Below are 288,358 nucleotides of genomic sequence, written 5' to 3' on the forward strand. Positions count from 1 at the left end.
GGCACTGGGAAACCCTCTGTCGACCTCCAGTGTATCGGAGACTAACAGAACATGGACTACGAGAACATTCGAACACGTCGCCGCAACTGCAAAACGGACGTCGTCGACTGACATGGCCCAGGCGAGCTCGGTGTTGGCAAATGCCTGCTCGGCGGCATGTGATATTCACAGACGAGAGTAGGTTTTGCCCGTACAATATAATGACGGCCGGGCGCGTGTTTACAGATGAGCGGTTCAGTACGACCGTTTTTCAGAAGATAGCGTTATGGTGTGGGATAGCATCTGCAACGATCTTGTGATTAAGATACTGGGATGAAATTTTGTGATCAGATGTCATGGCTTTTATCCAACAACCATTGTCTGCCAACTCGAAAACGCAAGACCTCATTACGGACTGACAAATGACTTTCTGCTTAAAGTTAATATTGTTGTTTGCCGTTGCCAGCATGTTCTCCCGACTTGATTTCGATAGATACTACACATCAGTACATCAGCTTGTCACCGCTCAACAACTGGAACAATGTCTCCTATAAAGAATTGCCATAAAAGGAGACTATGCTTGTCGTAAGAGGCGACTAACGGGATCGGGTGGTCAGGCTTGCTGACTTGGTTGACACATGTCATTGGTTCCCAGTAGCGCAGATCGATGCTCATGTTGTTGGTCACTGGATTGTCTGGTCCAGACTCGATTATTTACAGACCGTCGTCATATAGCTGTAATATTGCTGAGTGCGACATAAAACTAAACTCACTCACTCACTCACTCCAATAAAGAAACGGATTACGCCTAACGTTACTTGTCTGCAGTTGTTGTTGAACTGAATACTCTATTGCAATTAAACAGGTACTCATACAGTATCCTTGTGTGTGTGTTGTGTGTCTGGTCTTGTCAGGTCTGGCATGCATGTTACGTATGCGTGTGTGCGTGCATGTTACGTTACGCGTGCATGTAACGTTATGCATGCATGTTATGTCACATATAGTTATATGGCGGCGGTCTGTATATAATCGAATGTGGACCAGACAAACCCGTGATCAACAGTAGGAGTATCGGTATGTGTCAACCAAGTGAGCAAGTTTGACCATCCGATCCTGATAGTCGCTTATTTCGAGCACAGTCGCCTCTTGTGACAAGCATGGGTTACTGAAGACCTTCTCTACCCTGGACCTTTACGGGTAAAGTTCAGGAGACACGTCGGATACAAAACTGTTGTTAACTGACTAAACACGACACTGCAGTGCATGGACATTCTACACGTATCTCTTAACTTAACGTTGCATTTAATCGACTCTCGCACCATCTACCGGCCGAACATTATTGCAAGCGAACCCCACAGAGTTATGCTTCTTGGGGCGCTCTTTACCGACGTCCTGTAACGCAACTTGTGATTGAGACCAAGACAACACCACGTGTGACAGTTTTCGATGAACGGAGTAACTGTTTACTTTACCTACATGGCAAGTGGTCTTCTTTTTGGAAGCTGTTCGCCCTGAAGTTTCAATTATCGATTTCAGTTAAGTCGCAATAAATCAAAGTCCTTTTTTGCATCAATAAGAAGCTGAAGTGAGTGCATATGCCCCCAATATATGAACTATGGACCAAAATATATTCGAAAATGTGTGGCATTGTCCCTTTAACCATACCTTACTTTATCTCACAATCCCCTTGACTCTCCATTGAGGAAATAAAAGTGTATGTCTGTAGGATTGCAAACGACTATCCCCTTCCATATCAAGTTTATGTCCCGAGGGAAATAATTCTGCTTTGTCACGAACGTTCTGGAGGGACATAAACTTTATATGAAAGGGGGACGAGTTTATTTATTACCCACGCTCTAAAAAATGAAAATATCGTCATTATCTGTATTAAACCGCACATCGCGGATTAATTCATCATTTTCGTGAATCTCAATCGCTCCACTCCAGGAAAACGTATGCTGCGTAAAGGTTATGTAGTTACTTTAACTAGTCAAGACAATAAACAAAATAAGACAAAATCAAATCAGAATCCATTTTTTCAATTGATGATTTGGTTTCAAACGCAATGATCTAATTCATCAAAAAACTTGTTAGTGAAAACATTATGAACTGAACTACGTGACCTAAATCTAGCGTGAACGCCCGTCATTCGGCCATTACGTCGTCATGTAGAGAACTGTTCACAAACCAGCAGACAAAAGGAAGCCATAGGAGTTAGACACACAACAACAATGTGAATAGTAGGAAACTCTACGTCTCGAATAATAGCTGTGTGTCTTCATCAGGGGACCGTAAATAGTAAGACGACGCTTAGAGGAGAACGCCATTGACGCCTGTTCATATCCACATAGCCACCACATCCTACAATTCTTAATGTAGATCTCAGTTAAACCGCTGTCATATGGCAGAAATACTGATGCGGGTGGCGTAAACCTAACTTCATTTACGTTTAGTTATGGTTGTTACTTTTCTATTTCTGTTGCGTAATTAATCCGTGCCGAACTTAAAGCTGTTGTGAAGAGTTTAGCTTATTGTTTTTATTAGCTTTCCCCATGCCCCAGTGATTGTGTTTTGGACACTTTCTCAAAGGGGCCAACCACTATCTTTATCCCAACATTCCCTTGACAAGAGTACTCGATTCAAAGGTTATAGACCTTTGAGGGATCTGGTCAAACTCGGCGACAGCTTGCTGTCAGCTTTAATGTGAGTGCTATTTCTGGACTGTGGCAGAAATTTCAAGCTAGTGGGTGCGTGACATATGCACGTGACCAGATCGCCCCAAAGTCACGGCAGTCTGAGATGATAGGCACATGAGTATCACTACGTTAAGTAACATATTCTTTAACAATTTAAGGATATCCAGGAGCGTCATTCATCCACGGGATATCCGAGAGCGTCATTCATCCACGGGATATCTGCGAGGGATATCCGGGAGCGTCATTCATCCACGGGATATCCGGGAGCGTCATTCATCCATGCTACCTTTATTAACGTAATAACTTGATAAGAAGCATGAAAACAAAGTGGACCCGTGTCTTGGACGCGCAAGGGTACACAAGATACTGAAAGACCTAGTGCTTCATTATTGTCATTTTCATTTAGGGGGTTGGTCAATGCAGCTGATGTTTGTTAGTGCTATTTGAACTTTTTGACGGTATGTCACGATGTGCCAACGCATTAAACATTATTATGGCAAACTTAGTTTTAAAATTCATGAGAAATCTTTTTTACATGTGCTGTATATCAGTTGCTTAGTCTAGTATACATCGGTTGAATTTACTACCCGTGAAGGTCCCGGGGTAGAACAGGCCTTCAGCAACCCATGCTTGCCATAAAAGGCGACTATGCTTGTCATAAGAGGCGACTAACGGGATCGGGTGGTCAGGCTCGCTGATTTGGTTGACACATGTCATCGATTCCCCATTTCGCGGGTCGATGCTCATGTTGTTGATCACTGGATTGTCTGATCCCGACTCGATTATTTACAGACCGCCGCTATGTAGCTGGAATATTGCCGAGCGCGGCGCAAAACTAAACTCACTCACTCAGTTGAATTGACACGGCTGATTCAGAACAAGGAGCCGAAAAAGTAACATGCCAAACTTCATGTTCCCGAAAATGCCATTCAGAGGCCGTTTGTAGTGTGGACAGTATGTAGTTTCATAACTGTAAATGAGTATGTGACCATTACGGAAATTATCTTTAGTAAATACACATAAAAAGGCTCTAGTTCTTTTATCCCAACAACCCCTTAAGGAGTGTACTGGATTCAAACCAAGTGATTTATAGAGGAAATCAGAGTAGTGAAGTAACAGCAAGATCACAAGTCTCAAATAAACATTTCCTCCAAATGGGAGCCTGTTTGTTAAATGGGCAAAACAGCTGCATGTTTCCAAGAGAGTTTGGAAGTTCATCAGCTGTGATCAGAACAGCGTGTGTTCCATGAAAGAAAGCTTCCACTGATCTTCGTATACTGTAAAGAACACACTGACCACTAAGCTTCAGTACCTACAGTATTTAGGTAATTTTTACCTGGTGGCGAATCTAAATATTCCAAGAGATCCTTTGTTGGCGGCTGAATGCATGAATCATGCATTCAAGAGCTTTGTTGCAATAAATAATGCAAGCATATGAATCTCACGCTTGTTGTAATACTGACGTCGGTGAATACAAACATAAACCGGAAGAGGTTAAGAGTACATTGCATGACCTAAAAAACTACCAACCTCAATATGAATGACAACATTTATGCAAAAACGCTGAACAGTACAAACTCATTTCGCGAATCCTTTTCTCCTACTCACAGGAAGGAGGGAAGTAAATGAGCTGGTGACCTACTGGACGCAAATTACTATCTGGAGAAACACCTAGCTGTCTCTCCTCAGGTGCAGCTGCTGTTTTTGGTATGTAGGGGACAAAAGTACTATCTGGAAAAACACCTAGCTGTCTCTCCTCAGGTGCAGCTGCTGCTTTTTCTATGTAGGGGACAAAAGTACTATCTGGAGAAACACCTACCTCTCTCTCCTCGGGTGCAATTGCTGCTTTTTCTATGTAGGGGACAAAAGTACTATCTGGAGAAACACCTAGCTGTCTCTCCTCAGGTGCAGCTGCTGCTTTTTCTATGTAGGGGACAAAAGTACTATCTGGAGAAACACCTACCTCTCTCTCCTCGGGTGCAATTGCTGCTTTTTCTATGTAGGGGACAAAAATACTATCTGGAGAAACACCTACCTCTCTCTCCTCGGGTGCAATTGCTGCTTTTTCTATGTAGGGGACAAAAGTACTATCTGGAGAAACACCTACCTCTCTCTCCTCGGGTGCAGCTGCTGCTTTTGGTACGTTGGGGCAAACAAAAGTACTATCTGGAGAAACGCCTAGCTCTCTCTCCTCAGGTGCAGCTGCTGCTTTTGGTACGTTGGGGCAAACAAAATTACTCTCTGTGGAAACACCTAGCTCTCTCTCCTCACCTCTCTCTCCGTTGTACAACGTCGACATGTTGGAAACATACAAGCATATTTCTTACATTTTCTCAAACACATTTTCTGTGAACTTGTACTTAGTTACTTTTTTACGATCACACAGTTTGTGATTTACAAACTTAAAACTGATTAACATCAATTTTGATAGACAGATCTTCCAACAGAACCATGTACGGTGTCCATAGAAACTATTCACTAAATTTTAATAATCATCTAATTCTGCCAGAAAGTGTTTGCAGCACAGGCTAAAGTTCAGAACCACTACAATCACAATATGTCCAATGACACTGGCCGGTGGAAACATACACAAGTAAGGGAGACAAATTGCCCTCTTTTGTAAATCAGCTGAATTATGTGATGAATGAATCACATATTATGATTACTTATTCATCAGTAGGGCTTGGGAAAACAGCGAATTCACAAATAATTTTGCACCAAACAACACTTTTCTTTACATTTTGCTAGTCAAGAACTAGGAACTCTACGAAAATTGTGCAAAATGTGTAAAAGCAATTTATTACTAACACAAACATGTTTCGCAATTCACTATATTTTACTGATGTCTGTTCTAATAGCTCGATGAAGTTGTTGGCACATACTGTATACCTGTAAATTAAGATATATGTTATTTAAACGTTGTTTCTGTAATGCCGTTGTTCTTTCATTTTTACACATTTTTCACACTATTATTGTTTTACACAATTTTACATATATTTACACTAATTTAATTACGACAATACACGATGCGCATTTGTTTCAAGAGTGTAGTTTGTGTATGAAATATGCGGCCAAAGAAATAGGACTTCCGGTGACAAGCAGCCCTTCATACCTTTTCATTTGGCTGCCAGTTGACAATAAGGAGATAACTCTTGTACGAAAACAGCAGGTGCATACTTTCTTTTGTACTTCAGGTTAGACCAATACAACACCTTATACAATCAGGTTTGTCACGCTCCAAAAACTATACTTTTCGAAATCCGATCATTAACGAGACTTGTTCGGAAACAAAGGCTTTCGAAACAAGATCCTCGAACATGTATGTGGTTTCGATTATGAGGAAAGGTATATGGTTTACGTACGCAATTCCTTTCAACTTTACAGTGGATTGTTTAGAGGGATTTCTAAGTTCTGATTTGATTAAAGTGCATGTAATTGAAAAAATATTCAGACAAAAGTAATAGGACTTGCATTTATGTTCAGTATATTACTTTGTTGACATCACTTAGTTTTTACTATATAGTAAGCGTTTTGCGTCTAATGCTATGTCTATGGATTGTCGATGTTTTTCCTCTTTTATGCAATACGCAGGATTCTGTTTTAATACCCTTTGAAAATCCCTTGAATACATATTCATTCGGAAATACTGAACAATTTTGTTATGAATATTAATCAGGTTCTGTTCCGTTTTTATCTTAGATTAGACACTGGTAGTCTTTAATGTAGTTCAACACCAATACATTGTAATCAAACTCAAACGTTACTGATATATACTACTCACACTTTGATAAAGATCAAATTATGGATTCAACAGAAAACGATCATGTGGGTTCAAATTTGGTTTGAATACCTAAGATTATAGTGAGCATGGGTCATAGGTTTCAGTGTGTCTTTGCATTTTGTGGGTCCCATTCCTGTTGTTGACACGAACACGTGTTCATTTGTCAGCGACTCGTTCCATGACTTGCAAAATGGTTCATTAGTGCCATGAAAACCATTTCAATGGTTACGCATGTGTCAGGTACATAAAGGTTAGATTAAAGTGGCTATTTGCCGAAAGAATGGCTACTCTATTATTATTTATCCAGTTTAAAATGGATACAGTTTCTAATTATAAATCTTCGTTTCAGTAAAGTTTTGTGATATTAGAAAAATGCGTGTATAGTATTTTACATGTTTCTAATAAGTACATGTTGGTTTACTCTTGGCTAGTAGAACTTCAATTCTGCTTTCTTAGAGATGTTTTAATCAAATATTAAAATATATAATCATCATCAACAAACAACTGTTTGCAGAAGACACTTACCTGGATATGTACTGACAGGTAATCCGGACAGGTAACTCATCAGGTGAAAACATCCCATGGAATACAGGTGAACGAGCGTCTTGCGCCGGCCTTACGAGTGTCTAACGATCTCACTGATTGGCGCTACACCCTCGACACAAGCCATTCAGAAGACACGGAAACCTAGCATTGTTAACGGACAAAACTCGGTGTGGAAAGGGAGGTGGGGTTTGTTTAGGACTTAAAGGGACTCTCGCGTATCAAAGTCGAATATCATTTGAGTCAAACATCGAAGCCCGAGGGACCTAACTAAATACTTTCGGGATTTGCGTGTCTCGATGCCGCGTCAAAATGATGGTTAAGTATGGAATATGCAGAGAGACCAAATTGTTTCTTCGACACAACAATAGGTTGGACCCACAATTCGACTTAAAGGTCACATGCAACCAAAAAATCGAACATAATTAAAACACAGTCATCACAGGTTTTTTGATGGTTTGTTTTGGAGGGTGTGTCTCTTTTTTTCGTTTGCCTGGTTTTGTTTTGTATCATGTAACAAGTAGATTATTTACTTGTTTGTGTACACAACCAAGATTAGACTACTGCTCACGACCACATACCTCGGGCATGCTTACTGTTTCAAGTTTTTTGGTTTTTTAAGTGCATATCGAAAGTTATCAGAATGTGCAACGTTGTATTTCATGTTGCATGTGACTTATAGAGCATTGGGTGAGTTGCTGGAGCTGAGTTGTGTGAGGTTTGGTTGTTCAACGCCGCACTCCGCAATATACCAGCTATATGAGGGCGGTCTGTATCAAACAATGTAGGGATCAACAGCAAGATCATCGATCTACACAACTGGGAAGCGATGACATGTGTCAACCAAGTCAGCGAGCCTGACAACCCGATGTCGTTAGACGCCTGTTACGACAATCGACAGTAGCCACGTAGGGCAAGCATGGGTTGAAGATTCTTTGTGAAGCGGATATTCAAAGGTAGAAAGAAAATGGAATGAATACGTAAAGCAAGATTTATGGATGTCAAATTCGTTATTGTGAATAACACGGCGTTTCGGAGTGTATGCTAACTTTGTCATCATGTGGTGTGTTATTCTAAGTAAACAGCGTTTAGTACACTGTAAATTTCTTTGTGTGTCTCATATATTAAATGTTCAGTTACTACGTTTTAAACGTTTGAAAGACCATAACCGACTCTCATGTTCAAAATGTAATTAAGGATCTGTGGATGATGAATTTTCTCTCTCTCTCTCTCTCTCTCTCTCTCTCTCTCTCTCTCTCTCTCTCTCTCTCTCTCTCTCTCTCTCTCTCTCTCTCTCTCTCTCTCTCTCTCTCTCTCTCTCTCTCTCTCTCTCTCTCTCTCTCTCTCTCTCTCTCTCTCTCTCTCTCTCTCCAGCGAGAGATAGATAGGTATCCCCGCAGTGATTTTGCTGGCATTGTTAAAGTAAAGGCGGCGTAAAATCACTCTCACTCGGTATATCAAAGATCAACTGTCAACGTCCATGAAGAGTTCTCAGTGTGTCAGATTACTATCCCATAAAAGCCCTAAGGACAAGTCATATTACACATACCATAGCTATTATTGCTGGCTGGGCATCGTGTAGCGTTATTAACCCCCATTTCAATATGCAAACTCACGAATGTCAACACCCCCACTGAATAGGCCAGTACAAGACGAATTATTCCTTCGTCCGATTGGTTGCTTTATATTATTAAAGCCATGTTTGTTTGGTGTCAAACGCCGGGCTTAGCAATATTCCAGCCATATGGATTGGGTGGTCAGGCTCGCTGACTTGGTTGACACATGGCATCGGTTCCCAATTGCGCTGATCGATGCTCATGTTGTTGATCACTGGATTGTCTGGTCCAAACTCGGTTATTTACATACCGCCGCCATATAGCTGGAATATTGCTGAGTGCGGCGTAAAACTAAACTCACTCACTATGAGACTATATTTTAGGCGTTGCTATTGCCAATACGTCCACTGCAGGTGAGTAACAGAACCTGATTGTTTTGTTGAGAAAATTGTTATATAATATATCTTTTATATTCAAAATATAACACAATAACTACAAGTAGTAAAGTTGTATGCACATCTGCAATCGATTGTACAAACACTTCGAGCACAATATATATTCAGTCTTTTATTACAGGTGAGAGTCAAGCAAATATATCCGGAAGACTAGTAATTGGCTCATCCTTGAATTTGTCGAACGACACAGTGGAAAAGTCAGTTGGAAGCGTGGCTTCGAGACTTACAGTGGACATCTGACTCACTTCTGACACGACGCTGATCGTTAAAGCCTTTGCCCGTCACGCCGATGACCAGGGTTCGATGGGTACATTGGTACATAATGTGAAGCCCATTTCCGGTGTCCAGTGACGTGGCATTGCTGGAATAATGCTTAAAAAGGCGTAAAACTAAACTCACTCACTCACTCTAAAACTAAACTCACTCACTCACTCTAAGTGACTGTTTCAAGAGATGCCTGCCTGGAGATACAGATAGAAGTTACGTGCATGCATACTGCCACAGTCATTTTTTTTAGCTTTTGGTGTAAATTAATTCATGCGGACAAGTGGAGATATCGTAAGGCCTGTTACGAAATGTTGAAACAGTTGAACAAGGTAAACATTGGTGGGTTTCACATATTCGTAAGTTGCTCATTGAAACTGGATTTGCTTATGTTTGGAATAGCCAGGAAGGTGGTAATGTTAAGATTTTTCTTTATACATGTATGTGTATACGGAGATGCAAAGATGTTGAGTATCAAAATTGGTATTCCAAGATTAAAACCCTTTTGGGAGTCGAGAAGTATGTATTAGAGCTGTTTCAGTTAAAGGATACCGTATGAGTACACTGTAAATTTCTTTGTGTGTCTCATATATTAAATGTTCAGTTACTACGTTTTAAACGTTTGAAAGACCATAACCGACTCTCATGTTCAAAATGTAATTAAGGATCTGTGGATGATGAATTCTCTCTCTCTCTCTCTCTCTCTCTCTCTCTCTCTCTCTCTCTCTCTCTCTCCAGCGATCTGTAATTTAGGATCTGTGGATGATGAATTCCATTTCCTTTTGTTATGTCCTCATTATAAGGCTTGTAGAGAATTGTTTATACCACCAAATTCATAATAACAATTAATCCCAAGATAAATTTGTCTCATTAATGCCAACAACAAATTCCGCTCTTATACGGAGGATATCTTGTTCCTCGAAAGGCATTTACCATGTTAAATCGTTGAACATTATATATTAATACATCTTGTAAGCTGTAGGAAGTATGTATTAAACTGTTTCAGGTAAAGTGAGTGAGTTTAGTTTTACGCTGCACTCAGCAATATTCCAGCTATATCGCATATTGATCAAATTGGCATCTTTATATGAAACACTAGAGGATCACCAGCTCAGTGTCAGCAAACACAGGCCGTTGTTGCTTGTCCTTTAGTAGGTCAGGAACTTTCAACTCAGCTCCCAGATTTCCAAGACATCATCTACTGGAAGATGGAAGAAGTTAAGAATAGAAGAAACTTAGTTCTGGCTACTCAACATACCTGACACAATAACTGACTTTAAGTGGTCATTGCCAAACCACACAGCACTCAGAAGAGGACATGAACAAGTATTGCGCCACACTGACTAAATGTATCATTAATGCATCAGACAAACATATTTCTAAGAGGAAATGTACTACAGCCATATTAGTCTACAGAGCTGAAACATCTCCAAAAAGCAATGCATTGTGCTAGAACCTTTTGGATTCGAGACGGGAAACCATGGCAGGAAAACTCACATATAGGACTGAGTAAGATATAAAAAGAGCATTAGAAGGTCTCAAAGAAAGCACATTGAAGATGAAAGATGCAAGGTCTTGAACGAGATTGACGCACATGAGGCAATGGATCAGTCTGCATTCTGGGAAGCCGTGCACCCAGGGAGAAAAGGTCACGGAACCGACATGGGTGGTGACATGTGTTTTCAAGAAGGAATTATCACTCGTGATCCTAAAAGCATTGCAGGTGGATGGAGGAAATATTTCAAAGCGCTGTATACGCCTTTGGAAGATCGATTCTTCCTTTTACACGGATCATAAGGACTCTGTTGAAAGTGATCTTCGTTCTCCAATCTGTGCAGATAAACCAGTGCCTCCTGTCGTTTCCACAGCCATTTCTACACTGAAAAAGGCCAAAGCGAAAGTTATCAGAACTTATGGACCATGTGGCCAATGAGCATATCATCTGTCGGAGCCCTGGTCTTATTGTTCAATGCCTTCCTTACAGTAGACTTTGAGTAATGCATTCCTTACAGTAGGCTTTGAGTAATGCCTTCCTTACAGTAGGCTTTGAGTAATGCCTTCCTTACGGTAGACTTTGAGTATTGCCTTCCTTACAGTAGGCTTTGAGTTTTGCCTTCCTTACAGTAGGCTTTGAGTTTTGCCTTCCTTACAGTAGGCTTTGAGTAATGCCTTCCTTACAGTAGGCTTTGAGTAATGCCTTCCTCACAGTAGGCTTTGAGTTATATCATTACACTACACATATGTGGCAGCAAACCCACTGTCCATTGTTTATGTATCGCGTTCCATTCAAAATAATCGTCATTTGTGTCATGTACAGTGAGTGCGTTTCGTTTACTTTTACTTTTAGCAATGTTCGAAAAATATCACGGCGGGGACACCAGATATGGGCTTCACACATTGTACCCATGTGGGGGATCGAACGCGACAGGCGTGACGACCAAACGCGCTTTCATCACTCGGTTGCCTCGCCTCCCATGGGTCATGTATAGAAATTGCGTATGCCATGAGCACACCCTAAAGCATTCGTTGTTATTCCTTAAGAATCGTGTCGTAGCATCTGAGGGAAACATAACTCTCCCGTAGGTGTAACTGATGAACGCAAAACATGGGTTTACTTCAGTTTCATGTCACTGTGCCCAACGCAAGCACAATGAAGGGTCACCAGAGTTCAGTCTTCGTCATTAAATTGTTATTCAACATACTCCACATGTCTCAGCTTGAAGGTCAGATCCATCTCTCGAACGCAATACAAAAGTCGGAATGTACTTATCATCATCTCATCCGAAACGAAACCCTCCCTTGGTTGTTTGATGCTTTACGCCGCACTCAGCAACATTCCAGCTTTGTGACGGCCGTCTGTAAATAATCCAGTCTGGGACAGACAATCCATTGATCAACAGCTTGATCATCGATCTATCAATTGGGATACGATGACGTGTTAACCAAGTCAGCGAACCTGAACCCCCGACCCCAAGATGGATGCTAACCCTGATCTTCACAAGTTCCTGCCTTGAGTGTTTCAGTGACTTGTATCTCATAGTCAGCTAGTCTATTGCTGGAAGTGGGGGGTGGGGTGTTTGTGAAGAATCACCTAACAGAAAGTCTACAATTGCAAGTCTTCAGCTTCAACTCTCCTAAAAATACTAAGAAAAGTTATAAAATTTAAATATCGAGTCGAACACCGGTGACGCAAAGTCAGGGACGCCCTGTTGATTCAGAAGTGTTTCTATCAACAATCGAAAGTTGAGTTTCTCTGGCGCTTATCAGAATACTGTCAGAAAAACAATCCATATATACCTTTCACTTGTGATTGGCATAATGGACCTGTCAGTTATGTGGACACTGGGTATGTGTACCTGTCAGTCGTAATTATCATCCCAACCTGTGGTCCACGGGAGATATCGCTTTGTTTGAGATCATATGATATCTCCTCAGAAATATTGTTTTGCCGGTAGATTTTGTACAATGGACTGACAATGGCATGACGCCGTGAGCTTGATGGTGTCACAATTCTGTGACATACCTGCACTGGTAATAGAGGGTTGAGAGGTGTACATTTGTCTTCGAAAACTAATGAAGAATGATTTTAAATGATTAATATAATCACACCCTCGTGTCTACTGATATCAATTATATCAACACTCGTTCATAAAGGTAAAAATATCATCGGCAAGATATTTGTAACTTTATCAGCTCGTGTCGATGTATTTCATATCAGCAGACACATAGGTGATATTCTCTGTTTACTGCTTGTGCAGTGTGATATTAATTTATATTAAAATAGATAATATTCCGTTCTAGTATGACGTATACTATTGATGGCGTACACTTGATTCGTAAATGGCAAAGAGTGTGATATTTTATACACGCTTCAAATACAAACGTAACCATAAGAACCGTAACCATACAGAAGATAGTGTCATCGTTTATCAAAACTGTGTCTCGTGTGTTTCAATAACACAATATCTAGCGTCGTAATGCAACGATAGCTTTCTGAGACAGGGTTTGTATATTTGTTGTTTAACGCCACGTTCTGCAAGTTGTTCCAGTGACTGACACCATGACCATCGGTTTCAGTGTTAAACTCTGGCATTTTCTGGAACCAGTCAAGCTTTTACTTAGTCGATTATAGTCGCTATACTACGACTGATTATCAATGTGGTAAAAAATGAGCAGTTTTTTTCGGTAACAATGGCAATATATCGAACAGTTCCCCTGCCTTCAACCCTTTTGACAGTACGGCGTGACTACTCAGCTATGACTTGTGACTTTTAGCCCTTTTGAGAACGTTCATCTTTGCGTTAACACCGGGTGTTTATTGGTTGTTTACAAACGGATGGTAAAGAAAGCTAGGATGTTGTATGGAATTGAGTGACGTTAATTTTACCTTGCTTTTAACAATATTCCAGCAACATCACGACGGGGAAACCACAGAAATGGACATCACACATCCTACCCATGTGGGGCATCGAACCCGGGTCTGTGGTGCGGCGAGCGAACGGAATGTGTCCACTTCCCTCGAATCATGGTCTGACTGTTACATGCAAGGACGTATACCGTCAGTTTATATTCCATGTTACCAGGATATGTTGCCCATGTTGGTTATAGAGACGTCTAAAGACGTCTCTGTCAGTCACGAATGCTATCTTTCTTATACACCATAAATTAGCACCATTTGTACGGTCGAGTAAATGTAGTTTTCATATTTTCTGATCACACCTGCTCAATATTACACAACACAGAGTGACGTCACTTGACTTCCTAATCACTGCTCATCCACAAAAAATGTGTCCTCTTCTCATCATGGCGATAACGATAAGGCAAACTAGAAAGCGACAAAGAATTGATTTAGCACAACGATGATGTTACCACGCAAATGTGAATAATATTAATAATTAATAATTATAAATAATTAATAATAATTAATAATTGCAAGCAGAAAATATTTGAGCGGGTCATCATTATCGTTTGCACACTGGGGATCTATACATGTGTGTCACTTTAGGTTCAGTGTTCTCCCACCTTTCTATCGTAGTCAAAACTGTTGAGTATGTGTAATTAGAGATCGACCTGACACATGTTTGATACCAGCTTTGTCATGTGGGTTTCTTGAGCGATCGCTTTATCCACTAGACTCTGTGTGTGTGTGTGTGTGTGTGTGTGTGTGTGTGTGTGTGTGTGTGTGTGTGTGTGTGTGTGTGTGTGTGTGTGTGTGTGTGTGTGTGTGTGTGTGAGTGTGCGTGTGTGAACTTGTTCTCGGTTGTACTGATCGGGACTTGTTTTTCAGCGAGACGAAAGCATACAGACTGGGATGGATCACATGGTCCGTTCACAAAGCGATCGTTGCAATACGACTGTCGTTAGTCTATGCTAGAGTTTGACAGTGACCTTAACGCTATGACCTTTTTGTGAAATGGACCTGGTTTTCCAGAACACCATTGAACCACAGGCATTCTGTCCATTCATTTTCCAAGGAAAAAAACGAGACATCTCATGATTATACTTTTACTAAGATATTGCATGTTTATACTCATATACATCGTGTACAAGTCGCTAACAAGACAGCTCAGTATATAACACAGTGGCACAAGAACTCAGGGGAAAGCACTGTTACATAATGTAGCACAAAACAAGAACATCAGCTCAAAAGTTCACTGGGAATGTAGATTTCGTAAAGGAAAAAGCTGTTCAAAGTTGTTGATGACGTCGGTGTTGCTTGGACTGAACGCTGGATTCTCCAATTCGCTGGTAACAGAATCGTGGACGACTGAGCCGGGCAAACTCTGAGAGTCGTCGACGAAGACGTAAAAAGGAATGTTTGGGCGGACAGAAACTTCACTGCTGGCGTCAGAAAACGAGAGATCATCGAACGCCGTCTTCAGGGACAGAGGCGATGATGTGTTGTTGCTGCTGGTGTTGCTGAGGTAGGTCGCCCAGTTAACGGAAGGAATGGGAGGGGGAGCGGAGGATTTGGGTGGGCCCATCGGAGGGGTGTCTCTCGAGTCACTGTTGGGAGGTGGGATGTACAAAGGTCGAGGCATACATGAGGAGTCGTTGCTCTTTGCTGGGGATGGCAGGACTGGATATTCGTGGCTCCAATGGTGGTAAGTCATGGATGGATATTCGTCATAGTAACTGGATGAAGTCTGATGACCACTTATTGAAGGTGTATTGTAACTCAGGGACTGTTGTTTCGCGTCGTAGCTTGTGCCATATGAATTGTAACTGACAGAAGGTCCCTCGTTGAAGTTCAAGGATGGATATGCCGGTTGGTTGCTTGCTGGTGGAGGCAGACAATAGCCCATGAAAGAAGATGGCTTGTTTTGACCGTCTACTGGAGAGGGATGGTAGGACGGCAGATGACGGTAGTTTGTCGATGGAGGTGGGAGGTAACTCGTGGAGGAAGGTGGCAGATAACTCATGGATGAAGGTTGGGTGTAACTCGTAGCTAGGGGTGCTTGTTTGTAATTCATTGTTGAAGGTGTTTGATGATGTAGTGCATCGGTCTGATACTGATCCAAATCATGCTCAGATGTCTGTCTGTGGTCTACATACATGGCGGGCTGTGTTGCATGTTCCGCGACAGGGTAACGACTATTTCCGTGATATCTTGAAGACGCTTGACCTTCAGCCTGATCCGGACACTTGCGAAGATCAGACGCCATTGTGGAGAACGGATGATCCTCGGAATACTGGGGATCTGGACGAAGAAAGGATTCCGCACCTGAACCCTGCCCGAAGTTCACAGTCTGGTACAACATGGCAGCATAGGTGGAAGCTGGCTGGGGGAACTTGCCCTGCAAGAAGCTGGTGCTGGTCTGGTGGCCAAGGAAACTGTAAGGGTGGTCGAACTTCTTGTCTGGTGGCTCACAGATTAAATCTGGCAAGGTGTTTTTGCTCAAGATGTTGTCGATGCTGAAGGCAGTTTTCTGAGTCAGATGTTCCTTGTGAACCTTCTCTGGCGTCACCTGTTGACTGTTCTCAGGCTCCTCTGACTTGATGTTCGTCTGCGCTGCAACCAGGTCGACGTCAGGGATACCCAGCTGCTCAGTCAAAGTTGGGGCCCACTGTTCCCTAAGCACGGGTTCCTTGATAGACGCCCTCAGAAATGCTGTTGGAGGAACAAGGGCAAGGTCAACTTTCCAAAAGCAACCTTTAACGTTTTTCTTGACGCCTGTCTGTATGCGGATGAAACACTTGTTACTGGACAGATTGTGTCTGACCGAGTCACGCCATCCCAGATATTCGCCTTGGAAGAAGGGAAACATGGCGGCAAGGCTTTCGCGGATGCCGACCAGGGTTAGTCTCTTGGAGCTGGAGGTGTGGATAGCCACCGCTATCATGCCGACATAGGTATAAGGAGGCTTGCCATGACGTCTGTATTTCAGATGACGTCGCACTGTCCCACGGGATCGCTTCACTTCCTGGGCATTCTCAGCTTCCTCCAACGGACGCTTGAGTGGTTGTGGTTGGTAGAACTTGGGCGGGACTGCTAGGGATGAAAATGAACGTGCATGTATTTATAATTTTTGTCAGTTCAACATTTGGAATAATGTTCGTAATAATGTTTGAGTTCTTAATCATGACGTAGGCGTTAGTGAGTGAGTTTGTATCAATATTCCAGCATTATCAAGACAGGGAACGGCAGAAATGCACATGACACATGTGGGGAACCCGGGTCTTTAGTGCGACCAGGGAGACTATATACAGAGGGAGAGGAAATTCCTCGAAAAGCTCCTGAACGTATGTCGTGGGTCGTTACGTAACCAGTGTAGCCAATATGGCGGCATAACATTTAAGATTAAGCCCGGTTTAATGTCAAAAGCTGGTTAAATTCGCTGTATGTTGTGACAACTGAAAACCTACATGTAGAAGAAACTATTTTGTCCCTTCAGTTGAAGTCAGATAATTGTTATTAGTGTCAGTATTAGGACTGTACATTTGTAGTAAAGAGCTTTCTTGTTGATCTTATCATTTGACAAAATTGGAAAGGTGTTTACAACGCAATGTGATAGTTTTAAACTGTTTAAGGAGTATGTGACGGTGTCAGTTAACATTTTGTTAACGCCCATGCCATTCCCTACATGCAATAAGATATCTTAATTATTATTGCAAACAAACACGTCTCAAAGTACATTTTTTTAAAAGGACAGATGATGTTAACACTTGTTTTTGGCGATACTTTTGCGTTCTTTAACATGTTTCGGGAGTGGTGAATCATTCATTCATTCATTCATTCACATATGTACATCTTTCTTTTATTCTTTTTCTTTATTTCATTCATTCACACATAATTCTTGCCATTCATTCATTCATTCATTCCGATAGATACAATAAACTGGCTGAAGTTCTATTAACAGAAAGTTATTGCTGCGCTGGGAACGAATCAAGTCGCTGTGTTCGTTGGAGCATGACGAGGCACACGCTAATTACTACAAATGTTAAAGAAAGCAAGCGAGTGACCTATCGCTGCAGATTATCCCTGGTGGGAATAACAGTTCATTGTCCAATAGGCTTCCGTGTCTCCCTGTGACATGTTATGATAATATGATGGTCTGTCCTTCGGACGAATTACTTTCTTTGTAATATCTGTAACAGTTTTCATCGACCGCAGATACCCTTACTGTATTTACATGGTTGGTATTTGAGAAGGACAGCGCTGAATCCGCACAAGATGAAACTGCTCATTAGCGAATATACTTTTTGCATGAGTTGTACATTATAGATAAAGAAGTATCCGCACAGAACTATGTGACAGCTGTACGTTCCGAAACTAACCTGGGTGTCGGTCAGCTGACGCAAGAAGTTCTGCTGAATTCTCTCTGTCCATCTTTCCGAAAGCTGTAAACAGAAATTGCAGACATTAAATAAATTGTCTTCTTCATCCACGCGTTACTTTCACAAACAGAACAAAGTAGAGACTCTGTGCACAATTTCAAGCCTGAATCTGAGGGTCTGGGTTCGAATCCGGGATGAGATTCAATCCAGCAAAATGCAAGAATCTGTGCTTTACTAAGTGTAATCCCCAATATAACATGTTACAATAATTCACACTGCTGATCAAAACTCCCTAAAAGTAAATATTCATATATTTCTGGGCACATGACAGCGTGAAAAGAATATGCTCGATTTTCGACTTTTCTGCTAACAATATACCAGCTTATGATATGGCGACAGTCTGGAAAATCGAGTCTACTGATCGACAGCATGAGTATCAACCATGACGGCGAGTAATGGTGTAACAGTTTAATCGTGCTGTGGAATGCTCGATTAACGGGTCACAGGGGAGTACACGCTGTACGAAAATGCCATTGAAAGCATTGTCTGAGAGAGACATAACATTAATAGTGTAAGATATAACTAAAATCAGAAGGTCGGATACTGGTTGGGTTAAGTGATTGTCGGGGCAATAAAAGCATGCAATGAAATGTACAGCACTAAAAGTAGCACTAAAAGTATCGAAAAGTAGAGTTTAGAAACACAAGTGAGTGAGTGAGTTTAGTTTTACGCCGCACTCAGCAATATTCCAGCTGTATGGTGGCGGTCTGAAAATAACCGAGTCTGGGCCCGACAATCCAGTGATCAACAACATGAGTATCGATCAACGCTCAGCGAGTCGGCGAGTCGGACCAGCGATTCCCGTTAGCAGCCTACATCCCTCCAGCAGCCAATGCCAATTCTAGCCAGGATCTTCACGGGTCTCAGAAATACAAACATTACAAATGTCAGACATAAGTGGTGTATACCAAAATACCCAGAAGTTGTGAAAAGTACACATTATAGGTTGGATATGCAGAAATAATCAAATAATAACGCTATCATCAAATTTAGCTATATTTAACCTACCTTGAATTTTGCGAGATACTGTGGTCCTGTCTCTTGCAACGTATGAAACGCGCTGAATGTCGCAAAAAATAAAACCGTATTTATTATATCTAGGTGATACAACGGTTGGACGCGTCTATTATCATCATAGGGGTACATCGTAGCGTGTTTGATTGTAGGTTAGTCCATAAAGTAAAGGAAAACGTTTCTTAAAAGCAAATACAACATGTAGGACATAACCCTAAATGGATGTTAGCTTACATACACATTTTTAATGATATAAAGTTATATATTCATATTTCTATATCCCTATACCCCCATCTTTTCTTTAAATGGACTAATCGTCATAGAATTAGAAAATAGAATGACCCAATCAAGAAAAGGTAAGGATTGAGGCGGGTTGACGTGAGACGGGCAGATCACGTGACTGGAGACGGAACCTGGCCCTCATTGTGCTTATACAACAATTGTCGACGTTGTGTTTTGGGCGAACTCTCACAGGAAGCTTCTCATTATGGCCCATTTAAAACAACTCCATCTTTCAAAACCTCACCAATTGACAAAAAGGACGTTGCACTGATACCTCAGTTAAAACGCCCAAAATTAAACAAAAAAGATTATCAAAACTGATGATTACCTCATACTTTCATGGACCAACGGATATGTATTTTATCTTTTAAAGCATTCTAAAAGTAAACTTATAAAAGAAGCAAATGTTTGAATCTTATTTTGTATCGAATATATGCTGTGCTTGAATGTTAATAACAAATCATCTCTGAACAATAAACGCTTTCTTAATTTATTAGTTGGTGTGAACAAACATTTTGTTTCAAATAAATCTATATGAGTACTAAAGCAAACTTGCTCTACAGATAATGTGTTGAAACGGCTGGTAAGTACGCACAGATAATAGTAAGCATAATATACAATTGCACAAATAAAATACAGAGACTTAGTATTTCGAAGTCAGTGGTATCTCGAAAATTATAATTTCATCAGGTTACTATACTGACATATTTCAGAATGTTTTTGCCAGTCGTCTTTGAAATGGACATATTAATAGAATACTTACAAATATTAGTTTTCCTTATGTGCGCTCACATAAAAAAACATCTACACCAAAAAGCAATTCACTGCAAATCTGAATCTGTTTCTGTGTGGTATCTTGACTTCTTACGGTAGAATTCAGTTGTATGAATTAATGTTTGCACATGTGAAAATGTTTAGCAATATTGTTCAAACATATTAATTCATGAAGTGGTTATGAATGGATTTGCCAAAAGCTTCGAGGCTCCCATAAGCAAATGTTGGCCTGGGTTTTTTTCACGCAAAATACAAACAAGCAAAATATATATTGCGTGCGTGTTTTGGACGGATAGATTCTGATCTATCTGTTTAGTACCTAAAACAGCAGCATATAAAACAAACAATATATTTTTAAACGATTCAGATTTGTAATGAAATGTTGCCGCGCAAAAGATTTGAACTATATATTTATATTTTCATTTATGCACGCACTCTCGCAAAACACACCGCGAACATTGCATATACAAGTACATATGGTACATTGAAAAAAATAATCAAATCTACCAAACAACTTTCTTACGACTGATTTTTACAATGGATCATTAGACACGCACACAACGGTAACTCTCTAACCTATGACTACTTAGAGAATAATTATATTTCATAAATCTGTATATATTTATACGTATTTAAAGTGTTATATTTATGCAGTAGTCAACATTTATGAAGTAAAATCTTCCCCTTCAAGTTGTACGATATGTTGCATGGAGCGTTGTTAACATAAGCAGCAAAGCTTGTTCACCAATCCTTATTTACTTTCATGAATAAAAATATGTTTAAACCAATACATATGGTACATTCAGTGGCATAAATTAATGAGAACAAATACGAAAGATTTACATTTCCAACATCACCTTGCTCTTGTGACCAGAACTATAAAGACTGTGTTCATTACTTCTTGTCATGTACTATGTACAATGAAACGTACAATGTACGTCATTTAATAGTAAAGAGTTCGACCTAAAATTAATAATTTTGTTCGGAAATTAATAGCAAACACAGATTTGATCCAAAGTAATTTGTCTGAATGGTAAATACTGTTTAACAGTGATTGACGTTATTTCTCGTTTTTGCAACATTTTACATCCTGCACGTTCTACATCCAGCATGACACGTTTCCTCTTCCTTCCATTGTATCCCGGAGTATGTATATATATTGCGCGGCAATATAATATATATATATATATATATATATATATATATATATATATATATATATATATATATATATATATATATATATATATATATATGTGTGTGTGTGTGTGTGTGTGTGTGTGTGTGTGTATGTATATATATATGTATATATATGTATATATGTATGTATATATATATATATATATATATATATATATATATATATATATATATATATATATATATATATATATGCTTGTTGTTTACATGTGTTACATACTTCTATAAGTATGTCATTTGATTTTTCTCTTAAATCAGAAACACAATAGGTGCTTTAAATGGAAATATGTAGTTTGCGATGTGTGATTATACTGTGTTGTCAAAGTGTATAATTCACTGATGCATATATAATTCTTGGCTTGGTTTTTTCTGAAACCTGGGTTGGTAAACAAGCATTTTCATGCTTATATAAATGCCACCCCATTCAGTAGCATAACAATTTCAAGGTCGTGACGGATACAAGTAAACGAAAATAATACACATGTTCATGGATAAATAAAGCATGTGTTGTAAGTAAAACAAAGATACAGTTAACAGTACAACATGAGGATAAGTGCTGCAATGACGGAAAGTAAACGAACATGCAGTTCTAGCTTTTTCAGATTTTGCAGGCATAATCATGCGAAAAGTGCCTTCGCATTTACAAATCGATTGGTTTTAGATGGAGTAATGAACAGATTTTAATGTATGCGTTCGTCCGTTCGTTCGTTCGTTCCAACAACATGGCGGCGGAGGCATCATTCAGCGTTTCTAACTGCCCATTCTCGCTTCTCAACCCCAACCCTACTTCCTGCACTTCCCGCAGATCAAAGACGGAGAGTATACCGCCAGTAACCTGTGTTGTGTTTACCGTTAGGGTATTACCCCTTCCCTGCTGCAGGTGCTCGTGCTCGCCTGCCGCAACGTTGGCGCCTCCCTGTTACGTCAGCCCATGCAATCAACTGTCCCACCCGAGTCGAAACGACTGCCTCTCCTACCCGGGGTGCATATTGGCGACGTGTGCAGGAACTTGTCTGAAACCGCTGAAGTTGTTGTTGATGTTGTTTTCAAACACGAAAGTCCATCTTCGAAAAAGGGGTCGGATTTAGACTATAAAATGTATTTGTTAAGTATAGCTACGCAGCTGCAACTCTTAATACCCAACCTTCAAAGCCTTAGACATTTCTGTTATCAAAACTAACTTTCAAGGACGCGTATGATTCCACATAACCAGCAAGTGCTTTCATGAAAAAATAAAATAAAAATTAAAAACACATTAAACCAAACACACCAAATACTGCGAAAACCATACCGCACTTCTCTTCTTTACCAAAAATGAAAGCACGTATACATTACATGTTCTATCTGCTTATGGTTTAAACATACTTATTTCCAAGCGAAAGGAATCGGAGTGGTAAACAAGCAGTATATTGCTTGTCGGAATACCGCTCCGAAATACAAATAGCATATAGATACAACAGTCGTGAGGAGAAAAGCATTCTCTTAAACAATAATAAAATGAAAAATTAACAATTTTAAGTTATTAATATGACTGCTTATAACATTAGAACCATTTGTGTCGGAACATACTTCACAGAAATTGCAACTTCAGTTTATTACTATGGCCTGACAGATGAAAGATTGGACAGATTCTCATAAATCAAGACTATCTTCAGTAGATCCGTGATAGTGGCCGTATAGCAATGATTTGACATCATAATATTTGGCATAGAAGAGTAATTTGTGTTTATTGCATCGATGTGTGAAAAATATTATTAACGTCCAGATATGTTACGTTAAATGGATATATGTAAATCTGTTCTATATCATAGAGCAATCAATTTGTAAATGCTTCGACAAGTTTCTGTAAAATCCTAAAAGATAGCTCTTTCACTTGCTCCATTGCAGCACTTATCATATTGTTAACTGCGTCTTTGCTTCATTTATTTATGAAAACACGCTTTATTTATCTATGAACACATGAGTTGTCTATTATTTTCGTTTCTGTAACCGTCACGATTTTGGAATTACTACGATGCTGAGGCGGTATTTATATAAGCATAAAAATGTATGTTTACCAACCCAGATTCGGAGCATAAATATTTTTTAACATTATTCAAGCTATATTGAATATATTGATGAACATTTTAAATTTTCATCAATACGCCCTCGATTTAGATTTTCTTTTACCAAAAAATCGCGGACCGTGGAACCAGATCCCATACGCAATGCGCGAATGCCTATAGATATTTTGGGGGTTTCTGTGGAATATTTCAAAAGAATTTTGTATTAATAAAAAAAAGAAGAACATAATGTTCAAGGACGTATATTTTAAGAAATGCATGTGGTCAGCACGGAATGTAAGTATGTAAAATGTACATCTAGACACGCACACACAAATAAATATTTAAACAATCATAAGTTCACAAGCATTTAGTTGATCTCCTATTTCATTCGTGACTGAGCTTAATGTTTGATTAAAGTGATTTGACCATCATTTGCAAAATCATCGCATATTGTCTATTGCTTTCATCGACCGCGTACTACCCAATGCCCACTGTCTAGACTGAAGACAATTGACTTACCCAAGCTCTGTCTGCAGCGCCTGTGCCGGCGGTGAGTCCATCTTCGAAAAAGGGGGTCGGATAGGAAAATATAGGATAACATACTGCATATTAAATATACATTTCGTAGTTACACGTGTACGATTTTTAAAACTTTACAACCTGTTGTTGTAACTATGTGAAACGCACAATTCAAAATAGAAAACAATCCAATAGACAATTTACCCCCCAACTGTACTCCCTCTGACGATATAATAGACTCGCCCATTCACAATTTCACACCTACGTGGCTTATAACGGTCAGTGTGGAACTAGTGCCATCATCAGTCAATGAATCTGCTAGAGCCAGTCATAGTATTTCTGGAGGTCATAGAGTCAACGTCTTAGAATCGGAGTACGAACAACATACAATGTAAGTACAAATCATTTCATATTTGTCCAACTTTGTCATTGGAGGCGGGTGGGGTAGTCTAGTGGTTAGAACGTGCGTTCGTAACATCCAAGACTCCCCAGATGGGTTCGATTCCCCATGATGCCCATTTCTGGTGTCCCTCACGGTGATATTGCTGTAATATTGCTAAAAGTTGCGTAAAATCACGGTCATTCACTTTGATTCCAGTATCTAATATGCATGAAGGTAGATACAAACACTGCCTTTCTATAAAAATATATACCTTTTACATGATTCATACAACCGAAGAAAAATTCAGTTAATCTGTTGAAACATTCAACATGTTAGAAGAAATTAACCGACTTTAGGTTCTGTGTGTTCTGAATTTACACAATAATGGCAGAGTTAAATGTCGACGTCATTGCAGAGGCGCCCAGAGGACTTAGCGTTCATTTCATTCCCTTAAATAGAAAATTGGAAGCGTTTATAACAATATTCTTGAACGGATAAATACATATTGATGCGTAAAGTATAGACAAAACCATACGCCTAGCGCTTAACGATATTTGTTTGTTATTTTCTCAGTATGGACATTACCAGTGATCGCCCCTGCCAGTCAATGAAGCGATGTCGTGAGGATGAAGAGGACGGCGACGTTCTGTCCTCGAAGTGCCCTGATTCCGCCGTGCCTGCGTTCAAACGTCGCCAGGTGAAATACCAGCGCCACGGCAAGCCCCCATACACATACCTCGGCATGATGGTTGTTGCAATCCAGTCCACAGCGGATAAGCGACTGACACTGGTTGAGATCCAGAACGCCCTGGAGGACATGTTCCCCTTCTTCCAAGGTCAATACAAGGGATGGAAGGATTCGGTCCGACACAACCTCTCTCACAACCCCTGCTTCAACAAGTCCAGTCGGGCGCAGACCAAGAAGAAGAGCTCCAATGGTTGTTTTTGGACCGTTGACCTATCGCTTGTGCCAGGTGACGCTTTCAAGAGATCTCGTGTACCTAACGGAATGGAAGAACTATGGGCACCTACCCTCACAAAGCAGCTTAATATCCCCGACATCCACCTGCCCCCTCCCCGCACTCCTCCGAAGAAAGTGTTCCGGATACGTTCCAAAAAGCAGACGACCGCTGAAAATGATTGTGTACATTCACCAGACGAAACCTCAACGCGCGACCCTGGTATTGCCTTACACACACCGTCGCCCAGTCTATCCTATACGGAAGCTCAGTACACTCGATACCTGAGAGAACAAACACCAGACGGAGTCCCGCTGAGCAAATACCCGCCATTTGCATCCCTCCTTTACCACACTACGACGTCGTCAGACGTTACAGCAGCGGCGGAAAATCTTCGGAATCTGTGTCCTTCACCTCGATATGGGACGCCATTTGAAGACCAGAGAACTAGCGAATCAGCTTCCCCGCAAGATCTGTTCAGCTACGCCACTGTGATCGAAGAGCTGTTTCCAACGTCTGGAACAGCTGAACGCCACTCCCTGCGGGTCACAGACAGCTCATCTCCTGACATAGCTCCTGACAGCGCAGATCCGTTCATGCACTACCTCGCCGACTTGACAACTGTGCCGGAATCGTTCAGCTTCCCCAGCCAGCTGACAACAGTTTGTTCAAATAGTCTATCGGATTCCACCTGCTTTCCCATAAGGTACGAAGCCGTGTCTCCAAAGACCCCGAAAACGAGTGAGGGCATTCAGTACCCCGGAGTTCTCCCCACCCTTGCCCCACCAGCACCTCCGTCCGATTGTTCCACCATCAGCTTCGTGTCAGAAGTAAGTCAGATTTCCACTGTAAGTCTCGAAGCCACGCTTCCAACTGACTTTTCCACTGTGTCGTTCGACAACATCAAGGATGAGCCAATTACAAGTCTTCCGGATATATTTGCTTGACTCTCACCTGTAATAAAAGACTGAATATATATTGTGCTGGCAGTGTTTGTACAATCGATTGCAGATGTGCATACAACTTTACTACTTGTAGTTATTGTGTTATATTTTGAATATAAAAGCTATATTATATAACAATTTTATATGTTCTATTTGTCTTCTTTGTCTCAACACAACAGTCAGGTTCTGTAAGTCAATCAGGTTCTGTTACTCACCTGCAGTGGACGTAATGGCATTAGTAACGTCTAAAATATAGTCTGTGAGTGAGTGAGTGAGTGAGTGACTTAGTTTAGTTTTACGCCGAACTCAGGAATATTCCAATTATATGGCGGCGGTCTGTAAATAATCGAGCCTGGACCAGACAATCCAGTGATCAACAACATGAGCATCGGTCAGCGCAATTGGGAACCGATGACATGTGTCAACCAAGTCAGCGAAGCTGACCACCCAATCCCGTTAGTCGCCTCTTACGACAGGCATAGTCGGGTTTTATGGCAAGCATGGGTTGCTGAAGGCCTGTTCTTCCCCGGGACCTTCACCGGTCTAGTCTTAGAACAAAGATGGGGGGCCTGAATAGCATAGGACGTATTTATAAGCGTATACAAGCATTTCAAAGACCATCATTTCTCTTTATCAGCACCCCTATACACGTGCTCGGGGTGTCCTTCTTGATGTTGAAGGTAGACAAAACTCTGCGGACCATCATTTAGACAATCACCTTGCATCACGCAGTCGGGGACTAGTTTCTTCTCATAGGAGATTTTTTATTGAAAATTAACATCGTACACATACAAATTCGTGTCACACATCATTTTAAGTGCGATTACTGTACAAACAGGAATTGCAAATAGTGATGCACTCACACACCGTTCGTTATTATCAGTGTATCAACATCGATTGACTCCGATATATCTCAAGCTAAAATTAATAATGATGTATCCCTAGTTTTTAAATAGCATATACATATATATGGGTTATCCTAACATACACATCAGGTTTATCAACCCTCAATGTTATAAGTTACATGCTTTTCTCGCGGGTAATACGGAATGATATGCATTCCCTTGTTTGTATCCAGGGGACCAATTGCCTTAAAATTTGCCAGTGTCATTGGTGCAAGCGATGTGTCAGGATAATCTAAAACCTTTCGCCACCACAGGTGTCACTGTTTGATAGATAGATAGATAGATAGATAGATAGACAGACAGACAGACAGACAGACAGACAGACAGACAGACAGACAGACAGACAGACAGACAGACAGACAGACAGACAGATGCGTGTGTGCGTTGCTTGCTTGCTTACTTACTTACTAATCCCTAGATAGATGCGTGCTTGCTTGCTTGCTTACATAGGCGTTCTCCAGGCAATTATTACTAACTTATATTCCCCAATAAGGTTTACAAATCGCACATGTTGCTTTATTTCAGCTGTAATAAGATTGACCAAACAAGGGCATGATGTCGTAAGCAAGAACTAGGGATTGGTTGTATCAAAGCACCTCAATCATTACACGCGATGTGATTGGCTGATCGTATTTTCGCCCATAACAAATATTGAGAGGGGACGAGTCTTCTACCATCAACTAATATTTTAAAACCACAAGCGATACAATGATAGAACTGCTTCTATTGCTTTTAGCAAAATCCTGAACACAAGTCTTTTCCCGGAACCGTGGTTATATGGAATAATACGCCCTATGTACAAGAATATAGGAATACCGGATAAGGTAGAAAAACACAGATCCATCACTATAGTGGGCTGCTTCAGCAAATGATTCACCTCAAAACGTACATGTATCTAGATTCATCCGATGTCCCAAGGATTCGGGAAACAGTACTCTACTACAGATCATGGGCCGGTTTCACAAAACTCTTGTAAGCCTAAGATCTCGTAACTTTTCTCGTAGCATTTGTACCTGGCATATTGTAACGTGAGAGGTGCAAATGCTACGAGAAGAGTTACGAGATCTTAGGCTTACGAGAGCTTTGTGAAACGGGGTCCATATCTTTAATCTCCACAGCCCACGAATGAAACTCTCTTCTACATTTTGAAAAAGCATTTGACAATATTTGGGGGATATGACTTTGGAACAAGTTATCAAAGTAAAGAATAAACAGATGTTTCTTTAATATATTCAAAAACACGCGCACATCAATACGGACCGACACTGGAAACTGAAGATTAACACCAAAAACGACTAAAGCCTTTATTTTCAAAGGCAAGAAAACGTCTTACTCTAGAGGATTCAGATTAAACAGCGATACAGTAGATCATGTAGATATGTAAAAATACCTAGGTGTCATCTTAACGTCCACTACATAGAAAACATAGAGTGTGTTTGTGAGAAAGGCACCAAAGCCATGCACTTAATATTATCTAAAGCAAGAATGTCCATTTAATGAATTTCATGTCGATTTACATTATTTCATGCTATGATTTTGGGAAATTTAACCTATAGGGCCGACATAAGGGGTTAAGATGCACATTTATATTTCATTTGTAAAGTTCTGTATTGTATGAAAATACAGCATGGTGTATATTACAAGGATAAACTGGCCATAAACCACAGTGCATTGATGTCAATGTGTTGAAAATTGATAATTGGAAAATCAAATATTATATAATTTCACCAATTTATATAATTCATTGTACAAACAATTTTGCAAATATAGTTATAAATTGATTAACTTCATCAGAAATATCTGAACAGGCACTGGTAGTAAGAATGTGGGGATTAATCGGTGTTTCCCATCTGTAAATTGGCTTCAGGCTAATGTCCGAAATTGCCTCAATGACAGCAATGGTTTTCTTGTGTAAATAGCGTGTCAAAATGTAAAATCTACAAGGTTACAAACTACAATGTAATTTTCAATTTAACCTTTCTAAACTTAAAAGAACTGTTTATTTACCTTTACTCTTTTTATAATAGCTTGTCATAGATTTGGATAATGCTCAGTATGTAAACAAATTTTGGAAATTTATGTTATATTAGCTCTGTTATCATTGAATGACATTGCCTCTTCATTTGTAAAGTATTAGAAGAATGTACATCTGAAATTATTGTCTAAGTATATCTGCATATAAAAACCACTCACTTTCTCAACTGCCATAGAATAAGTGCATTTGTGCAAATTGGCTAAATTTTGCAATATCATCATGCACCACTTTAAGTCAAATACTAATTGACATGTCCAGTTATAGTTTTATTCGCCATTAAACTATATATATAGCCTAGAGAGTAATAATATTTGCTTTCTTCTGTTCTTCGAGGTTAGGGAATGGGGCGAGAGGTGAGGAATGCATTGTTTTCAATACATATTTTAATGGCGCTTGTTGAACGAACAGTCAACTAGAGTTATCTCCCCGACGCATGCGTGACAGGACCCCAATATGGCGACGAAGCATGAGTTGATAGGATGATTGAGCAAATGTTTTCAACAAGATGGAGTTATCAGATCAGGTAAACAATTCAATTCTTGCACTGTCAACACGAATGACGTGTTAGACATCTGATTACATGTCTCCATGACATTGTTCTCAACGTGTATGGAAGGGAGAAGGCACCGGCTCGTTCGGGTCGAAGCCAGTTTCGGTCGTCTGTCTGGACTGCGATGCAGTGCCCCTGACCTTAGGCCAATACACACAGGAAAGAAACATGTTTACGCTCATACTTAACATATTTGCACTTAACAGTGCTCATGTACATGGACAAAACTTCTGCTCCACGTTTCCCTTTAATGATTTGAAAATGTATTGTCCCAAGTTACCAGGTAAATTTCATTATTTCTCAAGATGGTGCAATATTTTTTAAGAGCCGGTGTAGGCATGTACGATACAGTTAGTTATTAATGTTGCTATTTCATTATGTCTACCTGGACATTTTGTCCCACTTCCCATGGGTAAATGTGGTCATGTTTTCGAAACAACTTGCAATGTTTTACATATGTTCATTTACATAGTATCAAATCAAAGATTACTTCCTTTAGATTTTTCCCGAGAAATGTGTGGTAGTTTGAGTTATTAAACATGTATTCTCGCTTCATTTTGTAACAAAACAACACTCAGACACAGCAGAGTACTGACTGGTTACTGCGACAGAGGAGGACACCATGGTTTATCCAGATATGATATTTACAGGCGGCCTTGACAAACAAAACTGTAAATGATAACTTTACAATCAAATTTACCAGAACCATTCATCAGATGAAAGGGCAAGAAGCAGCCCAGAAACATCATGTTTGTGAATAATAAGGTTATGAATCTATATCGTACGTTGTTATGTAGAACTATTAATCTACCATGGCTTGTATACACATGCCAACATGCATGATAATTTGTCTTTGACCTTTTCTCACCCACTGAATCAGACATAGATTTCCAGGTGGTCAAGGTACATGCTGTACACTGTGGGGAGTAATTTACCCAGAATCATCTGGTTCTAGACTGAAATACAACTGAACATGTCCTTTAGTTGTCTTGATGTGTGATGGTTGATGTCAATGGACGTATTAATTATGATGTGTCTGTAGCTTGCATTTGCAATGTACAATTGCTAGATACAATTCAGTGAGCTTTTCTCAAACCTGATGTGAAAACATAAAGACTTACCGAATTATTTAATTTTCATGCTTTTCCAACTGGGGCTCAGGGGTAGAATACTGGTTAAACTGTTTGTTCATCACAACAAACATTCATGTTCAGTTCCTCCCAGTCAACGGAACCTGTGAAGATCTGGGATATACTTAGTAATTGGTCATCAGTGTCCAATGATTGTCGTAAGAATCAGGTAACAATATCAGGTGGTCAAGCTTACTGACTTGGTTGACACATGACAGTGTATTTCACTTACTGTTGCTCGTGATGTTGATCATCTGGTCCAGACTTTTACAGGCTTACAGACTGCCACCATGTGGCTGGAATTTTGCAGAGTGTGACATTTAAAGGCACAGTGTCACACATGTTTAACAATATTTTGGCTTACATTTATGTATTGGGAGCTTATGCACTCACTTTAGCTTCTTATTGGTGCAATGAAAGACTCATTATCCTTACAACTTCCCTGAAATTGATAATTGAAACTTCAAGACAATTAGCTTAAAAGAGGTAATACTTGCCATATATGGAATGTACATGATTGCTCCATACATTGAAAACTTGCATACACTGTTGTCAGTGTTTGCTGAAATGGTCTCAATCACATGTTATAGTATATTTGTAAAGAGCATTTCAAGGGACATAACTCTGTGGGGCCCACTTGAAATAATGTTTGGACAGTAGAGGGCTCAGGAGTCTATTTAATGCAACATTACATTAATTCAGTGAGGCTTTTTTTAAAAAATAATGTAATCTAAATACATAATTGTTTGAGGAATAAATTATATTCCCTGAGGGCTGATAGTATTGTAGAAATGTGGTGTGACCTTGTGCCTTTCAGCAACAACCAAACCAGACCACTTACTTTGCCACGAAACCAAACTTCTTGCGCAGTTACTCTTAAGGATTACAAATTACTTACAATTGTTCTTTCAGAGTGTAAGCTTTGGAGATTTCAGTGGCCTTGATGACGCTACGTTTGAGAGAGTCTACAAGATTCTTCATGGTGCTGATGGAGGCAAGAGGGTAGAGGTCAGTAGCTAGAACAGGCTGTTCTGAGACACTGGCTAGAAAGGTTGTAAAAATTAAATTCCTTCATGTCTCTGTCCTGACCATTTCTTTTATTGCTTGTTTAGTATGAACAAAAGAGATGTGATAACTGCTATCTTAAGCATCAGAAATGCTCAACATAGAGAATTTTCTGGGTTTCATCTTCTCTATGTTTTCCTGAAGAACAGCATCTTCTGAAATGCCAATTTAGCATCTAATCAGTAATGTCAGGTTTCTTGTTTGTTTTTTAATTTAGATGATCAAAATTTCCTTTCAAGATTTCATAGACTCAGTGTATAAAAAACATAAAGAATAAACATAAAAATAAATAATGAAGGATTTTTTATACTGTCTTCATTTTTCACCACTAGTAAGACAGTTTCTTGGAAACGACCAATGAACAGTGCTTTTGGCAAACTTGCCCTTAAGACAATAACAGTATTAGTTCTGACACCTAAAACACAGCTTGCGAGATGTGCCACAAGGGAGACAATCCATGTAGTTGTTCATCTGCTGGGTGACTCCAAATCAGTATGTTCTAGGCCCTGTTCTGTACGTTAATATAGGTTTGTAAAGTTGTAATGCTGTTGCCACCTTGCCCTGTGTAATGTTGATAGTGATGTGTATTTTTGTCTTCAGTTTCCTTGGAATGGCCCTGACCCAAACTTTCCTGAAGGTAATGCAGCATGTACTTGTTTGAACATTTTGCGACTAAGCTTGTCGTAAGAGACGACTAACGGGATCGGGTGGTCATGCTCGCTGACTTGGTTGACGCTTGTCATTGGTTCCCAATTGCGCAGATCGATGCTCCTGTTGTTGATCACTGGATTGTCTGGTCCAGACTCGATTATTTACAGACCGCCGCCATATAGCTGGAATATTGCTGAGTGCTGCGTAAAACTAAACTCACTCACTCACTCTTTGAACATCTGAGTTCTGATAGTCAAGATTCTACAGTTTGCAGAATATTTCACCTTGTATGCGTTATACTTGAAATGATTGCCTATAATGTATATAGAGAATCTTGTATGTCACTATTTGAATATTTGCGTTAAACTCACACACATTATATATAGCTGAAACTTCTATTATTTTAAGAATGTGCTGAATGTTTGGGGTGTATGAGGTTTATTTTTCTTAACATTGGGAGCAGTGGGGTAGCCCTGTGTTCACTCGTCATGCCAAAGACTTGGGTTTGATTCCCCACATGTCAGTGTTCGCATTAACACAGAAACATGCGTTTTTCATGCCAAAAAAAATAATAAAATCATGCAAAACATATTTTGCGAGCATGTTTTGGACGCATACATTCTGATCTACATAATTTTAAAAAGTACCTTAAAACCACAACATATAGACAAACAATAAATTTTAACATGATTCAGGATTGTACTGAAACTTTCATGCAACAAAGATTTGGACTACATATTTATAATTTTATTTCTGCACAAAACCTACCGCGATCACCGCCACATGGGTACAATGTATGAAACCCACTTCTGGTGTCCCTTCTTCCGTGTTATTGCTGGGATATTGCTTACTAGCAGCATACACTAAACTCACTGAATCACTCATTCAAATATTACATGCATATTTGTAACATACTTAGGGCTACTGATCATGAACAGTCAAACAGCATTGGTCAGATAATTAGAGGTCAAGAGAAACTGCGGTCCATTTAGGTTCAAATGAGAATGATTAATGATTAAATATCTCATAATAAGGATAAGTGCACAAAACATAATACTCGGTCATGAAACCTCTGTACCAAACAGGATCTGAAATCTGACTTTGTTTGCTAGATCACAGGAAAAGTTGTTTAGTAAACTATGTGATATTGTGCTATTTTCAAGCTTCACACACGGTTGACAAATGGTTGATGGAGCAGCACTAGTGCACATTCGTGTGAGATGACCCCTAGTCAGGCACTGTTCCATCAGCCATTTGTCAACCATCTGTGTGATCTATTCAAATAGCGTAATATTACATGATTTTTTTTTAAACAACTTTTTCCATAATCAAAAGCATCAGATTTTAACTGCTAATTAGGTATGCACATTAAAGGAAACACTGAGAACAAATAGGATGGTCTCAGTTAATGCTCATAACATATGACACATGCGTTTGTTTCACTATTCCAACTACTGAGCTTATCCCTTGTTATAGAAACCAATAATGGCGATTTGAATCCATGATCATTTGTTCTATAACTTTTATCTTACATTGCATACAATTCTAAGATTTAAATTTCAGTGGGCATGGTAAAATCATGAGGATTTGCTATCTTAATTTCAGTTTATTTGATATACAGGGATTTTTTTTGTAAAGTGAAATTCTTCGGTACAGTTTCACTGCAGATGGACTAGAGTGGGCTGGTGTAAAGGTAACCATGCATAATGTTGTTCTGTGTTGCAGATGCTGACATTCAGCCAGGCTACATCCCTGTGGACACAGTCCCTCCCATCCCTGGCACCCCCATCTTTGTTCCACAGTATCCTGGCATGTACCCTGTCCCTACAGTCCCAGCTGTGGTCACCCCCTACCCTGTGGCTCCCATTGTCAACGGAATCGCCCTGGGTCCACCATACCATCCTCAGCCTGTTCCGGTGCCAATGGAGACCATCTATACTCAGAATGAAGGAGCCCACATAGTTACCTCCCCTCCTGGAACTGTGCTGTGCAATGGTCCTGTTGTCAGTTCCCAAGTGTATGAACTTCTTCAAGTGAGCCCCGAAAATGATCCCCAAGCCAAGAGGGATGCAGTGTCTAGTGCACCAGCTGAGTTTGACTTTGTGTACAGTGATCCTGGATCAGAGGTTCCAGTGTCAACATCGACCGAGCTGATTCAACATAGTCAAACTGAACATGGTCCTAATCCAGATCAGACTCTTAGCCCTCAGTCCAGTAAAAACAGTGGCCCTCCTGACAGGACTTCTAGCATTGTCAACAATCTAGGACAGCAAGTAGAAAATATTTCAGTTAACAGTAGTACAACCAAGGATTCTAACACCAATGCTTCTCCCGATGCCAGTGTTCCAAATGACCCAAATCTTCCAGTAAAGCAGGACTCCATCCCAGTACCACAGCCCACATCCCCTCCCAAACCCAAATCTTGGGCAGGATTGTTTAAAGGAAGTTCAGCCATCGTGACTTATGTGGATGATACCAAACGGGAGCCGAGCCCACAGCCAACACAAGCACCAGAGACAAAGGTGGAAGAAACCACTAAACAGCCAGTACCAGTGGCAGAGGATTCTGCTGCCGTACAGCTGGGAGGTAAGAAATTACCATAGTGTCATGACAATGAGGTTATTCAGGAGGAGAATAGATCTATAGTATTCTGTAATTGTCCAGAACAGTTGGGTAGCCCAGTGGTTAAAGTGTTTGCTTGTCACCCAAAGACCCGGATTCAATGCCCCACATAGTTACATGGTGCAAAGCTTATTTCTGGTGTCCCTGGTATGATATTGTTGATATATTGATTAAAAAAGCAGCGTTAAACCATGATTAGTCACTGTAATTCACTAAATATCATACGTTCAGCAAATATGTTTTGTGCTATGATTGGCTCAAGCCTACAATACAGGATTGACAATAATCTTGGCATCACTACTGATTTGTGAAATGTGGTTTTAATTAATGAGAATGGAGTTATCAGACTCAATAGACTTGGCTAATCACATGTCTTCCTGTCCCAATGAATACATTGATGCTGATGATTTCAGTCACTGGTTCTTGTCCTGTCTGATTATAAAGTTGAAATAATTTTTGTGTATGTGAGGATCTCATCAGATGGTAAGCAGTGTTTGGAAGGATCATTTCGTTGTTTGTGAATTAAAATTATGTTGAGTCATTGAAGTTTGTGACATTTTAACTAACCATTTTGTGATTGGGGCTTTGAAATTGTCTAATGGTAACAGACTTGGGTGTGATTCCCTACATGGACACATCTGTGAAGCCTGTTTCTTGTGTAGATGCTGATTATTAAAGTTGTCAACTGAAAGTCTTGTTATTTGGTATAATGAACATTCAATGGGCTGAACTAGCATTACTGTTTGACATTCAGAAGGGGTTGCACCATCAAATAGTTTTTAAGACCATTTAAACTTTGAAGATTGTTTATGACGTGGGATGTATTTATTTATTTAATGTTTTTAGGTGATCTATGTTTTTAATAAAAAAAATAGAATCACAGTGTAAAAATGTGGTCTTTCGGAGAAAGTAATTTTGTGCCTCAAGATATTCATAAACCATATAAGGCTATGTAGATGTCACAGAGGGATTCAAAATTTCTTTTAAAAGCCACTTGCCACAGCGATGTAATTAAGAAAGAATATAGTCAAATCTTGTTAATCCGACCTTCGCTTATTCAACAATCGGCTTTATCCAATGCTTTTTTTGGTAGCAAATTGAATCAACAGAATCTTAGTCTCATTTATTTAGTCTGACATCCTCTTTAATATGATAGTTTGCTGTGCAACGGACGAGTGAGTGAGTGAGTTTAGTTTTATGCTGCACTCAGCAATATTCCAGCTATATGGCAGCGGTTTATAAATAATCGAGTCTGGACCAGACAATCCAGTGATCAACAGCATGAGTATTGATTGGGTGGTCAGTATGCCTGACCAAACAAACCTATTAGTCGCCTCTTACAACGAGGATAGTCGCCCTTTATGGCAAGCATGGTTTGCTGAAAGCCTTTTTTTCTACCCTGGACCTTCACAGGCCTATGATGTCAGATTAATGAGACTTGACTGTATATCAACATGGTATTTCATGTAAATGTTGACTGGACCATTTATTGAGAAGTGATGCATAGAAAAGAAACATAACTCTACTTTATTATCATTCCGAAATTTAATAGCTACATTTTGAGCAGGTATGACATGAAATCCAAGTTTATTTTTCAGTTATTAGCAAAGGGAAATTGTCTAGTAGTCCACACACAAGTAAGATACCATAATTTGTTCACCCATAATTTGTTTTACTTGTTCTGAGCATCGGGCGATGGTATTTTTTAACCTGTCACAGAGAAAATTGTACAAACTCATTGCCTGTACTGAATCAGTGAGGTACCTTGGTCAAAGTCAATACAGTATCAGCTAGCAAGCAACAACGTTTTGCTTGAATTGTAATCTTATTCCTCAGTGTTTACGGATGGTAAGTACCTCCAAAGAAAGTATTTAGCTATTTGGGTATGAAAGTGAGGCCACCAAATGCGATATCAGTATAGTCAACAACTGAGTGTTATTGACCTCTGTGAAGCAATTCATGTCGGCTAATCAGTTTTCTTTATGGAGAAAAGTTCCACTCTGTTGTAAGATTGGATATTGGAAAAGATTAGGTCACTTCTTACCTTGGCTCAATATATAGCACAAATATTACAAGATACGATGTGTTATAGCCTAGTCATTGTATAGTAGTGTGGCAATAGTTCAAGACAGGCGGATGTTATTTTTATAAAACATGGTCATTTCTAACTTCAGCACTATGTTTAGCAAGAATGATAGGACATATAGTCTGTTATAGTCCAGTCAGTGTTCAGTGTCCTGAGATCAGTTTGAAGATGATTGGAAACATGAGGTCATTTCTTACCTCAGCACAGTATAAAGCAGAAATTAACAGAATATATAATCTGTTATAGTCCAGTCAGTGTTGAGTATACTAATATCAGTTCAAGATCATTGGATGTTATTTTTAGGAAACATTAGGTCATTTCTTACCTGAGCAGAAATACTAGAACACATTATCTGTTATAGTCCAGTCAATGTATAGAATGTTACGATCAGCTCAAGATGATTGGATGCTATTTAGGTAAGATCAGTCAGTCCTTACCTCAGCAGAAATACTAGAACACATTATGTGTTATAGTCCAGTCAATGTGTAGAATGTTACGATCGGCTCAAGATGATTGGATGTTATTTAGGTAAGATCAGTGAGTCCTTACCTCAGCACAATCTTTAACTGACCGACAAAAACTTCTGATCAGTTATGATCACATCAGTTTTTATACACTGAGATCTGTGCAAGATGATTGGATGTTATTTGTGTAGGATGTGGTCAGTCCTTACCTCAGCACAATATATAGCACATGCATGGAACGGATGATCAACTACAATCCAATCAGACTGCAGTGCATGGACATCAGTTCAAGGTGATGTTATTTAAGATGAATGAGGTCATTCTTCTGTATGCTGACGTATCAGCAAGAAAATCAGCAAGTTCAGCAATTACAAGTGATCATACATCAGAAAGTATACTCATTTATTTTCTACCAAATCCCACTGGATGCTATTTTGGAAGTTTAGGTCATTGTTGATAGCTCAGCAAACTTTTGTTCAGCACAATAAGTAAAGACGTTGACAATCTATTGTTTATTCCAGAAAGATCACTGACTTGCCTAACAATCACAAGTGGTCATGTATCAGAATATATGCTCTCATCATTTTTCAGTCAAACCTCTTTTCATCCTGTTTTAGTAAGTTGTCTAGGTCACTGTTTACAGCTCAGCTGCGTCAGCTCCAATAGGTAACAATTATGACTTCTAGAAAGTTCCGCAGTTGTTCAGTCACACTCCGTCATTGGACGTTATTTTGAAATGATGAGGTCACAATCTGCATTCTCAGCATACATGGAGAGAAGTTTTCACTATGTACAATGCAGTTGAGTTTTTATTGGAGAGTATTTTTGAAAAGTGATGTCACACTGCTAAGTCAGCTGAATCTGCCAAATGGGGAGGGGACAACTAGCAAAATCACCATGGAAGGGTTGGTATATAAAGTGTGACTTTGCCGCTGTCAGTATCATTACCTGTACCAGTCTCTTTAAACCTGAGCCATGCCAGGGATTCGCAAGACAAAACGCCGCCATGTTAGCAAAATGCATGAGGGACCAAGCCCAAAGAGGAGGCATTGCAAATATTCTACTTGGCTCACTCCAGGTAAACTACTTAATATCTTGTTGAGAGGAAAATATCGCTAGTTGCCAAACCAAACTCAAATTATTAAAGTTGCATGTATCATTGTACATAATTAAGGTGGCTGTTTATCACAATGATTTTATTCATTTTCTAAACTCTGGTCTGAAAGTAAAAGTATACTGAACAGCAAAAGAAACTCGACTCTGACTTTTTGTCCAGTTTCTAAATAGAAAATTATTTTAAGAGATTTCATTTTTGCAATACTTGTGTTTTCTTTTGCTTTTAAGTATAGTAGAATTGTTTAAGACTGAGCAAAACTTACTTATGCACCGCATTGGTTGTTAGTGAAGATGCTGACCAGTGGCTTTCAATTACACCAACCAGGGGCCTGTTTCACAAAACTCTCGTAAGCCTAAGATCTCGTAACTTTTCTGGTAGCATTTGTACCTGGCATACTGTAACATAGGAGGTGCAAATGCTACGAGGAAAGTTACGAGATCTTAGGCTTACAAGAGTTTTGTGAAACGGAGCCCAGGTACATCTCATTTATTAAGAAATCATTGTATGTGATATATAGAGGATACTAAACAACCTTCCATGTAATACCATTTTTATTTAATGAGTTAATGGTTTGGTATCAAACGAGCAAAAGCAAGTAATAAATTTCAATAAATATCAAAAGGATGGGAAGATTGGGTAACCAAGCATTTGATCATCACACCAACGCTTTGGATCCGATTTCCTGTATGGTCCATTGTGATGTGACTGAAAATGGTGGGGAAAAACTCGCTCGCTCACTTGTTATAGGGGGAAAACTATGTTGATTTGGTCCACCAAAACTCCCAGATTTGGTTAATTGAATATTATGTTCTAGTGTAGTGGATCAACATTCATAATGTCAAAACACAGAACTGGCCTGTTCCAGACTGTATAATTAACAGACAGCTTTAATAATGTAGAGCACAGTGGTGTAGTGGTTAGCATGCTGGCCTCTCATGCCAAAGGCCTGGGTTCAAATCCTGGTGGAGGGTTCAAATCCTGGTGGAGACTCCAAACACTTGTGACATGGGTCTCGTACTGTGTTATGTCACACATTGCACTCAGTCCACCCAGCTGTTTAAAATGGGTACCTTAGAAGTAGATGTACGGAACTAAACAATCGCACTTAGTGCTTAGTAGCATCTTTGAAATTACTATTTGATCAGGGTAATAATGTAATGCCAGAGAACAGCATCAAGTTGGATTCTAGGCACAAGAATTAGCATTATTGTTGTTGTTATCATTAAATGCCAATAAGCATTTAATATGGCGTCACAATGACCAAAACGTGAAGGGTGACTTAAACGATTACACATTTTCATTTGATTCCGTTGATAATAGTTGTCTCAAACCAACATCAACAGATGGCCCCAGTCATTTATTTATTTTATTTATGCCACAATTTGCTATGGTAAGTTCCATACCATGGCCAACCCTGGAATGTTTGGTTCTGTGTTCAACTCCCAGATTTTCCCTGGTTATTTTTCTTGGATAGTCATTTGTCATTAAACCTGTTCATTGTATGCACAAAGTAGACAATTGTGATATATGGATTGAAATCTAGTACAGATGCAGTGACTGGCTTTTGATCTTGCCTCATCACTGCATTTCCTGAAAATTAACAGGTTCTACCAGCCTTATTGTTGATGTATTCTTTTAGGATCCATTCAACACAATGATCTAAGCATGAAGCTGACCTCCCATGATCTAACATATGCTTATGATAATCAGTGTCATGGTGCTAAGTGTAAGAGCACCATGTAGAGCTAACAACCTAACAATTTACTAACTGCCAAGTTATTTTTTGTCTTTCTTTGAATGTTTCAAGAAAAATGTCTGTCTGCATATACATGCATGTTTTTCACAGTGTTGCAATGGTTTTGATGTTATGTTGTTCTGTTACAGGCATGCTGAAGACTCTGAAAATAAACCACGTGTCTGTGGCACTGCAACCACGCGGCCTCATCAACCGAGGGAACTGGTGCTATATAAATGCTGTATCCTTAGCAACAGTCTACAATAAGTATCCCTTGGGGATTCCATTCTAATCACTAGATTGTCTTGTTCCCCAGTCAGTCATACACATTGAAACCTGCCAACACCAGCACCTGTCTAATCTGGCACTCTGCCCAAACCGGCATAAAAGTTTTATAACGATATTATGATCATTAAAATATTGTTTAATCTGGCACCTGTCTATTCCGTATTCCGGCACAACTTTCCGGTCCCAACTAGCAACTTTAACAGTAATTAACATTGTCTAAGCCAGCATGGGTATGAGCCCTGCAATCAAGGAGGCATAATCCAATAGTCAATACACTCCTCCACGCGCTAGGTAATCAGGCATTATAGTGATGTAGAAATTGATCAGTGTAAATGACAGCCATGTTGGAAAATGATTGTCACTATCCAATCTGGCATTTTATTTCTGTCCTGTGGGGAGCTGCTTTAGACAGGTTTCACTGTTCATTGAATATTGCTGAATGAATTCTGAAACTACTAACACATATTTTGCTGACTCACTTAAAATAGTTAAATATGTATGATAACTGATCTTCCCTATACACGACATCAAGGATTCAAGAAAATATTTTATCTGCAGATCTAGCAGGATGATTTGAATCTAGTTAAATGAAATATGTCTGTAGTGCAAATAGAGAAGACACAATGATGTATTTTAACGGCATGTTGAAGATTAAGGAAGCATAAATCTACTAAATATCTCGGTCAGAAAAGACAGATTTTAATTTGAAGAGGAGCTCCTGTTATATTTTAATGGACCTCAGTAACTGGTACTGTAGACAAGGCTGTTTGTTTAGGGAATAGTGTTTAATACTGCTCGGATCACTTCTTGTTTGTCAACTTCCTGAGCCTGCCCAGACACTACAAGCTCTTGTTGCATGCCCTCCCTTCTTCCAGTTGATGAGGAAGCTGTGTGAGTTCTCTCCCCTGATCAGAGGTCCCAGCTCCACTCCAATTCTGGATAGTTTGTGAGTAGAAAGAGTTTTCTTTTTTTATTGAGTATGTTCAACAATTTCACTAGGTTTAGAAAGTATTCAAAGATTACTCACAATTTTATTTATGTTCAGAAATGTACTTTCAAATGTTAAGAGGGACAGCCAAATGATTCATCTGCTCAGATGGTTCTACTATATGAAGCCCATTTCTGGTGTTTCTCTTTGAGATTTTATGGGAATATTGCTAAAAGGTGCATAACACCTTACTCACTCAATTCTTCTGTTGTGCTCACTCACTAAAAATTTAGAACACCATATCAATAGAGCTGTCCCATGGAAATGCTGTTTTGCTTTCAGTCACTAAGCTGAACTCAGCAATATCTTCTGGATGAGATTCTTTAGTTCAATTACATATCTTTTGTCCATAGAACAACCTAATTTTGCTCAATTTGTTGCTTTCAGAATTGCGTTTTCCAAGAAGTTTTCTCCTTGGACGCGTCCACAAGGTAGTGTAACGGACTGATTTACTTTAGTAATATGAAGGATACTGCAAGCAAGTAACAGGTTCAGGTTCTGTGACTTAGTAGTTAGTGTGTAATGCCATGCTCATCTCTGTTAACATGAATTGTATTTGCAGCACGTGGGGGAAAGAAGGTTCCAGAGCTGGTCCCAGGTTCACCTTTTGAGCCAAACAATGTCTATCAGATGCTGCAGGTTATAGAGGCTAACCCATCATTCAAGGTAAGACATCACTGGTTGGTTGGCTTTCTGAGCCTGATACAGGAGTCTTGGTGTGGGTTCAGTTCAGCTGAGCCTCAGGGTACTCTCTCAATATGTCTCCAACCAGAGTTATTTCCCCTGTAGTGAAGGAGACCCATGATTCAGTCTAAAACCTCACTAGTCCTTTGGGTTGCCTGAATTGGATAAGGGATTTTGGAGTTAAGTTCAGTTTTTCAGCTTTGCTATGCCTCCTCAACCAATGTTAGTCACAGTGAGAATTATCTCCCCTTATATGACATAGCTCATGCCAAGACAAACTGATGTTTCCCCCTGTTGCAGCTTGGAAAACAGGAAGACGCTGAGGAGTTCCTTAACTGTATCCTGGATGGACTTCATGAGGAAATGTCTGCAACCATAAACCTGGCCAGTGGAGGAGGTGAGTTACCTCCCTTAGATATATGTCTGAGGGTCAAAGCTTTTATGGAACAAGTATGTATGGATGACAACTTCTTTAATTCTGTGGCATGACGTTACAATACAAAACAATACAAGAACCTGTATTGAAATGTCATGCTAGAAATTTAAAGAAGTCATTATCCATATACACTTGTTGAGCCCGACTTCCAGCTTCTTAAAAGACCACTGAAAAAGTCGGTGAAGGCTTTCTTGTCTGAGTTATTTGCATGTAATAATATTCTTACGTTGGTTTCATTACTCAATTGTTAATCCTAGTTTGTCTACTCTAGATTTAATTGCTGGCAAGTGTAATACAGCAGCAATATTATTGTTTAGCATTAAACAACAAAGAAATCTTACTTAGCCAAGTCAGTAAATGTAAATGTGAAAGGGCTTCAGATCACTGAAGTGTGGTCTGAAATATATTTACTGTTGACTGTGTTTGTAGAACGGGAGACAGAGGATGTGCAAGAGAATGGCTACATGGATGATGAGGAAGGAAGTGAGGATGAGGAAGACTCATGGCAGCAAGTTGGACCCAAGAAGAAGAGCATCCTCACTCGAAGGGTCAGTTGAAAAATAGTTTACATCACTGGGCCTAGAGTTTCGAATCTCTATTAGCTCTAAGATAGTCAGAAGTACCATATGTTAACATTAACTTACAGCTATCAGTGCTAAGAGAGCTTCGACAATTTAGGCCCTCTTGGTAGGGTTAGGATGAATAACACGGATACCCAGGACAAATGGGTAATGAGCTTGGTCAACCCCTCAGGCAATGATTTACAGCTAATATACTATACTGTACTCACTGAGAAGAAGTGGTTCTAGGTATGTCTTCACCAGATTTAGGATAATTATAACTGGTTTTGTGTAAGGAGCCATTGTGAACTGATTGTTATTTCTGTAGGCTGCCTTTGCCAAGACCCCAATTGCGGACATTTTTGCGGGGCACATCCGCTCTGCTGTGTATAAGGCTGCATCCAAAGAGTCTGCCACACTAGAGCCATTTTTCACCCTGAAGCTGGACATCCAGGATGAGAAGATTTGGACTGTGAGAGATGCCCTTGAGGGACTGGTCACCAAGGAGGCGGTACAGGGGTATCAGTGCTCAAAGACTAATCAGGAGGTTAGTGTCTACCCATCTGTCTCTCGCTCTTCATCTCGCTTCCTTTCCAAAATTCCCTCTTTCTTTTCTGTTTCAGCTGTTTCATCCATCTCTCTATTTACTCTTCTTTTTATCTCTCTTTTTGTCTGTACACCAGGATCGGAGCGATCGTAGTGCTAAGACTGTTGTAAGTCTATGTTGAAGTATGGGACTTACAATCACTTTAGGCATACAATCACTTTGTTAAACAGGGTCCAGACTTCTAAAAGATTACCTTGTCCAGAGTGCTCAGCCTAAATGTAACTTCCATTTAAAGGGTTGTTTACTGTTAAGTCAGACCATGATACATATCAAATGTGTATTTGTTGTGTTCAACCTGATTTTCCATTATTCTTAGCAATTAGCCATAATATGCCTTACTTCTTTGAGGGGGGTGTTAAAGAACACTGTGTCTTCGGGTAGATGTTGTATTTAAGATACCCATGAAGATACTGGTTAAAACTGATCTTCAGTAGCCCATGCTTTTCGTAACAGGCGATTATTAACGGAATCAGGTGGTCAGACTCTCTGACTGGGTTGACAGATGTCTTCAGATCTCAGTAGCATAGTACGATGCTCATGCTTATGATCCCAGATTGTCTGGTCCAGACTCGATTATTTGTAGACTGCTGCCATATAACTGGAAGTGTGATGTAAATCTAAGCTCGCTCCCTCCCTCCCTCCCTCACTCACTCACTGTAATTAAGACTTGCATTAAAGGGGGTGTTCAGCGTATCATCCACTACCAGTGTTAGCCAAGCTGTTACTTACACTGAGGAGGGTGTTCCGTTTGTTAAGTGGGTTCAACACCTGATTATTTGTGTCACCAGGTGGAGGTGGTGAAGAAGATCAGCCTGGAAGAACTACCACCCATCCTCATCCTCCATCTTAAGTGCTTTGTCTTCGACAAGGCAGGGGGGAGTCAGAAGCTGTTGAAGAAAATTGACTTTGATGTTGACCTAAACATCACAAAAGGTACGACATTTTCCTTATCCTGACTCATGTTTATTGATTATCTCTCTTTTTGATTGATTATCTCTCTTTTTGACTGTTAAGTGGAAACTTGAATCACAAGTCCCCCGAAGCAATCTTGAGTTCTTCCAATCATCCCCTCTCAGCATTGCGCACTACACTGTAAGACCTAGTGTGGGTTTATTTTGGAGATGAGAGCTAGGATCAGGCCATGTGGGACCATGGCAGGTGAAGGGAGGCTACTCATGATATTATGATCGCTTTAGGAAACTAGGAATTCAGAGGCGTGTTCAGAACCGCGAGCGCTTGCATGGGTCCTGAACGATTGTGAGTGCTTGCTTACATCAAACCATTTGTGACCAGCTTGTGTTATTCCGTCAAAAAACTTTTCGTCAGCTTGTTGGAGGTTGCAGAAAGGGGCGAGTGGTGACGAATGACATTAAACATGTATAAGACAAAATGTTATGGATGTCAAGTTCTTCTTTATTTTTTACACAATATTTCTTGGCTATTCCTTGCCCCTACGTCAGGTGGATGCTAACTGATCATAATGATTAGATTGTTTTTTCCATTAAACATGGTCGCCATCTTTGTGGCTCACGGGCGCTAGTTGGGGCACAGGTGTTTAGGATCGAGTGCTTGTTGGCATTCGCGGGCGCTTGCGATTCTGAACATGCTTCAGGTTTCCACTAAACTGTCAAAGGGAAATAAGCTCTAAGTATGAGTCAGGATAAGTATAAAAATAATATCAATCGTATCATAAAAGTTAAATTATGTTAGAAATGGTCTGCGGCAAAAATTAAATTATGTTAGAAATGGTCCCTGGCAACCAATGCCGGTCTCACAATGTCACTCAGTGATCAGCCACATTCTTTTGGTTCTTGGCGTGTCACAGTACCCAGAAGGTTTGGATTGTTGCTTTGTTATTTACATGCTATCGTATCACTAGAATGTTATTGAACATGGCATCGAACTGCTGACAAACATGATCATATTGATTCATTAGACGTCCTTGACAGCTTTTTATGCAGAGTTGCATCCCTTAGCTAGACAAGGATATGAATCCCTTTGTTCCAATGATGACTCCCCAGCCATAGGTTTGCCATGCTGTATATACCTGTATATCGTCAACTTATGTGGATATACTGAGACAGGGCTTTAAGAGATGTTAACCTACTTGCACCAGGTGCAACATAAGTTACACCAGACAAATTCCAGATGCACTGCTTTTATTGCAATGTGTAATGAAAGAATTATGGAGATGGAGAACGCAACATAACCTCCAAAGAGAAAGCTGGCAACTTGGTGCAAAGTAATGGTGGACATACTCACTCACATATTTTGTATTGTAAACAGATCTGCTGTCATCAACAGCCAAGGCCAAAATCCAGCATACACATCGGTCCTACAAGCTGTTTGCAGGTCAGTGGAAGTGGTATTTCCTCTAACATATTTCAGCAGTGTTGTAGCCTAGTGTTTGCTCATCTTGCTACAGGCCCAGGTTTGATTCCCCACATGGGTACAATGTGTGAATCCCGTTTCTGGCATCCCTTGATGTGTTGTTGCTGGAATATTGTTAACATAAAACCTAACTCACCCATTCACTCTTCTATTGTAATTAAGTCATCCATGTTTTGGATTCTGTAGAGTGGTTGAGATAAGAGGAGAGCCTAGTGGTTAAGGTGTTTGTTTGTCACGCTGAAGACCAGGGTTTGATTCCCCACCAAGTTACAATTTGTGAAGCCCATTCTACATTACTGTTAAAATACGCAAATCATAAACTCTCACTCACGAAGAATGCAGTCAAGATCTGTGAAATGAATGGATGTGTATCATTGTGGATGGCATGTGTGCTTTCATATTATATCAGCCACTTGCAGTCAGACAATGTTTGGTGAGATTATATAACCTCAGCCTCTTCGAATAGTGGTATACAGACTCCCAGACAACTGGAATATTGCAGTAGTAGTGAAACTCACTCACTCACTCACTCACTCACTCACTCACTCACTCACTCACTCACTCACTCACTCACTCACTCACTCATTGTATCTCTGCTTGCAGTTGTGTTCCACCACGGTAAGAACTCCACCGGCGGCCACTACACAACCGATGTTTTTCACCCAGGCATTAGCAGCTGGGTTCACATCGATGACGCACGTATACAGCCAGTCCAAGTCGGCAGTGTGCTCAAATACGTAGCACCAAGAATGCCATACCTGCTTTACTACCGTCGCACAGACCTATCTTAAACACATTCGTCTTTCATAGAGATTCAGTTTGGATGTTTGTCTCTACCACAGGCATTGGACAATGGATCATGTTTGTTTGACCAACGATTGCCGCAAGATTTTGTCATTGCAAACACTGAACTGATTCATGCTCTTTTGGGGAGTGGATTCATCTGCCCTGCATTGGTGAATGTGATCTCTCTCATCTCGACTTTGTGTGAGATCACAACACATGTAGATATTTTACTCTTTTATCTAGCATTATGGAAAGTTTACTGTGTGGATGACGACCAAATATATAAGATTAACAAGTGTGACATCTTAAATATGTGCATCTGGACAGCATGGTGCTGATACCGAAATGGATGTTGACATTGCAAAACTTCTTCTGGATATTAAAACACGCTAGTCCCTTAGATGCTTACGTACTGCAGAAAATTCAGAGTGAGCATTTGATTATGGAACTTTACACTAATTTCATCAGCTGGCATACTTCTAGAATGTCTCAGTTGCTGAAGCTCATCTTCAGCCTTTAGGTCCATTGAAGAACTTTGTGACCAGTGAAGTCCATGACTTTAAGGTTCTGCTTGGTAACTACAGCCAGCATTAGTATCTGGGGATGCTCTGAACTGATTGCCAAAAATGGAGAAAATGTGAAAATTATCTTGGCATTACATGGACCTGATTGAGCAGCTGATACTAACATAATAATTTCATAATATACAATGTAACTACAATCATGTAATTTGCCTGTTGCCATGCTTGACTACTATGTTGATTTATATCATTAATATCATCAGCATAACATGTGTGTGTTAGGACAGGGTTAGATAACTCATCCACGACACTTCATTGTTCCTTTCTAGAAATAGAATCTCCAAGTTAATGTTTTACAAGTTCTGAATTAATCAGAACCACCTTTGGGTACAAATTTTTTTTTTAAATTTTCAATAAACTTAACATGTAACGGTTCATGTTTATTTAACACGTCATATGTATTTTAGCCATCTCCTAACACCTGTTAGCATGAAAATGTCACAGACCCACAAGGTGAATGTAAGTAAACTGTCACCACCTGATCCAAAGGAATAATGCATGAGTATGGCAAAAAGACTTCAGCTGTCTTAAGCACAAAAAAAAAATATTTTTCCACCTTGATTAGGAAATATCAGTCATTGACCTAAAAAACAAAAACCAAGTATTTCCTAAGTATTACTCTTTTGGATGTAGATGCCATAGTGCTTGAATCAAAGGATGTATAAAGTATCCACCTCTCTTTAACGCCTTTGTTGTTTCCATTTGGAACTGCCCCTGCATGTTTGCTTTTAAGATTCATCAATCTAACTTGTATTTTGAATTCTCTGGCTGCACAAGGATATGGAAGCATATATACTGATTGCAAGGATGGCAACTTTACTCCGATCTGTGTATGTCGTCCACCGATTATATTTCAACTGGTCCAGCTGTACCCTCTATTTGATGTCACAATATTAAGTTTTCAGCTGAAAATAGATTTTCCTTTTGCCATCCCCATGGTGGACCTCTTGGAATTTTGTCCTAAAGCGCTGCCACACCTGTTTGTCAGATCAGTGCTCAGAGTCTTTTAAGATTGGACTTTGGTTGGATGTTCATTTTTTTATACTGGCATTAACAGCTACATTGAAAGATGCTTCACTGCCCGAGATGAAAGAATAGTTATCTGATCGTGGCTGATGTAGAATGTCTGTCACCACTGAAATATGTGTATTATTTCAATGTACAGAGAGTGCTCTTAAAACAAGATTCAACCCACCTTGTGACCAGACTTCAGTTATTGCTAGTGGACTGTCTCTCTGGGACACTGTTTGGATGAATGAGTCTGTGTGTGACATTGGTGTTTATTTTTCACTAACATTCTGTGGTCATAATTGTAGAGCTACCAGTAGTGGCGATTTGAATTTCATATTAATGTAACAAGTTCAAATTCAAAAATAAAAGGGTTTAATGATTCATTTTTCTTAATTTTATATTCTGTAAGCAATTTCAAAATGCCTCAGAATGTAGGAAGTAAGAACTTCCATGGATTCAAATTCTTCTCAAAGTATGGATTTTGACCCAGTTTGCAAAGGGTAATTGCAGAAGAGGTGGTCATTGTTACCCTTGCTAGCGGATCTAAGTTACATAAATGCTATGTCACTATACATAAAATATTTAGGTCATTTTTATACTGAAATACACAAAGACTGTGAACAAACTGAACTGATTCAAAATACAGTATAAAATATTAACATGAAAAGAAATTGGAATTATGGCTGAACATCATGACAACTGTTTTTTTTTAGTTCTGACAAATAAAAACATTTTCTTTTGCATTATTGTTTTGTTGAAAGTAAACTATTGTTCCTATTGTGGTCTTTGCATGATAGCATTTTCCAGCTTAATAAAGGTGTCATGTTTCTGTCAAATTCATAGAATGGTTGTACCAAATAGAGATCCAATTTTGAGCATCTGTTGTTTCGGACTTTTCACTTATGGTGGGAGTTGACTACCAGTATGTCTCTTATAGAATGCAACAAGAACATTATCTCTGAAGAGACTGCTTAAAGTGTTGGCTTGTCATGCTGAAAGTCTCGGTTCGATTCCCAACAGATACAGTGTGCTAACCCATCTCCGACGTGCCCAGCTGTATAGTGGGAATATTGCCAAAAGCATCAAACCCCACTCATTCGCTTACTTGCGCACTCTTAGATGAAACCAATATCACCAGCAGGCATCCGCAAGTTTGCCCCACCCCTAACAGCTAATGGGTTAGGGTGTTTAGGCTCACAGACTTAGTTGACGTTTTGGTATTTCAATTGCGTAGACCGATGTTCGTGCTGTTGATCATTGGATTGTTTGGTCCAGACTCAGTTATTATTAACAGATCACTGCCACGTAGCTGGAATATTGCTGAGTGTGGCATAAAACTAAACTCACTCAATTAAGGTTCAGTATGATAATGTCTGTGACGAGTGCATGGAGGTCTGCATTGGTAGAGCAGATATGACAAAAGGCCATGTGACAAGTCATGTGACATGTACTCAGTCATGTGACACAAATACAAGGTAATTAGTCCAGTGATTGTACATAGTGTCTTCTTGAAGCCAACTTAATCAATATCATTCTGTTGTCATTTAACTTGTTGTATTTGCAGAAATATGATGCCTATGTTATGTGTGTGTTTTGGTTTGATATCTGCTGATTGTACTCATGTCATTTTTTTGGTTAAATTGTTAGTTATTGCATTTTTCACTTGACAGTGATGTTTTTGCAAACATTTAAACCACATTGTTTTCACACTCGATTAAGGAGAAAGAAAATAGATGTTTCAGGTTCTTTAAACATTTTGTGAACATCTGATATTGCAATTTAAAAAGGCATTTTCCCCAAAAAAATCGTTGAGTGTGGAGATTTATTAGGTGTCACATATCATTTTTGGAAATGTCTTATATGGAAATCATGATTTGCAACAAATTCAGAGATTGAGGTTGAAAGAACAGTCACCTTTTTGGTTTGGCAAACACACATATCCTGGCATTTGAGGGTTTTTTTCAACATTTACACCAGTAGTGCATTGTTCTCACTTCTAGTTCTTAAAAACAATGGTTGCCAGAGAACCAATTGTTTTCATTTCATCTGCCTTGGAGTAATTTCCAATGCATGGAGGACGGTTCTTTGGGTGTTTTTTTTTTTGTTTTGTTTTGTTTTTTAATTTGTTTTTTTTTTTTTGTGAGTTCAACAAATATCATCACTCTTGTGTTTCCACCTTGTTATGCATTGATGTACTAGTTTGAATATGAAGTGTACCTTGTATCTTGTATTTTCAAGGAAATTGTGTGACTTTTATGTTCTGAAACTGTTTGTTAACTGTTTGATGAAAGTCAATTACGCATGTTTGATGTGGACTTATATTAGAGATGTTGTAAAATATCCTAGCATCTAAGTTAAATAGACCCAGCACAAATTGTAATATAACGTATTTAATATTGTCATTGCTGTCAAGATTGAACAAATGCTTCAACCATGTGAGTTACAACATATGAGATGATTGAATATAGATGGATTTATGTCAGCCATTTTTGAGATGTAGTGACAGGGGAGATAACCCAACTACTCTAACTTATTCAGCCAATGAATTTCATTGTGACAAAAATAGTTGAATAATAACTTTGATTTCATTGGCAGACATTTATTTAAGATTTGGTGCAGCCACATGCCATATTAACCTGCATGGGATTTTGGGTGCAATTTAATATGATTTATACTCTGAGACTGAACCAAAGTCAACCACTGCCTTTATGATTGAGATATATACAATGGTTTCATTGTAGATTAGTTAAGATATATTCTCATTGAAAATCATGAATTTTGAAAAGGGAGTTAAATGAGTTTTACGGACAAAGTTACTGGTTATGTTTAACCAAGTCACTGAATTTTGTAACATGAATCTTTGCTTTTGGTTATTGAATTTCAATTTTTAATAAGCATTTATGATTTGATAGTGTGGATATATGTATGTACAGAAACTGTCTTGTACATAATCTGTTTCATGTGTGGACATTTAAGATATACATTCTTATCAATGTTGCACTCTTTGCAATTTATCAATACTTTAGCTGTTGTTGGCTTCACCCACCATATTGTACCAGCACTACCTTCACCCCCAACAACTGTTAAGTGAACTGTCTTTCCTTTGAAGCAGGTTTATCCTATTTTGAGAAATAGGGGAGATGGGTTTCAATTGGTGGTGCTGCAGATGTCATGGGCAAATTCTATATTTTCATGAGCATTAAGAATCTATTTTCATTACCACTTCATGTGTGAATTATGTGAATTAGATGTTGAGATAGAATAGCTTTGTTTGCCACCCAGTGATGTGAATTGATGCTTCATTTAAAATATCCAATCAAAGTTTGAGTGAAGCCCATGTGATACATGGAGACCCGTTACCAATAAATGATTATGTTAACCAGTCATTTATTGTTTGTTGTGTGTGATGAAAGTTTGGTTCTTCTTGTTCTTGTCGTTGTTGCTAAATGCTGCACTCCGCAGTATTCAGGTTATACAGCATCAGTCTGTTCATAACCTATTCTGGACCAGATGATACAGTGATCAACAGCATTAGCATCGAATTACATTATTGGGATATGATGACTCTTGTCTTCCAAGTCAGCAAGCCTGAACACCCAACTCATGTTGTGATGAAGCCCTGTGGTTAGTTCTGGCACAGTCGGGCTATGAGTGACCCAGTCAGGTAACACCTCAGTATGTTCTGTGCAGGGTTGCATCCCTTAGGATGCATAAAAATAATTAAATATATCACGCGCACATTTTTTTCAAAAATGATGAGAGTGGTTGGATTTTTTAAAAGTTCTGAACGAAAAAGAGCGATGCAGGAGGAACACATTTTCATGTATAGATGTGATACTTAGTTAAGCATGTCTTGGCCAGTGATCAATATCATGAGCATCAATCTATGTAACTGGGATACATGCATCACCTAAGTCAGTGAAGTTGACGTAGTTGTAAGTGGATCTTCACAGATCTATGTTCAGACTGATGTGGGTAGTTAATGATACAGACTCATGCCAGTTATATTCAGACACTTGATGTAATTTCAATAGTCTTCCATGCTATCTCAGTAAGGGATAAATAATTTTCATGAAGTGAGTTTAGGGTGGATCTTCATAAACTTTGGCAGCCAAATACGAAATCATCGCTGCTCTGCACACACAATTTCAGTTCAAATTTCTGACCACTATTTATCTAAAGACATCACATTGATCAACTTAATGTATCGTACCACAATGCACACTCCAATGGGCCACAATGTTTAAGAGTGGGTGAGTTAATATTTAACGTCACATGGGCAGATTTTAAGAAGTTCATGGCACTGTACATATGTTGATTAAATTGTTGCCATTTGAAAAATAAGCAACGGAAAATTAAACAGAAATTATGTGATTGTTCTATTATTGTAGGTAGGATGATACCTCACAAATGTGCCAAATTGGACTTGGATCTAACGAAAATTAAATTCATGAAAATTATGTAAATTGTGTAGCATGTAGGTCAATTGGAATGACGTCAAGTGGCCCAATATAAATGGCATGAGTCTACCACTAGGTCAGCAAACATCTATGCACTGCTAAGCCGACATATGCATCTACTTTTCCTTTTCTTAACAGCGTTTTGAAGCCCACTGGCATTGCTGATGTCCCAACCCGCGAAATAGCTGCTGCTAATAGCGGCGAAACATAACAGTGTTTTGGAAATGTAGATCATTAATTGGAGGACACTTCAATCCGTGTCTGTATTCCTGTTGTATTCTGTACATTCTCCAAGCATTTGTGAAATAAATACTCAGCGTGTACATATTTGGAAACAAAACTGCCTAACGAGTTTGCGACCTCATAATCAGCCGATGATTCAGAGTTGCCTCCCTCAAAGAAACTCTTCATTATCACATCGCTTCCTCCAGAATGGCGTTGTTGACAACGAAATGGTGAACTGTCAGTTCCCGCCGTGTACCAAAATGATAAGGCATATTACTGTCAACCCACTGTGCATCAGCTAATCAACAGACTGTTTTGGAAAATGTGATATATGTCTAAGTACGTGTTTCATACATTTTGGCGCTTTAATTTTGAATACATCCAATGGTTTGACTTGGTGAAACGATCTGAATTGCAGTTCCTTGTCAGATCTGTATAGAACAAAGCGATTTTAAATTCAGAAAATGTTATTTAAAGGTCATCACTTTATGCCTGCAATACTGCTCGAAATGTGGATGAACAACATGTAAATAAAGAAAAACAAGTTCAATCTTTGTTTCAGTTTAACCAACTGTTTCACATGTAGCCATACCTGTAATCTTGTTGTTGATGGTGAGGTAGCAAAGTGTTCACTCTTCATGTCGAAGACCCAGGTTAGATTTCCCACAAGGGTACAATGTGTTGAGCCCATTTTTGGTGTTCCCCACCATGATATTGCAGGAATATTGCTAAAAGCAGAGAAAAGCCTTGCTCAAACACTATTCTTCAAAGGTCACATGCAACGCTTAACACAATTTTGCAGATTTTGTTACCTTTCGGTATGCACTTACCATAACAAATCATCAAAAATTCAACCTCTAAAGTTGAAAAAACCCAAAACAATTCACTAATTTTCCCCCAGTGCTGCGGGAAAAACTGGTTTCAACAGTGCTCATAACGCATGCGCAGTGAGTGGGATTGCGGAGTTTGCAACAGTATGTCTGGCCCTTATTATGAGTTTCATGAGCAGTAGTCTAATCTTGGTTGTGTACACAAACAAGTAGATAATCGTTACATTAATAACATGTTGATTGTGATAAGCAGACTCTGTCACAGAGAAACTCAATGTCTGGTTTACTGACACCTATATGTCTGCCTGCCTGTCTGCTAGTGACACTCTGCAATCCACAACTTCAATTACTGACCATTTACAAAAAGCTTTGGTGGCTTCCCATATGATGGTGTGGTCCTGGTTCTTGCTGATGTGTTCGGAAACAGCACATTTGAGGTCAACTTTGTTGACGGATGCCTGATGTTCTTTCAGCCTGGTGTTGAGGGGCCTAACGGTTTTGCCAATGCATGTGTCACCTCAGTCACAGAGGATTTAGTATACGCATCCCCTGGGATTGGGCGTGGAACTCCTGGTGCCTCTGCCATTGGCGTGTAGGAGGGTTCTCATGATCTTGTTGCAGGAGAAGGTGACATCTATGTTGGCTTTGTTTTTCACTAGTCAGGACATCTGATGGCTGACAGGGCCTAGGTAGGGAGTGCTGATCCTGATGGGTGGTGAGACAGCTTTGGGTTTAGGTTTTGAGGATTTGATGGTCTCGTTGATGATTCTAGAGGTGTGCAGGGTAACCACTGTTAGAGGTGAAGGTGTCCTTTAGGTGGTCCAGTCCTTTGTTGAAAGCGTCGGGGTGGCAGATGGCTTTGGCACGTCTCGTGAGCGTTGTAATGATGGTTGCTTTATCTTGGGATAGTGGCATGAGCTGTAATGGATGTACTGGTCGGTTTGCGTAGGCTTGCAGTAGACAGAGTTCTTGAGTTCGTTTCCTGTATTTTGGAGGGACACATCCAGAAAGGTTAAGTGTTGATTTGCTTCTGTTTCCATGGTGAACTGGATGCTTTGGTGCTGTGCATTGAGGTGATTGAGTAGTTCTGTGGGATCGTCCTGGGGGCTGTGATGGTATATGTGTCATCCACTTTCCTATACCAACAGTGGGGTGTGAATGGTGCATTTGAGAGGGCTGATTCTTCGAATGTCATCATGAATATTTCGGTGATGAGTGGCGATAGTGGTGATCCCATGGGTAGTCCATGTATTTGCTTGTAGATTTTGTCATTAAAGGTGAAGTAAGAAGTGTCAGAGCAGCTTGCAGTGAGGCTGATGATACTGTCTATGGTGAGTGAGGTGTCTAGGTCATCAGTTTTGGTCTGGAGCTTGTATCAGAGGATATCTACGGCTTCTTGTAGAGGGAAGTTCGTGAAGAGATCGATGTTCGTGTGGCTACTCTTACGAAGATCCAATTCACTATTTCTTTTCATGCATTAATTACTCTGACATAAGACATAAAATGCACTTCCATATCAAAGGATATGATATCAAATCAATACTATACGGCCACTCTAATGGACCTGCTAACGATAACCATGAACTATTAGAATCTATCCATTCTTTCATTGTACTCTCAGGCAGATTTGTGTTGTAATGGTAAAATGAAATTGCACTTCCGACACTAATGATCTTAATGTCATAAGTGGCTATGTTATCAAGTTTTCATTGTTACACTCTCAGAAAGCTATTGTTTATTGTTTGATATTTGCATGCTTTTCTCCTCACGACTGCTTTATATAAATTATTTGTATCCTGGAGCGGTATTAACATAAGCAATATATTGCTTGTTTACCAATGCAATTCCCCTTCTGGAAATAAATATGTTTAAACCAAGAGATCGATGACATCGTAGCTGACCATGGTGCCTGTGAGGTTGGATTCCTTTAATAGATTGACAAATGTTGATCATCCACGCCTGGATTAACACTCCATGGTTTTCCTTGTCCATTATACCCCACCCCATCTGGCTTCCTATTGTTTGTCTTACCAATGATGCCTGGGTAAACAACCCTCCTGGCTTCCACTCCTGTCCATCCACCAGTTAACTACTGGCTTCATTTGTCATACTGTTGTTGTTACATAATAGCTCGTTGTACTCCATTGTTTCATTCACCTTATGAAGAAGTAAGAATAGACTTCGAAACGTCATGACTCTTCACAATAAAGAAGTTGTCATCCATAAAAAACTCATGTCTTTATTTTTTTTTTTCACAATCACCAATGCATTTTATATATCATGAACAAGTAATAACTGTGTTTTAATTATGTTTGATTTCTTGGTTGCATGTGACCTTAAATCTCTACTGTTTTCATTCTGATTAATTTGATTAAGTCCTTTTGATGTTCTTTTGATAAACATATTGGAAAGATTTCCTATTTCAGCAATGCCTCGTCCAAATGTGAAAGGTCGTAGCACAGGGTGAGTGACATCACAACAAATAACATTTTGATTCAAGATAAGAGTTTTATTGGATGAGTGAAAAAAAACAAGGTATTAGCCATGACCATGTTTGCAGATATCTCCTGTAAACAGGCCTGTAGGAGAACTCGGTGATCGTCACAAATACTTAAACATTCTTTTAATGTAAAAATACTGATTTTTCATATCTATGTAAATAGCAATCAGGTTCAAGTAAAACGCGTTTTTCAAAAGTTCAAGAATAGTGGACTCTTGTCATTGTGAATAATGGTTTGAAGTCATGAAGGGATAGTGGCTCAATGCATGAAATACACCCATTAATCATAACAGCTCTAATTAATATGTAAATTCATGTGTTCATGCTTTCAAATTTCATATGTCAGAGTAGCTACCCAATGCCTCAAACTTGTCAAAAGGTTGGACTGATCTGGGGATTGGGTGGTCAGATTCTATGACTGGTTGCCACACACGTGTTTGAGCTGATACCCATGTTAAATAGTTTGCCACGTCCAAGCATGATTATTCAAACAGCTGTGATAAGGCTAAAATAATAATTACTGCGGCATCATTCCTTGTGATGTCATTAAAATTTTTTTGTGACTCCATTCACTGACTTGATAACTTCCAACTGTTTTTAATCATGTCATACTGCAGTGACCGTGTGATTCGGTTCAAGTGTTCACTGCAAAACACAATACTGGATGTGCTGCGTGCGAGACCAGGATGGCAGGAGGTTACAGGGTGAGTACTGCAACAGCTTGTGCCACAGTGTATATGTGCATGTGGTATGATATGCTGTGTTGTTATCTATACCAATATATGTTTCCTAACAAGGCCAACACAGTGGTCAGGTTCTCTGATATGGCGGCATGTGTGATTATGCTCATACTCTCAGATATTGTACAGACTTAATTGTTTACAATGTGACATTGCTTATACACTTTTGACTGCAGCCTAAACAAAATATCATAACATTCACTCAGTTAGACTACACTGTAACCATTGCGTCAAGTCGCATCGGAAGTTTGTCCCACAATAATTAATAACTTCTTTTACCATCATCATCATCATCATCATCATCATCATCATCATCATCATCATCTGCCATAAAAGGCGACTCAGCTTGTCGTAAGAGGCGACTAATGGGATCGGGTGGTCAGGCTCACTGACTTGGTTGACGCATGTCATCGGTTCCCAATTGCGCAGATCGATGATCATGTTGTTGATCACTGGATTGTCTGGTCCAGACTCGATTATTTACAGACCGCCGCCATATAGCTGTAATATTGCTGAGTGCGGCGTAAAACTCAACTCACTCACTCATCATCATCATCATCATCATGTCCTGAGACCCACAGCTTGTCTTTCACTATGGATTGCTTGATGTCGGCAGATAGGGAGGTTGCATTACCCTTACTCCTATGTCCTCATGCAGCATAAAACACAACATTGCAGATTCTGATCTTTCCGAAACAGCTCATCAAAAATGCCAATTCAACCTATAAATTTGAAAACAAACGCAATGATAAAAAGCCGGCAAAATCAGAGTTCAAACGTTTCACTAATCTTCCCCAAGCTGTTTCAAAAGCTATTCTGCGCAGTGCTCATAACGCATGCACAGGGAATAGGTTCGCAGAGTATGCCTGCCCAGGGTACAAGGTCATGAGCAGTAGTCTAAACTTGGTTGTATACACAAACAAGTAATTAATCTATGCGTTATATAAATGAAAAAAGTGTTGATTGTTATAATCACGCTGTGTCACAGAGAAAACTCTGGCTTATTCACTGCTACATGTCTGCCTGCCTGTCTACTAATGACAATATGCAATGCACAACTTCAATCATTGACCACATCCAATTTGAAATCAGCATCTAAATCAGAAACAAAGACCCAGCTGAGCGTATCAGCATATGAACCGCTGGCCAATGAAGAGGCTTACACATGAGTCCACACCCACAGGCTCTTGACTGGGTTCGGCTGCTTCTTTTTGAGGAAGGAAAACCCAAGGACAAAATATTGCACTTTTAATTTGCAATTATATGTTTATAATTCTATTTTTTTCTATGTTCTTAATCAGCAGTACATTTTATATATCATGAATAAGTGATATCTGTGTTTTAATTATTTTTTCTTTTTTGGTTTCATGTTACCTTTTACCCTGCTGATGTTACATCAGTGATTGTAAGCATAGAAATGACCAGATTGTTGATGATGATGATGATGATGTGCACGGTAACTATGGTTGCAGTAGCCATGGCGACTGGGACTTCCTGTGGTGTGACAAGGAATGGGCTAGAGAACATTATGACTGTCTCTACTTCCCAGAGAATTCACGAGTTTCACACTTCCGAAACTATTATGAGGTCTATTTACTGAATATTTTGCTGCTTGTATAGTAGTGCCAGTGTGGCTTGGAATCTCATGTTTATTCCTGTCATTGCTGCTTTGTTGCTTTGGTTACAGGAGTTTGTACATTGGGGGTTATTTTCATTTAGAAAGGTGGTGGTTAGGTCCTATAATGTGGATTAATCTGGCTTGTATTCGAAACTAAAAACAGTTGTGAAGAAAACTTAAGCATCTTCCCATCTATTGGTGTGATGTGTGTACTATACACTCAAGTAACATTTACAGAGCAATAACAGAAGTTCGAACTATATGATGCTGGACATCAAGCACTACATGTTATGTATATGCATGTGGTTACACCAAATAATGATTTCTCTTCTAACATGGGGAAACCAACGGCAAACCTTATGTAGATAAACTGCACCAGGATCATGCATCAAATTGCTGAAAACATGTGCAAATATCATGCATATAAACAGATGAGTTTTGGTGTTAAGTTTTGACAAAGTAACAGGACATTGGGTCATGTAAGTTTCAGATGTCTGTCTGACCTACTGAAAACTCACAGGACCCACAGAATAAAGTTAAACAGACATTTCAGATTTAACATTTCTCATAATTAGCATTGAAATTATTAACATTATATAATGACAAACATTGTAAACATATATTATAAACAGTAAAAATGTGTCACATGCCACAAATAACAACTTCAGACAAAGTTATTGTGATATATTCAGTCAGACACTGAGGTCAGCAGGTTGGGGACTTCTGTCTAACCGTTGGCAAGTCTGCCGGATTTGTCAGAGGGTCAGTCTCAGACACTAATCTTGAACACTGCAGTACCATTAAACAGCATAGAATATTTTACAAATTTTTGTTTAGAACAGTTGCCTTAAGTAAATGGCTCTATTTACACAAGTGGGTAATCTTTTGATGGGAAGTATATTACCAAATTTGGCATTTTTAATTCTTATTCAGGAATTTCTGCTGACCTATATATTAGACCTGACTTCAAATATCTGCAGCTGAGCAGTTCTAAATAAATCTCTGTTAAAATGCTTATTTTCTTAATTCAAGGGCTACTTTTCCTCACACTGTTTAATATGGCTAAGCTTGATGCACATTGTAATCTAATTCATGTGTATTTAGTAGATGGCTCTGATTTCTTTTGTTGTTATTATAATCTCAAAATGGTTTGAATCTCTAAACAAAATTTAACAGCTGCTTTCATAGTTTCATTTGGCTACCCATTATTTCATTTTTATGCAAATAATCTTTTCCTCATGAATTACTTCTTTATAGATATAAAATTATGTAGCTTGATTAAAGTTGGTCTTAGTCATGTACTGACAAGGAAAACAAGTACATGTACATAAAACCAGTAAAACTGGAGAGATTCTTCATCTTGCAAATGATAAGGCATTGTCTGACAAGGGCTCCTTTTTTTAAGGAATGTGCAAACCATTTAGAACTGTAATCAAAGTTTTCAGATGTTTCCTATGAATGAGAATTAAACTTTCTTCATTTCAACACATGCATATTTTGGACTTTTGACACTTATCAATCAAAGGCTTATTTTACATGTTTATGGGATGGATCTTTTAAATATTTGAGAGAATTTTAATGCTTGTTTTCACCTACAGATAAGAATAATAAACTTGCTCACTGATTCTCATAAAGTTTGAATTAATGGCTTTTTCACTCAACTTTGCCATATTTCATCATGTCAGAGGTCTGAACTAACATTTCACATATAAATGAAAAATGAGGGTGATCATTAATCATTTGAAAAGGTCTGATAATATCAAGTACTAATTTCTCAAAGATTTTCTTGGCATTATTTGACAATCCCAGGAAACACACCTTGGCCTTTTCCTATTGTCTCCTTTGTTGTGCTTCTTGTAAACAATGTTCAGGCCAAACCAATTCTATTTTTTGTTTTACAGATCTGCTAATCATGTTGTTTTTTTTCACATAAAAAAAAATAAATATTAATTTTCCCCACTCAAAAAACTAAACTTCTAAAGTTTTTATTGGCCAAACATGTAAACTTACTAGAAACAATTTGGAAGATTACGTTTGGCTTCATATACACTTCGAAAATTGCCAAAAGTAGAATACTTTTAGTATTTAAGGAGAATTATACTTTGACTGGTGATTTTTTATTTTTTTTCCCTCTTGCCTTTAGATTTTCTGAGGACAAAAATCCATAAAGCAAGACATGAAATTGGTCTGGCCTTATATGAGAGTTATTTCTCTGCAGTGTGCACATGTCGTAGCTTTAGGATCATCCCACATACTGACATTTGCTGAGACAGTAGAAAAGGGTGCCAGCTTTGGTGAAAATGACAAATAGTAAATGAACTCAATACTTTCATAATCTAAGCCCCAAAGTATTGGTTGAATGTGTAAATGAATTTCTTTGCTCTCTATACTGCTTTGAACGAAGACTGGATGTGTTCCTGACTTGAGCCAATCACATTTCTGAAATCTTTCCATCGTATGTCTGAAACGTAAATTTTTGTAACATAAAGGAAAACCCACATGGAACAGGTATATTCTGTAGATGGTATCCATGTTTGGTCTACACTCTCGAATGACCAGGTGTATAATATATCGACAGCAGTATAGTAACTGAGGTCTTTTTCCCTTACATTCTGTCTTAATTGTTGCTCATGGGTGTTTTTTACAGTTTTAGTCAATAAATAATTTCGTGGGCACAGTGGAGTGGTGTTGACCAAAATGACCTAAAACCAGGGTTTGATTCCCCACATGGGTACAGTGTGTGGAGTCTGTTTCTGGTGTCCACCTCTGAAAACAACAGAAAGTCATACTCACTCTTATTGTCATACTCTTTTTATGACAAAATGCATTTCTATCACAAACAAATTTATCTGAAAATACATGGTAGCACCACTGTCACTAAAAACGTTCTTAACGATCACATATACTCTATGGGGATATAAATACATCAATCATTTCTTGGTATCGTTACAAATGAAACCCCATCATTAAAACTACTCATTACGACATTGTCTTAACTTAAATCAACCCTTTTGACAACACTACACAATTATCACCACAAACCAAATTTCAACCAATGAGAGGGGTGCGCCTCCATGATGTAATGTGAGGTATACATATGAGGGCAGGTTTAGAAATGCTCTTGCTGGAATGACACACAGCTACTGATGTGTGTTTATTCTAAATTGTAAACCAAAAGTCACCGTGTTCTGTAATCTGATTGGTCGAAAAACATGATCAAATGGTATTAGATTCCCGGAAACTGAAAGACTATTCACTGCGTATTGACACGTAAACAATTGTTTTGTTGTGTCATCAACAGTGGTGACGTCATTAAAATCATATTGTGACGTAAAATCAGAATGACGTCACAAATGAGCAACTCCAGATGCTACCATGGGAACCAGCTGAAACGGCCTGCTGATGACACTTCACTGCTGTACCCGTACTCGAAGTAAACGAGTGCAGACAGTAAAACCCCTTGGTTTACTTTTGTGTTTACAATGTCGATAAACATCATGTGTTGGCCATTTTCCGGGTGTTATTGAGTATTTGAAGCACGGGAATATTTCATTTGAAACCTCCGCCTGACGCCGTCGGTTCCAAATGCATGCCCGTGCTTCAAATACTCAATAACACCCGGAAATTGGCCAACACATGATGTTTATCTCCTAAGAATCTCTTTAGTGGATGTCAGTATTTACAGGGTTAAGCTGAAGGGGTGCAAAAACTGGTCTCAGAACTTGGGGCATTATGTTCTCCATCAAACATCAAACCATTCCGTCTATTCCCCAATCCAAGCTACCTATGTCTCAGCAGGTGTCAGTATCTGGGATGTGTTGTTGGGGTGGAGTTAGCTATCACTGTGCTGTGTGTGATATCTGCAGTGATGCGGAGTGGGACATCTACTGGTGTGACGTGTGGTGGATGAGGGAGACGTTTGACCACGCCTACCTTGACGAACATATGAGAATTAACCACTTTCGAAACCACTACGAGGTCAGTTCTGGAAAAAAGTGTTCATGTTGCTATGTTTTGATGTAGTGCAGTTTTCTTTTGTTGTAGACATTTATTGTGGACTTTCTTTGTTGACTTGCATGTTTCATCGAAGAATTAACATCCATTTTGTGTGAGTGCATTGCAGTATGAACAAAAGTGAGTAAATGTTGAATTTTGCGATGCACTATGGATTTCCCTATGGAATAATTAATGTCTATCAATGTTTCCATCAAGTTAAAAAGATATGCATATCAAACTTTTTCATTCACATGGCTATGAAAGTCAGTCTTGGGGCTGTTAACCATTGTTTTAGATTAAGCATGGAACTCAATATTTCCTTGTTATGGTGCAAATACTTCAGAATTAAAGATTTTGGCCATCCCAAATTTCAAATACTATAGGGGCAAATCTCAAAGACCTTTCTAAATTTTGGACACTAATTACATGTAAAAGTCTGGAGAAATGAATCTATGTCAGCAATATGAGATGAGAATATCATGTTCTACTGATGGTCCTGTTGTTAGAATAGGAAAGGCCATACTATTTCTGGCACAATCACTTTTTTGATTGACTTGTGTCCCGTTCCTTTGATCAAAAGCTTTGAAACTTTAAACTTTATAATTGTATCAGTTATATGTTGGGATTTTCTAGACTTCAACTTCAGACCTTTTAAATTTGACTCGTGAAGGTTCCAGGGTAGAATAGGCCTTCAGCATCCCATGCCTGCTATAGAAGGTGACCATGCTTGTTGTAAGAGGCGACTATCAGGATTTGGCAGTTAGGCTTGCTGACTTGGTTTTCATCGATTAACAATTGCACAGATCGATTCTCATGTTGTTGATCACTGGATTGTCTTGTTCAGACTTGATTATTTACAGACCGCCGTCATATACCTGAAATATTGCTGAGTGTGGCATAAAACTGAACTCACTCACTTGACTATTAAATTCTTTTTTTAAGTCTTATTGTTTTCAGATTTACTCACTATCAGACAGTTTTACAAGTTTGAGGCTGAAGGGTCATATGCGCTTGTATATTTTCCCATTTTTGTAACGCTAACCAATTTTTAGTGCACATTAAGCCATTGTTTTCTTTTTCTGTCTTACACTGATTATCAGTGTTATCCTGACAAAGAGTGATTGAATGATTTCAATGTAATGTTGATGAAGCACGGCTCTTTTGTTTACATGTGTTAACTGAATCTGCCAACCCTAAGATAATGAAAATAAAAGAAATCAGAAAAGCATTTACTAATCAAAGTCACTTTCTCACAAAAACAATTTTGTGAATACAACTGCAAGATTGACTCAAATGGCACTGCTCAAAGAACAAAATGTGAAGAATACTCAATTCTGAAACAAAATCTACAAACCAAAGAGTTGATGAAAGACATGAGAACGATGTTGACAAAGTTTGAATCAGTCTGACTGAACGACTTGATGAACCAGTGTCTGATGTTACAGCTGACAAGGAAGAACCTGATGGTGAAGAACCTGAAGAGACTGAGAAGGCAGATTGAGAGAGAATCAGGGAAACTCGAGGCACAGAAGTATCCTTTAGTTACTTTCACCTACCACAACCACATTGTGCAGCTGGTAGCCTTAACAGGATTGTGGTGTGGAGCATTCCCAGGGTATGTTGTGACAATAGACATACTGCTTGTAATATCAACCTCTAGACAACAGTGTCTAGAGGAAGAAAGTATCCAATCACTCACCATTACAAGGGTTGAAACCTGTGAAAATCTGCGTTAGAATCGGTCCTCAGCAAACTCTGCTTGTTGCAAGAACTAAGAGGACTATCCAGTGATATTTTTTAACTTTTCAAGGGCTCACTCAAGGATGCTGCAAGTTCTTGTATGCTGTATTCAGAAAAACATATGATTTGTGGACAATTATAAGGCAGGTGAAATTACGACCCAAAATATAGATGTCAAACGCTTCCTGCGTATTTCATTATGATAGTATGAAAATAGACACTGGATAATCGTGGATATCTAGACTATGAATCCTTGTTTGCTAGCATCATACCAATGTGAAGTTTATAGACTCACTCACTCAAATCAGCTGACTTATTGTATGTTTATCATATGTTAATTTCTATAAAATATAAAGAGATATTTGTGATGATTTTATGCAGCAATAATTCATCATAAAGCAGTACAACATATTCCTTAATCAGTGCCAGATGTGATTTCTTCCCTACTACATATGAGCTACCGGTAAGTAGTGGTAATTATCTCATGTTAGAGACTGGACTGGCATGTAACTGCATGCTGTTACTCGTCTTCCCACATGCGGTATATGGGTGTACTAGTCCACACTGATCTTCCTTACAGTTGCCATAATGTATCTTCAACATATCTCTGCTCCATCAGCTTTGAATGGACTTCTTAGTCTAGATGCACCTCTATTTGTGGGACTATTCTGGGTGTGACTGCACTCCATCTGTAAGGCATCTTTGTGGTACTGGTGTTTGGCTTTGGAATTAGCTGAAATTCTCTCACTTCCTGCAATGGAGTCCCCCACCTAAGCTGCTCTTTGCTGAACTGTTCTGTAATCCGAGTCATACAGAATGACTCTAGGCCAAATGTATTTGGATGAAAGTCGACACACATTTCTCATGTATCATATGTAGTTATGAACCTTTTCAATGCCGGCTTCCTTCATATCAATCATTTCCTGCATATTACCCCATTTCCAAAGTAACTGTGCCAAGTTTACTTTTGAGTTTGTTCAAATCAGTTGTCACTCCATCTTTCAGTTGTACAGAATCTGACTCACTGTCCATGGAATCTATCCAGAGATGATCATATGTGTACCATTTCTTTGGCAGTTCACCTCAGCTTATAGTGGTTTCTCTCTGACCATCCAATGAATACTCCTCATTGCGTTGGCCTTGTTGGTGTTCGCCATTTTGTAATTTCATGCTGTTGACCTCTGTGGCATTTTCCGTAGCACATGCTCTTCCCTTCTTCTTTTTCAGTCTCCATCCCTCTGCCCTAGGCTTATTCTGTCAGTCCTGTAGTTTAAGCTTCATAATTCCTCCCACTCCGATTTAAGGTCACCTCAAATGCTCTGTGCAATTCTGCATTGGTCTTGTCAAGGTTCAACAGTGGTGAACATTGTAGGGTGGAAACATGAGATACATGTTCTAGCATCGACATTAATAGTGCCATACTGCGTAACATACATATATTTTGTGTGTGTATGTGTGTGTGTGTGTGTGTGTGTGTGTGTGTGTGTGTGTACGTGTACATTGGATATTGATTTCTCCGCTAACTTGTAGGAACCAACTCCAAACCTGAACTGTACATGTATCGTGCATCAAATTGCTGCTGTAAAGGTTCCTTTTCAGCAATGTTCACAGATTTTCATCATTTGTGGAACTCATAACAATAATCTTTTCAGTGTTACAAATTTGTTTTACAATATATCCGTTCATGTGTAAACAGTACTTTTAAACAGTATTGTATAGTTTGCAAAATGTAGTTTAGAACAGCTGGTTAAGTAAGCGGCTGTATTTACACTTGTGAGTCTGCACTTTTGATGGGAAGTATATTGAACCTGCACTTGAACCTGAAAAACATATATCAGAGTTCTGTTATGATAAAGATCTCTCACATGTTTTATGCAAATTCAGAAGCATGAGTCATAAACTTAAAATTCAACACAACACTAATAAGAAATGTGATAAAGGTAATTGTAATTTGATATAAGATGAGTATCATTTCTTGCTTGTATGTCCATTTTATTCACAATAACGTTCTTTGTACATTCCTGATTTTTATAATATATCCCCCACCAGATCAAAGTTTATACAGTTGCTTGCAATGAAGAATGCAAAACTCCTAAAACATATTGCAACTTATCTTGAACTATATTTACCTTTATGATTGTAAAGTGTTCATGTGCTATATTTTGCTTATTGAATTGTACTCTTGGTCATGTGACCATAAATAGTGAATGAAGCTCTTCTTCTTCTCCTTCTTCTTGTCCTTTTTCTTCTTCTTCTCCTTCTCCTCCTCCTTTCTTTTTTTGTCTTCTCGTCTTCTTTCTTCTCCTTTTTTCTTCTCCTTTTCCTCCTTTTTCTCCTTTTTTCTCCTTCTCCCTTCTTTTTCTTCTTCTTTTTCTTTTTTCTTCTCCTCCTTTTTCTTATTCTTCTCCTTTTTCTTCTCCTTATTCTTCTCCTTATTCTCCTTTCTTTTCTTCTTTTTTCGTCTTCTCCTTTTTCTTCTCCTTTTCCTCATTTTTCTCCTTTTTTTCTCCTTCTTCCCTTCTTTTTCTTCTCCTTTTTCTTGTTTTCTTCTCCTTTTCTTGTTCTTCTCCTTCTTTCTTCTCCTTCTTTCTTCTCCTCCTTCTTCTCCTCCTCCTCCTTCTTCTATAGTAATATTTGCTGTATGAAATATGGCCAGGTTGATGATGTATCAGGGTACCTGGAGAATTTGCTCATTTTATAGACATTTAGTTTTCTTGGCCATGATATTGCTTATGGAAACATAAAACAACATTCATTCACTTACAAGTATGACCTGACTTCTGTTCCAGTCTGAGTACCACATTTTCGTGGATGAGTTCCGACGTAACCCAGGATCCATCTGGATCATGAAGCCAATTGCCAAGTCACAAGGCAAAGGAATCTTCCTCTTCAAGAGACTCAAAGACATCACTGACTGGAAAAAGGTTTGTGGAATCTGGTTTGGAACTATTGTCAAAACCATCACTGACTGGAAGATACTAATTATTGAGCAACGGAATGTTTGCTTAATGCTGCGTAAATGTTACCCGTAAGTGAGTTGTGTTCATTTGCTCACCGTATTTTCTACACACATATTTAGAATTGGGCTGCAACAATTCGGTTCGATTTATTGAAAATCAAATCTGACACCTCAGTTTCAATTTTCAATAACCAGTATCACCATTTGAATACCTATTTGAATTAATTACACACAGACAGAACTATATTTGACTTGAGCAGTTTCCAGCACTGAAACAAAACAAAATGTGATTGATTGATGTCAGGCTAATTATCCAATGAGAACTGTCGTTAGAAGACATCTTAAAGTTGCCAGTGAATGTCACCTTAACAAAGCTGATTCTAGAGTTAAATTAAATCTAATGTTTTTACTTGTATGAAAAATTTAATCAAAACTGATCAAATCAAGTGTCCAATATCAGAAATCATATCAAACTTAGGCCTGGGTGAATCATTGTAGCCCACATTTAGAACAGAGCAACAACAGAAACGTTTTGAGTTTTTTTTCTTTTGTACTGATAGATGACACTGGAATAATCTTCAGATTCCCTTTTATATAATCTTACCCCAGGGTACAGAGTACCAGCCCATATCAGATGCCAGCAAAGATGGTCCAGAGACATATGTTGTGCAGCGCTACATCGAGAACCCATACCTCATAGGTGGACGCAAGTTTGACATCCGTGTCTATGTATTGGTCACCTCAGTAAGATTTTCTTTGACATTTTTGTGTATGTTTTCTATTTACCTTGGTTTGGTTTTGTTTCTGCTGTCGCATCGGGGGCGGATACAGAAAGGGAGGTACACATTATTGAGGAAAGAGGGGAAGGGACTTCATTTTCACACAAGTTTCAATGGCCATTGAACAAAATTTCAGGACAAAAAGACCTGCAGGCCCCATCCCTCTGGATTCTCCTATGCATATCTGACAGATTCAGAGGCGGACATGATGGTTGTATATGAAATGGTGATGAACAAAATACAGTACAAAGTGGTGTTTAGTCTCTCTTGCTCCTTCCACTGAATTCCTTCACTCACTCATCAACACGCCCTGTACTGGTAACACAGTTGTGTCTCCTAACCATGAATGAAATGCGGTGTGGTGTACTAAAACAGACGGTATACTTGGGGGGGGTGACTTTCCCAAGAGATTTGTTTGCAAACAGCTTTTACTGCCCGTCAGAATAGTATCCATACACACCAACACTGAATGTTGGCTGTTACCTGTGACTAGCCAATGTAAGTTGCTGTATAACTATATATATGATGTATTTCAGTACAACCCTCTACGTGTTTGGCTGTACAGGGATGGATTTGCTCGCTTCTCCAACACAAGATTTTCTCTGGAATCTATAGAGAACAATTGTATCCTTCGAAGTTGAGTCTTCTCTAAACTGTCAGTTTAAACCGAGTCTTCCCTCTCAGAATTAAGAGTCTTCCCTTTCAAGCCTTAGTATTCCCATTCGAACCTTAGTCTTTCCAGAAGTACCTTCTGAAGTACTTTCCATCAGACCCAGGACACCCAAGCCAAGATCAAGAACAGAGAGTTTTCCTAGTCAGACAAGATACACTTCACCACCAGACCAGAAAAACTTCCCAGTCAGTCCAGAGAGTTTTCGTTATCAGACTTGAGACACTTCCCTCTAGATACAAGAGTGAACATGGTCATACCAAAGAAATTCTTTTCCAGATCCACAATTTGCAATAGAGTATCAAGTCTCTGACCTACAGCACCAATTAGCTTAAATACAGATTTGTAATAGCATCTTACCCAAGGATAGACAGTGTCAACAGAGACAAACATGTAGTGTTATTACCACTTAATTGGATACATTTTTGTTTTAAATATCATATCAAAATATTGTCAGCACTAACAAAGCAAAGACAGGATGTTGATAGTAGAGGCTCATAAAAGGATGATTCTCTAACAAAAATAGGGACCAAACTCAACTCCCTATAAAGAGCCATCTAAGTCTTCCTTGACAAGTCAAAAAGATGTTCACCTGACAAATGTGGCCATCCAGAAGACAGCCCCTGATTACGATCCTGAGAAGGGATGTAAATGGTCAACACAACAACTGCGTCAGTACTTGACAGCAAGACACAAACGAGAAGATGTGAGTTCTTGTCATCTTCAAGCAACAAAATCCCACAGACCTGATATATGTTGAATTTCGGCCTTATTTTAGTAACCTAAAAGGAGAGCTTACTTAACCTCTAACTGTTCTAAATCCATGGCTAATATTCATATCACACCCTATGATATTTCATCTTTGCCCCATGGTGATTCTGGACTGAAATATGTTCCCCGGCAACTATAAGACAGCAACATCCTGCTTCAAGACTGGACTTACTGGATTAGGTGGTCAGAACTGTATGTCAACTCCAGACAAACAACTCCTTAATGTAAAATGTGACCTATGTGAGACAACTCTGTTAAGAATACGGAAGCTGCTTACCTCCCTTGTTTACAGGTAGAGAAGATGCTGAACCAGATGCAAGAGGTGTTTATACTGAGCCTACAAAGTACACAGAAGATCATGATCAATGACAAGCACTGCTTCGAGCTGTATGGCTATGACATCCTACTGGATGCCAAACTCAAACCGTGAGTGATTTGTTAAATACATGAGTTCATGATTTTGTGTATGGCTGTGTCTTATCACATCACTACTTGGTACATCTTGAGATGAAGATTCAGCTGAAAAGTCTAGAATCAGACAGTATGAGGAATACAGAAATATCGAGAATATGTTCCAGTGAGTTTACATTTTAACTGTGTGTTGGCTATTTCAGCTGGCTACTGGAGATCAATGCATCGCCTTCTCTCACAGCCAGCAGTAAAGAAGACTATGACCTCAAGTTTGGAATGCTCAATGATGTCATCAATGTCCTTGACATGGAAAGTAGGTGAGGAGGAAAACAAGGTTAACAATAAAAAGCTTCATCATAAACAAGTCATGCTATAGGTCATGGATAATTATCATCCATGAAGGTGGGCATCATGAGAAATAGGGATGTTCATTCTCTTTCATAAAAGTGAGAGCTTGTGAAGGATCATGGCTTGTGTATCATCTTGCTGTAGTTTATCATAGTTAATGATCCTTTAAATTATCATGGATTTTAGACATATTCTCAGGGTTGCCATCTGGATAAAACCAGGGAAGTTTCATGACCCCTTTGGAATCAGCATTTTCCTTCTTACAGTGTTGATTTCCAAATCTGTTACATGGATGATAGTAATGCTCGAGGGTACAGTTCAGATATAAAACTACAGGGCTTTTTCAAAGTAGTCAAGAGGACTAGTGCAAACGTTATTACACGTTATTATTAAACGTTATTATTATTATGGTCTTGACAGTTTGTGTAGTTAGTCCATTTGAGAAATGGAAAAGTGATCACTTTGTTTTGTTTGGTTTCAGTTTGTAGGAATAGTAAAGCATCTAGAACTGATTCTGATTTTATGGCCCCAAGATGATACTGGTCAGTGAGATTTCAGTTTTCACTTGCCCTCCACACAAGTTAGAAGTCTTGGGCTCATAGACTAGCATGAATGTTGAAGTCTGTAATTACACTGATGTAATTACACTTAGTTGACTGTTGTACAGACTGACAGGGAAGGAGAAGCGTATCGGTGGGTTTGACTTCATCTGGGACGATGGCCCCGTCTACTCCGATGAGTCCATCAACTCTGACAGCATGATCAACAGCATGGGCACCACCATCAACTCCTTCTTAGGTAGGTACATTGTGGGTGTTCCATGTATCCCCAGGATTAAGTCGTAGCTCACCTTAGTGATGGTTTAGCAAACTCAGAACTGAGATTTCAATGCCTCTTTGGATGGTAAATATCCTTGGTGTCATTGTACAAAGTGATTTTAGCGCTAAGGTGACCATGACTAACACACCTTAACATAGACGTATGGTAGTCTTAGCGCTAAGGTGACCATGACTAACACACCTTAACATAGACGTATGGTAGTCTTTGTGCTAAGGTTGTTGTGTACAACGACTCCTTGGTCTTGATCATTCAGCGATCTTATTTTACAGCTTAGTTATTTCAACACTCGCTCATTCACAATGAATTTACTTGTGAACACCCAGCTTCAGGTTCGTCTTGAGCAAAGTATGCTTACCATAAGAGGATCAGGTGGTCAGTTAAATAACTGGAATACTGCTGAGTGTAGTATTAACAGCAAACAAACACAATAAATTTGATCTGTCCAGCTTGGGACTTGGAACTGTCCCAACACAGTGACAGAGAATGTACCTTCTTGAACAAAGGCTTCAACTGCTAGGCAACATCAGCTCCACCAGACACAGACAAGGACGGACATGATGGACCAATGACAGCACACAGAGTGTCTCTGTAACATGCAGCCTCTTGAACCACAAGGCTACCGCACTGCCCACCTGTTACATCTAGTGTGACAAAGTTATATGTATGTGCTCACACTATCTACTATGGTTTTTATCACTTCTAGGGGTAGGCAATAATACCAGTTAACTGGTATGTTGCAATTCAAACTTCACAATATGATATATTGCTGTACACTTTTTGCAAACCAGTTTACCTGATACAATCAGCAGTTTCCTTGACCATGCTCAGTGATTTTTTGTGATGTATTTCCTTTATGTTTAGTGGTCAAATAATTGCATTTGCATGACGTGTAAACCATGTAAATCAAAAGTTAGATTGGTACCGGCACACTTTGATAAACAAACCCAAATGGCGCTGCAGACGCTTTTTCTCATGTTCTAAACTTTAGAGCGAAGTCTTAAATTTGGAAACATTTTCAGGTGATCTCTTGCACAATCACATCTGAGTCATGACAGTGTCCCCAGGCATTGCTCCAAAAGAAAGGGAACAGAAATTACATTACCTTAACCATGTGTTACACTGTCACAATATATTGCAGTAGTCATTGCAATACACCAGCAATATATCGCAATATGAAACTTTTGGGCAATACCCAACCCTAATAACTGCTGGTGTATATCTTTTCACCACCATTATCTCCTGTATGAAGCATGGATGAATGTTACAGGTTGTCATAATGAACGTCGTCAAAACCTGAAGCAGATCTACCAGACAGCCAGCGTGACGAAGAAGCCATGAAGAGGATGAAGACACTAAAGTCAGACAAAGTGACAGCTAAAAGTGGTTATGCTTTTTAGTATGTGTCGCATGTGTAACTAGTATGTTAACTGGATTTTCTCACTGAATGGAAATGTTACAAGGTGTGCAGAACACTCTACTGCATCTAGTGACATGGACAAATGCATCATTGTCTCATACTTTAGGCATATGGACTACTGTACAAGAACACGACAGAATACGATCTGGTCATGTCTGGGACCTGGTATTAAATACATATTTTAGATAAAATGCAACATATTTAATAATGATTTGTACTATTTAACAAATTTGTCATACTTTGAGCAAAATTGACATAATTGTTTGGCAGAAATCTACTCCTTAGAGATGGATATTTTACCACAGACAAGTAATACATGGACTTCATCTTCCCTACTTCATTAATAACGAGGACAAATTATATCTAGGTGATTTACACCATTCTCACACCTTTACCTGTTTACAGCAAAATCACGGACTGATTTTCATTTTACAGAAAGCTCTTCTTTGGTCTCTATCCTTTAGCAATGTTATATATATTTCCGGTTGTAGAAGGGATTCATTTGTTTATAGTGCTCAAGAAAAGATGAAATGTCTGTTTTTAGAGTAGATGTAGAGAAGATATGATCTATCTTAGGGCCACCAGCAGTGTATCAGTTGGACAACTTGAACTCCAAGCAGGGTTAATTGTTATGTGACAAACAAATTACTTCATTCCAACAAGAGGACATTATGATTTTGGTACGGATGGGCCACTTGAATTTAAGTTTTTACAACTGACTAGTCAGATGACAGGATACCTTCTCAGAAATTTTACAAGTTAAAGATTTACTGATATTGACATTTAGTTAGTTCTAGCTCACCAGAATCTTTGACCAGTATGTGAACTTAGTTACAAGGCACCTTATGTATCATTAAGTTGTATAACTCACTTTTGGAATGGGATTTAGCAATTTACTACTTCCATGACACCCACATGCATGGGGATGGTGGAGAAACAGCTAGACACATAATCCAAGCAAAGTGATATCGTGGTGGTGTGTGGTCCTGTGCATGGAGCTTGGGTCTCAAATCAGTAGAAGTTAACCACTGTTGACGGCTTGACTCCTGAGAGTTTCTAGGACTGTAGTCCTACACCACAACAAAGTACATTTGGTACATGTGGTCTCACCTCAGGCAAGTGAGTTTTCAAAATTGCCTCTGTTCACCCAGCAGAAAATGGGTACCCGGTGGTATAAGTCATGTGAATATAACAGGCAGCATGGGTTATCCGTGGTATTAATATGCCTGCTTTGACTGTTAGCGCTATGAGCATTCACGTCATGAATGGAGTTTGGATATAAATATACATATTCTTATTATTAGATTTAGCACATGATCATACCTGCAAGAATGCCTAGAGACGTATATCTGCAGAGAAAACTGCCAAGGACTGGTGCCCTTCATGTATCATGTGAACAAACAGAAGGTACACCCATGACTCTTTGATAGGATATTGATATTAGTACCCCAGTCTGAATATCCATTTATATGGCACCAAGTTAATCCTCAAAGACACTTTACGTTATTGTCACAATGATCAGTTGATCCCTTTGAATTTGACCTATATATTTTCAGCTCCCAAAGGAGTGTACAATGAGGTAACTAGTAGGAAAATAGGTTTTTCTGTCCATTTTATTTCAAGTCCTCATTGGTAAGCTGTAAAACAGACAGGAGAAATAGTATAGTGTGATGCCATGTTTATCTTTGCCCTCAATATAGAGCAAATTCATACTACGCAGCCCCCTTAATGTGAGAATATTGCTGACTGGCATCTGTTTATCTTCTTGCTGTTGAATGTTGTTGGTGCATGTTTCTCTTTGTCTGCATACACTATAAGGACCAGATGAAGGTCTGGGTTAGAACTGGTCCTCAAGAACCCATGTTTTTCATGGGCTGGGCCGTGTTATGAGGTGATGTGAGACAGGGTGGATGACTTTGTTAAGATATCCCAGTTACATCGGTGCTCATGATGTCAGTAACTGGATTATCTGTTCCAGTTTGACTGTATACAATCTGCTGGAATATTCTGAGAGTGGCATTAAACCGCATGTATAAAGATACATTGTCTTGACGGTGTCTTAATTGTCAACTGCTTTCTCTTTAATAGTTTAGGGCCATCCGTGGTAAGATAAGTTTTAATCCTCTATAACAGTCAAATATATAAGTGGAAAAAAATATTTTAAAATGGTTTTTGTGATCTGTTATAGAAATGGTGGCGAACTAGAATATCTCCTTTCACATGATTATTTGTTTAGAACAACACCAGATGTAGAGATTTCATAACAACTGCATCCTAGGCTCTTTGCAGAACTTTTCAGAAACAATTTTGTATCAAAGACTATATAATATACCATTAAAAATAGGGAATATTCCATTTTGAGAACATAACGCTAATCAATGCCAGTGCATATGAGAAAAAGTAATATATAGCCATGCAGACGAAACATTTCCAAAGGAATGGAATTTATTGTCACATTTTCCCATAATTTCTATCCATCATCTGTTTCTCCTCCTTGGCCTCATCATTTGCATATGTATCAATCATGATAATCCAGTGTCACCTACTGTTTTAAATGGTATAGATGAACTCTGGTATTTCTTAAATGTGTCCTTGAACAATGCTGGTACCTTAACCAAATACAGGCCTAGACCAAACACTAATGAAAAACTGATTTTGGCTCAAAGACTTGCTTTTAGTTAATTTGCCACGTGGCAAATACCTTGCCACTTTGAAAGGTTATGAGAAATGGAAAATGTATAGAAAACAGTCTTCCAAACATGTCTGATAATTACATCACAATTTTGAAATAATCAACGACTTTTATATTTTCAAGTTCCAGTTTTGCAAGAAAGGCTCACATACCTTTCTGAACCTTGTTTTTATAAAAAGAATAAACATACAGCCAGATATCCTCAAAAACAAACTGTTTGGTTAAATGAAGATACACAGTTGTTGTTAATTTGTGGTTTAAGGTTGTGCTTGAGAAAATTTAGTCTCAATTTTTTACTTTCACAGACTGAAAAATTTGATTAAATTTTCAGTTCATTTGGAAATTCATTATTATGGAAACTATTCTTGAGTAAATTACTGAAATAATAGTGTTGATATTTTTTATTTTGTTATGGTGCATCTTGTAGTGAAATGCATGTCTCCATGTTTTATGTGTATTGCCTGATCACAAGTTGAACTAGTCCGTCCATAGGCGCCATGTCTATATCTTATGGTTTACGGGTATTTATATAGGTATATACATAAGATAAGTTGACATAGAAATATGTTTGTATGTCTAAGTCTGTCTATATTTTTAGCCAGCAGAGATTTGGGTCTGCCAAATTATTTAAAATCATTAACTCTTAAAGACAATTAATGCTTCTAATAGGTGCAGTGGCAGGGGATCAGCAGCCTTTTACATAGTTGCTTGTTAGTTGTTTGTTAGTAGGTTTTCACAATCTAGCATTGATAGTGTTTGGGCAAATTTGGTATTTCTTTTTCTGTCCTTTTCTGATAGTGGTTTTGGCTCTAATTGGTCAAATCTGTAATCATAATAATAAACAAAGTGTGATGTTAATTGGTTATCCTTGATGTTCCAGGGTTTAATATCTTCATCCCATTATTGTAAAATCCCTTGACACAGTGCCAACCCATGGCTATGTTTTGAGTTGGCTTTAAATGAAAAACATTTTGGAAACAGCCATCCAGTTCAACTGCAATCTAACTCCATTTTCCAGGAATATTGCTAGAAGAGATTTAATATCAAACCAACTCATAGTCAAATTGTATTGAATGAGTGTCGATTTTAAGCTCAATGCAAAAATTGCTGCGATAAGTAAATTAGTGACAGATGACATGGAGATGGTGTCACATCAAAATGAATAACTACAAATTTGTCCTTAGTCAGCAAGGGAGATACATGTATCAGATGCTGAGATATCAGACACGGTTCTAATTGTTACCTTGTATTTTTGTCACATTGAAGATGTTATATATGGTATATGTCATAACATGTTGTGATATAGATATATATTGCTGAAGATAAGCTGATCTCTTAGATAAGCTGACCCCTAAATTGACCCTTAAAATCAGTATCAAAATGGTATGTTTCGTACATAAGCTGAACCCCTGCAATGGGGTCTGAAACGCGACCAAGACACTTGGCAGTTACTGATAATTGTATCTTCCGTCTGCATTATTCAACAAAATCATCTTTTAGATGTCATCCCATGCATGCACAGGGTGCAGCTGTTTGTGGGCACACACTGTCTATTCACTACAGCATTGTTCCTTGTCCTTTGGAGCTCTGATCTCCTGAAAAACTTGTGTGCATAAACCTGGAAGTACAATTTATTCAGTGACAGCTATTAAATTCCATCAAACGAAACTTTGCATTTAATGTTGGATTTTGAAACTTCTATCAGTGTAAATAAAACATCTCAAATACCCGGGCATTTCCAACATCAGACAGCCAACTTCCACAGATTCAATCTTGCTGAAGAAAATGTCATATACATATGGGACCATGTTGTAATTTATGATTCTGTTGCTACGCAGTTTTGTCATGTATATTGTAAATAAGTAACACTTCACTGGTGTAAACTTTGAAGCGTTTCATTTGTTTGTTGATTCATACTATTGTTCTTTTCACTTTCTTTGGTTATGTTTGAATAGATTTTATAGTCAGTGTTCATAATTTTAAACACTGGTTGTCACTACCTGTGCCAAACAGCCATAAGTTATTCAGGCTTGATGATAATAGTATTCAGTATTGAAAGAGCCCTAATCAAAAGTGATTTGTTGGTGTTGATGAATAAACTCTTCAAATCTCTGACAGTGTGTCGGTTCTTTGTTCAAATTCCAACTAACAAAGAGACTTCATTTTTCAGATATGTAGAAAAACCTTTGTTTACAGTATAGAGAACAAGTTTAGTATTTTAACCAGTCATATTTGCAGCTGTCACACTCTATATTTTATTATTTCCTGGTGACATTGAGAAAGCTGATCTTGATACATATAAGTTTGCTGGAGCATGTATACTGCTCAACAGAAGTTAAGGAACATTATCCTACCTCATGCAGGAATAGGATGGTCCACATGACCTTGAACAAATTACCAGCAAAATATACCCTGTGCACTGCCAAACACCACCCATGAATCTGCAATAAAACCTAAATCATTTATACCCCGCACCATGGAAAAAGCATGCATCCACAGCAGAGAACCATGAACCAGTGGTTCATATCAATGTGTCAACCATATCAGTAAAACTATAGTAAAACAATATTCAGTTTGTTTTAATGTTACATTTACATAATGAGAGATTTCAACATTCGGTAAGATAAATTCTTTGTAGCACTATGATTTGGGGTTTACAAGGTTTTATGCTGACCCCACTGGTGGATAAAACCATGGGATGCATTAAACCCTGTATACCCCTCCTCCCAACACTAGTGAGTTTAGTTTTACCCCACTCTCAGCAATACTCCAGCTATATGGTGGCGGTCTGTAAATAATCGATTCTGGACCACACAATACAGTGATCAACAGAATGAGCATTGATCTGTGCAACTGGGAACCGATGACACGAGTCAACCAAGTCAAAGAGCCTGACCACCCGATCCTTTTAGTCGCCTCTTACGAGAAGCATAGTCGCCTTTTATGGCAAGCATGGGTTGCTGAAGGCCTATTCTACCATGCATCTTCACTGGTCCCCAATGCTAAAACTGACACTGTTCTTCACATGACTGTAGTTGATCTGTAATAGCCACGCCATAAGTCTGGTGCTCCTTACCCCATTGACGCCATAAGTCTGGTGCTCCTTACCCCATTGAGTGTAAACGTTATTTGTATATTATTTGTGTCCTGAAATAGATCTGGATTCTTAGTGTTACAAAATGCATGTTTAGTAATGTGAGGCTATGTAAGAACAACATATGTGATATGAAAGAATATGTTTATTGTACAAAAACATGGAATGATGGACGGATGATACCATGAACATCAAATCACAGATCAAACTTTACATGAGAGTAGAAGTCTGCATTGCAAACATGAAGACTGATGCTAATCACACTCTTACGCCTCACTTGTGAACAAAGTATAGTCAGTGAGAAAGTTGAGTTTTTAGTCCACTTTTAACAATATTCCAGCAGTATCACGTCAAGGAAACCAGAAATAGGCTTCATACACAGTAGCCATGTGGGGAATCGAACCTTTTTGACGTGACAAGCGAACACTTGAACCACCAGGCTACCACACCTTCCCACCAGGCTACATCTGGTACTGCTGTCTATAGCAGGGCATGATGTCATTGTACAGACTCACTCAGTCACCCATGCAAGAGGCTAAACTCTCTCATTTGCCCACTCACCCTCTCATCCACCCACGCCGAAGTCCCGGGTTTGATTCCCCACATGGGCACAATGTGTGAAGCCTATTTTCTGGTGTCCCCCGCCGTGATATCGCTGGAATATTGCTAAAAGTTGCATAAAACTTAACTCACCCACTCACTCACTCTCATCCACCCATCTACCCATCCACACACTTTCTATCACTCTCTTTATCAACTACTTGGCTTATCGACTGATTTTCATGGAGTTGGTGGTCAAATTTTTTTTTCGTAAATGTGATCTTTTAAAGGTAGTATTGGTGAAGAGCTAAAACAGAAATGATTCAATATTTGTTTTTCATTCAAAGGCCAGAATTATATTTCTTGTTTTAAAGATACCTCGGCCATATTTTTTCAAGAACAAGAGCAAAAGTAAAAATTAATTTTCCCCGCTCCAAAAAGGTAAATTCCTATTACTGATGTGATATAAATGAATTATTTTTTAAATCAGAGTGAAACCTAAACGCACTCAGTTTATTTTCAGATGATATAAACAGACCAAAAGAGTAAAATAGTTGACATAGAAACTCATGTGGTTTTTGCTTTGACTGGTGATCTTTTTTTCCCTCCTGCTTTTACATTTTCTGAGGACAAAAATCAGTAAAACAAGAAATCAAATTGTTCTGACCTAAAATTATACTTGCTACATTCAAAGTAGGAAGACAAGATTTCAATCAAGATGTATTCTTGTTCCACTTTGTGAAATGTTTGACTGATCCATCAGCCAAGTAAATAAAGAAAATTCCTGCTGATAGGATTGAATAAGTAAGGACAGGCCACAGACAACAGAAAATAGATAAATAAATAAATAAATACATGATGAATTTTTGCTTGATCCAATCTGCGTCATATCATAATCTTTACATGTTAATACAACTTCAAACATCAGATCATAAATAAAACATTCATAAAACATGAACTTGTTATTGTTGACAGCTTGCATACGTAAAACATAATAACATAAATACAGTATCTGGTTACCACCCCCACAATGCATGGAGGAGCAGGCACAAAAAGATCAAATAAGTCAATTTCCTCAAACATCTGAGTGTTAATGTAATTATGAAACGTGAAATTGTGAATATGCAGTAGTCTCTTAATCTGTTCTATCTCCAGGGAATGCATTCATTTATACTGATGGTTCTTGCAGTCTTAGATCACGCCCTTGATTTTCTTCAGCCAATTTGCAACAGATTTGGCTTTTGATTTTCAACATGATTATTGGCTTAAAAGGTGCAAAAAAGTATATCATAGATGAATGGCAGAAAAAAGTTTGGAATACAGAGTAATCAATGATAAAAAATGAGATTGAACAATACGTCTCCACATTGGCTCTACAATATTAGAAAAAGCAATGGAAATACACAGTTTCATATCATGATGCTTGACTTAAAATAGCATACAGCATACAGCTCACTGCTCAGCACACTGACTAGATTATGCATGTGTGAGTTTAGTTTTAAGCCACACTCAGCAATATTCCAACTTGGCAGCTTCAAACATGTTCTAATACATGGTAAGTTGTCAGGTGAGGGAGGACTACGGAAACAGTTTGTAGAAGTGGCCATAAGATGGACACGTTCTAATTTCATGGTTTGCCATCTATAAGTCTGTGACCCATGTCACAAAGCAATCTTAGCAATGAGACTTTCATAAGGCTATGTTAAAGAACTGGAGCTATGATCATCCTAGCACAAGATGATATTTGCATATGATAATCTTAGTACAAGATCATCCTAGGACAAGATCATCCTAGCACAAGATCATCCTTGCACAAGATCATCCTTGCACAAGATCATCCAACCACCAGATCATCCTACCACCAGATCTTCCTACCACAAGATCATCTGGTTCGATACAGGCATCACATTTTCTGCTTTACAAGAGACAACTTCCAAACACCTTACAGACGACTGATTCTTCAGCATAAACCTGGACTCAAACCCTGAGACACTTGTCTCAGATACAGCTGGCATTGTAAATCACCAACAACAGACAAGTCTCGAAACTACCACATGACCATGGTAGCTAACTGCATCATGTCACATCGCTGAAACTCTAACATCATGTCTCACAAAGGTAGTACGGTCAAGAAAGCTGGTCCCCCATCCTCTTCTGGTCACGGCAACTATGCTCAGCAGGTCCTCCACCAATGTGAGGACATCATGGCTTGGTGATGTTCATCATGTCTGGCAGGATAATCCGGCGGAACTTCTTCTCAAGCTCCTGCATGTAGCGGATGTTCTCCGCCATCCGGAATCCGGTGATAGGCTCCTCCTGAACAACATCAGATAATAGCAGTCACAGAGGGACACAGAAAAACTACCAGGACACACAGTCAACTCCTGACACAATAAGTGAGACATAGTAAATTAATCTGGATGATTAATCTTAAACATTACCCAGAATACCTTCACCCAATCTCAGCAGACGTCCCCATGGAAAAAATGCAATGGGACAACTAGTTTTATGATTTCTGCTTTACTGTTCTGTAGAATAAAAAATACAAAAACAGTGTATTCAGAGCAATGAAACTGACTCAACAGACCCAGGAAGTATGATAAATACACAAGGGATAAAAGTTTATTAATTTACTAGTCCTTTCTGTTTTTTCTGCATATTTTTAATCATTGCTTATGTCAAATCTTATATACGAGCTTGCATGAATCATCTTGCAAGTATGCATAATTTTGGATAAAAGGGTTTGCTAATAGGAAGACAATGAAGCTTGTCATCATACTGTAATTAATAGACATTGAGGATCTGGTGGCTATAAGATTATCTGTGTCCTACTTTTGTTCTGAAATAATCATATCAGGACCAGACAATCCAGTGATCAACAGCATTAGCGTTGATAAACACATCTGGAATATGATGACGTGTCAGCCATGTCTACAAGCCTTGCCACCCAATCCTCTTAGTCACCTCTTACATAAACATTGGGTTGTTGAAGATGAGTTCTAGACTGGCGTACCAACATGTCACTACAACATATCTTAAAAATCACCAAGACAAAAAAACAGCAACTCTGTAGGCAATTTGCAAACTCCATCTAACTTAGTTTCTGCACATATTCTGTTTTTGAACTGACCTTGAGGAAGAAGATGAGTTCCTGCGTCTGCATGTGCTGCAGGATGTCGCGTTGCAGATGACGCAGGATGGCGACGCATGTATACACCTGATAGTCTGCACCGAGCACAATGCAGGTGCACACATAGTGGCAGATGTCGCCCCAGTCAAGGAAGTTCCAGAAACACTGCTTTAGCCAGTGCACACATATCTGTTGTCAACAATAACATGATCTTAATACATGCATGTTTCCAGATGTGAATTCAGTTCACTATTATATTGGAGTGTGGTGGGATGAAACCTGAGGTCTTGAACATTTATCAGATAGGAGAACTCCATGAGCAAAATCCATATACATCATGTACTGTGATATGAGTATATGTGAGATTGAAACCTAAAGCAGACCCTGCTATGACAAAGGGATGTCACTCTTGTAATTTTGTGCCACAGATGACTGAGGCACCCTTTGGGAATGGTTGTTAAAATACTCAGACTATGTGTTAAAACAGCAAGTGAGTGAGTTTAGATTTACAAAGCTGTTAGCAATATTCCAGCAATATCAAAATAGGGGACACCAGAAATGGGCTTCAAACTATGCTGGTCTTTGGCGTGATGAGCGAACACTTTAACCCCTTTTAGAATACAGTAGGATTATGAAGACAACTAGGCACTGTGTTCATTGTCTACCAACAGTGTGTTATGATCCAATGGTCAAACAGACAAATATCACCTTAATTTAAACAACCTCATGTCAGCTTCAGTCACAAACCAATACTAAATCTGTGTTATCTCCGTATTCAGACCTAAGGAGATGGACTCTTGAAGCATACTTACATTTCTACATTCAGGAATGTTATCAGTGAACTGAACATTACATTTTTAAAAAATCACAACCGGTTTGTGTAATTCTATTAAAAATATTTCATCAATCAAAGAACACAAACTGCCATATTGTCTTGTATTTTCAGCAGTATTTCACAATTGCTCAGAAAAAGGTTTCCCCACCTTTGCCCGAGCTGTATTCAAACCTGCTCACCTGGAAGTCAAACATAGATTTCAGCCTAGAGCATGCTGATCTACAAGAAACAGTTATTTGATATATAATTGTTATTTTAACACGATGTGGTATATTGTCAGAGTACCTGTGCAGGTGTGTATCCAGACATCTTGAAAGCGGAGGCCACCAGAGGGAGCTCTGTCTGGAGGATGAACTCGATGTTGTGTGCCGTACTGGAGAAGACTGGGTGTATCCCGCTCATCATTAGCGGAGGCGGTAGGTGCACCTGTCAACATCAACACAGGCTCTTTACACGGAGTCTTTACATGGGCAGTCTCCTTATAAATGTGAGCAGGTAACTGCCTGTCTATACAAAGGATGTAAGATTTATACCAACACTACATTCCATGGAAGATTTTTAATTATTGTTTGTAATGATGTCACAGAGGAACTTCTTGTCCCTTCACCTGCAGATGTCAAAACATTGTCATACAATGCAGAAGTTGTTATCACTAAAACTTCATAATAATATTATGTTATTTTTCTATCAACATATTAACACAATAAAGTCGTTAATGAGAATGTTGATATGTACAGGTAGAAAAACATTTGTTCATTCATGCATTTATTCGTTCTTTTGTTCCTCTATATATATCCTATCTATATATCAGAGTTCTGTGTCCTCACAGACAAGTGATCCACAATGTAATTCATTAGTTTGTTCACTGTTCATTCATTCATACATGCATTTGCTCCTCTCTCTATATATACACCATCTATATCCTAGAGTTCTGTGTCCTGACAGACAAGTTGACAGAGAACAACACTGTGGTCATTGTAAGTACAATGACATGCAATCATCAAATCATCAAGCCAGACCATTTGGTTGACCTTTATGACCAGCATAATGACCTCTTCTGGCCCTGAATCACTGTGATGCAACACAACAAATGTCAAACACTGACACTCAGTCTTACAGAAAGAAGTACATACATCAACCTGACCATTTGGTTGACCTTTATGACCAGCATAATGACCTCTTCTGGCCCTGAATCACTGTGATGCAACACAACAAATGTCAAACACTGACACTCAGTCCTACAGAAAGTAGTACATACATCAACCTGACCATTTGGTTGACCTTTATGACCAGCATAATGACCTCTTCTGGCCCTGAATCACTGTGATGCAACACAACAAATGTCAAACACTGACACTCAGTCCTACAGAAAGTAGTACATACATCAACCTGACCATTTGGTTGACCTTTATGACCAGCATAATGACCTCTTCTGGCCCTGAATCACTGCGATGCAACACAACAAATGTCAAACACTGACACTCAGTCTTACAGAAAGTAGTACATACATCAACCTGACCATTTGGTTGACCTTTATGACCAGCATAATGACCTCTTCTGGCCCTGAATCACTGCGATGCAACACAACAAATGTCAAACACTGACACTCAGTCTTACAGAAAGTAGTACATACATCAACCTGACCATTTGGTTGACCTTTATGACCAGCATAATGACCTCTTCTGGCCCTGAATCACTGTGATGCAACACAACAAATGTCAAACACTGACACTCAGTCCTACAGAAAGTAGTACATACATCAACCTGACCATTTGGTTGACCTTTATGACCAGCATAATGACCTCTTCTGGCCCTGAATCACTGTGATGCAACACAACAAATGTCAAACACTGACACTCAGTCTTACAAAAAGTAGTACATACATCAACCTGACCATTTGGTTGACCTTTATGACCAGCATAATGACCTCTTCTGGCCCTGAATCACTGTGATGCAACACAACAAATGTCAAACACTGACACTCAGTCTTACAGAAAGTAGTACATACATCAACCTGACCATTTGGTTGACCTTTATGACCAGCACAGTGACTTCTTCTGGCCCTGAATCACTGTGATGCAACACATTAACAAATGTCAAACACTGACACTCAGTCTTACAGAAAGTAGTACATACATCAACCTGACCATTTGGTTGACCTTTATGACCAGCATAATGACCTCTTCTGGCCCTGAATCACTGTGATGCAACACAACAAATGTCAAACACTGACACTCAGTCCTACAGAAAGTAGTACATACATCAACCTGACCATTTGGTTGACCTTTATGACCAGCATAATGACCTCTTCTGGCCCTGAATCACTGTGATGCAACACAACAAATGTCAAACACTGACACTCAGTCCTACAGAAAGTAGTACATACATCAACCTGACCATTTGGTTGACCTTTATGACCAGCATAATGACCTCTTCTGGCCCTGAATCACTGTGATGCAACACAACAAATGTCAAACACTGACACTCAGTCCTACAGAAAGTAGTACATACATCAACCTGACCATTTGGTTGACCTTTATGACCAGCATAATGACCTCTTCTGGCCCTGAATCACTGTGATGCAACACAACAAATGTCAAACACTGACACTCAGTCCTACAGAAAGTAGTACATACATCAACCTGACCATTTGGTTGACCTTTATGACCAGCATAATGACCTCTTCTGGCCCTGAATCACTGTGATGCAACACAACAAATGTCAAACACTGACACTCAGTCCTACAGAAAGTAGTACATACATCAACCTGACCATTTGGTTGACCTTTATGACCAGCATAATGACCTCTTCTGGCCCTGAATCACTGTGATGCAACATAACAAATGTCAAACACTGACACTCAGTCTTACAGAAAGTAGTACATACATCAACCTGACCATTTGGTTGACCTTTATGACCAGCATAATGACCTCTTCTGGCCCTGAATCACTGTGATGCAACACAACAAATGTCAAACACTGACACTCAGTCTTACAGAAAGTAGTACATACATCAACCTGACCATTTGGTTGACCTTTTTGACCAGCATAATGACCTCTCCTGGCCCTGAATCACTGTGATGCAACACAACAAATGTCAAACACTGACACTCAGTCTTACAGAAAGTAGTACATACATCAACCTGACCATTTGGTTGACCTTTATGACCAGCATAATGACCTCTTCTGGCCCTGAATCACTGTGATGCAACACAACAAATGTCAAACACTGACACTCAGTCTTACAGAAAGTAGTACATACATCAACCTGACCATTTGGTTGACCTTTTTGACCAGCATAATGACCTCTCCTGGCCCTGAATCACTGTGATGCAACACAACAAATGTCAAACATTGACACTCAGTCTTACAGAAAGTAGTACATACATCAACCTGACCATTTGGTTGACCTTTATGACCAGCACAGTGACTTCTTCTGGCCCTGAATCACTGTGATGCAACACATTAACAAATGTCAAACATTGACGATCAGTTTTACAGAAAGTAGTACATACTGAAGCATGCAGTCTGGGCATCCACAGATAGCCAGACACCCCCAGGGAGGAGAACTTGTACAGGAACTTCCATGCTCGCTCCATATTGCCATGGAAGATAAGGAACACCGTGGCAGCAAACCAGTCAAATCCAGGATAGCCGCCATGAAGATAACCTGGGTCTCGTTCAGGAACTAACCAGTTGTCATGGTCACAAGACATCATTCTGTATTATCATACATCTGAATTTAACATCACAGAATTTACTACAAATGAGTGGATGTATGATTTAAAATGTGCAGTCAAGAATACTCTATCTATAGGATGATGGTTTGTGAAAAAATAAATCTGGATTAGACAAACCAGAAACTACTAGGCAATAAGGGTAAGTTGGAACGGCACAAAGAATGCGTTTACAAGACGTAATCAGTGCATAGCAATGAGCAAACCCATTTGGTTTGTGAAAGGGAGAGCAGATGTAGGCTAGTGCACATGCAGTGCATGATGATGAAATTGATTCTGTGCATTGCTACACCTGCCTAGCCTACATATAATGACTCTCATATGATCAAACTTGATCACGGACATCCTGAGGCCCCTTCGCTCACAATGGCAAGCACCAGTGGGCAGCACTCAAACATGATAATACAAGTCAATTGTGAGGGTGAGGTCAACTTATCCTTGTTTGCCAGTAGAAGCAGGTGCAATGATTCTCATGATCAGATCACTACTGTGGTTGAGCAGATAAAGCATCTGCCCTGAGAGTGGCAGGTCTCTGGTTCAATCCCTGAACAGATAGTATTTGTTGTCACCTACAGCATCAATGACAAGAACTTGCCAGTCAGGGAAATCAAATTATCTGAGTAGGGTATTCATGTTACATTGAAGGATGGTATCTCACTTGTCTAGCACAATAAAGCCAGCATAAGTCTTGACTAGTACAAACATTTACACATATATTTTGTATGCTTTATATGAACATAAATCATTTACCTCACCTCACATTATTTGTTTGTTTTCGTGCATTTGTTGTTTAACACGCAGCGATATTCCAGCTAATAGTGGTAGACTCAGAGTCAGCGAGCCTGACCACCCGGTCAAGTTTGTCACCACTTACAGGTTACTGAAGATACATTCTAACCCAGATCTTCACAGGTCCACATTATCAGTGTACAATGACATTCACAAGCAAGGAAAAAGAAGAGTCTGAACAAACTGAAACTACATACAAACTATTCTACCACAAGGGAGATATGAATCCCACATGGTAGATGAAAAGGTGTTCAGATAATGCACTGAACTGTAAGCCGAGCCAATGATCATCAGATTGACTACTCAAGCCCCTCAACCAGTGGTTGTCAAGGATACGGAGTGACGACCTGAACACTTTCTGCTGCTGTTTCAGGAAGTAGCCGGTCTGTTTGAGAAGCTGGGTCAGGCCATCCGTGGCAGCGGCTGAGGTGTTGATAGCCTTGAGGTGCATTCCATACCTGTTTAACAATACTCGCATCCTTTGATCTCATACAAGCATATTGATAAACTTAAAAAACAATAGATATCATTGTCAATCATTGTACCAGTACAACATCTATGATATCACTGCCACAAATACTGTATTTCAACTGTAACAGTACACAAATCTTTGGAATTTTCAACAGAAGTCCTCTTCATTCTCAAGGACACACAACTAGTTGTCAAGAGAAGAGTACTACCAAACAGCATCAAACTCTTCAACTTGTCAAGGTGGAAAAAAATAATTTCCCTGTTGTATGTACATGAGTCGACATAAAGATTTCTTCCAGTTTCTATCTCCACACAAAGGTAACACAAGTTAACTAAGATTCTTTCTAACAGTAGTTGTTGATATTAGTAGTTACTGCTTGACAAGTACTAGATGAGTCAGCACAGTAAACACACTTGTGACAATCAGAAGGGGCAAGTAATCTGGACGAAAATACTTGTTTGCTACAGGTAGATTGGCAATTAAGCATGTGCAATACATGTTGACTGTGGAATGAAATCAATACCGCTACTGTTTAACACACGTCTCATAGAGCAATTTAGTTCAGCAAAATACCATCACGAAATGATTTGCACGAGGAAATTGAACTTTTCAATATTTAGACAACAACCTGTTTCCCACTTGTTTCAAATGGAATGTTTTTGACCACATGTCCTTGTCAAGCAGTAACTATTATTCATATGTACTACATAACCAGGCATATTCCACAAATGAAGTGATCAGGATCAAATAAGCTGACTTTGATAATCAGAACAAAAACTCTGAAACAAAGACTTTGATGTACTGTGAATCAATGTAATTGTGGCAGAATGTGCTCAGTTAACAAATGTGACCAAATTAATTACATGATTAACTGTTACCAACACTGATTTGGCAGATCATACCTACCTAATAACTCTTACTGCTGTTGTCCTGGCAAAAAACACATACTTACCTCACAACTGTTCCCAATATTGACCTGGCAGGTCATAGTTCCCCAACAAATGTTACTCACAACTGCTACCACTGCTGATCTGGCAGATCATACTTACCTAACAACTGTTACCAATGCTGATCTGGCAGATCATACTTACCTAACAACTGTTACCAATGCTGATATGGCAGATCATACTTACCTAACAACTGTTACCAATGCTGATCTGGCAGATCATACTTACCTAACAACTGTCTTAATGCCCAGCAGCTGTAGAGGTGACAGAGTGAACTTCTTCATCCCAGTGTCATCAGCTGTTTCAAGAGGAAACAAAAAATCTGGTACAGAGATGATGATCAATACAAGTTTTAATCCTCTGGAAAATATGTATCATGCACATTCTATTGCTTATGAAGTTGCCACCTACTGACCAACCTAAACTGCCCACACATGATTCTACAACATAGTTTATCATCCAACTGGAATTCATCAATTATTTTTACAAGTGAATTAACAATGATTTATTATTTTTATATATGATAAATATCTTCATGTACATGTCTAAATTTTAGTCCGACACCGTCAGGCAGGTGAATTTAGAATCTGGGTGTCCATGTTAAAAAAATAACACATCCCGGGCTGTCGGGCAGGCAGGTAATTCGCATGCTGCATCATGGACATTCCACGAGTAGATATATGAGTATATCATCTGCACAAACAGACCTTTTCCTGTGTTTAACACAGAGGGTTTTAGTATTCCAGATACATGACCACAATCTGTAAATAATCAACAAATCAATGATTGACATTTTGGAGACTTCCATCATATAACTGGAATGCCACAGTGCACTTGAGTGCAGTGTAAAACAACAAACAGACCAACATACGTGAGAAGTCCAGCAGAGGGAAGATGGCCTCCTCTGGGATGTTGCTGAGGGTGTTGACCGTCTGCTCCAACAACTGCTGCATCACTGGAACAGACGAACAAACACTTACTGGAAGAACTAATCTTGAATATCAATTCTAAAATGGATAGACACATTTTCATAAAATAAAGCAGACCAGTGTCCAGTTTGGACTGGTAGTGCATTTAAAGTAACTGTCGCACGATAACAACTATGGATGTGCTTCTTTTAGGGTCGGATTATACACAGGGTATATACACTAGCATTGACACTACATTCTATACAATGGGTCTGACTATACTCAGTAATATACTATTCTTTTGTATTTTTTTTCTTTTTATTATTTTGTATTTTATAAATATAGCTAGGTGTATCTATTTTAGCATCCAGACACCTCTCAGTAATGTACTCTGCTGGATAAGGGAGGTCCCAGATGTCAAGAATATAAAAGATATCATATCTCTGCAAACCCTCAAGACTTTACACACACATTGATGAGATATTCATACTGAAAAAACTCAACCACATGTACAAAAATACTTTACAACACCCTGGGTGATCATAAAGCTCTTGCCTTTGCAGTTACTCTGAGCATTATCTCCCTTTAGCCTGATATAACATTTATCTTCAATGTGTCTGTACTCAACAGAGTGACTACTGAGGGGGAAATAAATATTGCCATAACGATAGTCTATTGCAACAAACTATTGAAACAGCAATAGTAAATACAATCATTTACTGCAATACTATTGCTATAGTTTTTGTTTCATTGAATTGTCTCATTCGAAGTCATTTCCCAAATGAATGTATAGTTTATATGAAAAAAAATCAAGTGCAAATAGTCTCTGCGTCTTTTGATAATGACAAGAAACTTAAAACTCCGATCAAGTTCGTTTAAGAGGTAACAGGGGCAGATAACTCTAAATCAAAGTGAACGAATTTGGTACTTCTTGTATCTTGCACTGTACACTAATCACTGGAAGTCAATTACTACAATATTGATAGTCACACATACATCTAATGATTCGATAGTTTTCATTTCAATAATCGATTAATTGCTATTGGAGACTCAACAATTGCAGTCCATAAAAAGTTCATTTCATCATTACAGCCCTAATACTCACAGCTCCCCTTGGCTTGTTCTGGTTTGTTGGTGAGGAGTTTCACGAAGATGTTGCGGCCTTTCTCCATCCACGGCATCTTCCTATCTCCTTTCCCTGTGAGGAACTTGCTGAGCTCATTGTCTGTGTAGACATGCAACACGAACTCAGCATACATACAGGCTGCACATGTTACATACATCAGGTGGCATCAAAAACATTCCAGCTTTATCAACAGTCAGACTGTATATCTCTCTCCTGTGTTTAGAATGTAACGAGTACACTAGAGGGTAGAAGGAAGGGAACAGTTTATGAATGACCCTTATATATCACTGCCCTAGACATCACAGTCCTAGATGTCCAGCCCTTATACATCACAGCTCATATAGATCATAGCCTTTATGTATTAAAGCTCCAGATATCACAGAAATTATACATCACAGCCCATATATATCAGAGCCCTTATACATCACAACCCTAGATATCACAGCCCTTATTCATCACAGCCCATATATATCACAACCCTAATACATCACAGCCCTTATATATCACAGCACTTATACATCGCTGCCCTTATATCACAGCCTCTACATACAGCAGCACCTGCATACCACAGACCTAGATATCACAAGCCTTATGTATCATAAGCCCTTATATACAACAGCACCTGCATACCACAACCATATATATCACAGCCCTTACATATAGCAGCACTTGCACACCACAGCCCTCGATATCACAGCCCTATATGTAGCAGCACCTGCATGGATTCATATCACAGCCTTTATATACAGCGACACCTACATACCCTAGCCCTATATATCACAACCCCTAGATATCACAGCCTTTATATACAGCGGCACCTACATACCCTTGCCCTGTATATCACAACCCCTAGATATCACAGCCTTTATATACAGCGGCACCTACATACCCTAGCCCTATATATCACAACCCCTAGATATCACAGCCTTTATATACAGCGGCACCTACATACCCTAGCCCTATACATCACAACCCCTAGATATCACAGCCTTTATATACAGCGGCACCTACATACCCTAGCCCTATACATCACAACCCCTAGATATTACAGCCATTATATACACTACAGTTGCACCTGTACACCAAAGTTCATATCACAGTCCCTATAAATCAGGGCGCTTATATATCCTAGCCCTATATATCACAGACCCTACAGACAGCAGCACCTGCATACCACAGCCCTAGATATCACAGTCTAGAAAAATCACAGCCATTACGTACACTACAGCAGCACCTACATACCACAGCCCCTTATATCACACACAATCTTCCATTTTAGCCACATAATCCTCATTTTAATTGACTTTTGAGCATAGTAGACTTACATATCTTGGAAAGCCCTGTGGGAAAACAAGTGTGTACTGAAACACATTTCTTCTAGCTGTAAGTTTAATGTTCCCTAAAGCAGGTAGGGTTCATCGTGCTTCAGACAGTGCTTATATCACTGCATGTCTGCTTAATACAGGAAAACATTATTGAAGGTCTTGTACATTAATATGTGGAACACAGAGACTGAAATCTGGAGTTGAAACATTTAACCATAGGATCCTTCCATGCTCAAGGGACACAACTCTACACAGTGAATTGTTGTGCATAACTTGATAAGACTAGCTGCAATGTAATTAACACACATTCTAATACAACAAAGAGATTATACTTAACTGAATACAACAAAAATAAACATTCTGGAATATTGTTCCCTTAACTTTGTGTATCAGTTTATATTGTAATTAGCTCATTTTCATTTACTGAACGGCAGAAGAAACACAACTCTGGCCTTTTGTCAAGTCTTGGAATAGAAGACATAAACATGAACGCTTACTTTTATTTTCATTTCATCTTGTAGAAATTTGTGTTTCTTTTGCTGTTCAGTATGTGAGATGTCTTCCAATGCTAATATGTCTGATTTTATGTGAGACAGTTGTCACACTTCAAAAAACCTAATCTTGGTCTTCTTATATATAGAACATTCATAATTACTGTAATAAAATCAATATTTCTCTAAAGCACCAAATCAGATGAACAAGACACTAACAAGAATGTCGAGTACATACTAGACCACTAAATCATAGCTGATAAAACGTTTTCATAATCATATTGGATGTATATGACTAGGAATGATAATTTATTCAGACAATGTGCACCTTAACACAGGACATGTCAACAACAAGTGGCGGATCTCCATGAACGGTGCTCGCATGCAGTGCCAGTGTACAACAAAACAGCAAGCAAATACAAATAGATGGTTTTCATCTTTAGTAATTAAACAAAATTTAGTGATACAGCTCTATTAAGTAGCGAGATACTTAAGTCGAAAGTTTGCAAGCTCAATCACTCAAACTGTGTGCGACAAAGGTTCAGTCAGCTCAACGTGTTGATGTGGGGTAAGGGATGTATTGGGGTTCAGGATTTCAATCTCACTCAAATCAGCTCTTTTAGTCTGACACTGTCTGTGAGTAAGGATCTATCACCTCCATGGAAGCTGACTCTGGTGAGCTTTTGAGCTTCGAAATGAATGTTGGTCAGTCAGGAGACCTTTGGTTCTGAGAAGACTAATGCTTAGTCTCTGAATACATAATTTTGATTGTAGCAAATAAACCTGTTTAAATTGGAAAGGAGCCCCAGGGAGACCAGAGATTCAGAACGTGAGGAAATCTAGCCCTGCTTCATCTAGGGTTTCAGCACTGCAGAGAGGGTAAAGCATTAGGGATAATAATGTGGTTCAGGGACTGTTATACAGACTACCACCAGTAGGTCCTGAGGTGATGCCTGACCTTCACTCACTGACGTACAGCATCAGCTAATGATCTGATTTGAATGATTTTGGCGGAATGTTTCATCAATCAACACTTCATCAAGGTCAATCTCCACAACTCATCATGCCAGACAAACCTTCAGCAGTTGGTTCTAAGGCTGAAATGTTTATCTCATGTGTTACACAGCTGCCAAACAGCCTCATCATTCATCATATAAGCCATCAACAATGTTAAGTCCCCTCTATAACAAGCATTTGGACCTAGTCTGCCCTGAAAGCCAACAAAGGACATAAAGGTAGGACAGGTCTGTCACTAAATGTGCACCCAGAATGAGAGTTGTTTGTCATGTTGATATCATGCCCTGCAATAGGCAGTATCTGATCACTGGACTTTGTACTCTGCAGATATCATTGGATCATGGTATTTTCATCTTATGTTCATGAAAAAACTATTCATGATGTGATCTGCAGGTGTTCATGATATGCTCACAGATGCACATATGAAACATGAGTCATGATATGCTTGTCACATGCACATATGAAACATGAGTCATGATATGCTTGTCATGTGCACATATGAAACATGAGTCATGACATGCTTGTCACATGCACATATGAAACATGAGTCATGACATCCTTGTCACGTGCACATATGAAACATGAGTCATGACATGCTTGTCACGTGCACATATGAAACATGAGTCATGACATGCTTGTCACGTGCACATATGAAACATGAGTCATGACATCCTTGTCACATGCACATATGAAACATGAGTCATGACATGCTTGTCACGTGCACATATGAAACATGAGTCATGATATGCTTTCAGATGCACACATGAAATATAATTCACGGTATACTCAAAAGATACGTCAATGACTTTCAAGCTCTACAAGTCATCACCATCACCATCACCATGTCTACATCTGCATTTCTGAACACCCACAACTTGCATAATAAATAAAGGACATAAAAAACATATGATCGTGTTACATCATGAACGTGCATCTGTAGTAATACAACATTCACAAATAAACTTGTACATCAATGACTAACCTATCCTTCACATTCTCAGCCATAAGAAATTAGCTGCTTAATTTCAAACATCTTAATTATTCCATGATTATCAACTGAAAAAGCCCAAATAGCAATGAAAGACATGATTTTGTGAATATGTGGTTATTTTCACTACATACACACTTTCAGCAGTTTGAAAGAGAATGACATTTGAGATTAACACAAAGTCTCATTTGTTCAAAATGTCAGTCAACAGCCAGTAAGGAGCAGTAACTCTGGATGTATTGATTCTACCACTAAAGAATTTCTTTCACTGGAAAACCTCCCAGAATCAAAACAAATAATAAGATATAACTGACGAATTATTTTAGCCCATTTCGGCATCGAACTTCTTATGGCACCATCTGCATGTGTGGGAACATCACAGTGATTAATGTTGCCAGTGACATGTCCATGAGCTCACCTTGTTTCATGGCTGACCGGCCAGCCAGGTTGGGGCAGTACTCCCTGGGGAGGGGGTAGGCAGAGAACAGAGGGTACGGGTACACCCCGTCACGTGTCTGGAGGATGAGAACCAGGTATCAAATATTCAACAAAATAATGTGGGAACCCCCAAAACAGGCCATAAATACTGTAGAATGGAGACAATATTTATTGATACACTCCTTTATTCTGCATAGGCAAAGTTTTGACATAGATTCTACATTAGAATGACAATAGAATCTACATTGAAATTTTGCATATACAGAATAAAGTTGAATATCCATAAAAATTTTCCTCATTCTTCATCTCCTCAACTCCTAAACTCCAATCAAAGAAGCATATATACTGCAATCTTACAAAAAATATTGACCCTCACTGTAGCTCACCTGAATTTGCAACCAACCATAAAAATGTTAACAACAAATGCAAGACAAAACGTTTCTTTGTCCACACTGATATCAAAATGTTTCCTGCATTTAACTAACACTCAAATCCTACTGATTTCAACCAAATCTGACATCATCATTACAAGATTCCAAACTGCCAAATTCCAGCTCTACAGAGAGAAAATCAGAACATTATGAGATAATTTAAGAGTGTGGTCAAAACTGAAACGTCAAAAACAATGTCAGTTTTGTACATAGAATTCAAACAAGATTTGAACAAACTGTGGTGTCAACTTTAGTAGGACTGACAGCCAACCTGGCTATATCATATGCTAACTTCCATTCAATCAAGTGAGTGAGTTTAGTTTTATGCCACACACAGCAAAATTCCAGCTACATAATGGCGGTCTGTAAATACTCGAGTCTGGACCAGACAAACCCGTGATCAATATCATGAGCATCGATCTGTGCTATATGATGACATTTGTCAACCAAGTCAATGCAACCTACTGATCCTGTTTGTGGCTTCTTATGACAAACATGGGTTGCAGAAGCCCAACTCTAACCCTGGTTTCACTGGTCGAAGCATATAATACTAGATGGAATTGTATCAGTCGTCTCCCGCAACCACACGGCCTGCTGTCATAATGAAGTGCATGATGATCACAGATGCTGTGCTCTCACCTGTTCCAGAGACCGAGGGGGGATCATCCTCTCCGTGGGTCCACCAATCAGGTGAGTCTTGACCAGCAGGAAATTCCTCTCTACAGACAACACATCCACTATTGTCTGGTCACTGAAACAGAACTGAGTGAGTGAGTTTAGTTTTACACCACACTCAGCAATATTCCAGCTATATGGCGGCGGTATGTAAATAATCGAGTCTGGACCAGACAATCCAGTGATCAACAACATGAGCATCGATCTGCGCAATTGGGAACCAATGGCATGTGTCAACCAAGTCAGAGAGCCTGACCACCCGATCCCATTAGTCACCTCTTACGACAAGCATAGTCGCCTCCTATGGCAAGCATGGGTTGCTGAAGGCCTATTCTACCCCGTGACCTTCATGGGTCCACTGAAACAGAAGACATACACACAAGGGTCACTCTCTTTGTCATCACAAAACCCAAACCTGTACTCATGCCATCAAAAAGACAAACGGCATCAGGAAATTGTTAACAATAGGTTTTGTCTATCACTTACATTAAGTAAGGTAAGCATAATCACTCAGCTGTCTATATACTACCTAAATCCAGCAAGCAATATGAAGAGGAGTGATAAAAAATTCAGCGGTCTATAGTTTAACCCATTTACATCTCACTCAGGAATATCTCAAAGACACATTTTCCACTATATTTGTGATAAAAGATATTGAACTGGTGACATCACTTCTGAAATGAGGCTATGGTGGTCAATGGGTCCAGGGTATATAATACAAACATGGACAAAAAAGGATGGTACAGTTTCAGTGAAGTGTGTACCTGAAATGAGGCTATGGTGGTGAATGAGTCCAAGGTATATAATAGAAACACAACACCCTGGACAACAGAGGATGATACAGTTTCAGTGTGAAGTGTGTACCTGAAATGAAGCTATGGTGTAGAATGGGTCCAAGGCATATATTAGAGATATAACACCCTGGACAACAGAGGATTATACAATGTATGTGAAGTGTGTACCTGCCATCCGTGACGTTGTCAGCCTGGGCCTGGAGCAACAATTCCTGGAACTTATACTGGGACTGCAGCAAGAGGTATGTATCCAGGCATGATGTCATCACACACAGCACCCTGCAAAACAGCATCAGCATCAAGCAGTGTAGAGGTGGGAGGGGGAAGGATGAGGGAGTGAGGTAATAAGGACGAAGAAATGATGAGTGAGTGAGTGAATTCAGTTTTACACTGCACTCAGCAATATTAAAGCCATATGGCGGCAGTATGTGAGTGAGTTCAGTTTTACACCGCACTCAGCAATATTCCAACTGTATGGTGGTGGTCTGTAAATAATCAAGTCTGGACCAGACAATCCAGTGACCAACAACATGAGCATCGATCTGCGCAATTGGGAACCGATGACACTTGTAAATCAAATCAGCGAGGATGACCACCAGATCCTGTAAGTCAACCTACGACAAGCATGGGTTGCTGAAGATCAATTCTAACCCGGATCTCCACAGCCGGGAAGGAATGATGTGTGATGGAGGGAGGAGATCATAATGTAATGGAGGGAGGAGATCAGGAGGGAGAGTGTGAGCATTGTGAGAGAGGGAGGAATTTCCTAAAGGAGCAGAGAAAAGGCAAAAGAATAGAGTGGAAAGGAGGGAAAAATAGACAAAAGAGCAGAGGGAGAAAAGGACAAAGGGGAGTGGAGGGAGTGAGGAATGATGTGTGGATGGAGAGAGGAAAAGGAGTGGAGAAAAGAAGAGAGAGGGGGGTGAGAGCAAGTAGAGTAGGGAGAGAGGAATGAAGACTGAGAGAGGGAGGAAAGATGGGAGAAAAGTAGACGGACAGGGAGGTTGAATTATGTGTGGGAGGAAGGGAACATGGGAGAAAGATGGCAGGGGGAAAGGAAGTAAAGGAGAATGACTACTGCAGGAGACCAATTCTAGCAGAGAATGTTTCACTGCAGTGGCCTTTCCAGAGTCACTTAATTTCCATTTTACAATTTCATTTAATTGTCACAGTATGAAAATATGAACAAGGTAAAAATATCCCTTTTGATTAGAGTGATTGTAGGCAAGTAATCTGTATATCTGTATCTACCTGAGCCCAAAGGAATGAGACTGCTCATAGTTAAAAAGAGAATGAATCTTGGCTGGACTGTCTATCATCACCAACCGGTCCATCAGTGCCTGCAACATACAGGTGACACATATATACAGGTGAAGTAGCATTCAGGTGAAGCAACACACAGGTGAAGAAACATTCAGGTGAAGTAACATACAGGTGAAGTAACATACAGGTGAAGTTCTGTAGGTCAAGGTGAGTTCTGAAACAACTTACATCAACAGTGTCCGGGATGGTACGGAAGCTATAGCTGTCCCGCACCGGCAGGGGTTTCTCAGCTAGCACCTCATACACGGCTGGAAAGCCTGACAGGATGTTCAACAGTCGGCTCAGATGCTGAAAGCATGAAACGTGATATACCTGATCATGACACACCGTCTAAAAAATAATCCCCTCATAACAAACTAAACAAGTCAACAATGATACTGGCATCCTAGGATGATTCTGTTTTCACCACTGGCTTAATGACCAGCTGGTTGTTTAAGATGACTTAAAAACAGTTGCATATGCTCAGTTTGTCAATAGTAAATACCAATGGTATCCTTATTCTGTCTTGGGATCAAGGCCAAATGTCATTCACTGACCTTGTGCGAGAGGCGGTCTATCGCATCCACCGGCCAGCTCTTGGGGGTGAAGACAGGTTCATCTGAGGGTCCACACTCCAGGGATGACCACAGTTCTGTCATCAGAGCCTTGATATAACCTGGAAGAGTGACAAAAAACGAATGATTGCATTCCTAAATTGTTCATACTTGCAAAATGTTCAAAACATATGTTTGTATTTTAATCAACTGACCAGTGTTCTGTAGGGCCACGATCCCTGGTGCTGTGGCAGCCATCTGAGTCACCATCACTCCATATCCAAACTTCTCGCATTTGCTGACCTGTAACATACACAGCTTATGCTTCAGAGTTATCTCCCCTACAAAGATAGTGCTTCAGAGTTATCTCCCCTAACTTGAAGCAACCTGGTTCGCTTGCGTGTTTGCTTTTCAATGCCACCACTCAGCAATAATCACTCAGCAAATAATCATGTCAGAACTAGAAATGCAGTGAGTGACATCAGGGGCATTGATCCACATAGCTGGGATACAATGACGTGTACAATGACAAACTGGGATACGACGACCACCTGATGCTTTTAGTCACCTTTCACAAGAAGAATAGGTTGCTAAAGATCAGTTCAACTAAGATCTTCACTGGTCTATGATCTTCATGAGTCTAATTAAGATCTTCATGGATCTAACAAAGATCTTCATGGGTCTACCTAAGATCTTCGTTGGTCTACCGCTTTAAACTGTAGGGGCATCAAATACAAATAGTGATGGTTGATTGTTTTGTTTGTTATCAGCAATATCAATTCCCCTCAAAATGCATCAACAATGAATGACTGCTATTTCCACCATACTGTTCTACAGTCAGGTTGGAAATACACTCAGTGCGCAGTCATGTTCTTCATCTTGGCAATTCACTAAAACAATTAGGTGAGTTTATGAGAATCTATGGAACATTGATGAGAAGCAACCACAATCTATCTGAACTACTCTATCTATCTTTACTCCGATGCCCCTTTACGTGACGACAACTGATGGCCATTCATAAAGCCCCTGTATCCACACACATGCGCATGCTCAAGGAAGTAACACACTATTACCCCTGTTATATCAAGCTTCCTGTGAGGCACTCGAATGTTAATAGTCATATGACTTATCCCACCGGGTACCCACTGGGTTCACTGCTGGATGAAGAGAGGAAAGTTTGCCTATGGTGAGTGTCCTCCTATTTCTGTGTCGTTTGAACATTTCTGCCATAACTTTGTACCATAATTCATCTACCTTGACAGAGATTTGTTTTGTAATCTCACCTCAAGTCTTTTAGTAAGGCCTACGGTGTTAATAACTATTTTTATGACAATTCTGTCATTGATTGATTGTTTCTCTGTATCTGAGAACTGTTGCTAATACGCTCCTCATCTGACAGACATTGTAACAGTTGTTTCTGACTACAGCCATGCTTGGTTGACAAGCTTGTAACCTGATTTTGCTGGAATATAAAAATAAGTTAAATAAGGTACCCATTCCCTGTTGGATGAACAGAAGAAATTTTATTATGGTGAGATCTGATGACACTTGTAGAAGCAAACACTGACTGCCAGATCATAACGTGTGGGTGACTGTAATTCTGTGGTGTTTATATTTATGCACACATGTTTTCTGATGCAAAGAACCAAATATGCTTGTTACCTGTAGTTTCTTCTCATATCTGGTGTACATGTAGGACACACACTCATTGATGGCGCCAGTCAGCTGGAGAAGAAGGATCCCCTTGGCAGTGCTGGCGAAGTTCAGTAGGTTGTCCCGCAGTGTGTCTTCCCAGAACAACCTGCAAATGTTAAGTGACAAATCTTTGAAACCTATAGTGTGTCACATCTAACTAGTATTGATAAAAACCTTCTGAATTGAACCAAATGATAAAATATTAATCTGTTATGAATAAAAATATTACTGGGGAAAACCCAATTCCTCCATATTACTACAGTTAATCAGTCACACCATATCACTTTAGTCAATCTGTAAGAGATATTATGACAGCTAACCTGCCACGCCATATTACCAAAGTCAATCTCTCACATACGGTACTACAGCTAACCTGTCACAACATATTACTATAGTCTGTCTGTCATACATATTACTACAACTAACCTGTCATGGCATATGTACTATAGTCAATCTGTCACACACATTACTACAGTCAATCTGTCACACATATTACTACAGCTAATCAGTCATGCCATATTACTACAGTCAATCTGTCACACATATTACTACAGCTAATCTGTCACCCCATTTTACAATAGTTAATCTGTCATGGCATATTACTACAGTTAATCTGTGCTATAGCAAACTAACTACACTCATATGAAATAAGGAAAGTTTTCTCTAAGTTATTTTGAGCAGTATATAGCATTTGTTTAGCAAGTTCATGTATTCACTTGCATTTATTTTCTGGGTTGGTTTCGTGACCCAAAGCTCAACATAATGATTAGCCAAAATAATAAGGGCTATGCTTTGTAAAGTTATTTCAAAGGCATATATTTGCCTTCAGTTTGCTGGAACAATTAAATCAAAAGGTGTCACCTTAGGCATGGGTCAACACATCCAGAAGTTGGGTACAGAGGCCTGAAGGTCAACCAACACATCACCATGGTTACTTACACACTGACTTCCTTGTGAGACTTGTTGATGTCAATACTGGAGTCTGATGGAGTAGGTGTGGCAGCACGGTCAGCTGCTTGAGAGGCCTGGGAGGTAAAATAATCGGTTTATATGTTGGATGATTCCTTGGTTAGACCTCTCATTCATTCATTCATTCATTCATTCATTCATTCATTCATTCATTCATTCATTCATTCATTCATTCATTCATTCATTCATTCATTCATTCATTCATTCATTCATTCATCTATCTATCTTATGGTGTATAAAACTAGAAGTTGACATTAAGAACATACTAACAACACTGATATGACAGCAAAATTCCCCCCTCCATCTGCTTTAGCCACTGTATTGTGCAGATCATACTGCTGTAGCACCAGCAAGCCCTGACATGTATTCTACAGCTGATACACTCACCTCCCTACACACTGTAGCCACTGGCATGTATCATACAGCTGATACACTCACCTCCCTACACACTGTAGCCACTGGCATGTATCATACAGCTGATACACTCACCTCCCTCCACACTGTAGCCACTGGCATGTATTATACAGCTGATACACTCACCTCCCTACACACTGTAGCCACTGGCATGTATTATACAGCTGATACACTCACCTCTCTCCACACTGTAGCCACTGGCATGTATCATACAGCTGATACACTCACCTCCCTACACACTGTAGCCACTGGCATGTATCATACAGCTGATACACTCACCTCCCTCCACACTGTAGCCACTGGCATGTATTATACAGCTGATACACTCACCTCTCTCCACACTGTAGCCACTGGCATGTATTATACAGCTGATACACTCACCTCCCTCCACACTGTAGCCACTGGCATGTATTATACAGCTGATACACTCACCTCCCTCCACACTGTAGCCACTGGCATGTATCATACAGCTGATACACTCACCTCCCTCCACGCAGTAGCCACTGGCATGTATTATACAGCTGATACACTCACCTCCCTCCACACTGTAGCCACTGGCATGTATTATACAGCTGATACACTCACCTCCCTCCATGCTGTAGCCACTGGCATGTATTATACAGCTGGTACACTCACCTCCCTCCACACTGTAGCCACTGGCATGTATTATACAGCTGATACACTCACCTCCCTCCATGCTGTAGCCACTGGCATGTATTATACAGCTGATACACTCACCTCTCTCCACACTGTAGCCACTGGCATGTATTATACAGCTGATACACTCACCTCCCTCCACACTGTAGCCACTGGCATGTATTATACAGCTGATACACTCACCTCCCTCCACACTGTAGCCACTGGCATGTATCATACAGCTGATACACTCACCTCCCTCCACGCAGTAGCCACTGGCATGTATTATACAGCTGATACACTCACCTCCCTCCACACTGTAGCCACTGGCATGTATTATACAGCTGATACACTCACCTCCCTCCATGCTGTAGCCACTGGCATGTATTATACAGCTGGTACACTCACCTCCCTCCACACTGTAGCCACTGGCATGTATTATACAGCTGATACACTCACCTCCCTCCATGCTGTAGCCACTGGCATGTATTATACAGCTGATACACTCACCTCCCTCCACACTGTAGCCACTGGCATGTATTATACAGCTGATACACTCACCTCCCTACACACTGTAGCCACTGGCATGTATTATACAGCTGATACACTCACCTTCCTCCACGCTGTAGCCACTGGCACGTATTATACAGCTGATACACTCACCTCCCTCCATGTTGTAGCCACTGGCATGTATTATACAGCTGGTACACTCACCTCCCTCCACGCTGTAGCCACTGTATTGTGCAGGTCATACTGCTGTAGCACCAGCAAGCCCTGGCATGTATTATACAACTGCCTACATATATACAGGTAAGCTCCCACTACAGTACAGGATGGCTGTGATCCAGAGCCACATGGTAGAGATGACATCAGGGCCTTCTTTGTGAACTCAGCAATAACATGGGCTGGTGAGGACCTACAGAAACACAGATGTGCTATGTAGTGTTAAAAATTAAGCAGTGGTAATAGTGAGAATTGAGGGACCTCTAGACTTAAAAAACACTGCATGTAGCCACCTTTACATTTGCGATGAAATAAGGAGATTGTATAAGTCTCTTACAAGGACTGACAAACCTTAGCATTCTCATATTTTTGGGTTTGGAGTGGCAGCTGTGGGTTGTTGGTTGTACATTGTGGGATGTAGTAGCATTGCAGTTAAAGGTTGATGCTGTTGGTGGCAATTGTGGGATGGAGTGTGAGTTTAGTTTTATGCCGCACTCAGCAGTAATCCAGCTATATGGCGGCGGTCTGTAAATAATCAAGTCTGGACCAGACAATCAAGTCCTCAACAGCATGAGCATCAATCTGCACAACTGGGAACAGATGTGGGAACATGTGTCAGCAACCCTGACCACCCAATCCCGTTAGTCATCTCTTACAACAAGCATAGTCGCCTTTTATGGCAAGCATGGGTTACTGAAGGCCTATTCTACCCCAGACCTTAACATGTCTTGTGGGATGGCGTTTTGGAAATTAAAATAAATAATAAAAAAAATAAAAAAATAAATTCAACATGTGTCATGAAATGTGAATCTGAACACTTCCTCTGTCTGTATTGCATCAATAGAAAGCCAAAGTGAGTGCATATGCCGAATAAATATAATATATGCCAAAATCTGCCAAAAATGTTTGACATTGTGCCTTTAAACAACTGGAACAGTGGAGTCACCTTATCCCAGAAAATAAAGTTCACTTGACAAGCTGATTTGTTTGTACATATGTCTCAAAAGGATTGTAGTAATGAGCACTGACAGCCAGATAGTTTCTACAACTTACTTGGAGCGATTCTGTAAGTCTCGACCTTCTCCATACATGAGGTGACAACGCCCCCTGCTGTTGGAGGCAAGGATGGACAAGATGTCAGCCACATGTAGCAGTGTGCCCTCACTGGGAGGATGGTTGCCCTGTGTAAAAACATGGCTGTCAGTGAAAAGGAAATTGTGAGGAACTACATGGAAAATTATCTACTCACAAATCAATCGCAAGACTTGGCAAGCAGCTTCAAACATTAGGTCTTAATATACATTTTTCCAAATATTATCCAGTCTGTTTCACTTTTCTTTTAAAATATAGAAAAGAAACTGGCTTCTTCCACTTTTCTCATCAGTTCAATGCCTTGTCCTAAACTTTTGACCCCATAAACAATGAACCAAGTCATCTTCATCTTCAAAGCTATGCAACAGCTATGCAAGGTCACACAAATAAAGGGTGAGACATTGCCAGTCAGCATAAAGCTCGAACAATAACATCCATGTCAATATGGGTAATATATCGAATACATTATACAGACGCAACATGATCATAAACACAGGTTTCCAACATTTCTTTGATTAATATCAAGGCGTATGATAACTTAATCAACGTAATAGTCATTTTAATTCAGAAAGAATTTTGTTAAACTTACATCACTTGTGACCAGTCATAACAGGACAAAAATAAATGTTACAGACATTTATTTGAATTTCAAAAAAACAACTGCATAATATATTGGAAACAACTGCCTGATCTCCACTCAGTGTCCACTCAGTGTACACCCACTCTCAATCAACATATAAAGGGAGGTAACTCCTCCATATTGAAATGCTGTAAATTGAGCAAGACTGATGGAAGTGACCCCTGTTGCTACAAAGTCACATGACTGGTCACATGATTACATTTATCAGAAATATAGCCAGGTTCTAACGAAGTCACCATGGTATGCAAATTTGGATAACATTGACACTACATTCACTTGAAGCTTGTGATATATTTGGAAAGTCTTAACATATATATTTTGGCAGCTTGAGCCGATACTTGTTTCAGTCACTATGCACATCATGGCTCTAAACCCCTTTTCAGTACAGCTGAGTACATCAGATGGCTGAACTAGCTTACTATGGCAGCTGGTGGTGATGGGGTAGCCTAATGGATAACGGTTTAAATCATCTCGGGTGTGACGCTCATTTCTGGTGTCCCCGCCATGATATTGCTAGAGTATTGTCAAAAGCACCATAAAAAAACTCACTCACTACCAGATCAAACAGAATTTTACTAGATTCAGGCGTCTTGATTAAACTCAAGACATCATGAACTGGGACTTATTCTATTCCAATGGGGAACTGTTACTGTTATTTACAGAATCCTAGGCATATGAGAAAGCCTTGATAGATCTAGGACATACTACCATTACATTCAGGAATTTTCAGGAATCATGGCATCAAAACCTGTTGCTATGATACACGTCTGACTCACCAAGTTGTTGTCGAGGAACTTGAAGACAGGGGACAGGAGGGAGTCAGTGATGTCATCATTACACAGACAGATCTGACACACCTGCTCCGACTTGCACAGATCCTTCAGCACCATCGTCACAAACGTTGCAGGCTCGTACTGGTCTGGACATACCCACATTTACATTGCATTGTTTATCTAAAATAGTATAGTGTTCACTCACATTCACTTCGCTCATGCTGCCATGTCCATGTTTCAGAAATCATCCCTCTCTCATTCTCAATCTTGTAAATAAAACGACGTATGTGCCTTTTTCATGCATGAGATAGAAATGATTAGACATTCCAGTGACGACATTTACATGAGCTCACATGAATATTTGCTATCCATCTTCAAACTGGTGAATGTCTCTTCATACTCTATGTGAAACCCCATGGATCTTTTTCACCATCAGGTTTCAGCTAGAGTTTCAAGTGACATTCAACCGTCGTCTATTTTGGGTAATTTGGTTCAAAATCGAACAAGAACAAATGTAAATACATCATTAGGATCTGAACCATTCAACTGGCACTCTCATACAAGGATTTCCAACACTGCAATAGGGTGTGGCTTCTCGGGCAAAATGGTTCTGTTTTCCCATGGAATTCAAACTAGAGTGAATTACTCAGACGTTTGGAGCATGATATTTCAAATTTGGACCAGACTATCAAGCTGGCTAGCTGTAAATTTAATCCATCCATCAGAAATCTAGCCCGTTTCAAGCGGTCGGATGGGCCTTATGCATAAACTTAAAGTGTGCTTCTCACTATATGTTAGGTCATCTCTGGTTTTCCCGGAATAACCGCATTTGAGGTTTTTGTTTTGGAGGGACAGGTTTTACTTTTCGCTAGAAAGACCTCTTCCCAGGTTGTACTTTTCGCTAGTAAGACTGCTTCCCAGGTTTTACTTTTCCTTTAACTTTATACGAACATCAACATTCAAATGATACATGAGTGTTTGAAATCAATTGAAAATTATTGTTCAAGATTAAACTCACAATACAAAAGTGTTCTCCAAGTGGGATTGGAACCGCAATTCTCAGATACCTAGGCAGACACTCTACCACACGGCCACCGGACCAACAAAAGTGGTGGGGTTAAATTGTCTACTCATAGTTACTGTCCTTAAATTGATTTTAAGCACACTTCAGTTATTGTTGTGTAGCTTCATTAAATGATCATCTACATTGTAATTACCTATCATTGACGGTATATATATGATAGAGAAAACACTTCTCCCCCCTGGTTTTGGTAAACAATGTAAAACCACTGGGGTCGGGAAATACCTCAGGGCTCCGCTCCTCGGGATTTCCCTCCCCCTCCAGTTTTACATTGTCTACCAAAACCTTGGAGGTGTGTTTTCTCCTGTACTTGATACACTGCTAAAGGTTAACATCTTCACTCACTACTGGGGGACTTGCTGGAGGAGGTACTTCCTGGATCAACTATCAGCAAAACTAGAGCCTTCAGCAGTCGGTTAATGGTCACGCTTTCTGTAAACATGGAGATACATGATGACACAATCACAGGCAGTATCACAGTTTTCACATTGTAACTCACAGAGTGGGCATTTTAGGGAAATGAAAAGAAAACACAGGGGACAGTTAGAGTAATGCGGAAATGAGGGAAATCAGCTACAGCTGAGATTTAGAATATATAAGTCAGAGATTCACAAACTGATGAAATAATATAGTCTTAATGCATCAACAATGCTTCTTGAATTAAAATGCACTACTAAGTTCCTCTTTCAATTTTGGATATATACAAACAATTTTAGGGTTACTCTAGTTTTAACCAACAAATCGAGGCAGAGACTAGTTTCAGATGAGAGATGGTTCCTATGGCAACATAAGGCATCAGTGGAGTTCACTCACAGCCGACAGACGGTGTAGGGCACATTTGACATTTTTATATATACATACCTGAAGTCAGATTCATGTCACAAGTACCACACATAGCATCATACTCGTCTGTAAGGTGGATATTGGGTGCTTTACGCTTTACAAATGTATTGATCAATATATATACGTGCCATCTTTAAGCTTGAGGGGAAAGAACTTGCGCCCATTCTGGAAGCACAGAAGTCTACCCAGGATACACACGCAGTGGATGAAGTATGCGTAGTCTAACTCTGGACCAGTGTAGAACATTCGCTGATCACTTGATGATATATCTGTAATGGCAAAATAATTACATACATCGTCAAGGAAAATCAAGTTTTAAGGATAGTCAACTTCACCAGGGCTCCAGGTAATTTTTCGTCATCAGGAGTAAGTAAGGCTTATTTTGTCAATATAGAAGTGCTAGAAAATCTTTAATTTAGTAACAGTAATGTTGTTTTTCGTTTATATATGCACCACAACATTGCTACTCTTGGGTAAACAGGTCCATGAACAATGAAACAACATGTTTTCAGATAAATATGTCCGTAAATGATTCTTATGCTGTGATGCGTATCTGCTGCGTTTTCAAAATTATCTCCTACCATATTTCCTGCATATTTTTTATCCGTACATACGCCAATATGGTCCTTATCTAGAGCCCTGCTTCTCTATTGCAATGAGTGCTACATTTCGGTATAGGTACTAACACCATTATCAAGTCCATGGACTAGATTTTCGAAGCTCTCTTAAGCGCTAAGATAGTTGTAAGTGCCATACATTAACATTAACTTACGACTATCTTAGTGCTAAGAAAGCTTCGAAAATATAGGTCCATGTTGCTAAGTTTATTGATGGTGTTAATTGCCCTGTCTCAATGTAGAAGTTGAATAAGTTCTTTGAGAGGCATCTTAGAAGTCGTAAAGACGAGTCACACTCACTGCAGTAACAGTCTAAGTAAACTTTGTCTCAGTGTATTTCGTTACACTCCACCACTGAGTCTAACAAAACCTAGTAGAAGGTCGCGTCAGGTAACCTTTGAGCAACCAACAACAGTCCAATCAAATGCGAGACTGTTAAATAGATTTAACCAATCAGACAATGGCTACTATTTAGTGATCGGAGGGACTTTCAAAATATTCAGGTCACCGACACAGATCTCTCCACAAACAAAAATCAGCATATAACACTGTTATTTGATCTGCAGTATATACGCTTTGGGGGTTCTGTTGACATGGTTACCATTAGCTAATATAACATTAGCAAGATAACATCCTTGAATATTGTCAAAAACACTATTGTCAGCGACTGTTTACTCAGCATTGTCATGGCAGTACGTACGCCGTGTGCATCACCCGGAAGCGATCGTACCCTAAATGGCATTCGGAATCGTTCGGGTACAAACCTTTTGCAGATAAAAAGTTCATAAGGGATGTGTGAATGTGCACTTTTGCGATTTGGTAAGCTGTGTTCTGATTGGTGAATCTCAAAGGTTACCTGACGCAACCTCCCATAAGGTTTTGTTAGACTCAGTGGTGGAGTGTAACGAAAAGTACTGAGGATAAGTTTACTTCGACTGACTGCAATAAAGAAGTTGACTATCCATACAACTTAGTTTTCATTCATCTTTACAACATTACAAGAATATATACAGCGTTACTAAATCCCCTGATTAAACAAATATTAATATTTATTGCATCTTCACCTAAACACAAAAGCAGACACTATTCTTGTTTCGATTAACTGGCAAGCCAACACTAATCTTTCATACCTCACTATACAGTAACCAGTGAAGATCCCGGTTAGAACTGATGTTCAGCAACCCATGCTTGACATTACAGGCAACTTACAAGATCGGGTGGTCAGGCTCATTGACACATGTCATTGTATTCCAATTGTGTAAATCGATGCTCATGCTACTGATCACCGGATTGTCTGCTCCTGACTCATTTATTTACAGACAGCTGGTATATTGCTGAGTGCTGCATAAAACTAAACTCGCTCACTCACAACACAGTACTTATCAAACATACTGATGGACAACTTGGACACCGAGTCAGACATCTCACTCGTCACATCCTGAGGGAACTTGCGAGCAGCAGAAAACTCCAGACAGTGCCTGACTGTGTTCTCCACCTAGAACACAAACAAACAGCATCTCAACATCTGTCTCCAAACTACCAGGCAACGGAAGACTATAACAGAGTCATGTGTGAGTGAATGCAGTATCTCACCTAATCTGTACAAGAGTGAAATAACAAGATTCTAAAAGAGAGGACAGCACGAGATGTATGACATCATAAGGGAGAGAGACCAGACTGTCAAGGGAAAGTAAAAGTGTGACAGTTGTTAAGAGTTAGAGAGTGAATATGACAGCAAATTAGTGAATAGTACAGGGAGAGACAGATGAAATAAGAGTCACATAGAAGAAAGTCAGAGAGAGAACAAGATGCAGAGTGAGTCAGGGAGGACATGAGAGTAGGAGAGAGCATGGTGGATAACATGAGAACACAGTGAATCTGGAACTGGCATATTTACAACATCATTACACGTGAGAGAAAATAAGTGCAGTTAAAATGACACAGTCCTAAGTTTCCCAACAGTGTGATCTCAGTTTTCAATCAAGTTCGAAATATTCAATCAAGTATACAGTCTGACTAGTTACTACTGTAGTCCCTTGGCTTCCTACCATAACACTGAGTCTATATACTTACAACAGGTCTGTACTTCTCTAGAGTCTGCAGTAGAACCTTCCTGCTGTAGTTGCCATGCTGGAACAAATATCTCACTTTGAATGGAACAGTATTCAGTTATACATTTACCAAGAAACGCCAGCATCACTGAGGGAAGGAAGTCTATCAAAAAGCAGATTTTACATGTTTACCTGGCATCATAGCCAGTACAAATCTGGGATTTAAACACATTAAAACCAAACTAGGGCAGAGATATGAGAATCAGTTCCAGGCAACAAACTGATGCACTTTCATCACACTACTTATACATCCGTGATGTTTACAACAAATCTTCAGTTTACTGCATCAGAACCTTTATCGTAATTTACATACTAGAAGAAATAATGCTGAATCTTTTTTTGAAAATTTGCAATATTTTACATTACATAATAGGATATTTATAGCACACACATCTGTGCAACTGGTATGTGCTCCGGGGTGCTGATATTTTTTCCCTCAATCACTGGAAGTTAATCTCAATGGCACATCGTATTATCAATCTCAGCTCCCTGTGGATTACACAGTTCTTGCAGCCACTATGTGCACCAATATTGGGCAATATTGGGATTAAACATCATAATAATATGGAAATAGAGAACCATGACAAATTAAGATGGCTCCCGTTCTAAACTAGATGAGAATCCTGAAAGTATTCCTCAAAGACATCAGTGCTGGGATCGTCCTTGCAATGTTTCATAGGCATTATAAATACAGAGAAGATGGTAAAAATGCTAAAGTTTTATGCAAAAATGAGGTAGGTTAAGACAACAGTTACACCATTATCATTGTCAGCTAAAAATAGTAGCTCTTACCATCCATTTGATGAACCACTGTGCCTTGGGGTCAATGAGAGCAATGAAGTGTAATGGTGTGAGTCTCTGAGTGGGCCCCGACTGGGGGACAGATATGAGGTTCAGAGTGCTCTCGACAATCTCTTCTACATACCTGAACATAAAGAAATGCTATATGCTATTTGTTCCAATGTCTTACAAAACAACTTGCACAAACCACTGTCACAAAGTTATCAATAATAAGATGAAGTAAAATGACCAATTCAACTAAGAATGGATCTGTCAATTGTGAGTATTCATTTTCACTATAAAACTTGTTCTTTAAGCTGCTGGAATGTTAACTTTCCGTGATGTTTGATAACATCTGGATCATTCAAACTAATTCATATGTTAGAGTTTTTGAGTCTTCTGTGATGAACGTCTTGGCAAGAACCTCCTACAATGAGTATTTTTATCCCAGAATTCCCCCAAGGTGAACACAGGAGGAAGTCACTCACCTATCAGGGTATCGTATCCAATAATTTGGTGCTTCCTGCTGGAACTCATTCATCAGGCGTAACTAAGGAAGATAATTCACAATAAGTAGGTGTAAGGTCAAGGTAACTAAGGGAAGACGATCTAGACAAGAGACTGCAGCTGTCATCTTTCAATGAAGTCATTCAACAAAAATAAGAAAAGAGGAATATGATTCAGTGATGCAGTGATATAGGAGACATTTCATGCATTGTTCTGTGTTGCTGATTAACGCCCATTCAACAACATTCCAGCTATATCAAAGTAGTCTGTAACAGAAATAAGAATGACAAACGTCATCATGGTGAGATGACATAAAATTAATCAGTCCAAGGCTGACCACATCTTGAAACCAACAAAACAGAAAATCTAACTTACAGCTTTGAGGAGTTTGCTGATCTCTGGTCGGGCACAGTCGAGACCCGCCTTCACATGGGGGATGGAGCTGTTAGGGGACTGGAACTGCTCTAGAAGATATTCCGCTATAACAAAAACACTCTGTCAGTTGGTTTTGGTGTGTAAGGCTTTTTTCTTCTCAATACCCATTACTGTAATGTCTATGAAGTCATCATTTCCCACGTAGTGAAACATGACCAGGGTCATATATACGTCATATGTGCACATTCACTTTTGCCTAGCAACCATTGTTTCTGTATTTCGTCATCTGTGACAACATTAAACAACTGAATGTGACATCAACAAAGAGGGCAATCACAGTTCCTTACAGTGTTTTACTGCACAAATGTACATGAATATACAAGACGATCAAAAAATATGAACAACCTGTGGAGGTTTCTGATTCTTTGAAAAGAGTCCACCTTAGGGTTCTCATAAGCATTAAATGTCCATTTTAAATCCCACAACAGGTGTAATCATATTTTAGAATGAAATATTTACAAAACAAAAAATTTGTTTCTTTCTTGTGAGACCGCCCCTACAGGTACTCATAGGGCCCCCCATAGCCAAGAGCAGATAGCTCTAAGCGTGAACCTCTTTTCGTGCTGTTGTGAATGAGATCAGACATCTGCATGGTTCCTCTAAGAATTACCTAGACCGAATTATGAGTGTTAAGGAAGATAAGATCAGAAATAATCTCATTCATGTGTTATTCCCTTTCACAGTAAGTAACCATGTCTGTTTCACATCTTTTATTAATCGTCTGTGGAAGATACTGCAGTGTAATATTTTTATGGCAATATTACACTAGTGTAATACCACTTGACATATGACATCAAAGTGGTTCAAAGTCAAGACGTCACAATGCTAATGTCGCTGTCACAATTTTACTAGACCTTGCTTGACTCATGGAAAGCTGAGTCCTCACACTGTAGGCAATTTCACTGCAGTGTCTGTTAATTTATGTTGGCTTGTAATAAACAGAATACTAAACTTGCTTCCTTGAAATAGCATTTTTATTAAACTCATTACAGATTTAGTGTAGTGGAAGCTGTTAAAACCAGAATGAGTCCAATCTGGCAAGTTGTCAACACTGTTATACAATCTCAGCCCCATCCATGGCTAAACATTTACCATCAATCTACAATCCAGCACTTTGTCTAAACCATATTTTTGTTCAGTCCCAATGAGTGCCGGTTTAGACATCTTCCACTGTATCTTTACCAGATCATTTACTCGTTTAATGAAAATGGTATTACACGGAAGGTCGTTTAGTATCCTCTATACATTTGAAAATAATGACTTCTTTCAAGGTAAAGAATTATGCCAAACACATTAATGTCTCTCCTATTTAAACCACAGGTAACATCATCTCCATTTGAATCTATAACCTATACAGTATTTGCTCTAATTAAGAACAAGCATCTTGTCATGTCATATGAACTGAAATCAGTCTTTCAAAACATGACAGCTCTGTACCTTGAGAGTTTGTTACCACGGTTACTAAGTGCTACTTACTCAGCAGGATGTAGATCTCCCTTGTCTGATGAGTGGTGCTGGTGAAAGCCTTGGCGATGAATTTTACACTCAGGGCCTACAGCAAGACATCAGACACAGGTCAACACATATATACTGAAGTTAATGGGTACCCGGTAGTATCATGATGCTAACAATACTGTTACTCATACAATAGGTTCAGATGTATTTCCTCAGTGAACTGAGAATAAAATATAAGTGATTCACAGACAGGTAGTTATGATTTAGTGCCATGAACATTCACTAAGTAACTGAACTATGTATACAAAACTAGCAAAACTATTATTGCCGTTATCATTATTATCAATTAGTATATTAAGGTGAACGGTTTGTACATATACTATACCGTGGAAATAAAAATGGTAAAAAAGTAAACTAAAAAAATATTATTATTCATAGTTTATTCAAATACATTCCAGTCACAGTTTTAAGAAAACTGCAAGTACACATTTATTCTTGCTTTTTACATAGACTACAGACCCATACACATCTCCTCAGGATCAGCATCTCAGGATGTTTTGTGATGCTGATCATGACAACAACCATTGGTTTGACTGGTCCATATTTGATGATTTACAGGTCTCTGTCATAAGGGTTTACTATTGCTATAACAACCACTATCAACACCATTTACCTATGTCATAAACAGACATGTCACTGGTTGATCATGTCCAAACTCAGTATTTTCTTGACTATGCCATTAAACAACATTTGTTCTCTCTGACTCAGTGAGTGAGTAGGTTTAGTTTTACACGACTTTCAGCTATATTCACGTTCAAGCAATATCCAGGCAGGAAACACCAGAAATGGGCTCCACACATCGTAACTATGTGGGAAATCAAACCATGGTCTTTGGCATGACAAGCGACCACTTTAACCACGAGGCCACCCCTCCGCCAAATCTGAACTCAAGATGTGTGACAGTAGGAACAATGGCAACACACCCAATCACCAGTCGACTTTAATTTCTTTATTCTATACGTACCGAGAGTTGTTCATCGGGATCGGACATGACTTGTTGTAAGTTACGTTTCAACTGAAGCCAGTGGTCAGAGTTCACAGAGTCGGCAGACATGATCTGGTTCAGCTTCTGGAGAGCATCCCGTCGTGTCTGCAACACCATCACCATCATGTTCATGTCATCATCATCATCACCATCATCATCATCATCATCACCATCATCATCACCATCATCATCACCATCATCATCACCATCATGTTCATGGATATTTGTTATGTCTTTCATAATCAAAGGAAAGTGAAATATGACTGGATGTGTATCTTAGGAGACAACCATTACTTGATGGCCAATTTCCAGGTGTTATTGAGCATATGAAGCACAGGAATTCCTTTGGTACCAACAGTGTCAACAGTTTCATGCAGAATCCTCATGAAAATTCATCTGCATAGGGTTTGCAGGTGTTCCCCCAAGTTAGAAGAGAAACCAATCTTTGATGTAACCATAGATATACATAACATATAGTGAGTGTTTTAAGTGAGTATAGCTTCTGATAGGTAGTATATGAACCTGAACATCAAATCTATTTAAGTCTTCTCCACTTATGGCCGAAACTTAATCCTTGCAAGATTTGAGTCCAACCTTGTCCCCTACAACCCTGCTTATTTATAGAGTTAGTTTGGCTCGCTGACTCAGTTGATGAAAATCATTGTGTCCTAAACATGTAGATCAGTGATCAGTATAGCAGCCACAGGCTGGTCCAGAATAATCATCCTCAAACTGTCAACTAGCTGGAATATGTTGAGTGCAACAACTTAAAACAAGAAAGAGATTGAAACCTACTTGTGTGGGTTTGCTCTTGCTGAGACTGTCCGCTACATGCTTCATGTAGTCATGGTCAAACATGATCACACTTCCCTGAAAACAAGTTACACATACAAGTGAAAAGTTTTCCGTCAATGTCCACAGAATCAACAACACCAAAGATACACGATTCTCAAAAATCCGACATTAGGCATCAACAACCGGCATGCTATAAATCTTGAAATACATGTGTATCTTGAACTAGCTCACATGCCTAAGGTGAGTCCACTTTTGCTGTAAATGTTTCGTTGTTGGGAAGGACAGAAGTCTGAGAAATTCAAAGGAGTCACACTGCCAAAGTCAGCCATGCAAGGACTTACCATGACAAACGTTGATTAACTTCACCTGATTTTTATATGGCACAATCTCCCTGTTATGAACACATAAGTATGCATTTGGCTGTGTGAAAATTTTAAAATTTTTATTCAGAACTTCGCTTTGGGTCAGCCATTCTACAAACCAATGCTCCTAGAGAGCATCAGCCCTCCTCCTACAAACCCATCTGACTTAAACAATCACATTCATTCATAAACGAACGAAAAAAAAGAGGAAAGAAACGTCAGCTACTTCACCTCCTCATCGTCTGTAACGATATTTTCCCTGCGTGTCTGAAAACCAGCATCGCCATGACGACCTCCTGAGAATTCCTGTTCGAAGTTCTGCTGCAGTTGGTCAATAGCATCAGTCATATTACGCTTCAGCTTCTTGTTGAAGTCATGATATCTGAAAAAAGATGGAGAAAAACACACATTGTTATTATCATCCCATGAGCAGATGAGCATTTCGTCTAATTAACATCATCAGACATACATAATTTTCTTTCATCATTTGATATGTATTACTGAATTTTCTTCAAAATAATGAAAACACATTTGTGTTTAATAAATATCCTTGAAATACTTTTTGGTAGTCAGTTTGCATCCGGATTTCAATGATTATGATCATGGTATAAAGCCACTTGTATTTCAGATCTAAGAATTCTTGTTTATTTGACTGGGGGCCGTCTGTAAATAATCTGGACCAGAGAAACAAGCACATGAACATGGACCTGTGGTCATATGATGAAATGTGTCACCTGAGTCAATGAGCTTGACCACACAATCCCATTAGCTACCTCTTACACAACCATGGGTGCTGAAGACCAAATCCAACCCGGATCTTCACTGTGGCTAACATGACTCAACTAGTCAAAATAGTCACAATTTAGCTAAAATCGGCAATTTGTGTTCCATGGGTGATAGAAGAGTTTTTAAGATGTACAAAGCCTCTGAGGTAATGACACGTCATAAACATGACACGGCAAATGATGAGGACAACTCACTGCTGAGACTGCAGGATGCGATCAGTGATTCGACTGACCACAGTCTCCTGCCCGTTGGTCCCAATATGCGAGAATCGCTCAATTTCATCATCAATCAAAGGTCCCAGAAGCTCATCAATTTTCCGTTTCAGTAACTTTATGATTTCATATCTGGAATCATACAGAAATAACTGATTTGTGGCTGAAATATTATAGAAAAATCCACTCTCACGAACACAATGAAATACAGAAAACCATTTGCCTTGTCGTAGTGCTAGCAGCCCCTCATGGTCTTATAATAAAATGACAAACACTTATGAAAAGGCAAGTACAAAGTGGAAATGACAAATATGAAATGACAAGTCTCTGCAACTGGTGATCTGTTTTTCATGGGTGTTTAAGGATCGAACTCTTTCCTGATTGCAACCTAAGGTTGCATAGACCGCTTAAGGTAAAGTTATATACATGCACAGTTTGGGTATTCATGATTTGAAACATCATTATAACAAAATAATTGAGAAAGTGAGTGAGTTTAGTTTTATGTCGCACTAAGCAATAGTCCAGGTGTATGGCGCCGGTCTGCAAATAATCATGTCTATAACAGGCAATCCAGTGATCAACATCATGAGCACCAATCTGCACAAGTGGCAAAGGATGACGTTTCAACCAAGTCAGCGAGCTTGACCATGTGATCCTGTTAGTCGCCTCCTACAACAAGCATAGTCACCTTTTATGGTAAAAGTTACGAGACCTTAGGCTTACGAGAGTTTTGTGAAAGGGGCCCCTGCTTCCCAGCTGAAGATCATGTTCAACATATTGTATCCAGCGGAGATAAACATGAGGTTGCATTTTGCAGTTTCAAGATGCACCGGTGCAAGTTCTAATTCCCTCATCAGCCCCTGAATTGTCAGAATATTGTTAGTATCTGTCTGAGTGCAGTACAATAGGAAAAATTACATTGCATCATTGACCTACATCACAGACAAATTGTAGCGCAAATGGGTTGCGCAGCATAGAGAAAATGACCAGACTTCATACATGCGAGCGAAGCGAGCAAAGGTTGGCAACATTCTTTCCTCGCTTCGGTTCGAAAAATATTTTTCAAGTCAAAATAAAATATCGCCATCATCAGAGTGTACTTTTTGATGGCAGCAATATTTTATTTTGACAGGAAAAATATGTTTCGAACCTAAGCCAGGAAAGTGTGTTGCCAACCGTTGCTCGCTTTGCTTGCATATAAGAAGACTTGTCACATTCTCCATGCTGCGTAACCCCATTTGTGCTACAGTTTGCCTGTGCCTACATGAACTTATGCTGATATATTTCATCTCAAGGGATGGTGGGGTAGCCTAGCGCAGGTCCTTGTGTCACTGCAAGGATTAAAGATTTTTTTTAAATTTATAAAAATTTTGAGATGACACCCAACTTGATCTTCAGTCAAATGGCAGATGATAGCAAGCGTCAACCCATGAGAGGGCTTGCTTTGACCACACACCCTTTATTAGGCCTTATCATCTTTGCTATCGTCCACCAATTGTGCCAAGATCATTTACTTGAGGGTCAAAATCGGCTTTCAGTTGACTTGTAGAAATAACAATATAGAACTGGTAGGTGTTATGAGTGGTGATCGATAGGCCAAGCACCCATGATTACATTTAGATGAAGTTTTTATCGATTACATGCGATGGTAGCGTAGAGATTGGCAAAGCAGGCCACCAAAGTGTCTGGCCTTGTCTAGATATAGTGTACTGTGAAGGGTTTCAAGTCCGGGGGGGTCAACTAAAGATTTTTATATTTTTTTAAAAACATCTTTAAGCCTCATAATGACACAAGGGCCTGTGTAGCCTTGCGGTTTAAGTGTTTGCTTGTCCTGCTGAAGACCTGGCTTTGATTCCCCATATGGGCACAATGTCTAAAGCCCATTTCTGGTGTCCCCTGCCTTGATATTGCTGTAATATTGCTGAAAGCAGCAAAAAAACAAACTCAGTTTTTCATCTCAAAAGGCACATAGAAAGATTTTCTATATAACTCACTTGTGGAAATTCTCCTCACTTTCCTCCAGGTGTATCAGGTTTTCCTCTATCTGGTCTGCTGAGACAGCCTCACGGATGTAGGGCTCAAAGCTGAAGATGAGCTGACGGAGGTTGCGGATCAGATCCTGCCCCTCAAGCCCCCCACTGAGCGCCATCTGGTGTCACAGAGGCAGCCTCCACCTGAAGTAGTTAATGCTATGTTGATTTCAATGATTCTGTAAGGGTTATCATGCTACCTTGTTTTTAATCAATCTGTTGCTATGATAAACATTAGATTCTTGGGGTGATTTGAGTTTATGTCAGATTGCCATTATTCATACTCAGTGCAAAGTCCAAGTAAGTTTTTTTGAAAATATGTTCATTACACTGTTATTTACAAAGAGAATATGTCAAATCCAAAATCTTCAATGCTTGTGTATTCATATCTGTATAAGTTTTGTCTGCAATGATATTGTTGTTTAATGGCTGTATATAAAAGTAATAACAGTAACAAATTATAATGAAACTGGTGGTTTTAAATGACAAACTTCCAGACCTTGTCAAAAAAAGAGGTCCCTAATGAAATATCTAGTAATTATTTAGAATCATTTATGATTGTCAATATGATAATTGTGTCGCAATAATATCTTACATAAACTACTGTGATGAGACAAAGTTTCAATTTGCACACAATAGACAAAGCTATAACCTATTTCAAAATTACTACTTTTTGTTGGTAATCCAAGGATAGACAAGTTACCATTTACCACTGACATGAACCATGTTACCTTTATCTGCTGGCCCTTGCTAATCAACATCTCCCATGAGAGAAGTCTATGAAATCTTATTATATTCAAAGTATGTGACCTTCAGCATTAGACAACCATTATCTAATGTAAATTCAAAAGTAAAACAAAGTCAGTTTAATAGCTGAGTTCTGACAGTCTACATGTGATGCAAAATAAGGTCTTGACTTCTGGAATCCATTGTCATGACTGTGGCTCTCTGTTTTTCCATCACAATTGATACAACTTTACAATATGACAACTTTTCTTTATGTAGGAATTTACCATTTTACCCATAATTTCATTCGTTATAAGTTATTAGTAACCATTTCACAGGGACACATAGGACTTCGAGGACATATTGTGGCATAAATCTCAATTTATTAATCTGAAATGGTAGATGAACTTGTTTATCCATCTGCCAATTTAGGGGGCCAAAATTCTGCTGGTATGCTTAGCTCCGTATATCAATAGATGGATTCTTTATCTATCTTAAATGTGATTCCCCATTCCCCTTCTAAAACAGAAACAGGGTGATCATTTCGGGTAGGTTAGGCCTTAGGGGTTTTGATGAGGTTCAGTGGCGAACGTAATGCTAAATTTCTTTTCTAAAATCACTTATTGTAATAATCAAAATTACATCATAGCTGTCAGCTCTCAGACAATAGAGTACTGAACCTCAGTAAATATGCGACCTGCCTTCATGTATGTTCTCTCATGTTCATTTTCGTCACTTGTCCCTCGACCAGGACAAAGTAAGCGAAAACCGGGGGACTAGTACACACTGACATTTTATAATGATTCACCACAGTAATTCAATCATTGTATGTGTAGCATTGGTTGGTTGTTGGTGTTTATGGTTGTTATATAATAACATAAACATTTTACTTTTACATGACAAGGAAATGTTTCTCTTGACGGTTGTGTCGTGAGCAAATTGCTTTATCTACCGCTCTCCGTAGTAACTGTTTACATCGACGCCATTGCAAATTCCACTCATTTTCTAACGGTGTCATTGATTGGACAAATACCTGACGAATTCTCTATGTACCAATAAAAGCAGGCGTTACAAAAACACCCCGAGGTATTGAGTTGGCAAGCACTTGTCGCTCGGTAATTTCCGTGTCGAGTCGTAAATGGGTCAAAGATAAACTATACTGACCTGCTTATTTAATGGGACATCAGAACGTGGTGTGATATATGATATTGTCAGGGAACATGTTTTGTAGAAATGTCTTCAAGTATATGATGGTAAGTACATCTGTGAAATTGCCAGACATGTTGTATTTGGAATTTTTGCCAGGAATTATGATCTTGAACTAAGAAAATAATAAGAATGCCGACCAATGTTGTATGGGTTACAAACACACTGGACACGTATAATGTTTAATTGTATGTGTTGTCATACTTGCACAATATACACCAACTGCGTCGGGACAACAGCAGACTGGTTAGTTGCCGTTTATGTGTGTTTCACATTTTGTTTTCTTTAATTACATCTATCACTATCATCATTAATTATGTCAAGTACATTTCTGTGAGGTAAGGAAAATCTTCATGGATGAAAACCTTAGATAACAATATGATAAAAAGCAATTACATGTAGAAGCCAGTGACAAGGGAGAAGTTAGTCATGTTGAAAGTTTATACAAGCAGTTAGGGTTGGTTGACGATTTCATCGTGTGCAGAAGGGTTGAATTGCTCTATAAAGCTCTCCTAAGCCACATTTATGAAAAACATTACATTTATAGGGAGGGGAGCGACATTGATAGTGTCCGCCTCAAAATAAAAACGGTTCCTGGAAATTAAAAAAAACCCAAAAACAATATTTTGTCTCAAAACCTGTCACCTTCCTGCAGTGTATATAGAACAAATTAATTTTGAAACGGTGACGGAAAGACCAGGAAATAGGACCTCAATCTAGGTTACCAGTTTGTTATCTGACCTTGCTATATGACTCGGCCCACAAATATCCTGTCGCCTGCTCTTGAATACCCCTAGCTTCCATGTTCCATACCTTGATAGCTGATTTCTAGACAACGCTTAGTCTCTGGATAGATATAATTTTGAAAGAAACTAAAAAAAAAAAAAAGAAACACATTACTTTTTGTAATCTGTAAGGAAAATAATGCGCGTCATTGGCTGTGAGACAGATAAGCTGATTTTCTGTGATCAGTCTCCAAACTTGGCGTTGGCGTGCAGTTCCTATTTGGGATTAAGTGAGTGAGCGTGGCTTTACGCTGCACTCGGCAATAGTCCAGCTATATGGCCGCGGTCTGTACTTAATCGAGTTGTGATCAGACAGTTCAACGATAAACAGCACGAGGATCGTCCTATTTTGGAAGTTTGACCACAAGATTATTATCATTATTATTATACAATGTCTGTGTAGCCGATAGCCAGCTTAGCTACTCAGAGGCGCTTTTTTCCATCGATCACTGGGTGTCAGTCTAAGCGGTACATAGTATTATCAAGTTCATCTCCCTGGAGATCATACAACTCTTGCAGCCTCTAGGTGCATGAATATTGGGCAATATTGGGATTAAACGTCATATTAATATGGAAATACACAACCAAGAAAAATGAAAGATGGCTGTCATGTCGGCCATGTTGTAAACTGGATGAGAAATCTGAGAGTATTCCTATCAGCCATCGGTGGTGGAATCCTCCTTACAAGGTTTCTGCATCACAGGTATAATGCATTATGGATAAAGAGATCACAGGGATTGTTAATTCTCATTCTTGACCACTAGATGAATATTATCATCACTAAGTTTATTAATAATTATTGTTTCATAGGCACACATGTACGCACGCACGCACGCAAGTTACTGGCAATACTTCGCGTTGAATTTTAAATTATTTTTTTTTCCCACTGGTCCAGCCGTAGTTACATGTTTTCATCGGATTCAATTTTCTCTCCTCAGATTATTCTACTAACACCTTGCAGTCTATATATGCAGTCTTGCAAAATATGCACGATTCTGCTAGTCGTCAGTACATAAGCTGCAATTGTGTAGGAGGGCTTGAAGAAGAAACATATTAGTGTTTTCATTCTTTAATTCATTTTCAAGTTAATTGCAAAATCTATTGCATTCATTCTTTCATTTTACAACAGTCGACACGGTTAGCCTGTGCAAAAAACCCAAACAAACAAACAAAAAAACATCGTAACATTCCGTCAAACCACGGAAAGACGCGAGTACGTTCAAACCCTTTCGTCACCAATCGTCCCTTTCCGTGTCATCAGGTTTGTCAAGGGATGGCAGAAGTTGGTCAACAGTGCTTCAAATGTTTCTCGTGCAATTTTGAAATCTCCTCACGTGATATAAGCTGCTTCCCGACTCTGTTTGCGCGCGCCAGCTTGTATCTACATTTTATAACAGGTAATTTATTGCTTATCAACTGTTCCGAGAAGATGACCACAAACTTTTCCGTGGATATTAACAGTTGCAAGTATCATCACAACGGGGGTCGTCTCAAAACATTGTTATTGTACTTTAATGACATGTGATTACAACCAGAGACCATATAATAGATAACATCAATAATATGGTCTCTGTTGCAACGGAGACGTGTAATACATTATGTCTGCCAGGAAATTTATGGAAACGTAGGAATGTGGGATTTTGTTTTAGAAGTTTAGTCGCTTTCTAGGTCTGTTTGATCGGCAGATACTGAGATAGTCTCTTCAGCTGTTGCCGACAGTTGCGACTCATATATATGCAATGCAGGGTCATGTCTTGACTGTCGGTGCATTGGTACTTTAGGTACCGTTTGTAATTTAAGTCTAGGGATAGATGATGACTTTTATGGAGTAGCATATACAATGTTAAATGACAATATGCCACCCTCGCCCACCGACACCGGCATCTAGTCAACACCAGTCTTGAACGAGTAAAAACCTCTCTCAGTGCCATGGGCTTTGCCAACTGATTTTGTAGAAAATGTGTGAAACTGTACAGTGTTGTCTATTTTGTTTTTATTGCTGTGACTTTAACAAAATGGACCTGCAGATTTCATTCAGGGCGTGTAGATTCTAGATGTTGAAACCTGTTGGCATCTTGATAGTCAACTGGGAAATTAAAGTATTTGCAAAGACTGCTGGGGAGTAGCCAAAATAATATGGTTCAGGGTCTCAAAGTCAACATTGCAAGATATCAGGTATTGTGATATTCAACTTCAGATAATTTCTGGCTGTCAAGACAGTCTTTAGTATTTGGCCATGTTATCTAAAACAGTGACATTAGGGGTGACTGAGCAGAAACTGATGTTTCAGAAAGCAGGGCTCAATTTTGTGCATTGTTGCTTTTTTTTAAATTGTTGCCATTTATTACAATGCCCCTCACATGTCCACATGGCTAGGAATTGACGGCTCTTTGTGGAAAATAAATCTACACATGAGTTGCTTAGGATAGACTGTTGGTCAGGCTCGGATAACAAAAATTCATATGATGGGAAAAAGACTTATTTAACACTTATTTGTTAAGTTGCAGTACCGACCATTTCTGTACATATGAAACACTTACTTGAAAGATATATTTTTCTAATCAACAATATTATTGCAGTGTTTGTCCTGACACAGAAAACCTGCATATTTGATGCACAATTTATCTCAAATATTCAGTGAATTTTAAAGCTTGCATCATTATTGACACAATGCTACTGGACCCAAACTTCAGATAATCCAAGCTTGTAATTTACTGTTGTTTAAAACTGCTAAGTTTATTGTTCAGCAGTTAACTGCTCAGTCCTGATTAAATACCTGACCTGCTTTAACGTGTTTTTTACTGTTATTAAACAATGACAGTTGATGTCTTCATGAAAGTTCTGTACTGAAACTGACTCTGAAAAACATGTCCATTATTCCCTCTCATGACACCAGCGAGTCATGATGACTCCTGCAAACTCCTCCTGTAGAGAACTTTCTCTACACTTACAAATCTAAATATATTTTTTTTATTATCAGAAAGAGATGATTGATAAGAATACGCTTATCAGGGTCTCTGAGAATAATCACCCAGTAAGACATATTAACATTTTCATGTGTAAGAGAATTCTACCAATTACTGAAGCAGGTGCCTCGTTACTTGCTCGACACACCCCAATGTTACAAAGTGCAGCCTAGTCATTAGTACCAGGTACAAGTTAGTTTGTGAGTGGGAAACTTCTGAATAAAACATTTAAACGATTCAGTAATATATTTCTTTAATGTCATATTGCAATAAAAGCAGTGGAACTGGAATTTGGCTAGTGCAGCATCTGGTGCAATCATCTCTTTAATCAAGGCCTGAGAAAGTCTTTGAATGCACTGCCATACATTTCCTTTTGATGATTACCATGCTGCTTTTGCACCCTTGAAGATCCGGGTTAGATTTGGTCTTCAGCAAACCATGCTCGTCATCGCGGTCATAATAGGCAAGTGCATGGCTTGGTTGACACATCATATCCCAAATGTTTATATTGATACTTGTGCAATGGCCATGAAATGAGCGAGTCAGCTGCTGGGATTTGAACCACTGATCTCCTGATGCTGATCACAGGATTGTCTGGTCGAGACTAATTTCTACAGACTGCAGGCATAAAGCTGGAATATTGCTGAGTTCGGCACTACAAAACAAACAAACCAAGTCATTGCAACTTGATCCTTTCCTACAGCGATGTAATGAAAATCATTTCAAACCCTGACTTGCAAATATTAGCTTCATGAATAGTCAAAATATAACCATTTATCACTGTAATTTATGGTATCTGTCAGAGAACAAGATGTTGTTATTGTTGGTCTGATAATGTCAAGTTTTGATAATTGCACTGGGATTATACTAGCAACTAGTCTAACGTAAAGTATTATGTTTGGGATTACACTTTCTTAGTAATGTACAAATTCTAGTACTTCTTATAGTTGAGACACATCCAGGATTCGAACCCATACCCTCAGAGTCAGGCACCTACTCACCAGCACACAAAGTCAGCTGCCTAACCCACTCAACCACTGCAACTTCCACAAAATGAAAGGCGGACAACTGGGAGTCTAGACTGCGGGCTTTGTGTACCCCCTGATAAGTGTTAACTGGCATTTGACCACTTTCTAAATGACATTGTGCAATTATAGCAAATTAGTCTCTGAAATGAAGATATTTTATAGAAAAAAAGTTCATGGTTAAAAATTGAAAGATAACAAAAAGGAGCCAAGAGACTTTCTTCATTTTAAGAGATCGTGAAGTTGTGGAAATCAAGGTTTGACATGTTTTCTAGATTTACGTGGTCTTTCATGGATATATTTGCTTCAGGGTCTGCATGACAGACTACACCGAGATCACTGATCCCCAATATGAAATAGATACAACAAATGGTTGTTGTGTTTTACACTGCTTTAACTTTAAAGCGATATCGTGGTCTGGGAACATCAGAAGTGTCCTTCACACATTGGATTCATATCGGGAATCAAATCCAGCAGGGGTTCAAAAACTTCTCTAAAAGCAGCTTGCCATAGGGCAAGTGACTCTAAGAAAGTGACTTGTCCTGCCTAATTTCCCACTTGTTATGATTTTTATGACTTAATCGTATAATTATGAAAGAATAAATTAAAATAGTATTTGATGTTAATGTTTACAGGACTGCTTATCGAGAAATGATAAATATCGAAGAACAATAACTCTACTTTATCATTGCAAAATTTAATAGTTATATTTTGAGCAGATATGAAATTAAATCCAAGTTCATTTGCAGTTAGATGAAATAAATATAGGGGAAATTATCTAGTAGCCCTCATACAAGTAAGATACCATCATTTGATTGCCCAAAATGTAAACTGACTTGTCCCAGGCATCGGATGATGTGATTTTTCAACCTCTGACTGGGTCTTCTGCATGACGAGTGAACGCTTTAGGATACCCCACCACCCCCATATAACAGAATTAGTAATACCCCAGGTTTTACTAATGTCAGATTCAAATTCCATTATTCATAATGCTCATAACACAACATATAATTACTTAAAAAGCAAAAATTTTTTGCATCATTATCAAGAGACATTTTATGATTATTATGGTTAATTAAATTCTAATTGATAAAAGGCTATTTTGAGTTCTATCAAAGGTTAAATTGCCTCCTGAATTTTTGAATAATGTGCTCTGTGCAATAAACTTTTTCATTTTTCACTAACATTAATACAATAAGTACCTACACTACAGACGCTGTTAGAGTTACTTCCCATGTTAAAATGAGTGAGTGAGTGAATGAGTGAGAGTTAAAATGTAACATTACCTCAGCACTATTTCAGATTTTACATACACGTTAAGTATAAGTTTTAAATAATCAGTCATTGAAGGACTGTAATAACTAGCTTCTAAAAGAAGAATTTAAATGTAAAACTATTTTTACAAAGACAATACAATGTCAAAACAGGCTATAGGTTGCTAACAACTGACGGTCAACACCATACTTGGGGCCATGGGCACTTACAGTGCTTTTGCATCCTGCATGGACCTTTGCTGGATTTACACCATCCCTTCAGCCACTGGCGATTGTAGGAAAATTTAGTTGATAGATACAATAACACAAATGTTAACTGTTTACATCTAAGCAGCTCTGTGGTGTAAGTGTGTGAGTTTAATTTTACGCCACACTCAGCAATATTCCTGCTATATGGCGGCAGTCTGTAAATAATCAAGTCTGGACCAGACAATCCAGTGATCAACAACTTAAAATCGATCTGCGCAATTTGGAACCGATGACGTGTCAACCAAGTCAGCAAGTCTGACCACCCGATCCCATTAGTCGCCTCTTACCACAAGCAGTCACCTTTTACAGGCTGTTTGCATTTCCAGAATACAAAGCAAGGGATCTTGAATCTGTTTATAGTATCACTGTTGTCAGGTATTCTAGTAAGCAAGAGATTTTCAATGTGTTTATAGCATTGTTGTCATGGTTATGTTGAGTGAGATAGTTTAATTTAAGCAATATTCCAGCAATATCATGGCGGGAACACCAGAAATGGACTTCACACAATCGAACCTGGTCTTTGGTTTGAATAAACGCTTTAACCATGAGGCTACCCCACATGCTGGCTGCCAGGAATTCTGGTTCCAGTTCACCAGGCAGATCTCACATGTGTTTTTACCATCATTGTTGCCATGGTGACAGGATGTTCAGAACCCGAGTTCACAAGGTAGATCTTGTATGTGTTTAGAGCATCATAGTTGTCATGGTGATAGGCTGTTCGGAACTACAGTTCACATGGCAGATTTTGTATATGTTTACAGCACATTGTTGCCTTGGTTACAGGCTGTCCGGAATTCCAGTACACAAGTCCAGATGCCTCCATTGTATGAGCTGAGGATTTACAATGTCTACCCTAAAGACATCAAGTCCTTCACTGACCTGTCCATTAAATGGATGCATCTCCGTACGGCCAAGTCCAAGTTGCTAGGCTACTGGTTCAGTGAGCTTGGTGGCATCAATGACGCTGTACACATGTGGGAATATGGTACGTGTACAGGAATACTGAGTCAGTTTGGCGTAACACCGCTGTGATGATTATTGTTGTTATACCATGGTGGATCAGCGTGAGATGGGAGTAAAAGTTGAAGTAATGCAACCAGGGAAGTTCCAGGTTATATTTGTCTTCAGGAACCCATGCTATTGCTTGTCATAAGAAGCGACTGATGGGATCGGATGGTCAGGCTTTCTGACTTGGTTGACACATCATTGGTTCCCAGATGGGTAGATCCATCGATGCTGTTGTTCAGTGGATTGTGTGATTCAGATTCAGTTATTTACAGACCATTGCCACGTAGGTGGAATATTGCTGAGTGCGGCATTAAACGAAAACAAAAACAATATTTTACTCCACATTTAGCAATATTTTTGCATTAGTGTTCCACGCTGATTTAGTATTACAAAAGCATTATGGCAGGGAACACCAGAAATGGCCTTCACACAATGTACCCACATGGGAATCGAACCCGGATCTTTGGCATGACGAGTGAACACTTTAACCTCTTGTATGGAGCCAACAACCATAGATTCATAAATCAGCTAGGAATAGAATTCAGGGCCAAGATATTCGAAGCTGTCTTAGAGCTAAGACAGTCGTAAGTATGATACACTGACCTTAACTTTCGACTATCATAGTGGTAAGAGAGTTTAAAAAATATAAGCCAAAGGCTACGGGAGTCTGTTGTGCCAAATATACACAACTCAGCACATCAGTGTCATGTCTAGTTTAGAAGTTTTCAGTAGGTACGATACTCGTACTTCGATGTTGGTTCTAACGCCTGGTCAGGTAAGTGATATGAAAGAGAAGTCCTGTGTTTGAATGATACATGAACAATCCATCTAAATTTCATTGGTTTGCAAATACTTACTAGACAATCAAATGATTGACGTCATGAGCATCTTTAGAGTTTGGACGTGCATTAACCAAGCCTGCAAGCATGACCACCCAATCCCATCAGTTACCTCAGTGATCCAGAACTTGAACATTTTGTGTTTGGGTTGCAGAAAGTTTAAGTGACCGAGCCAGAGTTCGAAAGGAACTAAGTGGAGATGAATCCTGGGTGACAAATTATATAGCAGCAGTAGGCCCCATGTGGGCACGACAAGAGAACACATTGCTCACCTTGAAGCAGGGGACTCACCTCAACCTCAGCAACATCACACCTGGGGGTAAGTCCATCTGTGTTGGATAGAGAGTAACTTAATGAATTTGGTTTTCTTCGCTTTTAACAATATTCCAGGAATATCATGGCAGAGGACACTAGAAATAGGCTTCACACATTGTGTTTGTTAGGGGGGGAAGAGGGGCGAAGGTGTTATAGATCATTAGAAGACTAGCATCCAAGGCACAATATCAGGACCCTAGTTGACCCCAATGCATTAAGTGAATTTACTCATCAAACTCCTGATTAGAGGAACCCAACTGGTCCACACTCATAACCCCATACCAACAGAACACCAGTCAAGGACTTTTGGACCAAGTCATTACAGACATTAGCCATCCCAATAATGAACCAAAGCAATCAAGTTTAAGACAACATTGATCAAGGCACATTTTGGCCAGTTACTTCACATATGCAGTTAGGCCGGAAGGTGATGTAGTGAAGCTAGCGCTGAATAAACAGTTGTGGACCCTGAGATGGACTTGTGTTGTTCATGCACTGGACATCCCCAAGGGAGACACTGCACAATCATCTCTCTAAGTGTGATACTGGTGGAAACTGATCTCGGTGCCTCTACAAGCCAACCAACCAAGACCGAACTAAGAGGTTATTGCTGAACTTTACACTTTGTCTGGGGTCCACAACGTCAAATTTATTACCTACATTTGGCAAAACCAAGACTGTTCGCTGTTGCTCACCATCACCTCATCAACATTGCCACCGCCTCCCAAGTACCATTTTTACACCCTGTAAACTACAGCCCCTCGGATGCCTACCCATATGGCCTCATCACATAGAAATTCTACGCTGCTTTCATATTATACTTTCACTTGTGCTGTGACTGCCATCTTACTCTATCTTCATGTCAGTGCGTGAATTTGAACGAGTATATAACTTCAAAAGCCAGTCAGAATTGCAGGAGCAAGCAATGCTACATTCCACAAAGACAAGAGCGGATTCATTTCAGCAACAGGATCAACCCCCAACACCCAACAACACCAGGACTTCAAATCAAGTTCTCTTCAATAACCAACTGTGTCAGACCCCAACACCCAACAAGACCAGGACCCCAAATCAAGTTCTCTTCAATGACCGACTGTGTCAGACCCCAACACGACACGAGAGGACTCAAGATCAGTGTGCTAGAACTGTTTTCCTGTGAACTATTCAGATATTCTATTCCATTTTTGTCACTGCTCGCTTACTTTATCTGTGTTGCATATGCTGTATAAGACCAGTCTATTTGTTCAGTTGTATTTGTTACATATTAAACATTTTGTGCACGAGGGACTTCTTCCTACCCCTCAATCATCTACATGTTGCCTGCCTGAAACTCACTACTCATCAGCTTATCTTTAGAAACAACAATGACCTACCACATTTTTCTATACTGCCAACAAATTAAGACCAAATTGACAACAATGGCATGTTGTTAGAAAGAGGAGTGATTTAGGAGTTAACCGAAAGAAGTGGCCTGATAATAATAATTCCAGAGTTAAGTTTGAAAATTTGACATGAATTTGCTGACAAGCTTACCAGTATATACATGGATTTCATAGCCTTATTCGACAACATTTACAATGATTTTGCAAATAAATCATTGCAGTTGAAAGTAATATTTGTGGGTTTTTTGATGCATTACTGCCAAATTGTTGTTTTGTCCTACCAGTACTTGGGACACGTATCCATCTGGCAGAGTATAACAAAGTACTTCAAGCTTTTTTTTTAGTATAAAATCCTGTTTTAGAAAGCAATAGAAAACTAACCGCAGCCACTTTAAGATTGATTTATTCCAAATCTCAGCAATATTTGCTATCCATACTGTAATGAAAGGCACTTAATCATGTTATCATACCTGCCACACAGTCAACAAATTATCCGCTCTATTATGTCAAGCCCTTGACCAAACGACAATACGGTCAACCGTGACCGCGACCACCCCATCAAATACCACCCCCCCACTCACATTTTACTGTATGTGTTGCAGTATTTTGCTTCCTTCCTCAACACCATTGTCATTACTGTTGTGCACAAATCCGTCCTCTTTTTATCTTCTCTAATTCACAGGTACCCTCCTTATTCCCTGTTGTTTGGCAGGGAACCACCAATAAATGGTCAGTCCATCACTGTCACTCAGACTAGTGTGGAGAGACTGAATTATAATAAAAGACTAAGAAGACAAACAGAAACCCTGCACACAAAAAATAATTAGAAAACTAATGCTGAATCACCATATGAGTGACTAGCACCCAAATGTATGTAATGAAACACACTGTTGTATATATATTGCATATCAAATACTATTCGCCATGTACGTATTGAGTGGTTAGTCATCGGACAGACTTTTGTTCATATATTTATCACATACCCAAATGAGTACTAACACACTTCAGCATGCTATAGCTGTCATTCTATACCATTTCAGTAATCGTATTCAGTGTAATTATGTATGCATTCTGTCTTCATATCTAAACTGTCCAAAAGAAATCCACAGGACACAAGTTAAAGAGGAAGTCACCTACATGACAGATTTCTGCCAGCTACACGAACTAGGGCTGAGATGTTTGGAGGTCAACTGTCCTCACAGACCATTCAAAATCGGTTGCGGGCTGCCAGTCTCCATTCTCGACACGATAGATGCCGTTTCATCAATGCCAACAGCTGCTGTGGGCCCAACATCACCTCCGATGGACTCAGGGAGACTGGAAACGAGTCGCCTTTAGCGATGAATCCAGGTTTACCCTCAGATTCGTGGACATAGAGTCTGGAGATGACGTCATGAACGGTATACCCAATGTTGCGTACAGGAAGTTGACAGATTCGGGGATGGAAGTTGCATGGTGTGGGGTCCTTTCTGTGGGAACAACTGTTCCCAACATCTGGTCATCTATTGAAACCTCACAGCTGCTGCTTACCACGACCAGGTGCTCACCCCTGAACTCGTTCCTTTCATGGCAGTGCATGGCCCAGGTCTAGAGTTCCAGCATGATAATGTTCGGCCACATACTGTGATGTTGACACAAAGTTTCCTTCAAAACAATGGAATCAATGTCACTGACTGGCCTTCAAGGTCCCCTGACCTAAATCCAATAGAGCACGATTGGGATGCAATTGGTAGAAGGCTTCGTGGTTTAGGAACCAACCTCAGAATTTGCAGGAACTTGGCACTGCCTTACAAGAGCAATGGCGCAGAATCCCCAACCACGTGTTCACAATGATAAGGTAGTCAATGAGGAGACGGTGTTTGGCAGTGGTGAATGCACAGGGCGGCAATATACAATATTGGACTGAGAAATTTTGAAATTTTATTCTTGTGACTTGACATTCTGTATACCCATGTTTTGGAATGGCGGTGTAGCCTAATGGAACTGATTATGGCACTGTCAGCGTATCGAGTACACCACACAGATCTCAGCAATGAAATAATAACGATTTAACCATCTTACCGTCTATGGTTCTTTTATAGTGCCCTGAGGAAAGAATGTGAAGTTTCTTTTTTTATATACATATAATATATATATAATACACTAGATAATGTTCAGTAGTACATTCTCATTACGTAGTTCACACTGTAATCTGAACACACCTGGAAATTATTTAATGCAGCCTGACATTGTATGCTTCTGTTTCAGGTGTGTACGAGCTACAGACGCTCCCAGATGGCAGTAGGGTAGGATCTCTGTTGCCAGGGACGAAACTGTTGGGTGCCTTCCAGACAGTGTTTGGACAGGTACATAAAGGCAAGTGTACTGTTGACTCACTGACTTGGTTGATGGATGTCACTATATCCCTATTGTGTAGATTGATATTCATGAGATCAATCACAGAATTGTTTGGTCCAGGCTCATTTATTTACAGACTGTGCTTATACAGCTGGAATGCTGACTTTAGCATGAAACAAATAGAACTTTAATTAAAATTTTGAAAAAAAGATATGATGTGGAGAGTTAGAAATCTTATGGAGCACTTGATATTACAAGGAGTGAATGATATGATGAAGAGTTCTTGACATCATGAAGAGTGATTGACATTATGAAGAGTTCTTGACATTATGACACAAGTACTTGGAATTTTAGTAGTTGTTGACATTCTGCGGAGTATATGACTTTATTTAACTTAACTTCATGTAAAACACTTAATTTCATTGGTCAAAGATGCTTTAACAAGTTAACATGTCATCTCTCCAAGGAGGGTGAAAAAAATAGAAAGAAAATATTACCGCTGCCATGGTTACCACCAAAGTCTCCACCGAGAAGTTATCATCAACAGTCATATGACATCATAGTATGACACATGCAGTACCTAGAGCTCGAAAACCATTCGATTAGCTGTTTTTGAGTTCATTATGTTGATATTTATATTACTAACTTTCACAGCTTTATTTTAACTATTTTATACATTCAGTTGTTTGCACACTCAACTTAAACATAATTAACCATTCTTTATAGCAGTTTTAAGCTTGTCGGAATATGTAAAAATCCAGTTGATAGGCAGATGCCATTTCATTTACATGTCATATAGATGGTAGTGATATTCCAAATAGAATGAAATGATATTTTGTACAGTTAACATGGTGAAAAGATAAGAATGTTGTATGCGTCTCCCTCGTGTAATACGGTCTGATGTACAACTCTTTGTAGCAGTGTTGTCTTCCGGCTCGGGTGGCACTGCTACAAACAGGCGTACATCAGACAGTATTACCTTGAGAGAAACATTGTATGGAGTATCATATCAGAGGTGTTGACATTTTGAGGAAGGTTGACATTTTGAGGAAGGTTGACAGTATAACAAGCGTTTACCATAACGAGAAGTTCTGAACATTAGAAGGAGTGAAAGTGTAACAAAAACATGGTGCCTGGAGACCCAAGTAACAAGGCATCCCTGCTTTAAAGGTCACGTGCAACATAAAATACCACTTTGCAGATTCTGATGCTTTTAGATATGACTTACCGAAACAAATCATCAAAAATGCCAATAAAGTTGAAAAAAATGCAATGGAAAAAAAGCCCGCAAAATCGGAGTTCAAATGATTCACTACATTTCCTCCAGTGCTGTGGGAAAAAGTGGTTTCAACAGGTGTGCTTTGCTGCGCCCATAACGCATACACAGTGAATAGGTTCGCGGAGCTTGAAACAGTATGCATGCCCAGCTTCTGAGGTCATGAGAGTAGTCTGATCCTGGTTGTGTACACAAACAAGTAAATAGTCTACTCATTACATAAAATCACTGCTGATTGTGGAAAGCAGTGTCTGTTACAGAGAAAGCTCAATGTCTGGTTTATTGACACCTATATGTCTGCCTGCCTGTCTGCTGAGGAAAATATGCAATACACAGCTTCAATCATTGGCCACATGCAATTTGTACTTAACATCTATCAGGCTATACACCATAAACAAAATAAATTGATTTGTGACTCATGCACATGAGTCCTGTCTGTGCCACATCATGTAATTAGGCAGGTGTGATACTTGTACACATGACATGTTTTTATGTCTGTTGGTTGCAAACAAACTACATCCACTTTTCTTGGATGACTGGATCTGACGGAAACTTGTGCAAGCTCTTGTCAGTTTCAAGTCTTGCTTTGTACTTGGACAAATGACAGTTTCTAGCCATGCAGTAGTTCACCATCTCTTCTGAGATGATTTTTGATTGGATCGAACGCAAATTCAGAGAACATGTATTTACAAAACCCAACATCTCTATATACATTCTTTATGGATAACAACTTATTCAGGTGTGTATGATATTGTTTGACAATAGTATATGAATACATACTGAAATGATGCAGCAAATACAATAAAAGAAGTTCTATCCGTAAAGAATCTTACTTTCTTGTGACTCGCCATACTTCAAAAATGCCCATCAAACAGATCATCTTTCTGAAAGTGAGTTGTGATTGGTTCGCTCAACTTCCCAGCATAGACACCTGAATGGATCAAAAGACAGTGAAGGGAGGTAATAAATTTATCGGGCAGAGCCGTAGATGCGTCCAGGGTACAGTGGAGACTTATCGGAACGTATACCCTGGAGATATCGAGGATGGATGTGACCAGCATGGAAATTTCATATTTCATGGACTTAAAATGTCTTTATATTGTCTTTTCTGTTGCTATGTCAGCAGTGAATATACAATATCATGGAATTGGTTTAAGGTATATTGATCAAGGATTTTATTGTGTATAATTTTGTATTTCAGAATATCGACTGTTACATCATACCTCCATAGATGATGCAGTCCAGGCTAGTCACAGCAGTCTTGAAGGTAAGGCTGGAAACAGTGTTAGTGAGAGTGTGCAAAATAACCACTGGACCGGTAGCCTGTGGGTCGTAAGTATCCAGTTAGGCCGGTAAATCTCCACACTCGCTGTCCCGCCCGGCTTGGATATTTGCATGGGGGGCATTTTGTATGTACATGTATATCACTTTCTCCGACTTGTTATGTTAGGACACACTTTTAAATCATGCAAGGTTATGACTTTATTAAAACATGTATTAGTAGCTTAATGATGAAGCCATTGTCTACATTCAAATTTTGGGCTAGTAACTGTAAGGCCTAACCCGCTGGACTGGCCGGCAAAATTTTGAAACCATTTCTCACACTGGTTAGGGTCACAAGAGATGAATGGCAGCTATTAAGTAATATTTAAGAAATAATTTAATAAAGTTTAGGAAGTGCTTGATATTAATAAATTAAAGTAAATTAGTAAAATGACTTGCTTATTCAGTAATATGAAGACTTAATTTGTAAACATTACCAATCTATTTAATATTATGCCTCATTTATTTTGTAATATTACAGAATCATTAATTTTTAATTTGTAGTCATCCAGGTGGTGACATTATTAAATGAATTATTACTTTCATCGTAAAGAGATTGACATACATTATCAGATTATATAGTTGTACATTTTGGTAAAAACTCTGTTTAACTTGAAAATATTTGTATTGAAAATCTCGTCACTGTATGGCTCAAATAATGCTGATGTGACGTAAAACTCAACTCAACTTGAAAAAGGTTAACCAGTTCATTCCATGTTCTATGTGTAGAGTAGATTGGCGAAGTAGAGTTATTTCCCTTTGTTCAGTCAGTTCACATGAAGTCCACTCGTCTAAATCCTCTTATTTCTTGTGGAAGGAGGACATTACAGCTATAATGGAATATTTTGTGATGATAATATTAGTTTAAGTATTGTGTAATGGTAAATAGATTTCCAGCAATGATTGTGTATGATATGTGACCTTCAAATACTACTTTGTATTTGTCAACTTCTCTTCACTGCAAAATGTTTAGTAATATACTTTTGTTAGTGAGAAACACTTCCTTGTGCTTCTTGAAGTTTTATCTGGCTGGGATTGTGATGAACTAAATATAGTATGGTCTGTTACAGTTCCTAATTATACAGCATTAAATCAGTGACAGTATATTGTTGTCGAAATACTGGAATAAATATTGACTTATTTTAGGGATTAAATAAATAAAAAGTCATGTTACTTCTTTGTTTCAGGTGTGTCAGGTGAAGTATTTACACGACTCCTGACCCCAGCACCCTGGTCAACACTACAGTAACCATGGCAACATGCTGCTGTAACAAATAGTTACAGCTTGTAACCATGGTAGTGCTTGAACTACAGCAATATACTGCCAGATCTATGGAAGATATTATAAACACTACCATGCAAATAAGTTAATGTTACCTTTTTGAAAATCAGAAAAAAATCCTGGCTTCAAGCAGTATTGTTACTATGACATTGAAAATGACATTACTTGTGTTAATCAGATAGTTTAGTGAAAGACTGATCTTTGGAGGTAACTATATCACACAGAATTAGGTCAGTGTAAAATTACAAAATGGAAGCATTTGAGTGGAGCTTTATATGCTACCTGAACTCAGCCTAAGTAAACTTATCCTCAGTGTTTTTCGTTACACTCCACTACTGAGTCTAACAAAACCTTATGGGAGTTTGCGTCAGGTAACCTTTCAGATTGACCAATCAGAACACAGCTTACCAAATCATGAAAGTGCACATTCACACATACTTTTTGAACTTTATATCTCGAAAAGGTTTGTACCGGAACGATTCCGAAATGCTATTTAGAGTACGCTCGCTTCCAGGTGATGCACATGGCATACGTACAACCATGACAATGGTGAGTAAACAGTCGCTGAAAATAGTGTTTCTGGCAATATTCAAGGATGTCATCTTGCTAAAATATTAGCTAGTGGTAACCATGTCAACATAATCCCAAAAGCGTATATACCGCAGATCAAATAATTGTGTTATATACAGATTTTGTTTGTGGAGAGATCTGTGTCAGGGACCGGAATATTTTCTCTCCGATCCCTAAATGGTAGCCGTTGTCTGATTGGTTAAATCTATTTAACCGTCTTGTGTTTGATTGGACGGTCATTGGTCGCTCAAAGGTTACCTGACGTGACCTTCTACTAGGTTTTGTTAGACTCAGTGGTGGAGTGTAACGAAATACACTGAGACTAAGCTTACTTAGACTGTGGTGGAGTGAAACAAAATACACTGAGACTAAGTTTACTTAGACTGACCTGAACTAAACAGAGCTAAACAGAGAGCTATTGCCTAGTAACGTCAATAAAGTGCTGTTGCCGATGCTGTTGGAATTGCCAGTGCTTTCGCAGAATGGCTCATTATGTGTTTAGCTACAAGTGCATCTTAAACCAAATAGCATTCAGCTATAGTTTCTTATGCTGCCCCTTTTGTTTTTGTCTCCTCTTTTCTTTTCTGTTTTGTTCCCTTACCATCTTTTGTATTCTTCTTCTTTCTTTTTCTGTGCTTTTTGTTTCTTTTTTCTATTTCTCTTTTCTTGTTGATTCTTAAACGCTCTTCCTGTGTTAGCGTTCCACTAATTACTGATTGTTAAACATCCTTCCCATGTTATCCTCCCAGTGTTTGCTGATTGTTAAACATTCTTCATATGTTATCCTTCCATTGATTGCTGTTTTTTAAACATCCTTTGTATGTTTTCCTCCCAGTGATTGCTGATTGTTAAACATCCTTCCCATGTTATCCTCCCAGTGATTGCTGACTGTTAAGCATCCTTCCCATGTTATCCTCCCAGTGATTGCTGATTCTTAACATTCTTCGTATGTTAACCTTCCATTGATTGCTGATTGTTAAACATCCTTCCCATGTTATCCTCCCAGTGATTGCTGATTGTTAAACATCCTTCCCATGTTATCCTCCCAGTGATTGCTGATTCTTAACATTCTTCATATGTTAACCTTCCATTGTTGATCCACGTCATCATGTCCCAGTTGCATAGATCAATGGTCATGTTGTTGATCACTGGATTGTCTGGTCCAGACTTGATTATTTACAGACCGCTGCCATATAGCTGAAATCTTGCTGAGTGTTTTGTAAAACTAAACTCACTTCTCACAACAACTGAGATGGAGGATACTGTCACACAAAGGATGTTTTTATGTTGTATATATATTTTACAACTTTACACAGAATAAAGTGCCTGTTTGTTACAGTCATGTTGAAGTCTCACCAACTCTCATTATACAAACTGCATGGCAATATTTCACCATGTATTGGTGTTCATTTTAATCTAATAAAATATGTATGTATACAGATATACTGAAACCTTTGCATCTGTGTATTTAATGTGTTGAATTTACCTCATAACATCGTATTCTGCATATTAGCAAATGGTCTTCAAAATGAGGTACTTGTCAAGCTTGTCATAAGAGTCGACTAACAGGATTGGGTGTCGCTGACTTGGTTGATACATGTTATTGTTTCTCATTTGTGTAGATAAATGTTCATCTTGTTGATCACTGGATTTTCTGGTCTTGCTGACTTGGTTGACACGTCATATCCCCATTGCATAGGTCAGAGGTCAGTTCTTCGTATGTTAACCTTCCATTGATTGCTGATTGTTAAACATCCTTCTCATGTTATCCCCCCATTGATTGCTGACTGTTAAGCATCCTTCCCATGTTATCCTCCCAGTAATTGCTGATTGCTGATTGTTAGACATCCTTCCCATGTTATCTTTCCATTAATTGCTGATTGTTAAGCATCCTTCCCATGTTATCCTCCCAGTGATTGCTGATTCTTAACATTCTTCGTATGTTAACCTTCCATTGATTACTGATTGTTAAACATCCTTCCATTTATTTCTGATTGTGAAACCTCCTTCCCTTGTTATCCTTCCATTGATTGCTGATTGTTAAACATCCTTTGTATGTTACCCTCCCAGTGATTGTTGATTGTTAAACATCCTTCCCAATTATCCGAATTTTTCTTGTATAGAATTTATTTATGCTGAGCTTTGGTTGTAAAGAAGTGTTCCATGAGACAAAAAACCTGCTAAACAGAAAACCTCACCATTCCATATGGTACATATTGTGGCAATCTGATAAGTAAGGTAATTTTTGTGCAGTATAAGCAATGGGGTAGCCTAATGGTTGCACTGACGAGACAGGTTTGATAACCCATGTGGGTACTATGTGTAAAGGTTGATTTCTGATGTCAGCCCTAATATTGCTGGAATATTGCTAAAAGCAGCATAAAACTTAACTCACTCACTCACTCACACACTCTTTTTGTTGTACAAGAAATGAGTTTGTTCAGCACACCATCAGGAAACATTGTTATAAAACTTGATTGATTTATTGATAAAGTTCTTTGTCCCATAAAAAGCAGCTGGTTTCATATCAGCGCTATGTATAATTCCTTGGAAATACTGCTTAGGGCTTAGTGCTGTCTTACTTGTACTGGTGCAAACCAATATTACAAAGTGCAACATGGTCATTAGTTTAATGTTCACCATGTGCAGTTAATTTTTCGTTAAGTTTTGAATACCTAAGGCACCAAAACATTGCTATTTATGGATATGTCTCTGTGTTGCTATGGTTTCATGGGCACCTCATCTCAGAAATATGTTTGTGTGCACCAAAACCTTTGACGTTTAACACACTACATTGCTACTGGGGTTTGGCTTGTGCAAGTAGGTTTTTATCTTAGGTTGCACCTGGTGCAATTAGGTTAATATCTTTTAAATCGACCCCTGCTGCTGCGAAATTTGACTTGATGGTGCACAGTACTGTTATGGAGAAGAGAACCGGGGAGTATTAGACATCAGAAAACACTGATTTCATAAATCTCTGCTAAATAAATCATTACTTCTAGTAATACCGTAACCTGAGCTGTATGAGAATTTCCATGCCAAGCTTGTGAAACAATCATGATTTGATCATCAGAAAGTCTTTAACTGCACAAACTTGATTAACATGTCATGAATCTTCTCCTGTGAAGTATTTCTCAAACAGTCCTGGAATGCATTGTTAATGTACATTTTTGTTCATTTGTTTGTTATTGAGTGCCTGTTTGTTTTATGTGCAATGTGAATTTCATGTTCTAAGCATGTGCTTAAGACCAGACCAGTTTTATGTCTTGTTTTACAGATTTTTGTGCTCTGTGAATCTAAAGGCAAGAGGGAAAAATAAATCACCAAAGTAAAATTCCTTCTAAATACCAAAGGCATTTTACGTTTGGCAATATTATACGATATTTATACAGCGTACGTATCCACGCAACTAGTGCATGCTCAAGGTACTAAAAAAAATTTAAATAATATTTTATGAAGTGTATAGGGGCAAGAAACAATCTAAAACGACAGATTCTTCCAAGTTTATGTTTTTGGTCAATACAAACATTAGGATTATATTTTTTGAACATGGAAAATTTTTTTTTTTTTTTTCTTATCCTTGATATAATATGATCAGCAGATCCATAAAACAAGACATTATATTGACATGACCTAATATTAAGGTGAATATTGGCACTGTATCCTGTTAGAGCCAAGCTGAAGTAAACTCTGATGACCTGGAAGAAATGTACACCTGTCCTCATCATACTCAAGGCGGTGATTTATGGTGGACATCACACGATATGAAAAATTGATGGACCAGGTGGTTTTTTTAGAGGACTATAGATTTCTTTTTCATAATCTGCTGTCATGATCACTATCTTAAGGCCTACATTTCTTTTAGTGTATCCAAGAAAATGATTTGCCGTGCAGATAGTGGGAAGATAGTTCGTCAAGTCGGTTATCTACAGGTTTTCATGTGTTTTGTTTCTGTCTGATACAGTGAAAATACATGAATTAGGATTAGATATGGTCAGATTATGTTTTTTGATGGATAAGACTTGCAGTATCTTCGCCAGATATAGTCAGAGAGAGTGTCACAACAATCATGAATCATGTGATAATGCAGCATTTCTTTCTGCTTGCTTGATAAAGAGCAAAATTTCTTTGAAAGTGCTGTTTCAGGCTTTTAGGTAGAGATTTGTAGCTTATCTTTATATTGATTTCATGTTGATTGACCTTCAAATTGGCCCAGTGAAATAGAAAATTGAATGTGACAGTGTCACAATATTGATTCAATATGATAAACAGAAGGTTCATATGAACGAAATTTTAATGCATTTTTGATGCTACAGGTATATGCAAGATTTCTTTCTTAAGCAATCATTCTTGGTCTTCAACAACCCATGTTTGTCGTAAGAGGCGCTGAATTGTTGATCCACGTCATCATGTCCCAGTTGCATAGATCAATGGTCATGTTGTTGATCACTGGATTGTCTGGTCCAGACTTGATTATTTACAGACCGCTGCCATATAGCTGAAATCTTGCTGAGTGTTTTGTAAAACTAAACTCACTTCTCACAACAACTGAGATGGAGGATACTGTCACACAAAGGATGTTTTTATGTTGTATATATATTTTACAACTTTACACAGAATAAAGTGCCTGTTTGTTACAGTCATGTTGAAGTCTCACCAACTCTCATTATACAAACTGCATGGCAATATTTCACCATGTATTGGTGTTCATTTTAATCTAATAAAATATGTATGTATACAGATATACTGAAACCTTTGCATCTGTGTATTTAATGTGTTGAATTTACCTCATAACATCGTATTCTGCATATTAGCAAATGGTCTTCAAAATGAGGTACTTGTCAAGCTTGTCATAAGAGTCGACTAACAGGATTGGGTGTCGCTGACTTGGTTGATACATGTTATTGTTTCTCATTTGTGTAGATAAATGTTCATCTTGTTGATCACTGGATTTTCTGGTCTTGCTGACTTGGTTGACACGTCATATCCCCATTGCATAGGTCAGAGGTCAGTTCTTCGTATGTTAACCTTCCATTGATTGCTGATTGTTAAACATCCTTCTCATGTTATCCCCCCATTGATTGCTGACTGTTAAGCATCCTTCCCATGTTATCCTCCCAGTAATTGCTGATTGCTGATTGTTAGACATCCTTCCCATGTTATCTTTCCATTAATTGCTGATTGTTAAGCATCCTTCCCATGTTATCCTCCCAGTGATTGCTGATTCTTAACATTCTTCGTATGTTAACCTTCCATTGATTACTGATTGTTAAACATCCTTCCATTTATTTCTGATTGTGAAACCTCCTTCCCTTGTTATCCTTCCATTGATTGCTGATTGTTAAACATCCTTTGTATGTTACCCTCCCAGTGATTGTTGATTGTTAAACATCCTTCCCAATTATCCGAATTTTTCTTGTATAGAATTTATTTATGCTGAGCTTTGGTTGTAAAGAAGTGTTCCATGAGACAAAAAACCTGCTAAACAGAAAACCTCACCATTCCATATGGTACATATTGTGGCAATCTGATAAGTAAGGTAATTTTTGTGCAGTATAAGCAATGGGGTAGCCTAATGGTTGCACTGACGAGACAGGTTTGATAACCCATGTGGGTACTATGTGTAAAGGTTGATTTCTGATGTCAGCCCTAATATTGCTGGAATATTGCTAAAAGCAGCATAAAACTTAACTCACTCACTCACTCACACACTCTTTTTGTTGTACAAGAAATGAGTTTGTTCAGCACACCATCAGGAAACATTGTTATAAAACTTGATTGATTTATTGATAAAGTTCTTTGTCCCATAAAAAGCAGCTGGTTTCATATCAGCGCTATGTATAATTCCTTGGAAATACTGCTTAGGGCTTAGTGCTGTCTTACTTGTACTGGTGCAAACCAATATTACAAAGTGCAACATGGTCATTAGTTTAATGTTCACCATGTGCAGTTAATTTTTCGTTAAGTTTTAAATACCTAAGGCACCAAAACATTGCTATTTATGGATATGTCTCTGTGTTGCTATGGTTTCATGGGCACCTCATCTCAGAAATATGTTTGTGTGCACCAAAACCTTTGACGTTTAACACACTACATTGCTACTGGGGTTTGGCTTGTGCAAGTAGGTTTTTATCTTAGGTTGCACCTGGTGCAATTAGGTTAATATCTTTTAAATCGACCCCTGCTGCTGCGAAATTTGACTTGATGGTGCACAGTACTGTTATGGAGAAGAGAACCGGGGAGTATTAGACATCAGAAAACACTGATTTCATAAATCTCTGCTAAATAAATCATTACTTCTAGTAATACCGTAACCTGAGCTGTATGAGAATTTCCATGCCAAGCTTGTGAAACAATCATGATTTGATCATCAGAAAGTCTTTAACTGCACAAACTTGATTAACATGTCATGAATCTTCTCCTGTGAAGTATTTCTCAAACAGTCCTGGAATGCATTGTTAATGTACATTTTTGTTCATTTGTTTGTTATTGAGTGCCTGTTTGTTTTATGTGCAATGTGAATTTCATGTTCTAAGCATGTGCTTAAGACCAGACCAGTTTTATGTCTTGTTTTACAGATTTTTGTGCTCTGTGAATCTAAAGGCAAGAGGGAAAAATAAATCACCAAAGTAAAATTCCTTCTAAATACCAAAGGCATTTTACGTTTGGCAATATTATACGATATTTATACAGCGTACGTATCCACGCAACTAGTGCATGCTCAAGGTACTAAAAAAAATTTAAATAATATTTTATGAAGTGTATAGGGGCAAGAAACAATCTAAAACGACAAATTCTTCCAAGTTTATGTTTTTGGTCAATACAAACATTAGGATTATATTTTTTGAACATGGAAAATTTTTTTTTTTTTTTTCTTATCCTTGATATAATATGATCAGCAGATCCATAAAACAAGACATTATATTGACATGACCTAATATTAAGGTGAATATTGGCACTGTATCCTGTTAGAGCCAAGCTGAAGTAAACTCTGATGACCTGGAAGAAATGTACACCTGTCCTCATCATACTCAAGGCGGTGATTTATGGTGGACATCACACGATATGAAAAATTGATGGACCAGGTGGTTTTTTTAGAGGACTATAGATTTCTTTTTCATAATCTGCTGTCATGATCACTATCTTAAGGCCTACATTTCTTTTAGTGTATCCAAGAAAATGATTTGCCGTGCAGATAGTGGGAAGATAGTTCGTCAAGTCGGTTATCTACAGGTTTTCATGTGTTTTGTTTCTGTCTGATACAGTGAAAATACATGAATTAGGATTAGATATGGTCAGATTATGTTTTTTGATGGATAAGACTTGCAGTATCTTCGCCAGATATAGTCAGAGAGAGTGTCACAACAATCATGAATCATGTGATAATGCAGCATTTCTTTCTGCTTGCTTGATAAAGAGCAAAATTTCTTTGAAAGTGCTGTTTCAGGCTTTTAGGTAGAGATTTGTAGCTTATCTTTATATTGATTTCATGTTGATTGACCTTCAAATTGGCCCAGTGAAATAGAAAATTGAATGTGACAGTGTCACAATATTGATTCAATATGATAAACAGAAGGTTCATATGAACGAAATTTTAATGCATTTTTGATGCTACAGGTATATGCAAGATTTCTTTCTTAAGCAATCATTCTTGGTCTTCAACAACCCATGTTTGTCGTAAGAGGCGCTGAATTGTTGATCCACGTCATCATGTCCCAGTTGCATAGATCAATGGTCATGTTGTTGATCACTGGATTGTCTGGTCCAGACTTGATTATTTACAGACCGCTGCCATATAGCTGAAATCTTGCTGAGTGTTTTGTAAAACTAAACTCACTTCTCACAACAACTGAGATGGAGGATACTGTCACACAAAGGATGTTTTTATGTTGTATATATATTTTACAACTTTACACAGAATAAAGTGCCTGTTTGTTACAGTCATGTTGAAGTCTCACCAACTCTCATTATACAAACTGCATGGCAATATTTCACCATGTATTGGTGTTCATTTTAATCTAATAAAATATGTATGTATACAGATATACTGAAACCTTTGCATCTGTGTATTTAATGTGTTGAATTTACCTCATAACATCGTATTCTGCATATTAGCAAATGGTCTTCAAAATGAGGTACTTGTCAAGCTTGTCATAAGAGTCGACTAACAGGATTGGGTGTCGCTGACTTGGTTGATACATGTCATTGTTTCTCATTTGTGTAGATAAATGTTCATCTTGTTGATCACTGGATTTTCTGGTCTTGCTGACTTGGTTGACACGTCATATCCCCATTGCATAGGTCAGTGGTCATACTGTTGATCACTAGATTGTCTGGTCATCTACAGAAGATATGGCTGGAATATGAGTGCAATGTTATGGCTAGACCAATTTTATTTCTTGTTCTGTGGATTTTTGTCCTCAGAAAGTCAAAGGCAGGAGGGACAAAAATAATATCCCTTCTAAATACTTTTGGTATTTTATGAATTGTATATAGGGCAAAATATACTTATAGGTTTATGTTTTTGGCAGTACAAACATTAGGGTTCTATTCTTTGAGCAGGGAAAATTATTTTTTATTTTTTTTAATAAAAATACATATCTGGAAAATAAGAAAAACAAATTGGTCTGGCCTAAACAAATAAACCAGGTCAGACTGCTCCATAAAATGAGTCCTTTCAATGGTCATGTGGACAAGGTGTCAGACCCGTCACCTGGTATCTGTAAAGGTCCAGGGTAGAACAGGCCTTCTGCAAACCCATGCTTGCATAACAGGCGACTATGCTTGTCATAAGAGGCGATTAATGGGATTGGATGCTCAGGCTTGCTGACTTGGTTGACACGTGTCATCGGTTCCCAGTTGCACAGATCAATGCTCATGCTGTTAATCACTGGATTGTCTGGTCCAGACTTGATTATTTACAGACCACTGCCATATAGCTGGAATATTACTGGGAGCGGCGTAAAACTAAACTAAACTCACTCACTCTTTCAGGTGGTCTGTTGTTTGAATATTGGACATTTTACTTTAGTGCCATCTGTATGGCACTGGTCTGTAAATAATCATGTCTGGATCAGACAATCCAGTGACTGACAGCATAAGTAGTAGTATAACCACAAACTCTATTTCAGGGACTCAATGAGTGAGCAAGTGAGTGAGTGAGTAAAGTTTCACGCTGCACTCAGGAATATTCCAGCAATATGGCGGCAGTCTATGAATAATTGATACTGGACCAGACAATCCTGTGATCAACAGCATGAGCAATGATCTGAAATTGGGAACCGATGGCAAATATTCTATCCCTTACCTTCATGGGTCCAGGTACTCAATGCCAGTCAGTTTGAACACGACAACCTGCGAAAAACATACCCTAACATTTTTCATAATGACTGTATCATCTGAGATCACAAAATAGTCACTGAAACAGTAAGACTGATTTCTGAAATCAGAAATACCTGTTATTCAGATGTCACAGTGTACACCTGTTCTGCATGTAAGAGAAACAAGCATGTTGTCTGGGTGCAGCCCTAACAGTGTACTTTTTCCTCCGTTACTAGATTTCAACTTTGGTATGGCAGGATTGAAAATACTTCCTAGTTTTTTCTGAAACTGATCAGTAAAGAAATGTCTAGCTGGTTAACTAGTGAAGATGAAAGATCATTTTACACACTAGTCCAGGGTAAGAAAATCCTGACTGGTGAACCTGTAACTGCATTGGCAAGTCTACAGTTGGACTGGCAATGTAAAACACTTTTTTCCATATTGCTTTGATATATCTGTATTTTACACAATATACTGTAATTTTTATGATTATGCCAGGCCTCCAGATAAGGGCCATATCGGCATATGTACAGATAAAAAAATATGCACAATAAGGTAAGAAATGAGTTAGAAAATGTGGCAGATATGCACCACAGCAACGGTGTATTGTCTTAGAACGTTTACAGATAGATCTGAAAAAAGTATTGTTTTATTTTTTTTTTTACCTGTTTACAAAAGTGTAGCAATGTTGTGCATATATGAAACAAAACATAAGATGACTGGTTCTCTGTGGAATTCCATTCAGTACTTTAAATATTCAGTACTCAGTACTCTCTTAAGGTATTCCAGTACTCCTGATGTTGAAACATAATCGGGAGCCCTGTATGTCAACAGTACTGTGAAGAAACATTGAAAATAATTCCCTTACATATGTACATAATTCTATTATGTATTGATAAATAATTTATTCAGTGCACCAGTCTTTGAGAACTGCTCCAGGGGCTGTTTTCCACATTACATTTTATGTGTTAATGAAGGCATGTACGCGACCCAGGACAAATGTTACACTTGAAACTGGTTGTATCTGCTAGATAAATTCAAGATGAAGCACAAGAAACCAGGGAGGGTTAACATCACAAGATAGTCAAATCACATCAAGGAGATAAGATTGTGCTATCAGATGCTGATTGTCTCCCCTTGGGATCTCTCATCAGACACTGTTGATATCATGCATGGTTCAGTACTTCCTGTTACCAGTTATCGCTTTTGGAGGCAATTTCGAGGTTATCTTATTTCTAATCCTATCTTTATTTGTCTTACTCGTCACACTTCTAACTGATGAAACTCGCCTGTGTTGCTCGTTTTGCAGTAGGTTAAAATCAATTTGTGCAGTTTTCGCCATGGGAAGCGCAGCTGAACATCATGCATGATGGGAATATTTTGAAGCAATTTAGGTTTCTTTTGAAATTTTGTGTTAATGTTCAAGCATTCTGAAATTTATTTGGCAGTTTGTCAACAAGCTGATAATAATGAAAACTGCTTTCTCACTTGCATAGGTTACTTTGTTGAATATTGCTTGATTAATCTTTGGGTGAGTTAAGGTGAGTTGAGGTGAGATATGTTTAACAATAAGTGTGACTGACTAAAGCAATTCAGGGATGTATGTGTGTGTGCTTGTACACGGTCAGATTTTATCCATTTCATCGTGCTTGCCTACTGAAATAATGTGGAATGTTTGGTACTTCGTTGTTTAATGCTGCATTCCACAATATTCCAGCTGTAATGGTCTGTAAATAATCAAGTCAGGATCAGACAATCCAGTGACTGACATCATGAGTTTCAAACTAAACAGTTGGGAAATAATGACAAGCATGAACAAAGTCAGCAAAGCTCACCAGTTGATTGTCACAAGCTTGAGCCGAAGACAAAGTCTGTCCGAGTTCTTCACAGGGCTTTTACATGGACACAGCACTCTGACACAGTATACACGGCCTATATTTTTCATAGTTTTTATAGTTTTCTTAGCGCAAAGACAGTTGTAAGTTAATGTAATGTATGGCACTTAGGACTATCTTAGCGCCAAGAGAGCTAAAAAAAATGTAGGCCCTAGTTCCCAACCAACAAAATCCAGTCACCCTGATGTTCATTCCAACTATATATGCAGGTGTAAGTCAAGTGTATTGCACATTGAGTGCATGGGTCCATGAGGCTTGGTTGATCCACACGTGCACAATTGTTGCAGTCACCAATCACTGGATTCTACGTGGTAGACTTGACTGATTTATTAAAGTCATAATGCAGTTAATCCTCATAATCTCCAGGGTATATGTTTTGTTAAATCTCCATTAGTGCCCGGGATGCATTTACAATAATTGTATTACCTCCCTTTGTTGGCTTTTTATCCAATCAAGTGTTGACGCTGCAAAGTTCTGTGTACCAATCTGAAATGATGATATTAAACGTGGCAACACAATTGTTTTAGAGGTACCCTGAAAGAGGTAGGAGGAGTTCTTGAATATAGATTTTGAAGGTTTCAGACTTACTTATTTGTCCGTATGTTTTTTACCCTAAATCTGATTCAAACAGTGAGCAAAATTTCAAAGCTGCATCCACCATTTTTGTTGACACTGGCAAGCTCTGGTTTACCTCATTGGCTGTTGCACAGAGGTGGATCCAGCAAGTGGCCTCTTGAGATTATCAAGGATAAATGCAACTGGAATATTGCCTAGGGCAGCTTAACCAACAAACAATACTGTATTCCATAATCAAGGGACACAACTCTGCATAGCAAACGGATGAGTTATACACAACTGAACCATTAGTGCCACAGCCAGAACATCTTCCACATATGCCACAAGAGAAACAAACCCAGTTATGGCTCATTTTAAACAAACACACAGCCCATCTGGCCACCAGGAGGAATAATATAACAAACATAATATCATTAACATGATATTTATTTTCGTAAGTTGTGCAGATTCATAATTTGCAAAGATATAATAACTATTTTAAGAGGTAATTAGGAACCTATCATACAGCCTTGGGCTAATACTTACAATATACACAGAAAGAGCTAGGGGACACAAAGATGAACACACACAAAAGCACTTTCATACACAGAAACTTGAACTCCATAAATTCAATTCCAATCAAGCGCAGTCTATTAACCAGTTTGAATCCACAATATCAAATTTCTCACAATCTTCAGTCAGCTGTGACATAACCATGAGAACACGTATCCCTTAATTGATACATTTTGACTAGGAATAACAGCATGGGTACTTCTATTAATGTTAATTTTGTTATTTGCCATATAGTTGCTCAGTCAAATGTTTGTAAAATCATAAACCACATTTACCATAAGAAGCACCTACAGTACGTAGAGAACAGATAAAGAGACTCTTGTTAAAACAAGACAATTATAAACTGTTTCTAGACTGAACATTGTTGAACATATTTTGTTCAGACATTGATAATGATTGACATAATGACACATAATGACACTTCATGATTGTAGTTCCATGGAAATAATATTCACTGCAGCTTTGTATGAAATATGGATTGTCACAATAACCTGTGGTTTTCATAGTGGGGACTTGAGATAATTTTCAGACTAGACTGGGAGTTTATTATTCAGCGTACTTAAGACAGTGAATACGGTAATAATTTTGGTTCGTCTGAAATAAACCTTTATAAATCATAGTCATACTGACATTTGAGTGATAAGCATTTTGTCTGGTTTAATCTGTCCATGATATGTATGGGGTCTAGTCTGTTGTACAGACCCTGAAGCAAATATATCCAAGAAAGCCCACGCAATGTGGCAAGTCTAGAATTCCTTGCAAGGATGGGGATATGCTTCCATATTTTAGAGTGTTCATGGATGATACAGCATAGATGCTGCTGATGTTGCCAGCATCAGGTGGCTGTGGGAAGGATCATGATGGCTACATGTAGGAGTCATTCGTCAATATTTGGCACAATAGCAAGATAGGACAGGGACATTAGCACTCAGGTACTCTGAGCCCAGGATGATCAAACAAACATCCTGAGCCTTGATTTTAAAAGTTCTCTTGGCCCTAATAGTCGTAAGTGCCATTCATTAACATTATCTTACGACAATCACAGCACTAAGAGAGCTTCAAACATCTAGGTCCTGTACTAAAGTTTCTTAAAAAACTAAAGTCTAAAGGGATTAGTCATTTACTACTGGGAGGGGTATCAATGAGATTAGGGGTGGGCAGGCTATGAAACAGACACAGTCAAAGAGTGTACCACCCAAATATATCACAGCTAATCAAAGAGTTGGGGAGACTGTATAAAAAGTGAAATTTTAATTATCAAATAATTTTGTTCTATACATTTTGGGATTTGTCATTTATAGGGGATGTTAGGAATAAAACCATTCAGACCCCTATTTTCATAACATGCCTACTTCCTGAAGACAAATCATAAACATATCAAGTCTTAAAATGTAGTACTCAATAATATAAGGGACTGCAAACATACTCTATTGATGTTGATTTAGTTACTTGCAACTTATTGAATCATTTATTGTTTTGGTTTTTTACTAAGAACATTGTTGATAATTAAAGGGTAATCTGTTTCAGGTGCTTAAAGTTTGATAATGACAACAGAGTTACTAACATGTGTGTCATGAGTTACTAACATGTTTGTCATGAGGTACTAACATTTTAAAAATAAATAGCCATAAAGTGACACTAGTCATAGGAACATATACAATTTGAAATATTATAAGTTACAAGGTCAGAAAGGTTTTATAAATGTTTATAGAGAAGTCATATGTGCAATCAAATAATACTTCCTTCCACATAGTTTTCAGGCAAACAAAACAATCCTGAACATTCAAAGGGGGGTAATTGTTATTGTCTGTGCTAATGATAAACACCAATAGTTGCTGATTCTAAACTACTCAAGATCAACTGAAATAACCTGAAAAACGTCATGGCAGTTTTTCACAATCCTCACTGTAATCTGACTCTAAATGTCATTTTATAAGTGTTGTTTCTGTTACAACCTGAAAATATTCCAGCCTGTATTAGGCACAAATGAAGATTACATGATTCACTTAAAATACATTACTGTATTCACCGTGATAAGCATCCAGGCTCCCAGAAATAAGTTAAACATGTTTCCAAAACTGATGATTCCCCCGAATGTTTTTATTATGGCAAATATGGTAGTGGGTTTTTGCACTAAGAAGTTATATAAAAAAAACAGAATGTATTATCTCCAGTCAAACTCAGATACTTTATTGCTATATCACTATGATAATGATTGCATCTATCAAAGGCAAGCCCTTATCTCTCTCTGAAGATTCTCCTGGTAAGTGTAAATACTGGTGTATATTCTGTATGGCAGTGTATTGACATTTTAAGGTGTGTTCAGATCTTAGGATTTCCATAGCTGAGATTATGGCACTGTACAGATCATTGAAGCACAATAATTTCAAATTTAACTGAAATAATAGAATTTTTTAAGATCAGTCAACACGCTCTACATAAATACTTTTCATCTTACACTTCCTCCCATTCCTGGTGTCTGTTGCTTTGAAAGATAAAAAAATGCATGTCTCCCTGTTGTTGTTTTTGTGAGCTCATTTTTCAATCCCAAAATATCACCCCAAATATTTAAATATTCATGATCTCTCAGTATTGTATACCAAGTCTTGTAAATAGAGTTGACACTATAACTTTCCTGTTCATTTTATTCAAATTTTGAAATTTACTATACTGAGGAAGACAACAACACACACAGCTGACAACATGTTGAGAAAGTACAATAGGTTTCTGATATATTTCAAATATCTTTTAAATTTATTCTACTTCAAAATCTTTCTTCCAAATATACAAACAACAAGCTTGTCATTACATGTGATCTGAGGCAACCATGAGCTAAATGTTCAGCGAGGGCTAGATAAATTTTATTTCTTGTTTTACGGATATTTTTTCAAGAATAAGAAAAAAATAGTAAGTTATTTTCCCTGCTCAAAAAATAAAATCCACTTTGCATTGGCCAAAACTTTAAACTTAGAAGAAAATATTCTTTAGGTATTTTTTGGTGTGTGGATATGTGCCCTATATAAATATCCTATAATAATAAATTGCCTAAACTAAATTACCTTAAGTATTTAGAAGGATTACTATTTCGGTGATTATTTATCCCTCCTGCCTTTAGCTTTTCTGAGGGCACAAATCCGTAAAACAAGAATTAAAATTGGTCCGGTGTAAAGTTTAACATTTGCTATTGCTGCAAGGATAGGTTAAAAAAGTACCGCCAAGGTTAAACACTTATGATGTTCTCATGAATATTCATACAACTGACAAAACAGTCTTATAGATGTACTCTCATTTAACAAGAAATGTTAACTACAAGTACACATATAACTGCCTGTACCTGAAAGTAACGTACTTATTGCAGATCATTTATATTTTATTCAATATAAACTTAGTGTTTCACCAAGGAGCCCAAAAGGGCAGGGTGACAGAATTTCAAAAGGGGCACCCTAATGCCCAATGACAGAATTCCAAGCATTATTCACGAATAAAATTCTTCAAACTCAAAAGAGCACAGTGGTTTCACCGAGCATCAACATAAAATAGAAACTTAATTCACCAAGTGATAATATCAATTCTACCATGAATCAAGAAAATATTAGATTCTGAAGGAAGGACAGGGTGCCATATGAAAGAAAAGGGCAGTGCACCCTGCCAAAATGCCTAGGATATACACTAGAATTGCTTGTGTGTGAATGTGTGCATAGGTCCACTAGAAAGACACCTAGTAAGTATCCGATAGGGAGTTTTGTGTAGAAGCACTATAAGATCACGTTGTACAGGCCAGGGTAATAACAAATAGACCCTTGACAACAGGCAAACACAGCACAAATATAAACCATGTCAGATGTAATTAGCACCCTGGACATGTCAGAAGCACTTCTTGGGAGAATTTCTTACAAAAAGGGAAGACCTTGGTAATCTGGACCCTGGCCTAACCATGTCAGAAACTTTAGGAGCACTTATTGGAAGAATGTGGTGTAATACATTAGAACCTTGTTAATCTGGACCCTGGCCTAACTATGTCAGAAACTATATAAGGACTGATTAGAAGAGAGTGTTCTAATACAACACTGAATCTACCCTGGACTAACAATGTTGGTATCTCATTAAACTGAACCTTGCAAAATGTCCATAAATAATCAAAGTAGTATCAATATTTACCACAATTCTATAATCCAGAAACCTGCATATCAACTCAATGGAATTATGAGGAACCAGATTAACAGGGTTTAACTTTAGATCATTTCACAATTTCTCATAACTGACATGGCTAGTCTCTTGAAAACAATCCTAACTCATTTCCTGTAGGATATACCGGTACAAGATTACCAGGAATAGGATCATATGTGGTCTGGATTACTAAACTTAAGACCATACAAGACATGTTTATCAGAATGTGTGTAAGTATGCAAGGGTAAGATATAAAAAAGCAGTGATAAATATATGTGATGGGACAGAGTGCTAACTAAACCATTTACGGTAATACTCAAGTGTGAGTAATAATATAATATATAACAGTTTCTGTTTGGTTCAAGACCAATTCCTCCTTTTCAGATTTGTTAGGTGTGAAAGAGGTAGAGACATGCCTTCAAACTTGACCAATCACACAGCATGACTAGTTACACAGTCATATATCTCGACCAATCATGTGAGAAATTAGTTGCACATTCAGTTCATAACCTGCTGGACTCGCTAAGCTGAGGCAGAGGGACTAAGTTCCTCGCCTGTCTTAGCTGCAGTACAGTAATACTTCTTATGGGCCAAGAAGGTGGCTGGGTACGTGAAACTAATATCACAATTCTTGCAATACTTGGGACCTTTGTCTGTCTTTGGTGAGGTGGGTTCAGGGGAGACAACTGATGTTCCCACACTCGAGGGTGGAATCAGGAAGTATGGAAACACAGGCCCAGATGAGAACATAATGGAATGTGATCCGGATCCATTTGAAATGTCCTTCCGGAATATATCCGGGGAGTGTTTATCGTGCCCTGATCCATGTGATGTTCCATCCATGGGGGATTTGGGTTGAGATTTAATGGGGGGCGATGTGGGCGGGTTGAGTGGGGAGAGATGGGAGTTGGGGGATACACGAGAAAAAGGAGATGCTCGTACACTCTGTGCCCCATCAGACTTAGGCGTATAGGATCTGTCCTGAGTGTTTTCTCGCTTTACATTTTCTTTATTTGGACTTGAAGGAGAAAGATCCCGGTCTTTATCTTTCTCCAAAGCAGCATCAAAACCAGGGTCAATGGGTTCGGACTTAATGTGTACTGTACTTTCCTGACTTGGAGGTCTTTGGTCAGGTGTGGGAGATTTCTTGGGGCTTGTAGGACTAGGGCTTGACTGTGGAGGTGTGTGGATGTCCTTCACGTGAAAAATAAGATCTTCTTTTGACTTGGCCATGTAGGAACACTTGTGGCATTTCAGAAGGTCCTGTTGGTATTTCAGGGCCATCTCATGGATTCGCATGTGGACATTGAGGAACTTGAGATTTGGGAAAGCTTCACGACACACCGGGCAGTGTTGTGTTTGTTGGAGAGAACCAGGGGAGAGGATGTATTCAGTCTTTTCAAATGATTTACGAGATCTGCGTCTCTTGTAGGGTTCATTCTTTAATCGAATCAGCTCAGCTTCCATATCAACAGGCCCATGGGATGTCTGGCCATTTGTCTGAATTGGCATCAGCGCTGGTTCTTCATACTCTATCATGCTATCATCTGTGAACTCTTCACCATTGTCAATATGACTTTTCCCATGCATTCGCATCCCCCGAACTGTATTGCCACGGTAACCACACACTGTACACCTGAATGCCCTTGTAGGTGCATGCACCTTCATATGGTCTGAGAGTCTGGTATCAGTCTGGGTGACATAGTCACAGTGTGGACATCTGAAGAGAGGCATGGATGTGGACTCCCCACTACACAGATGAAGCTTCAGGAGGCGAGATGTTGTGAACACACTCTCACACCTATCACATCGGAAGTCCACGATTTCAGGGGTTACTGGTGTTTTCGGTGCTGGAGATTCTTGTTGACATTCAGAAGCCTGAATGACTATGGAGTGGCCACTGTCCTTACCATGTGGACAGTAAAATTCCTTGTGAGCCTTCAGAGTGCTTGCGGAGCTGAACTTGATCTTGCAAGGGACACAGAAGAAGCGATAATAGATGTCCTCAGATGAGTCCATTTCTGATTCTGCTTCCTTCTGTTGGTCAGGATTTGAACTCAGTACTTCTGTGTGCATTGGTGATACAGAGTCAGGACTGCTCTTTGGACTTCTCAAACTCTCGGATTTCGGGGGAGTTGAAAATTTTGCTTTTTTACCTGAACAGTAGTGTTCTTTGTGGATGAGATAGTTCTCATGTTTGTAAAACACTATGTTACAGTCTGCACATTTGCTGATGGTTGCTACAGCTGAGGGAGGCTGCAATGTTGCCACTGCTTGCGCCGCCACACCTGCCACAGACATTGGCAAGAAGTGGGGGTTGAGGCCCTGTAGGTACGGACTTGTTCTGTGTCGTACATGCTCCGGTGATCGGGACCGAGATGACAAACTTGGAGATGTGTTATGTGGTGACTTAGATCTGGAAACTAGCTGGGGTGACCTTGAACTTTCATGAGGTGATCTCGAGTGATTTGAGGTAACAGATTTAGGAGAGGTTAAAGGTGGAGACTTGCATTCTATGAGTGAAGGAAATTCTTTGAGAATAGCTTGACTCGTAATGAGTTTGAGAGAGTCTTTAGCCATGTTTAAGATCTTGTTTGGAGATTTCTCTTTCTCGGGGCTGTCATCTTTCTTTTTGCTCAAGTCCAGGGGTTTTTCTGAACACAAAGCTGCAGATTTTGACTTCTGGTGTGCCTCAGTTGGTACTTTTGTTGGAGATGGAGAAGGTTCTTTCAAGGCTGTAGATGTTGAGCTCACAGGAGGAGGAGCAATTACCGGCTGGACAATCACAGTTGGCATGGTGATGCCCATATCACTGGTTGCCATCACTGGAGCAGCAAATATAACTGCCGTCTGCCCCGGGATCACAGCAGCTGACGACACAGCAGAAATAACAGTCTGCGTCATGAGGGGTCCGGACGGGAGGAAAAGATTCCTGTGTGGCTCAGAGGGTTGTGAAGTAGGGGAGCTGTGTGATGAAGTGCTTTCAGCACCCAATTTGTCTTCCCATGACTCTTTCTTTGGGGTTTCAGATACATCAGATCCATTTCTTTTGTTGCAGTAGAATTCCTTGTGACCTTTAAAAGTGCTTAGAGATGAAAATTGTATATTGCAGTCTTTACAGTAGGTCTCAGAGAGGGGTACGGGGACATTGCCAACTTCATCATTGTCATCTGAAGGTCGGTTGTGGATGCGTCGATGACGGTTAAGGCTCGAAAGTTTATCTGCAGTGTATGAACAGTGAGGGCACTGGAACGTTTGACCCATTTTGGAAACTTTTGGTGGTGGAGAATCTTGATCCTGTTTGTAGGAAGGACCATCAGTCTCCAAAGGTCGTTTTAGTTTTGACTTCTCGTCTTCATCTGCTGTCACAGAAATTTCTGCTTTAGAATCTGAAATAAAGAGAATCTTTCATAGAGCATAGGTTAGGCAGGTTTGGCAGTAGTACTTTTACATTTCATTTCTTCTCACCATACAATGAAACAATAGAAAAGAATAAAAAATACCTCATTTACAAAGATATTCAGAAAAGTCTTATGGTAATACATACGAAATATTCCATACTAAAAGTATGTGGTTAAAGGGTTCACTCATCATGCTGAAAACCCAGGTTCATTCCCCACATGGGTATAATGTGTAAAGCCAATTCCTGATGTCCCTCACTGTGATATTGCGGGGATATTGCTAAAAGCTCCCTCACTCATACTTAATGGATACATTTCAAGAGAAATGGGATAAATTCCTTTGACCCTTCAAATTTCTTGCAAAATTTGGCAAAAAAATATTTAAGGGATGATTTCAAAAAGTCAGAATCAGATGTATCTCTTACCCTCATCAGTATCATTTTCATCAGCATTCCGACCGCTGCCGTCACCCTCCCTGGCAGTCTTCTCGCCCAAGTCTGGGGGCTTCTTCGAACAGTAGTATGCCAGATGACCTTGAAGAGTCCTTGGACTACTGAATCTCACACTGCAGAATGGACAGCCATATATGAGGGCAGCTGAAACAGAATACAATGCTTTAAATAAAAATTTCATCCTGGCTTATTTGAATGCTTTTACAGTGAAACTATGTTGATATGAATGATATATTGCCATCAACATGGCTAAGCTGCTGGATGCTAGTTGAAGTACTTCACACTGATTTTAGTTAATTTGCAGCAGGGTGAAGCAAACAACGGCCTTGCTTTTGCAAGAAGAACAATTAAAAACACCTTCTTCCTGTCGCCCACTGTCTTTCTTTTACAGGCACCATTGTTTGAAATAACTGCCTGTCTGACTGACTGGTATAGGTTATTTTCAACACCGACTGCCAGATTCTCAAATTAACCTGCCTAACAGTTAGAGTAAAATTTAGACATGTATATGAAGATATTCATCAGTTTTAATTTAATTATATTAAGTATATAATTAGTGGGCAAGTAAGTTTTACACCTAACCAGCATTGTGGTCTGGCGGAAAATTTTGGGAGTTCCATACCTAATACATAACAAAATCACAAATGATGTTCACACACTGAATATAGCAATATACAGCACATGATACAATTATTACAAAACCTACAGAAAGAGCATATTGTGAGTATACTGTGGTAAATGCTAGTGCATTTATTGACAATGTCCTCACCATGATTTGTGGGTGACCTTGACCTTTTTGAAGGCGGCACCGCTGATGGTTCTGGTTTGACTGGTTCCTCTTCCTGAACTGGTGGCGGGGGAAGGGCAGGTACAGGAGAACTTGACTGTGAAGGAGATTCATTTTCCGCATGGTACAGGAATGAGCCAATCAGCTCTGAGCCTTCCTCCAGATCAGACACAACCTCGCACCATATCCGGTCACCTGAAGGAGGACATGTCTCTCAACTAGCTGTTTGCATATCTACCAGCAATTTTAACTTTTGTTATGAAACATTTCGCAAAGAAAAGACCTGTTGAAAATTTTACTATGAAAAAGTTCACAAAGAAAGATCAACAGGAGTAATGCTGCCATACAGTCTGCTCTACCATTATGAGCAGTGTAATAATTTACAGGCTTGTATACGCTTGTCTTGATCTCTTACAGTTACACAAGGCACATAAGAAGACACAATGCCATTAAAAAGTGGTCAAATGTAACATACATTGTATTTGGGATACACTTTTGGAAGCCATGATGATTAACAGTGTGCTGTGATCAAGTGCCTGAATTGTACTCAACCTAACAAAAGATCTAGAATGTGTTCTTTACCATGAAAGAGTAATCCCAAATATAATATGATACATGTGCGGTTGTTCTCAATTTTTCTGCCCCCAAACAACTTTTTCATATCATCTGTATGCTGTTTTAAGAAAGAACAAAAGAAAGATCACACTAACTTGTGAATTCACATGAACAAGTTAAAATCTTAGTCAGTACTAACTGTCGACAGGATTAAACTTCCTGGGACAGGATTAAATATTTTTAGAAAGACATATATTGATACAAAATGAAGGTATTTCAATATTTCTGTTCTAGTCAAGCAATATAAACGTTGCTTATAAATTATCAGTTGGACCAAACAATCCAGTGCCTGTTACCATGAGCTGTAATCAACTCAACTATGATATAATGACATGCATCAACCAAGTTGTCAAGCTTGACTATATGGTTAGCTGTATCATATGAGAATCACTGGTTGCTGAGAACCAATTCAATCAATTATGAGGTTCCAATTATAAGCATGTTAGCGGCCAAGTCCTGGAACAGACAACTATTTTCCTCACCTTCAAGATGTACACATGTGTTTTTGACAGCATTGTTAGTTGCCGTCCTCAACAAGGCAAGCCAGGCACCAGACTGTGCTGTCACATTCACAAGTATTGGTTCCGTTTTTCCAGAAAACTGAGGGATGAAAAGTGTCTGGTTAAATATTGCTCTAGAATTGCTGATTTAATATGTTAATTAAATGAAAAATAATAGGGTGTTGAGAGAAAACTAGTCCCTTCTAGAACACGAGTCATCAGAAGATGACATATCCCCCGGCCCCCACATGTTTGAGAGGACAAATAATCTGAGAGTTACTCATTGTTTTTTCAGACTAAGTTTGAATTGTTTCCATGGAATTCAGGAAAATCATAAATGCCATATATCTGTAACCAGCAAAGTTACAATTTCATATATCTGTCAAGATCTGTTGAAAGATATGAAATGGTTTTCGAGTTGTGCTCTGGGAATGAAACTCACCCCTCCATTTTGAGACTAAGTCTGAAACATTTCCATGGAAACTGAGAATATAATAAATCACAGAAACCTGTAGAGAGCAAAAGGCATCACTTTGGGGTCTGCAACACATATCTGCCAAGTTTTACGGACAGATATTAAGAAGTTTTTGAGTTCTGCTCCGGAAACGAAACACACCTCTCACTTTTCAGACTAGGTCCTAAACGTTTCCATCGAAACTGAGAAAATAAGACATCACAAGATCCTGTACATAGCAAAAGGCACCACTTCAGGTTCTGACTGATATATCTACCAAGTTTTGCAGAGAAATATTGAACGCTTTTTGAGTTCTGCTAGGGAAACGAAACACACCTCTCACTTTTGAGACTATGTCTGAAACATTTCCATGGAAACCAAGAAAATAATAAATCACAAAAACCTGTAAATACCAAAAGGCCCCATTATAGGTTCAGATTGATATATCTACCAAGTTTTGCAGAAAAATATTGAACGGTTTTTGAGTTCTGCTCCGGAAACGAAGCCCACCCCTCCATTTTGAGACTATGTCCGAACGTTTCCATGGAACAGAGAAAAAATTAAATCACAAAAACCTGTACATCGCAAAAGGCACCACTTTAGGTTCTGACTGATATATCTACCAAGTTTTGCAGAGAAATATTGAACGCTTTTTGAGTTCTGCTCCGGAAACGAAACATACCTCTCAATTTTGAGACTAAGTCCGAAACGTTTCCATGGAAACCCAGAAAATAAGAAATCACAAAAACCTGTACATAGCAAAAGGCACCACTTCAGGTTCAGATTGATATATCTACCACGTTTTGCAGAAAAATATTGAACGATTTTTTAGTTCTGCTCCAGAAACGAAGCCCACCCCACCATAAGACTAACACCAAAATATTCCATGGAAAAACAAAAAAAATATAAATGCCAAAAATCTGTAAATAGCAAAAGGCACAACCACAGGCTGAGATTACTATATCTATCAAGTTTGGTCTAAAAATATTGAACGGTTTCTGAGTGATGCTCCGGAAACAAAATTATTACAGACGGACGGGGGATGTACGGACGGACAGACGAGGCGTCAACTATATCCCCCCGCATTACATGCCAGGGGGATAAAAAGTACATAACAGTACATCTTTCTTACACTAGATTTTTACTTAATACATTTAATTCAGTTTGGTCCACTTTCAAAACTCTCCTCAGAGACTTTGTTCATACTGTCATTCACAGAACGAATGAATTTATGAGTTTAAATATCTGCAAGAAAATGGCAACGAAATTAGACTTCTGTTCACCTGTAGTATCAAATCGCCAACTCTGACTTTATCAGCTGAGGTTACCTCCCCTTGAAAGGGTCCCAGACTGCTTCCAGCTTGGAGTGGAATGGCACAACAGACTACCCAGCACACCGCCGTGTTTCCGTGCATAGTTATCTCAACTCGTTTTAAATACAGAACATCCTTCGGCAACTGCAGTTGATTTGCTAAGCCCTGTAACATTGTCGGGCTTGAGGAATCTGTATTAACTTCCTGTTTTACTTGCACATTGTCCATGTCTGACATATTTGGCTGATCCTCCTTGCCACCAGGTGTCTCTGTACGACTGTCACTCGAGTCTAAGTTAGATGGTGCTGGGGACTGGATGCAGCGTGATGATAGTGAGGTGGTCTCCCCTTGATTCTCCCCCTGGTGGTGACTACCTGTGGGACTTGCCTCACTAGCTGTTTCCCCATTTCCTGAAACTAGCAAAACATACTCATTTGAAAGTCTGGACCTCATAAATGTGATCATAATGTAATTTGATATTTTGTAGTTATGTCACCTCAGTGAAAACATTAGAAAGGTTAAGTTCAATTTACAACATTATAAGTTACATAAACAAACCTCGAGAGTACATGAGCCCATTGACCCCGAGGGACCAGTGAACAACATATTTATCTTACTGAACACCCGAGTTTTAATTTCGAGCTCTTTGAAGCACTTTGAGAGCCAAATCGCCACTTTGCAGACGACACAGATTTAGAGTTATCTCCCTTCCATCGATTTTCGATCGCAAAACATCAGTAATTTCCGTGCTTCATGTGTGATTAAATGGTATTCGAGACAAAGAAGTACTACCATGAAGCACCAGAAGAGTTCAAAATTTCCAGCGATGTACATTGAAAATAATACATCGCCTGTAAGCGGGGTACATGGAAAATAATAGAATAGCGCTTAGCCAATCAGAAAGCGACATTCATGTGTGAGGTAAGATAAAACTTTATGTACGCATGAAGATGCGGGGTAGAATTAGTCTTCAGCAACCTCTTCTTGCCATAAACAGGACTGGTTGGTCAGACTCGCTGACTTGGTTAACACATCATTGCACCTCAGTTGTATAGTCGAATGCTCATGCTCTTGATCACTAGTTATCTGGTCCAGACTCAATTATTGACAGACTCGCTCCACAGAGCCAGAATATTGCTGAGTGTAGGATTAACAAAAAAAACCAAAAACAAACAATTTGTAGTAGGCCTGAACATTTACCACATCGATGAGTGAGTTTGGTTTCAGGCATTAATCCTGCAACACCTGCCATATAGCTGGAATATTGCTGAGTGAGGCAAAAAACAACACAAACAAACAAACATAAATCAATGTTCAGTTATAACAAACATGCTTGGACATTATGGAGTGTTTGGTTGGACTGCACCTTGTTCTATGTTTCAGTTGAAATATGTGTATAGCAAACTTTCATGCAATACTGCAATTAATCATCCCTTGAGTTCATCATAGCTGTTCACTGTTTTGATATAATAACCCGAAGATACAAAAAGGTTAACATCCAAGGGTAAATAAAAATAGCTCTGTGCCTACATTATAATTATTTCACTGTTAGGGATTTTTTAAATCTTTTCTTTATTAGTCTAGACAAATTTAACTTCCAGCTTTTCAGATTAGAAAATATGTCAAGGGGCATCATTAACACATGTAATCAGGGCTACTTCCGTATTAGTCTACTTAAAACACTTCAAATAAATATTTTAACAATAATACAAATTAAAAATATCAAGAAAACATTAAATTATAAAGTAATGTAAATATACATGTTTTTAACAATTGAAAAAGTTCGGGTGGACTTGTGCATATAGAAACTGATTGTTGTTTAACTTAAACATATATTGTGTGAATATATTTCTATTCATGAAAGAATCTGGTTTGGTAAACAAGTAACCCTTTGCTTTTGTGGATAATTCACCAGGACAAACATAACATAAACAGAACACAAAAGAACTAGAAAAAAGACACAGAATGAAATTGACAAAATGAAATAAACTAAAATCATAGCACATAAAGTGAATTTAGAATTGTAATTAACAACACGTTTGCAGTTAATTTTCATTACTTTTACAGATATTTGCACTCTGGTGTTTATGAGAGAGGATTGTTTATCTCCAGCAGTGAATTTACTAGGTGATTTTACTATTTGACTGTGGCGTGATAAAGAACTGAGTCTAGACCAGACAATCCTCTGATACTATGCTCAAGGATAAATACCATCTTCGTACACTGACAAGAAATCAATCACTTGACCCAAGTGACTACCAAAATCGTTTTGTTATATCTGTTTGTTTGTAATAAACATGCTCATATCACACACAGTTCTCTGTAATTTATTACCACAAATTGCAACAGGTGTATACAATACAAAATTAGTTCTTACACACGATGATCCCCCAATATCTCAATTCATGGGTACTCCCACATAATATGAAGGTCTTGTTGGCATGGTGAAGAAAAGGAATGGTGTCGCAAAGCATATCTATCAAATTTAAAAATTACTTTCATTTCAGTACTTTCTTGTCAAGTATGATTTTACGCCACTTTTAGCAATATTACAGCAGGGGAAACCAGAAATGAGCTTCACACATTATACCCATGTGTTGAATCGAACCTGGGTCTTCAGCGTGACGAGCGAATGCTTGAACCACTAGTCTACCTAACCTAATTCATCCTAAGGATAAATAACAGTATACATATATTGTGTTGATTCAATAGTTTTATGACCCCTGAGGGTCCCTTGAATAGACCTTCAGCAACCCATGCTTGCCATAAAAGACAACTATGCTTGTTGTAAGAGGCGACTAATAGGATCGGGTGGTCAGGCTCGTTGACTTGGTTGACAAGTCATCGTTTCCCAATTGCACAGATCGATGCTCATGTTGTTGGTCACTGGACACTGTCTGGTCCAGACTCAATTATTTACAGACCGCCGCCATATAGCTGGAATATTGCTGAGTGCTGCGTAAAACTAAACTCACTCACTCACTCAATAGTTTTATGAATCCTGGATGCATACTTCTGGGCTGCATAAAATACTGTGTATAACAGTATGAGTCACACCCCAAGAATGGTTTGCAAAATTTGGATGTGACGCCATGCGCATAGTGCAAAAACAGCAAAAAATTAATTGGCTAATTATGGAGATTTCCTTCATGTCTTTTACTCCAAAGCATATAAGTAAAGAATGATTTACTTTCAACAATAAAGGGTTTATTAAGAAATTTTAAAATGCATATGATTCTAGCCATATATTGAGCAGAAAATCATTTTCTTGGTTCACAGCTCAGTTCAATGATCATGTTGTGTATTGTACTGTATCTACCAAAAGACTTCTGGCAATTAATGTTCCTAACATACAAGTCATCATATAAAGATGCCAAATTTGCAAATGCATTTTGTGCAATATAGAAAAAAAATGACGTTTTTTCCTTATTTGAGACATGCTGATAACTAACTATTTTCGGTGACTGATTGGTTGTGTTGTAATGAACCTATTTTCGGTGACTGATTGGTTGTGTTGTAATGAACCAATCACCACTTGTGAGATCTTAACCAATTCCCATCACTACTAGCAATCCATTGCAACTATCCCTGTAAATAGTTTGTTTTACTGAATATTAAGGATGAAAGTGGTCAGGGTTATTTCCCTTGTATTTTCCTTCCCATTACAAAACTATGTTCTACATGTAACGATATGAGTGACTTTTAAGCCGCTTTGGCAATATTCCAGCAATATCATGGCAGGGGAAACTAGAAATGGACTTAACACATTGCACCAATGTTGGAAATCAAATCTGTTACAGCCAAACAATTTTAGGATACATAGAGAAAAAAATACAAACCGGTAATGATAGACACGATTCTATCCACTAACTGTACAAATACCTTGCACAGACAAGTTAAAAACTCTCTCCTCATAGAGAAAGTTGTCATGTTTATTAGCACTGGCACTTCAGATATAACTTATAACTTCATTAATAGGGTCAGCTGTCAACAGAAAGAAAACAATGAAAGAATATTTGAGATTGACTGTTCTAGACTGGTTCTTACAAATGGAAGCCTGATCTTATTGTTAAGGTCAAGTCAAATGCTTCCCATTAGAAATTGGTCTCATTATCTCAATTCCTATAATGAGAAATTTAATGGTTAACAACACAGAATGTTCCTGTACAGATTCATGTCGTGTTGTTAAGCGGGAATGACTTTATGTAAACAAAATGAAGAAGTGAGGGAGTAAGGTTGTACGCCACATTTAGCAATATTCAAGTAATATTATGGCAGGGGACAACTGAAATATGCTTCACACATTGCACCAATGTGGGGAATCGAAACCAACACTTCAGATTGATGAGAGAATGTTTTTAACACTTGGCTACCATACTGCCCACGAAACCCAAGGATCAGGTATTACAATGTACAAAATAAAAGAAGTTTTTGTTCATTAATTTGCCATTACTGATTTTCCCGACGTCTGAAATGCCACTCAAAGATGTTATCTAAATTTCTGTGCATAAATAAGATTAAATGTTTATCATATTCCTCATTAGTGAAATATATGCAAGCCCATTAAAGGTGCAGCATTGTTTTTTTATTATTCTGAAAAGTCAAGACACTGAGATGAAAACCGAAGATGCTAGTCGACAATTCCAGATAATATCTCAGAAATACATAAACTAAGTCAGGCTAAGTCAAAATTTCAATCTGCTACCTTGAAAATTGAAGCTCAATTAATTATGTGGCCCTGGGTTTCCATAGAAATACTGTGGAAAATCTGTGAACCAGGTCATCTAACATACTGGAACATCCCTGGCACAAGTCATTAGCAGTTTGATAGGATTACATGTGATATCACTTGTAGAACATTGTAACACACTTTGCATCATAATCTGCTATATTGCTTAGGGCAACAGGCAACACTCAGAACACACCTGGGCACATCCAAATGAAAAAAATGTATTTTTTGTTATGAGAAACAAGTCTGTCGTTTTCTACCTATCTAAATATGTAATCAGTGTTCATGGAGAATAAAGTGTTTTCGTTTGATGCGAAAAAAAACTTTCATCTTCAAAACATGAACATAAACTCAAAATCTTTTTTGTTCAAATACCAAATTGATTATTTTATCAGACAAGAGATATGTTGTGGAATTATATGTTACAGTATCATAAACGAACTCAGAATATTCAAGAATGCCTATCTAAGCCACCATATAACAACCCAGCAAAGCATGCATTGAGTTCGATTTAAATGTCTCGCTGATATTTTCCCTCCAATCTGAGAGATTAAGACATAAGGAGTTATACTAGAGATTTATCAGGTAATTAAATTGCCTCCATATTTGATAAAACTCTCTTAAAGTTTAAGACAGGACTTATCAATTAGATAAACCGTCTCTGAAATAGGCAAGCATTGTTGCAAGGGGCCCAGAGACAGATTTCGAAAACATCACAATCTGTTGGCATTTCAAGAAATGAAAAAAAAAATCACAGAATAATCTGATATGTTAGGTTAAGAAATAGGCAAGTCAGTTTGTGTATCATTGAATATAAATGATGGTCGTCTAAAGATGGAAAGATACGCTTGTGAAGGCCGATTGCACTGATCCCAAGAAACAGCACTGGTTCATTTGTTAGTCGCTATCACAACTTGCTACTATCTGCCTGGCAAACGTCAGCTACAGGCCATAGAAAAGGACGCTTGGAGGTTTATGATACGTAGTGTTTGATAGACTTCATTAATGTTTTAACTATTACACAAATGGAGAAACAAATTTTCACCGCATGAATAAGTTAGGATCCTAATTATCCAGCTTTTATAGCTTGCCAAGTTAATGTTCTAGAAACATGAAGACTTATCTTGCTTTGATATTTTATACATATGATTAAAATATAACAATTTATGTTAAATTCATAGCATAAAATATTGAATTTTCTGGAAATGTCTCTTTTATGATATCTTATTTTCTATAAGATAGGGAAAAATTATATTACAACATTCAAGATTTGAAACGGGTGTCATTACTTATTTCTTAACAATGTTCACAGATCAACCTTTAAATTGTTTGATAAAATGACATTAAGTTGGTAAACTATCAAGGAATTAAATCTGTATGTTTTTGTTGCAAATGTTCAAACAGATAAAACTCTAAGAATGATATTAGTATCATGCAGTTTGTCAGTAGATGCTACCAGTAATCTCGATTCTCCTTGACAGTATTTTGCAGATGAATTTGTCACTACCAAAACAGACATAGATATGTTTTTCTTGTACCAAAAATATTGTGTTCTATATGCGTAAGAATTTAAAATGTGTAGAAGTGATCTACATTGTGAGTACTAGAGAACACATAATGGTATGGTTAGCATAGTATTTAAAGACTTTGCTTGTCATGCCAATGATACAGGTTTGATTCCCCACATGAGTACAATGTGAGAAGCCGATTTCTGGTGTCCCCTGCTGTGATATTGCTGGAATATTGCTGAAAGCAGAGTAAAACCATACTCCCTACTCACACAAGAGAATGGAATCATTACAGCTAATAGCATTTGTGTATTATTGCAAAAGTCATCTTTACCACTGCAATCTGGTTGATTGAAAACGGTATAAGAAGCTATACCGAAACGTCGCATCATGGAAATGAAGAAGTTGTCATCCATACAGTATTATACTTTTCTTCTCTTTCATCACTGTAACCGAGAGTTCTGGTAAGAAATACATCCAGCATAACTAGTTGACTTTCTTCGCTCTGTAACTGGCTTAAGGCTTCTTAGTCTGTCCCACAGTCCTGGAACATATTATTTCCCCCACTGCCCAGGCCTCCTTGCAATGCTAAAGGCCTAAATGAAGCAAGGCTAGATTTCCTCAGGTTCTGAATCTCTGGTTTCCCTGGGGCTCCTTATAAATTTAAATGGGAAGTTACTGTCAGAGTCTTAAATTTTCCCAGGTTCTGAATTTCCTATCTGACTCCGGGACCTTTCCAATTTAAATATTGTATCATTTGTTACTATCAAAATTATATATACTCTAAGACTAAGCTTTAGTCTAAAAAACCTCTGAGCAATTGGCACAACATTAGTGGGGTTGTTTTAAATTACTCAAGCAAAGCATTGCACTTGTAGCCAGTGGTAGACACTTCAAGCTGTGGACACTTGAAAGTCATCACTGATAATACCAACTTGAAAGTACATAAAGTAAAGTAAACGTATAAACCATAATTTCAACTCCATCACACACCCCACCCCGCCGTCCCCCAGCCTAGACAAATCTAGAGAAAATGTTTCAAGTCTATTTTACCACAGTTTCAGTGGCTAAAAATGTCTACTTATTATTATTTTTATGATTATACTTTGGAAACTGTTTTTTCTGTAATATATTTTCACTCCAGAGACTAGATGTGAGTTTAGATATTCCATTCATCAGTGTGTATAAAACCAGGAGGTGGTTCGTCGATATCATACCATTTAATATCCAAACATGAATTATCACAACACTGGTCTATTCATAGAATTTACTCGCCTGTAAACAACAACAACAAAAAAATACAAATGTATCCTCATAATTTTGAAATAACAAAATACATTTTTACAGGAAACCCTCAAATATGAGGCAATATATATGAATTCACTGTTCTATTTTACCAGCCAGCATATTGCTTTGATTGGAATTCTAATCTACAAGAGGTGCAACAGGAGACATAACTCAACCAGAAAACCTGTTATCAATCTCACAGATCAATTGACAAAGCCTTGCCCAAACCTGATAATAAACTTGCCTATTTACATTATGTGGGGAGTTACTTGTATCAGATTCTGCTAAATAATTTCTGCACTGTTACTCGAGATCCTATCATTGGAGGCTATCAACAAAATTTGATACTGTTTACTTGAAGTTTTTTAAAACTTCTTTAAGTAAATAAATAAGCAAGTGTGCTAAGCTATAGATTTCCGAGACTGCCTAGTTGTATGTATAAATTAACTGAGAGAATTTCATCTGTTTCAAGGTATCTCTGATTCCTGGAGATACACGCTTACACACTATTTGCTTTATACAGTTGTTCGAGTTATGGAATGCCAGTTCCAGAGGCAGGTTCATGTGTTCCAATAATAAGCCGAATCAGTCAAATTTTATTAATGGTGTTAACATGATAACTGTTAAGAAATAAAAACTTGATTTATCCTCTCCACCCTGTGATGATTGACTTTCAACATGTACAACCAATGTTAGAATCTCTATTTATAGTCCTGAATCATCAGTGTTCGCTTTTGTGATTAAAAAACAGTTATGATGGTGCTATTGTTTTAATTGTAAATTATATGTAATGAATCGCCAGTTTACTGACATCTGAAAGTTTGATTTCTTAGAAGCAAATTTTAAGCATATTCATTGATGCTGAGCACGAGCATGACAAACATTGTGACAGCAAAGATCCCATCTCTTGAAGTGCACATGCAGTATGAATATGCAAGCTAGTTCCAATGCGCACAGATGTTGAAGCATGAGTTAAAAAAAAATCATGCATTAGACATGTACTGCAAGAAATATAATTTCAGCATATTTGTGTTGTACATGTTTTCATTTATTTAATCATTTATTTTAACTTCCAGGCTGTATTTTAAATTTGATAACACATTTTATTATTACAGATGAATGGCTAGACACTAGTTACAACACTGATACACAACTTCTCTGGCTTGTCCATATTTGTGACTAACATCCAGTTCCACTGACATAATCAGCATGAATCTTAAAACATTTGTTAGAAAAGGTAAACAAATGTTTGTCAATCACACAAAAAGACATCACCAAAGCCAACATATCCAACACTCCAACAATCGCACAGTCACACAATCACACAATCCGTGATGTTATGCACTACAGGGTCAAGTGTGTCATTCTGTCGTTCATATCACAGATTCTATACAATCAATGTACCTCACTGCCATAATGCAGGGGTGGAAATAACTTTAAAATTGTTAGTGTACTGCGCTGATAAATTTTCCACTTTAATGGTTGATTTTCTTGTTTGATTTTTTAAATAAGCAACATAATTAACATTAGGAAGTCAAGTGGACACCAGTACAGCATGATATACAAATTAGCTTGCCCGACAGAAAAAACACTTGACTGGGGCATCAGGCAATGGGTTTTTTCTACCCCTGTAATGGATAAAACAATTAAAAATATACTATTTATTAAATCAAGTTATACTGTCTTTTAACTAAAAGTTAAGAAATATTTGATTTAACTAAGATTTCGAAAGCACTAATTTCAACATGCAGCAAACCTTGTTCATAAGGAACAGGCTAATAATAAACTGATGGATTAAATTTAAGGATCTTTGGTCCTGTCCTATCTTTCTTTCTCAAAATGCATAATGAACTATAACTCTGACAAGCTGAAAACCCTTTGAATTCATTATAACCATTTTTTACAGATGTTAAACTGCATAGTAATACTCCCTGTGTATTGAACTTCCCAGTGATAATAATAGCAAAAACATTGTACAATTTCATGTCACGATATACGTACATATCCTTAATGATAAAAGTTATTATCATCCTACCATAAAATTAGAAATGACTTCTGATTGGTCAATCACAGGTTATCACATCACAAATCTCCTAAATTGGTATGTCATCAGAACAGTGTACATGTGTTGATTTTAAAAGCACCGATTACTGAATATAAACACAATTTACTCTGAAACCTCATTGCCTTGCAGTATTTTGATGGGGTTTTTTTACTCGAAAAAAACCCCAAAAAGCTCCCTACTCTGTGATTAACATCATGTAATTACAGGAAATTAGAAAATTCAAGGACAAAATCAAAGTGCACACTTGACTAGAACAAATACAATTTTGTTTAAAAAACGTTACCTACTTCAAAGCTTTAAACAGCCTTGAGTTACAACAGAGAGCAGAATAACATACCATATGAAAGAATCTGAGACAAACATAAGCATCTGGTATCAGAAGAGAGAAATTTGGGATCCGGTTATGTCTGGGTGATAACGTCCATTGTCCTGTCTCAACATAATGCCAGCATTTTTCTGCCTCAAATATTCCCTATCATCTTTCACTCGGCCTACCACTCAGTTCTGGAATTCACATGATGTGTTTATTTTTATCAAGATAAATATGATAAAGGTAATCTCTGACAGATCAGGTTCAAAGTCCATTCTCAATCTTTTCTTTGTGGATAAGCTCAGATCTCTATCAGAAATACTGAGATTTTAACACAACTTCAAAGCCTAATGAATGCCTCCCAGCCCTGGCCTGATGGAAAGTTTACTTATATCTTCCAGTGTGATCAGGTTTCCCCCCCCCCCCCCCCCCAAACACTCATTGTTTAATGTTGCCCTGTACCCACTTCCTTTTCCACAGTATGTGTCCCCCTTTCATGACCCCCTCTATACCTGTCTCCCTTGTTTCTTCCCTGTATGTGTCCCTTATTTACATACTCCCCAAAATCTGTCCCCCTTTCATGTCCCCTCTATACTTGTCTCCCTTGTTTTCCCCCTCTATGTGTCAGCCACTTACATACTCCCCCTAACCTGACCCCTTTCATGACCCTCTATATTTGTCTCCCCTGTATTTCCCCTCTATGTGTCCCTATTTACATACTCCCCCAAACCTGACCCCCTTTCTTATCTATCATTATTTGACTCTGCTGTTCCCCCCCAATCCCCACCCCCAAAATGAGTTCCCTGTTTACATACTCTCCCCCCTACATGCCCTTCCATACTTGTTCCCCTTGTTTCTTCGCTGTACATGTCTTCATTTACATACTTCCATGCCCCCTCCAAATTTGACTCCCTGGTTTCATTCCTTAGTCTGTCATACAGACCCTGAAGTATATATATATTCAAGAATGCCCACGCAAGTGTAGAAAATGTGTCAAGCCTAGATTTCCATAGCTTCTGAAAATGAAGAGTGTCTCAGGGCTCTATTTCATTATATTACTTTTTTCACTATGAACGTTTTTTCAGTAAAATATGTTCATTTCAGAAACTAGCTGTTAGTCTATTCTTTCCTGTACATGTCCCCATTTACATACTCCCCCAAACCTGTCCCCCTTTCCTGCCCCTCCATACTTGTCTCCCATGTCTTTCCCTGGTATCAGTCCCTTATTTACACTGTCCTCCACAGCTGACATTAACTCCCCATATCAAGTTTACAGTCATCAGTGTACTGCCCTATACTGTCCCATACTGAGTTTACCTTCATCAGTGTATACTGCCCTATATTGTCCCATGTCAAGTTTACCTTCATCAGTATATATGGCCCTGTAGTGTCCCATATCAAGTTTACCTTCATCAGTGTATACAGCCCTACACTGTCCCATACTGATTTTATCTTCATCAGTGCATACTGCCCTGTACTGTCCCATGTCTAGTTTACCTTCATCAGTGCATACTGCCCTATACTGTCCCATGTCTAGTTTACCTTCATCAATGTGTACTACCCTATACTGTCCCATGTCAAGTTTACCTTCATCACTGTATATGGCCCTATACTGTCCTATATCAAGTGTACCCTCAGCAGTTAGTCTGTCGTACAGACCCTGAAGTATAAATATCCAAGAAAGCCCACGCAAGTCTAGAAAATGTGGCAAGTCTAGATTTCCTTAGCTTCTGAAAATGAAGAAAGTCTCAGGGCTCCATTTCATTATATTATTTTTTTGGACGTTTTTTCAGTAAAATATGTTCATTTCAGAGACTAGCTGTTAGTCTACCTCAGCAGTGTATGCAGAAATATACTGTCCCATAAAAAGTTATCCTTCATCATTTTATATGGCCCTACACTGTCCCACACTGAGTTAACCTTCATCAGAGTCTATGAGCCTACACTGTCCTATACCAAGTTTACCTTCATCACTGTATACAGGGCCTATTGTCCCATGTCATAGCCCGCCAGGGAGTAAGCTCAGGGAAGGAGAACACTGCCACTGCTATCTTATCAGTTCATGGCTGCCCAGCCCTTCCACTTATCAGCCCTTACCATAGGATTGTCAGGCTGGTTTTCATTTTCCACGCTACATGCATTGCTAGGGGGAAAGTCAGCTAGCTGCAGAGCATGGAAAAACACAGGCACACTCTACTCAGATTAATGCTGTAAAACTCCCAAACATTCTTCATTGAAACACAGACATTAATTTCATTAATCACTAATGATACGAATCTAACATTTCAATCAGCAATACACTGGCCAGAAAAAAAATAGATGGTTAGCATTTATGATTCATTTCATATAATATTTCAATGATTTTTTAAACAAATTAAATCAATGTGGGAATTCAACCAGTTTAGTAATTTCAAACCTTTGTTAAAGAATGTGGTTAGGATTCTCATGTGAAATACATTTACCAGGACTGGGAAAGATTGGCGATTGTTGCTGTACTTGCCTCCCAAACAATGCTAATCACAACAATCTGGTCTAATTACTGGGGGTAATTAGGCATGTTTATCACCTCTCGTTACTCCACACGTCTGAGAGGATGACCTCAAAACTTGTTGAAGATAACAATACCAGAGAGTCAAGCACTAGATCAGACAACCCAAAGCTAATCAGTTCACAACCACAGGCAATAAACAAGATCAGTTATCTTTCCACTTTATCTTGCCATTTTGAAATAAAAGGTCAGATTGCAGTAAAATAAGAGATAAGTTTTCTTATACTATATCAGAAAATCTTGTGCAATCCCAAAACATAACTCCCAATTATACGAAAAATGTAATAAAAAATAATCTCCTGCTTATCGACATACAAACTGGACAAACTTTAAGTATTTCTGACAAATCAGAAAAGTAAAGGAATTACCACATCCAAGACCGGTCAGTGCCAGAAATGGACAGTAGAGTTGGAAACAAACAAGATAAAGTTATATGGATTGTGGCATTTGTATTATCTTCCAGCAGAGGGGTGGAGGAGTGCTGTAGAGTTATCTCCCCTAGATAAACCCTCTGCCAGACTGATTGTAATCAGTGTACTTGACATAAAGCATGCTTATCTCACTCCCTGTGTAGGTTTTTGCAGCACACACCCATCACAGACTATCTTGTATTCCCCAAAGAAGGGGGAGAACCACTTGATTCACTTCAAACCTTTTTTCAGATCTTACTGGAGATAAACACACAGGCTTGGAGGCTATGTAATGATGCAAGGGCTGTCTCCAACACAAATATCCCCAGAAGGAATTCCTTAATACACTGAACGAACATATCTGACTTATCAATGATATAATCATGTCCTCAATATTGGTCCTATAATGAGTGTCTATGGCAATAAAAAGGCACAGAAGAAGACACTGGCAGGTTAACATGGTTGCTATCTGACGTGTCATTTATATCAGTAAGTTTTACTCACTATGCCGCTTTTAGCAATATTCATGCAATATCATGGCAAGGGACACCATAAATGAGCTTCACACACTGTGCCCATGTGGGGAATTGAACCCAGGTCTTCAGCATGACAAGCGATGTTTCTACCACTAGGCCACCTCACTGCCCCGCATTTAAATCAGACAAGGTTGGTATTAAACCTATCGCAAGGGACTGCAGGAAATCAAGCCAAGGTGCTTGACAAGAGAGTATATGCCTTGTTTCTGGAATACAGCATTTATTGGTGACATATTTGTGTACCTTCCAGTGTAAAGAAGATAAGTAAGCGATTTTATTTCTCTTTCACAAACTGTGTGAGTGGTGGTTCTATCGGTAGTACATGCTTACCCTTCCTACAGACTACTAGTCTCATAACAGACTTTCAATGATGCTTCAGTCTCATAATTTCCTCCTCTATTTTGCCTTGTAGCTCTGTCAAATCTGGTTGGGTGTATTAATCAAGCCTGGCTCTTCTGATACATACACGTTTTACATTTATAGGATATTATATCAGCGTCCATGTCATACTATGTTTTACGACCTGAGTGCCTAAATGTTGGTATTTCCCGAGTGAGAGAGCACGATACAGGCATGAATATAATAATCTCTTTATTACTGAAGTCGTCAAAAGGGGGAAAATAAACACAAAACTACTTTCAAGCATAGACTATCACCGTATGGCATGTAGAACACAACGTCACAGAAGAAACGTGATGTCATAGCATTGTTCATGACATTGCTTCTCCATGACACCATGACAAAGTGGTATTTTGCCCTTCTATGCAATATATGAAACCCCAAATTTTTCCTCTCATAGGTAATAAATATTTATATATACTTATGCCATATCTATTTACTTATGATAGCAACACTTAATTTAATCTACTGCTGGAACTTTATGTCTGATCACTAGATAAACAATATAATCATTGCTGATAAATGCCTAACAATATATAAAAACAGAAAAATAATACATTTACTGCATTTGTTGTGTCCTTTGTGTCAATGAGAAAAGGGAAACTTGCAAAGCTTGAACAAATATTTGCTTCACATATGTAGTCATAAACTCTGTTATAAAATACACATGAGCAAATGCACCGAGGATTAAAACCTGGTATGGTTTTGTACATGTTTATACTAAGTCTTAACATTCATAACAATTTACTAAACTAGACAAATGATTTCATATGTTTACAAAAAAACTAAATTTTTATATTTAAAAACCTCTACATGGATATAGTAACTGGAAATACATTTTCATAGTTACTAAAATTCAAATGTTCATAGCTACTAAAAAACAAAAGTACTAAAAACTAAATTGATCAGGTTATGAAAATTCATGAAAGTTTTCAGGATGTGTTTTCATGTCCCAATGAAACTTTATGAAATGTTACATTTGAATCATTTCAATCGGCCACTGTTTATCCAATTTACTCATGGTATAAAGTAGTTTTGTTTCAATCAGTTGATTTAAACGCAACTGAAAAATTACTACCACTGTTTAAACAGACAAAACAAACGTAACATTGATGAAAACTAAAACATTAATTTCTTCTCAAAGTACAGAAATATCATTACAAGAAAATGCTGAATGATGAGAGGGCTATTTCATGTGTAATGAGTGCAAAAAACTCTGTCACCCTGTCAGCTGAATGTCCACATAACTGAAAGAAATACTAATTTTCAAAATGTAATCTTTCAGAATCCATTTGATGAAGTGGAGGTCTTTTACTATCACAAACATTTTAATGATATATTTCTTTTAAGTGTAAAAACACTGTCAAAACCTTTTGATGGAAAGAGACCAGAATCATTTACATTGTTTTTCAATGTTACCAGTTATTGTCAAACGAATGACAGAAAATTGATAAATTTGATGGACCTTGCTTGAAGTGAGTTTTAAATATTTTGAATCAAGCAAATCTGAAACTTTCAACAGTTCATAATATTCAGATAAAACTTCAGTTACTTTGCCTTGTGGAGGACTGTTTTCACGTTTTAAACCGAAATTTTGCTTTATTTTTAAAAAGCAACAAGAAGTATTCCCCCTTCACTGGTCAAGCACCCCGAAAGGAGATGTGGAGAATTGATCTGGCACACACACAAACATATTACACCAAATACACTTTTGCTTGAATAACAAAATGCATTATCATCATTCTGTGTTTTAAAATTAATTACATTAGTTTTAACGAATTGAGAGAATTACAATTTCATATTTTAAGAAGGCAGGGTCTTGAGTGACATTATCAAAAAGATCACATTCTTCAGCGATGAAACCTGGCACAAGACAGTTTGTTTAAAGATACATATAGACTTAGTTTTTGTAGAATTTCAGGCTTTTTAGATGTGAGCTTTAATTATTTAACTAACTAGGGTGAAAAACTGTTAGAACTACCTTGTATGGCAGTTAACCATAAAAATATTCTCTTAATAAAGAGTTTGGGATCCTGAAATTTCAATTTGGAAAGGAAGCATAATATATCCCATGAACACACCACCATTTCTCATTAATACCGCTCCAAGACAAAATAGTAGTCCCACATGTTTGCATGGGGTGTCATCCTTGATTTTGTTGGTTTTCAATGATGTCAATAAATCATAGCAGAGTATTAATGGTGACAATCATCTTGCATCATACAGGTGTTTGTGTTTGTTCCTCCCCTTGCATCATACGGTTGTTTGCGTTTGTTCCTACCCTTGCATCATACAGTTGTTTGTGTTTGTTCCTATCCATTTTTCTTGTGTGTGTGTTGTTGTTTTTTTAAATGAAAATTGTACACATGCAAATTTCATGTCATACACCAATCATCTTTCCAGAGCGATTACTGTACAAACTGCTGTTGTGATAATGAAGTACATGTGGTGATGCACTCTCAAGACATTCATCATACTCATATCAACATTGACTGACTCTGTTATATCTCCCAATGTTTTCAATCAAATTTAAAATGAAACTCCCTTATTGTTTTTGAAGAGCACATATTGGTGACTGACCAAAAAAAGTGTCTGTGTGTGTTTGTGCTTTTCAAATTACTAGTCTGTGTCAGTCCCTGAACCACATCATGTAACCTACAGCCTGTCCCTCCTTGCAATGCTTGAGCATTAAATAAAGCGAGTCTAGATTTCTCCAGGTTTGCAATGTCCCACCTCACCAGGGCTCCTTTTCAATGTAAATGTTTGTTGGGTTTTTTTTGTTACTGTCAAAATTTTATATATGTAGGGACCAGGCATTAGTCTATTGAAAATGGCTGCAGAGTGTGATTATAGAAATGACACTTTGACAACCATGGGGTGGTATTTGGACGCCACGGCTTATCTACACAACGGCTTATCTACACAACATAGATAGGAATCTAACTCACTGTTAGCAACCAACATGAAATGTGACTGGGTGACAGATATACTGCCCAAGATATCTGCTCTACCTTGTACATTTCACATGATGTCTTTGTGTATCTTAGTAGAAATTTGCCTTGAAAACACAGCCTAGTATGATTGTGTTGGGATAGCAGCCTGTGACAAAATATAATGAGTGGATTTGTGCCATGCCAGATTCCTTACACTTGATGCAAACTTAAAGCAGCAACATTACTACCCCTCATTGATCAGTAGGCATTCATTCTCAGCTCCCTGGGAAGTACACAAAGTGCAAACCTGAAAATGTTACTCATATTGCACCAGCTTCAGTACAATCAGTGCAGCTCAAAGCAGCAACACTATTAACACTCAATGATCAGTGGGCATTCGTTCTCAGCTCCCTGGGAACCATTACATTATTCCCCTTATGTCAGTGGCCTACCTTCTGTTTGTCCTCCATCTTCTGTCTTGATAGAGGGCTCATCAGATGACACTGAAAGAAAATAATAACAATTATTTGGTGGAAAATAATTCAGAGTCTTTTTTAAACAAAAACATGGTCCTGAGTTATCTTCCTTTAGGGTGCCAGGATCCACTCATTCATGTAGACTAATAATTATATATAAATGAGCACATTTTGCAGAGAGAAAGCTCATAGTAAAAAAATAAAAAATAATGAAGAGGAGAGCTGAGACTACATTTTCAGCAGCTGTGGAAATCTAGACTTGCTACATTTTCTAGACTTGTGCGATCCTTCTTGGGTATATTTCTGATGACACTGTTCAGGAAACAGAACACAATGACCTAATGGCTACATGGCAGTATGACAGACTACAGCACATGCTGTTGTTTTCATTAACCTGCATGTCATGAATAACTGTGAGTCTTTTCCTATGTCAGTCATTGTTGATTAGATTGCACCAACACTGTACCTGTTGTATGATACTAGCCTGTAAGTGACGGACCAGATAATTCAGTGATAGATATGATAGATGACAAACTACCCCTTCATGCGTTTGTCATCAAGAAAGTCACCAGGCTGGCAGGTAACCTGAATATGCCAAACCTGGACAAAAATTTATTGTAGTTTGTGAATGAAATTTTGAGGCTTGATACTTAAAAATTCATTTGTCTATCTGAATATAAACATAGTGGTCCTATACAGTCCTATGCAGTGATCAAATGAGAATGATTTTAAAGCAAGTAGTGACAGCAAGAACGAACTTCCCTGTAACTCCCGTGCGTTAGCAGCCCTTAACTCAGGGCTATTCAATCCAGACTGCCCAACATGTTGCACACGAAACTAGAAAGAAGCCAAACTGTCGCCTTTAAACGTCCCGTTCAAGGTCTTCTAGCTTAATACAAAAATAATCAACATGGGCATAAAACTGAAAATATCAGAGAGTACAGCTACGCAAAGAGGCACAGAACTCTCCTTGATTGCCAACCAGTAATTTGTCTGTAATTGAAAACAGGTTTCCTTCTCTAGGTAATTTAGGCACAGAGAGTAAACTACGGGTCGAAGTGGAAATACTTTGAGCTATGACTGGTTCGACTCAACAGAATGATACCTAAATAAAGGTGGCTACAGGACAAGGTATTTACTTCGAGTCAACGATAAGTTCGAATTCTAATTACACAAAATTAGCGAGGTCCTTAGTGCAGCATATACCTAGAAGTCTTTGCACTGTATCAAGGTCGATGTAGGCCATGGCTGGAATACGAGTTTATTCATATGAACTACGAGTTCCTGTGTGGCAACCTTAGAAGGTTTCTATCAGTCGCTTCAGTATTATGTTTGTAAGCTTACAGAAGTTTCATTATCTAAACCAATCATGGTGTAACAGATTACCACTAATTACCTCGAGACAATGTCTCAGGTTGGCACAACCCACTAATTGCAGCGTCTAGATTCTCTGGACCCACCCTGAGCAGGACTGCCAACCTTGGAGACTTGGGGTGAAGACACAGTGTTGAAACTGTCGGTAACCGGAATAACATAAACTGACAACTCTTTTACATTTTTACACCCGTGAAACTAAATCGACCCTCTTTAATCAAATGATTATGTGGTGTTTTCAGTGTTTCTTAAATTAAGAAATTAATTCAACAATTATTCAAGGACGACTTGACCAAACACTGGTGTTCCGACTCTATAAATCTGCTCAACATTTTAATGCAAGGTATGCAGTCTGGGCTTTTCTTCACGTTTGTGTTTTGTCGGATCCGGTCGGATCTCACGACAAACAATGGTTTGTAGGAACCTATCTTCATACCTAGATTCACCTGCGGATAAATTTACCCTGTTACCTCAAAATTCACATTTCTTGAAGCCAACAGCATCGATACGTAAATGGTTTGATTGTAAGGAAGCAAGTACAAGAACCTTTCTAAATATTTCCGTGTATAACACTCTACATACATTACAGTCTAATGTACATTACCAGACTGACCCCGTCTACAGTCGGGATGCTATGCTTCAAAGATGCTACTGACGGGATCGGATGGTCAGACTCGCCATTAATGGAATCGGGTGGTCAGACTCGCCACTGCGGGGATCGGGTGGTCAGACTCGCCACTGCGGGGATCGCTGATGCTGTTGATGACAATCACAACATTGCCTGGTCCACTTACTATTTACAGATCGCTTTCATGCAGCCGGATCATTGCCGAATTAAACGACAGACATCTTCAATGTACATGGGCGGATCTGTGGCCTAAATGTGTATAACAACACACCCATATCTGTCCTATAATATTTCAGACAGGTGTGGGCCTCATCATTTTAGTTCCAGTATGCTTTTCGGACGGACATTGTCGTGCAATAATTCTTTCAAAGTGCCAATTTCTGGTGTCCGGTGATATTGCTGGAATATTCCTGAAAACGGCCTATGACAAACTCACTCACTAACTGTGTTAAAGTTTTGGAATAACGACCATCTTCGTGCTATTTTCTTTTAGTTTTTCCTAATCCTCGTAATCAGATGTCAAAAACGTGGAATTACAATAATCTCTGCGCCATAAGACCTTGCGAGCGGGATTCTGGTCCTCTGTTTTAGATGCTTGGTGCATCTGTAAGTTGTTTACAAGTACCGGGCCACTTGACCAACAAATATTTATCTGAGTGCCGAGTTACGGATATCAGATCTACCACAAACAGCCGTGACTATTATCTCCAAGGACTTCATGTATGCTAGGTCCGTCACATCCGTGATGGAATACTGACATTACTGATACAGTCTAATTATCACTGATCGGAGATGGATTGTTCCTAACTTATAGCAGGTATTTTGGTGTCGACAATTTCTCTGGTTAGCTTATGTAACACCACCATGTACGATATTAAATCAGATTTCAGATGACAGTTTACACTTGAGCTTGTTGTCTAACGTATTTAGATATAAATAAATAAATAAATAAATAAATAGTAAGCGAGCAAACAAGCAAGAAAGAGACACTGTTACATAACCATAGCGCTTAATGAACTCATCAAATGAGTCAATAATGAGTGAGCAAACGCATCTAACACTAACTATTCTTCAAAGAAAATGCACACTGAGCAATTTATATGTTCCTATCATTGCAAATATATCCCCACGTATTTCTTCACACAAGTCTCCCTCATGCCGAAACATACATCATTATCGCATACACCTTGGACGTCTTAACTCGCTGAAAGGTACTTGTTCGGATAGTTTGGAATTATTTTGGAATTATTCAAAATTATTTCTCTATATAATCTACTACTTAATTATCTGGATAACTTTGTTTTCCTTTCTACATAAGTGAGTGAGTGAGTGAGTTAATATTTTACGTCACATCGGCAATATCTCAGCCATATCGTGACGAGAACATTTAACTGAAATATATGCGTGTTGTAAAATCTGTCAACGAAGGACAGTAAAAGTACTAGAATATCACAATTTCAATTAAAACTAGCATGGAAAGTTAAAACTAATATCACTATTTAGACAATACAATATAAAAACAGACTATAGATCGCCAACAACAGAAGGTAGATCACCACACTAGGGACCATGGGGACTTACAGTACCTTTGTTACCTACATGGACCCTAGTTGGATTTACACCATCCCTTCAGCTGCTGTTTTCAACATAAATTTGAATTTGTAAATCTACATTGATACACAGAATTTGCTTATAGTTTGTACTCCTAATTAACACTAAACTACATCTAGTAAAAATAAAACAATAAGAACCTGATATTTAAGTTTGTCAGAGCGTCCATTCTATATTAATATATGTTATATCTCACAAAGTAATCGACACCGACATGAAGCCTGAAAGCCCTGCTATCGTTGTTCACGGCATACAGGCCATGGCTGTCGGTGATACACATCTCAAAACATCATAAATGAAAACTGTACATTTTGTTGCAACATATGATCTCGTTGTCATAGCATCTAGTTTTAATGGACCGTATCAGGTTAGACAATTTTTATCAGCAATAAACCCACCATATGTAGCGTAGCGGTGATAGCTAACCCCGAGAAGAACAGCATATTGAACGTCATCTCAAAACCATTGCTAAAATACCTCGTAAAACCCGCTCATGTGTGCGACTCTCGTGATTGACATCGTTGTACCATTGACAAGCGTCTCATTTGAATATTTCAAACTTTGATTCGTTTAGATTCAATGTGCTCCATGTCGCTATCATCAGCGATCATATTGTATACCGTTCGAGGCTGTTTATGCAAATAGACACACAATGACAACACGTGCTTTTAGATCGGTAGATTAGCCATATTGAAGTCGGATATCGAATCAAACATCGAAACATTTCTATTACATTATATTTCTCTCTCCCTACCACCCATCACTTTGACATTACCGCTGAACAGGGATCTAAATCTTTTTTGTCGTAGCATAAGCAAGAATTAGGAATATTTCACGATCTCCTGCATATACAGACAGATTGAATGGTTACGAGAAACAGCGAGTGTGTGTGCGTGCGTGTGATTGTAAAAAACAAACCCATTTAAGTTTCTCCCAAGGGAGACCTGAGATTCAGAAACTGAAAAAATTACAGATTAGGATTATTTAGGGTTTAAGCAGGGAGGTCTAGGCTGTAGGGGAAAAATGTGGTTCAGGAACTGTAACACTTACTAAACTGCTGATAGGGGAGACTTGACCCAGGAAGATTTTCCCTACATAACAGGTAGGACGGACGTAATTTTACATTCATTATGCACAGGATACAAAAAAGTATACTGGATTGAACATTTAAGAGAATTTGACTTCTGTTTACTGGACAGATTATATTTTGGGATGCAATTAAATCCTGAATTTGCCACCTTTCGCACAACGCAGAATCCTAGAATCTTAAACATGCCCATGGTGGTTTTATTCTCTAAAAAATCACTCTTTTGGCTACAGTACTACCCTTAATGTCGTTGAGTTATCGAGAAATACAGTGAATCACCATGTAGTTCAGCGCTAAACATACACAGACATATATTTCTCTTTATTCAAGTGATGAAAGTCAACGTTTGGTCATACAAACATTCAGCGGATATAAAACCCAATGTAGTGCACTTTCAAATGAAGTCACTTGTAATCTTACGAGATAAAATGTACCAGGTAACTGTGTATCAATCACAATGATTCACAGACAGTATCAAAGTATTTATTTCATGACGGTAGCTGTAAATTTCTAAATATATGTTGTATTTGTACCGCATTTGCTCGCTGTACGTCCTACCTGTTTTGCCGCCTTTGATGTTCCAGCCTACAGATTCTTATCCAGAGATACGTTTTGGCTCAACTCTTGTGGGGAATGTTTTAAGTTACACCGACAGAAATAGACATATGATGTGATGACACAGACTGGTAAGCGGAGAAGAAATTATCGATTAATATGTCCAAATTATTGCTCAAATGTTTCTTTACTTACGTAATGTAAAACCTATGCTCACTGCAGTTAGACCAACGTTTTTTTGCAGGGAAAAATGTCCCACTAGACCACATTCGTAGATATACATCACTATCAATACAAAACCACACAAGCGAATCAAACCACTAAATATTGTCAGTCCCCTCCTGCCGTAAGCATGGTTGCTGAAGCCCAAATCTAACTCGGATTTTCACAGGAGATTAAAGCATGTAATCAGATTCTCAGCTTTCAAGAGGAGAGACCAAAAAACCATGATTAAATTCGTTCTTAATATCAACACCACGAGTTTTTGCTAAAGACGAAGTTAAATCTTCACCTGCTATGTTAAATTAATGTAAAGTTATGGCAATAAATACTCACCATGCATAATTCAAATTGATCGTTTTCATGGAATGTAAAATATGCGCTTTCCGATCACTTCTACTGTCGCGATCAAGGATTATGTAGTTTGTCGACAAGCACAGATCAGCTTACACTCCAGATCACAATGCACTGCAGGGGGACTGTGTACAATGTCGTAAGTAGTAAATATATATCGGGCAACTGTGGAACTCTTTGGCTTCGGTTTGTTTGTTGTTTAATGCGTCACTGAGGAATATTCCAGGTACGCGGTCTGTAAATAATCCAATCTGGACCAGACAATCCAGTGACCAACATCATGAGCATCGTTCTACACAACTGGGATACGATAACGTGTAAAACAAGTCGGCGAGTCTGACCACCTGATCCTGTTCGTCACCTCTTACAACAAGCATGGGTTACTGAAAGCCAGTGTTCACGGATCCACTACAGCGAACAATAGGGTGGTGCCATAGGTATATTATCACATTAATTTATCTAGATAAAGATCAATATGCGTCATAACCAGATAAATTAACAAAGATAAGAATTAGGTCGTATTGTTCTTGGAATCTGACAATCTATCTCTATGTCAATATAGAGAAGATATGGGTTATTGTGGCATATTAATCAATATGTTTATATTTGTAGTTTATAGAATATTGCCACTGTTCCTTAATATAAGATATTGCATAACATTCGATTATCTTAATCTTGTAATTGTTTTGGAATCTACTTTTCAAGCTTTTAGTTGGCGCCCCTGTGTTCTTGTGGCTCCTTCTCCAGGTTCCGAAACCCTTCTGTTCCTGGAGCTCCTTTTCCAAGTTCTGAATCCGTAGCGTTCCTAGGGCTCCTTTTCCAGGTTCTGAAACCCTAGTGTTCCTGGGGCTCGTTTTCCAGGTTCTGAATCCCTGGTGCTCCTGGGGCTCCTTTTCCAGGTTCTGAATCCCTGGCGTTCCTGGGGGACCTTTTCCAGGTTCTGAATCCTTGGCGTTCCTGGGGCTCGGCGTTTCTGGGGCTCCTTTTCAGTTTAAATAAGGATACTAAGCGGTAGTCTTAGGTTCGAAAAAGAACTCCAGGCACGGTGTATTGACATAGAGATACTTATCAGACAGTGACTCCATGAACAATATGACTAAATATCTATCTTTATTAATTAAGCTGGTTATGATGCTTATTGATCTTTATCTAGATTAATTAACTTGATAATACATCCATACCTGCGACCCGTGAAGGTCTCGGGGTAGAATAGGTCTTCAGCAACCCATGCTTGCCATAAAAGGCAACTATGCTTGTCGTAAGAGGCGACTAACGGGATCGGGTGGTCAGGCTCCGACTTGGTAGACACATGTCATCGGTTCCCAACTGCGCAGATCGATGCTCATGTTGTTGATCACTGGATTTTCTGGTCCAGACTCGACTATTTACAGACCATCGCCACATAGCTGGAATATTGCTGAGTGCGGCATAAAACTAAACTCACTCACTCGCTCTATACCTGCAGTGCCACCCTGTACTGTGGCTTCATAAACGAGACACCATCGCATTAAGCTAAACAGTGGCCTATTTTCTTTAATAAACTCAACTGTTAGCATTGTCAAATGATAATCCTAAACCTAAATATAAAAAAATGTTGTAAATATTTAACGTATTGGAGAACTATTACAAGAATGACAAAAACTCTTTCCCTAGAAACCAACGCGCATTCTGTAAATCGTTGGACGGAACTTTCTTAATAGTCCCCCATTATGCGATATGTCGGCAATTGCCGACTATTTCCTTTGTTGAGGATCGGAAACTATGTTAGGAGTTTATGACTTCGGAATGTTTGTGTATCTGATGAAGACGCCATCTCATTGGGTCGTGGTTATGTCGTGATAGAGTGGACACGTCTAGTTTAGATCAGGGCATAATCGTGTTGAATATTCACTATGATGAACGGATAACAAGGCAACAAAAATGTAAAGTCACGTTTGTGTGCTTGCTGAACTTGTAAAAACTATCAACATCTCTTGCAAAAAAATCCGAAGATACTACTTGATGCACGCATGGATTTCGTAAAATATAAATGATAAGTTTTCATTTCCGTTCTACCATTACAATCCGGGACTGGCCATTTTATGATACACACGAAGTACCAGTCACACGTCCTTGCTCCCCTACCTCCACTCATTATGATCACTGGCACACAGTGGCGCAAATAAGGTTGCGCAACAAAGAGAAAACGATCAGTCTTCCTACACGTGAGCAAACAGAGGCATTAGCAAGACTGGTCATTTTTCGTTCTGTTGCGCAACCGTGTTTGCGCTACAGTTTGCCTGTGTTATGATAAAAGACCGGTCTCTAAACAATAAAACTACTACATGTGAAGATCTGTTAAAATCGATCTTCCACTATACGAATATTTGAATTCTCTTGCCCAACTTTGCTTTCTTTTCTCTCCGTGACATGGTAAGACGAGCTATTCATGTCAGGTATCAACGTATTCATTATGTATCAAAATATTATTTTGCCCAAACCTGTGTGGACTACAGGATTTATCTCGTGTTATACTTCCCCTACATAGTAACTGATCCGACTAAAACAGGTCGTTAGATCGATGACCAGTGACGTTACAGGTTAGAGCTGATCTTCAGTAGCCCATGCTTGTCGTAAAAAACGACTAACGGGATCGGGTGGTCAGGCTCGCTGACTTGGTTGACACATATCATGGTGTCCCAACTGCGTTGATCGATCTTCGTTCTGTTGATCACTGAATTGCCTGGTAAAACTAAACTCACTCACTCATCTAACAATGCACGCAAGAGTAACACCACGAAGATATCACAAGCATCGTCATCAGTGTGCCTTACAAAAATCCGTGAGTGATATCAGTGACCTTACATCAACCATCAAGTACCATCAGTGTATCCTACGAGGACCCGTTAGTGACATCAGAGTGCCTTAACACATCGTTACATCACAGTGCCGACTTTAATCATCCTTAGGGCAATGACGTCACTAATGAAGATAAACGCAACCAATTTCAGCTTCCGAAGAGCTTGCCATGTCCGGTTACTGGACGTGCACAATGCAAAGACATTAATTGAATGTCCAATCTCCAAGACTGCACGTAATTTAAATCAAATTTGAGTGTTTTTGATTTCATAACCCGTACTGGGTGTAATGTCTACTTGGTTTTAGAAATGATATTTTTGCATGGTTCAAGCAGTGACATTGCATAGAGGTGGTGTAACCAAGTAGGTAAAGCATTTGCTGGTCATGTGGAAGGTTTTGGTTCGATTCCTCAAATTGGTACAATGTTTGTAGACCATTTTGTGATGTGAAATTTGCCAAAGTATTGTTAATGGCAGCGTCAAACCATCCTCACTCACTCAATCTATATGACGAGTAGACACATGAAGATCAGGGGTTGAAATTGACATTACGTTTTCCATGGTTGTCGTAGGAGACGACTAACTGGATGACACGTCATCGGATCCCAGTTGCGTAAAATCGATGCTCATGATGCTGATCACTGGATTTTCTGGTCCAGACTCCATTGTTTACAGACTGCCGCCATGCAGCTGGAATATAGCTGAGTGCGCCCTAAAACTAAACTCACCAACTCACTGTACTAGGTAATGCATATATTCATTATAGGGGCAACATAACCGCCGGTACATTCACAAGCCATCAACCAAGGTACCGATCCTGACCACCCGATCTAGAAATATGTTTCTTAGGTTTCATGGCTGCAGTTCCAACCCGGAGTCCGGTAGATTAAATAATTATATAAAGTTAAGGGAAGTATGAGAGATGAACATGCCAGGAAATCACCAAAGTATGTTACATTCGTGACTCTATTCAATGCCACCCTTAATGACAACAACGGTGTCTTGTATTGTTTTCGCTCTGAACAACGTGGAAATTCTCGAGATAACAGGGTTCAATCTGCCAGTTCAGAATGGATTGCAATGTCACAGCCCGTGTTGGGCCGCGTCGTATATAATCTTATCACCCAACGTCTGCCTGTAATTTTATAGAGAGCAGAGTACCTTTAAATCTTAACAAGGGAGGGGTAATCAGACCTTTGAAATCAAAGATTGTTCGAGACCTACTCGTGTAGTTTATCACTAGAGGGGTACCTCCCAAACACGCTGTACAGAGAGCTGTGATAAGGGGAGATAATTGTCGGGACACATTCCATGTGGTACTAATTGCCGCTAAAACAAAGGCTGAAAGATAAGCCAGCGATATCAACTCGGAATTCCGAGATCAAGTTAGCTTGTCGGCTAACGATCTCAATTCTGTATCTGCTAGTCCTAGATCCTGGGCTATCAGCGAGTGGGAAGGATATCCCCGTCCATCCTACCAGAAAATTCAAATGTCGAATGGCAGCCAGGATGTAGACAGATATACATCCCAAACTACTTAATTATTCATACGAACGAAAGACAATACATAAACCAAAGCGGGCGAGCCACTATCTCACATATTGTAAAATTGTTCATCCGCTGCTAACTTCAACACTTGACGGACTAGCTGCTTAAGACACAGAAATCAGGCCTTATCGCGCCTCAGGCCGTCTAAACGGGGTATAAGTTGCAGGAATCCTAAGAAGCCTATCTATCTTAAAGAGAACGGGCTATTTTTTTCATTTTCAGCCAATTGTAGATCTTTAAAGCGTTCCTTCAACGTCTTATACAGAAACGATGCTTCTTTACAGATCTAGCGATTTAACGTTAAGTCGGGATTTACGACAGTAAATATGGACTACGGTCACTTAAACTATCCTACCGGCTTGACTTCAAGTGAGCGCATGTTGTTTTACAGTACAATCTTGTATACGAGATCGTTGACAATGGCAGTTTGGATTGGACACACCACAGACATACAAAGATGCACACCTCCAGCATGTTCACACAAAATAAACCACGTATCCCTATACGCTCGTTGACAAGGCCTCTTCTGAACAAACGTCCCTATGGGAAGGCACAAGTCCGTCAGTGGAGGAATGGGATATCAAGGATCGCACGAGAGACAACCGCTTGGTACTAGGGACATATTCTGTCAAAGAATCTCTATGAGAGACAACCGCTTGGTACTCGGGACATATTCTATCAGAAAAATCTCAATGAGAGACAACCGCTTGGTATCAGGTTCTATCAGAGAATCTATATAAGAGACAACCATTTGGTACTGGGGACATATTCTATTAGAGAATCTCTATGAGAGACAACCGCTTGGTACCAGGGACATGTTCTGCCAAAGAATCAGGATGAGACAAAAGCTTTGTATTAGGGACATATTCCTATTCTCCGAGAGAGACAACGGGGGCAACGGTAAAGAGGCTATTCTGTCAGGACCAGGCAAAGAGAAGCCACATATGGGATACTGGACACAAATTCTGCCTCCAATTACAAAATGAGACATGGGACTAAAGACAAATATTATTCAACCTCTGAATCTCCACAGGGACAAGTATGTGGTTTTACCATGGGCACCTGTTCCTCCCAAGACATTCCTAAGTGAGGTATTAGAATGTGCTGCTACTGTTGAAACTCAAGCGACGGAATATGTGTTGGAATGTCAACATGACACTACAGTTTATGTTCTCAGGCTGACACTGAAGACATACGACCACCGTCCAATAGGTCTGACTCTTCAGATAATCTCTAGTGAACATATAGCGTTAGGCAATATCATTACTGAGATCAACTGGAGGACGCCAGAAAAGTGGACACTCTGAAGCACATATACAATTTGTATATAGTCATTGGGAACGCATGTTCTAGACTTACTACAGGCTCCGAGGCAACCCTAAAAATTTCAAATAATAATAGTAAATAGTAATAGTAATAGTAAAAGATATTAGTAATAACAAGTTGAACAGAGAAGACTGGCGTCCGTTGATTTAGCAGATTTTGAACAATGATGTATGTTACCAGACCCAGAGCTATTCCTCTAAACATCGTGCTAGACTAACGCTTTGTCTCTGGATATACATAATTTCGAGAGCAAGAAATAACCCCATTTAAACTGAAAAGGAGATGAGATGAGAGATTCCCGACCCTGAGGAAATCTAGAACTGCTTCATTTAGGGTTTTGACGGGAGGATGAATAATGTGGTAGTCTGTCTCACAGTCCCTGAACCACATTATTTTTTTCTACTGCCTTGCCCTCTCTGAAAGCTAAAGCATTAAATGAAGCAATTCTAGATTCCCCCAGCTTCAATGCAGATGTTGTTAGTCAGTAAATCTATTACTCACTGGGTGTCGTTTTCAGTTTGAATGGGTTTACGAGGGGATGTCAATAAGTTTTTTGAGCCTTGCATAGAAAAACACAAAATATTCATATGAACCACATTTATTTTTCAACATAGTCCCCTTGTGAGTCAAGACACTTGTTCCATCTTTCCTGCCAGTCGCTGATGCCATCTCTGTAGAAGGCGCCATTTTGGTCCTCAAACCAAGCCTCAGTAGCAACAATAAGCTCATTATCATCCTGAAATCTACGACCACGCAAGTGTTTCTTGAGAATTGGGAACAGATGGTAATCACTTGGTGCCAGGTCTGGAGAGTATTAGGATGCGGCAAGATTTCGTACCCGCATCCCTGGACAGCAGCGGCTGCAACGCGTGAGGTGTGTACTGGAGCATTGTCTTGATGTAGAAGAATACCACGTCTGATCTTGCCCCGGCGCTTCTCCTTGATTGACTGTCGCACTTGCCTCAACAAGCTAGCGTAATAGTCCCCATTTATTGTTCTTCCTTTTGGTAAGTAATCTATGTGGATGACGCCTTTGCTATCCCAGAAGAGTGTCGCCATTACCTTCTGCACTGATCTGGAGGCTTTGAACTTTTTGGTCCTGGGAGAAGTGACATGTTTCCATTTCATGGATTCTTGTTTGCTCTCAGGATCATAGTGGTGGATCCAGGTTTCATCACAGGTTACTAGCCTAACGTGAAAATCTGGTTAGCATGGAGTTGCTTATGGTGACCCTTGTTTGCTTCATTTCATCTGTAAGCATTCTTGGCACCCATCTTGCGCACACCTTAGACATGACGAGATGTTCATGAAGAATTGTCTCCATGGATCCATGTGAAATGCCTGTGGTCTCCTCTAACTCGTGGAGTGTGATTCGACGATTTTCCAGCACAAGTCTATGCACTCTGTCAATGTTTTCCTGACTAGTGCTTGTTGTTGGGAGACCTGGACGTGGGTCATCTTCAAGACTCTCTCTACCATGCTTAAATTCATTGACCCATCGTTTGATGGTAGCAGATGAAGGGGAAGACTTCCCATAAACTGCTGAAAGCCTTTCTTCAATGTTCTTCGCCGAGTTTCCTTCAGGTACTAAAAACTTAATTTCTGCTCTATACTCAATTTTATTCATTTTCACTGCCGTGAGGGAGTTTCTTTCTGTCAATGTGAGCTGTTCAATAACTTCTGAGAGTAGGATACCAAAACTTATATATCACATCAGCTACACCCCAAGGTTCAATGTCGTACCATAGGCTGTGACACCTGGGTATGAAAAATGCTCAAGGCTCAAAACTTTTTGACATCCCCTCGTATGTGTATACATTCAGAGACTAAGCGTTGGTCATATTGTAAATGTATTAATTCTACGTCATTGCTTGTCCCTATTATTTGGTGTGATATCTGTAATGTCTCTAGGGCTAGGGGAATACTGTACACACTGTAGAATACGACAAAACTTAGTACCAGAACACTGAACACTTTCATCGTATTTATACTGTATTGACTAGCGCCTCTCGTCTGTCTCTAGTCCCTGAACCCAGAGACCATATAATATATGGTCTCTGCTGAACCACATTATTTTCCATACTGTCAAGCCCTCTCTGCAGTGCTAAAGCCTCAAATGTATCAAGTCTAGATTTCCCCAGGTTCTGAATCTCTGTAGGGCTCCTTTTGTATATGGGTTAGTTTATTACTTTCAAAATTCTACATGTTCAGAGACTAAGCATTAGTCTACGTTACCTGCAGTGGACGGAGCAATGCTTGTGCCACGTTGTAAAGGTTGAGCGCTATATAATTATACAATCCGCTGTGGTGGGCCATCTGTTATCTTATCTCCATCTGCATGTACACACTCAGTGGGAAGTCAGGTCAGCCTTGAGAACACTTAGTGGACACAACCCTCTATAAACCTGATATTCATCATGCTCGGTATTATTGCGGGTCAACGAAAGCGAGCGTTCCCACACTGGTCGGACGAGACTGACCGAATACGACCATGAGGCTTATCACCCGTGTACCTTGTCGCACGATGCCGACTAAATAGTCCACAAAAACGGGTCGGGGAATTGCTGTGTTTATATCATTTTGGTGCGGCTAGACCCCTCCCATACTGGGTCTCATCGTATTCAAACTGTATTGATTATTCGTCTTTACGCACATGACTTTAAGTGGTAAGCTGTCAAAGAGTCTTGCTCTTCATAAGGCCACTGTGAATTGTACAGATAATGTAAAGACATTCATGAACAACACACCGCGAAACGTTTCACATATAGATTTTACTCATCGGAGACTTCCCCACACTGCACGGTGACATCTATTTTCTTCCATCTGTGCTGAAAGACGTTATAATTACTAAAACCTTTACCTTTATTGTAAAGGTACTGAAATGTTTTAAATGTAACGGTGGTGCAGTATGAAGGCTCCAAAGAGTCAACCGATGAATTGTGAAATCGGTTGTGGTGTGAGGTGGAGCAGGATTAGGGGGTGGTATTTTGTATAGTAACGTTTTTAAGATACAGCTACAAAAATAATTTTATCTAAACCGTGCGTAATTAGAAAAATATAAAAACACATTGCAACAATGTATTTTTGGCATTTGATTGTGAAGGAAGAGAGAGCGAGAGCAATCTACGGTGTGTTCATATCGGAATGCACTATTTCCACACGATATCAATTTTCATCAGTTAATGTGTTTGCAACACTTCGGGAAGGGAATCTAATGGGTAGCTGATCACTGCCGCAATGGCAGGTGCTCGGGAAAACCTGTCCCAGCCCGATAACATCTACAAATATGAAACCACTTTCACTGCGACATTAGCCTTGTTTGTCCGTATTTATGATGCATTTTCATGCAAACGTATCTTTAGAATGCATTCTGTATACTTATCAGTCCAAACATGTTTCGCGATAACCCTATACCCCCATTACAACCGCTTTGTGATGCTAATTTATCTCCCACAACACGATTCTTCAAACAGTTATTCAGTCATATCTCTTGTGCATTTATTTTGTTTCTTTGCTGCGAACATAATATTGGCAGTGATATAAATGTTAGTAATGTATCAGTTGTATACACTAAAATATATGTAATGAAGATCAGCAATTCAACCTAACGTAAACTGAACCGACAAGATTTAACATGACGAAACGCAGTTTCAGGTCGTAGCTGCGTCTTTGTTGATGACCGAGGTTTAATAATTACGTGCAAAAGGTAGACGCTTAATTAACTAGGGTTCGTCATCTCAAGGACACGGAGACACAATTGTTTAACCAGGGTTCGTCATCTCAAGAGCACGTACAGACAATTGTTTAACCAGTGTTCGTCATCTCAAGAGCACGTACAGACAATTGTTTAACAAGGGTTCGTCATCTCCAGAGCACGTACAGACAATTGTTTACTCAGGGTTCGTCACATCAAGAGCACGTACAGACAATTGTTTAACAGGGTTCGTCATCTCAAGAGCACGGTAGACAATCGTTTACTCAGGGTTCGTCATCTCAAGAGCACGGATAAACAATTGTTTAACCATGGTTCGTCATCTCAAGAGCACGGTAGACAATTATTTAGCTAGGTTTCATCATCTCGTGCATGTATTGACGATCGTTTAAGCACAGTCCATATTCTCAAGACCACGGGTATAGACAGTTGTCACCTATCATGTTCTGACGTTCGAACCCAACCACCTATATCTGGCAAAAATGAGACAGAAGTCTCTCTCTTTTCGCCACTGAACCACCCGCTATATGTCGTCACAGGCCCGTTTTAGCTGGACAGAACATCTTAAGCTTCATATTTCCAAGGGACCATTTCCCAAAAGTTACAAAACGAATTGATGGTCCCCGTCATTTCAGAGTAGTGAGGACCACATGGTCGAATCCAGGCCCAGTCCTGTTTACAGGTACTGGGTTACCCGACTCACAAGAGTATAAGACTTGAACTTCTCACTTACAGATGCGTAACACATACCACATCCTGGGGATTCAACTTACAGCCACGACAGAGTCAAAACTAAATGCCGCAGTTAGAATTAACAATACATAACAATGGAAACAATGTGATGGCTCAGGCACACCCATGACCGAGATGGTTCGCTTATGTCACTGGCCTTCCTCTATCCCAACCCCTAAAACTCATTGTCGTATCTGTGACGTATTACGACACTAGCAGGTGCCCGTATCACATTGGACATATTCACCTGTCAACAGACGAGCGATGCACACATGCTCCTGCTCAATATCCGTATGTGTTGGTGATATGGAGCAGCTTCATTGTTTCCAACAAAGTCATACAGTCCTTTCTGGCCTCACTACTTGTTTGCCCTTTACTGATTTTCAAATTTTTAGTTTCTTCCTTTGTCATTTATAAAAAATAGCGCGTTTTGTATTACCCGTGAATATTTTGACTGTTGTTTCAAGATACGATCGGAATCAGTATCAGAAAGTCTGGACATATACTCATGAATTAAAAACTCAAAACGGATGCAAAGGAGGCAACTAACATAAAATTACATTTTAAATCAGAAATGCCGTGGAAAACCATACAGTCGAGTTTAACGGTGGATAAAAGTGACATCAACAGGAGGTGACTATTCTAATGTATTTAATACGGGTATCATTGCAGAGTTTCGATCACTGCGTTCACTCTTTATTTTAGCATTTTTAATGTTCTGGGTTTTCGCCAGGAAGTAAGGAGAGTATTTTAGATTTTACATATATCCTCTTACACTGTCACATTTTCAAATGGTAGTGTGAGTGAGTGAATTTAGTTTTACGCCGCACTCAGTAATATTCCAGCTATATGGCGTCTGTCTGTAAATAATCGAATCTGGACCAGACAATCCAGTGAACAACAACACGAGCATCAATCTGCGCAATTGGGAACCGATGACATGTGTCAACCAAGTCAGCGAGCCTGATCATCCGATCCCGCTAGTCGCCTCTTATGGCAAGCATGGGTTGCTGAAGGCTTATTCTACCCAGGGACCTTCACGGGTCTCAAATGGTAGAAACATCGGCAAATAATTAATATTTTTGCACAAAACAAATTTTGAGGAAGCCATATCTTTATTTCATATGCTGATCGTTTTGACCTTCCAATGTTCAGATCTTATACTAACGCCTAGTCTCTTACTACATAATCATAATTTTGAAGTAACGAATAAATCCATTTAAACTGAAAAAGAGCCCCTCTAAGATAAGAGTACCTGAGGAAATCTAGATTTGCTTCATTTAGGGCTTAGCATTACAGAGGGAGCCGGGTAGAAGGAAAAATAATGTGGTTCGGGGACTGTGACACAGACTACAAGGCTTTCATTTGGAGCTTTAGAATTACAGGGACAGCTAAACAGTAGGGAAAATAATGTGGTTCGGGGACTGTAAGACAGACTATCCAAATCTCGGCAGCAGGCAATTTCCCATTACCGAGTACGATGTACTTATGTCAATCTAACTGGTGAATATCTGTCCGCCATCATTGATTACATGGGCGGATAGAATAGGCGGAACCACTGACTGTTCACGTAGATTGCACCATACCTAGCGGCATATTGTATGTAACATGCAACAGATTTAGAAACAGGATATAGTTGGAAAGTAAAATAAACACACACTTGATGCGGAATAAACCTTTTACTTACTATCTTTGCGTTATCGGCGCGATTTATTCATTTCAGACATAACAAAACAGTTTGTAAATCAAACATGTGTAAATACTGTTTCTAAGGGATCTTGGTTAACCCCAGGGTATTACACTGTAGTGGTGGTTATTTATTTAACGGTAACGTCGTGTCACTGGGTTAATATAACAGTAAACTAGTTTTCAACATTGCGTATGTATGCAACTGGAAGCTCACAGTGATCAATTTATCCAACCCTCTAGTCTTGTCTCGCAGGCCCTGAACCACATTATTTTCCATTTCGCCCAGCCCTTGCTTCAATGCTAAAGCCCCAAATGACGCAAGTCGAGATTTCCCAAGGTTCTGAATCTCCCATCTCACAACGTCTCTTTACAACGTCAAATCCAATCAATCATTCAGGCCATGGTCCAGTATCAGCATGGAAAAAACCAAATTACAACCATCTGGAACTTCGATCAAAAAAGTGAGTGAGTGAGTGAGTGAGTTTAGTTTTACGCCGCACTCAGCAATATTCCAGCAATATGGCGGCGGTCTGTAAATAAGCGAGTATGGACCAGAAAATCCAGTGACCAACAACATGAGCATCGATCTGCGCAATTGGGGACCGATGACATGTGTCTACCAAGTCAGCGAGCCTGACCACCCGATCCCGTTAGTCGCCTCTTGCGACAAGCATAGTTGCCTTTTATGGCAAGCATGGGTTGCTGAAGGCCTATTCTACCCCGGGACCTTTACGGGTCTGATCACGAAAGAAGGTCGCATATTCAGAGACAAATACACCACCCTGCTATTCAGAGATCATGTCTACCACCCAGCCTTCCGACTCTTTTGTTCAGACTACGCTGAAATATTCTTCGTATGGAATAGAAATCGCATTATAGTCGTTTAGATCTCTGATCAAGAATGAAGGATGCCTATATTCAGAGACCAAGCGTTAGACAACGCTGCACTATTCTAACATGGAAAAGAAAACGAATTATATTCATTTCGAGCTATGACAAAGAACGTAGAATGCCCATATTCAGAGAAAAAGCTCCCGTCCGATGTTCAGGCTGTTCTGACTCTAGTGTTCTTATCAGAAAAAAGTCAACCAATCCAATCATTCGATCAGACTTCGGTTACTCTTCTTATGGAAAATAAGGAAAACGAATCGTGACCATCTGGTACTATGATCAAGAATGAAGGTCGCCTATACAGAGACAAATATACCACCCTCCCATCCGAGCGTTCAGACTGTATGCTGTGGTATTCTAATATTGTAAAGAAAACGAATTATATCCATCTCGAGCTATGATCAAGAATGAAGGATGCCTGCTTTAGTCAGTGTGTTTAGGGAGTATGGTTTGGCAATTAATATGGCGACAAGCTACGTGAGCACAGGAGCGTTAAGTCTCCTAAATCACGCCGAGTCACACCTCGCATGATGAAGTCGGATCCAATCGAGACGGGTGATAATAGATTCTCCCGATCAGAGTATCGGAAGAAAATCTGGAAATTACTTGGAATTTAGCGACTTTGTCTGACTTACGGAGAGAAGAGAATATTAAAACGGCTATCGCAATAATTGAATGTTGTCAAAATTTACATTTGAAACCCATTTGGTGTGCGACGATAAGCGAAAGAAGGCTGGCAGCACAGAGCGCGATGGGACGATAGGCGGTTCACAATGCTCGCGGTAATTCGCATCTCGTCATAGTGTTATCGCGACCAACTAGGAAATCGCGGCCCAAACACTTTGACGAAATTCATCATTTATCTTGAGTTATCTGCGTTGTGCAGGGGTTAGTCTGAGCATCCCTTGGTATTGATCATATTTCGCTACCAATCAACCATTATTATCGCGCTCCACAGATTGCAGTCTCGCTGCTCTAATTACACCCAGTGTCGACAAAATGATAAAACCTCGCCCTATCGTCGCTTTTATCACAGCTATCGTTGTCCCCATCGTTTCTAATGGATTAATTCAAACAAAACCTATCATTGTGGGAGCCCCTAGCTTGCTTATCGCCCCCCTTCATAAAGAAATGGAAAATACGAGATGATGCTATCGCTGCCGACGAGGTAGAGGAACGTGTAGCTGGATGATAAGACATGGAGGGCTCGCATTGGACATACATGATATCGCCCTTATCACTCAATGCTGTCCGCCAACGTTGGACAAATGCACAGATTTCCACCAAAATATAACTTACAAAAATAAAATTGATATTTTCTATGTTTAACTTATCTCGAAATGCCACTGTAAAATTTAAACTTAAAATGCCCAGCCCATATGGAGAAAAGTGGTTTTTAGGCAGAATGTAAATATATTACTCAATGATCTGGTATACACCCCTCCCTGGCAAACGAAGGAATTTCAACTCAGATGCAGGTGATAGGGGCCTTGAGAACACGATGCTATCTCACTTCCCCGATAAAAAGCCGAGTGACTATATTGGCTGACTCTGTTCAGCAGGGAAACGCCTGTCTTAGCCGATACAGCTCTGATAACGAGAAACGCTGGAATTTCACAGTCGTAATCGCAGATAGAGAAATTTCCGAACTACAAGTTAAATCTATAAATATACATTTCGTAATCTCCCCCAAACACCTGTTGGTAGAGTTACCGATTGTCTGTTCGAAACATTTGCTGTCGACAATCACATCTGAAGATGTTCGCAGTGTCTATCGAAACTATTGCGCAACTTGGTCCAAAGATGCATGTGTGTATGCATGTTGAACCAATACGCCTGGGGGTACGACTACTTGTCGGGCACTGCGGACTGGCGGCGTCCCAACACGGATCTTGGTCGCAGCTGGCCGAACGGGAAACAAGTCCGATTCTATCTCTACAGACAATCTCCCTGTCATTTTGATAAATGACAGAAGTGGCCTTGACGTCACTTATAACTTAAATGTAATGATGTTCGCCTTATTATATACACGAACTACACCCCGATCTGCCAGTTGACCATCTTCAGTTATGGAGTACCTACATATGATTGGTTGATCACAAACCGATTAGTGTATTTATGACAAGACGCAAAAAATTCCTGAAGCATTTCTAGACCGCCTGGCTGATTGTGTTCCGTATGACTGTATAAAATATGGGCGTGGGTTATAATGTGATATCACACGGCTATCTAACAATAACCCACTGGGGTGATATATCCTTTATACAATGCGTGTGACTGTAATGTATTCCTTATATTGTCCCATTGTGTTCCCAGTATTATATTCCTATATTGGAGTGTTGTGCACGATGAACGTTTGGGTATTCCTGGAACACCGGTTTATGAACATATTCCTGTTATTTCCAGAAAAGTTGTTCAGGGTGTGCAGAACGAAAAAAACAAAAACTTTTCAGTTATTTGAACAAAGTGTAGCTGACTATGAACTAAAATGCATGTCATGCGTTCACTGTATGTGGTCTTTAATGCAGCATCATGACTGTCATATAGTAAACATATACACTGCAATATTGTCAACGGCCGAGCATTGTGCTCGTCATATCCTCACATAATTATATTATCAGTACTGTAGCATAAAGCATGTCGTATCTCAGTTATCCTCCGAAATATTGTCAACAAACAGGCAGTATGCATGTCATCCCATCAAAAACGTATGCTACCATAGAGCACATCGCACCTTGCACTTATTTATTACAATACGATGGAAAGTTACACAGTGCAATATGACCCCCTTCACTATTAAATAATATCACTACTGTCTTATATGCATATCGTGTTATCCCCCTTTACGTGACCAACAGAGTCGCACAACGCATGACATGTCTTCCAGTTATTCCCGAATATGGTGGAAACTCGGACAGTTCAAATGAACCATTCACTATAAAGTAATGTCAGTACTGCACTATATGCACATCGTGTTCTTCCATTCCACGTGGTCAACGCAGTACCGTGATGCATGTCATATCTCACAGCTGTCCACTGGTCAACAGCATCCACAACGATCGACACTAACGTTAAATGTGAATTTTAATCAAGCGTTTTGGCGATTATCCTACCACAAAAACTGCCTGTCATATAACATGATGTAACAAACATCACAAGCATATAGAAATAGTCTGTTTTTACTGACCAACTTGCATTACTTGTTGAATTATTAGAGGTTCTGTTTATTCAAGCAACTGTTGTTGTGATACAATACAAAACAACACCTTAGTTTGAAAAACATTGATCCAATGCTAGACCGAGAAGCCTTTGTAATGTTGCCTGTGTCGTGGGGGCGTGACGATACATGATGAATGTCTGGCTACGGACGGTAGAAATGAAATTCCAAAAACTACATTAAAAACGCCAAATTTTGTTTTGTGTCCTCAGCTGGTTTATATTGCAATATACCATTAAATAAACAGTTTACCCTACCAACGAGACACCTACAGGTACATTTTAACATGCATCTACACACCCATGTCCGATCTTCGCCCCCCTGTCAATACGTATATGTAGATTCTGTTAACATACACATTGATCTGTGACTCGATTCGTGTTGTACAACGCCATGTTTATCCCCCCTGGGGGACATGGAATACAGTACGTAATATGAATAACCCGAGCCACGTTAGAAATGGTATACTGTGACACCATCCTGGCATGGGATGGCGATCGGACGCTGATGTTCCACGCGACTGTGTGTATCACCTGTATTCTCTGTGACGGCTGGTTACAGGTGTAATACAGAATACGTCACTGACAATAGTCTCTCCCTTGATCAGAATATATCTGATATTTATCTCATGGCTATCTCCCATCTACATGACACGACTTTAACTTTGAGGAAGGATGCACGTGCGGGAGCCATCAGACAATATTTACCTCACGACTGGATGCATACACCTCTGATGAGATGTACCGTCTGTTTATGGACTACCACATTCAAACACGGAATTCGAATGTTATCGACGTAAATTAATAATAGAGAAGAACATCTCCAACGAAAAACTGTTAAAACAATATTCAATATTTTGTTCCCAGTCCACTATAATCGCCTAGAGGCAGAATTGAAATACACATTTCAATATCAACATGACATGTAAGGATCCGCGAAGGACACCACGGTATATCATACATTTAATATAAATATATTTAAGATTTGAAAAGGTTACTGTTTTCATCTAATACCAGAATTCATTCACATCAATTCAACCGTACTACCAGACGAATTCTTCAAAGCACAATTATTAATGGAGGCGGTGTATACTTATACCGACGTGGCCTTTCTACGCCACACCCATTAAATGCGAAAATATGATATTGAAATTAAATATCTTTGAAATTAAATATTATCTTTGCATATGAAATGGCCCCTAAAATATATAGATACACTATCTATATATGCATGTTGTTTCCTGGCTTAATGCTGTTTCATAACCGATAAGATATCTGCAAGGAAAATTAGAGTTTTACTGCATCATATGATATGCTGTACATATCCAAAGCCACGCCTGGGGGATAAGCGGGGCAGCTACCTGAATGTGTGTGTTGTGCTACTTGACTTTTTAGAAACGGATCTGGTCTGAACGGGGAGATAAAGCATGTCACTACGTCATTGCAGATGCAGACGTTGCCACGTGGAACGCTACAGCATCGTACCAACCTGATGGAAAACAATTATACACAATATTACTAGTGGATAGATTTTATCAGTTTCCTCCTGATAAGTTTCCATGTGATAATTTGGTAATATGATAGTAATAGAAACTCCAGTGTACAGGCATACAAATATATTTAACAGGTAAATAATTTATCTCGCATAGTACACTTTCAGTTCAAACTATCTAAAACACCCGTCTCGCAAGAATCAAAGGCAGAGCAGGAGGATATGATTAAACTAAATTGGAATTTATATATGAATACACTAATATTATCCAGGTTATAAACAAATATACCTCATACATGTGTGTTCATCAAATCCATTAAAGCTATTTGAAATGTTCTCTAAAAATTAAATCCTATGCCTACTGGCAATGTAAAGATCTATCCTATGCCTACTGCCAATGTAAAGATCTATCCTATGCCTACTGCCAATGTAAAGATCTATCCTATGCCTACTGCCAATGTAAAGATCTATCCTATGCCTACTGGCACTGTAAAGACCTATACCCTATATCTACTGCCAATGTAAAGATCTATCCTATGCCAACTGCCAATGTAAAGATCTATACCCTATATCTACTGCCAATGTAAAGATCTATCCTATGCCTACTGGCACTGTAAAGATCTATCCATACCTACTGGCACACTGTAAAGATCTATCCATACCTACTGGCACTGTAAAGATCTATCCATACCTACTAGCAATGTAAAGATCTATCCATACCTACTGGCAATGTAAAGATCTATCCATACCTACTGGCACTGTAAAGATCTATCCATACCTACTAGCAATGTAAAGATCTATCCATACCTACTGGCAATGTAAAGATCTATCCATACCTACTGGCACTGTAAAGATCTATCCCATGCCTACTGGCAATGTAAAGATCTATTCTATACCTACTGGCACTGTAAAGATCTATACCCTATAGCTGCTGCCAATGTTTGGTTCGATTCCATACCTACTGCCACTGCAAAGATGTACCTTATGCCTACTGCCAATGTAAAGATCTACTCCATGCATACTGCCCCAAAGGTCTACCCTACACCTACTGCCAATGTAAAGATCTACCCCATGCATACTGCCTCAAAGGTCTTCCCTATACCTACTGCCAATGTAAAGCTCTACCTTATACCAACTGCCAGTGTAAAGATCTACCCTCTATACCTACTGGCACTGAAAAGTTCTACCCTACTCCTATTGTCAATGTATAGCTCCATCCCATTCCTACTGGGACTGTAGGGTTCTATTCTGCCTCATGCCTGCATTATGGCGATACATCGGGACCATCAGAATACGTCATCCTAACAAGTACTCATAGAAATAAATTACGCGACGGTTATATAGGATTATGCGTCGCAGTTAATGAAAATATTCACGAACGTGATCAGGACATCGCACAATCAAAACAAACACAGGGGCTGTATTGTAGTGACAACTAATAATTATATTTAGTAATTGTTTTTCTTAGAGAGATCAATCTATACTTGTACTTATAAGTATAAAGGCTTACAATAAATAATCGTATATACATATACATACTGACTGTTGCACTATCGGGCATATCAATATACCCTAAAGAATGCCCCAGGCACATTAAATTTCAGATACACAGATCAGAGATCGATTCAACTTTCATATTTGGGGTGTCAAATTCGCCCCTCTCTGCGTTCCTTATCTGCATTTGATTTTGCGATATCGCAAATGCCTTGAGGTCGGATAACCTTTCAAGTAGGTAGACTTGCCCTGTAGGTACAGCTAAAAAAAAGAACGTAGGGAGAAATGGTTATCGACAAATAGTCGTTGTGAAAATAGTATTTCATACCAACGTATGCTATTTCCTAGAGATATGAAATAAATGTAACATGATACTTGTAAAGAAATATCCCATGAGGAGGCCGTCCAGGCTCAACCGTTATCAGCAGTCGGGGGATTTGAAATTCATACAAAAACATACTGCAAAGTGGACTCGGGGCTTTACTGAATATCATCGACGAGGTGACAGGGATCTAAGCATAATTATCAATTCTACATAAACGGTGGTACCACAAAACCACGGTACAGTCCCTAGAGGTATAGCGTAATGTACATTGTCCTTAGACGTCACACGTTACAGAGATGATCATCAAATTTAGATCCATGGATGTACAGTTAGCTAACATGATATCCCAACACGGAGTTCGACATTTCCAAGCCGCTACTGATACGCCGAGCTGGTCATGTTTTACCTCCCCTTTCTTACATATAAATCCACATTTCAGCAATACTAAAGGGAGAGGGATCGCCAGGCAAATAGACACATAGAATCAGAATGTGTTTTTTAACGAATTTCTACTCTGTTTGAATTCCTCTTCCCCAAACATGCTTTCACTTCTCACTCTGACCACGTGGTGTGATCAACTCTATCATTTTTAAGGGCGGTGGAGTGACATAGTGACTAAATCGTTTGATGGTTATGCCGAAGACCCTGGTTCGATTCCCAACATGGGCACAATGTGTGAAGCCCATGCCTGGTGTCCTCTGCTGTGATATTACTGGAACAGTACTAACAGCGGCGTACAATTACACTCACTCACTCTTTTTTAAGTATCAGTGAATTCATTATACAAGATAGTGGGGTGTCATATCACTACGACGAAGAACTGTACGCTTTCACAAGAAAATGACTGGTGTATCATGTAATCAAAATGTTAGTGTGCTCACACAATAGACTGCATAGACTACAGTATACATCTCGCGTTGCGCTTCCTCTACATCGTAGTTGTTCCGGACTGTAACTGGACCCTAATACTGGTCGTAACATCGACCAATTGAACAGGATGGTCAAGATAGATCACTTGATCGATAGGAGCTCAGTAGTTAAAGAATTCGTTCGTCACGCTGAAGACTCGGGTTCGATTCCCTACAATGTGTACCCGTGATGGAATAATGTAAATACGACGTAAAACTGTAACATGGATCGTTGCTTCCAATAATAATCACAGGATTATCTGGTCCATACTCGACCATTTGCACTTGGTACAATAAACAAAATTATGACAAAACCCATCTCAAGCTCATTTTCTGTTTTATCACGTTTTTCATCCACTGCCACCCTGTATTATCGATGTTTTAATAGCAATAACACTAAAAAGGTAGGAGTCTTTAATAATAATATTGTTTGGGTTTGTTTTTTTTTTAAAAATGAAACTATGCATATTCTTCTCAACAAAAGAATACAATAGATATTCATATTACCTGAATATGTGTCAGTTTATAGAGAATGAGACTATACTGGACAAAATAAGTTAGGGATATTGGCGTATTTATGATTGATATTTCATCAGTGTGTCAGTGATTAAATAGATTATTATGAATAATTTCAAATTTACATATATCCCTAACTAATTTTGCCCAGTATGCTTATGAGAAAATATGGGCTGCCATGTAAATATTGGCATATTTGTGATTGATATTTCGTCAGTGTGTCAATGAATAAATAGATCATTATTCATAATTTCAACATTTACGTATATCCCTAACTAGTTTTGTTCAGTATACTTATGAAAAAATATGGATTGACACGTAACGTTTCAAGGTATTCGGGCTTCTGTCAGCTGTAATCGGCAACGCCTCTACCAATACTAATACGGAATTACAGAGAATTAATGCAGACACATAACATTGCGACAAACACAGAGGTTATCGATTTCCGAACCGATTCTCAATTAACACTTTGGCTTCACACCTAAGTGATCTACGCTTTCTTCGTTTCAACAGAGAGCTTTATTCTTCCTTACGATAGTGCACTATGATAAGTATTCTGCATCCATGTATGTGATATCGTTTTCTCCGAGGATGCTTGTGGAATGCTTTCTTCGTGACTTTCAAAGATCCTTAAATATGACATTATCCCCGGATCAATATTTTATAAAAAATCTTCGCATGGCAACTTCAATGCTTTCCATGTTTAAAATTTTTGAAACGTATGACGAATTGATTTTCATTCAGGACTTTGCGTGCAAGTTGCTAGAATAACTATGTGTAATATTACTTAATCTACATTTAACCATACAATTAATATGCAAAATAATCATAACTGATCCAAAAAAACAGCTCAGTGAAGGCATGACCGTGAAGACATGTTCATCGTGACATACCAATTGTTGGCAAATCTTGGTGTACCGATAACATAGTGCACTGACCTATAAAGAACGAAGGAAGAAGATATACCAGAGGTTCAGGCAATGTGAAACAGACCACTCTAATACCCTTTTCCATGACATGCGTCTTGACAAACAGCCGAGTATACACACACACAGACACAGACACAGACAGACAGACACACACACACAGAGAGACACACACAGACACACACAGACACACACACGTGTGTGCTGATGTCCCAAACCCTCGTCATTTTTAAAAATGAAAAATTCTAAACTTGCTAAAGTATCGTAGGCTTGCACAATCAATGTGCAAAATATACGCTGGTCTTGTTGTCTCTAGTTGAATCAACATGAAAGTTTGCTCCGATTTCTCAAAAAAAACTTTAGTTTATACTCAAATGGACTTTGACAAATCAAAACAGATGAATTTATATCATAGTTGTATTTTTAAAATCAAAAAGTCCAATCAACTTCAGTAATCTATCCACCAAACTGAAATTGTCTACCATGTTTAAGTTTTATATTGATTTCAGTTTAATCTGGGAAATACATTTTCCTGCTTTTTCTCAAATTTGAGTAACATTAATAACTTAGTCAGAACTAACTTTAGTTTGTTTCGAGAAATCGGGACCAAGTGACCGGTGAATTCCTAATCTGTTGTTTTGGATCAGTGAAGTAGACAGAACAAGTAATTATTCTCCGCTCACTGTCACTGTGGTCAAGTGGGAAACTTTGAATGGTTTGTTTCGCTGGCATTGAAGTTTGGTTTCACGAGACTAGGCCACATCCACCGACAGATTTATCCATACACACACCAACACATCATATCAATTTTCTTCCAAACAAATTCCAGAACTGGATACTTTGTACAAAGATGAAAATGCGTTTTAACTATATTACATTATATAAGAGGTGGGCGATAGAAAACAACATGCCTTACAAGATAACCAGATTTCCCAGACACAACATGACTGATCATTTAAGATAGCTGTGCACGATTAGGTGCATTTTACCCATCTGAGAGGTAAGCGTCTAGGATAAGTCTTGGCTTTTCTCCCACAGCAAGTTGTCCTAACATTTTGTTTGTCTGGGTTTTGATGTTTGATAATTATTGTTGTTGAACGCCGAGTTCAACGATCTTTAAACACTCGAATCTGGACCGGACAATCCACTAATGGGCTCTTCGAGCATCGATCTATGCAACTGGGGCACAGTGACATGCTACAATCAAATACGTGGCCTGACCATCCGGTTACACGACAAGTACACTCGCCTGTGACGACAAGCAGGAGCTGCTGAGTCCCAATACCAACCCTGATCCTCACGGGGCTCGTCTAGTCTGTCCCACAATCCCTGAACCATAGCAATCTTCATTCCGCAACATACATCACTAACAACAAAACCACAAGTAAAGTAAGTCTAGATTCTCAGCGGATACCTCATCTCACTGGGGTTTCTTTTCAATTCAAATGCAGTTATATTTTAACGAAATTTTAACATTTTTGGGACTGTGACCAAACTGTATTAAATACTGCATGTTCAGCTGTGACCAAAGTGTAATACTGCATGTTCAGCTGTGACCAAACTGTATTAAATACTGCATGTTCAGCTGTGACCAAAGTGTAATACTGCATGTTCAGCTGCGACCAAAGTGTAATACTGCATGTTCAGCTGCGACCAAAGCGTAATACTGCATGTTCAGCTGCGACCAAAGCGTAATACTGCATGTTCAAAATGTGAGCATAGTTTTACGCCGCAGAGGACACCGGGAATGGGCTTCACATAATGAAGCAATCAAACCAGAGTCTTAAGTGCGACGAGAGGACGCTTTAACCATTAGGCTACACACACCCGCATGTTCAAAGAGGCTTCCAAGGAAAATCACTCCTCAATGGACTGAAACGATGTACAGCATGAAGTCACTCAAGAATTCTTTATAATGATTGTGCAATATTTAAACCTTTCAAGATAGTTTTATCTGCCGAATGATGTGTGTATTCTATAGATCTTACTGTAATGGCTTACGCGCGATGAAATATGTTTGAAAATTTAAACTTGCAGCTGACAGTACATGTTATATTTGACTTAAGTGGATGCTGTTTATAGTTACCGATTTTTTCCAGTTCCATCCAGCTATGATCTCGTTGTTCTGCTGTCAGATGATACTCCCCAAACTGACAAATCCAAGGTAAGCATATCAATGCAACGTGTCACAAACGTATGGTAAGTACCATGTAATATTATCTGATCCCAAACCCGTGAAGATCTGGGTTAGAATTGATCTTCTTTAACCCGTGCTTGTTGTAAGAGGCGACTAACGGGATCGGGTTGTCAGGCTGCCTGGCTTGGCCGACACATGTCATCGTATCCCATTTGCGCAGACATACTCATGCTGCTGATCACTGGATTGTCTGGTCCAGACTCGATTATTTACTCACCCCCACCAAATGGTTGAATATTGCGGAGTGCAGGTTTAACGAGACACAAATGCAAACAAACAAAACCGTTCCGCTCGACTCTTTCAGCCTGTCCGTGTGACTTTATGCAAATCTTTCAGATTATGCTTACAACATAGTGTAACTTTTAGATTGTACTTACAACATAGTGTAACTTTTAGATTATACTTACAACATAATGTAACTCGTTCAGATTATACAAAATGTTACTTTAAATGAGAAAAAGTTGTCTAGGGTTGGTGACAAGTCTGATATCATGGGGAAGAGAGTTCCCGAGAGGAGCAACATAGCTGAATGAGCGGTAGCTAGAAGACATCGGACTGGTTTGGGGATCTCAAGAAGATCAAGATTTGTTGGTCTTAAACTGAATCTTTCCCCGCACTGCAAACCAGATATACCCATTAATGATTATTGGTCTGTGTAAACAATACCTATACCCGCTAAGTCTTTGTAATGGTAAATATCATGTTAGTTTTCCTCTGGGTGTTAAAAGGTAACTAGAATATTAAAAGCTTCGTTAGTCATTCATAGAACACTTCGTTTCAATCCAAATACAGAATGTCTTTTTTAAAAATATATATATGGTTCCCCGCGGGTGATTCGGTAATAAAATTGGAAAGCGCAAATGTTCCAATAAGGAATGCATATTTCCGTTGTCTTCCAAAACACTTTCTTATCTTATCAGCGAAATCGGCATATAGAATTCAAGGCTAATGCCCTTAAACACTCCCTACATCCATCATGAGTCGTGTCTTGTTCAAATTACTATCGTGGAATCTACATACCATAGATCTTATCATACCATTATAGCTCCAGTGGTATGCAAACGTATTTATTATTAGCATCACTTGTAACTATCTAATATATAATTAACATTCATTATTCAAGAAACCACTCTGAGGATAGTTTATAGCGCTTACGAATGTCCCGTATAGCAACCATGCCTCGGAGTTAAAACAGATACGTCACTTTAAATGCTATTATCCCAGAGAGTAGTTACAGGCATCACAATTCTAACACAGTTGCTAGAGCAGTTTCCGGATAACTACTTAACGCCTGAGATTTGATTTAAACTGGGCTATATCAATGACAATATTACATTTTCAATAAGCGGACAGCAGTATTGATTGGGTTGTAAACGAACTAGTGTAAAGTTGCACTAGATTAGTGTGCACTGAAACATCCTTCAGAGTCTGTGTCACATTCCCCGAGGAGCAGTGGGTAGCCTGGTTCCTTGATGTTGCTGGAATACAACATTTTCTAACAGCGGCGTTAAACCAAACTCACTCACTCTTATACTCGCGGGTTCGATTGGGTAGCCATGTGTTTAAAGCGTTTGGTCTTTCACGCGATTCGAATCCCTACATGGGCACAATGTATGACGCCCATGTCTGGTGTCCCCTGTCGTGATATACTAGAAAATTGATAAAAGCGACGTCAAACTAAACTCACTTATATTAGTTCTCCTTCCGTCCAGACCTAAATGTAACCAAGAAGACCTAAAGAAAGACTTGACATTACTAAGGTCACAGGGGCTTCTTTTCCGTTATTCGTTTCCATCAATATTACTTATTTTCAGACTAAACAGAATTCAACATCTCTTGTAGAAATACATCCTAGGACAAACGAACGATCGTGACGAGGGCGCTACATTCGTCACCACTCCTGTAAACTCGGCACAAGGGAAATGGCGACTCGTGCTCCTCTCGCCGCCATATCATTAACTCGGTTCCGTCTTCGCGCAATCGGTCGTAGAGAAAATACTAGTCTCTGTTCTACGTCACATGCGCCATTGCCTAATATGTTTACATAGGCAGTTTATAACACTATACGAATGCCATTTACAAGCATTTGTTATTCAGTCCAGGAAAATAATACTAACTGTCATTTTTTTCATAGGTTGTGATACCAATACACGTGCAAAAAAAAAAATTATTAAGAGTGGGTTCTCTGTCCAGACTACCTATATTTATACGCCACTGAAACTGGTTTGCCGTGTTTCCTCACATAACATTGATCGACATGGAATTTGTCTTCTCGACACCCGTCCTACCGGTGAATACCAGGTGAATTCACATCACGAAGGAGTGACAATATATATACTCCGAAACGTCGTATTCTTCAAAATTGATAAGCTGACATTCAGAAAATCTTGCGTTTATGTGTATCAATTCTAAATGTCGTTCAAAATCGTGTGTACCTATCAAAACCCGAAACCTGCATGTACTGTAAACACATCGATATTTTGCATGTCAATAACGTGGAAACCGCTACACAGTCCTACACTAAATGCTTAGTCCCTGAATATTATAATTTTGATAGTAGCAAACTAACACAGGGAGACCACATATTAAGAACCTGTGGAAATCTAGACTTGCTTAATCTAAGGCTTTAGCACTGCAGAGGAGGTTTGGAGTCGGGACAATAATGTGCTTCAGGGACTGAACTGTGGGTTCAGCCTAGCTCCTCACTGGAGCCGCAAACGAACCAAGTCTAAATTTATGCACGCTCTCTGGAACTTCTTTTCAATTCAAATGGGTTTATTTGTTACAATCAAAATTATATATATTCAGGGTCTAAGTATCAGTCTACATCTAGGGTTATGCTACCAAAAAGCACTGCACAGTACGTGAGTTCATCAATATTGTACAGCCGCTGATGTACATCTGTTCCAAACATGGCCTATTACGTGATGTGACGCCACTGAAACATCTGTTCCGCACTCTTTACGCCTACGACACATACGGTACGTATTCCCAACATCACTGACACATCATTAACGTATCCTTTATCTTGGTGACACAGTTCGACGTATTTCCCACACTAATACGTCTTTATGACACTTGCAACTAAAATATCCCTGAATATACATAATCAATATAATTTTGATGGTATCATTTAAATTGAAAAGGAGCTCTGGTGGGTTGGGAGATTCAGAACCTGGAGAAGTCTCGACTTGATTCATTTAGGACTTTGGCAGTGCAGGGAGGGCTGGCATAAGGGGAAATACTGTGAGGTCAAGATAAGGCACATATTTGCGTATTTTACTCAATGAAAATCACATTTACTCAATTAATTACAAAACTGGGAGTACAAGAAACGCACACGAATCACTTAAACCCCAATAGGTCTATACCAGTGTGCAGTACACACCCCTGTGCACTTAAAAGAACTTACGAATCCGTTGGAAGATGACCAGATGGTGACCACACGAATACGTACAAACACCTAGTTGCGGGTACAGCAACGTGCAGTAAACATGGACAAAGTATTGTGACCCAGGTGTCCCACTCCACCCAGCTGTGAATGGGTACCCCGTAAGGATGGGAAAGCCACATTAACTAGGTGTGCCTGGTAGGCTACAAGAGTTGTATGATCAACAGGAAGAAAAACAAAGCGCCCTTGAGCAGTTGAACCAACTGTATATCGGTGGCGCTATACAAATATTTAGTTGTATTATATAGTATAGTATAATACCTTGCGCACTTTAATTAAATTGGCTTGCGTATGATTCCTCGCGGCAACCAAACTCTACAACACCATTAGTTGATGGTAAGCGATGCCTATGTATGCATATCCTATTATAGTCGTAGTCACTGTCCGGGATTTACTCTAATAGTCACATGACTTCCATTTTGAGTATTTAGAAATGGCTGCCAAATATTTGGCAATACGACAGAGTTAGGTACACAATAAGGATAAGAAACTCTGTGTACAAATATTCAGTACTCTTAACAAATGGGAGTATACAAAATGCTAGTTACTCTTCAAAAAATGCAATTACGGATGCATAAACAGACATGGGAGTAAATACCCAATTGCTTGAAAAATTATCTGGAGCTCTGTACTGTGGTCCAGGGACTGTGAGACGGACTATAGAAACAACTGTGCTGTTGAATAGGATTGGTCCTGTATTGGTCCCTATATGTAAGGGTCTATGTGTGGTTCTCAGCAGGCAATGACAACATGGTGTCCATAGCCTGTGGTATTTACTCATCGCCTTAACAGAAGCTGACGCATACAATACGTTCCAAGTGCCAGTAATGGTAGTGCTGTTAGTGTCCCGGGGCACCAAGTTTAACCCTAGAAAGACTGAGGTTCCCTATGTTTGGTCTCTCGGCGAGGACTAGCCTGTCTCACAGTCCCGAACCGCATTGTTTTCCCTTCCGTCAAACCCTGTCTGCAATGCTTAACCTCTATGTGAAGTAAGTCCATATTTCCTCAAATTCCTCCGAATCTCCAAACTCATTGGGGCTTTTCCTCAAAACGGAATTACATGTATTTGTTTCAACCAAATTATATATATTCAGTTTGCCTGAAACAAGGCTTACACAGACATATCATCAGACTAAGCGATAAGTATAACAACGGTAATTAATGTACAATACAATTGTTATGAGAATTAACAGGGTAGATTGGCATATTTTTCCCAGTAATTGAAACTAAAGAGCTTATATCAAAATCGAGCCTCCGAAATTAACATATTTTACAGTAAAATAATGTTCGTTAAAAAAATGACAATGAAATATTATGAATAGGAGTCCACAGACTTCTTTCATCTACAGACTTGCATCATATTCCAGACCTGCTTGGGGCTTACTTGGATATGTTTGTTTCAGGGTGTGTATGATATATACACGTCAAAGGTACAAGGTACTAAGCCCTTAGAATTTAATGTTCAGACATTAGCTTGGAAACAATATACAATCATTGTCTGAAGTTTTAAGCAAAACCATTGTGGAAAAATTATGAATATATTATAATTTATCAATTGTATCAGTGTATCAATCCTCGTCAAATATCTACCTATATATATTTCCACCAGGCTATGTCAACTGCCTGCTCCATATAATATATAGCCTGTGGATCCCTTCTTTTCAATACTATCTGATTAATCTTTTCAAGTTATAACTATTTAAAAACTAACGTTAATTCTGACCCCTTCCAGAACAACTTTAGACGTCGATATGTCTTTATAAAACCATCACAATTTAATTGGTCACAAAATAAAATTTGAAACTGCATTACCCGAATATTTTCTTATCTAAGTGGTAATGAAAGATACACACAAATCCAGGCTGTCACTCATTGTCTACAGATATGTATATATCGGTGTTTTTCGAGAGATGTGTACATCACCACATTCAGCTTGGAGAAGACGAAGAGGCGTCTATCGCTGCAAGGAAATGTCTACTATGTCTAACAAAAAAGAAAAAAATATCAAATGCCGATCCACAAACGACCACTATACGTTCGCAAGGTGGACGAAAAGTAATTTCGGAAATGTGGGAAAAAAAATCATTATTAAAGTAAGGACTTTCGCTCACAGATCATCAAAAAAGAAATCACATTTTCGGTATTTGTTCTAACCAGGTGTGTACTTAGTTGGAAATGGTATTCTTTTCCGGGTCTATTTTCTGGACCAGTCATTTGTTAGAGTGCTTCGTTGAATTGATTTACTGCCCCAACGCTGTGTCTTACGCCTCACGTTAGTACAAGCTTGTGATGCACGTGTGTTTCGAGGAGCGAAGCACAGACAGTGTTTATTGCCGGTCACTTTTACAAAGCGTTATACGTGAATATCAATGTCTGGCTAGGTGAGGGTTGTTTGTTTTGCGATAAAGCATGAGACTCCGAGAATTCTGTCATCAAACCCCTATGGCCATAGATACAGGGAAATCACGGTAGATTCCTCAATCACGAGCTGATAGGCCAACATGTGATACGATGTGTATACGTGAGCCCCCACGATGGTGGGAGATAAGAGACAATCGTCCCATATCACCCCTGGGTTGTGTGGCACAAAGGACTAGACCCCGTCTACATTCATAGCCATGTTAACAACAGTTAAGTGGCCATCAAACGAAGTTGTACAGGGATGGGGGATGTTTCATATATTTTCCGTATGTCCGCCGTTGACCCTTTGAATATTCCTGGATCCTGTCCGTTCATATATAACGTTTCGAATAGACAGTGGTTCTGGTAATCTGTGTATTGTCTGGTTGAACTGTGTGATGCATTAAAGGGGCATTACTTAACCGTCGTAATTGAGGTATTAATTTAAAAATGGATATCATGCTCCGTTCAGCATTATCGCTCCGACAATATACAAAGAACAGCCATTAAATGATAATATACAGTAATTGTGACATCCCAAAAAGGATTATGATAGTCATCGCATAATCAGCTGGTAGCATGGATATCATAAAAAATGTCGAGAACTTGAGCTAAATGAACAAGACTGTAAGCTCTCTGATATTTACGACCCATGCGAGTCGTGATGTTACATACAGTATGGCACATGCTCACACCCTCGTGACGAGGCTCGTCTGCGGGAAGAGGACGCGACAGACGACAGAATGTCTACAAGCATGTCCTCGAAAGAGTTACGATTCGTCAGATATATATCCAGCTAATTGAAAATTTGTTGCTGTTTAAACCACTTGCTTATGCAAATGAATTCTATTACAAATGTGACATAAATTCTATAGAACATAGATGACATGTCAATAGAATTACATCGGGATGTTGTGTACATGTCAACTGAATGACGTTGTATCTAAATATATTATTTTCCGATAAATGTATCTAACAACGATGTAAACACGAGGGAACACAACCGTGAACAAAACCAATCAGAGATAAAGCTGTTCAATTTCAGGGACAAACAGTATCATTCAATGTCACATCACGAAAACTATCGTTTAGCAAGGCACAAATGAACGTTGGGTATCAATTTCAGGAATCACCCAAAACAGTTACAAAAAATCACATAGATGTTAAAAATCGTTTGAGTCGCAGATGGTTCCTGTGTACGGTATAAGCAGAGCTACACATTTGCCGTACTGTCATAGCGTTACCGCTACAGATGTGTCGTCTGCTAGCTCAATCCAGGCAAATCCATAACACTCCCATACAACAATTGTCACAGCAGCCCATTGCTTCGTTGTTGTTGTTTGAAATCCGGTAAATACACATAATGTTAATCCAAATGACTGATAAACCATGTACTTACGTTTCAAAGGCTTTGGGTTTGATTGTTTTCGCCGGGACATCACAAACCGTGTTACCGTTCCCGTGTTGTATATGAAAGTTCCATGCACGGGGAGGTCAATGCGCTGTGACCCCGTATTTGCGGTCTATTCGACTGCGCCGTGACCTCTAAGGGGTCAGTGTTGATGCGAAGTTCCGTCGAGTTTCAAGCAATGTAAAACACTAGCAGAAATCACTCGCATTGTTCGCTACAGCGAAGTGGACTCCAAATCGAGGCGGATTTATCCGAGATACAATCTCTATGCTGGGTCGACTCGGTAGCGAGATGACTCAAATTATGTATGCGGGCCTTATCGGGCTTATCTGCTGATGTTATCTTATCGTCTGCCGATCGCGCCATTCATCTTGTGTTATCAACGGCCGTGTCATAGAAATGGCGGACTGCACTGCCGGAGTTACCCTGTTTTCGCAAAACAAAAGGTCGGCCGAGGGAGTTACACCGTATCTGATCCTACGATGAGGGCCGACAATCGCCTATGTTATTTGTGCAGCTGCGATGAGAGATAGGCTAGTTCGCGACAAGAGACGTGCCTCTATCTTCAATCAAAAATATGAGCCCGCCATTCGCCGAACGGAGATAAGACTTTTTTAATAAAAAGCAGACAGATGGAAACTGATACGGTCCAACAAAAATACAATCAGCATGAACTGTCAGTGTAGAGGCCTTAGCGATTAAAAGCCAGATAACCTAGATCCAACAGTTTTGCCGATCGATAAGGGTAGCATAAAATAAAATGTTTTAAGTCTCATTCTTGTAAGGCACTGTCCGCCTGCATCTACAAAACAGGTGTGTGTATTCTTCAATATTATGTTCATCGGTGAAAGATGTTATCGCACGTCAGTAATGATTGAGGAAGACTTCTCCGCATGCTCCGAACATTTAGCAAGGATGTGCTGGAGCTAATTCATGCAGAAATAATTACAGGTTATTCCAGTTCTTATAATATTCGATGACAGTTACACAAACTGACATATTTCCCTCTACCAGGACAGGTTCACATGAATAATTCTTGTAGAAAACCTGTTTCGGATATTTTACACATAATATTTTGAGTTCCTAAATGCATCAATTAAAATATTACCCCGACACGAGAATGTAAAAAGATTGGATGATAACTGCAGTTTTCTGCCATTCTTAGCAGGCCTACATTGATCCGCGGAGGAAAGTCTACAAGGTGTGGAGATAAGGCAAGAAGTTCCGGACGAGGGCGTAATGATGCTTATCTCGTTCAGTCAACTATACTTTTGACGGCCCAGCAGTGCCCAATGACTACTCAAAGGTTATCGCTTCGCAGTTCTGTGCCAAATACGTGACAGTACGCTGGCCGTTCTGATCGTGAACGCGTCTGCACTAGTAATTGTCATCTTTTTAACTTCTTTCTCGTATCTGAAGTGACAACTCCCTTCCATCCTTTGAGAGTGGTAAACTAATCGATATTTAAAAGTCACATAGAAGCTAAAGACTTAAGCCGTTAACGTCTCCGGCTTTCGTGCTGTAGAAGCTTTTGGCTTGCCGGAAAGCGATATACGAGTTGTGTCCCTTGGGCGACATAAGGGTAGTTGAGTGGGTGAGTTTAGAACACAGCCGCTTTTAGCAATATTTCAGAAATATCCCGACAGGAACACCAGAAATGGGCACACACATTGTATGCATGAGGGGAATCGAACCCCTGCCTTCGGCGTGATGAGCGAACGCTATTACTTCACGGCTACCCAACAGCCCCCGACGTTACGAGAATCTTTGAAAAGGGTTCGAAGCCCGACTCGCCCTGATTTAGGTTTTAATATTTGTGACCCATGTTCGTAGGTTTGACCAGCTGCAAATGTGAAAGATCCCCATTACTTCGGGCTTTACCCATAAACTTCGAGGAGCGGTGAGGTAGACTAGTGGTTAAAGCGTTCGCTCTTCACGTCGAAAACTCAGGTTCTATTCTCCGCATGGCTGCAATGTTGGAAGCCTGTCTCTGGTGTTCCCAGCCGTGATATTGCTGGAATATTGCTAAAAGCGGCGTAAAATCATACTCAGTCAACCAAACTTTGATGACATGCCGACATTTTACTGAAAGCAGCGTTAATCCCAACTCACGCACTCACTTAAAATGTATAAACTGTTTATATCGGTAATGATAAATCCCGAGTAAATACGCCCGACCCAGCAATAAACACTTTTACAGGGCGGTAATTAACAGAGGTATATCCCACACCGGTCGGTATGAATGTTAGCAACTAGCTGTTATTGTTACATGGTATGAGCAAATGTTTAAATAGTTCCCTTGCCAAGAGTTCGGGCGGTGAAGATAAGCAGTCGCCTGGGCCTCGCCTTGATAACAGAGCGATAAGATTCGGAGATGTATTGCGAAGCGCGCCGATTCAGATAGCCCCACGAAAATAGGAGACCTTTATCAGATATGACGCACGCGGGTAATCACGTGGTATCCGTAGGATATCAGCCCAGCGTATGCGATAAGCCTCAGATAGATTTATGGATAAGGTGTGTCTGATAAGATGGGAGCCTGCATCCCTCCCAAATTGTGTTGTGGGAGAGCAGACGGCGTCCTTCAGACGACCTTCACCCACCATCGGGAAATAAAGCCACGCTGAACTGAAACAGATATGCAAGCGATAGCGAAGTATACCGTAAACAGTCAAATAGCTCGGGGACACTGAGACCCCAACTGATGAAATAAAGTTCCGTGAAGTGTATGTTTTGTCCATTCGGTATGGATCGGCATTCGTCTGTTCGGATGACTGTGCCGGTATTGCTTCAACAGCGCCAGGAAACGAAATTGAATCGGTTGAGCACTATGCCCAAATTGTATGGATCGGTATTCGTCCGTTCGGATAAATACCCAGTTTACCTCAACAGCTCCAGGAAACGAAATGTGAATCGGTTGGGCATAATGACTGAAATTTATGGATCGGTATCCGTCCGTTTCGGACAGATGTACCTGTATAGCCTCAACAGCTCCCGGCAACGAAATGTGAATCGGTTGAGTACAGTGACTTGGTTGTATGGATTTGCACAGCTTAAACGGTGATGTAAACAGAAAGGAATGAGGTTTTATGGTGCAATCTCTTCGAGGCAAATTGGTGTTGGTTTGAAACAGTGAAGAATATCCCTGATGTACGACTACAGGCTGTAAAACAACGCAGATGGACCACACAATCAAGTGACTGATATTGTGAGCAAATATCCATGTCGACAGGTCACGGTGGTGGTGGTGGTGAAAGCGTTCGCGCGTCACCCGGAAGATGGGTACATTGTGTGAAGCCCATTCTGTTGTCCCCGCCATATTGCTGGAATGTTACTAATGTTGCATAAAACCGTACTCTCTCACTCTAATACAACAGAACTGCAGTTCCAGTGATGAAAACCGCTCAATACAGAATGGACTCGTCCTAGGGTACGTTTTTGTTTTCGGATTTGGGCCATGGTACTATATGAGGGTAGCCTAGTGGTTAAAGCGTCCACTCGTCAAGCCGAAGACCCGGTTTCGATTCCCCAAATGGATAAATGCGTGAAACTCATTTGGGGGGAATTTTACTGGAATGTTGCAAATAGCGGCGTAAAATGAAACCCATCAACTCGAAATGTGAAAGTACAGCCCAGTATGACCCGGATGCAATAAAGGCACTCGGTAGCGTACACGGACATGCCAAGAGTGGATGCTGTGGTCGGTTAGAGTCGCCGCGTCGTCGCCACATCCCAGGATGCCATGTTATGGGATGACTGTTACCGGGGAACCTTGACCCGCTTGTTTCTGCAATGTACCCGGATGTACAGAAGTGTTTATGCATTCTGGACACTTACAGTCAAGTGTTTACACTTACATTGAAGTATTTATACTAACACTTAAGAGTTTATACATAAGTATTATATACATGTATATTAGGAACGGTTATTAATAGAAATGTTTGTATATTCTTGCAAGGACGCATTATACTTTCACGGAAGTGTTTATACAGAAGTATAATGCTTATTTGGATCGGTTTATTCATAGAGATATATATTTATACTTATAATGACGTGTTTATGCTTACAAGGAAGTATTTACAAGTGTGTAAACTTGCATAGGATTGTGTACAAAGACAGTGAAGTAGTGTTGATATTTACACAGAGGTGTTGATACACAAAGCTGTTTTGCTTCATGCTTTTATTCACAGTGACAATGAATTCTAAATTGATGACAATCAGAGAATTTCCTTCAACATTACGATGGCCAACTTTCTTTATTTGTCGTGCAATATTAAAGCAGCTAGAACGTCTTAAGACACTACCGACCATGATGATGATCGGAAGGCCCAATAATTAAAGCGTTCGCACGTCCCACCGAAGACCCGAGTTTGATTCCCTACATGAGTAAACAATATTGAAGCCAATTTCTCGTGTCCTCCACCGTGATGTTGCTTGAATATTGCCTAAAGCGATGTAAAACAATACTCACACGTAGTCACACAACTCAAGCTTGTCATCAGAGTTACGTTATTTATTGTCATTGTTTCCATTTAAGGACACTTGAAGTGCATCGCTGAAATTCAGAGGTGTTAACACTTGTAGAGAAGTCCCTAGTATAGATAAATGTATCAAAACCTAAAGATAAGTATTTATGTTAACGCAACAAAAGTAATGATACAATTTATTTTATTTTGTTTACAGACAAGTGTTTGAACAAATGTTTACATTGTTCTATGCAAGTGGTTTCGGAGACGCGTTTACGTTCACAGGAAAGTGTTCAAATTTATATAGCGAAGTTAAGGGTCTATGTTTTCCACATGAGAGTTTATGCTTACACATGCGTGTTTTCGTTCACAGAGAAAGCAATAAACTTATATATGGCTGTGTATATTCCCCATTTAGTGGTAAGAATTTCAGCGATGTGTTTACGTCTAACGTCTACTAGCAAGACTTCCTACTGACAAACTTCTTGATGATCATTGCTACAGATAATGGTAAGACAACCATGTGTTTCGTTTTCAAATACATGTTTACCGATGCATACTATTAGAAGTGTTGCTTCTCTATAATGATCTAATTTCCCAACATTTAATGGATAAATATATTACAACCAATTTAACAGCCTGCACAAGAAACTGGTGCACGATGTCTACCAACTACACACACTGAAACAACGTCAACAAGCTACAGACACTGGAACAGTGTCAACCACTTACACTGACTGGAACGATGTCAACCAGCTACAGACACTGGAACGATGGCAAACAGCTGCTCACAGTGGAACAACTTCAACCAGCTGCACACGCAGGAACAACGTCAACCAGCTGCACACGCAGGAACAACTTCAACCAGCTGCACACGCAGGAACAACGTCAACCAGCTGCACCCACTGGAAAAACGTCATTCAGCTACACACACAAAAACGTGAACCAGCTGCACACACTGGAACAACGTCAACCGGCTACATAGAAACGACGTCGACTAGATACACACACGGGAACAATGTCAATCAGGTACTCAAACTGAAGCAATGCCTACCAGCTACACACAGTGGAACATTGTCTACCAGCTACACACACTGGAACAACGTCAACCAGCTACACACACACTAAAACAACGTCAACCGGCTCCTCAAACTGAAACAACGTCAACCAGCCACACACTATGGAACATTGTGTACCTGCTGCCCACACTAGGAGAGTGTCCATCAGCTAGGCACGCACACGCACACTCACTCACCACACACACACTGGAACAACGTCATCAAGCTACACACACCGGAACAGTGCCATCGGCGTACTAGTTCCCTTTGAGCAAGGAAACACTATAAATGGTAACGTTTGAGGTACTTCCGCTTGAACATTTTATTGCACCGCGTGTAAACTAATGTTACTAGGTACTGGCTGTTACATCTGCCGTGTTATCTATTTGGGTTATCTATGTAATCACTTTATCTTATCTCCACTGGAGAACCCTGTGTATCTCCATACAAATCTTTATCGACCAAACTTATCTCGGGCAGTTATCTCCCTTATGTCCCTTATCTCAGCGTGTCTATTGATCCCTATGTCCTTCGATCATATCTCTGGGGGGCTGGATATAATGTATTACCACATCTCTATGTTCCATAATTTATTTATATGTGTAAGTAGGTATGTGCCGTTTAGCCGTTGTTATAATACATTTTGTTTACATTAATAGCTGTTCTGCTGTGGAGTCCTTCCAGATAGTTGTTTGTTCTTGGACCTATCGTTGAGTGATCGTTCCACAGTGATTGTTCTTGTTTAGTATGGGCAAGTATAGAAACTGAAAATAAGAAGGATTTTATCAAATTGTGGAAAGCCTCCAATTTAAATAACGGTTATTATGTTGATGCCAATAACATTTTGTCGTATCAGTGAAAGATAATGTCCCTACATCTAGGGTACACCGGGGCAGCCTAGTGGTGAATGTATTCACTCGTCACGCCGAAGACCTTGGTTCGATTCCCCTCATTGCTACAACATATGAAGCCCATTGTTGGTGTCCCCCGCCGTGATATTGCTGGAATATTGCTAAAAGCAGAGTAAAACGTAACCCACTCACATCTGTAAAATAAAACCCTGTCTTTTTTTACAGACAATTATGATATTTTCTATGATTACTTTCACTGGTATATATACGATGAGTTAATCGTCTATACCCGTCTCACAAACATATTTGATATTAAACTAGTTATTGTTTCTCGAAAGATAATTATTTGGGCAGAAAAGATAATTAAGTAAAGCTTCGCGTAATTTACGATAAAACTATTTTACCTTCTTTTTGTCGCCGATAATATCCGTTCCGTAATTCTGATAAAAATGTGGGGTTTTTTCGTCGTCCCAGAAACGGTGGAAATAAATGCAGAACAACTGGACTCTGATCAGAAGAGTTTGTTTTTTTTCGTAGTTGATCTTGTTTTTAAAATAAATTACATTTTTACAATTATTTTTATATCATGAAATAGTGAAACAAGCATTTGGTAAACATAGATATTCACATTTGTGCAGAAATATATTTGATTAAAGGATATCTTATACATTTGAGAGTATGTTATCAGATTTCTGGTGTTCAAGCGAAATCGATTAAATATTTTATAACCTTATGTTATCTCTACGCTCAATTGTACTAGGCTGTACTAGCAGAGTGAAAAGTATTTCTATATACACATAAGACTCGTACTAAATACGCAAAGGTAAGTGTATGAGTGAGTGAGTGAGTGAGTGAATATGGTTTTAGCAATATTCCAGCAATATCACTACAGGGACACCAGAAATGGGCTTCAAACATTGTACCCATGTATGGAATCAAGCCCACGTCTTTGGCGAAATGACCCGAAGGACACCTTAACCACTAGGCTACCCCATCGTAGTGCGTTATTTCTTTGTTAATTCTATGGATTATTTAAGTCAACGATGCACGAATCGCTTGGTGAACTGCAGCTAGCTGCTAGAGGTTGCCTCCGTTCGCTACGCCAGCATCCGGTTATCACGGGTTTGAATTCAAGCTTGGCCTCGTTACGGTCAAAGGCGATTGTGTATGAACTTATTTAATATAAGTTTCTCGCCGGGTTTCTCAATATTCCGGGGGTACATATGCGAGGAATCGAACACAGGCCTTTGGCGTAACTTGCGAACGCTTTAACCTCTTGACTACCCTACCGCTACTCCATTACAGATTAAGAAGAAAGAAAGAAAGAAAGAAAGAAAGAAAAGATTAACGCTGATGAGAAGAAGGAATGCTAGTATTCTAAGCTGAGGTGGCTGAGTGGGTTTCATGACTAATTTTGTGTACTGGTGATTAGGTGCCTGACTCTGAGAGTTTGGGTTCGAATCCCGGCATTGACTTAACCAAACCAAAGTACGAAGATCTGTACTTTACTGAGAAAGTGTAATCTCAATAATAACACCTATAATAATATTACACCAGATATAGATCTGAAATCATTCGGATAATTTCATGTTTAGAGATACGTATTGTGTATATGTCTACGGATAATTCCATGTTTAGAGATACGTATTATGCATATGTCTACGGATAATTCCATCTTGAGAGATGCGTATTATGATATGTCTACGGATAATTCCATGTTTAGAGATACGCATTATGCATATGTCTATGGATAATTCCATGTTTAGAGATACGTATTATGCATATGTCTACGGATAATTCCATGTTTAGAGATACGCATTATGCATATGTCTACGGATAATTCCATGTTTAGAGATACGTATTGTCCATATGTCTACGGATAATTCCATCTTTAGAGATACGTATTGTGCATATGTCTACGGATAATTTCATGTTTACAGATACTTATTATGAATGTCCACGGATAACTTCATGTTTAGAGATACGTATTATGCATATGTCCACGGATAATTCCATCTTTAGAGATACGTATTATGCATGTGTCTTCGGATAATTTCATGTTTACAGATACTTAATATGCATATGTCTTCGGAAAACTTCATGTTTACAGATACTTATTATGCATATGTCCACGGATAATTTCATGCTTACAGATACTTATTATGTATGTCTACGGATAACTTCATGTTTAGAGATACTTATTATGTATGTCTACGGATAACTTCATGTTTACAGATACTTATTATGTATGTCTACGGATAACTTCATGTTTACAGATACTTATTATGTATGTCTACGGAAAACTTCATGTTTATAGATACTTATTATGTATGTCTACGGATAATTTCATGTTTACAGATACTTATTATGTATGTCTACGGATAACTTCATGTTTACAGATACTTATTATGTATGTCCACGGATAACTTCATGTTTAGAGATACTAATTATGTATGTCTGCGGATAACTTCATGTTTAGAGATACGTATTATGCATATGTCTACGGATGATTTCATGTTTACAGATACGTATTATGCATATGTTTTCGGATAATTTCATGCTTACAGATACTTATTATGTATGTCCACGGATAATTTCATGCTTACAGATACTTATTATGTATGTCTACGGATAACTTCATGTTTAGAGATACTTATTATGTATGTCTACGGATAATTTCATGTTTACAGATACTTATTATGTATGTCCACGGATAACTTCATGTTTAGAGATACTTATTATGTATGTCTACGGATAACTTCATGTTTAGAGATACGTATTATGCATATGTTTTCGGATAATTTCATGCTTACAGATACTTATTATGTATGTCCACGGATAACTTCATGTTTAGAGATACTTATTATGTATGTCTACGGATAATTTCATGTTTACAGATACGTATTATGCATATGTTTTCGGATAATTTCATGCTTACAGATACTTATTATGTATGTCCACGGATAATTTCATGCTTACAGATACTTATTATGTATGTCTACGGATAACTTCATGTTTAGAGATACTTATTATGTATGTCTACGGATAATTTCATGTTTACAGATACTTATTATGTATGTCTACGGATAACTTCATGTTTACAGATACTTATTATGTATGTCCACGGATAACTTCATGTTTGTAGATACTTATTATGTATGTCCACGGATAACTTCATGTTTACAGATACTTATTATGTATGTCCACGGATAATTTCATGTTTACAGATATTTATTATGTATGTCCACGGATAAGTTCATGTTTACAGATACTTAATATGCATATGTCTTCGGATAATTTCATGTTTAGAGATACTTATTATGCATGTGTCTTCGGATAATTCATGTTTACAGATACTTAATATGCATATGTCTTCGGATAATTTCATGTTTACAGATACTTATTATGTATGTCTACGGATAATTTCATGTTTACAGATACTTAATATGCATATGTCTTCGGATAACTTCATGTTTACAGATACTTATTATGCATATGTTTTCGGATAATTTCATGCTTACAGATACTTATTATGTATGTCCACGGATAACTTCATGTTTAGAGATACTTATTATGTATGTCTACGGATAATTTCATGTTTACAGATACGTATTATGCATATGTTTTCGGATAATTTCATGCTTACAGATACTTATTATGTATGTCCACGGATAATTTCATGCTTACAGATACTTATTATGTATGTCTACGGATAACTTCATGTTTAGAGATACTTATTATGTATGTCTACGGATAATTTCATGTTTACAGATACTTATTATGTATGTCTACGGATAACTTCATGTTTACAGATACTTATTATGTATGTCCACGGATAACTTCATGTTTGTAGATACTTATTATGTATGTCCACGGATAACTTCATGTTTACAGATACTTATTATGTATGTCCACGGATAATTTCATGTTTACAGATACTTATTATGTATGTCCACGGATAAGTTCATGTTTACAGATACTTAATATGCATATGTCTTCGGATAATTTCATGTTTAGAGATACTTATTATGCATGTGTCTTCGGATAATTCATGTTTACAGATACTTAATATGCATATGTCTTCGGATAATTTCATGTTTACAGATACTTATTATGTATGTCTACGGATAATTTCATGTTTACAGATACTTAATATGCATATGTCTTCGGATAACTTCATGTTTACAGATACTTATTATGCATATGTTTTCGGATAATTTCATGTTTACAGATACTTAATATGCATATGTCCACGGATAACTTCATGTTTACAGATACTTAATATGCATATGTTTTCGGATAATTTCATGTTTACAGATACTTATTATGTATGTCTACGGATAACTTCATGTTTATAGATACTTATTATGTATGTCCACGGATAATTTCATGTTTACAGGTATTTATTATGCATATGTCTTCGGATACTTTTATACTTACAGATACTGATTATGTATGTCCACGGAAAATTTCATGTTTACAGATGTTCACTGATAATTTTATGTTTACTGATAAGCATCATGGTGACTGATGCTTATCATTACAAAGGGCAGAAGGAAACGTTTTCCCAATATACTTGTTCTCAGGGTCGATTCGAGTTAATATACAATACAATGTGAGCACTGGGAGTAAAAGTATAAAAGTATAAAGCCATATTTTAGCGGGTTTTTTGATATTCTGGTTTAAAACGTGTTAGGGGTATTTTTCGTCGAAAAATGAACGGATCCTTATTTAAAAGATAACATATCACACATCGTATTTGAGTGTTGAGAAATTAAGACTGGGTGTACACATCCCCCAATCAATAATCATGATTGTTTTCAGAAATTGGGTTAAATTTGGGGCATGAAAACTTATAACAACATAAGTCTTAGAACTGTAACTTATTACAAGTACCTGGGGCTTGTGTTTTCATCAAGAGTGATATGGACAAAAAGCCCGCGAAACCCTGGCTATGCAAGCACTTAAGCAGTGCTATAGTGGAACCAGCGATAACTTTGTTGAATAACAAAACACATATTGATTATTAGTGAAATATTCGATTCCAAAATAGCTCCTATTTTCACATTTGGGGCAGAAAAGTACGACAAGGTTATAAAAAAGAGCAAAAAGATGCTTCTTCAAAACAAATTATGGGGGTGAGTAAATATGATGCAAACAAAGCAGTTCTTGGAGAAACTGGGCTAGGCTGTTCATTCATAAAAACACGGATTAAGTAATAATATATTAAGAATGAATCTTTCACGACATCCCTTACATTGTTATGTTCATGACGAACATAGTAAAATTAACTGTGTTTCTCACGTGAGATGTTATTTACAAGTGGGTTTAGCTATGCATGGGCTGTGCAATGTTGGTAACATCACTATTTTCATATCTAGCTATGCATGGGCTATGCAATGTTGGTAACATCACTATTTTCACACCTACATTCAGATGACGTTTGATTGATATTTACATTCAGTCCTGGCAGCAGAGTACTGAAACGCCATCATATTTGTCACACTATTCTAGTATAGAGAACTTATTCCAATGCGAAACATATATCTATAAACTATAAACTATATATCTATAATAGAAACATCGTTATCGATGTGTAAATCTCGTATTTCTCTTCATGATTTCACAGTTCCTCAACAACGTAAAAAGAAAGTCAATGATAAATCTGATAAAGAATCTGTTTGTTTTCACTGTGATGTGAATGTTGTAGAAAATTAATACCAAGTTTTCCATATTTGTAACAGATATATTTTCTTCTCCGCCATGAATCCTTTTTGTCAGTCAACAAATATTGTAAAACTAGATTAACAAAATTTAATATTAAACACACTTGTTGTAAATATACTACTCTTAACGTCTTTATATTTGCTAAAATATTTAGCTTAAGATATAATTGGTCATGTGACAACTATTATATACCTTATAATACAAATGTACTATAGGTCATGTGACCATAATTACGGAATGAACTTAACTTGACTTGAATATTACACATGAATTTAACATTTACTGGCTGTAATTATACAGTTACAGAATGCATTGCATGATCAGGCCGACAGACGCCGTTACTTGAGTCCCAATCGCTCCCTTGATCTACACATGAATTAATGATTGCACAAAATGTCAACGTAATGTACAGCTAAACCTGATTTACATACCTGTCCAAATCATTATCGGTCTTCATAAGTACAGCCCAACCTCGTTGTGACGCACTTTAATTAGATGAATTCCAGGCTGTCAGGAACTCGACCCGGGATAGAATAGGCCTTCAGCAACCCATACTTGCCATAAACGGCGATCATGCTTGTCGTAAGAGGCGACTAACGGGATCGGGTGGTCAGGCTCGCTGACTTGGTTGACACAAGTCATCGGTTCCCAATTGCGCAGATCGATGTTCATGTTGTTGATCACTGGATTGTCTGGTCCAGGCTTGATTATATACAGACCGCCGCCATATAGCTAAAATATTGCTGAATGTGGCGTAAAACTGAACTCACTCGCTTACTGTCTTGAACCCATTTTCCGTTTTTTCGTGTGAATGAGTGAAGTGAGTTTTACACCGTTTATAATGTTAATAAAGATTGTCTGGACAAACGAAAGCATGTTAGAATATAACGGGTCAGGTTGAGAGTGATGAGAGGAAGAGTTGGTTGTTTGGTTGTTTAACGCCGAACCAGACAGCCCAATCATCAACATCATGAGCATCGCGATATCTACGCAGTTGGGAACCAATGACATGTGTCAACCAAGTGAGCCTGGCCACCCGATTCCGTTAATCGCCTTTCTTGACAAACATGGGTCGCTGAAAATCAGTTCTAACCCAGTGATCAACATCATGAGCATCGATCTACGCAGTTGGGAACCAATGACATGTGTCAACCAAGTGAGCCTGGCCACCCGATTCCGTTAATCGCCTTTCTTGACAAACATGGGTCGCTGAAAATCAGTTCTAACCCAGTGATCAACATCATGAGCATCGATCTACGCAGTTGGGAACCAGTGACATGTGTCAACCAAGTGAGCCTGGCCACCCGATTCCGTTAATCGCCTTTTTTTCTTGACAAGCATGGGTCGCTGAAAATCAATTCTAACCCAGTGATCAACATCATGAGCATCGATCTACGCAGTTGGGAACCAGTGACATGTGTCAACCAAGTGAGCCTGGCCACCCGATTACGTTAATCGCCTTTCTTGACAAACATGGGTCGCTGAAAATCAATTCTAACCCAGTGATCAACATCATGAGCATCGATCTACGCAGTTGGGAACCAGTGACATGTGTCAACCAAGTGAGCCTGGCCACCCGATTACGTTAATCGCCTTTCTTGACAAACATGGGTCGCTGAAAATCAATTCTAACCCAGTGATCAACATCATGAGCATCGATCTACGCAGTTGGGATGTGACGACATGCGTCAACCTGACCACCTGATGTTTCATCAAGACACAACCACGGTACATCTACATGTTTGTCCCAGGATTCGCGTAACAATGAAAAAGCTCTGGATTAAACGCTTCAGACTTCGTTTTGATGATCCAAGAAAGAGAAGATGCTTAGCTATATATCCTCATGGAAAAACAATACAGCTTTCATCGCGGATAAAGGAAGGGACGGTACCTTGATGGAGCCAAATCAGGCAAATATGACATGGTGCTGAGAGACTGAAAAGAGTGAATTGTAGCCATTGTGTCTTGATTCAAGATGTCATTACCCAACATGACCCAAGGAGCACATGGAACACGCTAATACATTCGGAACTACTCGCCTCTTTCCGTAACCTACAAGATGACTCGTGCCTGTATAGTACGCCATTATTACCAAGTATCGTGTCAAATCAATCACATCGCGCGTAGTAAAATATGAAAAAAGATCAAATAGTTTCTTTGCGAGTATCGATTTCATTATTGTTTCCGTGATTGTAAAACTATCTTGTTATTGATATTTGTTAACCACATAAGAATCCTACTTAACGTGACTTGCGTGGAATAGCCATGTTTTAGAGTTATCTTTCCTTGGAAATAGTCCGAGACTATTTTCATTTCCGTGCCCACCATGCGACTTGCCGTAATGACGCAAATAGTTACAAATGGAGCTGATACTTCCTTCACCGCCAAAGTATCTACGATAATTGTACTGCTTACAGAACTGCATGACTGCCAACACCATGTAAAGGATTCTCATTTTTAATGCTGACAAGACAATTCTTCCAGGACTGGGGTCGTCTCCTAGGCTCCCACCCCGTTTCTGTCGGGCCGGTAGGGTAGCCAAATGGTTAAGCGTTCGCTCGTCACACTGAAGACGCTGGATCGATTAGTACAGTGTCTGAGGCCCACTTATGCTGTTCCCTGCAAAGATTTTGATTTTGGGCCGTCCGTACTCTCTCACTAGCTTCTGCTGCCCATCTTACAGTGTCCCATATTGGACGGCTCATCCTTCTTTCGTGTTTTGTCCATATCGCCAAAGATAGCTTTCGATGCCAAACCCTTGATCACAGCGTGCTCTTCAAGTTTGAAGTGTTAGTATTGTACAGTGATAGAACTTTGTTTTACTGGCCTGTCACGTCGTTATAATATTGTTCGTAGCATGAAGTTTTTTGATTGGACAAACCTCATGTACTCATATAGCGTCCACAACAAAGATTGTATTGTGAAATACCGTTGTGTGGGTAGCGCATTGTAATTCTCGCACATACGATCACACAATCACAAAGGGGAGATTACTCTAGGGAAGAACTGACCTTGTGCTCGTGAAACTCGTGCAACAGAATATAACATTCAGAATGAGCAAAATAAATTTGAGCATAATTATTCTGTAAATTGTTTCACTATACATCAGAAATCCCTTAACTGACACCATTTCTCTGGTTTAGGGGGACGATGGGATAGTCGTGTGGTTAGAGCGGCCGCTTTCCACGCCTAAGGCCCGAGTTCGATTCCCCACAGGGGTACAATGTGTGAAGCGATAAAAGCGACACAAAACTCACTCACTCACTCTTTGTATCAAGAGAAATAACCCAGATAGCTCTCACCCTTTTTTCAACACATTACAGCCCAAATCTAACTAGTGCAGTATTTCTATATCTCCCCATCGTGAATTTATTTATCTCCACCCTTCATCTAGAAAAGCTACACCAGTATATCTATCCTATAAATAATTTACACTGGCATTTTTCCTTGTCATGATTGTCGTCGTGCACTTTCACGTCACAATCTTATCGCTTTGTTTTATCTAACTTCACTAAATAACTCAAACATCCCCTTGGCATGTATTACCATGGGAAATATATCAAACTGTAACTTTTTATATGGTTTCTTTAATCTGGGATCAGAAACTTGACATTTCAACTTATTTTGGCTTTTAAAATTTAAGTGATATCTAAAGTTATCATACATCTTGAGAAGAGGAATTCGTCAATTATAGATAGATCTGGTATAAAATCTGCTTTACAGATGCGTAGTAAAATATGTTCTTATTCAATATCGTTAGTTGGTGCATTTAAGATACGAATGAAATATGGTGGAGTGGTCCTGTCCTGATATATCTGTGGCAAATAGATCACTAGGTTGACAATCTCAGCCCATCTTGGAGGGCAGGATAAGAGCTTTGTTCGCTGTCTTAATAACAATACCAGTGTTATACCATTGGGTAGATGGTAGTGGTGTAACAACGAATGCATCGAGTGAGTGACTGAGTTTGGTTTTACGCTGTCTTGAGCAATATTCCAGCGATATCGCGGCGGGGGACACCAGAAAATGGGCCTCACACATTGTACCCATTGTGTGGGGAATTGAACCCGGGTCTTCGGCGTGACGAGCGAACGCGTTACCCACTAGGCTACCCCACCGTCCCTAATGCATGGAACTACCAATGGATTGCAATTGCTGAATCTCCGATAGCAATTAATCGATGATAGAAACGGAAAACTATCCACGCAATCTGTGACTGTCGATAGCTTGGTAACTGACTTTATTGTTATGAAATATAAATCTTCTTTTGTATTGTTTGGGTGTAGACTTGCAGTTTAAATAAGGTTTTGTTTTAACTGTTTACTTGATCTTAATTTCAAGTTAGTTATTAAAAGAGGTTGTAGGTATTTCAGCTTGTTTTATTTCATATAACTTCATGATATTTGGGGAAATTACTTCAAATGAGAGAAAAACTATTACAATAGCGTTGCAATAGTTGGTAGCAACAGACTATCGCTATCGCAAAAGTGTGTTGCAATAAACTATCATTATCGCAATAGCTGTTACCCCATAGTATACTCTTCAAAAAAGTAGAGGATAATGAACTTTCAATTTGGATAGGAGGTGTAAAAGTTAACAAGCGTTTCAATGACAGACATCTTATGAACGTACCGCCATTTCTCTCTATTACCACCCCTAAACACAACGCATGATATGCACGTGCACAACGCAGTAGCGTTGCATCACACATTTGTTAGTGTTTGTTTCTAGTCGTTTCTTTTAAAATGAAAATCGTATACATGCAAATCGCACGCCATATACCAGTCATCTTTCAAAAGCGACTACATTCAAATAACAATGGTTGTAGGGAAGTGCAAATGGTGGTGTACTCTCAAAACAGAATTTCAATAATATCATATCAATTGATTTCAAGCATAAATAAAAAAAATGAAGATCCACCTATTTTTTTAAGAGTATAGATAGCCTGAAGGCCTGGATTTTGTTGGCTGTAGGACATTGTCTTTATCGTACCACTAGCGTTATCGCTTTACAACTAATGCAACGACATCGAGGGGGACAACGAAGACGTCAATAGCAAAAACATCTGCAACAACATCAACTTGTTCAAGACAAGCATAACAACGCCCAAAAGTCAAGACTGAAGTTCGGACTGAGTATAAATCTCGCTTTAAAAAAAATCTGGAGCACAGAACCACAAATATCTTCGCTGTACTGGTCCTGTCCTATTCCCATTGAGTAGTTGATTGAAAAAAGCAAGACATACATAGTCTTGATCACCTCACTAGAAACTCATGTCTGACAACAGAGTCCATCATCTTCGTTCTTCTCTTAATGGCTTATGCCAGTCAGTTCTGGAGGTAAGGGTTTGGTTGATGTGGAGGCTCTTCGTGACAGAATTTTATTGTGTACTTGTTTACATATTCATACATTTGGGGGATGGGGGGTGGGGTGGGGTGGGGGGGAATCCTCTGATGATGCATGTCAAGTCTCAAGATGAAAGGATGGATTTCCTAAGCTATTCTAGCGTGCCAAAGTTGTTTTCCATAATTTCAAATTTGAGGCTGAATTTGTTGATTACGATGGACTGCTGGAGTTTTCTGAAAAACCAGTGCATCGTGTGTAGGTGCAGACACTGAGGGATTTCTTTTTGCTGCTCAGGACCAGCCACTCACAAGTCGCAGTTACGAAAATATGATTCTTAAAGAAAGTATTAACATGAAATGTTGATTGCAATAGATTTACTGAGACTGTCCAACACCTTTTAGTGGATGCCCTCCATTGGCACAAACAGTCATAAAAGTCATGATGGCATGGCTGGTTGCTTTTACTACTGTCTTCGCCATGCCTGTGGTTTTAACTCCGAGGTCCCGGCATCCATGGCAATGCAGTGGGCTGCAGTGTTGATGCGTCTCCATGTTCTCTGGAACGCTCTTGGTGGGTTCGAATAGGCAGCGCTTTCTGGGAGAAGTCTCATTCGCTGTCTAGGCTGCGTGTAGAGGGGACAAGGGTCCTGACCTGATGAACCTTACCATCCTGACTGTGCCAGAACCACCCGAACCCTCTCTGCTGTATTTTCATCGTATTTCGTAAAACAACAAATTAAAATATAAATTAAGAAAAGGCCGGGTCGTCCTCGATATTCGTCAGCTGCCAGTATCATAACACCACGAACAAATATCCACGTTAATACTGAAGTCCATTCAGTGACGCAAGATGCGGGTTAGCAATTTGCAAACCAATACCTCCCCTCTGCTTAAAAATGGGGATCATTTTGTGGCTGAAATTGGTAGTGACGATGTTTCTATTGATGTTACTTCTGTTTTAAACTGCTTTCTGGCCTTTCCTAAAAAAAATCTATTTATTTTCATTAAAAGTCACCATTTAGTACATGAATATTCATGTAATAAAATTTGCAGATGTTTAGGAGATCAGTTTCTTAGATCTCTGATGTTATGTCGTCACTGCTTGAGAAGCAACGTAGAAGAACATGCTGCCAGAATAGATGATTTGGTGCCAGCTTTGATAAATTGAATATTTGGTGCTCTTGCATGTTCATTCACGCACACTTTAAATGCCTGCAACTCCGTGCATATTCATGCGATAGCATGGACATCATATCCCGGACTTGATAGCCACATTTTGGGTCTAGCATCTCAGGTGTGTAAATGAGGCTGATGACTCAACAAGAATTATTACAATAATATCTTGTGGGGATATCGTGAAATCACCACCACCACGTGAAAAATCTTATGTTGGGACATCGCGAAAACATGACAACAATCTCGCAGTAAGATCCTACCTGCGTTATCACTGTATGGTGATAGCCTGCTGACATAGCGTGAAAACCCTTTCGACTTCCGTACAAAGGCTTTGCTAAAAGCAGGGCTGATTGTACGATACGTACTAAATCTGGAGACAAGTGTTCATGAATGATAATCAAATAGTGATGATACCAGGAGCTGGAGTAGGGAAAATGTGCGCGAATCCTCCTAACATGTAACAAACACAAGGAAGGGCAAGTCAGTGGGTTCACCAAACTAAAAACACCAAAGCCACGGGATCATACGATACAAGTCCAAACATGTGATTGCATCGGACATGTTTTTGTCAGTGATCCATCAGATTTTGAAACTTTACTGGGACCTTGAATGTTATCATATTACGATAAACAAATAACTAAAGCGGGACATCGGGACAATATCGCGAAATTATTTGCGATTGTCAGAACCAGTCTGATATGAAGGTGAGATATCGTGGTTGCACCACCACAAAATGGTGGTGAGACATCGTGGTTGCACCATCACAAACTGGCGTTGATCAGACGTTGTATTTGTACCATAACAAAATGGTGTGGAGACAACGTGTTTGCGCCACCACAAAATGACGTTGAGACAACGTGTTTGCGCCATCACAACTTTGAGATGTGGTGGTAGCACCATGACAAAATGACGTTGAGACAACGTGTTTGCTCCATCACAACGTTGAGACGTCGTGGTAACACCATGACAAAATGACGTTGAGACAACGTATTTGCTCCATCACAACGTTGAGACGTGGTGGTAGCACCATGACAAAATGGTTTTGAGACATCGTGTTTGCTCCATCACAACGTTGAGACAACGTGTTTGCGCCATCACAAAATGACGTTGAGACAACGTGTTTGCGCCATCACAACGTTGAGACGTGGTGGTAGCGCCATGACAAAATGACGTTGAGACAACGTATTTGCTCCATCACAACGTTGAGACGTGGTGGTAGCACCATGACAAAATGGTTTTGAGACATCGTGTTTGCTCCATCACAACGATGAGACAACGTGTTTGCGCCATCACAAAATGACGTTGAGACAACGTGTTTGCGCCATCACAACGTTGAGACGCGGTGGTAGCACCATGACAAAATGGTTTTGAGACAACGTATTTGCTCCATCACAACGTTGAGACGTGGTGGTAGCACCATGACAAAATGGTTTTGAGACAACGTATTTGCTCCATCACAACGTTGAGACGTGGTGGTAGCACCATGACAAAATGGTTTTGAGACATCGTGGTTGCACCAAGACAAAATTGTGTGAGACATCGTATTGCTGTCATGAAAATATGGCTGTGGGACATAGTTGCGCCTTCACAAACTGGCGTTGAGACATCGTTGTTGCACCAGGGAAGAGTCGCCATCATGAAAATTTGGGGCATGGGGCATCATACAAGCATCATTTCAGGATGCGGCAGTGGTGCAATGTGCAGGTATCATCCAAACATGGCCATGGAACATTGTATAGTAACCATGACGGTGTGAGAGTGGAACATTCCTTAAGTACCAATGACACAGTAGTGCCTGACTCACCAACCAGCTCTTCTACCACCCAGTCAGAAGGGTCGGAAACATAGTGCTATTTTATGCTTTAGGTTACAGATGATTCACGTCTTAGATATGCAGACTAATTTACAAGTTTCAGACGAAGTGAAAAAGTTTCTAAAAATTAGTTTAATTCCAGGCGTGCGTGTTTATTTTCATTTTTTCGCTGATCACGTGAGAACGCTACATAGATTGTAGCAATACTTATTACTTTTTCGACGGGGCAGGAAAAAAAACATTATTCACCTTCCCGATAAACTGATATCATCTCTTGTCTTTGACGTCTCATATCATATTTTCCATGAAATAAAATATGTCGACCATCCTTGCTGAGGCTTTATAGTGAATAGAATGTTATCGCTCGAATAATCTCCGGCCTAGATACTAAAGTCAGATTGAATCCATTATTTAGCTTATTGTGGGGTATTATTTTCACTTATCCTGGTGTTAATCTTCCGGCGAGATCATCTTCCCTCATATCGCCATCTTGTCCTCGTACAGTAATGAAACAAGGCGCTCGAGCGGAGCAGACGACAATGACGGGAATCGTGGGACACTTCCGACCGGTCACGTGACTGCATGAAGCTGTGGCCGGTTGTTATCGTGTGCATCTCAATTCCAAGTTATGATTTGGCGAAACATGATCGTGAATATGCTGATTTAGATGTATCAAAAATAGAGATTGCGCGTCGATAGAGATGGTAATTATTAAAGATATACAACACAACGCTGATCTGGACGTATCGAGTAGCCGAAGCTGTAATTGAAAAAGGATTTTAGGATTGGGACACACGATTGATTGATAGCGGGTTATGTTTCAAACATGTACTGAAACGAAACAGGTGCCGAAGTCTGAATTACTGCAGTTACCGACACACCTGAATAAACCTAATACTTTAGCCTTGGGAATTTCACAGATCTGTTCAGTTCTACTGAATTTGATTTTACTGTATTATTAGAGGCTGGTCATTTAAAGGTCACATGCAACGTAAAACACTTTGCAGATTCTGGTACCTTTCGGTGTGCATTTACCGAAACAAATCATAAAAAATGCCAATTCAACCTATAAAATTGAAAAAAACGCGATGAAAAGCCCGCGAAATCGGAGTTCAAACATTTCACTAAATTCCCCCCAGCGCTGGGAGAAAAACTGGTTTCAATACATGTGTTGCGCTGCGCCCGTGACGCATGTGCAGTGAATAGGTTCGCGGAGCTTGAAACAGTATGCATGCCTAGCGTCTGAGGTTGTGAGCAGTAGTCTAATCTTGGTTGTGTACACAAACGAGTATGATCTACTCGTTACGTAAAAAAGCTTGTGGTAAGCAGTGTCTGTCACAGAGAAAGCTCAGTGTCTGGTTTACTCACACCTATGTGTCTGCCTGCCTGTCTGCTAAAGACAACATGCAATACACAGCTTCAATCATTGACCACGTTCAATTTGAACTTAACACCTATCAGACTATACGACATAAAGAAAACAAGTTGATTTATGACTCGTGCACCCGAGTCCCGTGTCTGCCACATTATGTAATTAGGCACGTGTGATACACATGACATGTTTTTATGTCTATGGGTTGCAAACATACTACATTCATTTTTTTCGGATGACTGGATCTGACGGAAACTGGTGCAAACTCTTGTCAGTTTCAAGTCCTGCTTTGTACTTGGACGAATGACAGATTACAGTCACGCAGTAGTTTACCATCTCTACTGACATGATTTTTGATTGGATCGAGCGCAAATTCAGAGAACATGTAATTTCCAAACCCAACATCTCTATATACATTCTTCATGGATAACGACTTCTTTTAGTGTATATGATTTTGTTTGACAACAGTATATGAATCCATACTGAAACGACGCATCAAGTACACATAAAGAAGTTGTTTCCATACAGAATCTTACTTTCCTGTGACTGGCTATACTTCTAAAATGCCCATCAAACAGATCATCTTTCTGTACACACAATGAACCCTCAGCATATCAGCAAATGAAACAGCCAATCGGAAGCCGTCGTTACACTTGAGTGCATATCCACCCGCTATGACTGGGTTCGGTCTCCCGAGGGCTTCGTTTCGGGGGAAGTAAGCCCAAGTACAAAATATTGCACTTTTGAATCGCGATTGTACGCTTATAATTTTGTTTATTTGTTTTTTTAAAAGCAGCAATGTATATTATATGTCATGAATAAGTGATAAATGTGTTTTAATTATGTTTGATTTTTTGGTTGCATGTGACCTTTAATATTCATGTAGGGACAGGCAGTTTCTTCCTCTAACTTTATCCTTCTGTCAAAACATCTAGCGAGTGAGCGAGGATTTATGCCGCTTGTAGCAATATTCCAGCAATATCAAGGCTGGGGACACCAGAAAAGGCTCCCCGGACTGTACCTATATGTGTAGAATGGAACCCGAGTCGTCGGCGTGACGAACGAACGCTTTGATCCCTGGTCTAGATCTACCACACCGCTCCACATCCAGTGAAAGATGAATTTTATCATGATAAATATCTAGTTATATAAAAAAAGATCACAAATGGTTAGGGAACTCTCTCACGTCCATATTTCTGTTAATTCTCGCCCATCAGCATACACTCTCTTCATTGTGGGAACAAAACCATCGTTTCAGACGAGCGTACCCGTGAAGGTCCGGGTAGAATAGGCCTTCATGCGTGCCATTTAAGGAGAATATGCTTGTCGTAAGAGGCGACTAACGGGATCGGGTGGACAGGTTCGCTGACTTGGTTGACACATGTCCTCGGATTCCAGTTGCAAGGATCGATGCTCATGATGTTGATCACTGGATTGTCTGGCCCAGACTGGATTATTTACAGACCGCCACCATATAGCTGGAATATTGCTGAGTGCGGCGTAAAACTAAACTCACTCACTTTCTCATTCAGACGAGCGAAATATTTTAACACAAGACCTATTCAAGGTCTGTCCTCATTAAAGCAGAGCTGATCGTCAGAGGTGACTGAACTGACACGCGTTGTCGGACCTCTGTTATTAAACCGATTGCTTCAGTCGTCTATGTCTTCAGCCGGAATGGTAGGCAAGTCTAGTGGTGAAAGTGCTCGCGCGTCACGCCGTAGGCCTGGGTTCGATTCCCCATATGGGCACAATGTGTGAGACCCATTTCTATTGCCCCTGCCGTGATATTGTTGGAATCTTGCTAAAGAATCTCTCTCTTCGGTCATAGGAATGTCTCGGCCATTTACAGACCACTGGCTAGACTGATATTGTGGGTGGACAAAAGAAAATTATTCGAAACTTGTTTTCAGTGAATGTGTTTTCTTTAATCAATTCTATTTGTTTAATCACGGGATGGTGATATGTGGTACTTTCATTTCTTTGTTGTTTAACGCCGTGTATGGCAATATTGCTGCCATATGACGGCGGTCAGTAAATGCACTGCTGTGACCTAGAAATGTGAACAACGGGGAACATGTTACGTCATTGTTAGCGATAATGAACTTTTATATCTGAACCAGCCAAAACGGCATTTGCGTCAGGGCTTCAAACAGAACATGAATCATAGATGTATTGTAACTGAAACATGGGGGATTGTATATCAGAAGTTATTAGAAGAACTAAGCATGTTTGAAGTGAAGTGTCCACACTTGGTAGTTTAATCCCGAAATCAGCAGTATTCCATCTAAATGACGGCAGTCTGTAAATACTTTAACCTGGGACAGCATGAGCGATGGGGATACTATTGCATGTGTGAACCAAGTCAGAGAGAGTAACCACCTGATCCAGTTAGTCGTTTCTTAAGACCAATTCTAACCTGGATCTTCACGGAACTGGAATTGGTATCAGACCCAATTGTTGTAAAGCAATATGTTTTTTCGATAGAACGCAGAAGTCCAGGCTAGCTATTCTCGAAACGTTCGTAGCCTTACGAACGTCTTAAGCCCGTTCTTAAAACACCGGTTGCGATCAAAGTTAAGAATTCTTAGCGATACGTGCGTTTCGAGAATAAGGGCATTGGAGATTGGAATCAAGAACACGTTCAAATGACTGTAACAATCGGAGTTCCATATAATAGTATTCTCTCTTAAAAACCCATACCAATGTATACCAATACACGCGCAACCTCTCACAGACGCGCGCGCAAGCACGCACACACACACACACACACACACACACACACACACAAATACTAAGCAATAAGTATTGGACTTGCAGGTATTCAGTTCTTATATTATTTCGTAAGACGCGACTAACGAGATCGGGTGGTCAAGCTAGCTGACTTGGTTGACACATGTCATCGGTTCCCAATTGCGCAGATCGATGCTCATGTTGTTGATCACTGGATTGTCTGTTCCAGACTGGATTATTTACAGACCGCCACCATATAGCTGGAATATTGCTGAGTGCGGCGTAAAGCTAAACTCATTCACTCACTCTTATATTATTATAGATAGGTCTAAATTAGCGTACAGTCTACGTCTGCTGTATGTATGTAGGAGTGCCCTGCAAAGCTATGTGTCTTATTGCCCCTATTTTATTTTGGGGGAAAGGGGCGGTTGGGTAGCTTAGTGGTGAAAGGGTTCGCTCGTCATGCCGAAGACCCGGGTTCGATTCTCTAGATGGGTACAATTTGTGAAGCCCTTTTCTGAAGTCCAACGGTGTAAAATCTCATCCACTGTTGGGGAACCTCCCTAGATATGTTTTTTACCATATGCACAATCTGCATAACTATATACGTTTGATACGTGTACACAGGTACAAGAGCGCGCACGTATACACGCACGCACGTACACATACACACACGCGCGCCACACACTTCACTCTCATTCCTACCCAGCCACAACCTTACCAATAGCTCCGAAGTGATCTTCAGTAACCCATGCTTGTCGTAAAATGCGACTAGCGGGATCGGCTGGCTAGCTGACTTTGTTTATGCTTGTCATCGTATCTCAGTTCCGACGAACGACGCTCATACTGGTTGTCACTGGAATGTCTGGCCCAGACTATCATTTACAGACCGCCGCCGTACAGCTGCGGCGTCACTCACTCACTCATTCATACTCAGACACATCCCCCAGTAGTGTTATCCTATATTATAGCAAGCAAGTCGCCTAAGTCCACGAAAGCATGTCCTTATAGGGACAACGTATCCATCTGCATAATCTAGAAATTAGTATTTAAATCAATAATCAGTTTTAGACGCTTGGGCAAATCTAAAGCAGGCTTAACCCTCGTCCCCCTTTTCAGTTCCTGAAAATGAGGATTTTTTAGGGTTCCCGGATGCTCAATGTTTTTTGGGTTTGTTTTTTTTTCCTTACAGAATTGAATTAACTTATCTTAATACAATACTTAATACAATGCCGAAGTAGTCAGACGTTTGGCGTTCTCTCATTGCGCCAAAAAACACAGTTCGATTCCCCATAAGAGTACAACCCATGCCTGGTGTCCCCTGCTGCGATATTGCTTGGAAATTGTTACAAGTTGCGTAAAAACATACTCACTCACTCTCTCTCTCACAGACTCACGCCTTTATTCCGGAGGCAAAACGTCAATTCTATTTCGAACACCAATGATAACATCGCGTACAGTCTGTAACTGATAATCAGGGATTTATACCATGCATTTGATAAAGACTTTAACGTTGTTTCCAACACTGATAATTGATATCGTTTTCTTTTCGGTTCATTACAAAATTATGGATGATATGGCCGAGTGTTGATAGTTTAACAGCTTTAGTAATCAGCAATACTCACAATCTTGGTTCCACGTCGACTATAGGCAAAATGCTACGCCTATCTGCTGATACGATCCCCCTTGAACAGTAAGACAATACGGGATCACGTGTAACAAATCTCCAATTTGATTGGTCAGCCGATTCGGCTTTCATCTGACACTGATTTTATTTGCAAGGAAACAAGACAACGTCTTATCGTTGTTAAAAAAACCCGGCAAGATTAAAACGATGAGATTATTTGTTAAAACATGCGAAATCAAAATATCTTTGGGTTCTATTATCTCTTGGTCTTTTCTCCCAAAGCGATAACTTCTGCTGAGAACGATTTTAATTTTTTAAATAACACTGATTAACTTTGAAATAGATAGAAACCTATATATTGATACTGGTTTACTTACATTAATATTGACACCCTTTGTTAAAGATTACGAGATTTGATACAAGGCGAACGACAAGACAAAAGTGAGAACCATAGTGGATTCTGGCAGTACCCACTCGTTATGTATAGTTGTTTAATCGAGCTGAATGCTAATAAATATACAAACAAACAGAGACTGAGAATGGTCTTACGCCGCTTTTAGCAATATTCCAGTAATATCACGGTGGGGGACACCGAAATGAGTTCCATACATTGTACCCACACGGGGAAGCGAACCCGGGTCTTCGGCGTGATGAGCAAACGCTTTAACCCCTGGGCTACCTCACCATTCCAGTTATCTAGAGACACAGTGCGGAAGTGAATCAATTCGATATTGTAAGGCTTATAACGTCTTGCTATATGATTTTTAAGTTATGTTTCCCTAGTTGCAGATGGTACCTACAGAAATACTCTCAGTATTTCCGACCCGTGAAGGTCCCGTGGTAGAATAGGCCTTCAGCAACCCATGCTTGCAATAAAAGGCGACTATGCTTCTCGTAAGAGGCGACTAACGGGATCGGGTGGTCAGACTAGCTGACTTGGTTGACACATATCATCGGTTCCCAATTGCGCAGATCGATGCTCATGTTGTTGATCACTGGATTGTCTGGTCCATACTCGCTTATTTACAGACCGCCGCCATATAGCTGGAATATTGCTGAGTGCGGCGTAAAACTAAACTCACTCACTCACCCACTCACTCAGTATTTCCTATGGGCTTGGTACCGATCCTTGAAGGTTTCGACCCGTGAAGATCCCGGTTAGAATTGATCTTCAGTAACCCATGCTTGTCGTAATAGGCGACTAACGGGATCACGTGGTCAGGCTCGCTGTCTGGGTTTATGCATGTCAACGTATCCCAGCGGGGAACGATGTTCATGAATTTAGTCACTGAATCGTCTGGTCGAATCCTGGCGAAAAGAAACCGGCATATTGCGACGTTAAACAAGAAACACTCATGAGTACGAAGATTCCAAGGCTCATTTTGGGTGCTAATTATATGCATATTTAAGTCTTGTACAAATGACAAATGTCCCTCACGAAAATGTTTCAATGATTTGTTCCGAAATGTACGGCGCTTCCAAACAGCTGACTCGAAGCTTTACGTCTCATCGCCATTGTTCCAGGCGTATCATGCCTGTCAAGAAAACTTTCCACCTGTGCAGAAAAACGCAGAATCATGGAAATGGCAGCATAAACATGATACCTTACTTCTGAAGGAGTAAAAACGGCCTGTATATGGCGTGGAGCTTCTAAACAGAATCTCTTCATGTAACTAATAAATGAGTCATTTGCTAGAGTGACTAGAAAAACTCACAGTAGATACGTGGACCATGGGAGCCCGAAACAGTATCATTTTAATTGACTGTGAATAAATCTTTATGATGATTACGCCTCAGCATTGAAACTACACAGTTAATGTTTCGTTTACAACAATAAAAACATGTACTGAAGCGATAGGAATTTTTATGAATATGTTTATTTAATAGAATTTCTGAATTCACAAATAAACGGTTTTACCCAAGTTGCTATCTTGCGAAATGAGACTCTTATGGACTTGTAATATTATAATGAGAACAGATATCGGTAAGCGTTGTCTATCTTATAGTATACGGAGTACTGATAACCCATAGGCTTAATAGTTTTAAATAAAAAATGAAAACAATTGTGTTCAGTGTGGTAAATGAAAACGGAATAAAATATTTTGGATCAACGAGGTGTTATAAAAAGGTTCCGTTCTTTTAACACAAAAAAATGTTAACTGCATTTCAATTTTCTTATTATTTTTTAATATATTTTTTTAGTTTTTTGTGGGTTTGCTTCGGCAGCAATAGTTGCGACAGCCGTTGGTTGATTAGGTTTTGTTTGTCAATATTCCAGCTATATGGCTGCGGCGTGTGAACAATCGAGTCTGGACAATCCAGTGATCAACAGCATGAACATCGATCTACGCAAATGAAATACGATGACATGTGTCAACCATGACCACCCGATCCCTTTAGTCGCCTCTTACGACAAGTATTAGTTACTGAAGGCCAGTTCTAACCCGGATCTTCACGGGTACGACCCTAGTTGACTCACTGCAAACTTTACTACTGGTCATGTATTCTGTTCATATTCAACATGGAGCATTTCCAGATGTGTGAAAATGAATTAGCGCATTCACTAGTTTAGTAGAGAAAACAAATACAGAGCAAACAATACCGAGATCCTCAAACGACTCGGACAGAGCATTAAGCTCACTCAATATCCTCTTTGTACCATTCCGTTTGCTAAATGTCAGGCGCTCATCTGTACACTAACGGAAATAAGTAACTGTGCATAACATAAAATTGCCTAAATAAAAGTTGTTTGAAAAGTTATAAAGACAACCGTGAATAAATATGTAGCAGAGCACGTTTCATGAAATGTAAGGTCACCTACTGCGCGTGGCACGTCCACTTTGTGCCCAGTTAAATCGCTTTTCGCATGTTTTTTTATAAATGAAGTGCACACACTTGTTATTACTTTAGCCTCTGAACGTTGTAGACAACACCTTAATTTGGCCCAAAAGGAAGTGGTCAGACACCTTGTGTCCATCGAAACACAATCTCATCGCTATGGAAACGTTTTCAATACAATGGGAACACGAAAGATTTGTCTCGGACCTGTGTCCACGTAACGGCAGCGAGACAACCACATTCGGTTGATCCATCGTTTTCGTCTTTTTGGCTGCTCGGATCATTCCTGGATTACGTCCAATCACTTCCAAGACAGTGCGGAACCGGCTAAGGGAGCACAACATCCAGTCCCGACGTCCAATTTGCTCCAACGTCACCGACAGCAACGTCTTGTCTGGTGCAGACGGTACAGGAAATATGACGAGTCGGGATTAATATGGACTGCTGAATGACAGGGCAGTGGTGTACAGGCGGCGAGGTGAACAGTGATGGGTGTGTTGTTCCATGTTGACAGTTGAGAAGCGTGAGCGTTATGATATGGAGAACATCTAATCTCATAGTACAAATACAAATGGTCATTGTCAAAGGCAATGTAGCATGTCATTGTCATCAAAATGTCATTGTCATCGCATAACATGAAATAATGCTCAGTTATTTTATTCCAGTAGTATATATAAACATAACGAGGAAAGGGGGATAACTATAACAATTACAGTGACGACGAGCCGTTTTCAGCTTGCTTCCCACTGAAAGTGCCCGAGACAAATTGTGCATCCAAAACACTGTACAACTAACACTCAAGCAGGCCAGGGTTTGTCTAGAACTACCCACAATTGTAAACCAAAAGTCACTGTGTTCTGTAATCTGATTGGTTGACAAACATGATCAAATGGTATTAGATTCCCGGAAACTGCAAGACTATTTAGTGCGTACTGACACGTAGAAGCCTCGCAAACAATTGTTTTGTTGAGCCATCAACAGTGGTGACGTCATTCAAATCATATTGTAACGTAGAATGACGTCACAAATGAGCAACTCCAGAAGCTACCATAGGAACGAACCAGCTGAAACGGTCTGCTGATGAAACTTCACTGCTGTACCCATACTCGATGTAAACGAGTGCAGACAGTAAAACCCCTTGGTTTGCTTTTGTGTTTACAATGTCGATAAACATCATGTATTTAGGAGATATACATCATGTGTTGGCCAATTTCCGGGTCTCACTGAGTATTTGAAGCACGGGAATATTTCATTTGAAACCTCCTCCTGACGTCGGAAATATTCCCGTGCTTCAAATACTCAATAACATCCGGAAATTGGCCAACACATGATGTATATCTCCTAAATATTCAATCTGAATGTCAAATTTAACTTATTTACTTATTTTACTTATTGTCATTGCCTCTAAGAAGGCGTGGGGCGGCGGGGTAGCCTAGTGGTTACAACATTCGTTCGTCACTCCGAAGACACGTGTTCGATTCTCAAAATGGGTACAATGTGCGAAGCCCATTTCTGGTGTCCCGTGCCATGAGATTGCTAGAATATTGCTGAAAGCGGCGTAAAACCATACTCACTCACCCATTCCAAAATGGCGTACAGTCATGTGCACCGTCACATCAAGGCAAGAGTTTCAAACTGTTCGGCAAACATCACATTTCCCATTAAACCAACTTTTGACAAGATGCCAGATGTGAAAAAATGGTGATCGTCTAGCCTCATTTCTGTGCAAGTGGATCACCAAGATACGAGCTGATACCCCGTCTCTGGGCTCCTTAAGATACTCAGTCTATATACCCGATCCATATCGCCTGAATATCTATCGATTCCTTTCCGCCACGCTCACAGACGGCTGTATCGTTAGATCTTTCATTTACTTGGTACTAGACCCAACCAGACCCATTCGGATTTTCCTGTCATCTTATCAACTCTCGTATCTTATCGCGAGATCTTTCTGGCGCCTTTTATCGCAGCGCCATCTGCAACCGGAAACGGTTCTTGTCCAGTTCTACCTCGTATCGCCACTAGAATCATGCGGTGATTGCGAGTTTAACGGCGCTTACGAATTAAAGTGCTTATGTCATTTAATCGGCTTGAATTTTTCTTTTGAGGATTCTTGATTAGGCGATTAATAGAAATGACAACATTTATTATCGAATTTTTTGTCTCCCCAGTTCGATCTGACTCAACCATTTCCCCAACTTGCACTCGGCGCTGGCTCTAAAATACAGATTATGCTGCTGATGTTGATGATAATAATAGCATTGATGATTATAATCTGGGCGTGAAGGCTGTTATAATTAGGGTCGATAAAGACAGTGAGCCTTAAACACGAAAATCGACGTTTCAGTTAAAAAGAATTTCATGAAACATCTGGCTCCAATATTTGACAAACAAGGCACGAGCGTGTTCATTTAGTGTAATATATAACCTGTGAAATCTTTTTACACAATGCACTCAGTTTTACGCTTCTGATTCCACGTGAAACGAAACAAGCAATACTTGTCTTATTGAGCATTAAATTGGCGGATATCCCGTAATGTTGTTCAGGCACTGGTCTTGCTCCAAGGATGGACTGAGTGCTAACCCAATACGGATGTATAATAATTCTGTCTTCTAAAGAGGCACGTCTAGATAAGCGGACAGTATGTACCCCAGTCTGCTATTTATATTATTTTTAGAAATTATCATTTAAACTATGAATATACCTTTTGCAAGTCTAGTTTAGAACTATCGCCGATAGTCTAGGCCGAGACTAATGCTTAGTCTCTGAATATATTCAATTTTGATAGTAACAAACAAACCCATTTTAATTGAAAAGGGGCCCCAGGGGAACCAGAGATTCAGGAACCTGAGGAAATCTAGACTTGCTTCCTTTAAGGCTTTAGCACTGCAGAGAAGGCTTGGCATTAGGCAAAATAATGTGGTTCAGGGACTGTGAGACAGACTAGTCTATGCCCTTTGTACTCATACGACTGATAGGACCTCTACTGGGAGATCTTGACCGCGTTAATATATGTCATGGGTTGTGACTATTCCCTGAGAGAAGTAATGTGAGGTGAAAGTGGATATAACGTCGCCATTACGAATAGTTCGCTCATATGACAAAGTGCACGCGCGCGTATGTACGGCTGCTTGGACTAGTAAAGACTGTTTTTAGTGCAAAACTCACTGAGATACCATACCGCAGTTAAGCATGAGCAGCCAACTCAGACACATTATACTGACTCCTAGCCGACCAGTCCTTCTTGTACCCATTAATGCCGAACGCCAGGCAGGAACCAACAAGCAAAATAGCTTGATGTCTTTTGGCATGACGTGTTCTGGAATCGGACCCGCGACCTTCCGCTTTCCGGGCGAACGCTTAGTCTGTCGTACAGACCCGGAAGTATATATATATATATCCAAGAAAGCCCATGCAAGTCTAGAAATTGGCAAGTATACATTTCCATAGCTTCAGCTTTCTGAAAATGAGGAAAGTCTCAGGGCTCCACTTCATTATATTATTTTTTTTTCACTATGAACATTTTCAGTAAAATATGTTCATAATTTAGAGACTAGCTGTTAGTCTAGCGGACGCTCAAACCACTATACCACGGAGGCGGCCATTCCCTAAGAGAGGTTGAGACTACAAGCTCGGATACAATTAATTTGAAAGAGGGCACAACATTTGCGAGATGAAAGTATATTATATATAGTTAAGGTTATATAGTTTGTACGTTGTCTGCCAAAACAAAACAGAATCAGTCACCCTGTTTATGCAATTTTCCACCAATATCACGACGAGGAACACCAGAAATGGGCTTCACTGACTGTACCCATCTGGGGATTCGAACCAGCATTTTTACACAAACAACATGCTCGATTGTGCCTTAATATTGCACGACATGTATAGTAGCGAAAGCTACTGATTGAACGTTGAGAGCAATACTTTTGCCACTAGGCTACCACCTCCACCAAAATAGAACGAAAAATAATTCAAACAGAGGCTGTTAACTAATGCAGCCACGACCACCTGCATCGCTGCCATTGTGGATTGTGTGGTCAGCATGGCTGACATGGTTGGTGCACGTTATACCACTTCGTTGTAAATGTTGTAATTTATTTACAGACAGTCGTTATGGAGCTGTAGCTGTGTGGCTTTAAACCTGACTCAAAAGAAAATACTAATATGCAAAAGAGTATTGAAGAAAGCAAACTAGTCAAATGCTATCGATGTTACTCGGAGCGCCCATTTTAGACTAAAGCTTAGTTTCTGAACACATATCATTTTTATCGTAACAAACAAACCCATTTAAAGGGAGCCCCAGGTTAAGACAAGAGAACCATGACGTTCAAAATTTGTGGAAATCTAGACTTGTTTCATTTAGGGCCTAAGCCTTGCAGGGAGGGCTGGTGGACGTTGAAATAATGTGGTTCAGGGACTGTGAGACAAACTACGCCCATCGTTGTGACCAGATAACAGGGGAGATAAGTCAGACAGTTACCGCACTTCCGGTCATGTGAGTACATGGTTTTACTTCATGGGTAAGAGCTGTGTGTTCTTTTCAATGCATAGCTATCCAATAGATATAAGTGATAATGTTTTTTCAATGATTAGCGCCGGCATGTTTAACATGATGGCTGAATGGCCCCACAGACATGTTCAAGCGGGGTAAATTTTGTGCGGAAGTGGGATTGGGCCGTTTAGCCTGGTGAAGTGGGAAAATGAACTGGCTGAGGTGGTAGTCACGGTTTGTTTTGTTTTTGGTTTGGGATTGTATTTTGTTTTTTGGGTTTTTTTGTTTGTTTTGTTTTATTTATTTATTTATTTATTTATTCATTCATTCATTCATTCATTCATTCATTCATTCATTCATTCATTCATTCATTCATTCATTCATTCATTCATTCATTCATTTATTTATTTATGTTGTTGTTGTTGTGTCCTTGGGGGATCTGCTAATCGCCAACCACGCAGTGTGTTAAGTATGACAGGAAGATCTTCACACATTAGGATGACTCGAGCTAAGCCACATGCCACACACACAAGGGTATACATTTCAGGGGCGATGGAGTAGTCTTGTGATTAAAGCGGTCGCTCGTCTCACAGGAGACTTGGGTTCGATTCCCTACATGGGTACAATGTGTGAAGTCCATTTGTGGTGTCTCCTGCCGTGGTGTTTCTGGAGCGATAAAAACTACAGTCGCTATGGCCGACATGTAGCAATGAAACAGGAGGGGTTACGGGACAGATTTCTCTAAATCCGGTTTTGATTCTGTTGGTATTTTATGTCACATGTTAATTCTTCTATTTGTGACACCGGGAATATACAGTATCTCAAGCCTAACCATTTACGATTCAAGAATAAGGTCGATTTATTTCTGTTTGGGCATCTCTTGCGTCCCCCAGCCGTAATATTGCATGAAACATCGTAAATCTAAACTCATTCCAAATAATGATTGTCTGGACAAACGAAGGCAAGTTGGTTGTTTGGTTGGCTGTTTAACACCGAACTCATCAATATTCCAGCTATATGATAGCGGTCTGTAAACAGTCTGAACCAGACAGCCCAGAGATCAACATCATGACCATCGAATTACTCAGTTGAGAACTAATGACATGTGTCAACCAAGTGAGCCTGGCCACCCGATTCCGTTAAACGCCTTCCTTGACAAACATGGGCCGCTGAAGATCAATTCTAACCTAGATCTTCACGAGTAAGACATTGAGAGATTATTGCTATTAAGTCGGAATATAACGCGCATGCGTTATGAATGTCGTTATGGCAGGTGAGCTACAGAACACGATTTCTTCTTTGTTGGGCTGTATAGTTTTAACCTCTTCGCAAAGTCGTTAACGGGGCAATTGAAACTGATCTGTTTTCAGGATATATCAGTTCACGATTTATGGTATATATCGACTCGATTAGAAGAAATATAGCCTTACCGATTATTTAACATATAGCAAGACTACATTTGGCTAGATCACCTACTGGTTGATAGCCCATATCAGAAATTTATCTATCTTGAAAAATATATAGATATCTTTAGGCCAATTATTTTCTTTGGCTTTGTAACATTTGGAAATACTGAAAGTTTAACCGAATTAATTATTGATACTTTTGGTTAAACACACGCTTATGACTATGAATCTGATAGGAAATTCAGCGTTGTAATAAACTCATAATGTGTATACAAAATATAGTGTTTTTTGTATTTATCTTTCAAGCCGAATCTAGGTGCTTTACATCCGTAGGCCATGGATGGAAAATATTTGTAAGCCATGAATAGAAAATATGATATTAAAGTAACTGTTATACCATAAACAAACTTGTTTATTCAATTAGGAGGAGCGGTGAGATTAAAAATTTACCTAATTAAATTGTTTGACACGTCCATTTGAATTTTTTTTTTTTTTTGCCATTTGAAGCAGTTTGCATAACAAGATAGTCATTTGGAATTTCAGTACCGACAGGACTGGTTAGTATCTGTTTGCCGCGAAAAGTTAGTTTATTTCTCAGAGAGATTACACTATGAGATTAAAACATTATTGTGTCAGAAACAAGTTGATTATACAGATTACGGCCTGGCGGTGAATGAGTTCGTTCGTGACGACGGAGACCCGGATCGATGCCCGACATGGACACAGTGTGGTGCCCACCGTGATAATGCTGGAAAACTGCTAGAAGTGACGTTTAACATTATTCATTCATCGAACCCCACCTCACCCTTAACCCACGGCTACCCTACCCCAACCCTATCGGGTGTAGTGTGCTGACCTTATGGATAATAGGGGCGACTATTGATGGGGGACAACTATTGCGATAGCGATGGTCTGTTGCGACCAACTACTGCAGTACTATTGCAATAGTTTGTTTCTTCTTGACTTGTCACATTTGAAGTCATTTCTCAAATAAATGTATATATATATATATATGAAAAACACAACAAGTTCAAGTAGTTTCAGTCTTTTACAACAATTGACAAGAAACGCGAAATCAAGATCAAATAAACTGTTTAAACATAAACTCAATATAGCTGCGCGCCTGCACTCAAACACCCTTTTGTTTGTTGTTACTAAAACCATCGATTGTCACACATACTAAAGATGCATCGATAGTTTGTTCGTTTCTATCATCGATTAATTGATATCGGAGACCCAGTCATTGCAATGTATCGATAGTTCCATGCATCATCATAACCCTAGGGTTTAATGTATCGCTCAATGTGGGCATTATTCACTCATTCACCCGACCCTGCTTCGCCTATAACCCACGCCCACTCTACCCCAAACCTACAAGCTATAGTGGGGTAGTATGGTGGTTAAAGTGTTTTCTTGACAGGTAAAACCTTCTTCACTCACTCACCCGACCCTGTTTCACCTATCACCTACCTTTACCCCAACCCTACCAGGTTTTAGTGGAGTAGTCCAGTGGGTTAAACGTTCGCTCGCGATGTAAAACCTTCTTCCCTCACTCACCCGACACTACTTCACCTATCACCCAGGCCTACCCTTCCCCACCTTTCCAGCTATAGTGGAGTAGCCTAGTTGTTTCAAGCGTTTGCTCCCGATGTAAAATCTTCTTCAGTCACTCACTCAACAGCACTTCACCTATCGCCCAGGCCTACCTTTACCCCAACCCTAGCAGGTGTAGTGGAGCAGCCTAGTGGGTTAAGCGTTTGTTCACGATGTAAAACCTTCTTCCCTCACTCACCCGATCATACTACACAAGAGTACAATGTGTGAAGCCCATTTTCTTGTGTCCCCCGCCATGATATTGCTGGAATATTGCTAAAAGCGGCGTAAAACTAAACTCACTCACTCACTCATACTTCACCTGTAACCCTACCCCACGCCGAGCATGCTATATGTCACCCACACGACCCTGCTGTATACATCTGTATATCTCTGTTAATCTGCCATTATCTGCTTTCTAACAAGTTACAATCTGCAGATACAACAGTACAGAACTTGCTCAGTGGGCGATATCGAAATTATTCATATCATTACTTGATAGATAAGAAAAGCGAATCTCTTTAATCTGCATGATAACATTTGAAGCTGGTTCAAATTTTAATAATGAAAGACACTACATATGCAGTCTCTGTCGACTCCGATTATATCTGCTTATTACAGAACAATGGTTGAATATGAAAGGAATTGCATCCAACACGATTTAAAAAACGCATTGATTGTGCAGGTACCTGTATTACAAAACAAGACTAATCCTACAGCACAGCATTGTGTAGTCAGAATTTCAAAAACAGCTTATCTCAAATGAAGCAAAATGGTCGACCTTTTGTGCGCTTTAAATCAGAAAGTGCTTCCTGTTGCTAAGGAGATAACGGCTTTAATTACCCTTGCTTATCGGAACAGTTTGGAAGAGAGACCGACAGTGTCGTTAGAGTCAAAGAATCGTCTTTGCAATACCGATTCCAGTGAAACAGTATGTCAACTGCGTGTTAAGATATGAAAATCACGGTACATCACTTCTAATAAGTAGTCGACCATATTCATATTTTATGTAAAAGTGGCGGTTGGTGAAAATTCGTCTTTTTAAAATGTTCTGTTATGAGTCGTTTTCACATCCCACTTTAAAGCCCTATCTCCCGCGTCACGTGACACGTGTGATAAAGGAAGATATTTATGCAATAACGCTTTCAGTTTTATCGCCTATAGTCATATAGGATCATGTTTAATAACTGTTGACAATTCTAACTGGAAAGATATTCGCTTGTGTTAATATTCATGCAAATCGTTCTCGAGAATTGGGTATTTAAAACTGAAACTGAATTAAAAAAGAGCTTTGAACAAATATTTTTCTAAGATTTGATCAAATCAAGAATTAAAAAATGAGGCCTTTCTTATATCAAATAAGGATTTTATAAGATAAGAGGCGATCTATTCATAGAAGTTTAATTAAACTTCTGGGAAGAAATTTAAAACATATATCTATGTGCAGGAGTAAATTGTGTGTATATAATTCCTGCATGTCCCTCGCCTGTGAGTCGATATTAAACATAAGAAGTTGTTAGAGAGACAGTTGCATAATTGTGTTTATACAATGCGCCTAGTTCTTTCATATGCGGAGCATCACCCGCACAGCCTGCATCCACAGTTACCCACCCTAACCCTACTTCCTTCCCCTCATACAACCCCCAGAATTGCTGACTCACCCTAGTACATGCATGTGTAAAAAATTAATGATCCCCCCTCCCCCCTCCCCCGTCAACCATTAAATTCATCATCACCTAGCCAAATATTATGAACGGTCCTTAAGTACGCTCACACAGGCAGAGAGCGAAAGACAGTAGGTGAGGAGAGAGAGAATGAGAGAGAGAAAGAGAGAGAGAGTATAGGAGACACGCATACGTACACAGACACATAAGAAATCACTCGCGTTCGCCAACACGCACACATGCACAAAAACATACAAACACGCGCACCCTCATAAACATACACACGTGCACAAATGTCGACATATACATGCTACAGATTTGCAGCATTATTTCGGACACACATTAACAATTGCTAATGTATTTTGACCACATGCTAACAGTGTTTTGCAATATTATTACAATAATAAACAATTATTTTGCAGTATTTTGGACACATTACAACATTCCTTTCCAATACTATGGATACACACTGACAATACTTTCCTATATTCATAGCACATACTGGCATTTTTTTTGCAATATTTTTAGACACACTACATTTTGAACAATATTTTGAAATATACTCACAATTTTTTCCAGTATGTACCACACACATTCACGTTGCTTCGAACAATATTTTGGACACATGCACAATTTTTGCAACATTTTAGACACACTTTGACTTTTTTCTTGCAATATTTAGGATACACAGTGACATTGTTTGCATTATTTTGAACGCTGTTTTCTCACATCAAATTCGTACATTGGTGTTTCGCAATCGATTGTAACGTGTCTAAGAAGTGCCTGGACAAATGGACAAATTTACTGTATTGCTGAAACTAGGAATACATTCTCCTTCCTTTCCTACCCAATCTTACACCCAGCTTAACTCTACCCCACCATACCCCCTTCATACCCCCTTCATATAAAACTTCTCTGTGCCCACCCAGTTCAACGCGCCTAAGCACTCCACGAGTCAAAGGCACATATCACTACCACAAACGCACACACGCACGCACACACCGAAATTCACCCAGACCCACTCGACACACGCACACCTACTCATTTCCACTCTAGGATCCTCCAACCCAACTCCTACCCCACTGGCCCCACTGTACCACAACCCTCTCTCTGAAGATCCGCAAATATTCTTCAACGGTCGTGTATGCTGCCAGAAGAAATATACTCTAACTTTCTATCTATTCATCCCCACCCCTCCCATACTTCCTCACTCCTCACCCCTCTCCCATACTTCCTCACTCAAACGCTCATCCCTGTCAACTCCTTGACCTCATGCCCCTCTTCAATATTTTTTTCAGACCGCTGAACTGCAATGATAAATTAATTTCGGAGGCGATTCTTCAGAAGAGCGAAGTGTCGATACTGAAAGATGAAGGGTTGGCGTCGCGCTCACAAAATAGCCGTCGTTATCACCAACGGCCACAACTTGGGTCTGCCAAGCGCGTTCACAACCAAGATAAGCATCTGCGGAGAACACGTGACCAGACTCCCTGCTCGAGACTTGATAAGGATTAGCATATCGTTGCTAACGGTAGAGAACGGCGAAAACCACAAATACACGGGGCTAATCAAGCACGCGAAAAGATAACTCACATATTGCTTTTTTCGTTTGGGGAGGTTCTTTTCGACATAAAAATCACAATGACAATTTCTACTCGCGGATTCAGTCTCTTCTGAGAAGGCCTATGGTGAAAATTGAGATCGCTGTTTAGAAAACGAGATAATTTTTTATTATCATTTGGCACTATTAAATAACTTCTAGTAATTACATTTCTGTGGGATATTAGATTTTGTTAGCGCTTCTGATTTGATTGACAAAATCTTCCCGCACCAATGAATATGTCGCTTAAACAGTCATCTCTTTTCCAAAGTTTTATTAATTTTCTCGATCATATTCAAAAATTCAATTAAAGAGAATTCGCTGAGAGCTACTTAGAAGCTTTAGTTTTCTACGATTGTGAACGGGTCAGTACACGTGAACTTATCTCAAGTTTGACAGGGTATACACCAGTGATGGGCTCAACAGGACATGCGCCTTTGAATGCGCATAAGACAGTCACGTGTACCCACGTGCATGAATAATTGTTCGAGTATTTTGTACACAACGCAATGTTTCCAGAAATAATTCAAATTTTAATAAAAATACATACTTACTATTTTAATAATGATGGTTAAAAAGGTATACGAAGAGTCAGTATTGTGAAGCATCAGTGTATTTATACATTATGCTCTTTTTATTGTCTGTTTTCATTTTGATGGCGAGTGTTCCTCGAAAGACCCTTGTCTGTAGCTATATAATGAAAACAAACAAAGAATCTTAAGAATAAACAACAACATGCAATTAAATGCAGTCCACCCGAGCTGTCAAAAAATGAACGTTTATAAAATCGATGTTTCGGGTTTTTCCCAAGGAGGTAATTCGTCGTTAACACTGTGGCCTTCGCCTCTCTGGGCATTAAGTGAAAACATAATACTTCATATAGTACATTCTTTATTGTGGTCATTTTGAGACAGGTGACCAATCTTATCAGCGTAGTTCATGTATCAGCGCCAGGTCTGGCTACGCCATGGTGGACACTGATTCGAATTTGTTTGTAGAAGCAATAAAATAAAATATAGAAAAATAAAAATCAATACACACTGTACATGTTTTAGGGTGGTGATTTCACTTAGTGTACTATGCATGCCGCATCAAAGAATATTTCAAAAGCAACGGTAAATTCTACATCTTGAGACAGCGGTTGATAACAGATACAATATTGATTCAAAATGACCTCTATCAAAAAGTTACATTTCTCACTCTCTATGTTTATTAATTATCGGAAATCTGTTTATGTGAAGAGGTAGACGATAGACAGAGAATGGAAACGTATCGATTCAATTATTTTCGTAACTGTGATATGTTGAATATCGAATTATTACAAACATAAACGAGCGCTTTCGTTCTACGTTCGCCAAGATTGTGACTGTAAAAACATACGGACCTTTTGTTTAAATTTAAAAATTACACGGAAGGATTGTATCCGAAACGAAGTGATTTATTTGTAAGCCAGACACAGACAGTGTGGCTGCAGGGACTGATAGAGCGTTTTAAGAACTGGGGGTTGGAGTGTGGGTTGGAGTGTGGGTTGGAGCATGGGTTGGGGTGTGGGTTGGGGGTGCACACTATTGAGAAAGGGTTGGGGGTGTTTGGAAAGTGGGATGGGAGGAGGAGTGGGGGTTGCACACTGTATTTTCACTCGAATTTCAATGGACATATAACAATGGTTATAAAACAAGTGGTGAAATATGTAGGGCAAAAAATGTAGCATTTGTACACGCTGAAACTGACAATTAAAATGCACTCTGCACTCAAAGTTTGTTTATTGTTTATCGCCGCACTCAGCTGTATTCCAGGTTGTACAAAATTTAGTCTGACCAGACAATCCTGTGACCAACAGTATGAACATTGATCTATGTAATTTTGATACGATTACATGTGCCAACCGAGTCATCGAACCTGACCATCCGATCCCGTTAGTCGCCGTTTACAGGCCGTTTACAGGCCGTTTACAGGCCTTGGTTGCTGAAGATCAGTTCTAAACCGGGTCGTCACGGGCCACCACCTGCATGGAGGAGCGAGAGGAGGATTGGAGTAGGGGGTGTACAGACAAAAGTGATATTGTGGAGTATGGGCCTTTACAGCCACAGGAAAACACCAAAAAGGCGAAAAAGGAATTAAAAAAACTCCACCAAACAAAACAAAACATGAGAATATTGCTCCAGAATAAGAATTTATGGTTCTATGAATAAAAGAACGCTATCAAAAGTCGATGCCTAGAACATTTTAATTCTTTCTTTTTAAAAGAATGTACATTGGAAAAATTGTTTTAAATTCTAACTGGTTAAAATTGTCGATGCCTTTTTTAATAATTTCGCTTGCTTCTTTAAAATTCTTTCTTCTTAAATGTGCATTGGTACACAATTGTTTACTTGAGTGAGTTTGGTTTTACGTCGCACCAGCAACGTTCCAGCTATATGGCGGTGTTTACTTGAGAGGTACTTCTGTAGCTAATTCAAGATCCTTGTCCTGAGACACGTGTAACGTGTCAATCAGGCACACCAGACTCGATCAAGAACACAGTTCATATGGGCTTTCAATCTCTGCCCACAGCTCATGCCCCTATCAATATTTATAACTCTCTTGTCGGCTAAATCTAACCGTTATAATTGTCATTTTACTCTATCTATCTCAATTTAATATTTTGCATATTTAAAATTTATGTCAATTCAAATTTACCATCTGATAAAGATCCCTTTCATATTCACGGTATGAATATTTAAAGCGGATAATGTCAGACTACTTTAATAGATAATATTCCTTCATAGATATGTCGGGAGATGACAATGGAGGTCCTATCAAACTAAAAAAAAGCCCGAAAGAGATACGCTGTTTTACTAAAACTCCAATTTACGTGTTAAGTGGCTTAAAGAAATTGTTTTCCCTCGTGAGTAATTGAGTTCCACTTCGTTAACAGGTTAAATCACCTCCTTGACCCGATAAGACAAACTTAATTCTTCAAAATATTATTTAGTTTGATAATTAATAGAAACGATATTGATGGTACTGAGAAACTATATACGGGGAAGTTAGGGTGGGGTGGATTAAGGGTGGTGTGTCGGATTGGGGAAGAGGTTGGATTATCATATAGGAGAGATTTCTTTTGTCACCTGCACCAGGGGAATTGCTGACAACATGAATATTCATGTGTAGGCGTTGAATGTGTTAAAGCAGTGTGCACAGAACTCGATCGATTGCTTTCCTTATATGGCGACAATTATCTTACTATTTGAGGTTAATGGTGAAACTGGTAGGTTCTATGACAACGGTTTCGGGAAATCAATGCACAGGGCCTAATACCTTTACATAATACCAAGCTACATTTATAAAATACCTTGGTCAGCATGTATACCTTTAACAAAAGTCTCTGTACGCCAGTATAGCGTCGAACATTTAGGTACCTGGCCTACTGGGGTTTTTTTTCAAATACAGTTTTAAATTACAATTTTCTTAATTTAAGAAACATAGATTGCTTAAAAAATTATTGTATGCCCAAACAGAAATAAATCGCCATTATTCTTGAATCGTAAATTTTCGGTTAGGCTTGAAATGTTGTTATACCCGGTGTATACCAATGGTAGAACATTTGACAATAAATAGGAACAGAATCAGAAACGGATAAAGGCAGATGCTTCTTATCATAACCTCTCGCAATGCTACATGTCTTCCATAGCGAGTGCAATTTTTATAGGAATATTCAAGGAACTTCACGGCGGGGGACACCCGAAATGGATTTCACACATCGGGGAATCGAACCCAGGTCCTCAGCATGGCAAGCGAATACTTTAACCACTAGGCTACCCCCGCCGCCCCACCTGTGTGCCGTAAGTGCTTCTAATTAAACGATGACGAATGACAACTTGAGAAGTGAACGTGTTTTTACCAAGACAAGATGAGTTTGTTTTTTCGCAAAACCACCCGCGGTGGTACAAGAGAATAAGCATGCACAACTCCTACATAAAAAGACAGGAATGATATTGGTAGGATAGGTTAGTTTAACTTTTTCAAAAACCGGATGTTGAAGAACTTGACTGCAAGTCAATCGATTAACTGCGCTCAGAGCTTACAATAATGTAACTGATACAAGTAAGCAGTGCCAAGAATTTATACATACATTCCCTGGTAATTGGGACTAGATCTACTTTCAGGGAAGGAATACTTTTTCGAGAAATAACGATAAAAAAAGAAATGTTTTGTACATGGTTTGATAAAGTTTGATAAAAGACGATTTTGAAACAGTATTTACCGATTTCGTTAAGACACATATCCCCCTGTCGAGTACTGCACAATCCCAACAATCAGAATAAAAATCAAAAACCATATTAATATATCAACAATAATAACTATCTCTTAAATTAAATATCCACCGAAAAGGTGACAGAACAGTGAAATTACCCGTCTTGAATATATCTATACAAAATTTTGAAATTGATGCATATGAAAGTATAAATATAAATATAAATATAAATATAAATATAAATATAAATATAAATGTAAATATAAATATAAATATAAATGTAAATATAAATATAAATATAAATGTAAATATAAATATAAATATAAATGTAAATATAAATATAAATATAAATGTAAATATAAATATAAATATAAATATAAATATAAATATAAGTATAAATATAAGTATAAATATAAATATAAATATAAATATAAATGTAAATATAAATATAAATATAAATATAAGTATAAGTATAAATATAAATATAAATATAAATATAAATATAAATATAAATATAAATATAAGTATAAGTATAAATATAAATATAAATATAAATATAAATGTAAATATAAATATAACAAGTATCTTCTTAATTAGGCTTTAGATTAAGAAAGACGATGTAAAGAGTTTTAAAACGAACTTCTCTTTGTCAAGGATAGTTTGTAGGTGTTGATGCATCCACGGATTTAAGGTTGAAATTGCAAAACTGTTTTAGTGGAATATTTTCAAAAGTCGAAAAACAACGCGACGAAACATTTATTTTTAAATTACTTCTGGTGTCCCTCGACGTGGTGGTGCTGGGGTATTACTAAAAGTGGCTTAAAACATACTCACTCACCCATTAACGTTAATAGTTTCTGTGAATGTCGATAAATGTTAAATCAGAGGTCATTTCTACTACGGGAACGAAGGAAAAGTGTGCACAGATAATCGGTGACATCTCCAAATATATTTATCTATCATTTTTAATAAAGTCTACATTTGTTTACAGCGCACAGCATATTGCACTGCGTGCAATTTCCGGCAAAAAATAAATATCCTAAGAACAAGATATTAAACTGATGTTGGAAATTATGACGTATTCAAGAAAATTCTAAGATATTACTGATGAGTACAGGTGTAAAGAATGGGGGAATGTTAAAAACGCGAATGTTAAAAACCTGGCCGAAATGTCGCGCACATAATAATTTTGGCTTCGGTATTTAGGTCCTCGAACTTAGAATGCAAAGTTTTGGATTTTATACGTTTTTAACTTGGTTGTTCTATAGCCTTATATTTTATATACAATCAAGTATCTTGTTGACTTGGACAACCAAGGTGATAACTCTCAAGATTGTGAAAATACGTAGCACTTGTCCTGGGGAATTAAGTAAATGTTTTGAATAATTGTGAGAGTGAGATACATCGAGTGGCTATTAGTGATTTGGTACACAGACATAGTGTGTTTTATGAGAAAGCACGTGTTGATGGTGTCCCTGTCACCATGGCGCTGGGTAAGTCTACTGTTTGGACAACGTCACACAACACGTCATGAAAACATGGCAAATGGACAATGTTATTGTCATTACCGCCAAAGACAATACATCATGGTCACATGACTGACCGCAAACGATGGAATAACAGGTTTGTGTTATCACATTATTAACTCGCGAGGTCAGGAAACTGGCTATTACCATGACTATGACTATACCAAACCACTCATAACACAAGAGGTGTGACTATATCAACCCACTCACAACACAAGAGGTGTGACTATACCAACCCACTCACAACACAAGAGGTGTGACTATATCAACCCACTCACAACACAAGAGGTGTGACTATACCAACCCACTCACAACACAAGAGGTGTGACTATACCAACCCACTCACAACACAAGAACTGTGACTATATCAACCCACTCACAACACAAGAGGTGTGACTATATCAAACCACACACAACACAAGAGGTGTGACTATACCAGCCCACTCACAACACAAGAGGTGTGACTATACCAACCCACTCACAACACAAGAGGTGTGACTATACCAACCCACACACAACACAAGAGGTGTGACTATATCAACCCACTCACAACACAAGAGGTATGACTATACCAACCCACACACAACACAAGAGGTGTGACTATATCAACCCACACACAAGACAAGAGGTATGACTATACCAACCCACACACAAGACAAGAGGTATGGCTATACCAACCAACTCACAACACAAGGGGTGTGACTATACCAACCAACTCACAACACAAGAGGTGTGACTATACCAACCCACTCACAACACAAGAGGTATGGCTATACCAACCCACACACAAGACAAGAGGTATGGCTATACCAACCAACACACAAGACAAGAGGTATGACTATACCAACAAACACACAACACAAGAGGTGTGACTATATCAACCCACTCACAACACAAGAGGTATGACTATACCAACCCACACACAACACAAGAGGTGTGAGTATATCAACCCACACACAACACAAGAGGTGTGACTATACCAACGCACTCACAACACAAGAGGTGTGACTATACCAACCCACACACAACACAAGAGGTGTGACTATACCAACCCACTCACAACACAAGAGGTATGACTATACCAACCCACTCATAACACAAGAGGTATGACTATGCCAACCCACTCACAACACAAGGGGTGTGACTATACCAACCAACTCACAACACAAGAGGTGTGACTATACCAACCCACTCACAACACAAGAGGTATGGCTATACCAACCCACACACAAGACAAGAGGTATGACTATACCAACCCACACACAAGACAAGAGGTATGGCTATACCAACCAACACACAACACAAGAGGTGTGACTATACCAACCCACTCACAACACAAGAGGTATGGCTATACCAACCCACTCACAACACAAGAGGTATGGCTATACCAACCCACTCACAACACAAGGGGTGTGACTATACCAACCAACTCACAACACAAGAGGTGTGACTATACCAACCCACTCACAACACAAGAGGTATGGCTATACCAACCCACACACAAGACAAGAGGTATGACTATACCAACCCACACACAAGACAAGAGGTATGGCTATACCAACCAACTCACAACACAAGGGGTGTGACTATACCAACCAACTCACAACACAAGAGGTGTGACTATACCAACCCACTCACAACACAAGAGGTATGGCTATACCAACCCACACACAAGACAAGAGGTATGGCTATACCAACCAACACACAAGACAAGAGGTATGGCTATACCAACAAACACACAACACAACACCTGAGTAAAATAAACAAGGAGTTTATTACACCGCAGTCACTGGATGATTTTACATTATCATTCAATAACAGTATGTGTTACAATTATTGTTATCAATCAGCTTTCAAAGCATATAAACATTACAAGTAAATTCGTTTCACAATTACTCACATTAATCACACGTAATACAATAGTTCAATATACTTCATATCAATCTAATGGGCGTCCATGCAGCACCAAACAGCTTAGTGATCATAACGCAATGTGATAGCCAGGGTACCCGATACACTCCATACAATCAATACATCGTACATTCACTAAACAACAGCCACTAAACAAGACAGTGTTTGCCCGTAACGCAGTAGGTAGGGTACCTGACACACTTTATACTATCTACACATCACCCCAATGTGCGTTCATACAGGCATTATGAAACAATCACTAAACAACGTATACCTACTAGTAGTATTTTCACGTAATGCAATAGTTAGGTTACCCGACACACTCTATACATCCTGCAATAGCCAAAATTGTAGAGTTAATCATTATCAAACAAACGATCCTAAACCGCAATGCAGAGTAAATGAGAAATACATTTAACGACAGCACGTGCCACGTAGACCTAACGGTTGTGCCAGGCTCGGGTTATATACACCCGAATAATCAACAACAGACTACAGTTAATATAGTAAATGGTACAGATTTGTAAAAGTAGAGGAAAGTAAAGGATCGCACCTGAAATATTCTAAAACATTGTGTGTTCCTCTCTGTTACTAATATGTCAATGATGTGCAAAACATAGGGTTCAGCTGATTCTATATGTTTGATTTTAATTAATTGTATCTTAATTTAGAGATGTTAAATGCGTAGATAATAACAGCACTAGCGCTTAGTCTGCAGTCAAACACTCGCACATGGTTCATTTTTTTCTCATTTAAGAAAACCCATTATTTAAAGCTTTCAGAACAGAAAAAACTGGCGTGTTAGACAACTGATGATAATTATCTCAGATATCATGTCTTTGAAAAAACTAAATATGCTTATTTCGGCATAAACAGCAAAGTTAAAAAGTAGTAAGGTCGTGAGGTTAAACATTTATTTCTTTCCCCAGTCTTTATTGAACTAATTTACTTTCATACAATGACAGTGAGTAAGATTTTTAAAGTTTCCTTCTTAAAACCCCAATGGCAAGTATTTGAATATCGTACGAGTCAGAATTTCTGCTCCGATTGGTATACTACAGAAACGAGGAATTAGGACAAGAGGTTAAAGCCAAGACTCGGGAGTATAGATACTCAGTTGAAAGTGAGGTCTCGCTGACTTGGCTGACACATGTCATCGTATCCCAATTGTGTACATCGATGCTCATACTTTGATCACTGGATTCTTTGGTTCAGACCCAAATATTACAGACTACCGCCATATAGCTGGGATATTGCTAGGTACTCTGAACACGATGAAATGTGTCCACACTTACGTGATCACTCGGACCCGTTAGGTGCATGTTTGCATGTATGTATGTGTGTATGTGCGCGCACGCGCGTGTGCTGCAACTACACGCCAGATTATGCGCGTTTTAGTAAAGCGAGGTGATGATATATATATATATATATATATATATATATATATATATATATATATATATATATATATATATATATATATATATATATGTATTTTATTGTAAGGAATTCAATGAAACCACAGCTAGCATCTCAAACGTATGTGAAAATATTATTTCCTTCGTAGATTTACGTGCTTACTTTCGGCAAAAATCCGGAAGCCGAAGACGAGAAGGCAGTCGTCTGTGACAAACATGAGGGTTCGTCAAAGAGGTTATGGAAAAGGTTGAGAGGTGACGAATGATAAGAAGGGACAGCATTCATTCGTCACAACTCGCATCTTTCCGGCTTGTCCCAGCATGGCAGTGCTGGTCACGAATTGCATCCAGTCTAACTAAACAGTACTTTTCGTTACACTCCACTACTGAGTATAACAAAACGTAGTTGGAGGTCGCGTCCGGTAACCTTTCAGACTGACCAATCAAAACAAAGCTTACCAAATCGCGAAAGTGGAAATTCGCGCATACTGTTTGAACTTTTACATCGGAAAGGTTTGTTCACGAACAATTCCGAATGTTATTTTCCATACGATCGCTACCGGGTAATGAACTAAGAGCAAGCTACAATACTGTCAATAGTGAGTAAACAGTCGCTGAAAATAGCGTTTTTGTCAATATTCAAGGATGTCAGCTTGCGGAAATATTAGCTTATGGTAACCATGTCATCAGAAAGCCCTAACCATACATACTGCAGACCAAATACCTGTGTTTTATGCAGATTTTCGTTATTGAAGGATCAGTGTCAGTGACTAGCGAAGTCCCGCCAAACCTAAACAGTAGTCGTAGTCTGATTGGTTAAATCCGTTCGACCTTCTCGCGTTTGATTGGACGGTCATAAATCGCTCAAAGGTTACCTGACATTGTAGGTTTTGTGAGATTCAGTAGTGGAGTGTAACGAAAAGTACTGAGATTAAGTTTACTTAGACTAGAATTGCATGACACGTTCCATGGTGTTTGATCACTACACCAAGATCATACGTCATGAAAGTCGTCCTCTGGTGGCAGATTTAATCGGATCATAGTTCCTGTGGGGAATTTCTACGGCTTAGCCTTATAACAAGTTGATGCGTAGATCTGCTTCGCGCAAACTCGTTATTAGTCGTGTTCCTAGCTCCACACAGTGTCAAATCATCTAATAGTAAAGTACCCACAGACTTGTATATCAGATGCAGGCATAGTGTTTGAATACTGTCTAAATCATTTTGGTGATCAGAGACTACATGAAATATTATCGCCGTTACCTCCTTAAATAACCATTATGCTACCTCCCCTGCAGTTCTTCCTGACAGCCCCACCGTCAGTGTGTGATGATCGTTATGTTTTGTGATAGCGAGCCCTACCGAGAGGGTTTGGCGATCAGCAATGCTTCGTCAACGTTCAAATTAACAGGGGTGGTAGGGTAGTCTAGTTGTTAAAGCGTTCGCTTGTCATGTCGAAGACCTGGATTCGATAATCCACATGGGTACAATGATTTAAGCCCAGTTTTGGTGTCTCGCGCATTGGTATTGTTGAAATATTGCTAAAAGCAGCGAAAAACTCAACTCACTCACTCACTCGAAATAAACAGTATCCACTCTTGATGTGTTAAAGAAAGTATCAGAATATTAAAAAGACGATTGTCGCTGACATGTCTATCATACAGACCCTAAAAAACATGAAGAATCTGAAAAATACAGACCAAGTGCACGTGTATACAATTTGGTAAGTGTGGATTCCTGAAGTTTCTAAACATGTAGGCCAACTGGTATTTCACGGAGTAACACGGAACCAGAGTCTAAAATGCAAGGATTCTTGCTAGTCTGTCGCACAGTTCCTGAACCGCATTATTTTCCATCTAGCCCTCCCTGCAATGCTAAACCCCCAAATGAAACATGTCTTCATATTTCTAGAATATTGCTAACAGCGGCACAAAACGTAACTCCATCAGTCAGTCATTGTGCAAGTGTATTATGACTGATGCCTTCAACGGGTCAACTTTTTTTTCTACCGTGAGACCCGTGAAGATCCAGGGGAAGCATAGATCTTCAGCTTGCCATTAACGACCACTCTGCTGGGCGCCTAACGGAATCGCGTGCCCCGGCTAGCTGACTTGGTTGACACCGGTTTCCAGTTGCGAAGATCGATGCTAATACTGTTGATCACTGGAATGTTTAGTCCAGACTCGATTATTTACAGACCTCCGCCATACAGCTGGAATATTGCTGAGTGCGGCGTAAAATTTAAGTCACTCACTCGAACACCTGATATCTTCACTATTTGACTTTGATACATAGAAACACAAGCATGATGTGGTGGAGTCATACAATTGACCCTACCTGGGACGGGGATTTTTTTCCTTTTTTTTTTCCTTTTTTCGCTGGAAGCATAATTTTGGTGTTTGTAACAAACATAGCTTGAAATAATCTAAAGTTCTATGTGAGTAATCTCTAGGTCTGTTCTAAATAACAATGTAAGATGCATATAGAATGCATATAGTTCAACATCTGAGGCTAACACGAATATGCCAAGGATATTAATATACTATACAAAATAAGTTAGGGATATGGTATTTTTATGACTGATATTTTGTCAGTGTGTCAATGAATAGATACCTCATTATTCGAAATTTCAAAATTTATGTATATCCCTAACTAGTTTTGTCCAATATATTTGAATACCAGTTGTTTTTCAATCAGTGATACGCTTACTGATGCTAATATACATGGCCTACATTTTCAAAGCTCTCTTAGAGCTAAGTTAATGTTAATGTATGGCACTTACGACCATCCTAACACTGAGAGACATCAACATCAAGAAAATTAATCCAAAGACTAAACGTGGTCTATTCGACCGTGGAGCCCTTCCCAAGTCACGCAAGCGTGCTTACAGAGAGCTTGATAGGAGACTCCTTAGACTGAAGGAGTACCTCCAGAGTGGCAGAAAAGCGCCTCTTCAGTACCTTGATGCACAGGCCAAAATGTAGCGCAAACGGGTTTCGCAGCATGGATAATATGACAAGTCTTCTTATATGCGAGCGAAGCGAGCAAAGGTTGGCAACGTACTTCCCTCGCTTGGGATCGAAAGATATTTTTCATGTGAAAATAAAATATTGTCACCATCAAAGGTACACTCCGATTTCCTCACTTGGTTGTGCTCTCAGATTTCCTACCCCATGTTTTATAATTACTCACTTGAAATATGTTTTATTCAACATTTTAAGCGCCACTCGTGGTATTTCAGATTTTTCTTCGCCTCCATTACCCCTGCCAGCTTCCGGTTGAACGAAGTGACGGAACAAGAATAAGCAGAAATGAAAAAGAGATACCATTTTGCCTAATTTTATCATGAACCTGTTGGAGTTTATTTGTCTTATCTGTCGTCTCTATCGTTAGAATTTCGGAAAGTTTATTCTACATAAAGCACTTCTGGCGTAATGAGCGAATGAATATGGGAAGGTAACTGTAAGTATTCCATATGGAATAATACCCTCCTGTCCCTTCACTCCGTTGAACCGGAAGCTGGAAGGGGGAATGGAGGTGAAGAACGGTCTGATATACCAGGAGTTGCGCTTAAATGTTGAATATTTCACGTGAGTAATTGTTCAGCGTGTGAGAACACAACCCACTGAAGAAATGGGTGTGTACCTTTGATGGTGGCGCTATTCTATTTTCACATGAAAAATATTTTTTTAACCGAAGCGAGGAAAGTACGTTGCCAACCTTTGCTCGCTTCGCTCGCATGTAAGAAGACTGGTCATTTTCTCTATGCTGCGCCAGTCAAATGCGCTACAATTTGCCTATGCTTGATGCTGCTGGACGTCTCATCAAGTTTGCTAAGTGACTGTCAGTTGTGTGTTGTGACGACGACGATGGTGATGGTGACGTACGATAACGACTTCGATGATGATTTGGTAATGACGACGATGATGATAGTGATGTGACGACGATGACGACTACGATGATGATGTTAATGACGACGACGATGGTGATGACTACGACGATGCTGATGACAACTAATTGACGGTGATGCTGATGACAAAGACGACGACAATGATGGTGTTGGCTACGGTGATGGTGATGGTGACGACGACAACGATGATGATGGTGATGACAACGACGACGACAATGATGGTGTTGATGGTGATGACAAAGATGGTGACAATGATGGTGATGGCGATGACGACGACGACATTGATGGTGACGGTGATGATGACGACGATGATAAATAATTTATATATTGAACAATACGTCTCTAACAAAATTATCAGACCTGAACATATTCAATATAAAATGGTGGGTGTACCCGATGCTTGTTGCTGGTGCCTGCAGTCAATATATCAATCTCTGTGTCTTTGTGCTTCATCACGTCCTTCACACGTTCCGGCTGTGATCTTTCCACAACTCGTTTATGAAGGAAAACGAACCCATGAATAAACATAAATTGAACGAATAATAAGCATGTTCGATCATATAACGTAAACACGTGTGATCTGTAGAGAGATTAACGCGTGCGTGAGTGAGTGAGTGAGTTTAGTGTTACACCGCACTCAGCAATATTCCAGCTATATGGCAAGGATCCGTAAATAATCGACCAAACAGTTCAGTGATCAACAGCATGAAAATCGACCAACGCATTTGGGAACCGATGATATGTGTCAACCCAATTAGCAACATCGACCAGCGAGCCCGATTACCCGATGTCGCTAGTTGCCTCTTACGCTAAGCACAGGTTACTTCTAACCTGGCTAGAGATTAACATGTACGTTGTTCGTGTTTAACATCAGTTCAGTTGCAGGGTAATGGATCCATGGCGTTACGTTGTTTGTCACCAGACATAGAGTAATAGCGTTCAGATTCAGCGCATCCAGTCTCATTTACGGTCTACTTTCTGTTTAAATTTCAATTTATAAAAAAGGTATACATAGGCCCCCACCACACACCGCCACCACCACCACCATCACCACCACCACTCCTCCTTCTCGCACACCTCCCTTTTCTCTAACTTGTGAAACCTGGCACTCTGAGTAAAAGCATTGATTTGTTTGACCTTGCACCTTTTCCAATCGGTGTAAACTCATGAATTATATTTGCGTTTACTTGAGAACACATGTAAGTTTCACAACTCATGTCCGATTAGTATGTCTTTTGGACAATAAATATGATGAAAACACTATCTTTACACTCTCAATCCTTTTATGAAAAATACATATGTACACAAATATCACAATATGGCACCCACATAGATTCGTTGTCCTCCATCGCGAGGAAAATCAAACATTATAGTTATCTAACAGTGGTTGCTTTTTTATGCATGTATAGGGGACGTTGTGATAATCTTGTGATAAACTGTCTGTCTGTGAGAGAGAGAGAGAGAGAGAGAGAGAGAGAGAGAGAGAGCACACTAATCTAATACGCCTTTGTCCGTTTTGAAGGGTTGTGTCCCTTGCGTTGCGTGTTTTTGTGATTTTTATTTACTTTATTTTTTTGCGTGAAAAACGCAGGCATCTGCGTTTTTCTTCTCATGGCGAACAATGAAATGTGGCACAGTGTGATTATAAACAAATTGGTCACTTGGTAAAAATCATAAATATCTACGACCTGCACATATCGATCTTATACGACTGAAGAAACCGACATCCTCGTAAAGGTTGTGATACAATCCATCCCAATTCCTTAATTTTCTTTAAAAGTGCCTTTGGTATATTACAGTGTTGACGAGATTGAGACATGACGTGGTCTATAAAAAGCCGTTACGGCTGTAACGATGCTGGCAATTGTTGAATTTCCGAAAGCAGTTCGATGGGAGAAAAGAAAAACTAGATGCATCGACAGTGTGTGCGACTATCGATTGTTTAGCAATTGACTTCCGTTGCACTTCCGTGCAGCCAAAATTCAGGATGTTTGCATCTTCATTGTGTCACGTTTCAACTGTTTACTTGATCAGGATTTCTTGTCAGTTGTTATAAGAGGTCGAAACTACTTCAGCTTGTTTGCAGTTCATGTAAACTATACATTCATTTGGGAAATGACTTCGGATGAGACAATTCAAGAAGAAAAACTATTGCAATAGTCGTACAAATAGTTGGCCTCAATAGCAGTTTTCCCCTCAGTGGTTACCCCTGTTAAGAGTGTTGGTGAGTTGTAACATGCAGCTAGCATATGATAATAATAATAATAATAATAATAATAATTAATAATGATTTATTTATATAGCTCCTAGCATTCATCTAACTAGTTGCTCACTGGACTCTGTAGTCCAAATCTGATTATTATTACCCTGGTGCTGGGTTAACAGAGGCAATTCTGAACTCGATCACTTTTCAAGGGTGACACCACATGCATTAAATGTGCTTCGTTGTGGGGCAGGACTCAAGTCCTAAAAACTCAGGGGCCAAGCTGCCAAACACGGTTAAACAAATTTTGTGACAGGTGGGTGCTAACTGTAGGACATCGCATGCTTCTCCTTATCGTGAACACCTGTTATCACTTGTTTTCAACGATCCATAGGTTTAGTTTGCACCGGTATTTATCCTTTTTGGCGTTTGTTTGACAGAATATCCAGACTCGTTGTGGTCTGGCTATGACGTGTTATATATTAATAGTGACTTTATATTAATAGTGACCGTGAATAGCAACATCATGAACATTTACTGAGTTCCCGAGGGGCGGTGGGGTAGCCTAGTGGTTAAAGTGTTGAAGACCTGAAGTTCGATTCCCCACATCGATACTATGTAAGAAGCCCATTTCAGGTGTCTACCGGCGTGATACTGCTGGCATATTCTAAAAGCGGCGTAAAAGGTAAAGTCAGTCTCTCGCACTTTCACCTAAACATAGTTACTTTAGTTAGATCCAATCCCGAAACCAACAGATTGTTGGAACGCTTTTGGCAACGGGGTTGCTAGCTGTGCAAGATACCGTCCTTTAATCATGAGAAGGCTAAACAGCTACTCCTGTTGATAGAAATAGTGAGGAACGTACTTCTAGTCCTTTCAGACTACTTCTGACAATCTGCATCTGAAAGACTAAAAAGACAATGAATTCCACCTATGTTTTTATACAATGTATGACATCAGCTGTGTTTGGATTAGTGCCCTTCGTCAGCTAGAAAATCAGGATCAGATTCTTACACTGATACCTAGCTGATTGTGTCTCAACGTTACGAGACCAGTCTGACCTGCACGTGATTATTCAGAGATCATCATAGCATTGCTGGAACATGCTCTCACTCACTAAACTCACTCACTCATCTCCGCTTTCACTCACACACGCACAGGTTGGTTGCGTGTCATCGTTCCCTGTCCAGTCGTAGTGCCATCAATAACATTTCTGTCTAATCTAGACACGAATATTCAGAGATCATCGTGACATTGCCGGAACATGCTTTCACTCACTCACTCACTCACTCTCTCTCTCACACAAACTCACTCACTCATCTCCGCTTTTACTCACACACGCACAGGTTGGTTGCGTGTCATCGTTCCCTGTCCAGTCGTAGTGCCATCAATAACATTTCTGTCTAATCTAGATACGAATATTCAGAGATCATCGTGACATTGCCGGAACATGCTTTCACTCACTCACTCACTCTCTCTCTCTCTCACACACAAACCCACTCACTCACTCACTCACTCACTTCCGGAAGTATCCGTGTCATTGTGATTCAATCTCATGACCAAGTGTTAACGAACAGTAGATTGGGTCAGGCCAGGGGTTCAGAGGTTAATGTCGGGAAGTTTTCCCATAGCGCTCAGTTGACAGCAACGTTGAAGGCACTGCCCTCGCTTTTACCCATGCCAGTGTCAGACAGCAACGCAAAGTTAATATTGCCGAACCTTTGCACTTGCCTAACTCCGATCAAGTGTTTCTGATGTGAATGATGCGTGTTATCGCCATCTTGTAAATGACGTTTCCATGGTAACAGACCATGTCTTTGACACCTATCGGCGTTATCGTAATGGGGGTATGAAACCGATACGCAGTTCTTCTATTGTCTAGATAACTTATCTGTCGTGGCGATAAGGGATTCAATTTAGAATTTCTCAAACCAAGCCTACACGGTGGTGCCTACGAAAAAAGGAATTTTAGGATGTGCTTATCAAATCCCGCAATACGAACATAAGCAGGGGCGGTGGTATCTACGAGATTCAGAAATCAGTTCCATGCATCTGCTATCGCGCATGCCCAGTGGGGTCTTGCAGAAGCGGAGCTAACTTTGGGCGGAGTACGAAACGTTAGCACCTACATCCGATAAAGTCAGTTTTGAGTAGGACTTATCACATCTCGTGTTATCACGTTGTCATCTCGCTCCATGGAGAGCTATCGAAACAAAACATCACGATAACTGTGAGAGCACTAAGTGTACCCATGTCCAGATCTTTCAGTCTGACGAGCTGGGATCGCTTTTAACCAGTCGCGCTTGTTGATAAACAAACATCAAATCATTTCATTTGCTTTATCATTAATACCGCAGTGATAGCTCTTCATGCCGATATAATGTTTCATTTAGCCTTTTTAGTGTTTCATGAGTGATAGTGCGTTTCATGTACTTGAATGCCCACGAGAAAAATATATTCAAGATTTTTTTGTTAAAAAACAGATTAAGTTTCAGTTTTATATCATCAGCTCACTTAAGATGTGATAACAGAATCGATAAGGCCCACAACTGAATACACGTTTTAAGTGAAGTAGGATAATGGTGGAAGATTATAGACTCTCAAAATTGTCACTTAAAGGAATATAATTTCACCATACAAGTTACAGTTTACTTCAATACTTTGTTTTGTTGGATACATTCATTCAGCACTTGGTAAATCTTTCCTTTGGTCTGTTTAAATGAACGCGATATGTATGAAATGATTGGTATCTTGTTCAAAACCACAAAAATATTATCCACATCTTACGTCAACAAAAAAAATGGTGTAACTGATTTTTTAAAAATGTTTTAAGCGTGTCTGCACGTGAAAGAAAACGTACAGACTACAAATGCAATCTTATTTATCATGTTAAGTCAGTGTTTACACACGACGGGCACTGGATACGCAAACGAAAGCATGTTGAAATAGCGTTTTCATCATAAACACAACCAGTGTTGAAATAGTATTTACAGCAAAAATGAAGGCAAGGTACAATATTCTTCACGCCACAAATCTGTGGTATGTGAACATGTGCACGCGCGTATGTGTCTTTGTTTCTGTGTGTGCATAATATGTTCTACACCTTAATATAGTGCTCTGTGTGTCATGATTCTACTCTTCCCTATAGTGCTGTGCGCCATTGTTCTGTGCTGTGTCAGTGTTCTACCCTACCCCATACTGCTGTGTGCGTCACTGTTCGACTCTTTTGTCACAGTGCTCTGAGTGTCTTTGTTCTACTCTTCCCCATTGTTCTGTTTGTGACACTGTTCTACTCTTCTTCATAGTGCTGTGTGTGTCATTGTTCTACTCTTCCCCATTGTTCTGTTTGTGACACTGTTCTACTCTTCTTCACAGTGCTCTGAGTATCTTTGTTCTACTCTTCCCCATTGTTCTGTTTGTGACACTGTTCTGCTCTTCTTCATAGTGCTGTGTGTGTCATTGTTCTACTCTTCCCCATTGTTCTATGTGTCATTGTTCTGCTCTTCCCTATATTGCTGTGTGCGTCATTGTTCTACTCTTCCCCATTGTTCTATGTGTCATTGTTCTGCTCTTCCCTATATTGCTGTGTGCGTCATTGTTCTACTCTTCCCCATTGTTCTATGTGTCATTGTTCTGCTCTTCCCTATATTGCTGTGTGTGTCATTGTTCTACTCTTCCCCATTGTTCTATGTGTCATTGTTCTGCTCTTCCCTATATTGCTGTGTGTGTCATTGTTCTACTCTTCCCCATTGTTCTATGTGTCATTGTTCTGCTCTTCCCTATATTGCTGTGTGTGTCATTGTTCTACTCTTCCCCATTGTTCTGTTTGTGACACTGTTCTACTCTTCTTCATAGTGCTGTGTGTGTCATTGTTCTACTCTTCCCCATTGTTCTATGTGTCATTGTTCTACTCTTCCCCATTGTTCTATGTGTCATTGTTCTGCTCTTCCCTATATTGCTGTGTGCGTCATTGTTCTACTCTTCCCCATTGTTCTGTTTGTGACACTGTTCTACTCTTCTTCATAGTGTTCTGTGTGTAATTGTTCTACTCTTCCCCATTGTTCTATGTGTCATTGTTCTGCTCTTCCCTATATTGCTGTGTGCGTCATTGTTCTACTCTTCCCCATTGTTCTGTTTGTGACACTGTTCTACTCTTCTTCATAGTGCTGTGTGTGTCATTGTTCTACTCTTCCCCATTGTTCTATGTGTCATTGTTCTGCTCTTCCCTATATTGCTGTGTGCGTCATTGTTCTACTCTTCCCCATTGTTCTGTTTGTGACACTGTTCTACTCTTCTTCATAGTGTTCTGTGTATAATTGTTCTACTCTTCCCCATTGTTCTATGTGTCATTGTTCTGCTCTTCCCTATATTGCTGTGTGCGTCATTGTTCTACTCTTCCCCATTGTTCTGTTTGTGACACTGTTCTACTCTTCTTCATAGTGTTCTGTGTGTAATTGTTCTACTCTTCCCCATTGTTCTATGTGTCATTGTTCTGCTCTTCCCTATATTGCTGTGTGCGTCATTGTTCTACTCTTCCCCATTGTTCTGTTTGTGACACTGTTCTACTCTTCTTCATAGTGTTCTGTGTGTAATTGTTCTACTCTTCCCCATTGTTCTATGTGTCATTGTTCTGCTCTTCCCTATATTGCTGTGTGTGTCATTGTTCTACTCTTCCCCATTGTTCTATGTGTCATTGTTCTGCTCTTCCCTATATTGCTGTGTGTGTCATTGTTCTACTCTTCCCCATTGTTCTATGTGTCATTGTTCTGCTCTTCCCTATATTGCTGTGTGTGTCATTGTTCTACTCTTCCCCATTGTTCTGTTTGTGACACTGTTCTACTCTTCTTCATAGTGCTGTGTGTGTCATTGTTCTACTCTTCCCCATTGTTCTATGTGTCATTGTTCTGCTCTTCGCTATATTGCTGTGTGCGTCATTGTTCTACTCTTCCCCATTGTTCTGTTTGTGACACTGTTCTACTCTTCTTCATAGTGCTGTGTGTGTCATTGTTCTACTCTTCCCCATTGTTCTATGTGTCATTGTTCTGCTCTTCCCTATATTGCTGTGTGCGTCATTGTTCTACTCTTCCCCATTGTTCTGTTTGTGACACTGTTCTACTCTTCTTCATAGTGTTCTGTGTGTCATTGTTCTACTCTTCCCCATTGTTCTATGTGTCATTGTTCTGCTCTTCCCTATATTGCTGTGTGCGTCATTGTTCTACTCTTCCCCATTGTTCTGTTTGTGACACTGTTCTACTCTTCTTCATAGTGCTGTGTGTGTCATTGTTCTACTCTTCCCCATTGTTCTATGTGTCATTGTTCTGCTCTTCCCTATATTGCTGTGTGCGTCATTGTTCTACTCTTCCCCATTGTTCTGTTTGTGACACTGTTCTACCCTTCTTCATAGTGTTCTGTGTGTAATTGTTCTACTCTTCCCCATTGTTCTATGTGTCATTGTTCTGCTCTTCCCTATATTGCTGTGTGCGTCATTGTTCTACTCTTCCCCATTGTTCTGTTTGTGACACTGTTCTACTCTTCTTCATAGTGTTCTGTGTGTAATTGTTCTACTCTTCCCCATTGTTCTATGTGTCATTGTTCTGCTCTTCCCTATATTGCTGTGTGCGTCATTGTTCTACTCTTCCCCATTGTTCTGTTTGTGACACTGTTCTACTCTTCTTCATAGTGCTGTGTGTGTCATTGTTCTACTCTTCCCCATTGTTCTATGTGTCATTGTTCTACTCTTCCCTATATTGCTGTGTGCGTCATTGTTCTACTCTTCCCCATTGTTCTGTTTGTGACACTGTTCTACTCTTCTTCATAGTGTTCTGTGTGTAATTGTTCTACTCTTCCCCATTGTTCTATGTGTCATTGTTCTGCTCTTCGCTATATTGCTGTGTGCGTCATTGTTCTACTCTTCCCCATTGTTCTGTTTGTGACACTGTTCTACTCTTCTTCATAGTGCTGTGTGTGTCATTGTTCTACTCTTCCCCATTGTTCTATGTGTCATTGTTCTGCTCTTCCCCATTGTTCTATGTGTCATTGTTCTACTCTTCCCCATTGTTCTATGTGTCATTGTTCTACTCTTCCCCATTGTTCTATGTGTCATTGTTCTGCTCTTCCCTATATTGCTGTGTGCGTCATTGTTCTACTCTTCCCCATTGTTCTATGTGTCATTGTTCTGCTCTTCCCTATATTGCTGTGTGCGTCATTGTTCTACTCTTCCCCATTGTTCTATGTGTCATTGTTCTGCTCTTCCCTATATTGCTGTGTGCGTCATTGTTCTACTCTTCCCCATTGTTCTATGTGTCATTGTTCTGCTCTTCCCTATATTGCTGTGTGCGTCATTGTTCTGCTCTTCCCTATATTGCTGTGTGCGTCATTGTTCTACTCTTCCCATTTGTGCTGTGTCTCTCACTGTTGTTTTCTTCCCCCTAGGGCCGTGTGCGTCTCTGTTTGTCTCTACCCCATAGTGCTCTGTGTGTAATTGTTCTACTCATCACCATAGTGCTGTGTGCGCCATTGTATTACTCCCCCACCCCACTCCGAATTGCTGTGTTTGTCATTGTTTTTACTCTTCCCCATTATTCTGTGTGTTCCATTGTTCTACTCTTCCGAATATATGTCCACGTGTCATTTTTCTCATCATATCATAACACCTGCATTGTGTCTATATCACTACAGCTATTATCAGCTGACAGTTGATAGAGTGCAGAGATACTATAGATTTTGCACATAGTTCATCTGCCCTTGAGCTGTTGAAATCTGTTGTCCTTTTCATGAAATAGATTCCAAATCCCATGTGATTTACCCTCCCTGCATTGATGACGATTTCGTAAATAAAGTCTTAATGCCATCATAACAATTACAGAAATATTATCCGAAAGTGCATCTACTTCGGCGTAAGTCATAATCCAAGTGATAACACATCGTTCTGTCATAGATTCGATAGAAAAGATGTCATATATCACGCCTATTGAGCTGTATACAACAAGACTAAGCTGTTTGTCAATTGGGCAGCTATATTAGGCACAACATGACTTATCTCTAAACATCGTTTGGATTTATTGATGCACATGTTTGTTTATCTCGGTTTACGGATTATTGTGATATTCACATTGCAGTAACGCATTTGCTTCAAGTTCTAAATATGGTATCCCTTCTCGTTGCCGTCTTTGAGATTGCATTAAGTCTTATGTGTCGATTTCCAAAATGTAACAATAAATTAACTCGACTCCCACACGTACAAAATCAGTGTGAGACATACAGATACATTATATAAGAATGAAAAACGTGCAATAAAATTAACTATGCTTACAAATCAATACACTTTACCGATAAACAGTTACCATGGCAATCACAGCATAAAATTCAATTTCAGGACAAATACAATAGTTGTATTAAATACAAGAGCAGTTGTAATACTAATAGTGTCGTGATAGTACTATTTTCCTAGCAGCAACATTGGTTGACTGGAAATGCAGGGTGAAACGTGAATAGACAAACTGTCTCTTGATGGGAAGCGAGATGAAAGAGGCATGCGCTTACACACTTTTATAGTGAAAATACATTCTAGAAAGTTCAATAATAAACTGGATTAGATATTTTATGTTACTGGAGATTTCATATTATTCATGATCCCAAAACATCAAAACGCATAAACGCCATACCACAGTGGCACTATATTACATAGCAACACATTCCTAACAACAATTTATTGTTCAAACACCGTGTTAGAAACATCTACTGAATATCTTAAGAAGAGCTCTGAAATACAATTTATGTAATGCTACATAACATGCGTCATTCGTCGTTTTTCTTCACTTTCAGCTTTTGACCCGAAGGCTAATAAATTTGTATCGACTATTTTGCTGAAAACATCAAAATGCGGAGGATGACATTGAATTTGTTCGCAAAATACCAGATAAAGGAGCACTGCAGTTATTTCTGCAACATGTTGGTTATTCGTTGTAAACTTCGAGATTCACGCTGCAGTTACCTGTGAAGTGATGTCTTCGGGGACATTTGCTATTGAAAATTTAGTTTATTTTGTATTAAAGCCGCACTAAACAATATTGGTAAGCAAAACAAAATTGAAATAATCGAGTCTTCGCCAGACGCAATGTGTGCGTTTTGACGCCAAGGTCAGTCTCAGTGAGGTCAGCGTCATCGTCGCCATTGTCAGTGTAAAAATACTATCATTGTCATAATCATCATCGTTATACATATCATCATCATCATCATCATCATCAACATCATCATCATCGCCGTCGTGACTGACAGCAGTAGCTCATCGGATGTATGAAAATGGTGTTTACATGCATAAACAGCACTTTCTCTCTGAAGTCCGGATCGATTCACGCCAATGTGCGATGCCAATTCTGTCTGAATGACTATCGCTAATCTATCGTCGAAGCTATTGATAATCAAGCATGGTATTGGTGTCACCTACGTGGGAGGTTCTGGTGTCCATAATGTGACTTGAATATTGGTGAAAGGAGTGTAAGGCAACTGACTCTCTCACTCACTCATTCACTCACGCACTCAAACCCACCGTTCCACCAACACTGACTCACTCACTATAATACCCACTTCACACTTGAGCCGGAATGCTGTCGGAATGAAATTCTGGAGATTCTTGGAAATTCGAACTGGATTCTGAAACTTCTTAATGCACTCTGTAATGCATTCCACCTATTCGGGTGAATTCTTGAAACATACCCGAATCATTTGAACATGTTCAAAACGACATACAGCTCGAATGTACCTCGAGTACACCTGCAACACTGACATCAGAACGCCGCCGAATCGCACAAAAACGTGTGCTACTGTCACTGAAACGACTGATAGCATTTGGGAGTCGCATTCTTTTGAAGCTTGAAAAAAGTGTTTTTTCACATTCCTTTACGAATGCGGTTCGAACTTTGGAAATATTTCTTTTCTGGCTCATTCCTGTCATTCCTCGATTCCTGACAATTCGAAATAAGTGCAAGGAGCCATAAGCATTCTGTTGGCATAATTTAATGTAACCAATGATAAATTAAACTGCCATTTACATATCAGTGCCCAAATGCACAAAGGTTACTCTGATTTTGAATGTGCGAGCTGAATTATTCAACTGAGGACATACATATACCTTAAATCAGACTCATTAAGTCCAGATCTCAGCGATCCCAATGGCTCCGGTGAAACGATAGCGAGCTCAACGATTTGATTTTGACGAGATTAAATTCAAATTTAAAAGAAGCTCCTTTCGAACAGCAGCAAGTGTTTTCAAACACGCGAACAAACAACCCCATCCCCGATGGACCTATTTCGGGACGGTGTGGGTAGAAGAAGGGTGGGTGAGTCTCTCATGGGCTTATGGGGTAAGGGTTCCGCATTTTAGATTGTTAGGGCACAAGGTTGAGATAACAACAGATTAAAAGATAGGTGCTTCATTTATCCTGCTAGCTTTCTGATAAGTGAGGTTCTTGTTTCCTAATTAGCGTTTGGGGGAACTGCCTTATCACTGCAGAGCCTATACTGTCACCTTCCCAGCAACAATAAAATAGATAACGCGACGAAATATAGTTCGTGTAGCCTCTCTTTCACCAATGTTACTATCATGTGATGTATTCTTGCGCCGTCCACTTCTCTGTGTCAAGGATGAGGGTGAATGTATTACTGAAGCTTCCAGTGAGAGTATCTGTGATAGTAATATTTGCCCAAATATGTAGTGTATACGATTTGGTATATGAGATTCCAGCATCGATCCTTTATAGAAAACCCAGTGCAGCCTTCCGAAGCCTTCTTTATCATCGCTGTCATCATGCATGACGGATTTTAGAATATTTGCATCAGATTTTGTTATCGTATCATCGACCGTGGTGACTGTCTTCAGCAAGGAGGTGGTATAAGTCTTCTCCATCGTCGTCGTCATCTTCATCATCATCATCATCAGCAGCAGCAGCAGCAGCAGCAGCAGCAGCAGCAGCAACAGACACATAATAAAACTCTAGTTACTAGTTTCAAACTGGTTCATATATATAATAATTTACATTTTCACACTGCACGTTTTTCAGACCTTAAGAAAATGCGCATAAAAATGATTGTCATCACTTGGGTTAACACCGCCCTTAACAATATATCAGTTTAAAATTGGAGGCAAGGCTGGTTTTTCACTATGACAAAATCATCATAACCATTGCTGTATTAATCAGATCTTCAAAGCCTCAAAGCATTAGGCAATTTTAACGCTTTCTTTTCTAAAACAGGAAGCTATTAGCAGGCCATGCACACGCTATGGTTAATAATGTTCAACGGCAATATCAGCCGAAGTGTCATGCACAAACACAAAAAATATTTAAACAAGCTCAACAATCCGATAACCCCTCCTGCTCGTTATCAAGTATTCGATAATTCCTGTCAAGCACTTAATTTACAGCATTTCGTGAAAGTTTCCTGAAAAACAACCGTAAACGCCAATACTGAGAGTAGCCGTGATGCGTAGTCAAATGTTAAGAAATCATTGTGTAAGATTATGTCACAGAACATATAAAAACGAACCAACTCCTCATGTGGCTGCTTGTTCTGTCACAAATAATAAATACAGGCTCTATCATTGTATCTTGTCTCCATCCTCTGCCTCCATTGTTGTTCTGCTCCAGACGTTATCTACCGCCATCTTGAGATCACCATCTTGTAGGGCCCTGTAGCCGTGCAGTGGCGTCACTTAGACGTCGCAGCGCCTCCTATCGGCCAATCTCCGCCGTTTCAAATGGATCAGAATAGTTCTCTACATAGATATGGAAATCCTCTCCCCGGCAGCAGACTTGATCAGTCTAGGTATAGCGGTCTTCCTCACTTAATGATCGATGGAGTTCATTCCGAATTCGCTTTTTCTGCGATCCACAATATAAATGCCAAACTTCCATCTTAAGTTGTTGTTAAATTTGATGAAAACAGACAAACTAAATGATATTAAACATGTTTGGAGGTATTACCTGATTGTGGGATAACTCTAGTGTATGAAATCGGGCAATGAGTGGGGTAACATCAAGTCGATCATGAAGCCTATTGAGAAGTTTTCAAGATGGGAGGAGCCTGGTGTTAGAGCCAGATCAATTCTTTGAGAAAGTTGACAGATCTTAACAGTGGTATAAGAAGACGGTTTGGGAATGTAAAACCAAATTATCATGGACACTGAACAGAGAGTGGCTTAAAGTACAGGAGAGGTACACGTACAGTTGGCGGAAAACGATTTGTAGAATAACATCATCATCATCAAGACCAGTATTATTACTACTGTAATGTTCAAGGCGAGAGAGAGAGAGAGAGAGAGAGAGAGAGAGAGAGAGAGAGAGAGAGAGAGAGAGAGAGAGAGAGAGAGAGAGAGAGAGAGAGAGAGAGAGAGAGAGAGAGAGAGAGAGAGGCTCTATATTTTACGTCTTACATTGTGTCTTTGGGGAACCGAGAGTGAGAGTGAGAGAAAGAGGGAAGAGGGAGAAGACGTGGTGTGTGGGGGGGAGAGAGTCAGGGAGAGAAAGAGAAGGATGAGGGAGAGAGAGAGAGTGAGAGAGAGAGAGAGAGAGAGAGAGGAGGAGGATCGTCTGATCAGTGATTCAGATACAGCTTTATTTGGTGTATATATTAATGACAGATTTGCTTTGGGCAATGAATGTTGGGTTAGCCTAGTGGCTGAGGCGATCGCTCGTTACACCCAAGACCTGGGTTCGATTTCCAACGTGGACACAACTTGTAAGGCCCTTTTCTGTTGTTCCCTACCGAGATATTGAGAGAAAGGAGAGGGGAGAGATATTCTTACAGTAATGAAACAAAAATATTTTTTTCAAGAACACCAAAAGCTCCTTTTCAGTTCAACAATAGCTTTTTATATTCCTTTTTACAACGAAATTATTTAATTTTCTTATACTGAGCTTTTGTCCAACATGCATGTTCTATTTACAGCGTTTTAGCATAGACTGGAAAATATTCCTTTACAAAGTGAAAAGTCTTCCAAATTGTGTTTATCGAATTGGTACCTAAAGCCACATGTTCTTGAAGCGTAAACAGTTAATTTAATGATACATATTGCTAAAGCCGGGTGTGAGGCTAAATTAAGAATATCCAACTATTAGATTAATAGAGGTTATTATATTAATATTGATGGTGATCCTGTATGCCTTAAGGTCATTGTTTTAGGTGCGGGTGGTATCTGATTGGGGGAAAGATACAGCAGATATGATAGTGACGGATGAGAGAATTTCCTATTAATTATGAATTAACTTGTTATCAGAATAATCCCCATTTTGGTTTTCAGATTGAAGTGAGCAAAAATGAACCCAGATTTAGTATTTCTAGCCATAAGTAATGTCAGTTTGATGCTTATCGCCAAATAAAGAATATTGTGTAGCTATATGACGCTCTTTAAAAAGAGCTCGCCTTGTGTGGGCAATCCAGTGATCAATATCATGAGAATCGATCTACGCAACTGGGATACGATGACATGTGTCAACCAAGTCAGCGAGCCTGACCAACCGATCCTGTTAGTCACCTCTTACGACAAGCATAGTCATAAGGTGGGTTGCTGAAGGGTCTGTCAAAAAGGAGGGAAAGGTTTCCATGGTTGGCGTTAAAAGATGTTGCCTCAATGTCCGGTGCTTGTTCAAGAGTGATAAAACAACAGGTCTCCTCGGATACAAAACTGTTAACACTACTCTGTATACTGGTAAACACATATAAGATGATCCACGACCTGACAAATGACCCCAATTTGCATACTTGGGAACGCCCCACAGAACGATCCACTTGAAACAAGAGGGAGACAGGTTGTCTGATAAATATCGAAATCTGTTTAACAGTATTGAGACAGGTGTAAAACAGTAGCGAGACAGGTGTCACACAGTAGCGAGACGGGTGTTAATCAGTAGTGGTGTTGATTTCATGTCACGGTTAGCATGTATTGCACATGCGTAATCGTCAAGCTACCTGTAGCAGCCAAGTGTACTCGCCCAATTCGTTGTACCGCCTCTCTTATCACAAATGCGTTTAGTGCGCAGGATCATCTAATATGTGTCTAGCAGTAGATACATGTGCACACTGGAGAATATATTATATGAGGTTCTAGATCCGTGATCCAGATTAGTAAAAGTGACCACCTGATCCCCTTAGTAGCCTCTCACAACATACTCGTACATGAGTTGACTAAGACCATTTGGAACCGGATTATTTATTTATTTATTTATTTATTTATTTATTTATTTATTTGTTTGTTTGTTTGTTTGTTTGTTTGTTTGTTTGTTTGTTTGTTTGTTTGTTTGTTTGTTTGTATGACCACACATAGACGGACACTGTCGGACCACACGATCCCCTATTGTGAGAAAAAAAACACGTTTTCATTTCGAAGGGTAGTTTGACAAATATACTGTGTGGTGGCTGCTATTTTCAAATTTTGTGCCGTTTAATTGAGTGAGTGCGTTCTGTTTTACGCCACTTTTAGCAACATTCCGGCAGTATCACGGCTGGGTACAACAGAAATGGGCTTAAAGCTGGGATTGGAACATTTTAACGAGTAGGTTAATCCCTTCCCTACTCCTCCCGCCCCACTCCTCGATAGCGTAAGTGAAGAGTGACGGGTTCTTTCTTGAATTGGTTGCAATTTGTAGTCTTCAAAATTCAAAATGGTCTAGATACTTGTTGAGTTTGGTTTTAACTCTTTTTTCATAATTTTGATAGTATTCCGATTTCAGAAAGTAAGAAGTGAGGCAGATGTGTTTTGATTATTTTGATGCTTGATTGGTTTGTTAAACGTCGCCATCTGCAATATCCCATCTACACAAAGGCGGCCAGTAAATCGTCTGGATCAGACAATCCAGTGACTGACATCATAAGAATCGATCTAAGCAATTGAGATTACGGGGACATGGCATCAGGAAAGTCAGCGAGCATAATCACCCGAATCCGTTAGTTGCCTTTTATGAATGGCTGAGGGGAGGTCGGGTAGCCTAAGTGTTACTCCAAAAACGATTCCCCACATGAGCACGATGTGTAAAGCCCAAACTCACTCACTCACTCACTCACTCACGCACGCACGCACGCACGCACGCACGCACGCACTCACTCACTCACTCACTCACTCACTCATTGTGAATCGCTGAAAGCTAATTCCAAGACCTTCGCAACACAATGTGACTGGTCTCTAAAGTTTACCAGTATGGTAAAACTACGTGAATGATGCCGAGCAAATTTGAAACACAACCGGGACAAATTCTGGGTAAGGTTTCTGTGCAGAACAAAACATGGCATGTTATTTCCCCATTGCAGATGTATACATTTTTCCGTGCGTTTCGGGAACAAAGGTTTTCAGGACACGTATTCGTAACGTAACTTCAAATTAGCCTCACATTACCTCTCACTATATATTTGATTTGAGCTGTGAAGAGTTGCTTCCCTCCCCGTGTCAGAATCTCATGCTTATAGGGTTCTAATCCCAGTTCGGTCCGATTATGACCCTTGGTTTGTCAGCACTACGGCCAGGCTAATGGATTTCACCAAAGTGGAAGGAGGGTAGAGATAAGCTGGCTTCTGAATCTCGCAGTTTTGTTATTCTGACGTATTTCGAGAGGAACTCGCTATCAAAGTCGAGGAAACACATTCTGTCATACAGACTCTGAAACAAACATACTCATGGAAACGATTCAGGAAACGCATGAAAGAACAAGTGACCCTTCAGTTATTGCTTTCCTTTTTTGATTTCCAGCTTTTCACTCACAGTGCAATACATACTTTGAGAAGAAATCCGGAAAAGAATAAAGGAACACTTGTACTATCATGAACCCTTGTACGTTTCCACGAGTATATATACCAAATAACCCATACACCGTAAATTAACAAGTTTGCTTGGAGCCCTTTATCACATTTTATTAATATTTAAGAGCATGTTTTTTGTTTGTTTGTTGTTTTTTGTTTTGTTTTTGCTTTTTGGGTTGTTGTTTTGGGTTTTTTTTTTGTTTTTGGGGGTTTTTTTTGGGGTGTGTGTGTGTTTTTGTTTTGGTTTTTTATTTATTTTTGGTTTTGGTTTTTGTAATATGTTTATTTCAGAGACCAGATGTTAGTCTGTCCTATTGAGATACATTGTATTTTTAAAAACACCAAATGTTACTTATTACGAAAGCAGTGAATAGATAAATGAATACATTAATTCATTTGAAGCGACGTGTAATCTTTTTGGCTCCGCTTATTTTCGAACGAACTGAAAGCTTATCTTTCATCAAAACAAACGACGATAATAGTCCGATATCGCCGTCAAACACCAGAACGGACTATTGTACCTAACTCGCCGAGTGTTCTCGGAAATTAAAAAAAAATATATTCGCACAGGTGGACTGTTATCTTAATTAATATTTCTATTTGTGTCGTCCCTGTCAGCAGAACGCATCACTACCGTCCCTGGAATTCTTATCTGATATTGACGGAGGAGATAGATGGGCCTTTGAAACATTACAGCTATCATTGACTGTCCATATTACGACTGTATGAAAAGTTAGGGTGTGTGCAACGTGTTGCGATGGTCTGATAAGGGACTGCGTTCATGCGGTATTACCGCAGTCGGGGAGAGAGCTCACTTGAGCAACGCGTTTTGACTGTTTTGTGTGCGTTGAACAATACAGGGTGGTTTTTTCATAGGGAACAATTATCGCCAGTGGTTGACTGTAACGTGGGCGTTGTTGCAATTGAGGCTACTGCTGCTACAACTACCCTAGTAGTGCTGTTAGTTCTGCTGCTTCTCTTCCTCACGATCACAAGTGCTAGTTACTGCTGCTGCTACTGCTACTACAGCTACTACTACTACTACTACTACTACTACTACTACTACTACTACTACTACTACTACTACTGTCGCTGCTGTTACTACTACTACTGCTACTACTACTACTATTACTACTTCTGCCACTACGACTACTGCTGCTACTACTACTACTGCTGCTGCTACTGCTGCAGCTGGCTGATTTACGCCGGTCAGAGTGAGTGAGTTTAGTTTTACGCCGCACTCAGCAATTTTCCAGCTATATGGGGCGGTCTGTGAATAATCGAGTCTGTACCAGACAATCCAGTGATCAACAGCATGAGCATCGATCAACGCATTTGGGATACTATGACATGTGTCACCAAGTCAGTAGGTCTGACCAACCGATCCCTTTAGTCGCCTCCTACGACATCCAGGGGTTGCTGAGGACCAATTCTAACTCGCATCTTCACGGGTCCGCCACGTTCACAGATGTTCCCTTCAAAATCTGGAGCCGATAAACCAGTGATTGATAACATGATCAACGCCTCAAACCGTGCTTCGACCAACCTTAATCTTCCACGTCATATCGTTGCAATCAGATCCACATCGGTCGTCTCTAGCAAAAGCATGCTGGGAAAAGATCTTGTTCATGAAAGGGCGGTGGGATAGCACTGTGGTTGACGCGTTCGCTCGTAACGCTGAAGGTTCGGGTTCGACTTCCCACATGGATACAAGGTGTGGAGCCCGTTTCCGGTATCCGCCGCCATGATATTGTTGCTAAAGGTCGCGTAGAACCATTCTCACTCACACTTACTCACACACTCATTCACAGGAGTAGTTTCTCGTTACCTAGGATGTGAGTTGGTTTCGTTTAAAACCCGTTTTAACACTTTATGGTTACATCACGGCATGTCCACTTGCGCAGGCACAAATAATGTAGATCTTAAACGTTCATTACTTCGTGAATCGGGATTCAAACCCACAATCATAGGTTACTGACATGTCAAAGGGACGCAACTCATAGAGCAAATTGTGACGCTTTATTGGGCCCCACTGGGCTTTCGAATAAAGGAGCATTGAGCTCGAAACTGATTAAATCCGAGACTGCTAGTCGCAAGTACCGTTTATGATACATACTTAATATTTAATGACCAGAGAGTATCAGTTGAACGATATATACAACCTGCATTTTGCTTGGACTGACTGGATTAAAAGTTAATGTATATAATAGTAAATTTCAAAAATCAGCTCTACGGTTTTGATATATATACATATATAGAACTTTGATTTCTGGATTAAGGTTTAAAAAGAGACTTGATTAATAGAAAACCACTTTTTATCACTAGTCTTACCGATATTGATTTCTTAAAACACTTGGGACTGTGATTGAAAAGATAAGTCTAAGATATTAAAAAATC

The 288,358-nt window shown here is 39.2% G+C and overlaps 7 protein-coding genes across 9 annotated transcripts; 4 read left to right on the plus strand and 3 right to left on the minus strand.

Moving 5' to 3' along the window:
- Positions 1 to 14,925: 14,925 nt before the first annotated feature.
- Positions 14,926 to 18,104, minus strand: LOC137257502 (uncharacterized). Its single transcript, XM_067794831.1, has 2 exons — positions 18,053 to 18,104; positions 14,926 to 16,766 (listed from the first exon to the last, which is right to left on the minus strand). Exons 1-2 carry the CDS (start codon positions 18,102 to 18,104, stop codon positions 14,926 to 14,928), a joined length of 1,893 nt encoding a protein of 630 aa, XP_067650932.1.
- A 6,798-nt stretch (positions 18,105 to 24,902) lies between these two features.
- On the plus strand, positions 24,903 to 26,234 carry LOC137257503 (forkhead activin signal transducer 3-like). The gene has a single exon (XM_067794832.1). It carries the CDS (start codon positions 24,903 to 24,905, stop codon positions 26,232 to 26,234), a length of 1,332 nt encoding a protein of 443 aa, XP_067650933.1.
- A 3,315-nt stretch (positions 26,235 to 29,549) lies between these two features.
- On the plus strand, positions 29,550 to 52,309 carry LOC137257650 (ubiquitin carboxyl-terminal hydrolase 10-like). The gene is made up of 14 exons (XM_067794991.1): positions 29,550 to 29,694; positions 31,764 to 31,859; positions 32,517 to 32,553; positions 34,293 to 35,153; positions 40,741 to 40,832; positions 41,716 to 41,825; positions 42,255 to 42,298; positions 42,430 to 42,533; positions 42,852 to 42,948; positions 43,417 to 43,535; positions 43,876 to 44,094; positions 44,943 to 45,087; positions 46,441 to 46,506; positions 47,149 to 52,309. Exons 1-14 carry the CDS (start codon positions 29,677 to 29,679, stop codon positions 47,334 to 47,336), a joined length of 2,196 nt encoding a protein of 731 aa, XP_067651092.1. The 5' UTR covers positions 29,550 to 29,676; the 3' UTR covers positions 47,337 to 52,309.
- Positions 52,310 to 56,819: 4,510 nt separating this feature from the next.
- On the plus strand, positions 56,820 to 75,268 carry LOC137258128 (probable tubulin polyglutamylase TTLL9). The gene is made up of 13 exons (XM_067795691.1): positions 56,820 to 56,901; positions 57,556 to 57,642; positions 63,163 to 63,274; positions 64,738 to 64,823; positions 65,462 to 65,495; positions 67,822 to 67,956; positions 68,601 to 68,735; positions 69,307 to 69,394; positions 70,025 to 70,146; positions 70,504 to 70,637; positions 70,826 to 70,939; positions 71,638 to 71,768; positions 73,078 to 75,268. The coding sequence occupies exons 1-13, from the start codon at positions 56,867 to 56,869 to the stop codon at positions 73,146 to 73,148; spliced, it is 1,284 nt and encodes a 427-aa protein (XP_067651792.1). The 5' UTR covers positions 56,820 to 56,866; the 3' UTR covers positions 73,149 to 75,268.
- A 3,875-nt stretch (positions 75,269 to 79,143) lies between these two features.
- LOC137258655 (protein broad-minded-like) lies at positions 79,144 to 119,650 on the minus strand. Its single transcript, XM_067796352.1, has 33 exons — positions 119,477 to 119,650; positions 117,465 to 117,614; positions 116,716 to 116,866; positions 116,123 to 116,197; positions 115,307 to 115,432; positions 114,304 to 114,379; positions 112,768 to 112,871; positions 112,374 to 112,435; positions 111,898 to 112,030; positions 111,068 to 111,124; positions 110,387 to 110,489; positions 108,506 to 108,646; positions 107,880 to 107,966; positions 106,457 to 106,599; positions 105,002 to 105,129; positions 103,940 to 104,141; positions 102,146 to 102,231; positions 101,174 to 101,312; positions 99,727 to 99,814; positions 99,515 to 99,633; positions 99,147 to 99,266; positions 98,907 to 98,995; positions 97,824 to 97,934; positions 96,826 to 96,937; positions 95,736 to 95,832; positions 91,476 to 91,595; positions 90,334 to 90,417; positions 89,691 to 89,760; positions 88,380 to 88,501; positions 87,033 to 87,187; positions 83,804 to 83,944; positions 82,684 to 82,872; positions 79,144 to 81,869 (listed from the first exon to the last, which is right to left on the minus strand). Exons 1-33 carry the CDS (start codon positions 119,629 to 119,631, stop codon positions 81,756 to 81,758), a joined length of 3,849 nt encoding a protein of 1,282 aa, XP_067652453.1. The 5' UTR covers positions 119,632 to 119,650; the 3' UTR covers positions 79,144 to 81,755.
- Positions 119,651 to 121,389: 1,739 nt separating this feature from the next.
- On the plus strand, positions 121,390 to 139,529 carry LOC137258240 (protein NipSnap homolog 3A-like). 3 transcript variants are annotated; one of them, XM_067795835.1, is made up of 6 exons: positions 121,390 to 121,491; positions 128,527 to 128,728; positions 129,745 to 129,909; positions 133,535 to 133,642; positions 136,102 to 136,167; positions 137,411 to 137,569. In XM_067795835.1, the coding sequence occupies exons 1-6, from the start codon at positions 121,441 to 121,443 to the stop codon at positions 137,470 to 137,472; spliced, it is 654 nt and encodes a 217-aa protein (XP_067651936.1). In that variant the 5' UTR covers positions 121,390 to 121,440; the 3' UTR covers positions 137,473 to 137,569. The 3 variants fall into 3 exon arrangements, with proteins under 3 accessions (XP_067651936.1, XP_067651938.1, XP_067651937.1); XM_067795836.1 differs by lacking the exon at positions 121,390 to 121,491 and adding an exon at positions 123,543 to 123,626; XM_067795837.1 differs by lacking the exons at positions 121,390 to 121,491; positions 128,527 to 128,728 and adding an exon at positions 123,489 to 123,626 and having other exon boundaries at positions 137,411 to 139,529.
- A 14,462-nt stretch (positions 139,530 to 153,991) lies between these two features.
- On the minus strand, positions 153,992 to 216,432 carry LOC137258552 (zinc finger protein ush-like). Its single transcript, XM_067796260.1, has 7 exons — positions 216,197 to 216,432; positions 179,286 to 179,336; positions 162,079 to 162,524; positions 160,324 to 160,441; positions 159,209 to 159,421; positions 158,413 to 158,583; positions 153,992 to 157,975 (listed from the first exon to the last, which is right to left on the minus strand). The coding sequence occupies exons 1-7, from the start codon at positions 216,234 to 216,236 to the stop codon at positions 155,109 to 155,111; spliced, it is 3,906 nt and encodes a 1,301-aa protein (XP_067652361.1). The 5' UTR covers positions 216,237 to 216,432; the 3' UTR covers positions 153,992 to 155,108.
- Between the last annotated feature and the right edge of the window lie 71,926 nt (positions 216,433 to 288,358).

Source organism: Haliotis asinina, chromosome 12 (genome assembly GCF_037392515.1).
Source record: "Haliotis asinina isolate JCU_RB_2024 chromosome 12, JCU_Hal_asi_v2, whole genome shotgun sequence".
Taxonomy (NCBI): Eukaryota; Metazoa; Mollusca; class Gastropoda; order Lepetellida; family Haliotidae; genus Haliotis; species Haliotis asinina.

Coding starts and splice junctions, on each gene's coding strand:
- LOC137258552 (XM_067796260.1), bottom strand. CDS start 216,236: ATGTCCCGGCGAAAACAATCAAACCCAAAGCCTTTGAAAC. Junction 162,525..179,285: donor AGATGGAGGACAAACAGAAG/GTAGGCCACTGA, acceptor ATGTTTTGCTAG/TTTCAGGAAATGGGGAAACA. Junction 159,422..160,323: donor CACATGTGTACATCTTGAAG/GTGAGGAAAATA, acceptor GTCCTCCTTCAG/GTGACCGGATATGGTGCGAG.
- LOC137258655 (XM_067796352.1), bottom strand. CDS start 119,631: ATGGCGCTCAGTGGGGGGCTTGAGGGGCAGGATCTGATCCGCAACCTC. Junction 99,815..101,173: donor GATATGAGAAGAAACTACAG/GTAACAAGCATA, acceptor TGTATGTTACAG/GTCAGCAAATGCGAGAAGTT. Junction 91,596..95,735: donor CCGGTCAGCCATGAAACAAG/GTGAGCTCATGG, acceptor ATGTCTACACAG/ACAATGAGCTCAGCAAGTTC.
- LOC137258128 (XM_067795691.1), top strand. CDS start 56,867: ATGCCTCGTCCAAATGTGAAAGGTCGTAGCACAGG. Junction 65,496..67,821: donor CTACTACATATGAGCTACCG/GTAAGTAGTGGT, acceptor CTTCTGTTCCAG/TCTGAGTACCACATTTTCGT. Junction 67,957..68,600: donor ACATCACTGACTGGAAAAAG/GTTTGTGGAATC, acceptor ATCTTACCCCAG/GGTACAGAGTACCAGCCCAT.
- LOC137257503 (XM_067794832.1), top strand. CDS start 24,903: ATGGACATTACCAGTGATCGCCCCTGCCAGTCAATGAAGCGATGTCGT.
- LOC137257650 (XM_067794991.1), top strand. Junction 42,534..42,851: donor AGGCTAACCCATCATTCAAG/GTAAGACATCAC, acceptor CCCCTGTTGCAG/CTTGGAAAACAGGAAGACGC. Junction 45,088..46,440: donor TGACCTAAACATCACAAAAG/GTACGACATTTT, acceptor TATTGTAAACAG/ATCTGCTGTCATCAACAGCC.
- LOC137257502 (XM_067794831.1), bottom strand. CDS start 18,104: ATGGACAGAGAGAATTCAGCAGAACTTCTTGCGTCAGCTGACCGACAC. Junction 16,767..18,052: donor GTCAGCTGACCGACACCCAG/GTTAGTTTCGGA, acceptor TTTCATCCCTAG/CAGTCCCGCCCAAGTTCTAC.
- LOC137258240 (XM_067795835.1), top strand. CDS start 121,441: ATGATATTGTCAGGGAACATGTTTTGTAGAAATGTCTTCAAGTATATG. Junction 129,910..133,534: donor CAGCAACATCACACCTGGGG/GTAAGTCCATCT, acceptor CTTCTGTTTCAG/GTGTGTACGAGCTACAGACG. Junction 136,168..137,410: donor TAGTCACAGCAGTCTTGAAG/GTAAGGCTGGAA, acceptor TCTTTGTTTCAG/GTGTGTCAGGTGAAGTATTT.